Source organism: Eretmochelys imbricata, chromosome 1 (genome assembly GCF_965152235.1).
Source record: "Eretmochelys imbricata isolate rEreImb1 chromosome 1, rEreImb1.hap1, whole genome shotgun sequence".
NCBI lineage: Eukaryota > Metazoa > Chordata > Testudines > Cheloniidae > Eretmochelys > Eretmochelys imbricata.
Genome location: NC_135572.1, coordinates 261,147,955 through 261,354,161, shown reverse-complemented (window position 1 = coordinate 261,354,161; position 206,207 = coordinate 261,147,955). Strand labels below are relative to the sequence as shown.

General features: G+C 42.2%; 3 protein-coding genes across 13 annotated transcripts; 1 reads left to right on the top strand and 2 right to left on the bottom strand.

Annotated features, from left to right (window-relative positions):
- Positions 1 to 23,811: 23,811 nt before the first annotated feature.
- Positions 23,812 to 145,229, bottom strand: POLR3B (RNA polymerase III subunit B). 5 transcript variants are annotated; one of them, XR_013347361.1, is made up of 29 exons: positions 145,102 to 145,229; positions 141,738 to 141,770; positions 133,533 to 133,589; positions 133,070 to 133,134; positions 132,389 to 132,464; positions 130,197 to 130,297; positions 126,525 to 126,616; positions 124,181 to 124,298; positions 122,398 to 122,506; positions 115,141 to 115,263; positions 113,421 to 113,537; positions 109,727 to 109,861; positions 99,112 to 99,273; positions 92,295 to 92,495; positions 89,527 to 89,689; positions 86,887 to 87,040; positions 83,064 to 83,138; positions 82,165 to 82,263; positions 73,123 to 73,250; positions 65,985 to 66,194; positions 64,087 to 64,245; positions 62,385 to 62,502; positions 59,145 to 59,287; positions 42,658 to 42,761; positions 40,714 to 40,880; positions 39,541 to 39,654; positions 38,958 to 39,121; positions 38,744 to 38,813; positions 32,833 to 32,888 (listed from the first exon to the last, which is right to left on the bottom strand). XR_013347361.1 is itself a non-coding variant. In XM_077828899.1 (28 exons), exons 1-28 carry the CDS (start codon positions 145,171 to 145,173, stop codon positions 24,253 to 24,255), a joined length of 3,399 nt encoding a protein of 1,132 aa, XP_077685025.1. In that variant the 5' UTR covers positions 145,174 to 145,229; the 3' UTR covers positions 23,812 to 24,252. The 5 variants fall into 5 exon arrangements, 4 of the variants coding, with proteins under 4 accessions (XP_077685025.1, XP_077685032.1, XP_077685044.1 ...); XM_077828899.1 differs by lacking the exons at positions 38,744 to 38,813; positions 38,958 to 39,121 and adding an exon at positions 23,812 to 24,382 and having other exon boundaries at positions 32,715 to 32,888; XM_077828906.1 differs by lacking the exon at positions 38,958 to 39,121 and having other exon boundaries at positions 32,749 to 32,888.
- An 11,553-nt stretch (positions 145,230 to 156,782) lies between these two features.
- On the bottom strand, positions 156,783 to 183,460 carry TCP11L2 (t-complex 11 like 2). Of its 7 annotated transcripts, XR_013347356.1 has the most exons (12): positions 181,474 to 181,742; positions 174,563 to 174,732; positions 173,135 to 173,270; positions 172,030 to 172,153; positions 171,262 to 171,482; positions 170,107 to 170,243; positions 168,961 to 169,151; positions 166,065 to 166,246; positions 164,063 to 164,235; positions 163,280 to 163,374; positions 156,905 to 157,517; positions 156,783 to 156,810 (listed from the first exon to the last, which is right to left on the bottom strand). XR_013347356.1 is itself a non-coding variant. In XM_077828859.1 (10 exons), the coding sequence occupies exons 2-10, from the start codon at positions 174,696 to 174,698 to the stop codon at positions 163,130 to 163,132; spliced, it is 1,545 nt and encodes a 514-aa protein (XP_077684985.1). In that variant the 5' UTR covers positions 174,699 to 174,732; positions 183,401 to 183,460; the 3' UTR covers positions 160,321 to 163,129. The 7 variants fall into 7 exon arrangements, 6 of the variants coding, with proteins under 6 accessions (XP_077684985.1, XP_077685002.1, XP_077685010.1 ...); XM_077828859.1 differs by lacking the exons at positions 156,783 to 156,810; positions 156,905 to 157,517; positions 181,474 to 181,742 and adding an exon at positions 183,401 to 183,460 and having other exon boundaries at positions 160,321 to 163,374; XM_077828876.1 differs by lacking the exons at positions 156,783 to 156,810; positions 156,905 to 157,517; positions 181,474 to 181,742 and adding an exon at positions 182,371 to 182,381 and having other exon boundaries at positions 160,321 to 163,374.
- A 7,344-nt stretch (positions 183,461 to 190,804) lies between these two features.
- On the top strand, positions 190,805 to 203,338 carry CKAP4 (cytoskeleton associated protein 4). The gene is made up of 2 exons (XM_077828832.1): positions 190,805 to 191,346; positions 199,737 to 203,338. The coding sequence occupies exons 1-2, from the start codon at positions 191,011 to 191,013 to the stop codon at positions 201,069 to 201,071; spliced, it is 1,671 nt and encodes a 556-aa protein (XP_077684958.1). The 5' UTR covers positions 190,805 to 191,010; the 3' UTR covers positions 201,072 to 203,338.
- The last annotated feature ends 2,869 nt before the right edge of the window (positions 203,339 to 206,207 follow it).

Here is a 206,207-nt window from a genome sequence, read left to right as displayed (position 1 = left end):
AATAATTCCATAGCAATTGAAGAAAATGTAGACGATCTTTTCCCCTGACTAGAACTCTGAAAGTCAATGTCTAACAGTCCAAAAATCTCTGAAAAGCAGGGTTTAATATAAATTCATGGATACAACGTGAAGTCTTAATCCTAGCGCCTTCCTTGTTCTCACTAAGAGTTCTGCCAGCATAATACCCAAAATAATGCCAGCAGCACCACAATAGGAAACATGAAAAACCATTTCTACCTCTTTCACTGGTGCATTTCTATGAAATCAGATAATGTGGTTAACAGGATATAGACCCTATAGGACTCAACGCACTATTCTTTGTATATCCACACCATATCAACTTCAAGGTGCAAAAGGAATACAGGATCAGCCCCATGAACATAATGCACTATGTATATGGAAGTACAGAATATAACAAGCACATTTCTACCACAGCATAAGCAATCAGTAAAGAAATATAACATGCTTCAGCCATAATAAACAATTTGTCTCCTAGATAACAATGCAAATTGTTTTGGAAACTTCTTATGAAAAGATAGGTAGTTTTCCAGCAACAAAATAAACCGCTATTTTGAATTTCAAAAATCTGGAGATCTACGGTTAAATACTGTATTATTATTCAAATGTTTTAAAGTTTTATAATCAATCTCTTTGCCAACTAGGACACTAATATTTGTTAAGATTTAAAGTGGTTACATCTTTATACCAATTTTCATGATCAAAATCAATGTATGAAAGCCTTTATAGCTATTATAAGTGAATGTTTACATTCTAGATTTTTTTGAAAAAATGCAAATGAATAAAACAGAATGTTTAAAATGAACTGATATGTTTTAGTAACAAAGATATGTAGCTATAATGTCATCTTCATTCACAGGGAATCATAATAATCCTCATGCAGTGATGATCATATATCCCAAAATTTGACTAATGCTAAAATGCTTTCATCATTTCACGTGATTTAAGCATTTCAGGGTTCACACCAAAAGTGCTTTAAGGACTCTCTGAAATAAATGTAAGCCTTTTGATTGAGTTTAATGGGCTTTGGATCAGGCCCGAAGTATCAGCTTTAGGTCCCACCACCCCCAAAAGGACCTGATCCCTCTCCCACTGAAGTAAGTGGAAGTTTTGCCATTGATTTCATTTGGAGCAACACGGGGCCCAAAAAACTGTAACAACAAGTGTCTCCATACTTTAAACATACATCCAGCAGAAACATTCTACTGCAAAACGATCTCCTTTCCATTATCCCCCCCAGCCCTGACATCCTGTGTTACAGATCATTCTCAGAGGGTTTTATAATGCTTGGCAAGATGGCAACACTAGCATGGTCTCCAGTTCCTGTCCTAGGAAAGACATGCTGTTCTTTTGGAACCCAAAAGGATGGGAAGTGATGGAGGTTTCGACCTCTGGGACATGGCTGAAGGTATGTGGAGGTAAAGCTACCCACCTAGGAAAGAGGAGAGCACACACACAACTGCCTTAAAAATAAATAAACTAAACACATCATGACCGTCACCAAAACAAAGCTACTGTTTTGATGAAAGTATTAAACTCTGACACGTCATCTAGGGGGAGGGAGGGGAATCATACATTGCAGACCCCTGCTTCTTGTGGAATCTCTGGGTGTGAGGCCTGTTTGGTGTCTGTGTGACTCAGTAATATCGCACAGTGTATCACGCAATATTAAGATGACATGAGAGATTTCCTTTACTTATGGGAAAACTAGCTCTTTGCCCAGTCCTGAAAATATAAAAGCAATACTGTTAGCATGCTTATTCAACAGGTAGTAGACAGAGTCATTTCAAATCTCAGCTGAACACATCACTTTTCTCCTTTGCCTCTACACCTCTGCTTTTCTCTCTCTCTCTGTCACTGATCATTTGCTAGGTAGCTCTGTGAAGCATCTAGAAGATTATGTCAACCAAAGGTGCAATGCAAAATCCAGCTGCGTTGTGTGAGCTGATGCAAGGAAGTGGGTAGTACTAATCATTTGGCTAGAAGGAAGATTGCTCTCCGAGGTGGCCAGAGAACTGATGGTTCTAGATGCCCATCCCTCCCAAGTTTGTTTGGACAGGATTGTTAATGAGTGATTAAGAATGATTTGTTGGAGCTGTTCAGCAGGGTTTCGCCCCTTCTCTTCTGCATGGTTTTATTTCACAGCAAGCTGCAGGGGCTCCTACATTGTATGAGGGGGACATGCATGCTCCATTGGATCCTTGCTCCCTCCACTCCCTCACTCCCCCTTTGTTGTGAACTCGCTGCTGCTTTCTTGGTGCCTCCTGCTCCCAAATGCCTTTTAAAGAACCAAAACCAGAAAACTTATAATATTTTGCTACCCCCTTCCCACTCCCGGAGCTGCCTCCCCCGTCAGCTCCCTGCAGTCACCATGGTGATGTCGGGGGCGGGGGGAGGGCTGTGGCTATGGAAACATATTATTAGTACTTCCACTGCCTTGCAAACTTTTCTCTCGGTGTGTGCGGGAAGGCGCAGAGCTGTCCTGTGAGTTCCAGCGGCTGGGCACCGCTCAGGGCGCGCAAGGCACCATCAGCGCGCACAAGGCACCGCTCTGCCCGCGCAAGGCTCACTGAAGCCAACTCGCATTCTAGGCGCGGTAGCTCTGAGCCCTCTCCCTGCAGCAGGGCCCTTACTGGCCAGGACTCCCATGGATTGCAGTGGGACTGGCCCACCCTGGGCAGAATTGCACCATCTCAAAGGCCCTAGAGGTGGATGGGAAGGAATAGGCTATTCAAAGCAGCAGGAGCAGATGGTGATGATTTCAGGGCCAAATTCTGTTCTCACTCACACCTTGCTTACTTCAGTGGGGTTGCGTCGAAGGGGGGTAGACTTTGGCCCTTAAATTGTGAGAAGGCAAGTCTGGAGATAACTTCCCTACCACAGAAGTGACTGCCCAGTTCTATAAGGAGGCTTCTAGCTGCCTAGGTGCTTTCCTGCAGAAGAGCTCTGAGTATCTGGAAAGCTTGTCTCTCTCACCACTAGAAGTTGGACTAATAAAAGATAGTACCCCACCCACCTTGTCTCTCTGGGTGCTTGCTGTGCAGCCATCACCATGGTGTCTGAGCCTGTCCCTGATTGGACAATTGTGTCCAGAGGAGTCAATGCTGGGAGAGGTATAGAAATGACAGCCCTTCCCTCCAGCCCTTACCCTTGCAATGCAGGGTGGGTGATGGGGGGCGGAATGAAAGACGGCAGGATCCGACCCTTGGCTTGGTTCATAATGTGTATGTGGCAGGTGTAGCCCTCTTCCGTGCAATGCAGCCTGGCCAGGCTGCGGCTGGCTCTCCACGGAGTCACTTCCTCCCTGGCCAGCAGCCCTGGGGAACGGCTCCCCCTCCAGCCCCCAGAGAAAGATCCCAGCTGGATGGCAAAGGAGACTGCATGGAGCGCAGGAAGGAAGGGGACCCAGGAGGAAGAGAAGGGGGGAACTGGCAGGGATTTGGGGAAAATCCACCATAGGGCGTGTGGGTGTTGGTCTCCCCCTTTGACTGGGGAGGTAAAGGGCATGTGGAGGTGAGGCCGAGGTAGGATTAGGCGGGGGCTTGGTTGCCGGGGTGGGATGGGGCTGGCCATGAGTCTCTCTCCTTCTCCTCCGGGCAAACAGGTACTAGTACTAGGCTGGTTGTTTGGGGTCCGTTTTAATGAGTCAGGATGAGCCCTTGGGGGAAAAGCTCTCTCTGATTATAGCCATAAAACCCAACCCCCCTGTGAAGATCCCCCCTACTCCTTGCTCTTCCTTTGTAAGTCTAAAACAAAGGGCAGGGTGAGCCGCCAGCTAGCGGTGCGTCTGCAGGGCCTGGATTTTTACACGTTAACTTCCAGCGCCTTGCAGAAGAAAACAAAATCACTCACTCCGCCAAACTTCTGGGTCTTTGCCCAACGCTAGACCTTAAGTGCCTTTAAACAGCATCGCCAGCAAGAGTAGGGGTCCCCTTACAAGAATATCAACAGCCTATCTTCATCGTCGATTAAGGGAAGGGAAGGGCAGACACACTAATAACCGTCTGTCCCAAGCGAAGAAATCTGGGGGCTTTTCCCTTCCTGAACACGGGTTGGGTTCCCTCCACACAGCAATCCCCTGTACAGCCTTGTTTGGACAATCGGGAAACGCTTCAGCTATCAGGAGCCAGGACCACCAGTCCCGGCGCTGCTTCCTCTTGTCTATTTCAATTAGTTTCCAGACCGGAGCGCCTGGATCCCTGCTGCTAGTAAGAAGTGATTCTCTTCTTCTTCATCATCTCTCTTCCCTCCTGTCCACACCTCAGCTAAAGGGTATTTCTTTAGAAGGACAAAAAAAAAAAAAAAAGGAAACGGAATCTCTCCCTCGGTGTGTGGATGCATCCTTCACTTTCACTCCAGCAAAATTTTGCCTTTGATTCTGAGCACTTGTTGCATATTAAGGGGCGGGGAAGCTTTGCCCGTTGCTATTTAAAACAAAAATCCTCCTAAAAAGTCACAAGACGATGCGGAAGATCTCATTAAAAGGAGAAGGGATTTTGTAATACTTCCAGATTTGTAGCAATCGATTTCTTCTTTGAATTGGTTTTAAAATAACTAATTTCCACGCACGCTGTATCTTAGTTGACGATTCGCTAGGCTAGATTTAAGCCGATGATATTTTATTTTATAAAGCAAAGATTATTAAGTGATTTCAGTGCCTTGCCATTAAAAGTTACGGGCTGGTTGGGTTGTTTCCCCCGTTACTTTAAAAAAAAAAACCCAAGAAAATAAAACTGATAAAGAGAAATTAAAACATGGCTGGTTTTTTTTTTGTTTTTTTTTTTCAATGAAGCTATATTGCTCCTCCAATGCCCTAGGATCTTTACATAACAACTGAAACTCAGAAGAAAAGCTAATTGGATTAAGTCCTCTGAAAGGGAGGCTAAGGTGTCTGAATGAGACAACTGCAAAGCTCCACTTTTCTTGCCATCTGTTTAGCAAGGCTAAAATGTTTTCTGATTAATATTATCTTCATCAATCATGCTGCCATTTATCATAACCCTGCTGCATTTAGAGAACGGCAGCTCACAGAGACGGCCGCAGGGCACAGGTCTGAGCGTTGGGATTGAAAGTATCGGGGATTCCAATCGCCTGTGCCACCGGTAAGTAACAAGCAGTGCCCATAAATAAGTCTGGATTGCGTCCCTGCTAAGAGGGGCAACTTTATCCTACTGTTTAACGACTCTTCACTGAAAACTAGGCGCAGTGTGGGCTGCCTTAGAGCGAGTGTTGCAAATCAGCGAGTACAACGCTTCATTCATTTCAAAACATTTTCATCCTGAGAAAACAAACTCCGGGGTTTTTTGTTTTTTGTTTTTTTTTTTTGTTTTTTTTTTGTTAAAGGGTCACATCTTTGTAAATTCGCCCCAGCCAGACTATTCCCTCCCCCGCGCCCCCCGAAAGGTTTTGAGTTCCAGCTGTTGGGTTTAGTTCTCAATGCATGCACATAATAATTAGAGCTTCAACAGAAAAAACCCCGGGCAATGATCTCACACTCTGCATTTACAAAATAAATTCTATTAAAGATTTAAATATCTGGCGTCTGCTTATGCGGGAAAGCAGTTCACATTTAGGTGGGGAAGCGTCTTGCTCTTGAAACTTGCATACGATCCGTTAGGAGACTTTAGGCTTTCTTTACATCTATGGCCCCTTTCAAAACACAGCATCGACTCCTACCCGAACCGGTGATAATTGGTAGAGAGCAGACAGGCTTTCAGGGGTTCTGAAATGTTACAATATTTTCACACACACCTCCCCCTCACAACTTACTTCTGGAGAGTCCTCCAAATGCTAGCGGTAATAAGTCTCCCCTAGTTTCCTTCCCTCAGAACTGCCTAAAGATACTGAGCTGGAGGAGAGAGATTCTTTGCATCTGAGTGAAAGACATACACAGGAGAATTCCCAGTGGAAAATATAGCACGGTCAGGGAGAAGGAGCCAAATCAAAGAGAAGTTTTAGTTCTGGATCCTGTAGGTCTTCATCGGATAAAACTCTCACGGAGTCGCTGGGAGTTTTGAGCCCATAAGGTCTCTAGAATCTGGCCCATAATTACTCTTTGGTCAACATTGCAAGGCAGGATCCTGTACCCACTGAAGTCAACGGCAAAACTCGGACTGACTTCGTTGGGGGAAGGATCGGGTCCCCAGTATGTGTTCAGTACGGCAATTTATAATTAATTATAAATTACTAAAACTCGATAAAAGAAAAGGAGTACTGGTGGCACCCTAGAGACTAACGGATGCATAAAGTGAGCTGTAGCTCAGGAAAGCTCATGCTCAAATAAATTGGTCAGTCTCTAAGGTGCCACAAGTCCTCCTTTTCTTTTTGCGGATACAGACTAACACAGCTGTTACTCTGAAACCTAAAACTCGATAGAAACCTGCATAAGGCGAATATAAGCCGCAAATCAGGGCAAATGGCCACTTACGATTTCTCAGGTGAAAAATGGAAATGATTCCACGCTGGGCTTATTTCGAAAGAGGACTTTGCCCTGAGAGAGAGCGAGCGAGCGACCTGTTTGGAAAGTTTTTTTCCTAGAAAAGCGCAAAGGTTACTGATGGATTCAGGGATCTGCTTCTGAGTGGGACTTGCTTTCCTATGTCATAGGTTGCATCAGGACAGGCTGGTGTGGCCCGAGTGTAAAATCCGGCTGGACATAGAAAAAAATCTAGAAATGTCATTTCTGTGGGTGCAAGATTATTAAATCGATTTCATGATGGGGAAAAAAGGGGGACGCCAGGTGAACCGGCGCAAAAAGGGGGATGGATTCGTTTGGGAAGGTAGCTGACTGACAGCTGGCATGGGGAAGAAATGGAAGGCCTTAAGTTAAGGGAGCGAATAAAGCATGTGGTTCAGGGGATACTCTCAGAACCTGTCCACAACATTACCAGCCACCGAAACTGCAATCCACCGCCACCCGATTTCCAAAGCACGAGCCTTGCCAACGCTGCGGTGCCAGGGGCTGGCAGGAAGCTGCAGCCTGAGCTGGACAAATACACTTCAGTGTACTCCTCTGACTGAGCTCCGCATCCATCCCCTCTAGTCTAAGGGAGCCTGGGGCTTTCTTTGCTTGCCGCGGTTAGGAAGAGGTTAGTCACGGTCTCCCTTTCATTCCAACCAAGGTCTTTACACCTAACCCTGGCTTGAATTTTTTAAAAAACCAGAAAAACTTCCTACTCAGCCAGTCCACCCCAGCGAGGGACTCGCTTTCCAAACCGGCTTGAATTCTAGCTATTCCCACAAGACGCCATTTGGATGAGGTCATTAAAAAAAAACAACAACCCCTTCCTTATTAATACCGTAATGTATTGCCCTGGAAAGGCTCCGCTCAAATCTAGTCAACTGCCTAAAACTGAAAGCAGAGAGGGAATTAGTTTGCCGATATCCCGAGGAAAAATCCAGCCTGCACCTCAGCTGCAAGGGCAAACTTAGGGCTCCAGCCAGCCCTGTCTATTTTTAACACAACTTTTTGGGGCTCTCTTTCTGGTGAACTGAAAACACACACACACACCCACACACACACACCAATGCACGTTTGATTAGAAGCCGGGTAACTTATCACCCTATTAGAGTCTAGTATATTTCCTCCACTGTCAAGTTGAATAGTCTCCACTTGGCTGCAATGGGAGGCTGTTGTCTCGAGTCTTGGACTAACCTGTGGAATCCATGTCGGGTTCCTCCAGTAACCCACAATGCATGCTCTTCCCATGGGCAGTACAGAAGCCCCAAAGTCCCGGGGTCTGGAGATCCCCTAGCTCAGAGATGCACACCGAGAACAGAGAGAGGGGAGGGGGGGAGGTTAGAGAGAGAGAGAGAGAGAGAGAGGGACACTCAGTAATCCAGCAGGGCAAAGCCAGACCCGTCAAAATGTTTGCGGATGTTTCATGGGAAAAAGCATCATTTTATAGGAGCCCTGATGGGAGAAATGTCATTGATAGGCCAGCCAGCCTGATGAATGGCTGCTAGTCAGATGGGGATGTGGCAAGGCTCAATGTGAAGCCCATTGTGATGCTGTTTTGAATAAGAAAAGCTTTCCTCCAAAAAGGGGGGCCTTAGATCTACGCAATCCCAACACTTCGACTTCCCTCCTCGGTTAGAGCATTAGAAACGTTCTTCTGATTTAAAGTTCCAGGGGCCTTTCCACTCCTCCCCCCCCCCCAGTCTTTGGTTCATTACAGCCTGAGCTCAAATTTGGCTCAGCTCTTCAAACAAGCAGGAGATCTGGGTGCGGGGTCTGCGGTGTGTGTAAAGACCCCATCGATCGACCCCTCCCCGAGCTTTAAGTTGGGCTCATTCCCAGACACACATGGAGTTGGAGGCTGTGTGCTGCCTTCCCCCCAGGTCTTGCAAGCTCAGTTTGGCTGGGGAGGGGTGACGGAGAAAGTTGCCCATGAACAGAGCTGACGGTCCAGTTCTGTGTCCCTGGCGCACCCCCCCCCCCCAAGGCATTTTTTGCTTGGCTCGCCAGGGACTGCACATAAACTGCATGTGTTGTACAGGGCGGTGGCACGTTGTACAAGTTGTATGCACTTGACGTGCAAGTCTGGAAGAGAAGGGAAGCTCCAGGCGGCGCTTCCAAGAAAGAAGGGACGGTTGTGTGTGCTCTCCGGGGTACATGAAAAGAACAAAATGTTACCTGCGGTTTTTAGGACAACGTTGTAGGGTTCCCTTTAGGGGTGCAAGGGAGCTGGACTGCAAAGAAAGTTGCTTATTCTGAAGGCGGTTCTAGGTGCTGGAAGTGGAAGTAAAAGTGCAAAGCTCGGGCTCTGATAAAGTGGCTGGTTTAGGGAAGGAAAAGCTGTGATTAGAATATGAATAGAGCTCCAGGAGAGGAAGAGAAAGGGGGATTACAGCTGAATTACTTTGACCATGGACAGAGCCAACGTTTTCTACTCTCTCCCCCACACCCAGACTTCCCCCCTCCTTCCCTTCCCCTGGAAAAAAAAAAAAACCGAAAAAAAAAACCCAACCACCCAGCGAAACAAGCAGCGCTTCTGCTAAACAGGAAGCCGAACATCTCCTAGTACCTTCAAATCCATATTAAGAGATGAAAGGAGACAAAGCGTTGCTGCCAGTCGGCTGCCGCGGGGCCCTGCTCGGATTCTGAGCACTCATGCAAAAAGTCTCTGTGCAGAGCAGGGAGATGCTGACACACTTGTTAGCTTTGCCTAAAAGACAATAAACACAAAGATTGTCCTTTGGGGCAAAGGAGTGAGGAGCAAAACCTGGAAAACTCAAGGGGGGTTTTGTGTGGGAAGCAAACTGCGGCTCAATAAGAGGTTGCAAAAGAGTGAGACTGTGACAAAATAGCGTCTGAAGCAACGGGATCGAAAAAGCCTTCAGGGAAAGGTAAAGAAATTGGCCTGTTAAATTTCACAAACGCTTCCTGCTGCAAAAACATTCCCCCAGAAGACCTAGGAGCAGGGGCAGAGCAGCTGTTCCGGCGGGGAGGTTGGCTATTGCGGGCTGGAATCACCTACACCTTAAACAAACTGACCCCTTTGATCCTTTGGCCACTATTGAATGCCTGGGATGAGATGATAATGAGGTGATGGGACACAGTATCAACAAGGAGCATATTGTATGGGGCTGTTTGTTTGTTTGTTTGTTTTTGGGGGGGGGGGGGAAATCGGGAGAGTCCTAAAGAGAAATCCCAGTGTCGTTGGCTCAGCAATTCCTGTAACTTTGGTACAGTGTAAAACCAGAGTGTGGCCCCCGTATTGATGTGAAGAAGAACGATACACTGCGCTGTGCCCAGCTTGTTTATGTCTGTTGAAAGGTGGGAACGAGGGTCGAATTGCAATAGCAACGAGAAAGCAAACCTTTCCTCTGCTGGGCACGGGCGGGGGATTGTCTCTCTAGGTTGCTCCACAGAGGCAAATCCCCCCTATTTCTTCCTGAAAGAAGAAGTGAACTCCCACGTGTTTGGGGAAGTCGAATCTGGCAATTTAGAGACAGCAGCTTGTTGTTGCCCTCCTTTGAAAGAATGTCATTTTCCTCCCCTTCTGGTTGAATTATGATTTAGACACTGACCATTTCTTTTGATCAAGGCTAATGAAGGGTGGGGGGTGGCGGCAGGGCCAGAGAGACCCAAAGGTTTGCAGCAGCTGTATTTGGAAGAATGCCTTTTGTCCTCGCCGGAGTGTGCTAGGAAACACGTGATGGGTTAAAGTGGGATCATGCTGCAATAAGCAGCTGGGGGCATTCGGCCTGTCTCCTGCGGGTGTCTGTCTGGGAATGAGGGCTCGGAGCTCCAAGGCCATCAGCACAGAAACTGTCTTACAGGCAGTGAAAAGGGATGGGGGTGAGAAAATTGGGGCCAAGATTTCTCCTTTTTAAGATGGTCAAAATTTCACATCCATGGTCCGGCTCTGCTGCAGCCTGTGTGTGATGGTGGGGCACATGGGGGGCAGCTGCCAGCATCTGGACATCAGGGAGCTGCAGCTTGGGCAGGGGACGGGCTTGCTCTCCTCCCCCTTTCCTGCAGGACTCGCTGCTCCTTAGGCCTCACAGGTGAATGCAGCAGAGAGCGAGCCCCCAGCCACAGTCTCTCATAGGCCCCCAGGAGACTCCTCTCCAGTGCAAAGAACACTGTGAAACTGGCTCTTCTGTACTGCCAGACCTGCCCTCTGGGCAGCCAGAGCCTCCTTAGTGGCAAAGGAATTCTGCCCTGCCTCTGGCTCCTAGGGCCAACACAACTGGGAGGGAGGGAGCAGAGGGTGGGGTCTATTCCTTCTTGCGCAGCCACAGCATCATTAACTCAGGCCTGCTCTACACCACAGGGGTAGGCCAACGTACGGTGCCTTGTGTCAAGGTAGCTGTAGAAGCGTCTTTACTTACATTTGGCTCCAACCAGCACAAGTGCTTCTCTACACCAATTTAGTAATACCCCCTTCCTGTGCACAGGCATGCTCGATGGAGCTAGGTTGACGTAGCGTCAGTGTAGACACTGTGTTACTCCCCTCGACTGTTGCTGGCTTTCAGGAGCCATCGCACAATACTCCACCCTGATAGTACAATCGACACAAGCGCTCCTGGGAAGACGTGCACTGCCAACACATGGAGCCTCATGTGCACAAACGATGTAAAAACCACAGTGGCTGTTGGCCAACGAAAGTTAGGTCAACATAATGTTGTAGTGTAGACATGGCCTCTGTTCCAATCACAGGGCCAATCACTTACACTGCCACAAACATGGGTGTACCAGAGCAGGGGTTAGCCCAGGGCTTGTACTTGGGGGTTTCCTGCTCAGCTGCAAGGTGGAATCAGGGCTCCATAGTTGGCTGCTCCCTTTCTCTCAACTTCAGAGTTTATTTTTCCTCATGTTATGACTAGAACACTGTAAAATAGAAATAGTGTATTAGATTTAATAAAACAAAACAAGGTTCCCCGGTCCCTCAATTCCTGGCCCTGCTGAAGCCCTGCAAGCTCCAGTGTGAGCAATCTTTGGAGCCTGCCCGTGTTTGCTGCTGTGAAAACTTTGTGCATGGTTTGGGGATAGGGTGACCAGAGAGGAAGTGTGAAAAATCAGGATGGGGGTAGGGGGTAATATGCGCCTATATAAGACACAGCCCCAAATATCAGGACTATTCCTATAAAATCGGGACATCTGGTCACCCTAAGTGGGGATGTGCACACGGGTGTATGAATAAATATTTGGAGCAGTGGTAACTGGAAGCCTGTGGTACTTCTGCAGGGTGGGGGTGGGCGGTTAGTCAGCTTTAACTTAAAAATAGGAAGAGCTAAATGTAATGGAGCTTCCAGATCTGGGTGTCATGGAGGAGCTCCCAGAAACTGCTCCCTCAGAAATTACTCAGAGGCACAGGCCGCAGGAAGGCCAGATGTGTTGTCAAAGCATCAGGCAGTGGGGCTGAGTGAGGGCCAGTGACCCTGTCTGGCCAGAGGTAGGCCTCCTAGTGTTGTAGCCTGGCACCCTGAGGGGAGAGACGCCTCCTGCTCATATCAAATTACAGGACAGGCAGAGGAGCCAATATACTATGTGGGCCTGATTTTCAGAAGTGCTGAACATCCAGAATGCCCGCTGAAGTCAGTGGGACCTACCTGGGCATAGCACCTCTGCACATCAGGCCCATGCGTTCTAACGCTTCACAGAACCATCCCTGTGATGTCCCAGCATTAAATCATTTGTTAGAGAGCAATACAGCAACTACTATGACCACGTTCCCTCTGTGCTGGTGAGATGGATGCAGTTCACAAGTGATTATGTGCAGGATGGGGTGGCTAAGAGACAACCCCCACAGAGCTGAATGCAGCCCAGGGCGGCCCTCTTCTTTAATTTAAACCAGAGGTTTGCCTCTGCAGAGATGACAAATCCCAGCAAGTGATGCTCCATGTGAACACTGTATACTTCCTCCTGCGGGCAGAACTTCCAGCTCAAAGACAAAGGTGGCTGCTAAAAGGGAGCTGAACAGGTATTTGTTTTGGTTCAGTTCAGCTTTGCCTTCAGTTGCATTCAGTGTCTTTGGGTTCAGTTCCAGATCAAGCCACCCATAAACCCCCCAAACACAGTTCGGTTACCAGTGTGAACTGGTTCAAATCAAATTTCAGTCTTCGTGGAAGTAAATTTGAAAGAGAGAGTTGAAAAAAAAATGAAACTTTTTTGATTTTTGACCATTTTTTAATTTTACATAAGTTTTCCTAATGTTTTAGTGTTATCAAACACAATTTTTTTATGAACAATTTGTTTGAGTGAACTAAAAAAGCATCTAATATTTGGTCTGTCATATTGGACCTCTGTGACAAAAGGATACATTTGAAGCCTGAAAGTGTTCTTTCAAAAACTCACTTGTGTTCCTGCAACTGCCCATACAATTTTTGCCCGTTGATACAGCTCGAGCATGACATTTTTATGATGGATCCCCATCAGTTAATATGTTTTCTGTCTTACTGAGACCTGGCTCATCTTCAAATTAATCAAGAATTGGCCCAATCTTTTTTGGGCTTTCCTTCATCCCGATCTCACTATCTTTTCAGAGGTTTAATGAGTTTTATAAGACGTTCCGATTCATCATCTGATCTTTCAGTTTCAGACATTCATTCTGTGACATCATTATTTTAGACTGCTGCCTGAAGCATTTCCATTTGCATCCACGTTCGGGTTAAATGAGATTTTGCCTGGACTTCTGACATAAGGGGTTGATATCTAGGATCAAGGCATATACGCGAGAGAAAGATATTTTCAGAACAGACTTTTTTTCTCATTTATTCATTTAAGTCAGAAAAGCTTCTGTAAAAGGAGAAGAGAGTTTTGGTGTTTCCAGCTAGCATTTTAAGCAAACACCATAAAAAAGTCACCTGGGGTCAGTTTTTCATACTGAAGAATCTTTGTCGTCACTTTAGTAGGCTTCAGTGCAATTGCGATTCTTTCAATGGAGGTGGGTAGCAGGCAGTGCCCCAGAGGGTGGGGTGCAGGGTAGGCCCTGGGGCTTGCTTCGGTGGGGAAGTGAGCTTGGGACATGGACCCTGCCTCAAGTGGGGCAATTGGAGGGAGGAGGTGCTCCAGGATTGCATATGGGTGGGAGGCATCCTGTCTAAGGGGGAGGAGGGCTGGGGAGCAGGGGGGAAATTCATCTATCTCCTATGTCCCCTTTGCACAGGTTACAGGGCTGTAAACTCCCTTTAGAGAATGATCCTGATGTAGGAGACCTCTCTGGAAGGTGTAAAGCCAGCTCTGTCCCATCCTCCCCAGTGGAGGGGCTCCCTGCAGTGGAGCCAGAGTGTGCCTACATTCCAGCTATTCTGCGTTAGTACACTGGCTCCTAGAGGGCATTGCATTAGGGATACAGGTCAGCGCCAGCCTCAGGGCTACTCTAACCTGTGAGGAAGGCCAAGCAAGCCCTCACCAGCCACAAGCTAGGGGAAGCATTCTCTTTGGGGAGGGGGGGGGCAGGGTGTCTCTGCACCAGTACAACAGCAATTTGGGCCTGGTTGATTTAGTTTCCCAGATGTAAAATCGGGATCATTCTTACACAACTGACTTACCAGGTGTGGTATGAGAGTGACTTGTGAAGCACTTTGAAGGTGCAAAGCACTGCTTATTAGTTTCTCATTTCTTCCCATCACTAACAAATGAAAAAAACTGTTACTAACCTTCCATAAGTCTTGTTCTTCAAGATGTGTTGCTCACATCCATTCCATGCCAGGTGTGTGCATGGCACGTGCACAGTTGCTGGAGATTTTTACCTCAGTGGTATCCATTGGGCCAGCTCGAGCACCCTCTGGCCATATGCGCCAGTGTAAAGGGCCCTGCCGACCCAGCACCCTCTCAGTTCCTTCTTGCCAGTAACTCTGACAGAGGGGTAGGAGAACGAGTCATGGAATGGACCAGAGCAACACATCTTGAAGAACTGCTACAGAAGGTTAGTAACCAAGTTTTCTTCCTTGAGTGCTTGCTCATGTCTATTCCACGCTAGGTGACTCACAAACAGGACCTTTGGAGGTGGGCGCAGAGTTCATGGACATGCTGACTGTAATACTGCTCTTCTGAAACCAGCGTCATCTCAAGCCTGTGGGGTGATGGCATAGCGGGATGTGAAGGTATGCACCGATGACCAGGTTGTGGCCTTGCAGATGTCCTGGATTGATACCTGCACAAGGAACGCTGCTGATGAACCCTGGGCTCTTGTGAAATGAGCAGTCACAGTGGCAGGACGTGGAACCTTCGCCTGCTTGTAACAAGTTCGAATACAGGCCGTTATCCAGGATGAGATTCTTTGGGATGACAAAAGGTAGCCCTCTCATCCTTTCCGCTACTGCTACAAAGAGCTGCGTGGACTTCTTGAAGGACTTCATTCCCTCAATATAAAAGGGAGGGCCCATCTAACATCCAACGTATGAAACAGATGTTCCTCAGTGGACTCGTGAGGTTTTGGGAAGAAGACAGGTAGAAAAATGTCCTGGTTGTTGTGGAATTGCGACACCGCCTTTGGCAGGAAGCCCGGGTCAGGGCGCAGCTAGACCTTGTCCTTGAAGAACACCTTATAAGGGGGTTCCAACATCATGGCTTTGACCTCAGAGCCTCTTCTGGCCAAGGCAATTGCCACCAGGAAGGTGACCTTCCAAGAGAGAAGCAGCAGGCAGCATGATGCTAATGTCTCAAGGGGGGGGAGGGGCATGAGCCTCACCAGGACCAGGTTTAAGTCCCATGGGGGGATTGGATCATGAACCTGAGGATAGAGTCTTTCCAGCCTCTTCAGAAACCTTACTGTCATCTCACAGGAGAACACTGATCTGTCATTCAGTGGAGGGTGGAAGGCGGAGATGGCTGCCAAGTGAACCTTAATACATGAGAGAGCCAGACCCTGATGCTTTAGATAGAGCAGATAGTCCAAGATAGACTGAAGAGAAGATCAGGATGGAGAGAGATTTTGTTTAGAGGCCCAACAAGTCAAGTGTTTCCACTTGGCCAGGTAGGTAGCCCTGGTAGAAGGCTTTCTACTATCTAGCAAGACCCATCAAACCTGATCCAAGCAGGCCTGCTCTTCAGGGTTCAGCCACTCAGCAACCATGCAGTCAGGTGCAGGGAGGCGAGGTTAGGGTGAACCAACTGGCTGTGGTCTTGTGAAATCAAGTCTGGGAGGAGTGGGAATGTGAGTCAAAGAGGTCTAGAAGCTTGCTGAACCAATGCTGGCATGGCCTTGCCAGTGCTATTGGGATAAACTTCACTTTGTCCCATTTGATTTTTAGAAGGACCTTGTGAACCAAGGGGGTCGGTGGGAAGGCATACAGCAGGCTGTCTGCCCGTGAGAGCAGGAAGGCATCAGAGAGGGAGCCTATGTTGTGACTGTGCAGTGAACAGAACTGATGGCATTTCCTGGTCTGTCTGGTGGTGAACAGGTCCACCTGTGGAGGCCCCCACCTCTGGGAGATGACATGGATGACCTGTGGGTGAAGAGACCACTCGTGGAGAGAGGAAAAAGATCTGCTGAGATGATCTACCAATGCGTATTGGGCTCTGGGGAGATTTGACGCCTCAAGGTAAATGGTGTGTTTCACACAGAAATCCCACAGCTGAAGGACCTCCTGGCCCAGGGCTGAAGATCGAGCCCCCCTGCTTGTTGATGTAAAACACTGATGCAAAATTTTGGTACAGTGTTGTCCATCAGGACCTGCACCACTTTGTCTGAGATCTGGGGAAGGAACAACTGGCAAGCCAAGTGTACTGCCCTGAGTTCCCTGACATTTATATGCAGGGAGAGTTCTTCCTGGGACCAAAGGCCCTGGGTCCTGAGACTACTGAGGTGGGCTCCCCACCCCAGGTCTGACATGTCTGAGACTAGGGTTGTCAATAGCTGAAGGGTACCCCTTCCATTATGGATCCTGGGTCTCTCCAACAGGCCAGCAAAGTGAGAACTAGAGGTGGAATCATGAATATTGAGTCCAGGTGGTGTTTGCTTGGGGAGTAGACTGATGTCAGCCATATCTGGAGGGGTCTGAGGCATAGCCTTGTGTAGTGCATCATGTAGGTACATGCTGCCATGTATCCCAGTAGTCTGAGGTAGACCCGAGCAGACCCATAAATTGGGTGAATCGTGACCTTGGAAATCAGGTCCAATATAGCTTGGAATCAAGCTTCTGGCAGGGAGGCTTTGGCTGGGTCAAGTCGAGCACTGCCCTGATAAACTTTATTCTCTTAATGGGGACCAGGGTTGACTTCTGCTTGTTTATTAACAGACCCAGTGCCTGGAAGGTGGCCTGGATTGTACTGATGATGCACTGCACCTGAGCCTGCAACTGCCCTTTGATCTGCCAGTCGTAGAGGTATGGGTAGACTTCTACACCTCAACACCTGAGGAAGGCTGCTACCATGGCCATACACTTTGTGAAGACCTGTGGGGATGCCAATAGGCTGAAAGAAAGAGCAGTGAATTGTTAGTGGCATTGACCTACTACAAACTTGAGAAATCTTCTGCGTCTGTGGAAGACAGATGTAGAAATGAGCATCCTTTAAGTCGAGGGCAGCGTATCAGTCTCCTGGATCTAGGGAGGGAATGATGGAGTCCAGGGAGACCATACAGAATGTCAATTTCTTGAGATATTTGTTGAGGTGACACAGGTCCATGATGGGCCATTAGACCCCCCTCCCACTCCGCTTGGCCTTCTGGATTATGAAATATCAGGAGTAAAACCCTTTCCTTCTCAAGTCTTGAGGAATCTCGTCTACAGTCCCCACACATAGTAGGGCTTGCACCTCCTGGACGAGAAGCTGCTCGTGAGAAGAGTCCCTGAAAAGGGATGGGGACGAGGGTGGGACGGAGGGGTGGATGAAAATCGGAGGCTGTAACTGTTACCGTACTCAGTACCGAACAATTTGATGTTATATATGATCATATTCAGCTGAAGGGCGACGGGTGGTCCAATAACAAAAGGGAAGATGGATATGGAGTCAAGACTGGTATATTGCCCTCAGGCATACCTCCAAAAGGTCTGCCTCGCCCAGCTGGGTTATCTGTGAGAACCCAACTGGAAGGCTGAGGGAGGAGGAAGGGGTTGGCGTAGCTTATAACCCTTCCCTTTTCTTTTGTAGGGCTCCTGCCCTGGGAGGCTGCTGGGACCTAAAGTACTTCCTGGAAGCTGGGGGCACATAAAGGCCCAGGGAACAAAGCTTGGCCCTTGAATCCTTGAGGCTGTGAAGCTTCGAGTCGGTCTGTTCCGACAGGGAGGTGCCCTCAAAGGGGAGGTCCTGGGTGGACTGCTGCACTTCATGAGGGAGGCCAGAGGATTGGAGCCATGAACAGCGCCTCATGGTGACTGCCAATGCCATAGTCCTGGCTGCTGAGTCGGCTGCATCCAGAGCCACCTGGAGAGAGGTCCTGGCCACAGTTTTGCCCTCCTCTAGGATAGCTGTGAACTTCTGCCTTGACTCCTGCAGAAAGGAGTCCTTAAATTTGGACAATGAGTCCCACAGATTAAAATTGTAGCTCCCCAGCAGTGCCTGCTGGTTGGAGATACGTAACTAGAGACTATCTGTCAAATAAACCTTACGTTCAAAAATGGGTCCAGTCTCTTGGCCTCTTTATATTTGGGGTTAGCACTCGACTGCCTCTGTCTGTCCTGCTCATTTGCCGCCGACACTACCAGGGACCCCAGGGTGTGGGTGCGAATAAAGGTACTCAAACCCATTGGCTGGGACATGGTATTTCTTCTCTACCCTTTTTGAGGTGTTGGGGGCGGGGCAGAGAAGGAGTCTGCCACAGTGTTCTGACAGGGCCCATCACCACTTCGTTAACAGGCAAGGCCACTCTGGAGGGAGCAGCTGCAGCTAGCATGTAGATTAGGCTGTCTTCTGACCCCTTAAGCTCTTCAACCTCCAGACTCAAGTTCACAGCAACCCTTTTCAGGAGCTCCTGGGGAGCGGGTTACTAGGGCCTGCGACTGCCTCGTCTGGGGATGAGGAGGAGGCCTGTGCCAGAGGCAGGGCTCCCTCCTCCTCATCTCCTTCCACCACGTCCATTGGGGCCACTTCCTGAACATCGGCACCGGGGTTGGTATCTGAGTCAGGTCTGTTGCCAGATAGGAAGAGACGGGAGCTCACCTTTCTGACACCACCAAGTATGAGAGGTGGGAAGAAGTGACCAGTACCGGGGGAAAACCCCAAGGATTCCAGTACTGCCACTGCATTGGCCAGTGACCAGAGGGCTGGCACCGAAGTCTGGTGTGTAGGCTGGGTACTGATAAGTTTTGGGTGGAGCGAAGGATTCCCCGCCAGAGTCTGAGGTGGATTCTTCCTCTGGAGACCATAGTGGTGCAGTACCAGCTTCTGCCTCTGGGCAGTGCCGGGGAACTGCTGCCTCGGGATCATGGAGGGCTTGCCCCGGATGGTGCCACGGTGTTCGGTGCCATGGTGGAGCTCGCTGCACCTTGCTCCTTTCTGTCCTCAGTCACCTTGGCTGACGAGGGGCCTTGAGGATATGGAGAATATAGGATATTGGAGGATATTGCGGAATTGGGAGGGGCAGCGGGGCCTTTGCGGCTTGGAAAGCCTCCGGGATTGAAGGGGCCAGCAGACGCCTGACCCCATGGCTGCTCCCGAGAGACGGTGGCAGGTCCTGTACTGGACTCAGCATCTAGGTAGAGTCAATGGCGTCATCAGAGGCTCTGGGGAGGATGAGTGGCCTGATGCAGGTCTCACTATGCTAGTCGCTCCCCTCTTGTTCCTCCTCTGCATGGGAGAACGCCCTCTCTCAGTATGTTGTTTCTTATGCCTCTTCCTCAGCACCAGGGATGGGGAGCAGTGCTGGGAAGAGCACGGTGCCAGGGGAGCACTCTGCATGGTTGTCAACGTTGATTCTCAGCGTTGATTCGGAGGGGCTCAGCTCCGAGGCCAATCTGAGGGCCACCTCCATAAGAAAGGCCTTCAGCTGAATGTCACTATCCTTTCTCGTGTGGGATTTGATGTCTCTGCAGATCTGGCACTTCTCTTTAATGTGAGACTCCTCCAGCCACTTTAGGCAGCTAGCATGCAGGTCACTCACTGACATCAGCTTGCCGCATGAGGCACACAGCTTGAAGCCCAGGGACCAGGGCATACCCAGCCCTTGGGCGAAAAGTCTCTCGACGACAGGGACAATTACTAACAGTACTATATACACTAACTAACTCTATACACTGACCGCAATAACTATATAAAATATGAACAGAGAAAGTCCAAAACCACTGGGAAAGCAGCCTTGGTACAGCAAAAAGGGTCATTCCAGCAACCATCATGTGCGGTAAGAAGAAACTGAGAGGGCACAGGGCCAGCGGCACCCTTTATGCTGGTGCATTTGCCAAAGAAGAAAGTAAAACACGAGCCTTTTCCTTAGTCCTTAAAATAAGCATTACACTTTTAAACAGCTTTTTTTCTGTGAAAAGTGTCAAATTTTATCATTTCATTTTAAAATTAAGAAATGCAAGTAATTATTGAGGGCAGTTTTCAATTTCTCATCAGGCCAAGTGTGTGTGTGTGTGGGGGGGGGGGGGTTCTCCTGGGCTTTTAAGCAGAAAAGAGTAACACCTATTCTGTGAGCACTGCTGCTATCGATTTGTATATCCCAACTATATGTTTAAAGGGGACTCTGGCATTGCCAAGGGTCTGTGGTGAATTCTCCATCATTGGACATTATAAAGTCAAAATTAAAGGTTTTTCTAATATATATTCTCTAGTTCAAAGAGGAATTAATTCAGAAGTTTTATGCCGGAGGTCAGACTAGATGATCACAATGGTTCCTTCTGGCCTTATAATCTCTGAAGACAAATACATTGAAAACAAACCACTTTTATCTAATATTATTACATTTAGATTATTTTAAAAGATGTTGAAAAAAATCTTTTCACTATGTATTTGCACAACATCCTGAATGAATGATGAAACAAGACTAGCCAGTTTCACTTTTGTTCATAGTTAATTTCACTTTCTGGTTACAAGGCACAAGTACAATGCTGGAGCGTTTGGGAAGGTTTACATGAAAACGTCACTGAAATTTTTTATAAAGGTGCTTTTAATGATCTGAATGGCTCAAAAATGAGGCTGTTTTTTTAAAGCCTGAACAAGTGATTAGCTAAACCCAGCTTCAATTACAGCTACAAGTTCCGGATTTTATGAATAAACTGCACCTAAACATCTTTCAGCACCCTTTTTAATTTTATTTCTCATAATTACACAGCATGATTAGACATTTATGGTATTTTAAGGGACAGTTTCAAATTCATCCCTGTAGACCCAAACTTCATTTTGCAGTGGAATAATAGACTTAGTTTCCAGCCCAGACTTCTGTAATCAAGTTTAACAATTCTACATTTTTAATACCGTCAAATCCCTTGTATCCTCAAAATAAATGGGATGATTTAAAATGATTTATAGGGTAGGTATCCCAGCTAGCAGCAAAATACATGTTTGCTTGTGCTAGAAAGTGGACTGTGTTCAGCATTTCAGCTGGGAGTCATATTAGTGACCTTCATGTTAAATAGTACTTCTGGTAAAAAGCTTCTCCTGGACACCAAGTAGGAAGAAATAAAGAAGCTGGAATAGAATGAAAACTTTATGGCGCAGTTTCCTAACCACAGTACCCTGTATGAAAGCCCTGAGAGCAAGTATTTGTTTGGAACATTACATCTCCTTCAGTGATTAGACAAAAAGTCATTACATGGCTGTTTTGAGGAAGCCCAGTCATGGCATGGGAGTCATCAGCTGACATTAGAACGGTGTGTGACGGCATTTCACTTTACAAAGGGAAGATCAGCTTGCAGAATGCGGCCAGATACAGCATTTCAAATGCCTTTCTGAAGACTGTGTGCGAGTTCCACAGAGCTGCAGGGAGGAGATTCTCAGTTAAAAGTAGGGTAGCAACTTGAGGGGCTTATTTCAAAGCAGAGTTCTTCTAAGGGCCATGGACAGGGATCCTCTGCCCCTGCACCTCTAGCCTGAGAAGCATGTCCTAGGAGTTTGTCTATAAATGGTTCTTGAGTTATTTCCTATATTTGCTCTGCAGTGCTGATATCATACATAACACCATCTATCATTCCAAAGTGTCTTCCTAGATCAGTAAATGTAGGTGATCATTCTTAAAACACACGGTGTAAACATAGGTAGTAAAATATTGGATTTAACTGAATTCTACAATCTTATTACTCTCTCACTGTATGAGAGGCAGCTCTGGATGAAAGAAACCTGGATTTGACTTTACCTGGATCAGACGGTGGTAGGTGTTTATTGCTGGGGCACGGTTTTAGTTGAATTGGTGGAGGAAGCATCTATTCTATCTATTGAGATACACCTGCCTATTGCCACAATAGATACACCTGCCTATTGCCACAGACTCTTTATAGTCTCTGCATTCTACTGGTTTCAGAGTAACAGCCGTGTTAGTCTGTATTCGCAAAAAGAAAAGGAGGACTTGTGCCACCTTAGAGACTAACCAATTTATTTGAGCATAAGCTTTCGTGCAATGCTAGCAATTCTCTGATAGCTACTGGGGTCTGTGCTGCCTTTTCTCCCTCATCTTTGGCTACCCATCTTTCCTACCTAGCACAGGCCTCACAATCATTATCCCATGACTTTGCCGTCTCTAAGCTCAACTGCTGTACCATACTCTTAGGACTACCCTTCAATGTCACCAGAAGCCTGCTTTCTGAATGGGGTAAGCTATTATGAACACATTCCTTTGCTCCTGCTGATCTCTGCTCTGGCTACCTGTTGATTTGCAGATACAATTTTAGATGTTGCGTACAACTTTCAGAGCCCTGAATGGCCTGTAATTCACCCCAGACCATCACAGCAATTAAGACAGGACTAGGCAGCATGAACACCTCAGTCAGACTATATTTTCCAGGACCCAGGCCAGAGCTCTCTGAGGGGAAGGCCCTAGCATTTGAAGCTCACTCCCTCTGGTGGTCCACCAGAGCCGCAATTTGACAGTCTCTGGGAACAAGGTAGGTGCACTTATTTGGCCAGGGCTTTTCATTCATTTCCCGCCCCCTTCTCACAGCCTGGCAGCAGAAAGGTAATTTGGGTAGAGCAGTGGCTCATAAGTTACCCTTTTTGGGGGGCATGTTCAATTCTGTACATTCCTTAACTTTTTGTTAATAGCATCTTGTTGTTCAGGTCACAGGTGACTAAAAAACCCCCAACCTTTCCAGGTCCAAATGTTCTTCTCTGAATTATCCAGACTGTTATTACTCTGACTGCAAAGAAAAGAAGAGATCCACCCCCTCATTTGTGAGTCTGATTGCTCAGACTTGGTTCATTAATCCGGACACAAAGCTACTGCTCTAAATGTTTGGGATGCAGCTAAAAATAGCGAGCCAGTTCAGTAGCACCTCATCAGAAAATGTTCAGGACTTATCACTTGTCCCATTCCCCCCCAGAGGCAGAGCCATTTATGCAAGAAAATAAGGAAGACAAGTTTACTGAAATTTCTTGGCTATTTAGGAGGCTGATGAGTCTCTCAAGATCTCCACTATGCAGCTAATGTTACTTTCTTGCTTGTGATCCAGACTGCTCAGCTATTTCTCTCTGATGCACCTTGAAACCCTGATCCAACAATGGCATGCTTAATTTTGACTTCAGTGGGACTATTCGTGTGCTTAAAATTAAGATGTACTTATGTCTTTTGCTGAACCAGGGCCCAAGTGTCTTCAGAGTGTTAATTCCACCCACAGCTTTAGCTCTAGGCCCTGTATCCCATTAACAGAAACATAGCTCTTTTTCCTTCTCTAAATCTTCTTAGGTCACTCATGTCTATCTCTCTGCCAGCGGATGATTGTCCTTTACAGCATATTTTCCAAAGCTTGGTCACGTTTAATTTTAAAATCCCAATTTTTCTTTTAAACAAATCCTGGGAGACTCTCCATTATTAGCTATAGCACTTATATCCTGTTTTTTCAGGCCTTCAACCCTTGGAAGGCAAGCTATTATGTACTAAAATATTACACTCAATAAGAATCAAAATATTAATCTGTCTCTATAAACCAAATTCTGCCCTCGGATGCATGCATGCAATCCACTCTCAAACTTCACTGGAAGTTGTGTATGCCTAGCTGAAGGCAGCATTTGACCTTATATTTGTATTACACCCCACACACATGCATCTTTTCTTTACTTGCTTTCGGAAAATATTGTTCAAAAAGGTTGTATGGAAGTTTTTCAGAAAATGTGTTTAGTCTCGCCAAACTGTTTAAAGATTGTAAATAAATGCTTCAGCGCAATAAATTTAGCAATTTTGACCCTTCAAAGTACTTACCATACCATCTTTTACAACATTAACACTGGGTCATGAAAGCAAAACACAGGCAATATACTTGAAAATGTTTTTATTAGTCTTTCATACACTGTCAGTCTGGAAAAATTAAACTAATACTTAAGCAATATGGATAAACTGCTGTAGTTAATAACCCCTAGGCCCTGATCCAGAGAAGCACTTGCATCCTGAATGCATGATTATCACATACTTAAAAGTTACATGCGTACAGTGCTTTGCTGGATCAGGGCCTTATTTCATAATTGCTATATATCTCATTCATCCAGGCTGCCTGAGTCCCCACCATTTGCTCTTGATGTTCTCTACAGCATAGTCTCCCAGTCAACTTAAAATGGCAAGGGGGGAAATAATAAGGAATTCATCAGCACTCCTCCCTCCCTCCCCCACTCAGTTTTAACAGTCACTCCTTTTCCCAGAAATTCCTTCCAGTTCTGCATACTTTTTTTAAAATTTCTTCTTAAATCTTTGTTTTGCAGGCTCATTCATTGTACTTAGCCAATTTTAGCCTGGGTATAATGTTCATAGACTGAAGTTCTTGGAATAATAGTTTACAGGCATATGGAATGCGCAGGGATGAGACATGGCAAGACGACTTGCAGTAATGGCACCTAGGGAAACAACAAAAACAAATTCATTGCAGGTTTATACATGAAGCTCTGCTACAATTATCAAATGGTTCTTGTATCCCACTGCATGTAAAGAATACATTTTCTATGGCCTCCATCTCAGAATGTGCTGAGCACTCTGGCCCTGTTGCAGTATTTAAGGATGTGCATATCTATAAGTCCCTGAATAATCTCATTGAAGCCAACAGGATTACTCATGTGTTTAAAATTAAGCCTGTGCTTTACTGGATTGGGACTGGAGTGCTCAGCATCTTGCAGGACTGAGTGCTATATCCCTCTCACATGCAGGGAATAGGGCCACTCAAGAGACAGCATTACATAGACAGTGGTCAAGCGGATTCAAAATCTAAACATTTGGCTAGTTGTTCAGTTTCCATTCTACTCACTTTCAAAACGGATAGAGCACGGAGAAGGGGCCTTCAACCTTTGTTTTCTCACCTGAGATTTCTCCCATTACCAAAAAGTGTCCCAAATCCATTTATGCTCATTCTTACTAGGCTGAATATTTCTCTCTCCTCCAGCCTCCACAAACAAATAAGCAACCAAAGCAGCGCAGGTTGCAATTAAAATGGGAAATTAGTGAAGCAGCCTTTAAATGTTCCCGCTACTGGTCACTCAGGGTAATAGAATCTTATGATAATTTAGGGAGTTGGTTTTTTTGTTTGCTGTATAATTCTTTTCAGTACATTTGTGCAACTGGGCACTTCAAATAAATTAGAATGAAAATGCCCTGTGTTCAATAGCCTAATATCAGACTACCAAGCATTCTACAGATTATCTTTATTTTACACGGAGATAAGAACCAGCAACATAAAATTTAGTATTTACTCCCTCTCCCTCTAACCTTACACATCATATGGAGAATTGGAAACTCTTCCGCAAATATCACATTGCTACTTTCCCATTTCTCATTCTTTGATTCATTTATTATCCATAATATTTTATAAAGTTTAGAAAACAAGCCACTGAGGAAATTCAATCATTCAGGAGTCTGGAATGGGCTATCAATCTTTTCAATCTCTAGATCGAGGTTCAAATCCTGTCTCAGATCATTAGGTCCTAAACTTCCTATTTGATGGCTGTTTGCTTGAAGGCTCATTCCGGAAGTCAGTGGGAGTTTTGCCAATGTCCACAATGGTGAGAATCAATGTTTACTCAGTCACTTGATTCTGCTGTCCATGGGCCTGATCCAAAACCCACTGATGTCAATAGCATCAGGCCCAGTGAAGTCAACTGATGCTTCATAAACAAACTCAATAGGAGATGGATATAGTCAAGAGGCAGATCGCGGGCCAAATCTGGACTGCCAGACACTTTTAAATGGACCCCAAAAACTCTATATTTACTACTTATCACAATTATTGTTATTGTTTTTATTATTATTTTCTCTGGAGTCTGGACCTTGACTATACCTTAACCAAGAAATCTGGACCTTGACAAAAAATAATTGGCTACCCGTAGACTTGATTTAAATTAAATTTAGTGATTTTGTATTAAACTACCAGGGTTCCACTCTTGTTGCTATTCAGCATACATTGATTATATATGAAAAAGCATATGAGTTGACCATAACACTAAACAACACAATGATAAATGGATGATAAAATGAACTAATTTGCTACAAGGCCCTCGATTCTGAGAGCCAACACCAAAGTCTGCTGTAGTTATTCCATCAGATCATGCCACTTCTTTCCTGTCCTGAACTATCTATAATAAATAAGGCTACGTTTATGTCATGGAAGTCACAGAAGGTGCGACTTCCAGAGACCTGCTGTGACATTTTCTGCTTCAGCCCCAGGGACTGCAGGACTCTGGAGCTGACAGCCAGTGGGGCCTTGGCAGGATTCCGGGGACAGCAGTGACAAGCAAGAGGGGGCCCTCCTCAGGGTTCCAGCGACAGGCGACAGCCACGCAATGTGGGGGGAAGGGGAACACCTCGGGCAAGCGGTTGGGGTGTCCCGTTTTCTCTTTGGGAAATATGGTCACCCTGCAGCTCCCACACTGTGTGCGGAGGGGGGACCCCACAGCTCCCAGCCACCATGGGTGGAGGGTGGACTCCCCTGCAGCTTCCGGCTGTCCTGGACAGAGGGGGAACCCCACAGCTCCCAGCCACCACGGTGCTGGGGGAAACCATGGAGCCGTAGCAGCGAAAGTCACAGACAGGTCACGGCTTCCATGAATTTTTGTTTATCACCCGTGACCTGTCCATGACTTTTAGTAAAAATAACCATGGCAAAATCTTAGCCTTAATAATAAATAATGCTGTTCAGGAGCTACTGGTTTTTCAAGAAATTCAGGGCTGCTCTGCCTCTACACGATCCATATTTTGGAGTCCTTCATTACCAACTGATCTCTCTGCTAGCTGTACAGCAGCATTGACTACAGTACTCCAGTTCAGAGTGAAGAATGGATTCCACTCCACATGATTTGTGAGTTGAACAAAAAGCAGGATTGGTACTTTCTTGACCTGACTGAAGGCAATAATAAGTTAGTTAAAGAGAACCAACTGTTTCCAGAGAATACCTGTTCCACGTGGGCATTATTGTTGCCCGAACCAATAGGCACCGTTATACAATTGGATTGTTGATGCTGTTTTAAAGAAAACAGAGCTCAATTTTTTTTTGCAATAAATCTTTTCCTCATTGTCTGTTTATATTTGTGTGAGAGAAAGTTATGAGAAAAGTGACCATCTTCTGCGGTGGACATAGCAACAATTACAGAAAATGAAGGCAGTCACATGTGCAGCCCCGGAGCTCTCTATAGGGCATGACGTTTCTGCTTCTGGTCATACCCTTGTCCAGTCTGGGATCAGTGTGAGAGGCGGTACAGTGATTTAACAGGATCTTTCTTAGAACTACATGGAAAATGCACCTCATAGCTCAGTGGTGGGCGGGGCAAGTTGAGACTGGCAGACAGACATGATATTGTGGGGAGGAGTGTGGGGTATGTTCTGGCTGGTCACATGTCCTTATCTACCCCAGCATTGGTACAGTACAATCCCATACTGTCAGAGGTCTGCCTACAAAATCTAGATGGAGGGCGTGCATGTTTAGAGATGTGCAGTGCATAACTCAAGATATGTGCACTTAGAGGGCCAAATTCAGCCCTTGTGTAAACGGACAGCTATTCAGTGCAGTGTAAATTACACTCACACAAAGGCTGAATTTAAACCAGATTTAAATTTAAACATTTTCTGTGTCCATAAATTTTCAAATACCCAAAATATTGCACCTGCACAATCTCCCAAAATATTTATGGTCTCCTATGTGTCATGAACATCTTCAGCATAAGAATCAAACCCCGTTTGCTGTATTCATCAGAGCACGGTCATTGAACTCATTGGGACTATGCACAAGAGTAAGGTGAGGAGGACCAGTATTAAATTGGTACCCCACAGTGAATTTTTTTAAAACCTTCACTGGGACACTCTCAGCTGCAGGGGTCCCTCCTCACCCACAGAGGAACCAATCCTGCCACTGAGGGCAGTATGTTGTTACTTCCCTCAGGAAAGTATAACCCAGATGTACCACCCTATATTGGATATACATGTTAGGGGGACATCTTATATGTAACCATTTTTTCCTGGCGACTAGTGCCCTTCCAGTCATCTACAGAACAATGCATTGCTACAAGCTTTCCCAGAGCAGTGTCTCACTGATGCTTGAGTCTCTGACACAGGCCAGTTGAGAGGTTCTGAGTTGCTCTAATTACCTAGTTTTTACTGTGTTGCTCATTAGAGGTCACTGACTGCAGCTACGAATGGATACAGCTTATTTAGTAGCTGAAACCACCCATTATTGATTATGCTTCCCCACCAGGGAGCTTTTTACAGAATTAGATTGCTTTGAATGTCTGTTCCTCTCTCTGGGAGAAACTCCACCTACAGTTTACAAACTTTAAACTTTGCAACAAAGTTGAACAAAAAGGGTTTGATTAACAAACCCCTAATTTAAAGGGTTAAACACTCATTTTTTCACCCTCACTGGTCGAAGGATCCATGAGTTATTTTATGGAGCCTTTCTGATTCCCCTCAGCTCTTCCAACACCTTCAAGGACCCATGTTGCAGACATCATCTTTGTTAAGACTGGCCACATCTGCATTGAAGCTGTACAAAGCAGGGCCTTACACAGGTGGAAGGAGTTGCTGTTGAGAAACATAAGGCATTCTCCTTCCACTCAGAAGCAGATTACACTCTCGTCCCATCCTTGCCGGTGGAGCAAGAGCCTGGCTTTGGAAAAAGAGCACTTATCACATGTTCATTAGTCTGGCACAAATATATATTTTTGGTATCATGACAGAAGTTCAAAGAGTACGCTTTGCACTCACATGCAGAGTAATGCCTGTCTACACAGTTGCTTAACAGGAGAGATTTGAGTCACAAACAACGATTTAGTCTTCTCTCACAGGACTCGACATCAAACTAGAATTTAAACAAAGTACTAAACAATCCAAATACTGTCTTCTCCTAAGGCCTGACATCTTCAGTAGCCATTGGCTGAGTCATATGACAAAAGCACAACCAGGAATCCAAACAGTTTAAATAACATTAACGGTAAGAAAAGCAACAGGTGGTGTCCTGCTGCTGGGTAGTTCTGCTGTTATTTATAACACTTATATGTTACACGTTTTTTCCCCCCCCACATGAATGGGTGCACACTCACGCACACTCGCTCTCTTTAAAAAAAAAAAAAAAATCACTGATCATTAAGGGATGTTCAGAGCAGGCTTTATGCTCCTTTCAGGGAACATGGGTGTTTAACAACCTCAATCCTCTGACTATCCACCTAGACTTCAGTTATATGAGCACAAGAGTTGAGGAAAATTAAGAGGTACCCTCTTTTTGGACATAACACATGTACATCAAAAGAAAGATATTCTGACACTGAGACCAAAAACAGCATCCCATCTCTTTCACATACAAAAGAGCAAGACTTACTTTCAGTCTACTTTCTTGCCCATAACATACGATGAAAAATAGGCAGACAAACTTCCATAGCTTCTAATAACAAAGATGTATTCCTGGCAACCTACTGTATAGCCTTATACCCAGTACACCAAAATCGTAGTAGAAAATTAAGGCAACTGGGATCCAAATCCACACCATTAAAAGGTGTTGCGTTCCAAACAGTTTTGGCCTCTAATTCCATGTTTTCAGTACTTGAGGAAAATGCAATTAGTCTGCACAGGATAAAGCTTGCACTAGGCTAAAATCCAGGACAACAGTGACAATATAATCTTACCTGCAGAGAAATTTTTTTTTTTCCTAAGAAGGTGGCATTTGGTTAGAGGGAGACTGACAGAGGGTCACATTCCAATAAGGAAGCTCCATCCTTACTGGGCTAGTCGCGCTCTGCCTTTCCCCAGCAATCAGTGCATCTTTCTAACATCACCAACAGGTGTACCTTGTCTTGTATTCCCACAGTGAAAGGAAGTACCTATCAGGTTGCTCTGTATAGGAGCCAGCGTGGGAAGGCAAAGCATAAATGGTGGCGATGTGGGAAATTCAGTAATCTGGGGGCAATTCCACAGCCAGAGAAGTACAACAAACAGAAGATGCAGATCATCACTCATCTCCCTATCCCTCTCTTTTGCGCTGCAAGACTCACATGAAATTATGAAGGTTTGAGACTGTGGCAAACCTGACCTCAACTATTCAGTAATTTATGGCTGGGATTCAGGGGTTGGGGAGTTCAAGGACATTGATACCGCTGATTCTCCCGTTTCGAAAAGGTAAATCACTCGTTTATAATATAGATGATATGTGCAATCAGGTCTTTGTCTCTATTCCTGTATCCAGTGGAAGAGCTTTTTCTGTTTCTCTAAAGTTTAGACTTGGAGGGTGATTTTCTAGTAGGGGCTGGAAGTTCTCCAAAGAAAGTAATTTTCCTGTGCCAAGCATAGGGGAGAGTCCAATTCCCCTGTAAATGATTTCTGTCCTGCAAAGAGGTAATCCATCAGCTTTACAGGCACCACAAAGACTCAAGGAAAAACCTGAGCCAGCAGGACTCATTAGATAGTCTGAGAACATTTGCTTTTTTAAAAAACAAAAAACAAACAAAACCATACATACAGATCTCTCTATTGTATTGAGATAAATCTCTGTAGTATTAGAACAGTAGCGGACATGGGGCCTGATTTTTCCAATGCAGGATGCAAGTAACTCCCACTGTTTTAAATAAAAGAGTCGCTTTTATCCTAGGGCAGGAGAATAGAGCCCCTTGAATTTTACTACTAATGCATTCCTGTGTGCTCTTCATTGTTATTTCCTGTCCACCACTGCCCCTGGAATGGCCACAGGGGCAAACATTAAAACACCTGTACCCCTGGAGTTTACTCTGGTTCCAGAAGAAAATTTGGCCCAGAAACACCAGGAGAGTGGTAAACTTTGTTCTCTAGCAAGGACAAGCACATGGCAATGGGAGATTAAAGCAATACTAACATCTCCAAAAGATCTATGCTGTACTGAATTGCAACAGCATAGATCAGAGATTCAGAGTTGAGCTCAGGCTCTTCCTGGTCCTCCAACCCAAAAGAAAACATTCTCCACTTAGAACAAAACAAATATGCACCCATCTGCCCCCGGTTGGTGTGTTAGGTGGAGAAATGGCTTTAGAGGAGAGAATCCTGCTGACTTTGCTCCTGTAAAAGGAAATCGGAAAGTCTATTGCTCATGAGAACAAACAGAAAGTATTAAGGGCTAAAGGGAACTGGAGCTGGTCAGAGAACATAAGTAGAATTACAGTACACACAAAAAACCCCCCACAGTCTCAGCAACTAAGAACACCATCTACTAACGGTGCCCTTTGTGTGTAGTGTAACTTGCAGAAAAAAATCGTACGGTATTAAAGATTTTTTTTCTATTCTGTAGTAAAATTAAGTATGAAAGGACACTACACGCTTCTGAAAATCTTACTGAAAAAGAATAGCAGTCCTTCAAAAATATTTATGACTGCATTAGAAATACGTGGTCCTATGTGTCTTTTTTGTAAAAATCTCATCACTCTCCCTTAATAAAGATAAAAGTTAATTGAAGCATGAAACGTGCTAGACTGATCACTTGGAGGACTGATGGCGGCCATTAATTTTCAAAGCTAGCTACAGAACAGGTGCAGTGAGCGGCAGTGCAAGCTTCCCGACAGGACTTAGAGCTTGTCCATTCAGTGAAGCAAAGTGCACCAGAGGGGTGTGATCTGTAGAGCGCTGACATGTTGTGGGTTTAACTGCCCCACGTAGACCCAGCTGGTGTGCTCTAAAAAGGTACCTAGTTCACACTCATGTAGCTCCATTTCAAGCAGGATGACATTAATCTGAATTGGGTACCATTTAAAGAACTCCAGCTAGGTCTGCACAGGTCGGCCAGAGCACAACATGTTAGAGCGCTACAGATCACACCCTCCAGTTCACTTTGCCATGCAGGGCAGACAAGCTCTCAGAGACCATTAATTAAGCCCTGGTCTACACTCAAAATTGCACCATTTTAACTAAAGGTGTGATTTTAAACCAATTTAGTTAAATCCATGCAACTGTGTGTGTGGACACTTAAATTAGTTTTAAGTGTCTTCAATCAATTTATCTTAAGCTGGTTTGTACACGATCTAAGCTAATGTGATTTAAGACACAAACCCATCGAAGAGCCTGTCCCCAGTAGGAGAGTTGCAACAACTGAATTAAGTTAGTTGAGTTAAATTGGCACACAAACTCTACGTAGACAAGCCCCTAGAGAATGAGTGAGAGGGCAGTACAGATTCCATGTTAATTCCAACCTTGTCCTGTCCCTCAGACTGCCAAAAGGTACCAACTGTAACTGAGTTTTGGGACATGGATATTTATTCCCACTTTGGGAGATGGACCACAAAGGCCAGGTTTTGTTTTGACTTAAACCCTCTGAAACCTCAACTTCAGTTAGGACAGAATTTGGCCCAGAGACTACTTTGTGTGACAGCTGCACTACCAAGTCAGAAGGAACCAGTGCCTTAATAGTGAAAAGCTCTATATCCTGTTACCAATCCCATGACCATTCAGAGTGCATCCCCTTTACACTTACCTGGTCATTGATGTAGATTAATTAAAATGTATGGAAATGTTAACGAAGATTTGCAAAGCACTTTCAAGAGAGAAAGCACTACACAAGTGTGAAGTATTATTCTGTAGATGTATTTACTGTGTTAATCAGTTTGCTTCACATAACTTAAAGATTCAATAGCTTTCTTTAAAGTGGACAATCAGAACATAAGACTGCACGTGTAAAATAAAAGGAAAAGAGATCAGGATGTAAACCCACTAACAAGAAAACATTAAAATGAGTCAATTTACCAGCCAGAATATCCCAGCAAGCCACACTGTCCACAGACATCCACTTCAAAGGCATCACTTGAAATCATCAGTCTCTCCAGCAAAAGCATGCTGGCTCCATAACCTATTAAACAATCTCGTTCCATTTCTCCAAGACGTAAACCACCATCACGCGATCGACCTTCAGTGGGTTGCCTTTGAAATAAACAATTTAAAGAATATAATAAATATTTCTGGAACATATGTCCTCAAATTTTAGGAATGTATTCCCTAAGGAATAGTACCAATAGGCTTACATTAAAGGTCTACAACCACAGGGCAAATCCTGCAAGCAAGTAGTCCTTACTCATGCGCGAGTAATATGTAGTAGTTACATGAGTAAGGATTGCAAAATCTAGACCGTAATTCTTTATTTCACAGATTTAGTTGAATAAATGCAAAACACATGAATTTTCATTAGCCAAGAATCCAGTTATAACTACATACATGAATACAAAATTAGTAAACATTATATTTACAGAGCATTCAAAGTACTGAAGTTTTATTATCCAGCTAAATAAAACAGGAGCCAAAACAGATATTGTGTTTTCAATTGGTCATATATTCTAGCTAATGGGATCTAGGAAAAAAAAAACTTCACACCTCTGATAAAATTTTAAACGAGTCATTTGATACATGTAGAAATGAAAAAAAACCCTACTGGAAAAATGAGATGTTTGTTTTAATTTGACTTTTTTTTTTAAAAGTAAATGTCCTTTTACAAGTTTTTTTTTTTTTTTTTAAATTTACTTTCACTTTAAAACATACATTAAAAGGGAGCACCTATGCTTCAGGTGCCCCTTGACATATTTTAAAAACTGTGTTATACAAACAGCTGTTCCAGGAATCCCTTTTTGCCCAATCTTTAAAATAAGTCATAATACAACAGTTAGAAATATTATGATCTCCCACCAGTGTCCTCTTGGTCTCTCTCAGCTAGGTAAAATACAGGAGGCTTTGCAACAGGCCCAACAGTGTTTGCAAACAAACATCAAGGACAATTTGGATCCAGGACAGCAAGTTCCAAAGCTGAAGGGCCCTGGAAGAACATCCAGCCTGCTGCTTCCTCTCTTTTTGTGTGTTCGTAAAAGATTATTAAACTGGAAATAATTTTAAAAAAGCCTTTTCTTAACGTTTATGCAGTTTGTCTAAGCAGAAATGCAAAACATACATAGATTTGTCAGGTCAGTGTTGCCAACTCATGATTTCATCACAAACCTCATGGTATTTGGCATTTTACTTAGACCCAGCTCCTGAAGACAAGTGATTATTGGAAAATCTCAGCCTTTGTTTGCAAAAATAGGAAGTTTCTGCCCCTTGTGGTTGTGGAGAAATGCTTGAAATGTGATTCAAGTGCACTCTAAAAGGCTCTGAAACCAGAATGCAAATCAAAATGCAAAACTGGCTTTAAAAAAAAAAAGTTGTTTTTTTACATGAATCTCATGATTCTGGAACGTTTTAGGTTGGCAATACTGCAGACTTTGATTCTCACATACTAGCACACTGCACAGCAATACTTGGGTTGCAAACAGCAGTTGAATGACAAAAAAGCAACTTTTAAAAAAACGTAATGGAGACATTTAAAAATATCACAATGTATTAAACGAAATAATGTACATGCATTGCCTAAATTATTACAGTATACCTTTAAGTAATTAAAATATTGTCTGTTTTGTCCTGGATAATTTGATAATCAGAAAGTGGTTGCCAGAATATGCCACATGAAATATTTAAAAGAAGATAAAAGGATTTTAAAGGTTTAGGGATGGATACAAAATGACCACTGAAGTCAATGGAAGTTTCTACTTCAATGAGCTATGGATCAAGCCCTTAAACACCAAGGGATAAGAAGAATTGTTTATGGTGGTCCTAAAGTACAGGTTTACCTGGGTGGTGGAGCTGGATATCTGGATCCTTTGCATCACTGGAGTGGCATAAAGCAGCCAGTGTGTACTAGCGAATCAGGCCTGCAACTTTTGTAATATACGTATTTTGTGTATAATAATTCAAATTATTTTATTTCCAGAGTAAAGTTGTAATTTTACAGTGAAAAATGGTTTCAAAAATAAATGGCCTCAATATATAATTAACCTGCTTAATAACTACAAAAAGTTATCTTAGTTACTAGATTCAATGGATCTTGTCAAGGTTTAAATTGTATTTACTTTTCGAAGAAGTCTTTCCTTTTTTGTGTCACCACCTTGGGAACATAAAGCTAATCTGTTTGCAATTCAAATTTGTCCTTCCATTCATGTAACTGGTTTCATTTTCTTCCTTGTTGTGACAATAGGAGGAATCTGTTTACAGTTTAACATCCTAGTTCTCACACACACACACACACACACACACACACACACACACACACACACACACACACGGATGGTGGCATGTTCATTGCTCAGACACTGCTTTAATGACTGATCCTGGAGCTTATCCAGCAAGGCTGTGAGGGCCAGATTTTGAAAGGTATCTGAATAAAGATGCACCTCAAGATGCACATAAGCACCTAAGCGCTTTTGAAAATCTCACTAGGCACTTATCTGCATCTTTTATGTGCCTACCTACCTTTGAAAATCTGCCTCGGAGAACCTACGACTCCCCTTCCAGTCAATGAAATAATGAGATTCTGGAAAAGCTATGTGCACTCTTTCCTTTCTAGTCCTTAAAAAGCTGTGGTCTTTAAAGATACAGAGCAAAGCACCGAAGTCCCCCATTTTCAAAACTTGCACAGATGCCTACGTTTCACTGAAAGTCAATGGGACTTCGGTGCTTTAGAAACTTTTACCCAGAGAGTGGGGTTTTCAAAACCTCCTAAGTAAGCTAGCAGCACAAGGCGTACATGACGTCAATGGGACTTGTTCTCCTCACTCACTGAGGTGCTTTGAAATTTCCCCTCCCCTTTAAGCGTTATTTAATATTATAAAATATAATATTTATAAAGGGTTTGCGTGTTCTCTCTCTTTCACCCATCCAGCCACCCCGGCTGTTGTCCCTCCTTTCTGCATTCTAAACAGAGGTTCAAGAGACCCAAACATGGAAGCTTTAAAAACAGAAAACATTTCAAATGTCAAAAAACAAAAAAGAGAAACACAAATAAAACCAGAAAGCACCAGGAGCACTGAAAGTAAAAGAACCACATCCTTAAACGAAAAAAGAAAAGGAGGACTTGTGGCTACAGCCGTAGCTCATGAAAGCTTATGCTCAAATAAATGTGTTGGTCTCTAAGGTGCCACAAGTCCTCCTTTTCTTTTTGCGGATACAGACTAACACGGCTGCTACTCTGAAACCTATCCTTAAATGAAAAACTGGGGCCAGTTGATCCTGATATTGTTTATTTAACTATTACCGTTAGAACCAGAATAATCAAGCAGTTAACTCCAATGTTTATTTACTTAAAAAACTCAACCCAAATCAGCAATTTAATGGCACTATTCTGCATTATCCAGAAGACTGAGTTCAATTTCTTGCCCTGTTTCTTGCTTCCTAGGCCAGCAGAGGAAAAGGTACTTAACCCCTGGGGATGAAAGTATGTCTCACTCTGCTCAACAGTGATCCCCCTCATTCCTGTTAAACAACAGTGCTAGCTGGCTGAATCACTGGACCTCAAGGGTGGGGATGTTATCCAAAGGACCTTCATATCTCTGACAGGAAGAGAGGGGACACTGCTCCAAGGCCTTGGGGATTGGAGGGCAACATTGACCAGTATTACCAAATTATTTTCTTACAATGCACTATGAAACCGGCGTGTCTGATTATTTCAAAATGCAAGCAGGCAAGCCAGGACTGAGTTATTCATTCTGATAATTGTGTGTGTGCGCACGCACAAGAGGAGAAAATAACCCACAGAGGAGCCAACACCGATTTCCTACATAGAACAGTAAATGTAGTTACGTATATACAGAGCTGACTGGGCAATAGAATTCTAGCTTCCTCTTTGATGCTGCCTGTGAGCTTTATTTGGGGCCTTTGGCACCCGTTTATGTCTCAGGGGTGGAGACCCAGGAACCCCAAACATTTGCCACAGAGCAGAGAGGACAGGATGAGGTTAAAATTAGGTACACTGCCTAACCCTCAAAGCCTTTATATTCATACACCAGCTGCTGTCAGGTCTCTCTCTTTGCAGTGACATTTTGCTGCCACAGACACAGCTTTCTGAAACGGACCAATTTAGTCTAACAGCGGAGAAAGGGTCTGATTCCGAGTCAACTTCGCTCCTCTGGCACAATGGAACTTTCTATGATCAGGGTGAAGCTGACCTGTGCAGGAGACAGGGCTTTCTCAGGGGCCACTCAGACCATCAAAAGAACTCCCTCAAGAACTAAGGACCTCCCCACCTGCTGTTCTATCGGCAAGGTGCACTTCTGTAACCTTGCCTTCTCTATCAGAAACACATAGCTCTTTTGGTCTCTCTCGCTCTCTCTTTTTTTTTTAACCAAACAAACACTAAAACAAGACACTCCCCTGCACACACACCTCTCCCTGGGGAAAGGGCAAGAGGACAAATATCTGACAGATGTTAGTCACGTTGCTTAATGCTATACTGGAAGTCCCTCAGATACTACAATGATGGTGTAAAAACCTATACAGAACAGAATAGCAGATTAAATTCAGATGCAAGATGATACACATTAGAAGAAATAAATATTAGACTACCCATATATATATTGACAGGTTCTACCTTAACTAAATGCTCATGGAAAAAAATTCTAGATATCAAGGAGATAAATTAACACATCTGCTCAACGCATAGCGATAGTAAAAAAGCAAAAACTGATGTTTAAGGCAATGAGGCTGGACAGATGTCTGTGGGCATCACTTAATCTGCTGAATCTTTAGTACTAGTGATGCTCAAGAAGGAAAGAAGCCAGCTTTGAATCTCAGATCCCAGGTGGAGTTTTCCACAGTTGTAAAGAGATAGTTTTACAAAGCAAAACTAAGCACATTTGATATGGAAATGATTGAGACAATAACCAGTGAACCCCACAATGAAATGTCATCTTTATAGGAGTACTATTCAAAAGAGTCACATTTTAAGATACAGTTAGTCCACTTTGTCCTCTGTAAAATGCAATGGATGAAGAAACGAACACGAAAGTCTGGAACTTATTCTCTTAGTGGAGGTGATGGTAATAAGAAAGGATGAATTAGTGGAGAAAAACAGTTTCTAAGACTGGTGGTCATGAGGCAGCTTAAATAGAACAATCCACTAGCTTCCTCAAAGGCAAGGGGAAAGCCAGATAAAAGCAGACAGGGACTATTATGCAGGTATGTGAGGGTAGGTTATAAAAGGGGACAGTGATCAATTGCTGTCATTCGTTAACAAGAACGGATCATAGGTAATGGTGCTAAGATTTAGATGGGGCATATAAGTACCAAGATAACACTAGTTAGGTAAATAGGGTTCCAGAAGAGATTTTGGAATCATCTTCACTAGTGATATTCAAGACTAGATTGGACAACCAACTGTCTCACGGGATTTAGGGATCATGCAAGCAATCCTGCTATGATGCAGAGGAATGGACAAAGTAATCCACCAGAGGTCACTTCCAAGCAAAGTGATTCAGTGATATAAGGTTTGATAAGCCAAAAGGATCCATCAACTTGAAGGCAGCATGAGCAGCCATATCGACTATAGCTGAAGGGGATGAGTCTTTGTTTGGCCTCAAGGGCAAGAAGCCAGATAAATCCAATGAAAGCAGAAGATTTCAGAGTCCTTGAGTGTGTAGATGGAGGTATTAAATCTCTGGAAGCATATCACATTACATACATGCTTTTTCAAGCACACCCTCTGACTCCTAAACTTGAAACTAAAGACACCAATGTTGATCCTTTTTGCTCCTGATGTAGCGGGGTAGTGTAGGCTTGGCCATGTTTATTCAAGGGGAAAGCCAGATGAAAGCAAACATGACTGCAGACAAGAGAATTCATATTTAGTGCAATGATAACCGCATCACGGGAACTGAGGAAGCTTTATCAGATCTTTAATGAAACAGCTGAAAATGGAGACTTACCATAGGTTTCTTTGTAAGTTCTGACACTGATGAATTGCAGGGTGTGCTGAAATTGCCAACAAGCACCATGCTGAATAAGAACAGAAAGGTCACTGATTGGTAAATGCCATCTTGGAGTGTATCTCTTTCTTGACCATACCACAGGGATTGAGGTTGGGTGGGAGGGGGAAGGAGACAGCATTGCAGATGCTGTATTTTGGGGATGTGTGCATACCATTTCAATGGGTGTTTACATTCAATTGTAGCCAATCCATTCATTTCATATTAAAGGGCAAAAGTTAGTGTCACAATATTAATTGTACTATGTAAAAATCCCAGTGACTGCTGCAAGATCAAAGGAAGTTTTTTCTTCCATTCACACACTGTGTTGTGAGAACACTGCAGTTAAATCAAAAACAGAAGAAGAAAAAAGCTCTTTAAATGCCAGTGAGGACAAACAAAAAGGGACAGCAATGCTTTTAAACAACCCCATAGGTCTACGTATCTGTTATGTTAAAAACATCACCCAGTGATTCACAATGTCTACATTTCCCCAGATGCAACAGAATCAGTTAAGAACAGAGTAGAAGCCTCAACTTGAATTGTATGAAGCACTCTTTGGATCTGCAAACTAACTTCCTCCTATCACGGTTTCACAAGAGTTTTGTTATTTTCCCCAATTAATATTAAACAAGGAACATCAAATATGTTAAACACTAAGAGACAAAACACCTTAATCTTTTATCTGCTTAGGTTTAGTGAACCAAGCACATTTCTGATTACACAGCAAGTACTCTGCACACATTCTTCAACAATACCTGGTAAGGACAGCTCTAGGGCCTCGAGCTCTGGCATGCATCTTATCCAACACCATATGCTTTAGTTTCTGGTAATACACAGGACCAAAATAGATATATGCTTCCAAGGGTTCTCTAAAGGAATAAAAACAAACACAATCTTCTTGGTCAGCTCATTTTTACCCTAAGATATGAAACAGTCTACTAGACAGGAAAAGCGACAAAGCCATTTGAAATAACCCAGGAGCCATGAATTATTTAAAAAAAATGCATTTGGACTTTTAGGACAATCTGCAATGGAGTCATGAATAAAGTTCTAGAGAATAGTTTGGGAGTGCTTCCTCATAACAGTACGGTGTATTACTGTACATTCATGTGGAGAACAAGGCTCTGAATCTGCAACTGATAGCAGAGGGGCAGACTGCTGTGCCTGTGCAGAGCCCATCTGACTTCAGTGAGGCTGTGTGGGTGCATTTCACCCAGGTGCTATCAGTTGCAAGCTAAGACTCACTGTCTGAGAGAAGTTGAACTGTGATTTAAGATATTATTTACATCGCTTAATTTGTATCATTCATATAGCTTATGTTATCAACAGAAAGAAATGCATGCAGAATGTATACCTAATTTAGGGATCAAGGAGTAAACAGGGCACTTATATCTAGGTATCTCTTGCATGCATTTATATTCTAATTGCCTTGCCAACTACCTTATTCCATATGTTGATTATCCTTTCCATTGAATACATTTGATTTGTTTCTGGAGGAGTGGAGGGAGGTGGGGGAGACTTGGAGGAACAGTGAAAAAGCAAGAAAGTGGGATTAAGACACCTTTTTAAAAGGGCAAGCATGTTGGACCATATGGGTTTTTCCTGTTCCTAAACTATCTCATGTACTTTGAGCTCCTTGTCTCGGAAGACAGTCTTATCAACACAGCAGGAAGTTACAGAACAGACAACTATGTAAGATTGAATCACTGTATAATCAGCAAAAAAAGCACACAGATACAGCCCAAGGAACAGACACCTGCCTCCAATTCCATATTTTACAGTACTATTATAGTAAACGTGACATTGCAAATAAATACTCTAACAGCACATAAAATTGCTGTCCATTTTTTAAAAAAGAAAATTACTTAAAAATTGCTCTTTCCTCACTCCTACTCTGAAATGCCTAAAATTTTGCAGCAGATTCTTACCCAGTGATGCCAGATGTTACGTAGTCCTTCCCTAAGTAGTTATACCCATGGCGAATGAGATCTTCACACACATCCTTAACTTTACTACCTCCAAAAGCTGTTCCATAGTGAAATCTGCCATCTAGGACACCAGCTTTCCCTGCCAAGAGCTCAATTAATTTTCCCACCTGTGCAATGGAAAACATGAGAAGTTATAAAAGGAAGAGTACTTCCTTGATATACATGTTACACCTCTGAAACACCTCCTCAAGTTTTAAAATTTGGCATCTTAATGCAGGACTGACAATTCACTGGCATACGGAGGGCAAGACTTGCAAATTCCCTGTCACCTGGCTCATCCTCCTCATCACATTTGGAAGGTGAACAGGACCGCTGATCTAGTCCCCACTACCAGAGAACCAAGGACGTTAAAGTGTCGGAGATCAGTAGCAGGAGTAGAGGAGAGAAAGACAGCGGTGAGAAAAAAAAGAAAACATAGAAGGTAAAAACCAACAAGGGAGAAAGGCTGAATAAAGGGCCAGATGATAGCCTGACTAGCATGGCAGTGCAAGGGCATAACATGGTGCAAAGCGCTCCCATATGTCTATGTACCAGCTACTTTCATCATGGACAGTACCACATATGGGGAAGTAGGCTCTGGAGAGCTTATACTTCCCCCACCCAGCTGGATGGAGTCTTGGCTCTGCCCCCAGTATGTTCAGTGACACAGCTATGCTGGCATGTTAGGGAAAATATGCTGTGCCTGGCATAGACTCAAAGGTTACATCCTGCCTGGAGCAGTAGGGAGACCGGACGTGAGATTGTGATTGGGAGCTCTCATGAGTCACAATCTCCCCCTCAGCTGTTCCTTATGCTGGGCAGATTGGAATGTCACAGTCTCACTGAAAAGGATGAATGTCCTGAAGAAAAAGTATGTATTAGAGAAACAAACACTGAAAGTCAATGAAAAATATTTTGAAGATTAACAAGAGATGAAAAGGCACATGAGCTAGAAGAGATGCATCATGGTACTGAAGGGAAAGTGAACTGAATAGGAAGAGCGAAAGAATAAAACAAGGGAGCAGTAAGATTATATTTTATAGGAAGCTGGCTTCCAATTCAGGATCTATTATTTCATGGTGGTTGAAGCAGTTTCTTGCCGAAAACAAATTTGGAATCTGAAGTTTTCCTTGGTTTCTTTTTCAAAAGTTGACCAATGCACCAATTTTTCTCCCATGCATTAACAGACACAAAATCTGAGCTTTAAAAATGGGTATCTTATTTTCATTCCTTTTTGTTAAATAGTTCAATGAAAACCATTTATTTTACAGTTAGTCAAATACTTTATTAGGCCTCAATCCTATAAACACTTTAGCACCCAGTTAAACTTTACTGTGTGAACAGTCCCCAGTACATAAGTGTTTAGACTGGATTACAATGATTTGAATAAATCCAAGTTTACCAACCCATTAGTGACAGAGTCAGAACTATTAATGTTAACCTTGTGTTTCTCTCTCTCTCGATCTCTTTTGAAGCACACTGATGAAGGCCAGAAGAATAGATAGGTAAACTTCCCTTGGAATGAAGAAAGATGATGCATAGCTTGGACAGCACACGTTAAAACGGTGTTAACGGAAGGATAGTATCCTCTCTCTCTCAAATGACTGAATCACTTGTATGGTGTTTTGCTTTCCTACAAATCTTAGGCACAGCACCTCATGTGTGGGATGTCCAGAAACTATATCACCGTTTATATATCATATTTAGATATCTTATGACATATACAAAGCAGCCCACTGAAGAATCCCTGGACAGACACCATGGGACATAATGAAGACTGGAAGAACATCTTAAATGCAATGCTGCATCTTGTTGTCCAACTTTCACACCTTGTTCACTGTGGTTAATCTACTTCACTCTCCTTTTTTGGGACAGTGTCTTTTTAATCAAAACATAATTACTAACCGTCATACGCGATGGGAAGCCATGAGGATTCATAATGATATCTGGACAGATTCCTGTATCACAAAATGGCATGTCCTCCTGAGGTACTATCAGCCCACACACCCCTAGAGAAGAGAAAATATTTCAATTCACAAAAAGTGAGACAACATCAGGACTGATATTACCAAGCTTTCTTACTATTCAGCCCCTCCGCTCTCTTTTTCTCACACGTCAGTTTTTAGCAAGAATAAATTCCATAACAACGACAGTCCACACCATCCAAAACAGTGAACTTAACATACCCATACATAATAACTTCAGTGGTAATAATTTGCTCATTCACTCAAATAAGGCACTCAGATAAGAAAATATTGGTTACATTTTTCAAAAGTGACTAAAGATTTTGGGCACTTAACTTGTGACACCTTAAAAAGGACCTAATTTTCAGAGTGGCTGCTGCATGCTTTCTGAAAATCAGACTGCTTTAAGATGTCTTGCTGGGCTCCAAAAATCACTAGTCTTTTTTTTCTAAATCTTGGCCAACATGCATGAATAAACCTTTTGACTGAAGTCATGCCTTTGAGAAAACTGACCCAAAATAATGTGTTTTCTGTTGGTACTTATTTATTGAGCAAAAGACTGTGTACTTGGAACCTTCTGAAACCAAGGAAAACATGATCAAGTTCCAGACACCTAACAGTTTGTTAGACAGATATGGACCCTTCTGTGCATTAAAAAAAAAAAGTTTCCAAAAATGTCAGTCATAATAGTTTAAAGATCATAGGTGGGGGTAAGCAGGTACAAATTCTAAAAGCTAGTCAGAAGTGTGAACCCCATTCAAATTGGTTTAAAATACTTTATAAACCTTTCCTCCCCAACCCTGAACGTTGTTCCCATACCTAATTTGACAGATTAAAAGATCACCACTTTACACGGCATACAGACTGATGTTGCATCTCAAATCAGGTACTAAAATGCAAGCACTAAAAACCCTATTCCTTTGAAACAAGTCTAGTGTTTCAGTCAATCTTTTCCAGAAGCCCTCAGAGTGGAAAGAATCTGCAATCTATTTGAGATCAGCCTGGTGCAACTGCCAGAGCACACTTTGGTCGGAAAAGTCCTAGGCTGGAGGGGGCTGAGCAAAGACTGAGGGTGCTGGTTACATCCCTAAAAAGGCATCCCCCAACCAGCCAGTTCACAGAGGGATATTGGCGTCTGCTCAGGAGGGAGCTCCTCATCCACTGTCCAAACAAGACAGGGATAGGTGCATGGGACAGTAGTTAATAGAATGAGAATGGTAAGTAGGGGGGAGGGGGAAAAGCGGAAGACAACTGGAGCTTTTGTATTTTTATGTTTAGTTTGTAATCTAGTACAGACTAATTTTCACTATCTCTTTGCAACAAATCGTTAACAATCCTTTCCCCAGAAAGATGTGATCATTTGGTGAAAGCAGATTAGAATATAAGAGTTTTTATTAAATCTTCTGCATACTGCACATTCCCCCCCCCCCAAATATTTATGGATATATAAAATTGTGAGTTTTGCCAATTCCCTTTCACTTCTAATGTTTTCATAGATTGCATGCGGACTAAGGGCACCTGTAAGCCAAAAATTCAATTTTAGCTAACTTAAAATTACTTGAGGCTCTGAAAACCCTTTAATATGCCAAGACGGTTCCCATAGCAGACAGCCTCTGTGTTGTTTGTTTTGTGTGAAAGTAAATGATAAAAGATCCATGAAATCGACACAGAAAGGCAGAACAGCAGAAAGAACTGAGGGCTCTCCATCATAGCGGCTTCTACCCTCTGCTGACTTGTATAACAATGGAATCTACACATCCAACTGCAGATCTAACACAGCTGTGCATTTCATTAGATGAAGAGCACTAGTGACACAAGTAAATAATTAACTTATTCTGGTCCGCTGACTGTGCTTATGAGACCAGTCATAGCTGACAGATTTTAATACAAGTTAACACAAAGAGAGCATAATGAGCTTAGAAGTTAAAACAAAATATTTAGACAGAATCTGATGATCTGAAACTGAGTAGGCCATTTTTAAAGTCCCTATTTCAAAAAGAAGTTCTAAATCTTAATTCTAAATCCAGATTTTAATTTTTTTTTTAAAAAGTTACAACATTATAGATCGTGTACATCTATATTTGCCGAACACGACTGAAGATATTTTCCTACCCCAAATTTTAAGACCATCTCACACAAGATTTTTTCATCTCTGGGAAATAATCCCTAGAAACTTTATCGATTTTTAAAAAATCTTGATGGTCTGTATATTGCATTAATTTAACAATGTTAATGATGTATTTAATTTCAAAAACAATATTCTCAGGACCTTGGAAAAGCACAGAACACAAAATTCATCATACAGAAAATATGTTGACATTAAACACACTATTTACAGGTTCATATTTTAAGCCCCAGATTCCATGCCCCAACTCAAACAGAATTCTTGACCCATTGTTTACAGCACAACATCTACTGGTGAAAAGCAAACACACATTGCAGGGTTAAAATCCCGGGGGGGGGGAGGGGGGGGGGAAGAGGGGGACGGGACAGACAACAACCACACACCCAAACAGGCAAATTAGCTTTACCCAGTGTAGCCTTTCAGCAATGAAAAATAAAATGAAATCATCCTTCACAATAGCAACATCACTTTGAAATTGGATAATAGAGCATTGCCCCCAAAATGTAGAATATAAAACAACCTCAGGATTTGAAGAGCTTTCCCTGTCCAAGTATGAACTGAAATTCACTTTACCTACTGATTTTTTACCATGCCCATCTACAGAAGAAGAACACCACACTCAAAACTAGGGTATAAACTTCCTCTGTGGCATTAAAAAATGAAATAAAATAGTTTTTCCTGAATTCCCTATTCAACATACTTAGGGAGCTAATAGTTTTGCTCATCACCTCAAAACGTTTTTCTCCATCACATATATATTTTAATGTATACCTCAGAGTCTCATGTAATGTTACCTTCCCCCCCTTTAAATGCCCCATCTCTTGTGAGAGATGTAGTCAGACTGATTACTTAAAAATGCCATACTGTTATGGGCCACATTCTGCCCTCACCGACACATGTTTCAGTTCTCATATTGGGGACAGAGCTGAACATCTATAAATAGTTCAGGAAATAATTCTACATGTGTTCTTCTACATGGGGTGAAAGTTGTTTTTTGATTTAAAAAATGCGTGGACTTACGTTAGGCTCATATTTGTAAGCAGGCAGATTGCCAGATGCTTTCTAGGTCTCTGCCTATTCATTCAACTTAAAAAAACAAAAACAAAAACAAAACCCCCTTTTAATTCTGGAACAACTTTTGCAAGGAATTTATTGTCAAGCTGACACATTCTATAATTAATTTCTTTTAAAAAAGATTACTGAAACTGTCTTTTTTCCAAATATTTCAATATAGATTTTATAAATTGAACCAATAGCATTTAAAAAAAATCCAATTAATGAGAAGTACTCTAGTGCTTTGCAAAACAGCAGCCAAATCAATCAAATCTTTTCAAGCAACTTTTCTTCCGAACAGAAGATAACGAGGAGCTGTTCTTCAACTGGTGCCATACTGTGTTCAGATATGGGACAATTTCCTGACTACACATTGGCACCACCCTGCAAAGGGATCCATGTGGGCATAAATGTCAATCTGTATGGAATCCCACTCTGTTCATGGAGTAGGGTCTGACAATGGGGATCTCTTTGCAAGATCAGGGTCTTGAAGACACCTTGATCTCTTCACTTTTTTTATTGAGAGATTTTACTTTTCCCCCTGCAGAGACTCAAAACTCTAGAGTTTGTGTCCCTTACATGTTGCTGTCCTTGCTTGCTAGCAGGTGTGAATTTACCACTCTAAAACGCACTGTTTAACAATCAAAAATATCCAGCAGCAGGCGTTAAGTCTCGTTCACAAGCCACCATACGGATACTTTCCATAACTAAAACACACACTCACAAATGAAAAAAGTCAAAACAACCTACTATGTAAAAGCCTAATTACAATCAACAGGTGGCACATTGGAGAGCAAAGGGGACTAACTTAAGTGAACAGAAGTGGCAGCAGCATTACTACTAATTTCTGCTGGAGAGGTGAGAAGAAGCCCACTACTGGATGAACTTGTTTAGCTCCTTTACTCTTATGTGGTTAGAAAAATAACCTTAATTCCTTAATAGGTGCACTCCGGAGTTTTCAGTACTAGATGTGTCCAGTGACAGAGTACATACTGGAATTGAAGGGATTGGCTAAACTTCCAATAAGAAGGCTATTTTCAAATACAATTGCCGTTTTATAGTTACGAAGTATTTTGGGGGAGAACAGATTTATAGACAAATCTGCAAACCAATATATGGTACCAGGTATGTTTGCTTCAAATTTCTCTAATTAGCCATCATGTTTATTACACAACTATATATATACACACACACAACTTCGGGGGGGGGGGGAAGAGCGCTAAATCATATTAGCTTTCTTCAACAGCTGAATCGTTTACAGATCGATCATATCACTTGCTACATCCCATTTGACATAGGATAGAAAGAAGAACAGAATTAAAATTAACAGATAAATAATGCATAAGTAAACTTGATTAGCTCGCTTATTAAAAACATCACTCTAAATGAGAGGAGGCGCTAGAAGACAATACAGTTTGTACACGGCTTTCCCATGAGCTGCTGAATGGCTTGATGCGATAAATTTGCATAGTCTGAAGCACACAAAGAGCTGATTAATTGAAACCCTTACAATGCTTCTGGAAGCAGCTATTGTAAAACAATAACCATAGGAACTTTACAAAATACACATGGCTGAATGAGTCAAGAGCTTAATAAAATGTGTGTTCAGGATACACTATAGCGGAATAAGAGATTTTTATTTTGTGCCATAAAATGCGAATCCAGCCTAATTTCAAAGGTTCAGTTGGGGATTTACTGAAAAAGGTCAGAAGGTTACCTGTTTGCTATTTGAGATAAAAAATGCTGTAATTTAGTTCTTAAAACAGCAAGTTACGCTTAAACAATCAGGAGCTCTAACGGAAGTTCTATGGGATTTCATTTTCTTACACTTAACTTTTGAATATAAAAATATGGCAAAAAAAAAATCCTCCCATTCCTAATTCCAAGCAAGTGATATCCATCTCAAATCTCTGGAGATGCATCTAACATTACATATCAGTAGCTATCAAGCCTGTTTTTAAAATAAAATTCTGTTTAATACCACTCCAAACACTGAATATGTATTAGAACAATAGATATGTTTATTAGATATAATGCCTAATGTTATGAAACGATGAACTATCAAATTAAGAGTTACATATGGGAAAATGCTACAAATTGCCACTTAAAGCTATAATATTTTATTTCACATGCTCCTCTTACACATACAGAACAAGTATTCTTTAACAGAACAGATAAGCAGCATATTTCTTTATTTTGTCCACATCAAAATATTTTGATAATTATCAGTTTACATGTGGACAAATATTGTGTCCATAGGTACTGCTCAAATCAAGTCAGAATTCAATAAAGTAAACCCAAAACAAGACCACACTAACAGATATGTGGTATTGCAATAAAGTTTATATAGTTCACAATGCAGTGAATAGATTCTATTTTGACACTAAAGAACATTGTTCATTTAGGAAAACAAAGATGGTCTTTCATGAATTTAAACTCGTTTCCTTGTCTTTAGAGTAGTTTAAGTGTAGATACTTCAGAAAGGTTTAATCCTTTATCTTAGATCTTCAGCTCTTAAAAAGCTTCTGTTTGCCAGTTCAAAATCTCTTGCTTAAATACAGTTTTTCCACTCCTCAGGAAAACTGTTCAGTATTGCTGCTTAGTTCTGTGATCTAGAGGACCTTTGTTGAAGGTGTTAATCCTTTTTCACATGAGAGACTGAGAAATGTTCTTTCAGAGAAGTGATATATTGCTTTTTTTCACATCAAAGGAGTCTAACTTTTTTCCTTATTGTGACTTGTAGAGAAGCAAGGGTAAATCTGGAAATATAATAATTTAGTTTTGTATGGAACGCAGATGAAGCTTGTTTAGTCGAGCGCTCTCTCAGCCTTCTTTGCATCTAGAGATGATTGCACTTGAAGATTTTAAGATAAAAAGAGCAAGGTAGGAAGTTCTCTTACCCTTCTTGGAAATACACGAACAATCCTTCAGTTAAACCAAATGTCTCCTATAAATTTGACAGTAAACTCTCTCTGATGGCTATATATATACACAATTTGTTTACTAGCATTTGAAGTGTGCCAAGTACTTGGTAGGCAACCAAGGTATGTCTCAAACAACATACAGATGAAGGCTGGAAAGTGGGATACAGCTGGTGCTACGTTAGTTTCCCATTTTGTTTTCATTTCTCTTTCCTCCTCGCTTTTATTTTGTTGATGTGTCTTGAAGAGAGGGCTCGGATTTACAGGCAGTTTAGGAGAAGCGTGCTTAAAGGAAGGACTTGAAGGATGAAAGGACATGAGCAGACTGAGCAGACAGCGGTATCCCAGGCCAAGTGGGCATTGAAATGCGTGTGGGAGGACATGAAAGGCAGCAAAACAAAACTTGGTAGCATATATCTATGCTACCCAGAAAGCCTTCCATTAAGCTTGCCTAGTAGCCTCTTCTTGGAGCATACCTTTCGGAAGATGATTTGAGAGATTTTACTCCACTTTTTCCTAGCTACAGTCCAATTTTCTTAAGCCTTTATTTTCTTGCATTTAAACTACAGATCTCATTCCACAAGAATATAGAAAATATGTGAAGTCACTTGAAAATGTGGCACTCCTGATCTCATTCTACTTATTTAGACGTTTAAAAGCTATCATTACACATGAGTTGCGTCCACTTATCTCCACCTACACTTCTTCAAAAGGTGAGAAGACTTCAGAGGAGAAATTGACAATGCAGAGCTTTAAACAACATCCTTCTCACTGAATCAAGAAAAACTGTTAATGTAAACAAAACAAAAAGTTAATTCACTTGCTGCATGTGATTTGGAAGATGGTCTGATTTTTGGAGGATCTTGGCAAAGCCTGCCTGTTGTCTTGTAGCAAGCTGAGTGTATGCTAATTTGTGAGGTAGGTAACTAGCTGTATTCAAAAAGGAAGTGGAGAGAACTGCAGTTAATAGTTATAAGCTAGTGACAAATTCACAGATGTCCAACTAGAGGTCTCTTATCTAAAAGCTTTACTATGGAAAATTTACTGGATTTTTGGTAACCTTAATTTCCATTGTAATGATTTTCTTCCACTCTGACTGCCCCACCCCTATTTTTGATGTCAGAGAATCATGATGCCAGCACTCTCCTCAGCATGCCCTTCTCCAATTACTGCTCAATCATTGTTTATGGCTTAACATTAATGTTGATGGCCAGTTATACCTTTGCCTGCTTCAGCACACCAGCTTGCTGTGATGTCTTCCAATTTTTTCTTAGCTTTTATGTACCTAAAAATACATGTTCTCTCTCCTCCTCATACTCAAGTCTTCTCTTTTCCATCCTTTTCCATTCTCTCTCCTTATTAATGATAATTTCTTATAGGTAGATGGAGTAAAGTTCAATGAATAACAGTAACTATATGTACCCTAAAAGTTATCTTGATTCCTTCAAAACTGTGTTGAGACAACACCATGATAAAACACTGGTAAGAGATTTAGGGGGCATAAAGAATGAGCACATTCTATAGAGACTCTGAATATTTGGAACAGACCAACAGAAATTGTTTCTAACAATTGTAATGTGTGTTGAAAGCTTCCAATACGATTTAAACAATCTGGGTGAAGGGGCAATTAGCATAAGTAAGTTTTAAACTTACCTTCTGTTGTTTTATTACAAGCCCTGAAGTGCAGACATTCTGCGAATCACTGATTCTAATTGTGTGTGATGCCACAGCTACCAGTGGACAATTCTGGATGCTGCCTATAAAATGCAGGATAGCTTCTCCACTACTATGAGGTTTCCAAAAGGTTTTTAATTATTTTTTAACAGGAGAGATAAACGAATTACAAGTATTAAACACTTTAGAAAATTTCATAATACTTGAGAACACACAGTCAAACTCCTTTACTTAAGCATCATTCCCTAGTGATTTTCAAGAATGAGTGCAAAGTCACTAACAGCATATGAGCATGAGAGTCAATAAGAGGTCTGCACTTGGGACCTTAAAAAAAAGTGCTACAAACTAATGCATAACTTACTAAGCATTTAGCTTCCCTGCAAAGCAACTTGCTCTCTGAAGTCAGAGAATATAAGGCTTTTGGAGGCTACAGCATGTAGAGGTAGAAGTGGTACAGGTTCTCTCTGCTTCTGTAGAATACCTTTATTTTTGATCTCTGGAGAGCAATGAAATCAGGTCCATTTAAATCAGATTAAAATAATGTTTTATTTCAGAATATGCACATCAATGGCTCATGTCAAAGTGTTACGATTTGCCAGAAGATAAATATTTTTACCTGTTGTAATCTTTTATGTAAGGTGCCCCAGGAGCATCTATGAAGGTTAGGCACCTAATGACGTTACTATTAGAATGTGCAGACTATATTTTTTATACGAACTAGGACATTTATCACACCAAATATTAATATTGTTATTTAATATTTATGTAGCTACAGCTCTCAGAGGTCTTGGATTGTGCTAAGTGCTGTACAAACAAAACACAACACTCAAAAAACGCACACACGAAGACATGGACTCTGCCCTAGAAAAGCTACCTTTTCTTTTTTTTTTTTTTAATTAAAGTCTTGCACAACATCCTTAAATTTTGTGATACATCTGAACATAAATTTGAAAGACTACACAGGAAGCTTCTTTGAAGGAGGCTCTATAGAAGGCATCTCAACTACTGAACCGCAGCTGTTTTTACGCTAAATGGTGACACACTGAGTGCCCTGAAGTTTACCTTTGAAGCTAATGACCTCCCCTTCCATCATTAAAGCTGTATTAATATGGCAACGGTCAAAAATAAAGTTGGAGACTAACCTGGAGTTTGCCCAAAGGAAAACCAAGGTTTATACTTGGCAGTACAATACAAATCTTCCTTGCTGGCTCTTCCGACTTTACTTTTCTAATGCTTGGAATGACTGTTTTTTTCCAATAGTGCGAATGGAGTCATCATGGAAAGCTAACAAGGGAATCCAGAAGATTAAGATGCTTTCCACTTTGGGATTAAAAGCTATCTTGAAAATTAAGTCTACCAGGGCAAACTTCTCACTGCTAAGTAAAAGGTCATTAGAGCCATGCTAATAGGAATCCTTCTAGTCGGTTTAATTTAGGACATCTGCCTATACTACAAACTTTTGCCATCAAAAGTTACATCAGCATAAAGCTGCTGCAGTTAGGATATTGTTTGTACATGTGCACACTTGGCTCCTTGCGTGGGCACTGCCCGCATTTACCAGAAGTGCTTGTTTCAATGCAGAGTGCTATGCACCATAGGTAGGTATCCTAGTGTGCAACCCGCTACAATCCAGTGCGCTGTCTTTTGGGAAGTTTCAGGAATGCATGGTGGGGCAGAAATGAATTGCACAGGGGTGACTGGCAGCAAGGGGTCAACTTCCCAGCATGCAACTTTCTCCGCCCTAGAGCGTCACCCCTATCCCAAAATTTTCAAGCTTATTTTGAAAATCCCACATGGGACCTGGCACTGTCCACCATTGCTGACAGAAGCACGGTGCTTGCACAGCCCTACTCTACTGTCATAAGCGTTGCAAGCACAGCATTCATGATCCTCCTGTATTTGCTGAGCCACAAGAAGAGCTGCAGAGAACATGACGATTTCCTGGAGGTCAGACTGCTTGGGACATAGCGAGAAGCAACTCGAGATTGTTGGTGTCCTTCATGGAGCAGCTGCAAGTGGAGGAGTGCCTCTTCTGGGCCTGAGAAACCATCACTGACTGTGAGATTGCACCCTAATGTCACCTTGGGCTGATGACCAGTGGTTACAGAACTTTTGGATGCGCAAGGCCACGTTCATGGATCTGCGTGCCGAGCCCACCCCAGCCCGCTAGTGCAGGGACACTAGGATGAGACCTACACTCACACTGGGGAAGCACGTGGTGACTGCACTGTGGAAACTGGCAACACCGGATTGCTACCTGTCAAGTGGAAAATAATTTTGGAGTTGGAAAATCCACCGTGGGGGTTGATGGCATGCAACTGTGTAGGGCTATTAATCATCTTCTGTGTGATGGTGTCCACTCGCCACAGCGGTTCCTCCTGCTGGCCGTCATGGGGTTTAGCTCTGCCAGCCAGGCACCCTTTCTTGGTGGTGCCTTTCCCATTATCTTCTCCTCCCGCACACCCACCTAAGTCCAAGTACTGCGGAGTCCTCTTTGTAACTTGGCCATGTCACCATCTGCGTTTCCCCCTTCTGGGGGTAGGTATCACTGTCCACCAGTGGCGAACTGCGGGGACCCGGGCCCGCCCACTATTCTGGGTTCCAACCCAGGGTCCCTGTAGATAGCAGCCTCCTGCTGCGTCTCTAACTTCATTCAATGCTGCTTCAATTCCCTGGGTCACTTCCGTACAGCCCCAGCATCTCCTTTGCCCTTTCCTCAGGTCATTCACCCAGCAAGTCCCAGCAGCCAGCCAGGAGCTCTCTCTTGCTTCCCCGGTCCCTACCAGCAACTGCTCTGTCTAAGGTGCAACCCTTGCTGCAGCTTGCTAGGAACACAGTCCTCACTCCTTGAGCTCCCTACAGCAACTGACCCTGGTCTTCCCTGCAGCTCCTTTTGCACTAGTCCACTGGGCCCTGATTGGCTGCTTCATGCAGCCGTGCTCCAATTGGCTGCTTCTTATGCAGCCTCTCTAAGCTGCTGGGAAGACTCACCTCCTCTGCTCCTTTCAGGGATCGGGTATGGCAGGCCCATCAGACCTCCGTTAACCCCTTCAACTCCAGTGTGGGGTGAACACCTCATCACATACAGGACTGAGGCTCTCGGCAATGTGCAGGACATAATGGATGGAGTTGCAACAATGGGGTTCCCAAACTGCAGTGGGAACACACATCCCTATTTTGGCACCAGACCACCTTGTCACAGAGTACATCAACAGAAAGGGGTCCTTTTCTAGGGTTATGCAAGCATTGGCGGATCACTAGGGACATTTCATCAACCTCAACGTTGGTTTGTCAGGGAAGGTGCCTGATGCTTGTATCTTTAAGAACACATGACTGTTCAGAAAGCTGCAAGCTGGGACCTTCTTTCCTGACCAGTGGATTACTACTGGCGATGTTGAAATGCCAGAAGTGATTCTGGGGGGATCCAGTCTATCCCTTACTCCCATGGCTCATGAAGTACACTGGCCCCATTGATGGCACCAAAGAAAGATTCAACTACGGATCAGCAGGTGCACAATGACAGTTGAATGTGTTTTGGTAGATTGAAGGGATGCTGGTGTTTACTCAAAATTGGATCTCACTGAGAAAAACATCTCAATGGTTATAGCTGCCTGTTGTGTCCTGGATAGGATCTGTGAAGCAAATGGGGGAAAGTTGCTGCTGGGGTGAAGGTGGATCAGCTGTCTGCTGAGTTTGAAGACCCAGTTACAAAACCATGAGAAGAACTCAGTGTGGAGCTATCCGGCTCAGGGAGGTTTTGAAAGAGCACTTTAACAGCGAGCCACAGTAATGTGTTGTGGTGTATTGTGCTCTAACTGGCCCTGCTTTTTGGCAGCTTGTTGGGACTGTGTAGTGTTTGGTGCACATCATTTTCCACCTGCTGAACCACTAGCTGAATCTTTCTTTGGTGCTTGGTGAATGAAACACTGACAATGCACCTATTAATTTTGTGGTGGTTGCTGTACATACGAGTTGTATCAAAGTGTATAATATCAAGTAAGTGGGTGCTTTCAACACCACCAGCCATTTTACAGCATATGTTGGGAACTAATAAAAGTGAATTATTTTCCAAACAATAGAGTTTTATTGAGTGACAAAAACTCTTCAAAAAAAAGTTCTATGCAACTTAAAAGCAAACACATTAAAACCTTAACAAATTTATGGAGCAGAGCTTAAAAAAAGGGAAGGAACATTCATATTTGTAACTCTAAACAAAATGTTATGTTTGTTCTTTCAAAAGTTTACAGCTGAACACTGACTTTATACATCTTTGAAACTATACTGTGCAGAAGAAAAATGCTGCTTTTAACCATCTACTACTGCCTGATTCTGTACTTCCAGTTCCAAACGAGGCGTGTGGTTGACTGGTCAGTTCATAACTCTGGTGTTCATAACACTGAGATTCTACTGTACTTCCTGTCTACTCCAAGCCCAAGTGTGTCTGGAGTGCGTAGCCGGCACGGTCAGTTGGACAGTTGCACACAACAACGGAGAGCTGCTAGATGTGCTCACCAAGCTGGACAACCAGGAAAAGGCATTTCAAAAATGTGCAGGACTTTAAAGGAGGGTTGGGGGGCATGCCTTCTGTAAGACCCCTGAGCAGTGGAGTACACAATTGTGACCAGAGTGTCAGGCATTGTAGGATAGCTGCCAAAAGACTGTTCAGGTCAACATAGGTATTACAGTGTCTACACAGGCACTTTGTCGACCTCAATATATCGCTTATGTTAGTGTAAAAGATAGCTTACGTCACTGGGAGACAAATTTAAGTGTAGACACATGCACAATTAGGTTGATGAAAGGGGACTTCTGCTGACCTAACTGTAGCGTAAACCAGGCCTTAGAGATAGAAATAAATAAAACAGGATTTCTTCAGAATGCAACAGGTTTCATGCAAGTCAGTAACCAATGGTCTTTCAAAGCTTCTTACATCTTTACATGCAGCCAACATTGCTAACCCACACAGAAACGTCACTGAGTTTCAGTTAAGTTTGTTAAGTTTCTCCACTTCATAAAAACAAGTGGAAAACAAATTTGCAGTTTAAGATTTACTTGTACAGGAATTAGGGAATCCTCAGCTTATGAGCATTACTGATCATTTATTGACGAGGGATAAACAATTTTTAATTGTAAAATCATAGGACCAGGATTAAAACTGAGAAAAGTTAGTTGGTGTTGAAGGAATTCTGCACTGGTTTATTTATGTACTGATGTAACCCCTACCACCATAGAGTCTAGAAACTCCCATTTACTGCTACAGTATCTCTATTTTTAAATCCCTCTCTTGCTTCCTTCCCAGCCTATCAGAGAAAAAGATGAATTAATTTTGTGTCTGTGCAGGTCGGTGGGTAGGTATCTGAGGATACGGTGTAGACATATTATTGAGGGAAAGACAACTCAAAAGGACTGGAGTTCTGCCTTTACTCCTGTACTTAGTGAGTCCCATGGTCATTCATCTCTTGTGAGAGGGAGTGCCAAAGCTTACATCCAGCTTCTGTGAAAACTCCATCTCCTGTGCTTTATAAGCCTGAGTGTGAGGGTTCTGATGGAATGCACCTGTCGAGAGGGGTCAGAGACACGGAGGAAGAGGTGATCTCTCAGGTAGCTATGCCTAATCCCACAAAGAGCTTTGAATAGGAAGAGAGCTTGTATTGGACTGTATTCAATGGAGAGCTAGTGCAGAGAGTGGAAGGACTAGGGTGATGTGATCATGGCAGCCTGCACCGCTAAGCAGACAGGCTGCTGCAGTTCCAGTAGTCAAACCTGGAGGTCATAAAAGTGCGTGGATGACTGTGGCCAGATCCATGTCTGGTAGGATGGGGAGAAGTGTTCCATTCGGCCATAGATAGAAATGTGCATTTTTTTGCTGCCATGACTGGTTAGGTAATCCAGTATCACTGACTGTAGGGGCTCTGAGGAAAGAAGTCATCAGTAGTGTGAAATTTATACAGGAGACAAGTTCTTTGAAGTGTTTTCCTTTCTACTAACATCACCTCACTCTTGTCTGGGTTTAGCTTTAGCCAGCTACTCTTCATCCACTTGTATCACTTTCTCAGTGTCTACCTGAATCAACAAGTGGATGTTGTGCTCATATTGCTGGCATTCAGCCCATCTCACTAGCTCTCCCAAGGCCTTTATACAGATGTAGAATAATGGGAGAGAGCGAGAGGACTCATACTGATGGGACTGCATACATGAGGGCATTAGAGCTAAGGAGAAACTCTTGTCCCTAACAGCCCTTTGGGTTCAGTCTGAGGACAAAGGTATGAGCCATTATAGTGAGTTTTGATTCACCTGAAGCCTCTTGAAGGTGGCAGAGGGTGATTTGATAATAATCAATAATATCAAATGCTGCAGAGGGGTCGGGCAGGAGGAGTATTAACATACTTCCCTTGTCTAAGGACAGCAGGAAGTCATCCATTGGAGCAAAAAGTGCTCTCTCTCTACCATATCGTGGCCTGAAGCCTGACTAAGAGGAGTCCAGAGTACAGGCAAAGATAGGCCTCAGATTGTGAGACATTGATCCTTAGTTCATGCAATAATTAGAACTGGTCACGTAACATTCACTAAAACTTGGACAAATGTATTTGAATGTGTCAGATTCAACAGTTTCCTCCATTATTCACCCAGCTGTAGCGATCACTATATTCCTCCCCACTCCATTTTGCTCTAGATGTGATTTTAGCAGACATGGACTCAAGTGCTGCTGGAGTGGAGAGATTACATCATTTGAATGCTGGGGTTTCAATTTCTCAGATGTCAGGCAGTACTGAATTTTAGTTCTGGTGGTTCTTGAAATAGTAGCAGCTAAATTCACATAAAAAGTGAAAGGGGGTGTACATGATCGGTGATCAGAGTGTGATTTTAAGGTAAAATATCTTTAAAATTTGAAGCAAACTGGTCTGGTCAATTTGCTTCAAACTTTATAAAACACACACAGCCCCTCCTCTGGCATGAAATTGAGTAGGAATGTTCTCAGCCAAAATAAGATTAAAAAAATTAAACAAAGTTACAGGATGTCAGGACTCACAATACAGTAGTATTTGCAACCCTAACTACAGTAATACCCATGGCTATTTGAATAATCAATACAATTCTATTTTTGCAGCAGAATAGATTATATCTCAGTGTAAACATTTATTCCAAGCACACATTATCTCATTGGGGGGTCAAATGGGTTGAAATAGATTTTAAAAGTAGTTTACAGTTGATCATTCCCTCTTCCTTGAAACTCTGCTCCCTGAGCTTCAGAAACTGTACTCTCCTGAGGCCTGATTCAGCGCCAATAAGGGAACTTTTGCCATTGCTTTCAATGCACACAGGATCAAGCCCCTGGTTCTCATCCTATCCCTGACTACTCCTTTAAATGTCCAGTCCTGCATGTGGCTGAGCATCCCCCTTGAAGGTGTTGACTATCCTTAACAAACATTAATTTTAAAAGGAGTTGAGGACACCCAGTGCTCTCCAGAGGTGCTCAGTCCCTTTCAGGATTAGGTCCTTAGTACGTCCTGTGGGGGTACTTCTCCTCCCCCTTTCTGGTCTCTGTTGGTGCACCTCAGAACTCTATTCTTGGTCAACTTCTCCCTCTACATCCTGGCTTGGAGTGACCTCATCTGGTCACCTACATCCATGCTGATGATTCTCAGGCCTGGTCTACACTGGGGGGGGAGGGAATCGATCTAAGATACGCAACTTCAGCTACGAAAATAGTGTAGCTGAAGTCAACGTATCTTAGATCGACTTAGAATCACTTACTTCGCATCCTCGTGGCACGGGATCGACAGCCGCCGCTCCCCCGTCGACTTTGCTTCCGCCTCTCGCCATGGAGGAATTCTGGAGTCGATGGCAGTATACTAGACGCGATAAATTGATCCCCGATAGATTGATCACTACCCGCCGGATCGGCAGGTAATGTAGATGTGGCCTTAGATATACCTCTCCATCTCTGACCCCATCTGTCCTTTCAGAATTTAATTTTTGATTTCCTCTCCAATATCTTTCTGGATAACCCATGACAAACTTAAAACATGACTAAAAGCACAGGTCCTTAAAAGAGAACTCCCCATCCTCTTTTTCTTGGTCACGAATGGTGACTCCAATGTCCTTCAGGCTCATAACGTTGGTATGCTTACTTCCATCTACTTCCTTCCTCCCTCCTTTCCTCCCACACAGTTACTAAATTAGGCAAATTCAACAGACTATGTGATAATATATGTTTTTCTAGTAGTAACACCTGTACAACAGGCCTCACAAACTGACCTCATGAGAGCAGGAAACAGGAAACGTGCTGTAGGCTGAAAGCAAGCTCTTTTTTGATTAAGGGCAGGCCTACACTTAAAATACTGCAGCAATTGCACTGCTGTAGCGCTGCAGTGAAGACGCTACTGTGCTGATGGGAAATCTTCTCCCCAAGTTAATTCACCTCCACGAGAGGTGGTCGTTATGTTGATGGGAGACAGTGCTGTCTGCACCGAGGATTAGGTCGATATAACTGAGTAAGTATGTAAGTTTGTAGCATAGACCTGACCTAAGTCAGTCTCAGTCCATAAAAATTCAACCCACAATTTATTGCATACTCATATCATTTGAGGAGAAATATAAAAGCGTCCATTACATCTAATTACCAATATACATTTTAATAAAGAAGACACTTACCTTTTTGTCCATGACGACTGCTAAATTTATCTCCAATTTCTGGACGTCTAGTTTGTCTCAACAACATTTTGATCAAAAAAGCATCCTCTGCGTTTGAAGAGATCATTACTTTTTCAATATATGAATCAGTTGCACCTTTGTATCTAATAGAGAGACAAAAACGCTATTTAAATTTATATACACATAGAACCAAGTGGAAGTTATGAAGAGAAATTTATAGATCAGCAGGTTTCTGACTGTAAATGTAAATTTTGTGGGTGGTATGTATATGGAAGGCCACTGAAGCAAAATTGTAATACAGAGTTCAAGAGATGGATGTATTCCTGGAGAACAGAGGGATTAAAAAGGCATAGCAAAAGAGCAAGGTGGTGGGATTAAGGTCAATACAAAACAGCAAGCATAGTCTGATGGCCTCTTCCTGATAAAGTCTCTTTATATATGGCTGGACTTTCCATAAGAATCAACAACTGCCCAACCAAATTACAGGTTTATATTTATAATAAAGAAGTCAGGGAATAAACAGAGCAGAGAACAAAAATGTCACCAATATCTCTCACTCAAATGTCAACTATTTCAAATTGTGTTTGTTAAATAAATAATGAAAAACAATAGAATATTTCCATTATTCCCACACTATGTATAAGGACAGCTGTAGCAAATAATAGGTGCCAGACGCAGTGGATACCAGTACGTGGTCAGAAATACTTCATGATATATACTCCTGAGAGCATTCTGCGCCAAAAAAATTAAAAATTCTGTGTCAAAAAATTTAAAATTCTGTGCACAATATTTTAAAGTACTGCGAAATTCTGCAAGTTTTATTTATCATTAAATAAATGCAGAGGCTCCAGCATGGCAGTGGGGAGCACAGGCCACTGGCTGCATGAAGGTGGGAGATCACCCTGCAATCCCACTGCCCCCGGGACATGGACTCAGCGGTGAGGCTGCACCTGACCCTGACACAGCACAAGGCCTGGGCCTGCCCCAGAAACATGCTAGGGCCCTGACCCTCTGCACCAGGCGTGGGGCAGGCATGCTCAACCAGGCAGGAGCCAAGTGTGGAGGGGTTCAGTGTTGGGAGGATTCAGGCGTGGGCTGAGAGGGTTCTGTATAGGACAATCCGGGTGCAGGCAGCTCAGTGGGGGGTCTCAGTGTGGGGAGATCTGGATGCACGGAGGCTCTTGTGGGGGGAAGTTCCAGGTGTAGGGGCAATGGGATTCTGCAGGGGCTTCCAGGTGAAGGTGGTTGGGGCTCAGTGGAAGGGTCTGGATGTGGGGGTCTCAGCAGGGGAGTCTGGGTGCTGGGGGAGTGGGACTTGGTGGGGTGGGGGTCTGGGTGCCTGCGTACAGCTAGTTAGGGGACAGTGGCATGGGGGTCCGGATGTGGGGGCTCAGGGTAGTGCAGGGAGGTGGGTCTCGTCAGGGTGGGGGTTTGAGTGCAGGAAGCTCAGTGGGGGGTGGTCTGGGTGCAGGGGTGGGGGTCCAGAGGCAGGGGTTGAGGTTCAGTGGGGTGGGGTTTGGGTATGGAGGGCTGGGGGGGTACTGGGTGTACAGGTTGAGGTTTGGAGGGGGTGTCTGGGTATGGGAGGTCCGGATACACGAGAGTTGGGTGGATGGGGGAGCAGCTCCCCATACAGTGACCCCTCCCCCAACAACCGAGGAGCGATGAGGGCAGGAAGCAGGGGAGGATGCTCAGCTTCCTGCAGCTGGGGGAGGTTTCTGGGGGTGGGTTTGACACAGCCCCTGCTACTCCTTGCAGAGGAAGAGGAAGTCCCATCCTCTCCTTCCTCCAGCCCAGCCGGGACTAGCAGCTGATTCCAGCTCAGGGTAGGAGCCCTGGCTGGTGTTTCCCCAGCTCCACAGTGATTTACCTCTCCACTGGCTGCTGTGGGTGCCTGAAACGATGTACCTGGGCTGCTAGGGAATGGTGCATGACTGCTCTTGCAGCTTCCCTTTGCTTCCCTGTCAGAAAGTTATTTTTCTGCAGGGAAGCAAAGAAATCTGCAGAGGACATGAATTCTGCGCATGCGCAGTATTCCCCCAGGAGTAGATATATTGTAAAATATGAGAGGTAGGGCATTATCATTGAAATGAATCAAGGAACAAACTGGTTTTGAGTTTGACTTTTTTTTTTTTTAAATAAAGAAACAAGAGTGAGGGTCCTTTGCATATAGTAACAGGGAAGCTGCTCCAGATATAAGGGGTAGTGGGGAAGAAAGAATCAAGGATATAGGGAGAATGGCAGGGAGTGTAGAAGAAGATGAATCAAAGATTTTACCAGGACATGAACTATCGATTGCTTTGATGGTGCAACTTAAAGTTTATGTGTAAGGAGAATGCAGAAAGCTATGAGAAAAGTAGTTTGACATGGTAGAGCAGAGAGAAAAGGAAAATTACTTTGGTGAAATACCAAATACCATCTGAATCATATAAGCTAACCTAAAAGGTCAACAGGACGTCTCAGCCATCTTGGGTATGAGGCTCTTCTCTTATGGTATACAGACATTCCAGCTGTGCCTATTTGCCTGTAGACTACAGGTTTTCAGACCCTTCTATGGGGAAACTGGCTGTCCTTCCCCAGTCACTCACCTCCTGGGGGAGGACGACTAATTAAAGCTGCTACACAGGCTGCCTGACAGCTCACTATCAGTCTGTATAGCAGGCAGAGCACCGTCCCACACCGCCAACCTGGGTAAACAGAGGACTGAACACTAGTGAAGCACTCACTCCTTTGCTCTCAGAAGTGGCTGGAGAGCAGCTGCTTCCTGCTCACTCTGCAGCTACCCATGTGTGCCCTGCCCCTGCATGCACCTCTAACCTCCCACGCCAGTATCCTCATATTCCTCTGCCACCCCCATATCCACAACCTGTGACTCTGCCCACCCCCAAACACTGAACCCTTGGGGGCCCAACTCCTCCTCTTACGGTGTCATCTGGGAGAGGCCCTGATGACCTACCCACCTTCTGTCTGCAGGGAGTTTCTAGCTGCCACCCTAATTCCAATCTTCAGGGGGACAAAAATCAATAGGGGTTAAGTGTTTAGGTGCTTTTGAAAAATCCCACTGGGTGCCTATGTGCACTTTTAGGCACCTAAAAATCTATGAAAAGTCTGGCCCATGGTACTGAATCTAACTTCTAAGGAAAATGTATGCCTTTTACTTTTCCAGTACTGAGCATCTGCTACCTGTCCTTCCTTTCCTCACTTGTGGATTTTAAACTACGAGATTATAGTGTGACATACGTTACTGGTACATCTTTATACTGTGGCTGTTGAGGAACATTACTTCCTTCCAGAGGAGTCTGGGTCACAGTTGGCATGGACTTGTTCACAAGCACTTGTTTGTTTTCTACCTTTTCACCTAACAGAAAATAAATAAATATATAAATAAATACAAAAAACAAAAACAAAAAATCCACAAGCATCATGCAAGTATTTTTGGCCTTTACATACAGTCAGAAATAGATTTTATAACAATTAAAATGACAAGGACACTGGGAAAGGATAAATTGACCAAGGTGCATGGGAAATGAGGTCTGTTATATTTGTAATGCATTGGCTTAAGAGACATATCATAAAAGAGGAATCAAACTAGGATCTACCAAAACAAACAAACTAATAAAAAAAAACAAACCCTCAAGTTGATTTTAAGGTTGATATCCACTTAACTTGTCAGGGTACTAGAGACACAAGAAAATATCTCAGATGATCTAGGGGGAATTCTGCCATTAAAATACTGCAACTCCTCTACACCTGTATTTCTTTTTTATATTAGCAGGAGTAAAACTGATATGTTTTGGTAGCTGACCGCCATACTTTGGACACTTGCATAATTCTCTAAAGAAAATTACATAAGATACCACGGTTACCTTCTCCCCTCCCCCTCTGCCTTTACCTTGTTCCTCCTGTTCCTCCCACTCTTTCACTCACTTCATTTAAAAAGAACAACCAAGTTTGCAGCATGCCCATTGGCAGGCATCAATGTTTTAGCCCTCATATGCACTGAAGCTCAATTTATGTTTGTTGACTGTTCAGGCTAAATTAGTTTAAACTGGGTTTGGCTAGCCATTATAGACAAGGCTTTACATTTGGAGCCAGCTACAATCCTCTCTATCCCAATACTTTTAAGTTACTGGGGAAAGCAGGAACATTTTGAGAGCTTAAAAATATTCCAATGCCCTTAAAGAGCATAACTGGTACTTTATCAGAAAAAATTTTCTTCAGGGCTTCAGCGTTGAAATTAAATATAGAGGCTTTTACAATTGTTCTACCACCGGATCCCGACAGACTAACTTTTAGACCACTTCCTAAGTAAAATATTGGCAGGACCATTCTTATATAGGTATACGTATCTCCATATTAATTATAATGGTATATTTAAACTTTTCCCACTATGTCCTGCCAAAACATACTTTTAGGGAGTTAAAAGGTGTCTCTTTTCTCTTCCCAAGTATCCTTATTAATTGCTTGCAAATGTTGGTAGCTGTAGAGATGATACGCACAAAAATTATAAGGGGATGCATTTTAAATATGTAGATCTGATGACAGAAGAGAGACTTGAATAGGAAAAGTTCAATAATATTACAGATTTGAAGACTAGGAAAGTTAAGAGGAAGAAAACAAGTAGTGAGAGATGATTGTTTTAACAATATAGTTTCATCATTTGCTGAAGTGTTAAAATATAGACAGACATTTTTATTTAAATTTAGAGCTTCATTTTCATCCTACATATTAAAAAAAAAAAAAATACAGTCACAGGTACCACATTATTTTCTTAACTGTAACTGTTTCTGTTTTCCAATGTCCACTAAAAAGATGCAGTGCTCTAAAAAATATAAAACAATAAAAGGTGCAAACATTTTAAACCAACTCATGAGAACTGAATGCTAATTTCTCCTACCAAAGACAATTCAAATATCATTATTGATAGAAATGTTTTACATACCTGGAGAGCAAATACCATCAGCATCTAAAATTTCATGACGCCAAATTGGTTTACGTGTAGCTGCATCCAACATTGGACCCATCACTTTGTCGAATGTCTGATTTGTGTAGCGCTTCAGTGTACACTTGGCATTCTTATACACAAGACACCTTCCAAATCCTAAAATAGAACACAGAACCTCTTTCAAATTAATAATGTACAGAAGTTATTTTATAATCAAGCAGTTATCAAGAGAAAATTAAAAATGGTTAATTTAGCTAAAATACAGGAAAACAAATGCATAATAGCTAAAACCCAAAAAAGAATTATTTTTAGAGCACTTTCAGTATCTACAGCATTGTACAAAAATCTTTGGCCTCAAGAAGCTGAAAATTTAAAATCAGATCACACGCTATATTTTCAGATATATCAAAGGCATTTGACGATGATGGCCCAATTTTAAAGCTGTGCAGATTTAAAAGGAGAAGTTAGAAGAAGTTTGGCACATCTTTTCCTTTTCATGGTTCTCTGATAGCTAAAGATTTTACTGAAAAATTTCAGTGGTAACTGTTTGCTCAACAGGAAAGTGCCTATTTAGTGTTGTTTCATGTATTCCCCATGTTCCTTTTTGTTTGTTTGTTTTTACTTAAAAAAGAAGTTTGAATTATACATGTCTCCACAAAAATGTTTTTTAGATGAAGAACTGTGTGCTCTTTAGAAAACTTTTCCCAGGAGCAATAGCTGGCTTACAAATCTTGCCTGTCATTCTCATATTCAGAAATAGAGTCAGCTAGGAGCAATACCTTCCAGTAAACTTATATTTTATCTGAAGGATAGCTGTAGCCATTTACAGTACGTCTAGATCATTAGATTATGTCAAGTAACTCCTGACAAGCATCACATGGTCTTTAGATTTCCCTGTAAATGTTACCAGTCTACCAGAAAGGAAAACATTCAGTTTTAAATCATGCCTGTTGTTGTTTCAGAAAGAAAGGCATAAATTAAGTGCGGCAGACATTAATGCCAAAGATACATGTCTAAGAATACTATTATTGCTGCCTGGCAACAAGCAGGAGGCGTGTTAAGGAAGGGGTAAAAGGGAGACAGAATGAACTAATGGAAGAGTCTGGTTTTGGCCACCCGATACTGAAACTAACTCAATCAAAGTGAGAATTATTCTTGATTCTAAACAGTGCTGAAGAATATGTGCAGAACGAATGAAGTTTAAAAGCAGGCAGCAGTACAAATTTTACTTACGCACTAATTGAAAGGTAGCTATGTTTTTCCACTTAAAATAGACAATTATGTAGATTTTAAAGAGGAAGTAGATATTTGTTTTTCCTCTATTTTGTTTGCTGGCATTATTTTCCTCTAGCTTTAAGTTCATAATGACACAAACTACATACGCTCTCTTTCTTCTGCTGAATACATTCAAAAGTCTAATTTCATCTATCGCTTTCAATACAGGGGAAAATAATGAGACTTTTTTTCTCTCTCTGTTGGGCTCAAACAAAGGCCCAGGTCACCATCTAAAAAGCAAGTCCCACACCAACAGATTATCTAACACATTAAACTTTATGCAAGACAAATATTTTTGAAAAAGGATAGCTTATCCTTTGTTATTCAAGGTCAAAAGTCAGTCATTTGTTTTCATCATATCTATACTCATAGTTAACACGCAACTTGTGTAATTTCACCACAGACACACCACGTTCAAGCACATATATATGTACGCACAGACACATAGAAAAAAATATATAGAAAAAAAGAAATTTTACGAAGTTGATTTCCTAATTTTAAAAGTTTTAATCTTCATAATTTAGGCAATATTAATTCTATAAGCATGCAATGCAATAAAACCATAGGTTACTGTGCTTGCTTTACACAAGTGACAAAGAATAGGCCCAGTTGCTTCTTACCTCTGTCCAAGGAGGCCTTGTTTAACACAAGAGCATCTTCAATATCATAACCACTGTAGCTCATCACAGCAACTGTGGCATTCTGTCCAGCTGGCAGTTTCTCAAACTCTATCAGTTCAATGGTTTTTGTTTTAACCATTGGCTTTTGTGGATATGCTAACAGATACATAAGAGTATCAATTCTGTTTCGTTGATTGTATCCAATGGTACCTGTATTTAAAAACAAAAGCAATACCATGAAAACTTCTATTTTACTACTTGAAATATTTTAGACGTAAATTACCAACATGTAAAATAACCAATGCGACATTTCACAAATGTAGATAACATATCTGGTAATGTTAGGTCTTCAGAAGAAACAGGAAAAAAAACAAAAACCTTACAATTCATATTAGAGATTGTGCTGAAATAACTTCAAATTTTTTTCAAAAAAGATTTAAAATGGCTTTAAGATTCTAACGTAAAGATCCTCAAGAAAATCCTGATCAATTAAAAACAAAAACAAAGCCCCAAAACCAAACCCCAAGGTAAGTGCCTGTGTCACTCTGAACTAGAGCAGGTTGGTAAACTTCTAGCCCCGAATAAGTCAACAAAAGCCAAGTTCATTTTCACTGTTTTCTGTTGATACTTAATAATTGCAGTTGTTGAAAGAGGCTGTGGGCTTGACTTAAAGCCCATCAAAATAAATGGAAAGACTCCCATTGACTTTGAAGGGGCTTTGGATCAGTCTCTGTGTCCTCCACATCATATTTACTTCCTTTTCTGGGTAATAATTAGTTCAACAGTCTGTGTTAGAATGTCGGAAAGCATGAATAAGGCATGCAGTTATCAGCAGCCAAGACAGATTTACTTTCTGAAGTTATCAGAGGAGTCACTGCTGGTAGGACTACAGTAGAAGTTCACCCTCCATCTATTTGTCTTTTTACATGAAATTACTTTTAAATTTACGGTTCAGAATTCAACACTTTGTATAGACCTCCCAGCTTGATACTGAGATTCTGGCCATTTCCCACCAAACTGCCAAAGTGTCTTCTGAAATCTGTGAAGAAAAAATAATTAATACCCAGCAGGGGAACATAAACTGTTGTGTAGCAGAACAATAGTGAAAGCACTCATATGTTACTACTGTTTGCTGTGTGAGGCCCTGTGCTATGTCTCTAGGTCATTAATAAATTATGATCTTAAAGAACTAAATACAAAGTATGTTTAAAAACATTTAGCAGTTATGCCCCATTTTCAAAATGTTTGCATTGCCTGCAGTTATTCCAAGAGGACTGGTTGCTACAGTTAAAAGAAATGCAACACGAAGATTTTGGGCTGCTAAACACCACACCAAAACACAATTCTGCTATTAAGGTTATGACAAAAACATGCTTTATATACAAATACTTGCACTTTCCAGGTATTTGTATTTGAGAAAATACTAAAAAAAAGCACCCATAAAACAAGCATCTAAAACAGCAACTGTCATAGTCAACTCCTGAGATTTGCCCTCCCCTCGATGCTATATTGGCGGTCACAAAACACTTCCAACATAGTTCCCTTCCCAAGGCGGAGGGAGGGAGACAGAAATACTATAGCAGAAGATGGCAGCCTTCTCTGCTGGGTCCCACAAACTCTCCTCATTTCTTGCACTTTCCTGGAGTCTGCAAAGTGGCTATGAAGCTCTAGGGTGTCAGTACTGAAGAGCGTCCCAGAGTGCATGTGGGGCTTTGGCACAGGTGATAAATGGCTTCACTGGCATCTTACTGGTGACCAATTTACTTTCTTCTTCAGGAGAAGAGTGATTCACCATCTGTTGGGGGAAGTTTGGCAGAGGCTGTTCCTCCCTCCCTCAGTTTGCAATGGGAGGGGAGGGGAAGAACTGGATACTTCAGCCTCACTTGCATCTTGGGTACAGAATCAGGCCTGTCAGTTACCACCATGGAACAGTCCACCTACTGAAGTGCCTACCCACGGAGACAACTTTTCAGTCAACTGGGACAACTTCATCCTACTTTCCTACGCTTTGAAAAACTGAAGTTTCTTCTACTGCAGAGCGTGGGGATCATTTCCCCCAGTGAAAAACTCAAAACCCCCATATTAATTTCTACCACTATCTGAATAATCCCTTTTTTCTAGGGTGGGCTGAATCTGTGGAGCTTACTACTCAAACAAACTAAGTTTTCAGGTGATCCTAAATGCAGTTCCCAATTCTTCAGTGGAAGTTGCTCCTGAATGAGAAATACACTTTTATCATGGCTGTGAAACACATACAGATTGTTCCTCAAGTCTACTTCTGAAGGGTTTTATGCTCTCTTGTTATGTTATGGGCTATATCTGCTATGTTCCAGTGGCCACCCAGGGAAAGCAAGAAAGAGGCCAAGGTTTATGGTGTTCAACCACAGCCCAACCACATAATTAACCTTATTAATGCTCAGAGAGAAAATGCCTTGTTTTCTAAAGTTGCGAGTGACACCTTTACAAAACTTCGGAAATTCTAGTGGAAATTTACTGGGCATGAATATTATGGCTTTCTTTCTGAATGGATATCCCTTATCTTTAAAGTTGGTATTTCATCACACCACAAGGTAATTCTAACTAGATTATTTTTTTGTTTACATCACATTTGAATGGGCATGAATGACCAATGAAATGGCAGAATTTTTGAGCACCAATACATACTGTTAGCTTTCCCAGCCATGGATGCAATAGTACACACAATAAAAACAAAGAAACAGGAAAAAAGCACTAGGGGTGAGATGCGCAAGTAGGAATGTAATTGATTAGAGGAAGACTCACTCAAGCATAAAAGTGAAATGTAAGTATGCAATATATCAGCAGTAACCACCCTTAAAGGGTGCATCCTATACAAAAGGTAGCTGTCATTGAACTAGTGCAAATATTATTATATATATTACTGTAGCTGCAATAGCACAGGGAGTGACAGCATAGCTTACCTGTGTTGCATACAAACCTACCCGAACCCTATGGATATGTACTCACTGCTACTGTCTGTGCTACCGTGGCTACAGTACCATTTAGTCTTGTGCTCTCTCTCACTGACCTAGTGCAATCATGTGTATGCAAGCTAGGAATCACACCCCTGGCTCACAGTCACAGTCACAGAATGCCTTCTCTCCCCTGGCTGCCAAACCACTCGCATCCTCTGTTTATTTAAACCCCATCCCAAACTCACAGAGATAGGAGCTCTTTTTCCTCCCTGAGGTCTGCTGTGTTGCCACAAGGCCTTCATGCAGGTGTTGGAAAGAAGGGAGCCACTAACATTTATGTCTACTTTCTAAAGGAACAGAGGTTTTGTTTACTTCCCTCAAAAAGCCAAGCAAAGTAAAGCACAATGAACTTCAACAACTGTACAAAAAATAAAACTATGTTTAAATATGAACCAAAGGGAGCATTTGTGTGGGTACCAAAAAAGGGATTGCTGGTACTTCTGTATTTCCGTTCACTTGACAGCAAACATTCCACTCCTTCCTTTCTGCAGGGGCATGGAGCTGATAGAACACCTTTATGTAAAGGCTGCACTGAATCCTCGGGGGGGGGGGGGGGCAGATGACTGAGGTCATTGGGAATTTTACATGATAGGTGCTCCCTGGCTGGGATATTTACTATTTGAACCACAATCTGTTAGAGATTATGGGTATATTGGAACAGAGCATGAAAGCCTAGCTCAATTAGGCACTTCTGTGCCTCCATCCACAGAGCGAAGAGCTGGTAGAAGAGAACACACGGTATGCAGCACAAATGCTGTCCCTGGATGACTGGTGGCAGAACCCAAGAATAGGTTGTACAGACCAGTAATAGCCCACACTGGTTTTGCTTTTGTTTATATTTATATTCTTCCCACTTTGTCCCCTGCCAATAAACTGTCTGTACAAAATTTTGAGACACTTTACTTCTCAATACATTGAGAAATACATCACAGATGTTACCTAAAAACAAAACAACAACAACAACAAAAACAGCTCTATTCCCAGAGTTGCAATCTCCTTCCTCAGCCCATTTGTGAGAACTCGTACTAAATTTGCCCTGTAATATACCAGTCATCAGGGACCTCTACAGTTCTCCAGGAGCAACTGACAATATATAGATAGCAACGTTTCTTAGTACTAGAAGACTTATCTCCAGACATCTAATTTGAAGTAATCTTTATCCACGTTTTTTTATTATAGCATTCATAGGGCAGACGGCAATAACCAGGGCTGTAAAATTGTTTCCATTACAACCCTCTATATTCTGACAAAACATTACATAACTTCAATGTGAGTAATAGCCGAATTATTAATATGCAGATTTTGCTTTCTATATCCAGAGACAGAGAGAGACACTAATTTTATATATTATATAAAAACGCAGTTGAATTAGTAGTAGAAAAAAGTAAGCATTACATTTCCTGACTAAGTTCTGTGTTTGTACAGCACCTAGCACAACAGGGTCCTAGTTCATGACTGGGACTCCTAGGTGCTACTGCACAATAAATAAATAATAATAGGTCTTATTCATCTCTATTTTCAGAGTCTCTGATCCTTTATAGCATTATCCTATCCACATATGGAACATTAATAATGCAGGGTATTGAATTATAATCTTACATAGCACACCATTATCTTAAATTTGAAATTATTTCTGTACTGCAATGTGCACATGCAATCAGAAGACCTTGCAACCACAACTGTACTTGCAAGCTAAGTACAGGTAACACCCCCATCCCTGCATTATGCTACATGCATCATACTCTACATTCTCTGGACAAAGTATGTCCCCACCACTTGATTGACGTCCGTCTTACCTACTATTGAGTGCACCAGCACATTAACAAGAACACTCATTCCGGCCATAAAATATATTTTTCTGTACAGTACATTTAATAAGCATTATCCTGTAGAAATGTTGTCTTTGAGATTTTAATAATCTATACATTGCCGGTTATATGGCATTATTAATTTCATTCGTAAATTGAGGGGATCCTGTCAATTTATCCCTGCTTCACATCCCTTCTCACCCATGACATTACTATGTTTCTGATTGAGGAGACTGAGGACTTCCTTCAAAGCCTGTCAGTACAGCTTCCTCAAATCAGCAGAGGGGTCCGTGTTGAGCAATCTAAGTCCCACCCTCCCTCTAGGAAGGTAACATGGTCTCTCAATACTCCCAGTACTTGACACCACAGGGAGTGAGTGGACATGGGCATGGGTCCTTCCATATGGCTATGCAAAGCCAGTAGGGGAGAGAGAAAACTTTTTAAAGCACAAAACAAGCAACAGAAGTTTGAAGTAGTAGTCAGCATTTGTGTAAATACAAAAATATATGCAAACAAATGAAATAAATTACATGAATATCCTGTAGGTTTAATTTTATACAGCTAATCTACAAGCATATGTAACAATCTTTTCTACAGCTAGATATCACCTCCACTTTAAAAAAAAACAAGTGTACACAAGCTTTTCATAAAGACTCAGGGTGTTTGCTGATATTTCAGTGTACAAAGTAACATACAGCCAGGTCATGTGCCAACTTTTAAAATGTACTTTTATCTCACTGCTTATTCTTTGGAGTCAGGTGTTTTGTAATAACAAACCGAAACAAAGGCTTTTTTTTATTGCTAAAGATATTCAATGGCTTTTGTGTTCCTAGCGTCAGCAGTAACGTCAGAGGATTGTATCCAAGGAGCTAAATGTGCAAGACCTAGGGTCAAAGCAGCTGAATACACCAACCTCAGAAAACACAGACAATGAATTGCAAATGACACTCAAAACAAAACGAGAAAAAAAACCTTCACACAGAAAACTACAAAAGAACTCCACAGATACTGAATTGGCTTTCTGTACACACTGATCCTGCTTAACTGTGTGTGGTAACTAACCAAACGTTCTGAGACTAATAGTCATAAAATAGAGACTGTTGGGGGGGAGGGGGAACGGACTTGTAAAGGAAAAAAATTACCTCTACCTTTTCTTTTTTAAGGTGGTAACACATCTCTTTCTAATTTAATTTACTAGTATTTTGACATATTAAAGTTGACCATTAGGTACAAGGCAGCTATTCTTCCATTAATTCTGCTAGAAGATTTTCACAAAAGGTGTACGGTTTCAATTTCGGAGTCACATTACAAAACAAATGATTTTGTAAACCTAATATAAGAGAATTTTTTCATGACACATGGGGTTCTTTTACTGTAATCTCAACTTGTCACAAACACAAGACATAAAACTGACACGTATAGCTGAAGTCTGAACAGGGCAGACTGAACTGATGTGCTTCTGTTTTCATTGGGACTTGCTGTGGCTTGACAAAACAGTACATTAGTTAGGCACACAAGTTAACAAGAAAATGTTAATATGGTTTGGCTGCTTATCAAATGGCAAAACTAGAACTGTGATCTTAACTACCTAACATGACAAATTCATAAGATGACAGTTAAAGGAAACCATACCAACTATTAAATTAAAATTAGTTAAAAACTCATGCTTAGAAAATTAACTTCTTTTCTTGTTTCATTGAGATGACACCATAACTGCCCACTAGTGCTTCCTCTCCCAAAATAAAGCCAAAATATAAAATACTGTGAAGTGAAAGGTCACTGAGGAAGTACTGTCTTTTCTGGTAAGGGAGAGAAATTCTTAGTGCCATGGTATTGAGTGTTAATGAATATATATTAAAAAACGGCAGTACTCTAACTATTCAGAGAAAATCACTTCTCCATGCTTTCACTCTCTTTGTGCAAACACTTTTTTTCTCTTTTTTGTTTGGAAACCCACAGCACACTGAAGTATAAAAAGAAAGAAAAAACACTCACTGCCAATCTTCCAGCTATACTGAAAACTTGAAAGTAATGACTGTTACAAAAATAGGAATAATAGTGCTATGGTTTCTTCAAATTTTCTTTTAAAGTATGAAAACCCCAGAACATTGGACTCCATTTTGCTAAGCTATTTCTTAAATAAAAAAACAAACAAAAAACCAAATGAAAATTGGAACAAAGTCAATTTCTCCTGGCATCTACGCCATTGCTCATAAGAAATGTTAATTTCCTCTGAAACATTTTTAAATGATCTAGTAGACAAGAATATTTGTAGTATTTTACGCTGTCTGATGTTTAACATGACAACATTCCAATCTTGAAGCAGAAAAACCTTACCCATTGCTTGCTTCCCCATAGCACACTGGTAAGTGTTTCTTGGGGACTGGTTATGGTGAGGATATGGAATAAGCCCAGCACAGACACCAAGAAGCGTGAAAGGTTCAATCTCCAAGTGTGTTGTAGCTCTTAAAAAGAAAAAACACATTCTGGTTATAATATACCTATAGACAGCAGAATGGCACAATTTCATTGAATTCATTTTAGTAAAGTCTGATAAATTATTTCAATTTAATTTGTTGCCATTCAGAAAAATTTAAGTGAGTAAAACTAAAAGCCTCAACGACAAATTCCAATATATTTTTATTCAAAGTTTTAATTTGGGACTTCATTGGGTCCAAACACAGAGAGGTAGAAAGGACAGGAAAGGTACAAATTTACATGGACAAAGAGAAGAAAAAAACCGTAAGAGTAAACACTGACCATAGTATCCAACAAGATATAAATAGATGTTATTTTATATACCTGTGGTGCTTAATATAAGCTACAAAATAAAAAGGGAGGTCACATACGAACGTCTGGAAAGAGAGCGTTTAAAAAATTCCAGAGAAATATATTTCTCACTTCTGATTACATGTCTCAACGAGCATGTCCCAACATGACAGCAATCTATTTCTGTTTTAGTTTACATGAAACCCATCCTTCCTGTATAGCAGGGGTTCTCAAACTGGGGGTCAGGACCCCTAAGGGGGTCGTGAGGTTATTACATGGGGGGTCGTGAGCGATCAGCCTCCACACCAAACTCTGCTTTTCCTCCAGCATTTAAAATGGTGTTAAATATCTAAAAATGTGTTTTTAAATGATAAGGGGGGGGGGGGTCGCACTCAGAGGCGTGCTATGTGAAAGGGATCACCAGTACAACAGCTTGAGAACCACTGCTGAATAGGCTCCTCTTTACCTAAAAGGTTCCCCAGTTCCTAATAAACCTAAATTCCTCCTCCCAACACCATCATCTCATCCACACATTGAGACCTTGCAGTTGTTTATCTGTCTAATTGGCCCTGCATGTGGAACTGGAAGCATTTCAGAGAATGGAGGTCCTGGACTTTAATCTCTACCTAGCAGGCTATATTTGGCCTCCAGGACCTCTTTCTTACCTTTCCCCATGTCATTGGTACCTACATGTACCACAACCAGCTCCTCCCCAGCACTGCACATAAATCTATCCAGGTGTCTCGAGAGGTCCACAACCTTCACTCCCGGCAGGCAATTCATCATGTGATTCTCCTGGTCATCTACATTTTTAATAATCAAATCCCAGTTACTGTTACTGGTCTCTTCCTAGTAGCTGGGGTCCCTTCCCCTAGTGGGGATCCTCAGTGCAAGAGGATACCATGACATCATCTGGGAGGAGGGTCACAGCTATGTCTAAACAAGACTATATGCCACAGTTGATAAAACACTGTACAACATTTTATAAAACTATATACGTTGTGCACCAAAACACCTTAGAAAGCTGAATAGTGGGGGAAGAAATTAAGTAATATAGGCAAGGGATAAAAGGTACACTTTCAAAAGATTTTATAAGAGTTGGTGCATCAGAGAAAATTTGTTCTACATGGAAGGAGCTGCAGAGGAGAAAGCTCATGCACAATAGATAAATAGGCCATTTTATGTGGAGGGACAGAAGTGTCCAGCCCTAGACGAAGATTAGATACAAAGTCTGTAAGGCTGGAGCAAGTCTATGGTTTTTAAATCAAAGTGGGCAATTACGAAGCAGGGAATTCTGAAATAGGGCCAAACACTTTAAAAATAAATGTGTCCAAAGCACACATCTGTGGCAGTGCTCCAGAGTCATTAAATAAATAGTGTGTGGATTTCAGGTATACGCCATATGGTGGCTTCCCAATAAGAGCTGGGCACCCAATTTGAAAATCCCCCAATGCTCAGCCCTCTTTTCTTACCATGTGGGACATCTCATATGTTGGCTAAAATTGGTAACCTGAATTATGTGTTTTAAAATAGAAATTATGGCAATATCTTTTTAGTTGCAATATATTGCAAGGGATGGCAAAGCAGCACAACTGTGAGGTGGATGAAGAATCCCCAATATATACTAGCAGGGAATGCCTGAAGAGGAGGACTACCTGGAACATTACATCATAGCATTGTATGCTTTGCTGGGAAAATTAAAACCCTGATAAGTAGTTTAAGAAAACAAGCTCTTAGCCTCAGTCGTAGAATCATAGAAATAGAGGACTGGAAGGGACCTCAATAGGTCATCTGGGCCGGTCTCCTGCACTCCAGGCAGGACTAAGTAATAACTAGATCATTTCTGACAGGTTTTTGTCTAACCTGTTCTTAAAAACCTGCAAGGGTGGTGTCAGGGTTCCCTCCCCACTCTGAACTCTAGGGTACAGATGTGGGGACCTGCATGAAAGACCCCCTAAGCTTATTTCTACCAGCTTAGGTTAAAACTTCCCCAAGGCACAAAATTCTTTGCCCTTGGACGGTACGCTGCCACCACCAAGTGATTTAACAAAGAATCAGGGAAAGGACCATTTGGCGTTCCTATTCCCCCAAAATATCCCCCTAAGCCCTTACACCCCCTTTCCTGGGGAGGCGTGAGCATAATATCCTAACCAACTGGTTACAAAGTGATCACAGACACGAACCCCTGGGTCTTAGGACAATAGAGAAATCAGTCAGGTTCTTAAAAGAAGGATTTTATTATTTTTTTTAAAAGATAAAAATCATCTCTGTAAAATCAGGATGGAAATTAACTTTACAGGGTAACAAAAGATTCAAAAACACAGCAGAACTTCCTCTAGGCTTAGTTTCAAAGTTACAAATAACAGGAATAAACCTCCCTCCAGCAAAGGAAAAATTCACAAGCAAAACAAAAGATAATCTAACACGCCTTGCCTGGCTTTTACTTACAATTTTTGTAATATGATAGACTTTTAGGATGGTTTATAGGAGAAGGAGTTTTCTGACTTCATGCTTCTCTGCTTCCCAAGACAACACACAAAAACAAAGCCTCCCCCACCCCAGATTTGAAAGTATCTTCTTTCCCCATTGGTCCTTTTGGTCAGGTGCCAACCAGGTTATTTGAGCTTCTTAACCCCTTACAGGTAAGGAGGAATTCTAGGCTACCCTTAGCTATATGGTTATGACAGGTGGAGAGTCGACAACCTCTCTAGGCATTTTGTTCCAGTGCTTAACTACCCTGACAGAAGATTTTCCTAATGTCCAACCAAAACCTCCCTTGCTGCAATTTAAGCCCATTGCTTCCTTGTCCTACCCTCAAGAGGTTAACCAGAGGTTACCCTTCTCCTTGTAACCATCTTTTATGTACCTGAAAACTGTTATAATTTCTCCCTCAGTCTTCTTTCCTCCAGACTAAACAAACCCAATTTTTTCAAACTTTCCTCATAGGTCATGTTTTCTAGACATTTGCACACTCTCACCAGTTTGTACTAACAGTAATAGTTCTGCTTATACTAATTTGAGTATCTTGAAAATTACTCACTGGCATATCAACATATGCTACTGCTCTGCATCTGACGAAACAAACTATGTTCAGTGGAAAAAAGAAAAGGAGTACTTGTGGCACCTTAGAGACTAACCAATTTATTTGAGCATAAGCTTTCGTGAGCTACAGCTCACTTCATCGGATGCATCGATGCTCAAATAAATTGGTTAGTCTCTAAGGTGCCACAAGTCCTCCTTTTCTTTTTGTGAATACAGACTAATACGGCTGCTACTCTGAAACCTATGTTCAATGGAGATGTGTCTTAGGAAATACGAGTATTAATGCATCACCTGCAGATGAGCAAATCCAGAAGGGCAGATGCCTGGTCATCAGAGCTATTAATAAATTTGAAGTACGGACACATGCAGCGTCACAGCAAGCATAGAACTGAAACACTAAATGCCATGTAGGACAGTGAGATTCAGTCAGACTTGATGTGGTAGATTGCTACTTCTTGACTGCACACACAAAATCAGTTATTGCTATGATGAGCAAAGCTTTGAAAGATTACAAAGGGCTCAAAACACATGTAAACAGAGGCAGGACTAAGCAGAAGGTAGGCAGGTTAGAGTGGTTACCTCAACACACTTCTCACTCCTTTAATTCTTTCAATTTTTCTTGTTACAATTCAGCAGAGCACCGTGTTACCAAGTGTGTGCAAGACACTTGGTTAAGAACATGATGTTGGTGATGAAACTCAGGTCCTTGTGTGTGTGCTCACATACAACGAGAGGGCCAAATCATCAGCTGGATGTAAATCAGCACAGCACTGACTCCACTGGAGCTACACTGATTATACCTGCTAAGGATCTGGTCCACAGTGTTTGTAACAGGAAGCCAACATTTTCAAACAAATCTAACTTCTACAAGTCAAAACGTCATGGCCAGAACTGGACCCGACACATGTAGGTTTTACAAAGAGATTATGAAGCGAAGAGACACCTTGACAGACACTTGAAGCTCAAAAGAAATAAATCCCCAATTGGAACGCAAAAGGTAAATAGCACAGATCACTATAGCTAAAAAGAGGTGACTGTGACATCAGACAGGAGGAATGGCGATGGGATACGTCAGGGCTCTTGATCAGGTACTTTGATTATTCATCACACATTAAATTGTATTGGTTGTACCAATATAAAGGACATTCTTAGCTATGCAAAGAGATTTAGGGATAATTGCAAATAAATTGCATACTAGTTCCCAGTGTGATGCTAAGATTGACAGATTTACTTCATCATTTATATTCAGAAACAACTATTGTATGGCCAGGGTATTATAGCAAAATTACCAGATATATTTAGATCAAGTTTAGATGTGTTCATGGATAATGTAATAACCTTCCACACTTATAACAGGTAATTTGAACTAGATGACCAACTAGGGTCTCTTCCCATTATTATGCAAGAGTTATCTGTGATTCCATATAGATTGCCAGGGATGTTCCAGGCTGCAGTCTATTCAGGTGCCTTGCAGTTACTCTTGTCAGCTGCAGTATGATTTGAAGGCAATTAACTTTGCCATAAGTGGCAATTTGTTCCTTTTGTCCTGATCTTTGCTGATGCACTCAGGAAACCAGCCAAGAGCCCCCCAGATCAGCTTGTTAAAGTGAAAGGGCACAAGCAATATCAATGCAATTAATTGATGGAATGACTGTTTCATTTGGCAAAGGTGGACAACAACAGGGGTTTGGTCCAGCTCCACTGAAATCAATGTGAGTCTTTCCACTAACTTTAGTGGAGGTTGAATTGGGTCATAGGACTTTTGAGGTATGTCTACACTGCAATGAAAGCCCAGGCTCAAGGCTAACCCCCCTTGTGACTACACTGCAGTTGCACTAACCCAGGGCTCAGACCGAGGGTCTCAGGGTCTGCAGGGCCAGAGGGTCCGAGCTCAAGTCAAGCCAGGACCTAGGGTCTGAGCCCTATTGCTATGCAGTGTAGACGCACCCTTGCTTGACTCAGGTCCTGGGAGTCATCTGGAAGAATCCTACAATTCCTTGTGACAGCTTCCTTAGTTCTCTCTAACCCAACAATCTGCAATGCACTCTATTGAAAACAGAAGCCCCACCACCAGCAAACGGCAGATGCTCAGGTCAGCATTAGCCCATTCTGTTCTGATCACTGCTCTGTAGGCACACTATCACAGAACCTCTTGGGTTTGCAACAAAGAGCAAACCACTCAAGCCTTTTGCAAAGCGAGCTGCTTCCTGGCAACGGGCAGGGCAAGCAGTAAAGTTTTCCCACAGTGCACCATGTTCCTAGGAGTAGAGTGGCCACATTCTGGGGGGATGTGTGTGTGATGATGTATAACTGAAGATGACCATTTATACCATTGTTGCTACCATGGTTATACAATTGCAAGAAATCTTATACAAAGTATGTCATGTAAGGTACAGCTGTTCTGTTGATAATCTGCTAAGTATGATAATCTTGTTTATATGCAGGTACCATCTTTGTATCTGACTTTATGAATATTTGCTATATATTTGTATCTCAAACATGTGTTTTGTTCTTGGTTGACACCCACAAGGTAGTTTTACATCCAGTCTAGCCAGCCCAGTGTTGATGAACCATTCAATTGTGGATGGACCATTCAGGTGGTGACAGGCCATTAAAGGAGATCAGCTCTTCAATGAGTCTTCCTGCAAATGCCTAAAACAGCAAGGAGCCAATGGTCACCCCTGTGATTTATCAAAACATGTAGGACATGTGATGTGGATATGTGATCTAGGACTCTAGGGAACTGGGGATGTTTAGTCTTCAGAAGAGAAGAATGAAGGGGGATTTGATAGCTGCTTTCAACTACCTGAAAGGGAGTTCCAAAGAGGATGGCTCTAGACTGTTCTCAGTGGTAGCAGATGACAGAACAAGGAGTAATGGTCTCAAGTTGCAGTGGGGAAGATTTAGGTTGGATATTAGGAAAAACTTTTTCACTATGAGGGTGGTGAAACGCTGGAATGCGTTACCTAGGGAGGTGGTGGAATCTCCTTCCCTAGAAGTTTTTAAGGTCAAGCTTGACAAAGACCTGGCTGGGATGATTTAGTCGGGGATCGGTCCTGCTTTGAGCAGGGGGTTGGACTAGATGACCTCCTGAGGTCCCTTCCAACCCTGATATTCTATGATTCTATGACTCCATCTTTGTCAGTAATTTTCCATACACAGGGGCTGTGGGCTTTGTTTGGAACAGTACATGTCCATGCACATGGCAGAGGATATAAAAGACACCTGAGACATCTCCATTTTGGCTTTTTCCTGCTCCAAATCTCTGGACTGTGGTTTTACAAATAGAAGGAGTATTTTGAACTAAGAACTGAGGATCTCCTAATCTTTTGGAAGTTACCAGAGCAACTTTTGAAAACTAGCAGTTTATTTCACCACTGCTACAAACCTGATATAAGGACTTTGCAATCACTTGTATGTATATATGATCTATTAACCATTTATAAACTATTCTTTTCTTTTATTAATAAATCTTTAGTTAGTTTACTATGGATTGGCTGACAGCGTGATATTTGGGTAAGATCTGAGATACATATTGACCTGATGGTAGGTGTCTGACTGATCCTTTGGGATGAGTAGAACCTCACATGTGGTGAATTGGATTTTCAATAACCTCTTTCTATATTAGACCTGATTGTTGGGATGGAAGCCAAGGGCTGGAATGCCTAGAGGGGACGGTGTTTGGTTAACCAGTGTGGTGCTGCAGAAGCTCTTTTGTTACTGGCATGGTGAATCTAATTGAAGAATAAACCACCAGTTATTGGGTACTGTCTGCCCTGTTTCTTGCAGTCTGTCGTGAGTGTGGCATTCTCAATGTGATCCATTACAGGCCCCCCGGTCACACTAGGGAGTCTGCGACATGGTTACTTTGACTCAGGTCTGTGCAGTGCAGTGTGAATGCCAGAGCCCAGGGTTCGAGCATGTGTCAGAAAATTCTTAACCTCAGGTTAAAATACAACATAGATGCTCAAGCCCAAGGTTCCCTAACAGGGGTCTGCTGACTAGAGTCCCACTAACCCTGGGCTTACATTGCAGTGTAGACATACCTTTGAAGAACTGTAAAAATCATGCAGCGTATATGACAAAGAGATGTGTCAGAGAAGTCACTTGGGATACATTAGACATGGCTTTTGAGTCAATAGGATATTCTCAGCTCAATAAAAGCCTCCGAAAGTGTGAATTAGTAGTCTGGAAAGAAGCTTTGTTTTAATTTTAGTGGTCTTTGATCACAAATAGGTAGTGACAGTCTAGAAACTTTGAAGTACAGAAACAAGATATCTGGCTTTAGATGTGGATAGATTTAAAAAAAAAATAAAAACCTCTTAAAAGCTCTCTAAAGACATTCTAGAGTAGACTAGCATAACAGGATACATAATGGTGTGGTATAAAAGTTTTATAAGGAGCTGTTTGGCTGACCTGCATAACTCTCTCATGGTTTGGCCAATTATGAGTACAAGAGATCATGAAAAACTCACACTGATAAAAATCACATATTCCATGTTTTTGTGGGATAGAGTTTATAACCTCAATTCCTCACAAAAAAAAATCAAACACTAAATTCACTTATTTGTGACTATCCCATAGATGATTTAAGATTGGTGTAATCACAGATTGCTTCCTAAACTTCTATCATCTCCTTCTTGTACATTGTTATAAACATAAGCAAGAGCTTGGTGTGGAAACAGAAATGTTACAACACAGTTAGGGCCCTACCAAATTCATGGTCCATTATGGTCAATTTCATGGTCATAGAATTTAAAAAATAGTAAATTTCATTATTTCAGCTGTATAAATCTGAAATTTCACAGGGTTGTAATTGTAGAGGTCCTGGCCCAAAAAGGAGTTAGGTTATTGTGCGGGGGGTTGCAGTACTGCTATCCTTATATCTGCGCTGCTGCCTTCAGAGCTGGGGAGCCGCAGAGCAGCAGCTGCTGGCTGGGAGCCCAGCTCTGAAGGCAGAGCCACCGCCAGCAGCAGCATAGAAGTAAGGATGGCATGGTGTGGTACTGGCAACCTTACTTATGCACTGCTGCCTGCAGACCTGGGCCCTCAGTCAGTAGCTGCCACCTCTCCAGCCTCTCAGCTCTGAAGGCAGCAGCGCAGAAGGAAGGGTGACATGGTATGGCATTGCCACGCTTACTTCTGTGCTGCTGCTGGTGGGGTGCTGCTTTTAGAGCTGGCCCTGCCAACAGTCGCTGCTCTCCGGTCACCGAGCTCTGAAAGCAGCGCAAAAGTAAGGGTGGCAATATCACAACCCTCCTAAAATAAGCTTGTGACCCCCCTGCAATTCCCTTTTGGGCAGGACCCCCAATTTGAGAAACGCTGGTCTCCCCCGTGAAATCAGCATAGTATAGGGTAAAAGCACACAAAAGACCAGATTTCATGGGGGGAGACCAGATTTCACGGGAGGAGACCAGATTTCACAGTCTGTGACGCGTTCTTCATGGCCGTGAATTTGGTAGGGCCCTAAACGTAGTTAATGAACCTACATTTCAGAGAACAGAAAGGAAGAAGGCTGTAATATGCATATTTTTACTGTGCCAGTATTTAGTCTGAATGTACACTTACTTAGTAATTGTATGTTCATACAGTGCAATGTTGCAGTCATTTTCCTCGTTCACGTCCAAATATTCAACTAGGCCTTCATGCAAAAAATCTTCAAAATTCCTGTAATTGCCAAAAAAGGTACACACTGAGAAACATTTTATTCATATGCAAAAATAAAGTTAAAGTTATTAAAAGGAACTGACTTTTGTAAGGAAAGCAAACTAAACAAGTGGTCCTCATCTGCACGAAGTTACACAGATCTGAGAGAATTCTCTCTAAATATTTGAAGCAGAAAAAACAATCTTACTTACCTGTTTGCTTCAGGGGGGATTTTTTTTTAATATTTTCATCATATCATAAAGGTAAGTATATTTTGTGGATGGATGAACAAATTTCCATGATGATTTTGCAAGACTGATTAGAAACTGAACTGGAACGCTTATATATGTAAATATTATACATTCTCTCTCTCTCTCTCTCTCCTTCAAGAGTTACTAGTGATTCTTAATGCCTCAACTTCTGAGAGCTCAAGCCGTCACTCCTGATTAAAGGTGCCTGATTTTCAGAGGGCGGGTGCACAGCCTTTATCAAGAGACTCTCTAAGGCATCTCAAATCAGGCATCAGAAGTCAGTAGCTGCTTTTAAAAATTTAGGTTTTTCATTTATTTTATATAACCACATATCACAATCTCAAATCAATAGCAGAATGAGAGTCATGACTTTTTTGTATTTGATTTAAAAAACAGAAAATATCTGCTATTCTGATTCTTCATTTACATGTGAGAGCAGACTTCTCCCGTAAACATTTAACCGGCACTGCAATACCATAACAGAACTCTTAATTCAGTCAGGGCGTATTGTTATTACATTTACAGCTGGAGAGGAGTGGGGGACAGACATAGTCCTGTCGAGTAATTTACCTGTATCCCTGAGCAAGTTCTTCCATATGCTTGTCCGTAACTGCAGGTTTTTGCTTCTTTACAATTATGTAGGGTCTAAATTGGAAAAAGGAATGTTGCAGTAGATATACACGGAGTTAACATAAATATAAATTAAAGTAAGGTAACATCAATGCATAGGGTAGCTGGTTTGTAAATCCACTTTTGGAAACCAAGTGCAGCTGTAGAAGTACACATCTTCTTAAACAAGGTACTCATTTAAAATAAGTAGAAGCATAACTAGATTTATCTGCTATTTAGTTGATGTATTTATGCAGATATAATTAGCCAAGCCATTAACTTGGATTGTTTCAAATCTGAGTTTTATTTTACCAGTTCAAGAAATGTATGTATCATATACAATTTCACCCCAAAGTATAAACAAGTTATTTTTAAAAGATACATATGACATATTAAAATAAAGTTCAGAACTACATTTTAAGTGGATAAATGTAACCTACAAAATTATTAAGTTGGTTGCTTTGAAATATTTAAATTTTCTCAACAGTACGAGGCTACAAACTCCTTGAGACGGGGTGTTTACATGTCAGTATTTTGTTCAGTGCTGAGCACAGTCAAAGCTCAACAAATATATATTTAAGTTCGAATAGGACACATTTTGCTACTAATTGTTACCTAAAAGGATATAAAATATAAATAGAATTCACTACGTGCTGCAGTAGATTAATCTATCACTTTTAGCAGCACATGAACCTCTGGAAGCTTCACCACCACGAGGAAACACTGACACAAAGAATGGCATGCAAGATCAAAACGTCAAGGGCTGTTGCTATTTGGACAAGTTGCTCTTACAGAGTGCAGCAAATAAGTACAAGATACTTGTGTAGTCTGCTCTGAAGTCCAAATAACTGTTTGAGGGCTAATGAGCACTTTTAAATGGTTAAGAGGAGGAACTGAACAATTGCAAAGGAAAAAAACCTCACAGGAAAGTGAACTGGGTAAGTTTTCTTGGAAATCCACATTATTTCACTTGATGTTGCCTTTTTTAGTTGGAACACAGTTCAGATGTTTTGCCGGACCGCCAGATCTGAAGTTTGATTTGTACTAACAGTGTTTGAATTGGAGAGTTAATTTCTCTGCCTTTGGAGTTCATTCCTGTCTGTGGATTCTACTCAGCTACCCCTGCCAGGTCTGACTTATTGCTGGCTCACAAATATGCTGATGATAGAATGATTTTTAAGCCTTTGGAAAGCCTCAAATTGCATCAAACACCAGGTTTGGCTTTTAAAAGAAAGTTAACACTACTAGACAAGGTGATTGCCAATTTTAGCCATGAGTACTACTGCTGATTGACTTACCTATGAACTGTGCACACAGTTAGCCTAAGCTAAACCATGCTTGTATTATTACCCCATCCTCTCTCCGCCCTCCCTTCTTATTTGTTCACCCCTCTGTTGTGCTTTGTCTTTTAGACCCTAAACTCTTTGGGGCTGGGAATATCTTTTATTATGTATGGAAGTACCTAGCACAAAGGGGCTCTGACGTGACTGGGGTCTCTAGGCATCAACATTACATGAATAATATAGTAATTTTAGTTCAAATACATAGCTATTTACAGTCTCAAAACATAGTGACATTTTTGTAAGACGTTCTTGTCTGTGTCTTTCTGCCCCAGCTTCCTTTGGCAACCCACCTCATTTCCTTCCCTAGCATATTGTTGCATTGAATTCAAGTGCTCTCTTTTCAAATGTAAATTGTAAGCTTCTTGGGGCAGAAACGTTATTATTTTATGTTTGTCAAATGGGAACTACAGAAATAAGTCAAAATTGTGTGACATGTTTTCTTCTAATGAAAGCAAACAGCTACATCCCTTTGACACCTTTAGCTAGCTCAAAGGAGATCGATTTATTTCAAAAGAACTAGTTACAATTAGAGTAAAGCCCTGATCCTGCAATGTGATGCTGAAGACAACAGGGTGCCTTGTGGGTACTTATGCACATCTTGCTGCAGGACTGTAACCTATGTGTTTCTTATAAAAACACAAAATAAAAGAAAAAAAGAAAAGTAACAGTATTTCAAATATACTCATACCAAAGTTGCTAATGTTGTATTTCCTTGGGTGGTAGGAGGGACATTTTTACTTTGTTTTCACTTCTGTTCAGAGTCATCTATTCGAGCAGCAGCTTATTTTTTAAACTTCGTTTACTCAATTGCACATTTATCCTACAGTAAGGCGGAGATTTTGAGGACCTCTTGGCTCCATTGAAAGTCCACTGAAATGGAATGGGGATTGTTGCCTAAGGGGTTTTAGGCACCCTTTGAAAACCTGAGCCTAAAAGACGCACAATGTGTAATGGATAATTAAGTTCTTTAGAAGGATTTTTGGTGAGAAGTTGTGATAGTCAGGGTCCAAACACCCCAAGAGGAGAACAGAAGGTTTAAACCCCAAAAATCCCAGGGAGGAGGGGAGGGGGTAGGTATCAGCTCCTCTTATTGAGACAGCCCTCCAAATCAGCCAAAGGCAAGCAGTCTTTGTTAAAGAACAGGACACAGACCATTCCCTAGAGAGCATCAGGGAAGCAATTCATAGCAACGCCCCTACAGACAACTATATTGCTACTATTACTCATGTAATGGGGGAGGATTTTTATGGATGCAGGTACAATATACAGGGAAGCCCCAACAGGACAGAATAAGGGTTTGTGACAATCAGGGTCCAGATACCCCAAGGGGAGAACAAAAGGTTTAAACCCCCAAAATGAGCTGGTGAACCAAATGATTGCATACTGTATAATTGTAGTATAAAAGTATATGAGTAAGGTCTTATGAAAGCTTGTAATGTTCTGAACTTGACAGTCATTGACAGATATGCATACAGAATGTGGTTATGAATTGATGTATTTATGAATATAGAAAACTGTGCTCATAATCTGTACTAAAACTGTCCTGCTGTAGTTGGAAGAAGCAGTGAATCAGGGAGGGGCTCTCCCCAAGCCAGGTGTTTACATGAAACTGGCTTCAAGTAACCATCCATTGTGCAATACAGTAAGAGACAATGATGGACCACCACAGTTAACGATAGCCAGGATGTCTCCATGTCGTCTCAAGACAAGAAAATTTTCCCACACTGAATAATCATGAGTCATCATGGGGGTGGGGGTGGGGAGGGTGTCTTTTTTAAACAAGCTGGGGACTGAAGTTTTTAATTCAGAATTTGGGGGGCAGTCTTGAGGCGGGAAGCTGTCCATGAAAACTGGATCCTTCCTATAGCTAGGGGGTATGCTGAGAAACAGTTAAGGCATTAGGCAATTTATATTAGAAAAGAGATTTTTGTCTAATATGGAAGCATAAAGCCTGACGTTGCATCTTTATGTTTATTTTCTGTGTTACTTGTACATGTTTGCTCTCCCTTATTAGTTGATCTTTGAATCTGGTTTTTCTATTAAATATTTTGTTGATTTTTACCCCAAGCAGGTCTCTGGTGTCCAAACGGTGTGGAATGTGTATGCCAAAGTAAGCTGGTATCCGGGGGGAGGGGCTCGTTTCACACCTTTGGGATTAACAAATTCGAGAGTAACAATTCAAGTGTCTGGTAATTAAGAACTATGGGAGGACGAATTTGGGGAGTCTTGGGACTGGAAGGACTGTTGGTGTCATCCTGCAAGGAGTAACTAGGCTGCTAAGGATCTAGGGGGTGAGACCTTATGCTGTGGGTAGGCTACTGGTTCAGAGACCTGAGCCATTGCTGCACAACACAGAGGCCCCCAAGATTACAGGGGCAGGGCAGGCAGTGACAGAATCCCTTATCAGTCTGGCTGGTCCCCCAATCATCACAGAAGTTTACCTGCACAATCTTCCTCCATCAGAGGAAATGTAGACACATCTGTCAGCAAGATTCGTGGAGATTGAAACAAATTCATTGATATAACCTGCTCGCCGCATTAGCCGAAACGTGTGAACTAGTTTTGGATGGTCACGAATGACACCAAGGATGTTACCTGTTCAAGAAAACAATCATTTTATGATCTATGTTTTGCATGCTTCAAAATTCTCTTCAGTTCAGAGTCGAGCTCCTTCCCTTGTTAAAGGTGACAGGAAATACCTGTAAGGTGAGTCTACGCTGCAGCTGGGAATGAGCCTCCCAGGCCGGATAGAGAGAGACTCGAGTTAGCCTTGCTTGAGCTAGCGCACTAAAGATAGCAATATGGGCATTGCAGCAAGGGCAGTAGCTCTGGCTAGCTATTTAAACTTGGCTCTAAGAGGGAGGGGGGTTTGGACTCAGGCAGCTAGCCTGAACCACCACCCGGGCTGCAATGTCCACCCTGCTATCTTTAGTGTGCTACCTTGAGCAGAGCTAGTGAGAGTCTATCTAACTGGGCTTGGAGGCTCACTCCCCACTGCTCAGTAGACATGATGAAAAGCTTAAATTTTTCATCAAGAAGCCAAAACATTTTCAAAGTCAAAACCCCGAAAATATTTTGGTTTTGTCTGAAAGTTTTAGGTTTTTCCTCCAACCCCACGACCCGCCAATAAAAAAAGAAAACAGCAATTTTTTTCAAGGAACACAGACACCTTCCACAAAAATTTTTGTTTGTTCAAAAATCCACTTTTCCATTGAAAAAGTTTCATTCGAAAATTGTCCACCAACCCTACTAATTTCTAATTTCTATCAATTTCTCCACAGCATCTTGAACAAAAATGATGTGCTCATTACAGTTTCATTTTAATTAATTGCTATTCAATATGCCTACAAAATTCACCATTGCATGTACAGGTAGGTAAAGCTTCTGAAGACTGGAACTCAAGAACTCTTTGGCAAGTGTATGGGGGAGGAACTAACCCAGAAATAGTTATGATGACTTATAAGAAAGTAACACCCCTTCACCCCCCTGATATTTACATTAAGGTAACTGCACACAATAGCACTAGAATGTCCTTTTTAAGACCCAATTCAGCAAATCATTCATATTTAGCAAAGCATTTTAGCATGCAAGTTAACTGCTTTGCTGAATAAGGATGGACTTAAGCATTTTATGTCATCTCTGCAGACAACAGAGTAAAAATTTACTTTTAAAGACCTAGCAGAACTGAGATCATCATAGAACATAAAAAGAAATGGTGCAGGTACTTGGAATTCAGAGTAGTTTATTTATTTTTTTAAATGAACAAACAATAGCTAGAGATTAGTAATGGGATAGGGACCCCTTTTTCTTTGTAGGTCACTGGTTCAAATCGAACACGTGTCAGTGGTCTGCAAGACAAATTTTTAAGGACTGAAAAGATCAAAATTGTAGATTTAATAGTGAAAGTCTTTTGCTTTCACTTAATGTTGTATTTTCTATTTTTAGGAACGTTACTCATCTCTGCAAAAGACATTGCAAACATATTCCACAGAACCAGTGAACTAGGAAAAGTAAAGGTTGAGTCAACATTTCTATTATAAAACCCCATTTATAATCTGGGTGAAGTGTAACACATGCATGGTTCATTAGCCTTTAAAAAACAAACAAACAAAAAAACCCTACTACTACAGAAAAGCAAAGGAAGTCATTTTACTTCTTAAGGAATCTTTTCTGGAGAGAGGGACAGGGTACGAAAAACAAAAAAACCTTTTGTTTATCTCCATCTTCTAAACCCTGAATCCAAAATGTAAATGAGGCCTTTTTGCTACCAAAAGAGACCAAATACTGGCTGTCTAAAAAGTGGTTACTGATGACAAAGAGCAATTTTATCTCATAACTTTTAATCTGTTAGTATCACAAACAGTGAGACTGATATGATATTAAATGAGGATTTAGACAACAGACTTCAAGTCAATAATGTTTATGTGCATAATATACACATTTTTTTGAAACACATGTCTATCCAATAAGGAAAAAAGAAAGAAACTGGCCTGTTCTCCGAGGTGAATTTTTGTAACTATCCATGGTGGTGAGGGTGGTTGACTAGATGACCTCTTTAGGTCCCCCTTCCAGCCCTACATTTCTATGATTCTAGGATGGGAGTTCTCCCCAACAAAGATAAAAATATTTTTCAAGAGGATAGTAATGTTAATTCTATAAAAAAAATAAGAATTAAGAATTCAAACCCTGCATAGCATTACATTCCAGATAATATCACAATCTGTATGGAATTGAAAGTGTGTCCGTGTGCATGTTTCATACAGTACTGTTAGGTACCATCTAAGAGCCCATACTTAAGGATGCCCTAACACAGCCTCCAATTTTGTACCAGAAATTCTGCAGCCACAATTAACTGTGGTCATAATTTTTGGGGCATAAACAACAACTATAGATGAGTAAATGTCATCATTTGGACTGTCAACTCTTTCTGTAGGAGCAGTCAAGATGTCCAAACATCTGCACCTGAAATAAAAAAGTGCATCTGCACTTGATTATGATGAAAAAAGATGCTGGACAGTTTTTAAAATTTGGCCCCCTCTATCTGTGTCAAGATGGAGCAAGACTGATGGAAAGTTACATACCATTAAGGAAGACAAGGAACACATTTGGATATGAAAGTTCTTCTCCACATAGTAAGTTTACATCTTCTACTCCAAGGTTACTGGCTAATTTAATAATTGGGCCATCTTCCATATCAGTAGTAATGTGAGTCATCAGAGCTAGGTTTTTAACCAAACCACAAGCCTAAAAAACCAAATATGAACAAGTTATTCCAAAGTACATATTCTGATGTTACAAACTGCACTGTTTTTAATAAAAAGAAAAGGAGGACTTGTGGCACCTTAGAGACTAACAAATTTATTTGAGCATAAGCTTTCATGAGCTACAGCTCACTTCACTGGATGCATTCAGCCACTGAACGCATCCGATGAAGTGAGCTGTAGCTCACGAAAGCTTATGCTCAAATAAATTTGTTAGTCTCTAAGGTGCCACAAGTCCTTCTTTTTTTTTTTTGCGAATACAGACTATCACGGCTGCTACTCTGAAACCTGTTTTAATATAATTCTGTAAGTATGTACAACGTGTATTACAGCATAAGTGATAGAAATGAGGTTGGATACAAAATAAGTCCCTCTAGGAAAAAATATCTTTCTTCTCAGATTCTTTTATAAGCCAGGAAGTACCTTCTAATCATCACACTGAAATTCCATGTTTTAGAATTCAAAATTGAAGATTTTAAATTTAAAAAGTGTGACTGCAAAGCTGCAGCTATTTTTCAAACTATTATTACAGTGTAGTAGTGTTAAATTATGTAGAATACAAGATATGTGCAACTATTTTAATTCCTATTGAGATCAAATTTTATTTTTTAAAAAGGTTCTAAACTGGTAAGGTATAAAATAGATCTCATTTATCTCTCCATGTAAAAGTTACTCTGAAATAGAATAATGCATCATTTAAAGAAATACAATAGAAAAATGACTCCGCATCATTAAAGAATTTGAAAATATGTAATATGTGCCTTTAGTAGGCTAGTCTCCAAGCTGAAAATCCATCCATTCTTTTATCTATATGTATGTAAGGCTATTTTTATGACTTAAGATTAGAGTTTCACTGGTAAAATTAGAATTAACCAATGTGACAATAACTTGTTAGGATGCCAAACGTATGTTTATATTATTCATTCTAATCAATACAAAAAAAAGTACGGCACTAAAATGGCAGCTTTTAAAGGAATCTTAACAAAAGCGGTTTTGTCCATATGAAGTAATCAGCCATCCCATATGCCGTAAAGTAAGCTTTAAGAAAATAAACATATTAAATTATGTAACACTTGGACATTTCAGCAAATCACTTCACCCATTTAATGCAAATGGTTCATCTTGCTTATCTCCTAGTGCTGGAAAGTCCAGGGCTCCCATCAAGCATTGTATCAGAACAAATTCACTCCCAGTGTCAATTGTTCGGTGAGACAGTTTTATGATTTTGTTGCATTAAGAATTTGAAGAAAATTTTCTTCATTAACTACAGCAGTTTCTGTAATATTCACAAATTATTTACAATAACCTCTTCTCAGAAAGTCTAAGGCTCAGGCTGACATGGCAATCTCACAGTAGTAAGACACATTCATTTACAGTATAAAGGAATAAGAGTTTAAGACTCTTTGGACCCTTCAGCCCTGGCTGGTAGAGGGAGCAAGATGAGCTTCCAGAGAGAAGGCGGTGCCTGATATCATTCTGTTGCAAATCCAGATGAAGAGCTCCATACAGAGTCCCATCCAGCTCACCTCAGCCAAAACGACGTCTGTCATAACAAGGAATGGGGAGTGCAATTAGAGAGGACTGGGCTGGGAATCAGACGGCAAATCCCCATGTACCTTAGCTCTTCACTTGAACTGGAGGGATAGACAATAGTGTCTCTGAACATGCCCCCTTCCACCATTTTTTTTTTTTAAATTATGACAGTGGTACTTAGAGGCAGCAGCCAAGATCCAGAGCTCCATTGTGCAATGTGCTATACACACATAGAAAGAAACAGTCCCTGTTCCACAGAGCTTAACATCTAAAGAGGTAAAACAAATAATTATTCCCATTTTACAGACTGGGAACCAACGCACAGAAACAGTCAATGACTTGCTCCAGGTCTCACAGAAAGTCCGCGGCATAGTTGAGGATTGGTGCTTACTTGCAGCTCCAACTTGTGAATTTTAAAAGGGAAAAAGTTACCAATCTCCCAGGGGTAGCCTGCCAAATCTAGGCTGTTAGGTAAGCAGGAAGCTGAGGCTTTGCAAGCTGGGAACTCAGTGTTCCCTTGCCCCCTGCAGCAGGAGCTGGGAGAGGGGCTCAGCTAAGCATGGAAAGCACTGGGAAAGGGGAAACTCAGCTATCTGTCCCCCACTCCAGAAGCAAAAGCACCAGCCCCTCCTCCACTGTGGGAAAGAAAGGGGATAGACCTTGGGGAACAGAGAGGGTGAGAGTATTGGGAAGAAGGAAAGAATGGAGATGACTTTGTGGATGGGGAAGAAGTAGAGCAGTATAGCAAGAATCTGAACGTCAAGCATCAGCCAAAGACTGCAAAAGATCCTAGAATAGGGCAAAGTAGATAAAACAATCAATTAAGTGCTGATCTCACAGGAGGGTTAAGAGAACTTGTGGTGCTATTGGGAGCTTCACGTGAGTTGTGGAGTCAGCCCTTCAGGGTAATGAAGGACAATTTCTCTTCCCTATAACATTGTCAGCAAAGCTGATCCTCTGATAAAGGACTGTCTGGTTCAAAAGAAACTATGCCTGCCACCCTGGGTTTTGGGGGTGAGTGGAAAAGTGAGGGAAATAAAACGCAAGTTCCTTACCTCTCCTTCAGGAGTGTCTGATGGGCAAAGCATACCCCACTGAGATGGCTGAAGAGATCGGGGGCCACTCACTTTTCTTGTCTTTTCAAACTGAGAAGAGATTCTTGTCATCATTCCCAGAGCTGATATATAAGACAAGCGGGACAATACCTGTGTCACACCTTGGCGGTCCATTTTGAACCTTTTCAGTGACCAATTTCCCTACAGAGCAAAGAAAACATGTACGCTGTCAAAATGCTACCATCATTTACCCCTTATCCTGACCACTCATATTTCTTTTAGGGTAGTGATACTCAGACCTCAGTGGTTCAGGAGCAAAATTAGCGATCAACATTATTCAAAAGAGCCACAGGAGTGGGAATTCATTGTTTTATTTACTATTTTTATGTATATATATTATTCTCACAGCAAAATAACTGACCCAGTATTATTATTTTATCAACTATAATTGGTTAATAACAGAGTAAAAGCACCCTGATTGGTTAATAATTAAAATCACACAGTGTTTTACCATCATGTGCTGCAAAGAGCCACTTGCAGCTCTTGAGCCTCCCTCTCAGTATCACTGTTTTAGAGTATTTCTGACAAACCAGTTGAGAATCTCTGCATTGAAGATGCTGTGCATTTTATAAACAACCTTCTACTTCCTTATTTGCATCGAAAAATATTCCCCAGGTTGGGTTCTAAATTGCATAGTATATCCCCACAGCTCCCATTGGCCGGGAACAGCGAACTGTGGCCACTGGGAGCTGCGGACGTACAATGTAAACAAACCGTCTCGCGGCCCGCCAGCGGATTACCCTGATGGGTTGTGTGTGGTCTGCAGGGCACAGGTTGTTCACCAATGTCCTAGAGACTGTTCCAAAACTGGGGGCGTAGCACTGATCCTGTGGAACTGTGACATTGTACCAAACAGAATTTGTTCTGTGTTTACCAGGAACATTCCAGGAGAATGAACATTCAGTGTGATTGAGTGCTTGGATTGAAGAGGAAAGTCAAATGGGCGTAGACACCATCAAAGCTGTTCTTTTGTTCGACTGAATATTAAACCCTTGTTCCATGTCATATGATAAACTCATTCAGAACACTAAGATACTGGGGGCGGGGGGAGCGGGGGGCAGGAAAGAAATCCTCCACCTTGGCAAATATGCACATGTTGCTGTCAAGTCGGAAGCTGACAACAACATCAGGACATTTTTTTTTTTTTAAAAAAGAAGCGTACTTTTTTCCTTTATAGGAGTCTTTTAAACACTTAAAAAAAGAAGGAAAAAAAAACAAAAAAAAACCCCAACCCAACACCACGGAAGCGTCTCAGTTTTTAATTTTGAAAATATGGTGACCTTTGCTAGAACCATGTAGAAAAAACACTGTACCACTAATTCAACTATGTGCAAGTTACTTTTGTCTGAAGAGACCAATGATCTAAATTTACAGCCTGAGCTAGCTCTGCCAAAAATTACCCCAGAATTAGGATAGGTCAGGACTACAAAACATGCAATCTCTCTCAGGTAAAACAGACCAATTTCTTAATCTCTGGCAAGAGTATCACTCATAATACCTCAGAGAGGGATGTCGCTGGAAGCAAACATCAAATAGAGTTTGAGCTAGCCGATACACTTCCCTCTGGTTGTGACTACCACACTTAGATTGAACAGCTTGGGTCAGGTTGGCATCAGTGGCAACTGCTGTCCTGCATTGGGCTAACTGCTCTTTCCTGAATCACCACATACTTGTTGCATTTCCACTTCTTTTCAGTCTGTTAGGGTATGTCTACACAACAGCTGGGAGGTGAGAGTCTCAGCTTGGGTAGAGCTAGCACACTAAAAATAGTGTGTCCACAACAGCATGGACAGTGGCTTGGACTCACTGCCAGAGTACTATCCTGCCCAACCCCTGCCACACTGCTATTTATAGGCACTAGCTCGAGCTGAGTTAGCGTATGTATGTCTACCTGAGCTGGGAATTACATCTCCCAGTTGATGTGTAGTCATACCCTCAAGTAGGGAGAAATTCTTGTTCATGTTTGAGTGGGAAGGGACCCAGTGATCCAGCATGAATTTTTGCAATGGTGTCAAACAGGACTTGGAAAGATCTATGGGGACAAGACACCCACACTTCATAGTCTGAGCAGATTATGTACAGTTGATTCCTTTGTCATCTGTTTTTGACTCACTAGATCTCTTGGCCTCCAAGAATTCTTCCTAGGGAAGAAATGTGTTGTCTTTGTTGATGTATAACAGTACTTGCTGGTGAATTTTAACTGTGACCACATTTTCCTTGCAGCTGACTAAGAATCGGTGAATTAACAGAAGTTTTATCTTGGTCTCCATAATCAGCTCCAAGTCCTTCCTGCATTTGGCTTGATGAGAATGTTATCCCAGATAGGTCAAAATAGATACCAACGGCATAGAGGTCTACGCTTTCTTAAACCCTCTGCAGGCAGAAAAGAGTCCAATCAGACATGTCTTGTGTTGATATGTTCTGTCATAATAGAAGCAGAGGAATCTCAACTGTGATTTTCATATAGGCTTTGTCAAGTCTATCAACATCATGATATCCTCGGGATTACTGCAGCTATGGAATGGAATGTCTTTATGGAACTTCAAATACTTAATATTTTGCTAAGGAACTTCAAGCCCAATATTGCTCTGATTTCTTGGGGACAACAAAGATAGATTACCAAGAGCCTGCTTTGTTCCCCTGTTGGACAGACTCCAACATCTCTACTGACATTAGATATTCTGTGGCACAGAACAGATTGCAGCATTTCTGCAAGTTTATGGATTTGGGAGACTATATGAAACTGTTGTTAAATTCAACATAAGTTCCGGGACAATCTCTGAGGGGAGTTTCCAGAATCCACTTGTTGGATATAGCATGTTCCATTCCATTTTGAAAAGAAAGATTCCACCACTAATTCGGTAGGTCTCTTTACCCTGGATGTCATCATGCAGTCTGCTATAGGACTAGCTGGTTGGAAATATGGCATACATATCCTTCTCTGCTGTATCTTCCTCAGGATTGCCCTCTGTTGAAACATGTGTCCTTTCTGGGGAACTCTTTCAGTAGATGCTAGCAAAAGAAATTCTTTACTTAGTTTAGGACCTAGTTCCCTGAAATCATTTCAGTGTGTGGTTTGTTGGGCTTCTTAAAGTTAGAGTTGTTACTATGTTATTCATTTTCTCACTGTCCAGCAGATTGAGCCAAACCTTGTGGCTACTTTGCCTACATATCTCCGAAGTGCAAAGCTATTGTCCTGGCTGTGATGAAGGACATGGTCAGGACACTTGGTGATCAGACAGTAGATTATTTTGTCTTTTGGGACCTTAGTTCAGTTCCTTAATTTAGGCAATGGCTGCCCTGGAGAAGCATGTGGAAACTGATGAAGCTTGAAGTGGGGCACAATCTTAAATCCATAAGGTCTTGTGGAGGAAATCCTCCTTCATCAGGAGTGAAGTTTTGGATGTGGGCCACCACTCCTACGTCTACTTTGAGTAGAAAAAAGGAGCAACATTTTCCTTCCGACGTGCACGGAACTTGCCGTATTGCTACTAGGCAATCCTTTTCTAGATGCTCCTAGTCTCTGAATGAGGTTTTCCAGAGAGACATGAATGGCATGGCATGGTACTTTGGGCAATACAGAAGCCACATTGTGGCTACAGGATTCAACTCCTCAATCTCAGTTTACCCTGTGTGTCACAGACTTGAACATCTCAGGCAGGAAGAAATACTCCTGTGTATCTTTAGCAGACTCTTATTCAGAAAACACCCTCTCCTCACCAAATGAGCTGTTTGAGGAGCAAAACCTTACTGAGGAAAGGGTGACTGCATATGTTCCACCTTTTGGCTTCCTTAAGCCTTTGGCCATTTAGAATGCATGCATTTCTTCCTCACTCTTTCTATGACAGAGAGGAAGAAGAGTCCCATTGACTCAACCTCAGATTCTGGTCACTCTGACTAATCCAGTCACTACTTGTTCTTCTCCAGGATCTCATCTTGATAGCCCGCTCTGTGTATTCTTGCTCTTCATCCTCACCTGAGCTGGAGAAGAATAATTCTCTCGGCAGACACTTAGATGAAGGAGAAGCAGCCTAGTTTGAGGAGTCGCATGGATCTTTAGAAACTATGCAAACCTAACACTGTCCAGAAAAATGAGTGGCAGGTGACAGTGTGTAAATGTAGATGAAACAGTACAGCAATAACATTCTTGTAACAAATAGGAAAAGTATGGTCTTTCAGAGTAAAGAGACTCCTGGTTAAGACATTTTTTAATTGTCCCAACAGCTTGCAAACACAGACATAGAAATATGTTAAGCCTGTAAAATTACTGCATGTTCCACTTACTCCCCCACTCCCTCTTTTACTTTTGGGAAACAAAATATAAAGTCTGTAGTAAGCATCATTGAACACCATGTAGATGGCCTGAGCAGGAATGCTATGACTTCTTCTACATGCTGTGGGTGTAATTACGAATCTGCTGAGCTATTCCATGTTCTCAGGGACTATCCTTAAAAACTTTCTGGTGAGATTTGTTCTACTATAACACCAGTCTTGGAAACAGAACTTGTTTAGTTTCCTGAAGAGTATACATTGAGCATTATTCCTGGGAAATTATTTTCAATGGTTCAGAGCAGATGGCTTTTAATTGCTTGTGTGGTAGTGGAAAAAAAAAGTCTTAAGACAGTGGAAGGAGGAAGAATTTATAGTATATACTGAATAGTTGGCAGATTTATCTCTGTCATCCAAATGCAAAAACTGGCATCTGCTAGAAGAAGCCACTAGGATTTAGAAGACAGATCTGTGAGTCTTTTTTAGTTATTTGCATTATAAGATTTAACTATATTTGGTACACTCAAAATTAAATACAAGATGAGCTTTATAATTGGAAACTGCTAGTTACAGACTAAGATGTTTTTGCATGTGATTTGTAGTGCCAATTTTGTTTTTAAAACTGAAGAAAAACTCAACCTGATTCTAAGCAGAAAAAAAAGATCAAGACTTCCAAAGATTGTGCAATAGGTATTGAAATTTATTTTTTAATTGTTAACTGTGGACTACTTTGAGTTAATCTATTTTAAAAAACAGAATTAGTTAGTTCAAGAATTTCAAATGCTTTACTAGATTTAGCTAAACCTCAGTGTTCAGAGTAACAGCCGTGTTAGTCTGTATTCGCAAAAAGAAATGGAGTACTTGTGGCACCTTAGAGACTAACCAATTTATTTGAGCATGAGCTTTCGTGAGCTACAGCTCACTTCATCAGATGCATACTGTGGAAACTGCAGCAGACTTTATATATACACAGAGAATATGAAACAATACCTCCTCCCACCCCACTGTCCTGCTGGTAATAGCTTATCTAAAGTAATCGTCAGGTTAGGCCATTTCCAGCACAAATCCAGGTTTTCTCACCCTCCACCCCCCCACACAAATTCACTCTCCCGCTGGTGATAGCCCATCCAAAGTGACAACTCTTTACACAATGTGCATGATAATGAAGTTAGGCCATTTCCTGCACAAATCCAGGTTCTCTCACTCCCTCACCCCCCTCCAAAAACCCACCCCCATACACACACAGACTCTCTCTCCTGCTGGTAATAGCTCGTCCAAACTGACCACTCTCCAAGTTTAAATCCAAGTTAAACCAGAACATCTGGGGGGGGGGGGTAGGAAAAAACAAGAGGAAATAGGCTACCTTGCATAATGACTTAGCCACTCCCAGTCTCTATTTAAGCCTAAATTAATAGTATCCAATTTGCAAATGAATTCCAATTCAGCAGTTTCAACCTCAGTGTGCCTCATAGCAACCTCATTTTACAGTTGAGTAAACTGAGGTTCAGATCTGGAGTTGCATCATTATGCTTTGGCAAAAATAAAAAGTACCCACTTGGATTTTGTTGAGATGGAAAACAGCACGAAACTAGAGATCAAAACACCCTAAGAAGTTTATAAAATTGATCTTGTTACCAGCTTTCATCAGTTCTCCTATGCAACTCTAAACTGTTCAGAACTTCTGAGTTGTACATCTGAACAAGGTTCACCTCTGACCCCAGGTCCTTTTAGCCAACAGGAAACAGATACATGGGCTCCAGAGTAACCCACATGTACACACTGAAAATTAATTCTTTAGTTGTTGGACAAATAGTATTTTAAAAGCACCTAGCAGTTTGCCCAGTGTTACATGATAAGTCGATGTCAGACAGAAAGAGAACACAGAAGTCCTAGTCCCCGGTACAACCAGTAGACTGCATCATTACTCTTAATTGCAAACACCTGTGAACAAAAAGAAGCATGGTCCCTTTAAAAGATCCAGATCTATAGCTGATCCTCTGTTTTACTCAATTTACAAACTAGAGCTGGTTGAAAAGTTGAGTTTTTGAAACTGACTGACATTTTTTTGCAAAAAAATGTCAAAGTTTTTTCTGCGTTTTTCAACCAGCTCCATCACAAATATTGCAGTTTGACATCAGATAAATCTAGGTGCCAAGTACTCACCATGAATCACTGATGTAAACAAAATGTTTTTTTGACAATTTAAAATGTCTTAGTTCTCACTGTTATTTCAGTAGGACTTCAAAGTAGTATACATTGATATAAATGTATTATGTTGATCATTATCTCCCTCTTAGTGAGTTCTTCGAGCTTTATTCATGAGAGTTTTATCACTTGAATCTATAAAGAATATTAATAGCTTTGTTTTCATGATCAAAGATACTGGCACCACCAGGACAAAAATAACTCACCCCATTCATCTCAGCCACCACCCCCCTTTCAGGCTGATGAGAAACCCCACCAAGCAGCAATAAAACATAGCACTTACAGTAGAGATGGCATTTACCATGCCATTGGTGATCTGATCTTGACGCATATGCTTCACTACATCAAACTGGGCTGCTCTCTGCTTTGGAATGACCTGATCAGCAATCTTCTTCATTTCAGAGTTAAATTTTTTGAACAAATCTTCAAAAAGAAGGGAAAGAAGCTGCAAACACAAAACAACTGGATTTAGAGTGAATAGTGGGTGACTTTTCTTCTTTTGACAGACCGAAAGTGATGCATTTTAGGTCACCAATGCTTACTAATGTAATCTTACTAAAAGAAATAAAAACTGTATATTCAGTACCTAACTTTTTGGTGAGAAGGCAAACAGAAGACCAGATTAGAAAGAATTTCAAATCTACAAATGGCCCAGAACACCTACTCTTTTTTTTTTATTTATCTGAGGCTTTCTCCTTCACCATACTTCTCTTTTCAAAATTCTGAGGCTGCACTAGCCATTTATTGATTAAAATCCTTTTTCAACCTGGTGACATTGTATCTCATTTGATCAACCACCACTAAGGTGTGATTCTCCTGATCACCTGACAACTACTTTTCAAGATTTAAAACTATGGCTATACAGAAATTTGACTGCCTTAACATTCAGCCCCAGACTCCGCTGCACAAGCAGGCATCCTCAGAGAGGGTGGGGAAGAAAAAAAAAAAGACCCTCTTAGGGATTCTACTTGTACAAACAGCAGGGCCTTTTTCCTCCCCTCTCCCTCCCTCCGAAGGATGCCTCGGGAGCAGGGAAGAACGATGCTGTTGCGTGGAGCACTTTTAGAAAGAACCCTAACAATATAGATTTTGGGGGTGGTGCATGGCTGGCATGGTCAGACTGAGGCAGGGAGGGGCAGCAGACAGTTACCACAACTATTGCAGAAAAGAGTTGGGACAAGCTCTTTCCTTTCAGTGACTCCAGGCCAGCTGCCAGGAACTGCCTGCTTCCCCTCTGGCTGCAGCTGAAACTCCTTTCCCCCATTTCTGACAGGGTAGATCTGAGATGATCAAGATTGGTACTCTGATGTACATCTAACCTCCTGTTATTCTGTAAGCTACCTAGCCTTGCAGCCATGGTCAACTGATCCGCAATTTATGCAAGTCTCCGTCTAATTTCATATTTATTGTCTATATTCAAGTAGCTCCTGCAATGTGCCAAACCCTGTCCACCCACAGAAAGATATAATCACTAAAATGAAGAGCCTACAGGTGGGTACACGAGTTACCTACAAAGGGGATTGGGATAAAACGCCATGGTATAAAAGTAACTATTCAACACTGCTGCTATTTATTGGTTCCAAAACCCCTCCTCTTCTTCATATATGCTCTCCACGTATTTTAACATTATACAGTGATTTCTTCTGCCTTTTGTCTGTTATGGAGATGCTCTAAAGGGTTTTTTTTTTTTTTGCTCTGCTATTTGATTGTTTTCACAGCTTTCCCAACCTCCTCCAGTAAACACTAGTGCTTTCCCAAAATACTTAAATTTGCATTAAATGATGCACTGTCAATGTTTACAATGATTAGTTTTTCAAACAAGCAGTATAAATTCTAAAACTTGACAATCCTATTCTGAGATTCTGTTTTACAGCAACTCGAATGTCAGAAAGACTAAAAATGCACTAGCTACTGAATGCCAAAAATGGTAGTTCCCAGCATACAAAGCATTGTAGTGTTGAATAAACTGGGTAATCAGCAAGCACAGCTAAGACATTCTGGAGTCTACTGCATAATTTAATTTCTGTGTGTGAAGAATGAAACTGAATTATAACTGTCACCTCTGAACTGCACATAATGTCACTGTCTCCTCCCTTGCAAGCACAGAGCCAGTCACTCACTTCTCTCCCAACAAGAAGGGCCACCCATTCTCATCTGCCATCTTTCCACCAACATGCTCCAGCTAGGCTGCCCAAAGCAAATGATCTCTGCACAGTCAAAAGCCTCTGGAAATCATAACATCTGAAATCAACATGGTCAGACCTCCATTTTGCTGACATCTTAGATGAATCACACAAAAAAATAGAAGCATGAAAACTTCAGAAAGTCATTTGAATTCACAACTATAAGGTGGTCTAACTTACAGGTTATCATTTCAACGAGGAGTCCAAAGACTAGTAGCTTTCACAACAGCCTGAGTGATTTGAATACGGCTGTGCTTCAGGAGTACCAGGACATTTAATAAAATCTCTCTCTCTTTGGAATCAATGTGAATTTTATTTATTTTTTTGTTTCCAATTAAAAGTGATTTTCTTGAAACAGCTGAGTTCTCCCAAAGCACAACTCAAGCAGCTGAGGACAAGCTTGTTACAAGTTTTAGGATCCTGTGAGATCCTAATGCTTAACCCTATGCCTTCTCCCGTTGAAATACAGGGCAAGACTCCCACCAGGCTTTAAAGACAGCAGGATTGGGCACCCTAAACTAAACTCTTCAGGGCAGGGAGAACATTTTCTTATATCTATAAAGCACTATGTAAGCCAATAATACTAAATAAATAATTCTATGTTAAATGCAAAATCACTTAGAATTAAACTTAGCACCTAAGGTCAAAAATTTAAATAACATGAAGTAGTAAATAAAGTTAAGGTTCCTACATCACCGTACAACTACATCTCTTGGCAGTCACTCTTTCCCCTTTACTACTGAGTTTCAATATACACATGTGAAGTATTTACTTAAACCTTCCTTTTGAATATCCAATTTCTCTATTTGATTGGGTGTTTCAGGGAAGAGGTCTTCCTCCCATCTTGGTCACCATGTACAAAAGGTCTCAGAGGGTATGTCTACACCAGCAGTTCTCTAACTGTGGGTCGGGACCCTGTTTTAATGGGGTCGCCAAAGGCTGGTATTAGCCTTGCTGGGGCCCAGGGCCAAAGCCCGAGCCCTACCATCCAGGGCTGAAGCCCAAGGGCTTCAGCACTGAGTGTGTGTGTGTGGGGGGGGGGGGGGGGCCCTCAGGTTACAGGACTGAAGCCCTTGGTTCCCCCACTCCCAAGAATGGTTGGGGCTCTGGCCCCCCTGCCTGGGGCGGCACGGCTCAGACAGGCTCAGGATTCAGTCCTCCCTCTTGGGGCCATGTAGCAATATTGGTTGTCAGAAGGGGGTTGCGATGTAATGAAGTTTGAGAACCCCTGGTCTACACTGCAATCAAAGACCTGAGGCATGGCCAAAGCTGGCTTGGGTCAGCTGACTCAGGCTTGCGGGGCTCAGGCAGCTGGGCTATACAACTAGTGCAGATTAGCAGGCTCAGGCTAGAGCCCGTGCTCTGAGATCCCACACTATGAGGAGTCTTGAGCCTAGGTTCCAGCACGAGCATCTACACTGTAGTTTTACAGCCCTGTAGCCAGAGCTCTGTGAGTCCAAGTCAGCTGACCTGGGCTTTGAGACTCGGTGCCATGGGTTTTTTTACTGCAGTGCAGACTTACGCCTAGGGAGATAAATTCTGAACACCATAGGCTAAAGAAACATCTCTATGTCTTGCCCTGTAGACCCGGCAAGTGTGTTCTCTGCAGTGGAGGAATGCTTATGATATTACCTTCTGAGATCATCCAAACTACTTCATCTGCAGTCCTGAGAAAAACAGGGGTCTTGCTGGGATTTGTATCTCTTTTCTGTGTACTTGCTTACAGAGGGTCAGACATAGTCTGGATAAGAATTTTCAGCCACACCCTTTCCATGGAAAGGCGTGTTAACTTTTCCCAGTAATGCAATTTGTATAGGCACTACTCTTGTTTATGACATGATACCCTCTTACCAACAACATGCCTTTGTTACCATATGGCCCTATCAGGCCCTCCTAGCAGCACCCTGAGACGGGCCATCATCACTTGCAGCTTGTTCAAGCAACCCTGAGTACTACTTATTTATTTATACATTTAGAGAGGCTGGCAATGTGTACTCCCCGAGGGAAGCTCTGAACCTACCAGCAGTAGAGTCAGTTCTTCGCCATTGCCTTCCCCAGCCAGAAAGGGATACGGACAGGGCTGCTGACTGTTATTTGTCAAAACTGTTTTGATGCAAAATTGGGTCTTTCACTAAATGAAATTTTGTATGAGATGTGTCTTTCGGCTGGGAAAACATTCGGTTTTTCAATGAAAAGTCAAAATTTCCCACAGAAAACAAAAAGTGTTTTCTGATGAGCTTTAGAGAGGGATACAAAAAGGACCCCAACACCCCCAATATCTCAGCAAACATTTCTGGCCTAAACTCAAATCAGAGAAGACTGTTTTTGTTCACTCCACATCTTATCCTGCATCAAGAGAAGCAAACAACTCAGCTCAGATCCATCTGATGCATAAAAGTAATAAAAATTTCCTCACAATGGAAGGGGCATTATTCCACATGAGCAAACGTAGCTTGGATTAACTAAACTGGTGACGACTGCAAGCAAATTTGCTGACTGAGATTTTGTGGATGCTAGGGCCGAGACCAAAATTTGTGTATCCTGCACAGCCACCATATCACAGGTTTTAAAAAAAAAACAGAGTCATCGTGAGATTCTTGCCAAGAGTGCTTTAGCCACCTTCCCTCACACTTCATTCATTATGGGTCATCCGTAAATCAACATGACTTGTATGAAGACAAAGCCAGTAGACAGGGCATGGCCAACATGGAGCAGCTGTGCAGCATTCATAAAATTATGACATATGACCTAGCTATTGAGACAGAGTGGCACTACATTGGTTTAGCGTGGGGGTTCTCAAACTTCATTGCACCGCGACCCCTTCTGACAGCAAAAATTACTACACGACCCCAGGAGGGAGACAAATGCCCAAGCACGCCCGAGCCCCACCCCTGGGGTGGGCAGGCCAAAGCCCAAGCCCCACTGACCTGGGCGGGGTGGACCAAAGCTGAAGCCCAAGGGCTTCAGTTCCAGGCATGTGGCCTGTAACATGAGTCTTGATGCCCCGGGCTGAACCTGTCAGGCTTCAGCTTTAGCCCTGGGTGGTGGGGCTTGGGTTTCAACTTCAGCCCCCGCAAGTCTAAGCCAGCCCTGGTGACCCCATTAAAAGGGGGTCCTGACCCACCGTTTGAGAACCACTGGTTTAGTGGAATGTTTATTATATACCTATATTGCTTTAACTGCATGAGGGCTGACACCAGGAAGAAGACAGTAGCTCCCAGATTAAAACATCCCAGCACACACTTGAAAGACAACAGGAAAGCTCTTAGTTAAAGGATCCTACATCCTATATCCAATGAAGTTGCAAGACTTGTTCTGCCAGCGCTGGGAGTTAACAGATCAAAGGGCTATAAACAGGTAAAAATGACTTGGTCCCTGTAGGGACAAGGTGGGTGGCAATTAAAAACCTGAGCAGGATTTAGAGAGACACTTCCTGAAGCAAAGATGCTGAACTGGGTTATGAGTTTAGGGAACAGACTGCCATCCAGACCCTAAAGGTCTTGGGATGTCTGTAACAAGTTTAGACCTACCAGTTTCCCCTTGTGGAAGGGGAAGAGACTTCTGGTAGGCTAGAGATGCATATAGCATGTTTATCGTTTTAAGATCTTTTTTCTCTGAAACGCTTTGGTTCTAAACAGACAATACCTTGTTTTAAGATTGCTGTCTGGTCACTGGACACCACTGGTCATAGCTCCCGGAAAGAAGAAAATTGCAGGTACTGAATCTAAATTGGACTTGCTGAGGTAATCACGGTTAGCACCAGGGGACTATAGCCCAACACCATCTGACAGTGTGAGAATCCTGTGATTCTACCTCGAGAAAGCAGACAGCTCAAGGCCTGAGATCAGGGGTGGGGGAGGTGGGCAGGGGCAGAAGGGATGCATTCAAAGAGACCAGGACAGGCCAGAGGTGCAATTAGCTTGGTAATTTACAGAAGGCAGCTAGATGTTATCCTATCAACAGCAGAGGATATATATATATATATATATATATATATAAAAAAAAAAGTAAAACCATACTAAACTCTTGACAAAGTGGTCTGCTGGATAAATATTATCTCTTAAACCCCTCTGGAGGCTTCTAAACAACCGTAACTCTGCGGGGAAATCATGCAATAACCTAGATAAGGACATTTTAGTGTTTGTGGTTCCAGAACAGTTTAATTTTTAAAGTCATTAGGTTTTTTTCCTTCCTCTTCCCCTCTCCACTTCCACACAGTATCACTACAGAGGCTGTATGAAGCCTCTGCATTATTCTGTTATGAGAACTGGGACCAAAAAAACCCATTTTGACACTGGGTGCAAAATTTCTTAAAGGGCTCACTTTTTATTTATTTTAACTAATTAACAGATTTACTTACAATTTCCCACAAAATTCATTCTATATCCAAAAGAATAAGTGCTATCATTTTGGGAAGGATACACTATATATTTTTTTAAATACATAAGAAAAAGTTTGAATCTCTGCTTTAAGGGCTTGTCCACACACTGTGGGGGCTACAGCAGCTTGGCAATGGCACCATAGCTACGCTCTTGTAACCCCATGGCATGCCACAGATAAACTCCTTCTGTTACTATCGTGAGTTTCTGTCACTGTAGTAACTCTGCCTCCCTGAGCTGCGGTAGCTAGGTGAATGGAAATATTCTTCCATTGACGAAGCTGCATCTACACCAGGGGTTTAGGTTTGCATAGTTACAGCTCTCCGGGGTCGGAGTTTTTCATACCCTTGAGCGCCATAGGCACATTGACCTAAACCCCGGTGTAGACCAGGCTTTAGTGCAAAACTCACACCTTGACTATGGAGCCACAGCTGGTGCTTCCATAACAACACAGTTCCTTTTTGGCTCAAAATCATTCTACTTAATTTTAAAAGTCATACAGACCATACACTCTTAGGGAGGAAAACTTAACTGGAGTCTTCAAAGTTATACCCCTTTACTGAGAATGAAGCGTGAGTGAGAGGGAAACAGTTTTGCAGTTTGTCCCCCTGACAATTCTAATGATCAAGGGGCTTGAGCCAGCGTCCACTGAAGTCAAGAGTATTTCCATTGATGTAAATTCGCTTTTGATCATACCTTAAAATGAATGTCCAGTAAAAACAGAATGTTTTAATTAGCCAACTAGAAAAATATTTTCTGCACTGAACCTGCTGATTTAAAAATAAACACTACAATTCCACTAAAATCTTCCAGTGCCAGGAACTGTAGTGAATATGAACACAAACCAAATCTCTTTTTCTTTGAGGTAAAAAGTTATATCCTAAGTACACCGACTTTACATTTTCCAGCCTGAAAGTCTTACACACTTTGCTAATTTTTGTACTTTCACAGCCTCTCTGTAAGAGCAGTGAATATCTGCAAAACAAAGTCTCACAATAACCACATTATTTAGGTCAAGAGTAAGTGATTAAAAGAAAAGGGATGGAATGCCAGTGATAATATTCAATACATTTCAGAGCTAGTCCAAGGCCTTTCAGCCAGCTTAAGACAGGAGCACTAAAGAGAAAATTATATTTAAGAAAAAAATACTGACAGCTCATCAATTGATTGAAAATCCTAAGAAAAAAAATTAATAAAGAAGTTAAGCTGCTGAAATACAGTTTCACCAATTAGCTTAATGTCAGAGAATTCTAATTAGGCGCCTTGAGATTGTTATTTAGTGTTTAAGCCTTTAGAATGCCAAATTCTCCTTTTCACACAAACTGGTTGCAAAATTAAAGACATTAGGCAGCCTTAATTATATTATCAGAACAGCTGGGATTAGGCAATCTCTGAAGTCAAGGCGGTATTCTTTTGTCACAGGGTAGAAATCCCTTGCCTTCCAGGGTGCCGGATTTTGGTGCTGTTCCATATCTCACCCATACAAAGCTAGCTGCATTAGAAACAAAAAAAATTGAGGACAAAGAACAGAGTAATGCTCAGCAAATAATGAACACATTAAGGAAAGAGAAAAGGTAGGTGAAAAGATTAAGCCTGAAATCAGTAGGTTTTGCTAACACCTCTGCTGGCACCTGGCCTACCAAGCCTCTAGTGGCAGAAAGACTAAGAGAAAGCTCTGTAAACCAGCTTGGCTAGTGGATACAACTCTGTTATCTAAAGCTAAAGCACATTTCATACTCCCTTGTCCCATGGGGTGTGAAATTAGTAGCTATTGTTTTCACACATTTTTATAAACACAATGCCTTTTATGTCTTTACATTGTTTAGACCGCTATGTTTTCCTCTTCACACGGGAATGCTCTTTTTTAATTCAAATCTTTAAGCAACAGGATTTTTATTCCAGAAACACAAATTTAGCATTTTAAAAATCTCAGCCCGTTTAGTTACACAAACTTCTGCTAATTGTAAACATTTAAAAACATACTTAAAGAAAAAGTGAAATCTCATCCTATGCTTTATTTTAATTGTTTTAGTCCCCAAGTACAGGTAAATCAAGTTTATGCTGTTAACATGTGTTGGGGTGGGGGAAAGAGGAAAGGGGAGTCAAATGCTCAGCTTCCAAGGATCATTTAGGAAATCCCAAGGGAACTAGAACCATTAAATCAAATGGTACAAATATACGCAATCACTGCACAGCTATCCATGATGAAATAAACTACTATACATTGCCTTTGTTGTGATGATCTTCTACAATTAAAAAAAAACACTTCCCATTTAATTTAACCAACCTTTAGAGAGACAAGGTGGGAGAGGTAATATCTTTTATTGGACCAACTTCTGTTGGTCCAGTGAAAGATACTACTTCACCCACCTTGTTTCTCTAATATCCTGGGACCAGCATGGCTACACCACCACTTTAACCAACTATGGCAGTTTTAACATTTGCAACCAGAATGGTTTTGTTCCAGATTGCAGAAAGGTTGCATTTATGTTTTCTGTGATTTGATTACACCAAGGCAAACAATCAACCTTCAATTTATTTAAGTAGGATGGCTATAGTGGCAAATTAATGATTACTTTTACTGGTTACAATACTACAGAACTATAACAATAATGTTACAAGTTCAGGCTGCAGTGGTGCTTTAATTATAATCTTAAAACATTTGGTCAATTATAATATTCCAGGGGGAAAAATTAGCTTTAGGCTGACGTTGTTCCATGCTTGTGTAAAATCAGCAAGAATTCTGTTAGGGAGGAAAGTTAGGCAAAGTTTTGTTAGATGTTTGAAAAAGGGGCATTTTTTACACTAGTTAAAACTTTTTGTTGTTTTATTTGAGCTCTGATAACTTAAGAAAAGTTGTGTGAAAACTGTCTCAGATTCATAGATACTAAGGTCAGAAGGGACCATTATGATCATCTAGTCTGACCTCCTGCACAACGCAGGCCACAGAATCTCACCCACCCACTCCTGCGAAAAGCCTCTCACCTATGTCTGAGCTCTTGAAGTCCTCAAATCGTGGTTTAAAGACTTCAAGGAGCAGAGATTACATTCATATGTATTTTGGAGATGAAGTTTTTCTATTTTAAAGCATCTTAACTTCAGTGCATTCTCCCAGGATGTCACTGTGGAAAGATACCATGAGATAACTTCTTGAACTGCCATAATAGCTGAGATTGCTTCAGAAATGTTGTTTCTCTTTTTCTGGCAGATCTTAACTCTGCATTTCCTGGTTATCTCACATTTGTTGTTTGTGTTTTTACTCTAAAGCACTTGTAAGGGGGTGAGGGTGGGTGGGGATAATGGTAACTTTGAATTTTTGAGGTCTGAGTGTCATGTTCTGGGTAGGCATAAAGAGCAGAGGGCACTGCTGTGTGCCTAAAACCACAAATCCATAAGTGGATGCCGTGTGTGTGTGTGACACAATTTTTCCAGTTTGCCTCATTATGTACATCAGTCTAAATTCTTCATGTATGGTCTAAGATGATACAGAGGTAGTACAACATAAAAACACGTGCAATCCTTAAATGCTATTATATACCTGAATACACAGTTTTAATTTGTACTGAGTCAAGCAATGAAGTCCAACCTCAATCTAAATTACTTCCTCATCATAACTAAATAATAAAATGTAAAATAATGTAAGTTATACTAGGGCCTTGGTAACTAAAGTGATCAGTGCCCTAAACTGACAGACATATAGACAACACACCCCTTTTATCAGGAGCATGCAAGGACATGCAGCACAGTTTGCAGCCCAGAGGGAGGGGAGCTAAGGTTGCTTTAAGCCATCTTTGCACCTTCCCAATCTGAGCTGCTCCTGGGGATGGAGAAACCCCCGGCATAACTCAGACAACCCAAGGGGCCTGTCTAAGTTATGGCAGCCTGCTGGGGCAGTTCTAAGAGCTGCAGTACTGCCCCAAATCTCTGCAGGCCTGCAGCACATCCCTGATGTGCTCTCCTGCCTCCGGTCCCAACCCCTACACCACAGCTTGCCAGGGGATCCTCAGAAGACAGCCCTTACAGGGGTCTTCTGCAGTATGTGTACCAAGAGAGTTCTCCTACAACCAGACCTGGGGCTATTAGGGCCCCCTTACACTGCTCCAATCCTATTCCCAGGTGTAAAGGGGCAGAGTGAGGGTGAGAATCTTACTTCAAATGTTTTATATTGTTGAAGACCCAATTTAGGGAAAGCATATCTATACTTAAGCGCATGTTTAAACTTTAGAAAAGCCAAGGAGGAGGAAATCAAACTCAACAGGTTCCCCCACATCTACATCTTTTTTTTAAGTAAAAAGAAAACACAAACAAATCACACAGCCCCAGAGTGGGAACCCACCTGTCCAGCCAATTCCAATCGCTTGTTTCCATAATAGTCTCTGTCATCTACTTTGTTTTCTCCTTGGGCCAGAATTACCCTGCGGACCATCACTGCTGTGTAGATGCACTTGGCACGGAAATGAAACTCTTTTACCTGTAATCGAAAAGGTTTGAGAAAAATGTTGGTATCACAGGATCAAACGTGCAGTTTTGACTCAAAGATCCCCACTTAAATCAGTGGGGAGTTGAGCCTGAGTGAGGACTGTAGAATGGGGCTTGTTTTACATTATGAAAGCCACCAAGAGAAATCTTAAATGTGTTAGGAACATTGAAAGAGAACTTAAAATGAAGTAGATTGGAATAAGTATGTATGTCAAATATGTTATGGCAATCCTTTGAATTGATATCGGACATTGTCTAGCTATGAAGAAAAAAGTTTGCAGGAAATGGAATAATTCAATACTGTGGCATTTTGTAAACATAAGCAACTATTACTAATGAAACTTATTTCAACTACACTGGAAATTAAGACACGTTGCGCACACACACACACACACACACACACTCACATACACACTCTCACACAGAGTGTGGCTCTTAAAACAAATTTCTGTCCCATATCCCACCAGTAAACTCAATCCTGGGTTAGGAATCATTATTTTCCACTCTGTTTCAGATCTGTTTCCCAAACAGAGATTTTCAATTGCACCAAGGAATAGCCTTCAAGACTTCACATTTCCATTTAGATTCAGCTTGAAAGTTATAGTGTGGGAGGTAATACCAAATCTGCATTTACACCCTTAGAATAGACAGCGAGACTTTATCTTCCAAAAATCACATATTCCCTACCCCCACAATTTGGATAAACTCTCCTTTGAGGTTCCTGCATAACAACTTTCCTGCGTGGAAGGCTGGATGGAGCTCCATTCACAATTTGAGAATGTTGCTCCTTGATCCCCCACTTGTAAGGTTTGAGGTTTTCTAAACTATCTCTCTCAATCCAACAGCCACAGAATCTAGCTATTATACTAGCCGACATCAATAGATTCCCAGAAGAAACGTACGTTTGAATGTTCCTGTGCCATTTTTTTAAAAGAAGACTAGCAACAAAATAGTGTGTTTAGCAGCCCCCATTCCTCATAACTGTTCTAATATAGGAAGGGCTTTCACGTTCCTTGGCCACTTGTTTTTCTCTACAGAGGAGACCTTTCTCGCAAACACCACTTCACTTGAAAAGAAATTGTTACGTTTGAATATGCACATTCAAATAGACAAATTCTAATTCAGCAACTACTGATTCACAATACAGTTCACCTCATCACACTATTTTAATAAAGTTTCGGCTCTGGCACAGAGCGTGCTTGGAAAAAAAATCCCTGCAAAATCAAGACATGTTTGCTGGAAGACTGTTTATCTCCTCCACTATACTTACTCAACCTTTGCTGAAGTGAGAGGAAAGAGAAAGCTACAGAGACACAGTTTTATCTTTTACATAATGGAAAAGGATATGATTTCTTCAAACACCTATTTCGCTAGTGAGTTTCCTCCCCTTTAGAAATATATTGTGAATTTATTTATCTTAAAAAAGTGAATTTTTGTACTCAAATAATACCAGGCTGATAACACTTTCCCCACAGAGGAGCTACAGTGCACATAGATAACTCAAACCTCTCCTCTTGTACTTTAATACTTGCTAGGAATTCTACCTCTAGGGACAAGAGGTCCGTGTGTTCTACATTCTTGACTTTGCTCCCGATTGCAATGAGTGCTAATTATGATGATGGACTATAAGGTTGGCTGCTATGAGGAGAGTATACATCCACTTTTCTGTTGAGAAGCCTAGAATGTGGGAACATGGTGACTAAGGTCTCAAAATGCAGACTTCTTTCCTTCTGTTTATCTCAGTAATTATACCACACTCATGAAAGTGGCACTTGAACTGGCATCTAGGGCTGCAGCTTAAGGAAGCAGGACCTCCAGATGGAAAACCCAGTGCTAGGGAGTCCACAGAAAAAGTAATTAAAACAACACACAAACCAACCAGTTCAACGTTAGGTTTTTCTAGCAGTTCTTTTCAGACAAACCTCTAAAGATTTATTCTGGGTTTTTTAGTGTAACCCACATACCTCCTGGGTGTGGTGTTCTGTCTCATCTAGTGGCACTGAGACCACTTAGAGAGACAGGCATATGTCTTTTAGCTCATGCACTAAGCTCCAAAGGTCCCAGGTTCGATCCCGCCCGCTGACGACTGGGGTCTGTTGGCGTTACAAGTGGGGGCTCTGGGATTTCAACTGGGAAGTTCCTGAAACTCGGGACGGGCTTCCTCAGCTAGGGGAAGTATGTAACCCACACACCTCCTGGGTATAGTGTTCTGTCTCATCTAGTGGCACTGAGACCACTTAGAGAGACAGGCATATGTCTTTTAGCTCATGCACTAAGCTCCAAAGGTCCCAGGTTCGATCCCGCCCGCTGACGACTGGGGTCTGTTGGCGTTACAAGTGGGGGCTCTGGGATTTCAACTGGGAAGTTCCTGAAACTCGGGACGGGCTTCCTCAGCTAGGGGAAGTATGTAACCCACACACCTCCTGGGTATAGTGTTCTGTTCCATCTAGTGGCGGGCGGGCGAGAGATATTAATGAGTTTTCTCTACCGCCTTAGCTAAGAGCCACAGAGTCTGTCGGTATTACATTAGCTTGAATTTTTCCACTTTTGTTTTTGCAATACCTTCATTATGTCTTATATGAAACAGGAAAGTCAAATACTAACATTTTCTAGTCTATACTATTGAAAGTGGATCTCCAGAGACATTGCAGAGGGCATTATCACAAATACATGTAAGTACTCCTCCTCTGAATCCCTTCTCAATACCCACTTCGGCCATGACACCTACAAGGGCAACTAGGAAAAGTAGATATTTATATAATTACAAAAACTAATTTAAAAACATTACATTGTGTATAAAAATTGGAATTTGATAGTCTCGCTCCCCCTACTCTTCGTATGTTGCTCATGTTCTTCCATTGCAAACTCTTTGAGACAAGGATTGTGTCAATTTCTACTTGCCCAGCTGCTATCAGAGTTCTAATCCTAACTGGGGCCTTGGGGTCTTCTCTAACATAATTACACATATTTTTACAAAACTTGAAAATTGCATTCTTGGTGAGCATTCCTCCCAATGTTCAGACAATTTCCCTTCTTCACTGTTCATCATTCCACCTGTGTATTAGTTTGCACACTGTATTGGAAAGCAAACAGTAAAAAAAAAATAAAAAAAAATAAAAAAATCATTGTTTAAATAGATTGAGATCCTTCTGTTATACAAGCAGGATCTGTTGCAGATCAGGTTAGAGTTGTATATAGCAGTCTCTCTCCTAGAGCGTCTGCAAGCTTCAGAGGGCAAGTCATTAAATGAGTATGTCGTAAACAGAAGAGCGCTACTTAGTGGGCTCTGAAAGTCTCTTTGGTCTCCCGGGCACTTCACTGTTCTTTTTAAGGTTTTACTGGTCTACTACTATGAGATTCATTCAGAACTCAGTCAAGTTCTAAAACAATTTCAGCAGGCTCTCTTTCGAATGGGAAAGTGCAACATGTTACTTAAAAATCTCAGCCATTGCATTAGAAGTCTTACTCTCTAACAGGATTCATACTAGTGGAAAACTTGTGTTTCACCCCCCAAAATAACATTTTTTCAAGTTAAGGGAAACACTACATACAGGAACATGTGTCAGGATGGTTGATGCTAGCAGCTCTCGTGCTTCCTCCATCTTCGTTTTCTTTGGGCCTCCCCACATCCTCTGCCTTCGTACCTTGTTTCCTATGTACTTTAATGCCTGTCAAGCGAGTACCACAGATGTGTTTAGTACTAAGAATGTCATCTATACATGTACACACATTTTTCACAATCATTGCAGTTTAGTTAGTTGTCAGTGGCATAGCTACAAAGTCAAGTCACAGAAGTGAAAAACACCACATATTTTTAAATAATACCTTTCATTCATGAGCATCACAGAAAGCTTCGTAGGTGATCAACTTAATATACATAACTGACAAATAACATACTGTACATTTCAATATTATACATAGGTAACATCTGTGGATGAATAGGGAATGGTGAAAGGGTATAAGTGCCACAATATAGGGAAAATAAACCATCATGGGGACGTGAGAAGCATGGCTCCACGTGCCAAAGACATGAATTCCTCCCAATTCACTTTTCATCTCCAACTCCTTCTTGTCTAGTCTGACAGTTTCATCCAGGTTAACATAGTAATTGCATGTATCCAGAGAAAATTACAAGTAAGATTTATTTCCTTTCCTGTAGTAACCACATCTATTTATGTATACATGGCTCTTATTACCATAGTAGAAAAGCACCTGGTAATCCATTCATGGATTTTATCCTCACACTGCCCCTGTAAGAAGGGAGCTATCACCCCCATTTTTACAGAACTTGGGCACAGGGCAGATTGAGTGATTTACTCAAGATCACACAAGGAGTCACGGCAAAGCCAGGAATTGAACCCAGGTCTCAAACCCTGACCAGTGCACTATCCATTAGACCATCCTTCCTATGCTGTCCTTCACCTTCTTCCCCAGATTTCATCGCCTCTCTACTCAATTTATCTTTATTCTATTTGGTACTTCCTGCATGGAATGTTTTCTTAATAGGGTTTTGTTTTGCTCATGTCTCTATGTTCCCCCTGCAGTCTCCCCTTGTACCGTTTTATTATTTCACGCTCTTACTTAAAAGGGCTTCTATGCTGATCCTAACTGTGACAAATCCAAAAGGATGAAAAATAGAAAACAAGAGATCCAGTTTAATAAACTCAAGATTAATTATGAAAAGGTTAGATCATTTTTATAATGAAATACCAGAGATAAACAAAGTTTTTGCAGCTTGGTTTTAACAGATCAATAAGTACATGAAAAAACAGATACAGCAGTATGGCCTCTATTCCAGCTAATTAAGGCGTTCAGACTGAAGAGAATTATGACCCATCCTTCACTGGTGGCTATTATTACCAGCTTTTATGCAAAAGATTAGAATTTCGGTAGAGTTCATGCACAATGAAAGCACTCGCACACATGTGGAAGGTTCCTGTCTGTGGCGTGACCAACTCTAAAAAAATTTGAGGCCCTCAACAAAAATCCAGCTCACTCAGATTATAGACTTCACTACCCACCACATACACTAAACATGGGCTACTTCATGTCTGAGTACAAATAGATGCGTCTTGGCTTCATTTTTTCTCCTCTCCTCAGACAATTAGAGCAGAAATTTTCTTGCGACATGTATGGCCCCAAGCCAAAAGTAAACAAAAATAACAAAAAACCGTGAAACTGTTGTGTCAACAACCCACGTACCAATGGCAAAATAAATAAACAGTCATCATCTTTAGATTTTATAGCCTATGGCCATATGAAAAGACACACCTGCATCTGTGTAAAAATCTGAGCTTTCTGGCATTCTTCCAAACTGGGAGCAAATGCAGCCATCACGTGCTCTTCTGTACCAATCATCTGCACAATCTCTTGGTCACTCTCAACACCCATGGCCTAGGAAAGGAAGAAAAGACAGAAATAGTGCTGGCTTTATGTTAACTCACTGACATTTGCTTATGCTAATTTGGTATTGTTTGTCAGTATTACTTCGGAGCAAAAGCTACTTCTTCTCTCAGAAACCGTGCCATCTGGCATTGGCAGCCCATACTCAAGCTATGGAAGAACCTGAAATGGTAATCTTGATAAGCAGCAGGAAAGCAAATGCTCTAGAGTGCCTTTCGCTTGTGTGTGAGCTGTTCCTTATTTGCAGAAGTATACATTTAATATAATTTCTTAATAAAAATAAAAACTAACTAACAGGAGCCTTCCAAACGATCAGAGAAAGCCTATTCAAGAGCTACAATAAGGGAGGGTGAAATTATCTAAGAGATCACACATAAGTCCCCTACTCCAAACAGTTCTGCAAACTTAATGTTACAGCATATTCTATTTGAGTAACTTTTGCAATGTACCATCTTTGCACCTATTTGCATTTAGAAGATGACTTCACTACAGAATCCCACTTGAAAGCCATTCTATCTATTCTTTCACTGATCCTTAGACACCTTGTTATACTTTATACTGTGGAAAAAGCTTAATAAACTAAGAAAGCGCTTAACAGGTTTAGAAAAATCTCTCTATAAATAAGTGTTTCAAGGTGGCAGCCAGCAGTGCAGGCCTTTGTGGATTCCAGATGGTGCTAAAGCTTTTCCCTTCACACATTTGTCTGGAATTCTGCCATATCAAGAAACTGGGAATAATCTCACTAAACCTCTTTTGGCGGAGTAATAACATGCTTCTCAGAAGTCGGGAGTAAAGTTACATTTTGCATTCATATTCTTCCTTAAGCTGTGCACAACAAAGATCATTGTAAATAATGGCCTACGAGGTATACCCTATGCACCAATTCTCAATAAAAATTGAGAATATACCAAAGAGTCATATTTTCTTTAAAATACATGAGTACCTTCCTTCAAATAGTCTTTGCTGGGTGTTATTTTGCTTTTAACATCCAACTAATGCCTTGCCTTCTGCAATACATTTGTCGGCCCCTTTATCAGGTGTTTGATACTGTTTTTAAAGGTACGAATGGTAGAAATCCTTAAAGTAAAAAAAAAAAAATTAATAAAAATAACCCACCCATGTGTCTTGATGAGGTCTCAAAGCAACACATTTGTAATGGTGTAAGAATGCTCCAGTTTCAGTGTATATTGTAGATTTGGTGTAGAGCACACATCACACTTCTGCAGTACCACCAGGATACTATTATAACAATCTACAAGTAAATCTATCCAGGCCTCTATAGATTCCCAATTAAGATCTTCATCCAAGTCTTTAATCATTAAATATAAAGAGTAGGTAAAATAATCATACTTTTGCACATCATGGATAAAGGCTTCTACATAAAAGATGGCAGAACAGGTTCTTGATGAATATTTATGCATCTTGCAATTTAAATTGTTGCTGGTTGCTTAATTGAGAAAGATTTAAAATGTGATTAAAATTGTTCAAACACTTGTAAAGCAAGGTAGACAGAATGTCTTAATGAAAAAAGTGAACTGTGAATTTCCTGCTAACTGGGCTAACAAAATTGAGGTGGACTGCTGTTGGAATAGTTTCATTAAATCAGTATCAAAATGTCATGACTTGTTAGTTCATACTATACATGGTGTTGCACAGTATAACGAGTTTAGCTATGCATATAAGCCAATATGAACGCAATACTAATAGGACATGCAAACGAAACATTTGTTTGTATTTTTATTTGGTGTGTTGAGCAGCTTGATCATTCAGGTCTACCTTAATACTCTTTTTTTAGTACTTTGGGCCCTAATGCTGCATCTGCCCATGCACAATGCACTGCAGAATCAGGGCGGTTAGCTTGTAACACAGCTGGGATCCAGAAGCCCCAAGACATCTCATTACTATTATTCATATTATAGTAACACTCAGAATGTACAGACCTATTGGAATGGTGTCCATGGTCTAAAAAGAAAGGCTAGGGGAAAGAAATATAAAAGCAAAGTGGTCAGGGAATAGATTTGCATAGGTCGTCTTAGTTCTTTTTGGATGAAGTGCCACAGGGGCTTATATTATGGGACAGAGGTGGGGGAAAGGGAAATCTCAGGAAGGGATATTTTAATATGGGCAGAGAAGTAAGGAGGAGGAAGGAAAGGAAGGCAGGTTGTTGAGGAGAGTGCCAGGCTGAGAGTGTGAGGTTGGGACCAATAGGACTTGGAGTTTAGTAGAAAGCTGGATTGAAGCAAACAAACACACAGAGTGTGAAGAATGTCTAGAGTTCATACTGTAGAATGCAGTCAGCCAACCCCACTGGTGTCCAGGGACTGTGGAAGTTGCTGCTGCCTAAAGAAGCATGTGTGTAAGAGTGCACCTCTGCTTCTGGAGGCTGGCCCCAGCCCTGGGAAGCCCAGCTCTTCCTCCCCCCCGCCCACATCTTAATGATGATGTCTAGCGGTTGCCATGGCAGTTCCCTAGAATGCAGTTCTGTAATCTTTTAGGTTAAATTAGAGAATGGAGACTGGTAGGTGACTGGATTAAAAGATGTCAGAGAAAGTTAGAGGTTGACCCCATCACAGGTAGAATAAGTTTGTGGCTTTCACAGATCAGAGATGAGTGCTATGAAATTAGAGATGTGGGAATCCATAAATTCAGCAGACCCACAGTGAGGGAGATATTAATCTGCTTCTTTAAGATTTCATATCACAATCTTCAAGTTATTGCAAAGTTAAAACCACTTCTTAATGAGACAACGGGAACCGTGTTCAATTCTTTCTTTGCAGATCCCAGAGTGTGCTATTCATAGGCTTCAATAGATGCAGAAATTAGAAAGGTTTCAGCGTAAAGATGTTTTACAAAACTATCTGGGTCCTAAAATCTGACTTTAAAGTTCCTTTACACCAATAGTTTTGGGACAGTGTATGATCTTCCATTATTTTAACTCCCAAGTCATTCACCCAGATCTATATCTGCCCATAGAGAATAATAGTCTCTAGGGGAAAAAACAAAAATACATACAAGATCATCTGGCCACTGATGTGTAACCAGGACACAAGTGAAATTTATTAAGCTAAAACAAGTGTTTTTTTGTTTGAAATCTCAACTAAGGAAATTTCTTAGAAGGCTGTTTTTAGTTATTACACACATCGTATACATATTGCTTTCAGATCTTTTACGTGGAGCCATTAGTGATACCTCTAGTTAAGGTTGCCCAACACTTTCCATTATAAAGCACTCTTCAGTTACTTATAACTGACAAATATTTACTGTTTTTTTCCCATGCCAGGTGTTGGCTTCAGGCTGCAAATAGATGTATTATCTTCATGAATGTTTCAGCAAACATGCCGCAGCCAAGAATGAAATTAGTCAAAAGTACCTATTTTTCCCCTCTGTTTAAAAAAAAAAGAAAAGAGAGGTTTTCCAATCGTTCATTGTAAGTGATCTATTGCCTCCATCTCATGGAGCAAAGACTTGACATTTGGTGATGGTGAAAGATGGGGAAAGGAGGATGAGAATTGCTGTCACTGTCAAAAAACAACCAGCTAAGCTTTGGTCAAATTATAAACCCTAGGAAAATTAACATTCCCACATGCTCAGTACAGCCTGCTGCTAAAATGTTCAAATTGCACCAACTCCTACGAAACTCCCCGAATGGGTCCGTATGGTATGCAGGCAATGCAGCCCAAAAAACCTTTTGGCCTGAAAGTCTGGAAGATACCATGAGTTCTAGCCTCAGCTGACATGTGTCATGTTAGTTCCAGGTCTCTTATTTTAAATAAAAGATTTGTTTGCATAATAATACTTATCAAACTGCTGTGAGGCATTAGCATACTGGTCTTCCAGTTGGGGAAACTGAGGCAAAATAGTTCAATGACTTGCCCGAAGCATGCAATGGGTCAGTGGCAGAGCATAAAATCCAGGACTCCTGACTACAAGTACAACATTCTAACCTCTCAACACAACTCTCTGTTTTGAGGAATGATAGTGTAAGTAAACGCACATTACATAGCATCCTCAACAACAAAATACACCCATGCATACTCCACCACTTTCATGGCACACTTAGCTCCTTGCTGAAAAGGATCTGCTAAGTAATAGCAAGACGGTTGGGCATATTTACATAATGTTAAATCAAATAATCCAACTATGGAAACAAAAAAGTTAAGAGAGACATGTTTCCATATGCTATATACCAGGGATCTCAAACTCAAATCACCACAAAGGCTACATGAGGACTAGTACATTGGCCAGAGGGCCGCATCACTGACACCTTTTCATACAAAGATACAAAAGTCCCTCCCTGCCTCCAGCCCCGCCCCCACTCCACCCCTTCCATGAGGCCCCGCTCCCATTCCAACCCCTTCCCTGCCCTAACTCCACCCCTTCCCTGCCCCTATTCCAACCCCTTCCCCAAATCCCTGCCCCAGCCCCACCTCTTCTCCGCCTCCTCCCCTGAGCATGCCCCGTCCCCGCTCCTCCCCCTCCCTCCTGGAAAGTCCTAAGCACCGCCAAACAGCAGGAAGTGCTAGGAGGTAGGCGGTGGAGCGGGGATGCGGCGCACTCAGGGGGGCCGAGGCGGAGGGACGGGGGGGGGAGGGGAGCTATGGCGGGCCACAGGAAATAACTAGTGTTTGAGACCCCTGCTATATACTTCTCTCGTCCCTCAAGAGTTTTTCTAAGATTATAACCATAGATAAAGTGGCATCTTGAAAATGAGGAAATCTTTGCAGGCTGAAAACTATTGATGTTACTCTCCTCCAAAAGAACTAAATATTTTATATATTTGGTAGATGAACTTAACTGATTAGAAAGTTTTGATACAATCAGAGGTTGCTAGCTCAAGTGACTAAGTCAACAGACATCCTGGTTAGCCAGGAACAGTAAGTATTACAAAGGAAAATAGTTTGCTCTGAAACACAAAAACTAAGTATTTTATTTTCTTACCTCCTATCCATATACTTAAAAGATATATAAACCAGAATATAGCTTATATAGTGCCATTCATACCCCGGATCTCCCAAATCATTTTACAAAGTAACAAATAAAATACTGGTAGGAAAACAGCACAGCCATTATGTACTCAGCAATAGCTCTCTCATATCGTGGGACAAAATTAATTGTTTTCAACAAGAGAAGGGAAAAGAGCTGATGCCCTGGCCAAGATCCCTTAATAAAGAGTCCCATGGGATCCTTAATTTCCACTTGTATCATCACCAGCTGTGGTGAGAAGGACCTTAATTTAATATTTCATAGAAAGGATATTACAAAAGTATGGAAAGCTCTATCACTGAGTAAGAGAATGAAGTTGCTACATTCAGGATTTATTAAGTATACACGGATAATTGTTTACTTAGGCATATCAATAGAAATCTCTAAACTAGTTTACAAAATACACTGCTAACTGCACTGCAGAGAACAGCTGTGATCACCTGTCCTACTGCAACCCGTTGGTGTACAAAATGTTCATGTAAGATTTACAAGAAGAGTAGGCCGGGAGGGAAATCAGTGATACATTATGAGGAACGTTGCCAGGATATGATTGAGGTGTCATTACCACATTGTAAAAAAAAAGGTTTTCTATGACTAACAGCAGAGTGTAGTTGAATACCTCTGTGTATCTGGATATTGGGACATACCACTGGGTGACAAGAAACTGACAGTTCAACTTTGTAAATAAAGACAGACTTTAACTTCTGACTGCTCAAGGAGTAAGATCAAGACCTGCATAGGCACATAAATATTAATCTGATTTTCTAGAATAAAAGGAATTGTAAGCCCATTGCTTCTGACACTTTTACAATGCATTTCTACTCATCAATCATTTCTTAATCCCCTTTAACACTGGTTGCTAAAACAGACAATATTGCTCAAGTTTTTTAAGAGATCTGCATAATCAAAGATAAGAGATACTTCGGACTTGTTTCTCAAGACTTAATCTAAATATTAATCATCTGTTTTCCATTTGCAGAAACAAATCCAATCAAACCGCTTCCCCACATATTAGCAAAATTCTAAAGTTGCCTACTAAAACGGTCATATAGCAGCCACCTCAGAGGACTGTTCTTATGTTATGAGCAGGTGCTGCCCTCTTCTGGCAATTTATTTTTGATTTGTGTTAGTGATTTTTGTCATCGTTGTATCATTTACATTTTCACATTTCATAGGAGTGTCATATGTAAGACACGGGAGGTAACTGTCCTGCTCTACTCAGCAATGGTGAGGCCTCAGCTAGAGTACTGTGTCCAGTATGGGGCACCATAATTTAGGAAAGTTTTACACAAATTGGAGGGAGTCCAGTACAGAGCAACAATAACAGTAAGAAATTTTAAAAACCTGACCTATAAGGAAAGGTTAAAAAAACAAGCATATTTAGTCTTGAGAAAATAAGACTGAGGGGAGGACCTTATAAGTCCTCAAATATATTAAAGACTGCTATTAAAGAGGATAGTGGTTAATTGTTCTCTATGTCCACTGAAGGTGGGACATGAAGCAAGTGACTTAACCTGCAGCACAGAAGTTTTAGAAAGTTTTTCCCGATACCTAATCTAACTATAAAGATAGTTGAGTACTGGGATAGGTTTCCAAGGGAGGTTGTGGAAGCCCCATCATTAGAGGTTTTTAAGAACAAGTTAGACAAACACTTCTCAGTGGTGGCCTAGGTATACTTGGTCCTGCCTCAGAGCAGGGGCATGGACCAGTTAACTCCTCAAGGTCCCTTCCAGCCCTACATTTCTAGGATTCTATGAAACATACATGGTGACTTTCACCATTACTGAGTCACTCTTTAGTTGTTCACCAGTTCTGATTCAGCAAATAAAAATGCCTTAAAGGTCTTTCAAAATACTTTGAGCAATCTATGTTTTGTAGTTCTATTTTGTATCTTGTACATACACTAACCTCAAAAGAAATATAGCAAGGACAACTTTTGGCCTTTGCAGGAAGAATTAAAGGTTTGAACATTTCCGCCCATATCTCTATATTTTACTCTACTCCCTCTAATAATATGCTGTAAACCCAGTTATTGTCAAACTGTTCGTGTCCAGAATTCCTTTACAGAACATATAACATCATAAGTGCTACTACAGAGCTTTGCTCTTGAACTAAAATTTTGTAGACTGACAGTTATATTACCTTAAATATAATAGCAATGGGAATATCTTCTGACAGAGTGTTATGCCTCAGGTAAAATCTTCCTTGTTTCACAATCATATTTGTTCTGCTTTTCTTCTCATGAGTGGAACTAAAAAGTTAAAAAAAAAAAAAAAAAGAGTATTTTTTACTTAACTATTTTTAAGTGCTTTATAAAGAAGATTTCACTCACTCACACCAATAAATTCCAATGCCTTTTATTGATTTTAAACAACAGCTACAGATGCATAGACCAGAAATAAGAGAAGGTTACTCGTGATGGGGAACATCTGTACTTAAATTTAGTAGGATGAGGATTAATTGAAAATTGCAAAACATAAATAAGTAATACATAAACAGACACATGGATCCAATTAGCTCTTTCTATGTACAAGGACTGTTAGAGTTTCAGCAGTGAGATATAACCACACATCCTCTTGTTGTCTTTTTGGTCTCGCTTTGGTTGCTTGTGTAATATAGTACTCCAGTAGGAAGAGATAAGTGTTGGGGCATCTATTAATAAAGCGCATATGGTGGCTCATAACACAGCAAAAGGTGCTTTAGGATGCACTGATTTTTGGTTAAAAATTAACACAAAAAGCTGAAACAGAAAATAAAGCTGGTTGGCTAAGAATAAGAGGCCCAACCCATAAGAATATATCTGCAGTCTTCAACAATTTGTGGAGTACAAAAAAACACCCTATAGATTTTTGATCCATACTAAGCTGATTTAGCCAAAGATTAAGTGGCCCCCCACCCCAACATCACTCCCAACAGATTAACTTTTTCCTTGACTGGAGCTTGCGTAAATAAGTCTTCTAATTAGCATGGCACCCATTTTCCCTACCCCACTGCAGAGATGCAACCGTTAGGTAGCTCTAGATCAAGGGTCTTGTAAAGGACCGGCCATTTCATCACTAGTTAGTTGGTTCAAATCCACTTCAGATTTGTGTGACTGAATACTGCCATACTCTGATGGCCGCTGAGTGGTCAAAGTAAATTGACCAGTACCGAAAGAGCAGGGAGCCACAACATAAAACATTACACCTCAACTGGTTGCTGGCAGCATCAGATGGGAGGTCTGAGTGGGTGTGGGAACCTAACTGCCCTCCTAGTCTTAGCGGTGGTAAGAGGTCAGGAAGCACATTGGTGAGGCGGTGAGGAAAGGCCTGAAAATGTCACTATGCATGCTGTACCTGGCATATGACTGAACATACGATTCAGGCTCCATGATGAGTCAGACTCTGACAACTCTCATGAGCACTAAACTAAAGAAGTTAAACTTCTAGAGCTTGAATAAGCCTCCTACACAGCCACATGTCGGTGAGAGGTCAGCGTGCTTATGCATCAAGGTTGGGTGGCAGGTTTCCAGTGTTTACTAGAAACCAAAAAGAGAGAAATCTTCTACTGACGTCACTTGGCGTTTGCCACTGATAACTGGAGCAAGATTGGGTCAAATACTATAAACTATAGGTAGCACTTGTTTTCTGTATTTTTACAGAAAATAAACAAAAAAAAAGTGTCACAGCAAAATTTGCTCTATAACAAAAACTGGAACTCACTTCACTAACTTAGGGCCAAATCTGAAGTCTCCCATTGACTTTGATGGGAACTTTGGGCAAGTGGACTTCAGGATGGGGCTTTAAGTTATTGGAACTACGTTAGAAAGAGGGTGGTGCTAAAAGTGCTTTCAATATTTTTTGCACTAAACTGAAGTAAATGAAAGTTAACTTCCAAGTGATGACATAAACAAGACTCTTAAGAGATTGCAGTGCATTTGCCATACCTGGTAACAGAAGCTCCAACTGTCCCTTTTCTATCAGCTTCCACAATGATCCTGTTTTTGGATAGCTGCTCTTGAATAAGAATGACTTTCTCTACACCTTTGACAATGAAGTAGCCACCTACCAAATGGAGAAGAAAAATGGGTCTGCACTTCATCTTCCTCAGCTATTATTCACCTCTTACGATATAGTTTCAAAAATGTTATAATGTATAAACATAAAAGTAAATTAAAAAATTAAACTACAAGAAATGCATAAAGAGAATTACATAATAGGAAAAGAGGGGGAATAAACACCATCTCACAAAATGTTATATATAATTCTAATCCAAGGGGAACCTCTTATAACTATGGAGAGAGAAAAGACTATTATATCTTGCTGGAATCTTGTTATGCTGATCTACTTGGGATCTTAAGATCTTGCTGGAAAGTGCTTATCTGCAACAATGATAGGTGCTAAAGAGAACCCTAAGGCAGACAGAAAATATTTATCAAAAGGATGTTGTTGAACTGTTGGTACTTCAAGTTAAACCACAAATAAAATTGTTTGCCAGAACAGCACCTGATTAAGACATCATGATTAAAAGGACTAACCACGTGAGGTGCTCAGCAAATTACCAACACAGGACCTCAAATTAATAAGCTTGGTTTCCATAATTACTTTCTCCAGTGAAACATTAATTTAATATTAACCTTTTTTCACTCATTTCAATTCTATTGTAGTAACTGAAGCAATGAAGAATCTATACTTCGTGTTATTGTATTCTAATCAGAAATCTGACTTGGAACAATCCTCAACTTGTATAGCATTTTACGCCAAGGTGTTTTGTGATCATAACAAATGAACACAGAGATAAAATGGAACAGGGAAATCATAAAGGCACTTCCTGAAAGTACTTTGATAAATGACAGGAAAGGTGGGAGGCGGGGAGAAAAGAGAGAAAAGTCAACACACTGATGAAAAACTACAACCAAAGCAAGTAAACTTTTTTAAAAAAATCTGTCTTTAATAAAAAATAATAAAAGTAGTATGGACAATTAAGAAATTATGAAGATCTTGACATCTGTTGCTAACAAGCAGAGATAGGTAGAGATAACATCTGTATTTCCCCAGCTTTCTGGATTATATACATATCTATCTTTTGGTAGTTTCCCTATGAACCATTAACAATTTTTTTTTTTTAATCATGGTAAAGCCAGGTTACTGACATTAGTAACTTTAATTTAAAATCCCTACTTCTATAAGGGAAACATAGGAGATGCTGTACTGGATCAGAGCACTGGGCTTCTCCTTTAAGCAAAAAGAAAAGGAGTACTTGTGGCACCTTAGAGACTAACCAATTTATTTGAGCATAAGCTTTTGTGAGAGTTTATGCTCAAATAAATTGGTTAGTCTCTAAGGTGCCACAAGTACTCCTTTTCTTTTTGCGAATACAGACTAACACGGCTGTTACTCTGAAACCTGTCCTTTAAGCAAAGTATATCTGGCCAATAATGCAACATTATATCGGTGAAGGAAAATTTCAATCCTACTCTAAGAAATCATCAATTTATGTCGAAGTGTTAGACTTGTCTCTAGCTTATGCACTCTAGCTACAAATGTTAGTCATGCATATAAACATTCAAGAAACTTTTGAACAATTTGGTACAGTATTTTCCCTGAGCTGTGAATTCCACAGGTTAATTATACAATGTAAACAAGTATTTCCTCTCCTTTGAGAATTGCTTCTGTATATCCCACTCATGGAATATATGTATGCCCACACCAGGAAAGAACAGATCCGCAGAAGCAATATACTAGAAGAATCATAGATACTGGTAAGTAACCTTTCCCTTTTTTTAAGGTGCAAAATTTTAAAAAGCCACCCACTTTCAGTTTTACCTTTTTCCGCCTTGGTCTTGCTCTACAGAACAAGGGGAATAGAAGTACTTACTCTTTAACCATACTGTACATTTTTAAAATGTCCTTTTATCCTCTTAGCATTCCCAGTATTAATAAATTGAATATTTATTCTCCCCTCACAAATCAGCATTCTTACCTCAACCCTTTCAAAATGTTGGACTTCTGAGGCCAGGGGACCTGTCTGAGCATACTGTTTTCCATATTGTCAGAACTGTTTCTCATCCTTTATAAAATACACATGAAAACTTATTTGCTTCTTTAACTACTAGTGTATATTCAGTAGCTACCCATTATGATAATTAGACAGAGCCTGACTGATCTTCTTAGGAAAATAACTAGTACGTACAAGCAGATGAGATTATTTTTCTATCTCTAAAACTATCTTTTAGAGAGGAAAAAACCACTAAAGCCACAGAAGGAAAATTAATTAGATGAAGACAGTACCTGGATCTAAAGGGCATTCATTAAGTTTGGCAAACTCTGCTGGAGTTTTCCCAGTAAGAACACAATTGGAGCTGCGCAGCATTATAGGCATTCTGTAAGAAAACCACAGTTATCCTTGTACCGTAAATTAAGAAGAATGACAACATGAGAAGTCACAGACCTTACAACAGTCAGTGATGACAAACCTGGAGAAAATGTGTTGAACATTTACAACCCAGGGGACTTGCAAAAGTAGAGATCAGAAGTAAAGTACAAAAGCAAGGAAGCTGAGTTAAAGTTCCTCTCCTTTAACTCCCTCCCATTGTGTGTATCATCATCAAATATTCTGACAAAATGTGTAAAAAACCTAAGTGCTGTAATATGTGACCCAAACAAAAAGAGTGCGAGATCCCAGGAAAAGTTCATTCAACTGTTTCACTTTTGCCAATGTATGTATGTCTGAGTTTTTGCTGTTGGTTAATAAGCAATTCTGGAGTTCTCATAGTAAAATCATCCACTTTTCTTACTGTAAAATGCTTTTTTAGTCAGATTCACAGGATATTTTTTCAAACCTTACATTTTTCATTGAAAAAGTCTATGAGAAGTGAGGGCACTTTATTTCAAAGGAAAAGAAACTGCGTTCTGGACGTGATAAAAAGTAATTTATTCACACACTGTATTTGCTTAAAAAAAACAGCCATGTGCCATGGTTCTTCCTACAGATGAGTGTAACTAATTCATCATTACAGTGAAATTTACTCCTTTGTAGAGGCCTGCGTAAGGCCCAAGCTCCACATAAGTCCTCCAAATAGCGCTTATATGAGACTTCAGCAATGCTTAAGTTTTGCCCTGGCCCCCTTCGCTGGGATGAATTTCATCCTAATGTGTTTAAGAGCTCTGTGAGGCAGCTATGCAACTAAATATCCACTTCATCAAATGGGACTCCTGAAAACTTTAAATTCAGTCATCTCTCGCTAACTAAACTTTATTCCTTTCCTTTGGAGCTTTTCAATTTCATGGACTTCTTGGCCATTTTCATATACTTAAATCTAAAAATAAAAAGCGACTGACCTAGTTGTGTGTAAATTTCTGTATTTAATAAAGAAGAAGAATTGCTATCTTCTCACAGCAATGCATCTATGCAGATATCTTAATTGCTCCAGTAATGTCTTCTTGGGACAGTGTGTTCACTCGCTCACTAGAAATAAGTAGCTTTATATGCCAGTCATTATCCTAGATCACAAATGTGATTGGCCTAATTCCTTGGCTACTAATTTCAGGAATCATAACCAGTTGTTAGAGAGAACCAAAATGGGGTATGCAGATATCATGATGAAAACCCAATGGGAACAGGCTTCAACCCTCAATTTTTTGATGATGGAAAACATGTTACTTTGCAGCTTCCATGTCACAGTATAAGACGACAAATTTACTCATTTAAGGAAAAGGAGTCAGATTGATTTTTTTTTCTCCCAAGCAAACAGCTTCAAATGTTTTGTTTTATTTTTTAAAAGAAAAGAAACAAAAAATGGGGAGAGGAATAATGAGCCAATGCACATTGAAAGTGCATACAGAAATACAAAAGGCAGGCAAACTAATTTGGAATGAAATAAAATGTTATAGGGGTTTTTTTTTCTGTCCAAAGATTTCTCTCATACAACACAATAGAAGCCACTTTCCCCACCAAAACTTATAGCTACTCTATGTTCCCACTACAACAGCACAAGGAAAAAAAAAAAAAAAAAAAACATATGCAAACTTTCTGTTTCCAGCTGAACTGCAAATCAAACAAGAGAGTATGACATGTGCTCCCTTGGGGCAAGCAAATTAACTTAAAGGTTTATGAAAAGATTAACACATTGTTCCAAAAAGAGGTGGAAATATATTCCCAGTCAGATATTACCTGTTTTAACATATTTAAAAATTTAAAAACACACTTTTTGGAATCTATACATTTAAAAACTTGTTTAGCTATCTAGAGTAGTATCAGAGGACTGATGTGTTTAATGAAGTTCCCTCTCCTTTGTATATCATTGGCTGTTCTTTTATATAAAATGTTCATTGTTAACCAGTAGTTTTGGATATTGTTTTAAATGTAATATTTCTACTAAGTAAACCAAGCTGAAAGTTTGTTGTTATGACTCACCTTTCATCCAGACATGGAACTTGTTAGTCTATTGCATTTGGAATTAAAATCATAAATGCATAGGATCACTGGAGCCATTTTCAAATCACAAAATAGATTGGTACATCAGTGCTGTGCCAGAAGAATATTTTCTTTTTTCTTGCAGTAATGTTCCCACTTAACAGGAGAGGAGAAGGTATAGAAAACTGCTGGTTTTAGTGTACAGATATAGTGCACTAGGTCTGTGGAATACTTTGGTCTTTTTTGGCTTATTATACCACGATTGCTTTACAAATCCTCATTCCTTTCATTGTTTAAAAGTGTAGAAAAATCAAGAAAAAATGTTAAGTGAATTATGACAATCTAAGTGCTCACCCAGCTGCATTTCCCTCCTGTAGCCACAACAGATCACTATATCTGATGCAATGGTGTAGAAGTATCTTGATAAGTGATCGCTACATACAAGTTTTTGTGAAAATGTACTTTCACTTGATCACTTTTTTTTTTTTTTTAATTACATCTAAGTCACTACATGGAATGATTATGAAGGCCTATTTGTACCCAGAAATTCTTTCAAACAATCTTTCAATCAAGTAAAGGCTCAGAAATAAGAAAAAACTTATTTGCATTTACTGTAAGTTTGGCTCTATACCTATACTTCTGTGATCCATGTTCTCTTGACAAATTCAATAGAAATTATTTTGCTTCGGGAATCAAGGTCAGGGACTAGAGAATGTTCGGAGCTTAATCTCTTCCTCCTGCTGCTTGCAGCCAGTATTCAGGCTGTGTTATTTTTCAGGTGATATATGAAATATTCTTTGTAGGCCACTGCCATTTTTAACCACTTGTCTATAGAAGAGCCATTTTATCTAGTTTAAGGAGTTTTGGAATCCTGTCCTAGTGAAAACTATGGGGACTGGGTCCTCTGGCCCCTCTAGAATTCTCAGGGCTTCTTTTTTTTCCCCTTTCAAGCATTCCATCCTCTTTTTTGAGGAATTAAGTGTTCTTAGCCATACTGGCAACCACATCCTTGGTCTACTCAATTGGTATTCTTGCCTCTACACAGCCACATCTACTCAAAATATCACTTTGGTAGAATTTTAAAGGAGAATTTTATCAAGATTGGAATCCGGTGATGCTTGCATTTATTGCTTTTTGCCATCCATTTTCAGTAGCAGACCTCCCAAAATTCTCCAATTCAGGTAAAGAAGGCTGAGGTGTGAAGCTAATGTGCCCAATTTTTGCTTTAAAATAGCCCTGCTTGAGGCTGTAGTATTTGTCTCTTTATCTCTCTCTAGCTAGGCATAAATCAAGTTTTGGGGAAGAGATTCAAATTACAACTTCCAAAAGCTCTGGAAAAAACAAAAGAAATTTGCAAAGAGACCAACAGAAACATATCCTCTCAGCTGCTATTCACCAAGCTCCACTTGCAAGCTTATTTTTAATTTTAATTTTAAGGTGGAAAAAGAGCTTTCCCTAGTTTTTTTATATAGTGATTAAGTTTCACACCAATGAGATTGATGGCACACACAAAAACTGATACTGCTATCTTGATATTTGTATCTTACCTGCCAATGGGTAATGCATTGCGAATAATCCTCTGGCTACCTCTAGTGTACTCAATGTCCACTGTAATTGGGGCAGAGTAGGTCATATCTCTCAAGCGACACTTAAAAGGAAAGAGATAAATAGACATTTTTCACCCTTACTTCAGAGTGGAGATTCTCAAGATCTACTCAGAAGATCCCACTTTTGCCTGGCCTCCCACCTACAACCACGAAGGATGAAAGCAAAAGAGAGCTAGACTGAGTCTCTTCAGTGTCTGTGAAACAAAATCCAAGGAATTCCAAAGTCTCTTGTTTTAAAAAAAAAAAAAAAAAGTTTCAAGACTTCAATAGCAGCTATGGTAACTGCTTCTTCATATGGAAACATTGTGGCCACATGAAGCCATTTAACTTTTAAAGCGATGGCACCTTCCTCAAATGCAGGTACCCCTAATCTGCAAAAATTGAGATCTGGATTTCAAGACCATCCCCACTCCCACCGGTGCTCAGATCTGGTGTTTTGGTTCAGGCATGTCTCTATGTACTGTACCTTAACATCAAACAGCATGCGGCAATTGAAAGCCTCGTAAGGCAGCCAATGTGTAAGATTAAAAAAGGACATTTAGCTAGTTTTTAAATATAATAATGGACAATTACATGGTGCTTCTCTTACGAAAGAGGAGTTATAAAAGGTTGAAATCTTAAAATGTCACTTTCTCTCAATTCCCTAAATCCCCACATGCAAGTTCCTCAGATATCATCGATAGGAGCAGCACTCACAGAGCTAGGGCATAAAATAGTCCAAGGCTCTGTCATTCTTGATCTCACCAGTCTTCTCTCCCCAATCCAGAAATCCAATGTCAAACTAGTTTTGCATAAACATACACGTCTGCAATGTTGATACAAGGTTCATTTGCATTACCAGAAGACTTCAAAGCTACATACTATATCTTATTCATGGCCTCAGCCTTTGAGTATGTTACCTTCATTTAGGCACATTCTCAGGATTCTGATGTACTCATTGAAGGTTTTGTACAGCTATGAATACAGAATTAACAGTATATGGAGTAAAATGCAGGTTTATGATGGAAGACAGTTTGCCCTGTGGGTGAGGACATGTCTATACACAAGATGGGCCCGAAGGATTACTGCATATTGCGTGTCTTTTTTCCCTGCTAAAGGCAAACAGTTTCTCCAGTAACAAAAATTAATTTACACCAGCAGTTCTCAAACTTGTTGGTCACGTGGTGCCAGCTCTCCTCCTATTTTCCCGCTGCTAAATGGCAGTAAAAACACAACATTAAATAATTCTCTAGTATTACTTTTGTGTGGGAGCAATTGGGATAATTGTCACAGGAACGGTATGTGGTCATGAACTGAAAGGGAGGTGGTGATCCATGAGACAATTCCTTAAAAAAAGTAGCCCAGATCATGAAAGAGCTTGAGAACACTCACCTATATTTTATCCCTTTTAGAAAATAAAATGAACACAAACTCCATGAAGAGCAGAGAAGTGGAACAGGAGCCAGACAGGTGCCTAAAATCTAAAGTCCATATGTAGGCTCTTACTTAAGTAAATGATCTGATTTTCAAGTGTGCGGAGGACCTACCAGCTCTCAAAGACAGGTGCTCAAAGACTACAAAGGTGCAAAAAAGACTACATTTAAAGAACATTAAGGATGTTGTGGTTAAGGCACTGGATGGGAACCCAGAAGCACCAGGTTCTGGGTTCTAGTCCTGGCTTTGTCTCAGACATCCAACATGATACAGGGAAAAACTATCATAATGCACGATGGACTGAATTAATATTACGCAGACAACTTTAATTCTGGCACTTCCTAACTTATGAGTGGTTGATTTTGCAAACAATGTTTTTTAAAAGCTGTTTTTTCCATGAAATATGAATATATATATTCTCTCATACAATATTCACTTTGTTTTATCAGGAGAACCTGCTGCTTTAAACGGGAAGAAGAGTTTTTAAAAAGTGAACAATTAGTTATTCAGGTATTTAGTCATTTCACAACCACTGGAGTGATTTTCTTACAATTAGAATGTTAACTAATGATGCCTTCTTTTCCCAACTAGGAATACACCTGGCCATTATAAGAATCTTTCCTGACAGCAAAGAGATACTGGGCAGGAAAAGCTACACACAATATCAACCCACCCACCAGTAAACATGAAATGAAATCCACAGTTGAATTCACGATTACCTCATGAGGAGACACAGGTCTTGTTACATTAAAGCTTTCTTCAACATCTGGAATCCCCACATAGATATTGAGGTATCTGTAACACAAACATTGCTATTATCAACCACGAAGATATTTGTGTGGTAGAACTGAAGGAAGCAGAGTCCATTTTTCAACACAATTCATTTTGACAATCTCCCATTCTAATAATAAACAAATAGCAACTGTCTTCCCAGAAGAAAGAAAAGGCGTGCTTGTGGCACCTTAGAGACTAACACATTTATTTGAGCATAAGCTTTCGTGAGCTACAGCTCACTTCATCGGATGCATTCCCAGAGTATCCCATAGCGCTTGATCTATGCTCTATCTGGAATTTTGAAATAAGTCTTGGAATTCACGTACAAATATAAAAGCAAAGTTACCTTTGCAAATGAAGAGCTATATTGGCGCCTCAGCTATGAGAATTCACCAAACTACTGAAAAACCATCACTACAATGTATTTTTACTGCATGGCTATCAATTCTGTTTAATGTGGTCACTCAAAGCTCTAAGAGATCTCTTATTTGGAGTGTGGTTTACCTCATCCTTCTCAAGTATATCACAATGTAACTACATGTACATTTTTATAGTCAATTACAAATTGTTATGCAAGATAATACTTATACTGCTACCACCAATACAGAAATCAACCTTATGCTTACTTCAAATACCACATTGGGTCAGCATCACTTGTGACTTTTTCATTGGCTTTCATGATTTTCTTTATCTGCAAAAAAGAAAAAATAATTGAGTCACAAGACTTTTGTAAATTTAGGCCTATTCCAGGGGTAGGCAACCTATGGCACGCGTGCCAAAGGCGGCATGCGAGCTGATTTTCAGTGGCACTCACACTGCCCGGGACCTGGCCACTGGTCCGGGGGGGCTCTGCATTTAATTTAATTTTAAATGAAGCTTCTTAAACATTTTAAAATCCTTATTTACTTTACATACAACAATAGTTTAGTTATATATGATAGACTTATAGAAAGAGACCTTCTAAAAATATTAAAATGTATTACTGGCACGTGAAACCTTAAATTAGAGTGAATAAACGAAGACTCGGCCCACCACTTCTGAAAGGTTGCCGACCCCTGGCCTTATTCCCTTTCCACCAAGGAAGCATACCTCTACATTGATGAAATAGTTGAATGAGTCTATGTGCTGCTTCACAAGTCCCTTCACCTAAAACAAAACAATGCATATACAGCAGAATTAGCCTTGGAAAAATTAGTCACGAAAGCAATGTAGAAATTAATATGTAGGAATTAGTTCTACTTATAATAGTTTCTGGATCAACTTTAAAGTTTTTTAGCTGACGAGTTTCTGGAAACCCACAGGGTGACCAGTCTAATTCTACACTACGTCTCCAGGTTTATACCAGCATAACTCCACTGATTTCAACAAAGCCTCATCTGAAATTTACTAGTTTTATAGCACAAACTGTGCATATAACTCAATCTCATAAGTTTGCATGAATAATTGGGAAAGCCATTGTGAATTAACATTTTTTTTGCCAGTTTACCATTATGGCAGATGCCTGGGATATTAATAATTTGTCAGATCTAAAGACAGAAAAACTGTGTGGGATAAAGGAAAAGGTCAAGGAGCAGACTCAGGTTACAGCTATAAGGTGGGTAAAAAAGAGGGAGAGGTCCAGCAAGATGTGAGAGACTGAATGAGAAAAGCCTCAGACAACCTGCCCCAGAGACACTAGAATTGGGGGAGGAATGTAGATTCTGTCATGGATAGTTTTTAGTAAAAATCAGGGACAGGTTGTGGGCAATAAACAAAAATTCACAGAAGCCGGCAATCTGTCTCTGACTTTTACTAAAAATCCCCTGGGGGTGAGAACAAAACTAATAGAGTGCTGCCGCTTGCAGCTGCTTCAGCCCCACCCCTGGTGGTGGCTGCTACTCTGACAGCTGCTGCTCCGGCCCACCCCAGGGCTGGCTGTCGCTGGTGGCTTCTGCTCCAGCAGCACCCAGGCTGACTGCCCGCAGCTGCTCCAATCCCACTGCTGCTCCTGCGGGAAGGGGTGACTGCTGCTGCTCCAGCCCCAGGGGTGCTCACTCAACCTCAGCTGCTGCTTCAGGCCTGCCCCAGAAGAACTCATGGAAATCCTGGAAAGTCACAGAATCCGTGACCTCTGTGATAGAACCGTATCCTTAGTAATAAGCAAGTACCAGGAGACACAGTATGCCACAGACATGAAACTAGTAGCTTCTAGGCCTCTCCTGCAGGAGATACTTTAACAGCTCCAGATAGAGCCTCCCATTTGCTTGCAAAGCAGGAAACATCATCCTACCAGCACTTACACCACCCATTGCTTCTTGATGGTTCAGAAGCAGGACCCACCAGATATCAACAAGTAGAAATCAATGCTGCAGATGTTCAGGATTAAGTTTAACCAATGCAAGCATTAGAAAGGTTGTACTGTATTAGAAAAAAATGGAAGGTAAATATAATACACTGCATTTTTTTTTCATAGCATCTCTAAGGGACACTGGGTCTCAGTACTCCATGGAAATAATCAGCCACAAGCTGCAAAGAAAAGGAAGCTTTTATAGGGGAAGGTTGGTCCAGTGGTTAGAACCATACATACATAATGTAAGCAACTAGCAACATACATATAATTTTCACTTTATGAAGATGTGTGAAGGTTCCATTTAAAATTAATTGAAAGCAATAGCTAACTCAAGAATTACCCAGCTGGCTCCACACCGATTAAAAGTCTAGAAAACATGACCTATAAAAAAAGATTGAAAAAATTGCATTTGTTTAGTTAGGGGAAGAGAAGATTGACGGGGGACATGATAGCAGCCTTCAAAAGTATGTAAAAAGAGGTTTTTTATAAAGAGAAGGGTGATCAATTGTTCTTCTCATCCATCCATTGAGGACAGGGCAAGAAGTAATGGGCTTAAAATTGCAGCAAGGGAGATTTACCTTGGACATTAGGAAAAACAACCTAACTGTAAGGGTAGTTAAGCACTGGAATAAATTAACAAGGGAGGTTGTGAAATCTCTGTCCTTGTAGGATTTTAAGAACAGTTTAAACAAAACAACTGTCAGGGATGGTCTCGATCAGGGGTGGGCAAACTTTTTGGCCTGAGGGCCATATCGGGGTTGCAAAACGGTATGGAGGGCCAGGTAGGGAAGGCAGTGCCTCCCCAAACAGCCTTGCCCCTGCCCCCATCCACCCCTTGACTGCCCCCCTCAGAACCCCTGACTCATCCAACCCCCCCCTGCTCCTTGTCCCCTGACTGCCCTCTCCCGGGACCCCTGCCCCTAACCGCCCCCCCGGGACCCCACCCCCTATGTAACCCCCCTACTCCCAGTCCCCCCCGCTCCTTGTCACCTGATCACCCCGACCCCTATCTACAGCCCTGCCCCCTGACAGGCCCCCCAAGACCCCTGACCCATTCAACCCTCCCCCCCCACACTCACACTCCTTGTCTCCTGACCTCCCCCTCCCAGGACCCCCGTCCCTAACCACCCCCCCAGGACTCCACCACCTATCCAACCCCCCCACTCTCTGTCTCCTGAGCGCCCCCGCCCCGAACCTCCACCCCTCCAACCGCCCCGTCCCCTGACTGCCCTCCGGGACCTTATCCAACCCCCCACACACCCCGCCCCCTTACCATGCTGCTTAGAGCAGCAGGACAGGCTTATTGGAAAGCCTGGGAGGTGGGCAGGCGCAAGCCGCGCTGCCCATATGGCAGCGTGGCTGTGGGAGAGGGGGGGCAGCGGGGGAGGGGCCGGGGTACGCCTCCCTGGCCAAGAGTTCAGGGGCCAGGCAGGACGGTCCCGCGGGCCGTAGTTTGCCCACCTCTGGTCTAGATAATACTTAGTCCTGCTTCAGAAACAAGGAAATTAACCAAGAGACCTACTGAGGTCCCTTTCAGTCCTACATTTCTACGACTCTATGAAGTCCCCATGGATTTAAGGAAAGCAATACAACAAAAAATGACTTCCAGACAAAATTATTTTGATATACAAAATTTTACAAAAACTCAGCATACGAATAATGAATGAACATGTAATACGAAAAGCCAAAAAGGTGTTTGAAGAACAGCTAGCCAAAAACTCAAAAAGTAATAACAAAATGTTTTTTAAGTACATCAGAAGCGGGGAGCCTGCTAAACAACCAGTGGGGCCCTGGACGATTGAGATAAAAAGGAGCATTTAAAGTCGATAAAGTCATTGCGGAGTAACTAAATGAATTCTTTGCTTCAGTCTTCATGGCTGAGGATGTTAGGAAGATTCCCAAACCTGAGCCATCTTTGTAGGTGACAAATCTGAGGAACTGTCACAGATTGAAGTGTCGTTAGAGGTGGTTTTGGAATTAATAGATAAACTTAACAGTAACAAGTCACTGGGACCAGATGGCATTCACCCAAGAGTTCTGAAAGAACTCAAATGTGAAATTGCGGAACTATTAACTATGGTTTGTAACCTGTCCTTTAAATCAGCTTCTGTACCCAATGACTGGAAGATAGCTAATGTAACGCTAATATTTAAAAAAGGCTCTTTCTAGAGGTGATCCCGGCAATTACAGACTGGTAAGTCTAACATCAGTACCGGGCAAATTAGTTGAAACAACAGTAAAGAATAAAATTGTCAGACACATAGAAGAACATAAATTGTTGGGCAAAAGTCAACATGGTTTCTGTAAAAGGAGATCATGTCTTACTAATCTATTAGAGTTCTTTGAGGGGGTCAACAAACATGTGTAGAAGGGGGATCCAGTGGACATAGTGTACTTAGATTTCCAGAAAGGCTTTGACAAGGTCCCTCACCAAAAGCTCTTACGTAAATTAAGTTGTCATGGGATCAGAGGGAAGATCCTTTCATGGACTGAGAACTGGTTAAAAGACAGGGAACAAAGGGTAGGAATAAATGGTAAATTGTCAGAATGGAGAAGGGTAACTAGTAGTGTTCCCCAAAGGTCAGTCCTCGGACCAATCCCATTCAACATTCATAAATGATCTGGAAAAAGGGGTAAACAGTGAGGTGGCAAAGTTTGCAGACGATACTAAACTGCTCAAGATAGTTAAGACCAAAGCAGACTGTGAAGAACTTCAAAAAGATGGACTACAAGCCGTCAGGAACAGTATCCCCAACAATGTCACAGCAAACCTGGTGGCTGAACTTTGTGCCTTTGTCCTCACCCATAACTATTTCACATTTGGGGACAATGTATACCTTCAAATCAGCGGCACTGCTATGGGTACCCGCATGGCCCCACAGTATGCTAACATTTTTATGGCTGACTTAGAACAACACTTCCTCAGCTCTCCTCCCATAATGCCCCTACTCTACTTGTGCTATATTGATGACATCTTCATCATCTGGACCCATGGAAAAGAAGCCCTTGAGGAATTCCACCATGATTTCAACAATTTCCATCCCACCATCAACCTCAGCCTGGACCAGTCCACACAAGAGATCCACTTCCTGGACACTACAGTGCTAATAAACGATGGTCACATAAACACCACCCTGTACCGGAAACCTACTGACCGCTATTCCTACCTACATGCCTCCAGCTTTCACCCTGACCACACCACACGATCCATCGTCTACAGCCAAGCTCTGCGATACAACCGCATTTGCTCCAACCCCTCAGACAGAGACAAACACCTACAAGATCTCTATCAAGCATTCCTACAACTACAATACCCACCTGCTGAAATGAAGAAACAGACTGACAGAACCAGAAGAGTACCCAGAAGTCACCTACTACAGGACAGGCCCAACAAAGAAAATAACAGAACGCCACTAGCCATCACCTTCAGCCCCCAACTAAAACCTCTCCAACGCATCGTCAAGGATCTACAACCTATCCTGAAGGACGACCCATCACTCTCACAGATCTTGGGAGACAGGCCAGTCCTTGCTTACAGACAGCCCCCCAACCTGAAGCATATACTCACCAGCAACCACACAACAGAAGCACTAACCCAGGAATCTATCCTTGCAACAAAGCCTGTTGCCAACTGTGTCCACATATCTATTCAGGGGACACCATTATAGGGCCTAATCGTATCAGCCACACTATCAGAGGCTCGTTCACCTGCACATCTACCAATGTGATATATGCCATCATGTGCCAGCAATGCCCCTCTGCCATGTACATTGATCAAACTGGACAGTCTCTACGTAAAAGAATAAATGGACACAAATCAGACGTCAAGAATTATAACATTCAAAAACCAGTCAGAGAACACTTCAATCTCTTTGGTCACTCGATTACAGACCTGAAAGTTGCAATTCTTCAACAAAAAAAAGTGAAAAAACAGACTCCAACGAGAGACTGCTGAATTGGAATTAATTTGCAAACTGGATACAATTAACTTAGCCTTGAATAGAGACTGGGAATGGATGGGTCATTACACAAAGTAAAACTATTTCCCCATGTTTATTCCCCCACTCCACCCCCCACTGTTCCTCAGATGTTCTTGTCAACTGGAACTGGCCCACCTTGATTATCACTACAAAAGGTTTCTTCCCCCCGCTCTCCTGCTGGTAATAGCTCACCTTAAGTGATCACTCTCGTTACAGTGTGTATGGTAACACCCACTGTTTCATGTTCTCTATGTATATAAATCTCCCCACTGTATTTTCCACTGAATGCATCCGATGAAGTGAGCTGTAGCTCACGAAAGCTTATGCTCAAGTAAATTGGTTAGTCTCTAAGGTGCCAGAAGTACACCTTTTCTTTTTGTGAATACAGACTAACACGGCTGCTACTCTGAAACCTGTCACAAAACTAAGTGATTGGACAACAAAATGGCAAATGAAATTTAATGTGGATAAATGTAAAGTAATGCACATTGGAAAAAATAACCCCAACTATACATACAATATGACGGGGACTAATTTAGCTACAACTAATCAGGAAAGAGATCTTGGAGTCATCGTGGATAGTTCTCTGAAGACGTCCACGCAGTGGCAGTCAAAAAAGAAAACAGGGTGTTAGGAATCATTAAAAAAGGGATAGAGAATAAGATGGAGAATATCTTATTGCCCTTATATAAATCTTTGGTATACCCACATCTTGAATACTACATACAGATGTGGTCTCCTCATCTCAAAAAAGATATACTGGCATTAGAAAAGGTTCAGAGAAGGGCAACTAAAATGATTAGGGGTTTGGACCGGGTCCCATATGAGGCGAGATTAAAGAGGCTAGGACTTTTCAGCTTGGAAAAGAGGAGGTGAAGGGGGGATATGATAGAGGTATATAAAATCATGAGTGGTGTGGAGAAAGTGAATAAGGAAAAGTTATTTACTTGTTCCCAGAATATAAGAACTAGGGGCCACCAAATGAAATTAACGGGCAGCAGATTTAAAACAAATAAAAGGAAGTTCTTCACACAGTGCACAGTCAACCTGTGGAACGCCTTGCCTGAGGAGGTTGTGAAGGCTAGGACTATAACAGGGTTTAAAAGAGAACTAGATAAATTCATGGAGGTTAAGTCCATTAATGGCTATTAGCCCGGATGGGTAAGGAATGGTGTCCCTAGCCTCTGTTTGTCAGAGGATGGAGATGGATGGCAGGAGAGAGATCACTTGATCATTACCTGTTGTTAGGTTCACTCCCTCTGGGGCACCTGGCATTGACCACTGTCGGTAGACAGGATACTGGGCTGGATGGACCTTTGGTCTGACCCAGTATGGCCATTCTTATGTTCTTACATAAAAAATATGTGGTTCTATCACTATTTGTCTAACTTTTAAACTTCTTTCAGAAGAAATGAACAGAGATTTATCAAAAATTTGACTCCAACTCAAAAATCACAATACGCAGCATTTGTATTGTATGGTGTTGGCACAAATACAATGCTATGTGACAAAAGGACACAGTGAAGGATGTAAACTTTTGATGTAAAGCATACAGCAAATTGCATCTCCTCCACCTATGCCTGCAGAACCAGGGCACTGGGACACATGGTCCCAACAGCCCTCCCCCAGTAAGAACATTCTTACAGCCTCAGGGGTTCTAATGATGTCACTACTTCAAGCCTCTGCAAGTAGTTTGTGGAGGTGGCTGGGAGAGATGTAAGGAAGGAGTCGTAAATGAGATGGGTATTAGGCAGGCCCCAGGTACCACCACAGCCCTGGGCCAGAATGACAGTAAAGCACATAAATGACTGCTGGACTTTGTTCTCCTGCACCGGATATGTGCAGGGACACATCCTGCCCCCATATAACAGCAGAGGTAGTGAGAGACTCCTGGTGGTTCCCACCTACTTATTATTACTCACTGTTTGTGAGTTACCTTTCATGAGGACCCAAATCTGCAAACACTTATATGAGAAGTCCCGGAGTTCAGCAGAGCTACTCACATGCACGAGTGAAGTAATGCATGCATGCATCTTTGCCGGCTCAGGATTTTAGATTGCAAGCTCTATGGGACAGAGACCATATCTGCCTAGTAAGTGTTTTACAGGCCCTAGACCAATGAGCTAGATTGGTTCCTTGGGTAACAGTGAAATAAAAAAAACAAAATCACTGCCTGTATTTCATAAACCACTGTTTCAAACTGGCTAAAAAAATTGGCCACCTCTAAAGAGAGACGCCCGAAATTATTCCCTTTGAGATTAATCAAACTTTCATTTACGTAATAGGCTTGCCTCTCATATTATGGGGGCAGGAACTGGATGACTGTAGAGAGAATGCAAACTCTAGATGGAAAGGGGACAGGTGGTCTGGGAAATAACAGAGGAAAAGACATAGAAGGAGGTTAAAAAAAGAGGAAAGACAGAGAGAAGAAAAAATAATGGACTTGATAAAGAGAGAAAATGTTGTAGGGAATAATAAAATAAAAAAGCATAGAAAAAGCCCGAAACAAAATAGAGAACTTTTGAGGTTAATCAGAGAAACGGAAGCTTTCTGATGCTCTGGAGGGTGGACTGAGGAGCATACAGGATTGGAGGAAAGTCTGGCTGTACAAGGCATTAATGGATTCTGAGAGGTTCGGCAGCCATGAATTAGTGTTGGGAGAGGAGAAAGACTATTGGGGAGTACCTACTTTTACAAGAAAGGAAACTAAATGTGAGAACTATGGGGTTTTGGTTGTGCTGAAGGACAAGGGCTGAAAATAAAAAGTTTAGAGAATCTGCAAACCATGCTGACATATGATTTTAAAATGAATGTATTAGGTTTTAAGATTAAAACACAGTTCTGACCATCTTTTATCTTGTCAAAACACTGCCTGTAGCAAGTCAGTCTTGCACTAGTTAAATTGTTTTCAGTTTCAGAGCTTGAACATTCATGTACAAGTGAAATGTATAAAGCAACACTAACCTTTAGAAAAGCAACACTAACCTTTAGAAAAGCTGGAAGAAGTCTCCATTTTTCCTAAAAACAAAAAACAAAACACACAATTTGAAATAGCTGCAGGAGTGTATCTAACAAAAATCTAAAAAGCTTAATCACTACTATTCTACCTAGGGTGGCCAGGTGTCCGGTTTTCGACCAGAAAGTCTGGTTGAAAAGGGGACTTGAGGGCGTCCAGTCATATCTACTGACCGGACACCCAAAGTCCGGTTACTGCGGACAGGGGAGGCGGGAAGGCGCCAAGTCATCACCCGCACCAGCCCCTATTCAGCCGAGGCCGCCTTCTACCTGGGTCTGGCAGTTGCAGCTCCCAGCCCCGGCTCTGCAGGTGAGTCCCTCCTAACCCATGCGAGGGCTGGGGGGGGTGGGGTGGGGTGGGGAATGCAGCAAGAGATGGATGGAGGGGGAAAGAGGAGCAAATGGGGGGTGGAGCCTCAGGAGAAAGGGGCGGGGAGGGCCTCAGAGGAGGTTCTGCACTCCTGCTGGAGTCTCCAGTTTTTATACATTACAAAGTTGGCAATCCTACTTCTACCATTAAGACTATTTAAAGTCAAGTCAATGTAGAAAAGAGGGACTGTAACTAGTCAATCAAAATTACTAATATGAACAAGCAAATGACAATTCAAATCATACAATAATCCAGGTGTGCAATACAAACTATATTCAAGGCACAGACAGTCAAGGGATACAGTTTCAATTTAAAAACAAGCTAACAAAATACAAGTTTCTGAGAAAACACTACTTAAATACTATGTCCTGATTTATTTAAAAAAAGAAAAAGAGCCACTCCTTCGGAAAGTTTAAGTGTTTTATTTTATTTTCTGCAAGAGAGAAAACTACGGTCCTAATCCTACACATGTTAATGCCCACAGCCAAACACAAAGTACTGTCAAAACTGAAAAAAATAAAGACTTATTCCTGTAACTTCTTTCAGCTGTACAGTAATCTCAGGTATTACTGTAGTTAAAAAGTAGATTCAAAACATTCAGACAAACATGACTTGCAGGTTAACAGTATGTCTAACTTTATAGGTATCTAAAGATTCAAAGACATCTAAGATTCTGAACATTAAATAATATATTCAACTGGTCTGTGCAATTCTAAAATGAACTAAAAGTAAGTCAAAAAATTGTTATTGACATATCCTATATTGGAGTCCCAGATATTGTTTGTATCACTTGCTTTCAAAGACATGAAATTCAGTTGATTTTTATTCAGTCTTAGTCTAACTTTGTTTTTCATATTTCAACAGGAGAAAGGTAAAAAACATAAAATAAAGGGAACAGCCTAATGTTTACATTTCAAACCTAGGGAGGAAGAACTGAATGCAAATCAAGGTAAAATTTTTCCACCACTGTTTAAAAATAAATCTTGCTGTATCACAACAAACTATTTTGGTATGTAGTAGTATGCATAAACATGAGCATGGAGGAAAGTGGGTTCAATAAAGGGTTATAACTTTGCATGGTTTGCCCTGTAGGATAAACTCATGCGCATCACAAGTAAAACTGGGCCAAAATTAGTTTCAGGGCAGCTGCACAGATACAGGACCAACAGTGCAATTGGCAGCCTCAACCCTCTTGTGCCTACTATATGTGGGCTTGATTCCATGAAGCATCAGACACCCACAATTCATTGAACTCGGTGGAAACTAAGGTGGCTCAACACCTTGCAGGTAGAGTGACCACCCTTCCCTAATTGGATGGCACAGTCCCAAAATGTACATTTCAAGTCCTGGTCCCAGGCTGAATGACTCTGGGACAGCTTTTGTCCCAGATTCCCTGCGGTGCCAATCTGCACCTGCCCGAGGCTTAGGACAGCATCAGCCTCTTCGCAGTCACGGAGGCTGAGGTGGGCTGTAGTCCCTTCTCGCCACGAGGCCCTGCCCCCTGCTCCTCCTCTTCCCCCCTGAGGTCAGAAGCCGGAGCCGGGAAATAGTAAGAGCTGCCCATGGAGCCCAGGCCGCTGTGGGGAGCCCTGGAGTCCCAGACCCTCCACCTGCCCTGGGCGGCACATCCTAAGGGGCGGCTCACACGTGCCTCACTACTCTTGGGCACCCAAACCCCCCACCCAGGGCAGGTGAAGGGTCCGGGGCTCCCTGGGTGGCTCTTAGCACAGTCTGCTCCACCTGCCAACCTGGCCAAGGGACAGGGCCTCAGGGGGAAAGGAGGAGCAGGGGCAGGGCCACAGAAGGGGTGGGGTTCTTGCATGTGTCCTCTTTTTGCATTTTGAAAAGGTGGCCACCCCACTTGGAGGATGAGGTCCTAAGGGAGCACATAATGAGTTCACTTTGCAATGGAATACAGTAGTGGGCTCTTTGCACTGTATGAGTAGCAGCTACTGATGCAGACACTATCAACACAGTGATACGTTTAAGAGGTGGTAACACAGCGATGAGTCACTGGTTTCAAGGCTACATTTCTGACATCCCCCTTCTATCAACTAAACCCCTACCAAAAAAAGGGGGCGGGGGGATTAAAATATAAAAATATCAAAAACAAAGCCCCTAACCCATGCAGTGCTTTTACCCCAAAAAAGGAGAAGTGCCAGACACGCCACAAAGTCCGGGAGGAACATTGCTATTGCTATCGCTATCCATTTTACATGGAAGTGGTTCAAGTACTATGGTGATGGGCAGCAGCGTAAGGTAGATACAGGGCTAGATAGGCAAATTTCCCTGGGGGTAGGTAAGAGCCAGGCTCTTTGTGTGTCACCCTCTACAGGCGTTATCGAGACTGAAATCACACCGCATGAGAAACGCTGCTAACTGCCCTGTGTAGACAAGGCTGGCGCGTCTCCTGCCGTGTTAGGCAGCCTCATCGCGGGCGGCTCACACGTGCCTGCCCTTGCCCACACTGAGCGGGGTGCTCGCTGGCCTTGTGACATCCCGGGGCGGCCACGGTCCCCCGGGGAAAGGCTGGGCGCCCTCCACCAGCCGCTGGGCTCAATGGCACAGGAGGCTGCACAGCACCAGGCCGTGCCCCTTGCGAGCATCTCACTGGCTGCCCGGTCACTGGCACCAGCCCCGGGGGCTGCCAGGCGGAGCAGCCGCCTGGAGCTTGCGGGGAGGGACAGGCCAACGTCGAAAGGGTGGCTTGATCCTGCGCATGCGCCACAGGTGACTCGGGACCCAGGTGCCTGGAGCCAGGAAAGATCCAGGAAAATCGAACCTCGGGGCCTAGGCGCATGCGCAGTAGCGGATGCTGCGGGAAGAGGGATGGCTGAAGCGGGAGCCTCTGCGCAGGCGCAACAGGGGCCTCGGGGGGACAGCTCGCGGGGGCGCCGCCGCTCGTCGCCAAAGCGGAGCGTGCCCCTCCTCCTCCGGCGCCTTTATCCGCGTCCCTTCGCTCACCTCCACCGTGTTCACGGGAGCCGCCGCCTGCTCCGGGGTCAGAGCCCCCAGCTCGGCCGCTAACGCGTCCATGGCGAGCGCGGCAGAGACACGAGCCGGGAGAGACTCGGCGGCCGGCGGACGCTCCGCGCGAGGGACCCGCCGTGTGGCGGTGAAATCTGCCCCCGCGACACCGGAGGCGCGGCGGGAACGTTCCGCTTCTTTTAAAGAGCCGGCGGGGGTCTCGCCCGCCCGGAGCGAGCTGCTGGTCCTGGCCCAGAGGCTCGGAAGGTGGGGGAGGGGACACGTCCCCCTGAAACGCTCCGCACAAACCTCGTTCCCCAGAGACCGACTCTGAGCCCGCCCCCCCCCCGCCGCGGGGGAGCTCCCCCGCCCCTAAACATAAGGGAGGGGTCTGGTGAGAGGCTTGGAGAACTGCCCTAAACCTGACGTGACATGACGGGGGGCAGCCGGTTCCCCTCTGAGAACAGCTGCCCCCCTCCACGCACCCCAGCCAGCCTGGGATGGGATTTCAGTGCCATGGAAAGTTACACTGTCTTCTACTGTGCAGCCACCAGGGGGCGCTGTGTATAAAGGCTCTTCAGCCGTGCTGGGCAGAGCATGAGAGGCTCTTCTTATGAACACACCTGGTACAAAGAAAGCTCTGATGTGACGGTATTGCATGGGACAAGTCCCTTTTGTTATTATTTGAAGGGCACCATGGGAGAGTCGCTGTCACGTCATCTTCTGTAAAGTGGGGAAGTACAAGTGAGCCAAAGCTGGAATCAACACTAACATTTTTTTTTCCTCTTATCAGCTGGTTAGGATTCCCTGGGGTTGAGAACTAAAACAGACTCACAGATAATAGGCAAACCATCTGCAGATCAGCAACAAACTCTTCGATTTTGACTTTCGGCAAAGGGCAGTTTGAAAGTGCTGCTGCAGTCTCATTACCTTCTAGTTGGTCACAGAATGTCAATAGGTAACAGTCATTATGATATTTTTTCCAGTCTTAATGTTGTTTGCCTTATATGCACCATGCTCAAGAACAATGATATTTTATTTCTTTGACAGTTTTTCCCTGTCAGCACCTCACAGATATTAAATTTATATTCAAAATACTCTGGTGAGGCAGCAAATTACTATAATCTCCATTTTGCAAATGAGGAACAAGTAAAGAAATGTGATTTGCTCAAGGTCATATCTCCTGAATCCTACTCTGATGCCTTAACCACAAAACCATCCACAGCACCGCAGAAACCTTTCCTTAAGTGGCACTTATTGTCAGGAATTTAAACTCCATGGGACTCCTTAGCTTTGGAGTTACCAGGCCTTCTATTGATTCAATATCTGAAATTGGGCAGGGGGGGAGGAATCTGAGCAGCCATACATGTGGAGTCTTGAGATTGTCAGCTGGGAACCACAGGAGACTTCACAAAAAATTGCTTTCCTATCTTTCTGTGGGAGGGGGACTTTCCAGTTGACTAAAATGACAGCTCACTGGAAGCATCAATATACACAGTAAAAGTCCCTGTGTTGATTTTGTTAAAAGTTGTGTATAATGATTTTTAGGCACCATTTAAAAGTAAAGGTCACACTAGAGACTTCTTTTAAACAAATCGCTTTACTTTTTGTAATAAGAAGAAAGTCATACTTGAATAATAGTTTACACTTCTGTAGCACCCAAGGATATCTTTTTACTGTGCAAACAAGTAAGGAATATAGGAATTGCCATACCATTCCATGATTCTGGTATCATGTCTGGTGCCCATAAATGGCCAGTACCAGGTGGTCAGAAGAGAGCACACAGAATACCACAATGGAAAATTATGTAATAACCTGCCAAGGGGGGAAGAGTTTCTTCTTAACCTTAGTGGTTGGCTTATGCTCTAAAGGATGAGGGTGGAGGTCCTAAAACTTTTATCCTACCTTATATAAACTATGAATGTTATCATCCACATAAAAGTGCAATCATCCTTTGAATCATAAGTACTTGTCCTCAGTGATATTTTGTTGGTAACGAGTTCCACGCATAAATTATACATGGTGAAAAAATCAGTACATCTCTTTAAAGATGGATTCCACTGTCAGGTAAGCATGTATTTTATTCCTTTTACAGATGGGTAAATTGAAGAAGAAAATGGCTAAGTAATTTTTACCATATCAGTCAGTGAATCAGAGGCAGAGTCAAGAATAGACCAAAGGAGTCCTCACTCCAGCTTTAACCCCTAAAACACATCCCAGTTTTTAACCTCCTTGAATAGAGTTTAAACTTAAATAAGAGTATCATTACTGCTGTCATAATTATAAAGGGAAGGGTAAACACCTTTAAATCCCTCCTGGCCAGAGGAAAAACCCTTTCACCTGTAAAGGGTTAAGAAGCTAAGACAACCTCGCTGGCACCTGACCAAAAGGACCAATGAGGAGACAAGATACTTTCAAAGCTGGAGGAGGGCGGGGGAAACAAAGGGTTATCTCTGTGTGTGTTGTTTTTGCTGGGACCAGAACAGGAATGCAGGTCAGAACTCCTATAAAGGGTTAATAAGCAATCTAGTTAGATATGCGTTAGATTCTGTTTTGTTTAAATGGCTGATAAAATAAGTTGTGCTGAATGGAATGGATATTCCTGTTTTTGTGTCTTTTTGTAACTTAAGGTTTTGCCTAGAGGGATTCTCTATGTTCTGAATCTGATTACCCTGTGAGGTATTTACCATCCTGATTTTACAGAGGTGATTCTTTTACTTTTTCTTCAATTAAAATTCTTCTTTTAAGAACCTGATTCCTTTTCATTGTTCTTAAGATCCAAGTGTTTGGGTCTGTGTTCACCTATGCAAATTGGTGAGGATTTTTATCAAGCCTTCCCCAGGAAAGGGGGTGTAGGGCTTGGGGGGATTTGAGGGGGAAAGATGTTTCCAAGTGGGCTCTTTCCCGGTTATATTTGTTAGACGCTTGGTGGTGGCAGCAATAAGGTCCAGGGACAAAAGGTAAAATAGTTTGTATCTTGGGGAAGTTTTAACCTAAGCTGCTAAGAATAAGCTTAGGGGGTTTTTCATGCAGGTCCTCACATCTGTACCCTAGAGTTCAGAGTGGGGAAGGAACCTTGACATGGTGGCAGAGCGGTGGGATTAACTTGAAATCATTTTGAGATCAATTTGAGATTTTTTGAACCAGAAACACGGATGTTAAAAAAGGACATTTTTTTTCCCTTTGGGCTGCTGGAAAGCAGCTTTTAAGCTGAAAGCAGTTTGAGGTTTTTTTTTGTTTCTGCTTGGGGGCCAGAGCACAGACAAAAGGGAATTGTCTTTTGTGAGCTGGAGTTTTCTCTACCTAAAGGCAGGGTAGTTAACCTCCTGCAGGGAAATTCACAAGTCTTCACAGACCTGAAGAGGTGGGTTGTTGTTGCTGTTTTTTTTTTTTTTTTACCTAAGAGCAACTAAAGGGGTTTTCTGCCTATTTGCCTGGAGACAAAGGTGTTAGGTTTTTTTTTTGTTTTTTTTTTTTGTTTGTTTTTTTAAAGGATTTTTCTGTAGGCTGACAGTCACTATCAGAGAACATAGGTATCTGGTTACAGCACAACCTATATATTTATTTATTTATTTATTTAGACAAGCCAAATTTTGTTTTTGTTTGATTTCGAACTCTCAGGTGTAAAGTTAGTTAAAAACAGAGAGGCAAACATGACAGAGCCCAAGGCAGAAACAGCCAAAGAGGGTGCCCACAGGAGAGAACTGGAGGCAGCAAGAGAGGCACAAAAAAACCAAGAAGCTGCTCACAGGAGAGCTATAGAGGCAGAAAAACACCAAGAGGCTGCTCACAGGAGAGCTATGGAGGCAAGGGAAAAAGAAATGGAGGAGAGGGAAAAAGAGAGGAAGCATGAACTGGAGTTGGAGAAGGTAAGGGCTGAGCGGAATCTACTGGAAAATCCTAATCATCCTTCCCCAACAATCCACAAATGGGAGCGACTATATCCACAGTATGATGAATCCAGTGATATTGCTGAATATTTTCTCACCTTTGAGAGACTCTGTACTCTCCATAAAATTTCTGAAGCTCACAAGATAACCACATTGGTCGCAAAATTAACTGGAAGAGCTCTGGACATATTCAATAAGATGCCTTTTGATGAGGCTTCTGACTATAATAAGTTCAAGGATTTGGTTTTAAAGCAATTTCAAATTACATCTGAAACGTACAGAGTAAAATTTTGAACCCTTAAGAGAGGGTGTGGACTAAGTAATGTGGCTTGTCTAAATCAGATGAAGGATCTGTTAGATAAATGGGTCCAAGGAAGGGGAGTCACTAGCTTTGACTGACTGTGTGATTTGATAGCTCAGGAGCAATTCCTGAATATGTCCAAGGAGGAAATAAAACAGTGTTTATGGGATAAGGAAATGGACTTGGCAGAAAGTCTTGCTTCTTATGCTGATCGATACAAGCAGTCCCAGACCCCCAGAGAGGCGGGGCAAGCCAGAACAAAATGGGTGGAGGGAGGAGAGAACAACAACCCTGGTCGCAGTTGGAGCGGATACCAGAAGGGACACCCTCAGATCACACCCTACTACCGGGGGCAGCCCAAGGCCCCAACTACACACCAAGGAATAGTCCAGATACCTTATTGTCCTGCCACACCGTTCTCCAGAAACCCACCTCACCCCAGTGACCCGTCAGCTGGACGATGTTTTAAGTGTAACTAGCCAGGGTATGTGAAGGCCAACTGCCCCACGAACCCCAACAGATTACAGTTCATTGCACTGGAATCACACCAGAGGTCCTCAGGCCCAGATACCTCCCAGATACCCTCAGAGCGGAGGAAAACTGTTAGTGTGGACGGGAAGAAGATCACCGCGTGGAGGGACACTGGAGCACAAGTGTCGGCTATCCATGCTTCCTTAGTGGACCCCAATTTAATAGACCCAGAGATCCAAGTGACAATTCAACCCTTCAAGTCCAACTCTTTCAATTTGCCTACAGCCAAGTTGCCTGTCCAGTACAAGGGCTGTTCAGGAACGTGGACTTTTGCAGTATATGATGATTATCCCATCCCCATGCTGTTGGGGGAAGACTTGGCCAATCATGTGAACCTAGCCAAGAGGGTGGGAATGGTCACCCGCAGCCAGGCTAAGCAAGCCGTCACGCCTAGCTGTGTTCCGGAAACTTCTACCAGGACCTGGTCAGAGGTGATGGACCCAGACCCCATGCCAACATCTGCAACAGCAGTAATGGATCCAGTCCCAGAGACCCAGACAGAGCCAGTCCCGGAACCGGAACCGGAAGCAGCTGATAACCCTACACCGGAGGCTCAGCCGGAGCCTGAAACCCAACATAGTGCACCAGCGGAGAGCAGTTCACAGTGAACGGAAACAGCCCCATCGGCTTCCAGAGGGACCAAGCCTAGGTGCACAATCCAATGAGGAACTGATGTCTTCAGCATCAAGGGAGCAGTTCCAGAACGAACAGGAAGCAGATGAAAGCCTCCAGAGAGCTTGGACGGCAGCACGGAGCAACCCACCATCTCTCAGCTCTTCTAATCGATCCAGGTTTGTTGGAGAAAGAGGACTTTTATAGAAGGAAACTCTTTCTGGTGGACACCAGGAAGACTGGCATCCTCAGAGACAGTTGGTAATTCCAACTAAGTACCGGGTCAAGCTCTTGAGCTTAGCCCATGATCATCCTAGTGGCCATGCTGGGGTGAACAGGACCAAAGACTGTTTGGGGAGGTCCTTCCACTGGGAGGGAATGGGCAAGGATGTTTCTACCTATGTCCGGTCTTGTGAGGTATGCCGAAGAGTGGGAAAACCCCAAGACCAGATCAGAGCCCCTCTCCAGCCACTCCCCAACATTGAAGTTCCATTTCAGCGAGTAGCTGTGTATATTCTGGGTCCTTTTCCGAAAAAGACACCCAGAAGAAAGCAGTACATACTGACTTTCATGAATTTTGCCACCCGATGGCCGGAAGCAGTAGCTCTAAGCAACACTAGAGCTAGAAGTGTGTGCCAGGCACTAGCAAACATTTTTGCCAGGGTAGGTTGGCCCTCAGATATCCTCACAGATGCAGGAACTAATTTCCTGGCAGGAACTATGGAAAGCCTTTGGGAAGCTCATGGGGTGAATCACTTGGTTGCCACCCCTTACCATCATCAAACAAATGGCCTGGTGGAGAAATTTAATGGGACTTTGGGGGCTATGATACGTAAATTCGTAAATGAGCACTCCAATGATTGGGACCTAGTGTTGCAGCAGTTGCTCTTTGCCTACAGGGCTGTACCATATTCCAGTTTAGGGTTTTCACCATTTGAACTTGTATATGGCCGCGAGGTTAAGGGGCCATTGCAGTTGGTGAAGCAGCAATGGGAGGGGTTTACACCTTCTCCAGGAACTAACATTCTGGACTTCGTAACGAACCTACAAAACACCCTCCAAACCTCTTTATCCCTTGCTAAAGAAAACCTAAAGGATGCTCAAAAAGAGCAAAAAGCCTGGTATGATAAACATGCCAGAGAGTGTTCCTTCAAAGTAGGGGACCAGGTCATGGTCTTAAAGGCGCTCCAGGCCCATAAAATGGAAGCATCGTGGGAAGCGCCATCCACGATCCAGGAGTGTCTGGAAGCTGTTAATTATCTCATGGCCTTCCCCACCTCCAACCAAAAGCCTAAGGTGTACCATATTAATTATCTAAAGCCCTTTTATTCCAGAGAATTAAAGGTTTGTCAGTTTACAGCCCAGGGAGGAGATGACGCTGAGTGGCCTGAAGGTGTCTATTACTAAGGGAAAAGTGCTGGTGGCGTGGAAGAGGTGAACCTCTCCATGACCCTTGGGTGTATGCAGCGACAGCAGATCAAGGAGCTGTGCACTAGCTACGCGCCGACGTTCTCAGCCACCCCAGAACTGACTGAACGGGCATACCACTCCATTGACACAGGTAATGCTCACCCAATTAAAGTCCAACCTTACTGAGCGTCTCCTCAAGCTAAAACTGCTATAGAACGGGAGATCCAGGATATGCTACAGATGGGTGTAATATGCCCCTCTGGCAGTGCATGGACATCTCCAGTGGTTCTAGTTCCCAAACCAGCTGGGGGGAGACGTTTTTCCGTGGACTACCGTAAGCTAAATGCTGTAACTCGCCCAGACAACCATCCAATGCCATGCACAGATGAACTATTAGAGAAACTGGGACGGGCCCGGTTCATCTCTACCTTGGACTTAACCAAGGGGTACTGGCAGGTACCGCTAGATGAATCCACCAAGGAAAGGTCAGCCTTCACCACACGTCAGGCGGTATGAATTTAATGTACTCCCTTTCGGGCTGCGGAATGCACCCGCCACCTTCCAAAGACTTGTAGATGGTCTCCTAGCGGGATTGGGAGAATATGCAGTCGCCTACCTTGACGATGTGGCTATATTTTCGGATTCCTGGGCAGAACACCTGGAACATCTACAAAAAGGCTTCGAGCGCATAAGGGAGGCAGGACTAACTGTTAAGGCTAAGAAGTGTCAAATAGGCCTAAACAGAGTGACTTACCTTAGACACCAGGTGGGTCAAGGAACTATCAACCCCCCACAGGCCAAAGTGGATGCTATCCAAAAGTGGCCTGTCCCAAAGTCAAAGAAATAGGTCCAATCCTTCTTAGGCTTGGCCGGATATTACAGGCGATTTGTACCGCAATACAGCCAAATCGCCGCCCCACTGACAGACCTAACCAAAAAGAAACAGCCAAATGCCATTCAGTGGACCAAAGAGTGGCAGAAGGTCTTTAACCAGCTTAAAGCGACACTCATGTCTGACCCTGTGCTAAGGGCCCCAGACTTTGACAAACCGTTCCTAGTAACCACAGATGAGTCCGATCGTGGTGTGGGAGCAGTTTTAATGCAGGAAGGACCGGATCAAGAATTTCACCCTGTAGTGTTTCTCAGCAAGAAGCTGTCTGAGAGGGAAAGCAACTGGTCAGTCAGTGGAAAAAAATGTTACGCCATTATCTACGCTCTGGAAAAGCTACGTCCATACGTTTGGGGACGGCGTTTCCACCTGCAAACCAACCATGCTGCGCTACCGTGGCTTCATATCGCCACGGGAAATAACAAAAAACTTATTCGGTGGAGTTTAGCTCTCCAAGATTTTGATTTCAACATCCAACACATCTCAGGAGCATCTAACAAAGTGGCTGATGCACTCTCCTGTGAAAGTTTCCCAGAATCAACTGGTTAAAATCGTCCTTGAGATGTGAAAAATATTGTTAGTCTTTACATACTTGGTAGTATATTTAGAGGTGTATGTGTCTTATTAATTCTGTTTTCTCCTAGAGCTCCAGGAAGAAATCACAGCCAGCCTTTCACCCTATCTGTGATTTGCGGGGGGGGCGGGTGGTGTCATAATTATAAAGGGAAGGGTAAACACCTTTAAATCCCTCCTGGCCAGAGGAAAAACCCTTTCACCTGTAAAGAGTTAAGAAGCTAAGACAACCTCGCTGGCACCTGACCAAAAGGACCAATGAGGAGACAAGATACTTTCAAAGCTGGAGGAGGGCGGGGGAAACAAAGGGTTATCTCTGTGTGTGTTGTTTTTGCCGGGACTAGAGCAGGAATGCAGATCAGAACTCCTGTAAAGGGTTAATAAGCAATCTAGTTAGATATGCGTTAGATTCTGTTTTGTTTAAATGGCTGATAAAATAAGTTGTGCTGAATGGAATGGATATTCCTGTTTTTGTGTCTTTTTGTAACTTAAGGTTTTGCCTAGGGGGATTCTCTCTGTTTTGAATCCGATTACCATCCTGATTTTACAGAGGTGATTCTTTTACTTTTTCTTTAATTAAAATTCTTCTTTTAAGAACCGGATTGCTTTTTCATTGTTCTTAAGATCCAAGTGTTTGGGTCTGTGTTCACCTATGCAAATTGGTGAGGATTTTTATCAAGCCTTCCCCAGGAAAGGGGGTGTAGGGCTTGGGGGGATTTGGGGGGGGAAAGACGTTTCCAAGTGGGCTCTTTCCCGGTTATATTTGTTAGACACTTGGTGGTGGCAGCAAGAAGGTCCAGGGACAAAAGGTAAAATAGTTTGTACCTTGGGGAAGTTTTAACCTAAGCTGCTAAGAATAAGTTTAGGGGGTTTTTCATGCAGGTCCCCACATCTGTACCCTAGAGTTCAGAGTGGGGAAGGAACCTTGACAACTGCATACTAGTTTTTTCTCATATAGGTGATGACCAAGTAGGATAGTTAAAGATGCAAGGCCAAGCAGGTTCTGGAGTTTGCAGTGAATGGTTTTGTTACTATTATAATTCTAAAGGCTGTGTAAGTCAATGGTGTTAACGCTCACTTATGCCAACAGTGAGTTTGGGCCAGGGTTATTTCTCTTTAAAACCTGATATGTTGCTAATTGGTTTTACAAGTGGTGGATGCTGCTTTATAATAAACATTTCTAAAAGTACTGTAAGTCAGGGACATCAAAGCCCTACACCCAACCTACAATATGAATAAAAACATTTAAAAGGGAAATAAGAGCCCATCACCAATAGTGTGGATTGATTTAATTCAGAAGCAGGAAACCTTGATTTAAATAATAAGTTTAAATCTTAATTTATATTTATACTTTTTAGTTATTTTCCCTCAAGTAAAGCTGGTTCACACTGTCTGGTAATCCTTGAAAATCAACAGTTTTTAACTAAATTTACCCTTTACACAAAATTTAAGCATTCTTTTGCTAACCAGGCCAATACACTATAGCTATACACATTTATTTAAACAATATACATTTATTCAGATACTTAATTTTTACATTAGAAAATAATGAATGATGCATTTCTTATTTACTAGGTGGTTAATTTTTTACTTGTGATTTGTGTCAAGATCTATTTGGATGAAAATTGGAATTCAATTAGAAGTGAGTAAAACAGCTTTTAAAAATGTATTAGTTAAATAAAACTACCTTCAGTGTTCTGGAAACAAAAGCCAAATGTTTTGATAAGCTTGTTTTGCATTTAAAACTGATTTTTTAAACAAAGGAAATATTGTTTGTTGTTAGTGAATTGAAGTGATTGTTTTGGTACCATATCCTTGAAGATTTTAGAACGGATCTTATCCTCTCACACCTAGTTTTTATTTACAGATTGGGAGAGGAAAACAAGTTTTCCTGCTTTATCAACTCCCAATCAGTTTCTCAACTTTGAATGAACTAGTGATTGAACTGAACTAGCTGACCACTCTGAAATGAAGAAAATATTCTCTCTGCACTTGCAGAAGAGGCTACTGCTGTTAAAAGCTGGTTTAACACTTCAACAAACTCTGGTTGCTGGTGCTTAGTCATCAGTTCAGTGGTTTGACTTTCTTTAAAACTTGGACCACAAACAAGTACCGTTTAATATTTTTGAAAATTTATCTTAAATTATTTTAATAGATTATATCAAGTTTAGGTCTCAAGATAGGTTGTCATAATTCCAAATTTAATTTTAAATTGGTTTATCTTTAAAGACAAAAATGTAATTTAAATTATAAATCTCATTATTTAAATTACTTTTTTTTTTTAATCCATGCTGATCACCAAACCAAACAGTGTTCTTCCCTGCCCTCACCTTCCCCTGAAAAGGTGGGGGCAGGAGAAACCCAAGACTGCCTGGAAAGTAAAACCAGATGCAGGCAGGGTGACACAGCTGGACTTCAGCATCTGCTTAAATGAACCATTTATTGATTTGCTGTTCAGATTCTTTCCACTGAGTGTCTCTTTGATGGCTTTTTAAAAATTATTTTTAGCACTCTGGCAGTTGGGAGCAAAAGGGCAAGGATTGCTGGGTTTTGGTGGCTTCAGGATGAAGATCAAAAATGATAGCTGTTGTCCGTAACATTCTCTCTATGTACATAAAAGTGAAATAAAAGGACCACTAATGTATACTCAAGTTTGTCAAAATAGAGATAACTAATGCATCTAACAAATGCAGGTTGCATGTTTTGATGCTACTCTAACATAGGGTTCTAAAATAAGATATGCAGTCCCCAGGAAACCCTATGCTGTGCATTATTGAAGAAATACATTGAGGATAATATTAATGCCTGAAGATAAGCTGCAAGAAACAGGCCTGTAAATTAAAAGCAGCCTTTAGCTGTGACTTTACTCCACCACCAATGATGTTAATTCCTGCTTCAAACAAACTGAAGATTTTTTGGTTTTGTTAGTTTGGAAGTTCTGTGCCCCTGTGTCTGAGAATGACCAACACCAGATGCTTCAGGTGAAGATGCTGCCCCTCTTCCCCGCACTCCCGGCCCCGAAAAAATATTGTTCACACAGCAGTTATAGAGTATCCTAACCACAAAGTAAAATTGTCCTCAATATATCTCAGTGAGAGCTCGTTTATATCCTGAAGCATGAGGGATTTATTACAGCTGTGTGGAGAAAGGTAATTCTCGTTCATGGAGGATTTTATTTCAGAATTTGGTTTTATTCAGATTAGGATCCCAACAGTCCTCCACCAAAGGGTAGACTGCCCTGAAACCATGGACTCCGAAAGCCCTCTCTGAGGCAAACCACCTGCAGCTCTGCTGAGGAGCTAGATGGGCAGGCTGCATGAAAGCATCTAATACAGGGGTGGCCAACCTGAGCCTGAGAAGGAGGCAGAATTTACCAATGTACGTTGCCAAAGAGCCACAGTAATAGGTCAGCAGCCCCCCATCAGTCATCCCCCCTGCTCCCAGCACCTCCCACCCACCGGCAGCCCCACCAATCAGCGCCTCCCCCTCCCTCCCCGCACCTCCTGATCAGCCCCACCAATCAGCGCCTCCCCCTCCCTCCCCGCACCTCCTGATCAGCCCCACCAATCAGCGCCTCCCCCTCCCTCCCCGCACCTCCTGATCAGCTGTTTCGTGGTGTGCAGGAGGCTCTGGAGGGAGGGGCGGAGGGCACAGCAGGCTCAGGAGGGGGCAGGAAGGGGTGGAGTGGGGGCAGGGCCTGTGGCAGAGCCAGGGGTTGAGCAGTGAGCACCCCCCAGCACACTGGAAAGTTGGTGTCTGTAGCTCCAGCCCCAGAGTCGGTGCCTACACAAGGAGCCGCATATTAACTTCTGAAGAGCCGCATGTGGCTCCGGAGCCACAAGTTGGCCACCCCGATCTAATAGAAACAAAGCCTTCTACATTTTGAAACTTACCTGGGTTCCGTTGGAATTTTCAGGGATATTTCAGGTTTTGAAAAATCAGCAAATTCTGGCAAAATATCTTCTCAGAACTTTTTTGAACAGCTCTAGGTTTTAATCCCATCTAACTGTTTGGGTTTTTTGGTTGGTTGGTTGGTTTTAAAATTCTCTCTACATTTACTCTGGCTTGTTATCCATAGACGTTTGTGATCCCTTTTTTGAATCCAACTAGAATTTTAGCTCTCAAGACTAGCTTGTGGTAACAAGTTCCCCAGCTGGGTTCACTGAGAGTCCCCTTACTCATATAGCAGGAGGATGAACTGGCGTACCTGTTGGATCATATTAAAGAAGTTCTGTATTAAAATCACAAATGAGTTTGATTCCCCATAGTTTAAATTCCAGGGTATTACTAATTAAGAGGTCTCTTGGGTTTTGGTACTGTTTCTCTCCCTCTATGTGTGAAACTTGCAAGCTGCTAATTGCATTAGTACATTCTAAGACAGAGTCTGTTCTCAAAGCAATTCACACAGAGAGACTCAAAGCAATACTCTGTAACAACAGAAACAGGACCCAGAGACTCCCCGCCCTTTTGTTGTATTAACTATTGTGATTAAAATAGAGATAGAGGATGTATGTGGATGGATGCTTGGTGTGGATAATAACTGAATGATCAGGGAGGTGCCTGCCTAAGAATCCAGTGTCCATCGGCTGAAGAAGGCATCAAGTGGAAATAACCAGAGGACCCCCGGAGGGCAGACTGGAATCCACCCAACAGCCTCAAGAATGGGAGAACCAAAGAACAAGATAACACCTAGCAGCATGGAGCCGTCAGGAATGTGCCATCTGCTGATTGATTCAGCAACAGCATGATGAAGCAATTCCCATAGACTGGCATAGGAAGAAACTCCTATAAAAATGGACTCCAGAAAGTGAGAACCTTGGGGTCTGATTCTGCAAACCAACTTCCAGGAGCATCAGATGAGCATCTGACAAGGCCTTGCTCCCTCCTCATGTCCAGGCCACCTGGCCAGTGGCTTGGCATGAGCAACTCTAAGGCTGGTAACTATAACAACCTTGCAGAACCTGTGTGTGTGTGTGTGTATGAATGAATGTGTGAATAAATATGAGATTGAATGGAATGTTATAGCTATAACTAACTGCTTACTATGATTCTTTCTGTATTCACAATAAATGTGGTATTTTGCCTTTTTCCCTTTAATAAGGTCCTGCTGGTTTTTATTTTATTGGTATAACACACCCAATTTACCTGCTCTACACCATTTGTTATTGTACATACATACACACATCCACCATCTCTCACAAGAAGACAGCTGCAATCTTTTCAATCTCTTTTCTTGCAGAGTTTGGTGCTAGGAGTTACAAACTCATTCTGAGATTAGAAATCAAGCAGTGTTCCTTCCCACTCATGCACCATCACCAGTAAGATTATACTGGCTAACTTCTACCATCCAACCTGGGCAATTAGTTGAGGTTGCATACATATGAAAAAAACTGTCCTGCAATTGGAATGTGTATAACAATATTTTGGACAATTTGTGAAGGAGAAATAGAATTCAGTTTAATTGCTATAGCATTACAAAGCCAATATAGGAAGCAGCTGTAAAAAAAATGTATGTCACTAATAGACAAAGGGATGCACGTGAGAATAAAATCCATTAAGTGTAAGGCAGTCAGGCCCAGATCCTCAAAAGGTATTTGGGCTCCTAACTTCTGTTGATTTCAATGGAAGTTAAGAGCCTAAATGCTTTTGAGGATCTGGGCCCCAGATATTACAGTAATGGATGGCTATGACTAACTCTATACATGTGACAGAAAATACCCATGTTCGCATCCTACACATTATTGTACAAAATGTATTACAAGGCAGGTCTTGTATTATTTGAAAATTCATTATTTGCAAGTCAGTATAATCCTGATAAAGTATGCATGGCAACATTGTATGTAATGTTATAAGATTTGCCTGTAATGTTATTAAGACATGTTCCATACCCCTGCCCAAACTGAGATTGGTAGACTGGTCTGTCCTAAACAAAGGAATGTGGGCTTTGCCTAATTTGTATTTAAGCAGTAAACACAGTCATCCAGCAGGAAGGGAAGCAAAGAAAGCTCAAACAGGTGAGAAAAACCCAGCAGGGAACATCCTTCCACATAGCCTCTGTCTCCTATTGACTAGTTGGAAATGTTTTTCAAGAGAGGGACAAACTAGAAAAAGGAGGGACAAATGCCCCAAGGCCCCACTCTCTCCACCTGCCCATTGCATTTAGTGCATCTGAAGCAAAAAAGGAAGCATTTGTTAGACTCTAGGGTGTGGGTGGTCCTGACCTACAGGGGTTGATCAATATGATGGCTGAAAGCATGTGGTGAATCTGTTGTAGTTTATTAAGTTAGGTATTACTAAACATCTTATGTTTGTTTATTTTTCTTATAACCATTTCTGACTTTTATGCCTCATTACTCTTACTTGCTTGAAATCTCTTTGTAGTTAATACATTTTTTTGCAATTTTATCTAATCCAGGGTGTTTAAATTGAAGTGTCTGAATAACTATAAGATAAGAAAATGGCATATTATTCCCTTTAAAGAACAACAGATTTAAGATACTACATAATATCTAGGAGAGGGCTGGGCAGTACAGGACACATTTCTGGGGAGAAACCTGGGACTGGGGGTGTGTTGCGGTCACCCTGCCATATAAACTAAGGCTGGTGAGAGTCAGTGTGTAACTCAAGTGTCGCTGGCAGCCTGCAGTTACACAGACACATAGGGTGTGGCTTGTATGTTGGAAGGGTGTCTGAACGACCCTGATAGGAGCTACTTCAGCAAGGCATTGTAAGTCACCCAGGCTTGCAGGGCAGGAGTGATAAAGCTCCTCATTAGTCTGGAATGCATCTGGTATGTCACAATACATAATTAGAAAACAGATTTGAGTCAGAACGTGCTATTTTAAGCCACTTCTACAACTACATTTAAAACTGCTCTTCGATTTTATTTAAATAGGATACATTCCTGAAGGACTCCTTGAAAAAAGAGAAAAGTTACAGAAGTCATTTTGCAATAATGTATCAAAATAGCTGACTGCATTATATTTAAATTGAGAACCAGCTTGCATGAATGACTTATCTCCAAAGTTTTACTACAAACAGACTTTTAATGCATACAAAACCAAAACAACACAAATGTACACCACAAAAATTCATTTGTACTTTTTCTAATAAAGCTACTGCTACATAATTGTCTATTTTCAAGAAGCAAAATTTAGACGGGAGGTAAACATTTGATCCATGAGCATGCAACAGATGAAGTTAGAGGAAACATCTACATCCAAAGCACTATTAAAATATATCCTAATTGTAATGTTTAAGTGATCTCCAACCTATACCATGCTATAAAATGCCCTTCAAAAAAAAAAAAAAAAAGTCACATCAATGCAAACGAACTATTGTGTTCTCATTTTCTAGTGGGAAGTTACAGTGACAATTTCCCAGATGTTTTAGACCAGAGGTTTATAAACTATGCGCCAACTGATCTCACCAGAGTAAATTTTTCTGTTTTACACTAGAAAGTTTAGAAAGGTAAATTGCTATGATAAGAAAGTTACAATACAATTTTTTGTACATTTTCAACATAAAATCTTTTCTTTAGGCCCAAAGCACAAATTTAGAAAAGTTGGATTTCCCAAGGTTACGGAATTACTAACAGAACTTCCCTTTTCAGCTTTTGGGATATTTTCTTCTCTTGATACATGTACTGAAGTCCCATATTCATGAAGACAAGAATGTACCACTTCCCTGGCACACTTGTTACACTGTAACAGCTCCTTTCAATTTTGAGTTTCTCAGACTAAAAACTGTACTCATCTATTTGGTGCAATATTTTTAACATGGCATAAAGAGGAAATGGGGTCAGAAGTCATTGAGAAGTGTTGCAATTTGAGACTTTTTAGCCTCCCTCCACCCCCACATGTACATTGATAGAATGTCAGTAGTAGCTTTTGACATGAATCCAGAAGAGTGTGCACTTAATACATGAGTCTGCTGTTGCTTAGTCCCACATGGAAACCATCCAAAAAGAAAGTTAAAAATAAGTCCTGCTTTGTTTTTCCTGGGACACCAGCCTCAGTTTGAGAAACTCTTGTTTAAAAAGTATGTTTTCCCTGCTAAACAAAACAAAAACACAACCTAATTCTGTAAAAAGGAGGTTGGACTATAAACCCAAAGTGCTTCTAAAGCCCAGCTATTTTAAATTTTCATGGGAGATACACTAGTTGTGCTATATATTGTGTGTGGCACATTAATCCCATATGGGCAAAGTTTATTTTTTAAATAAAAATATACTGTATATAAAACACTAGGAAGATATCTGGAAACTTGTACCAGCCAAAGTTTACATTTTTTGACATTTAAAAATAGGATTAATTCACTATTTAACAGTCACAAATAATATAATTATATATTTTAAGTATATTTGATTAACTCTGATCAAGATGGGAACATTTTACACTGAATATTTCAGCACTCATATCTAGTAATGTGAGATATGCAAAATAATTTGTCTATATTGTGTAGATTTTTTGAAGTTTATTCCCATATCAAAGGTCCAATCCAACAATCTCTGCAAGACTCCAGTGACCCAATGGGCCTGCTCCAAAGCCCATTCATGACAGTGGGAGTCTTTCTATGGTCTCCAGCGGCTTTGCATCATGCCAGCTTCTAGGCTACAGCATTTGCCTAACGAGTATGGAATTAATAGCTTTTGTCTTAAATTTCCAAAAGTGATTAGTGACAGATTTTGGCTCCTGAACTTGAGACCCAAAAAATTGAAATATCCAGTCAGTGAACAAAATCACTACTCACATTCAAAATTTAGGCCCCAATCCAGTAAGATATTTAAATACATGCTTAATTTTAAGCACAAATTGTTCCCTTGAAGTCAATAAGGCTACTCTTGTGCTTAAATGCTTTCAAGATCAAAGGCTTAAAGTCCCAATTCAGAGGTGCCTAAGCATCTCTGAAGATCAAAGGCGCAACCGCTACATGTATAAAAAGCAGATTAGGCCTCCAAATGTTTAAATTAAAGGACAATATGACCTCTATTAGAGAACTTCTAGAACCATTTGTTTGTGTAAGGAAATTGAAGTCAGCACCCAAGTTAGTTTTCCATGAATAAAAGAATTGTTAGACTTATCTTTTATTGCTGGATTACATTTGACAAAATTCTGAAATGTTTCTATTTTGCAAGACGTATTCACTCTGTAACTGGTACACTTAACACCATTTATAGTAATGTTGGCATGCGCTAGTGAAAGATAGGTAAAATCCTGATATAGTTATTGGGATCAGAATTTGGCCTAATTTCATTCTTTACTTTGTTACAAGTTCAATTACACTATATTTTCCTCTCTAAGTCTTTCAAGAAGTGATCCATATTCAGTTATGTAGTGTCACCAATAGAGCACTGTAAATTAAGTACATATGAACTAAAATTTCATCTTATGTCACTGCACCAGTATACATAATGTATTTAGTAATTTTTTTTAAGAAGAGTGCAAAGAGTTCCATTGATTAAATTGTAATGGTGGTAAAACCAAGAGGTACTTTTCCAAATCTACACTAAGTCAAAAATGCTTGCTTAGGAAGAAGACATTTACAGTGATCAGGTACAATGAGTGTTAAAATCCATTAAACAGATTTAGTTCATGAAAAAATATATATTAATTAGTTTCCTTCCAATGAATTTTGGAAGCTTTAGCTGTACACACTTTATAGGGTCTATTTGCCTTTGGATACACCTCTGTTTGTCCCTGTCTCAGTAACAGTCATTGGAGTAAATTATGCACATTGAGGGAACAGAGTTCACAATATCTTTGTAATAAACACTGTGAAGGAAAAGGGCTGGATGCACAACCAGATCATTCTTTTTCCTCAATTAGTAGAATCACCAGTTTCTGTTTTCCCCATTGGTGCCTCACTAAAAAGCAGTTTTCGAAGAATATTTGCATAGAATGGTCCATACACTTGTTTATTAAAATTCACAATGCTTGCATACTGAGATCCAATAGACTCTATCTCTACCTGAATCACAGCAAGGCCTCCTGGAATCATAGGCATACATTTCTGAATGCCTGGAAGAGTAAGAAGGCTTTTCATATACAGCTGGATTCGTTTATCTGAAACAGAAAAGATAACTGAGTTCATGATAGAACAGACCATATAAATGTAAATCCAAAGCGTCAAGCCACAGTTGCCTTAGAAATACTTCACACACTGGCACATGGAAGAATCAAAATAAGCAGAGACACATCTTGAATGCTACCTTTCCCTACCTTCCTCCTTCAGTTTTAATTTAGAACAAAGTCAAATGTTTCCCATTGTAGAGGGACAGCCTTCAGACTGAACAATAGGATTTATGTTGTGAAATAGATGCACGGCTATAATTAAGACTGAGTTAAACCTGGAGTTGTGGGAGATAGATCCTCCACTGGTGCACACAATCCACAGTTAGGTATAAATTAAATTCCCCTCTGAAATCCTGGTACTTTTAGGTTCACAGAGAACATCCCAGAATCACTGAGAGCATTCTGCTCATATTTGCGGACTCTTTCTAACTTTGTTGTCCCGCCCCGAACTAATCTTTCAGAAGACTGTCTTAATATAAACAATAGAAGCAGCACAGGTTTGCACACTTTATGACCCAATATTTACTGTAAGAAAGTTACTTTCATTTTAACTTTTTCACAATAATTAGGCAATCTTTAACTCTAGCGATTTAATTTTTACAGTATGGATGGGCCATTAGCCTTCATTTATTTAAAAAAATTATGCATACAACCAGAGAACCACATAAATTATACTAACCAATCAGGGAGCTGATGGGATTTTCTTCTTCAACAATGCTACAGATCTGACCTACTAGGCTGTTTTGAATTTCCATATTAAGAGTGGGAAATCCTCTCTCAGACAGGGACCTGTTCACCTCACTGCAAATCTGAACACCTATAGTATTCAGAGCCTCCTTCAAATCAAATTTTCTGAAAAGAAAAAAAAGTTTGAGCATTTAACTCTAACAGTTCTTGTAACATCAGTCACATAGCTATTTTGACACACACACCCTCCCTTTTCTTTTTAAATGAGTCATCTCCAATAAAATAAGAGAGCCAGGTGGATTTTTGCAAACTTTGTCCGCTTTCCAGATGTAAGACACAAATATTCCACCCCAGGGTAAGAGTAGATCCCATTGGCAGGGATGTGAGGGAGGAGGAAGAGAAGACTGCTCATATGATTAAATTCTATTGGCTTCAATGAGACTAATACATGCGCTTAAAGTTAAACATGCACTTAAATACTGTGGTGCCAGTCCAGGAAAATACTTAAGTATACTTAGCTGAACCTGTCCACAGTACAAATTGCCCAAGTAATGACTGACAGAGTTGTTACAACCAAACAGCTGTTTGGTGGCATATGTGAACCACATTTCTATTCTTAACATCAGTCCATATAGGGCAGTGTCCACAACACACACACACACACACAAAATCACCACAATTTGTAGCACTAGTGGCAGTTGCAGCAGAGGAGCCAGGGACTGAATGAATAATGTGAAAGGCTGAAGCAATTGGCAGAGCAACATGATGAAGCTTGCACTGCCAGTCTGTGCCGACCTGAATGGTGCATAAGTGCAGCAATTTCAACACTATACACTGAATTTGGTGTCAGATTTTCAGTACAAAAGTTTAAATTGTAAAAAAGAATTAAACTATATGGATGCACTAGGCCAGCGGTTCTCAAACTGTGGGTCGGGACCCCAAAGTGGGACACGACCAGTGTTCCCTCTAATTTTTTAGGTCCATGTGCAGAATTAATTTTGTTATGTGCACCACTATGGAGGTGATGTGTGGTGGGGGTGGGGCTGAGGGGTTTGGAGTGTGGGAGGGGGCTGTGGGCCAGGGCCGGCTCTAGGTTTTTTGCCACCCCAAGTTCCACAAGCGCAAAAAAACCCCAGAAAACCGGTGGCCGGAATGCCGCCCCTGGAATTGTGCCACCCCAAGCACATGCTTGCTTTGCTTGTGCCTAGAGCCAGTCCTGCTCAGGGCTGGGACAGAGAGTTGGTGTGTGGGGGATGAGGGCTCTGCGATGGCCAGGTGAGAGGCACTTCTCCCTGGCTGCGGCAGCTCCTGCGAGGCTGGGCTGGGGGAGGGGCTCCTCTCTCCAGCCACAGCACTTCTGATGGGCCTGGGCCTGGCACAGGGAGGGGCTCCTCTCCCCAGCAGCTCCAGTGGGCCTGGGCCGGGCCGGACCGGGGGAAAGGCACCTTGCTGCACAGCTTACAGGGAACTTAGGTAATGACCCCATTTTAATGGGGTCGCCAGGGCTGGCTTAAACTTGCTGGGGCTTGGGGCTGAAACCGAAGCCCAAGGGATTCAGCCCTGTGCAACAGGGCTCAGGTTACAGCACCCCTGGAGGGGACTGAAGCCGTTGGGCTTGGCTTTGACCCCTACCCGTCCAGGTCAGTGGGGCTTGGACTTCGGTTCTTTTATCCAGAGCAGTAGGAATCAGCTGGACTCAGGCTTTGGTCCCCTCTCCTGGGGACATGTAGTAATTTTTGTTGTCAGAAGGGGGTCGCAGGAGTTATCAAACTTCATTGCACTGCATCAGGCAACTGTTTTCACTAGTACACATGTAGGTCTAAGAGTGATACATAATAAATGGATTATTACTATCATGTCATGTCAGTAACAAGGTGCATAGGCTATACATGTTAACTATTTCTGTAAAAATAAATAAATAAATCAGTAAAGTTTGTTACGAGCCAACTGGCTTTTTTCTTTAAAATGGGAGGGGGGAGTGAGAAAGAACTTACTCCTTGTTCATCCCTTCCAGCAGAACAGCTGAAATCCTTTTTAATTTGTCAGCAAAATCAGGTAAGCCCACAATAGCTGGGCCTACCATATTGCTAGTTATAAGAGATACACAGGCTATAATCTGTAACTCATTCAGCTTCTCTTTCAACTTCTGAAGACGAACTTCATCTGTTATTAACGTCTAGAATTAGAACAACATTGATTACTGTAAGTGATATCAAGTTGAGACTTAAGCTAATGTCCTAACAAGTAATTTGAGGGGGGCAGAGGAGAAGCTACTTTCATGCAACATTGCAGCAGAAAATTTCAGTGCTCAAGAGTCAAGAAATTCACAGTAATTATAGCCAACCCCTTGCATATGTAGTATTATACAGTTCCTTTAAAAAAAATTTTTTTTAAATAACCAAGAAATAGAAAAATGTATGGATGAGTCCTACCCCAACTCTTGCCCTTTTACAAAAAGTAAGGAGGGCCATAGTGGCATAAGGAGCCCTAGAAGTCCTGAACACAGTTGAGGGAGAATTCCTTCAGTGTGCAAACTGCAGAAGACTGACCTAAGGTTGCCTTCAGAAGCCTCCCTTGTGAGCCCAAGTGTGTGGTGGGGGGGGGAAGGAGAGGAGGGGCTGCAGCTTGCTGCCCACAGGACAGTCCTAGGAGGTGGCCACTTAAGCCCCTGAAGCAGCCCAGGATCAGGATGATGCTAATCATTTTCAGACTAAACAAATTCACCCACACTAAGCAAAAGAGCATATCCAATGTATACAGAACTGAGTTTCAAAAAAGATGACTTAATAGTTTCAGGTGCGTTGTGTCGTTAAAAATTCAAAATATTTTGACCAGCTCCAAGTAGTAACAGTAACTAGTCATAACACATCCGTTGTATATGAACAATTTAATGTTCGTAACAGGACACTTTGGTGGATTTTAAGGTGTATCTACTCTTTCAGCAGTTTGCAATGGAAAAATAACTCCTAGAGTACCACAATGAGACTGTTCATCTAGCTTCTTATATGGAGCCCTATCACTGTGACATCAAAGTGATTCTCCAAAAATTAAGGCCCCGATCCTGAAAAATATCTAAGCACAGAGTTATCCTTAGGCATGCTTGTAGTCCCATTTACTTCATGGGGACTACTCAGACTATTTAAATACTTTGCTGGACTGGGGCCTACACGTTCTGATATATTTCTCTTCCCTCCAGTCAAGAGAGACTGGATTTCTCCCACACTCCTACCCCTTTCCTTAAAGATAGTTATAGTGCATTGTTATGGGATGGCTAAATCAAAGTAGTGAGTTGGCCATTTTCTCCGAAAGTTCTGAGGTTCTTAGCAGCATTCTGATCTCTTGCGGAGAATTCCAGGTTAACGGGCCACTTATATCCGAACAGTTATCTGTTGCATAGAGATTTCACTATTGAGGAGGACAGTGCCATTGTTGCAGTGGAATGGAGCGGTCACAAGAGATGGTGCTCAAACAGGCCGAGGTGGTCATTCAGGGAACTTGGGCCAATGCCATACAGGGGTCTAAAGCCTTGACTGTAACCCAGTATGGAACAGGGAGCCAGTCACAGAGAACACTGGGTTCATGTGCTCTTTGCATCCAATTATTCATCGGTGCAAGGCTACAGTGTTCCACACTACAGTTTTGTTTTCAAAAACCTAGTCTACAGTTTTCGTTCATAGGAAGAGAATTAAGATCATCAAGCCTAGAGCGCACATATGCATGCAACTCGATAGAGAAGTACAAATCTGACAGGAACATGAGCAGTCTTCTTGCCAACCTTAGATGGAAGAGTTTTACACAGCTCGAAAGCTTGTCTGTCTCACCAACAAAAATTGGTTCAATAAAAGATATTTCCTCATCCACCTTGTCTTTCAGATAGAAGAGGGCATGTTTTACTGCTCTGGGCATAAAGGCATTCAGAGGTTGTAAACAGTTCAGGTGAATATGAATGCTGCAAAATCTTCACATTCTAACACTACATGTCCTTCAAAGTGAGGTTACTGAGTTGGTAAATGCTCCTTTCTCCCCACCAGCATCACTTCAGTCTTTCTGGGTTTAACTGCTGCCAACTGGTCTTCATTCATTGTTATTCTCAGCCAAGTACTTAGACAGCTAGCAGATAGATTCAACACACCACTAATCGTACAGGTAACTGAGCTAGGCATCATTTGCCTATTGCTACCATTTAAGTCACGCTGCTTTACCATTTTCCTCTCGTGGGTTCATACAGTTCAACAGGATTGATCCCTGGAGGAGTCTCCAGATGGCAAAGCAGGTGCCAATCATGATTCTATATATGGCCCAAGGGGAATGACCAACTCTTATTAGCAGGAACCTGCTAATACTTGCTATTTCTGGCAGGACAGCAGGATTCCATGGTCAAATGTCTTAAATGCTACAGGGAAGTCCAGTAATATCAGAACGGATGCACTGCCTTTGTCCATGGCAAGAAGATCATTCATAATGTGAACTGATAAACTGCTGTCCTATTAATTCACTCTTGGAGAAAATTCTCTAGCCATTAACATTAGTTTGCTCTTCTCACAGTTAAGGTAACTAGTAAGGCTGTTGCTTACTTTGTTGGAGGAGAGAGCATGCACACAAGCGCATACACACACATATAGTATCGTCAGCACTAAGACATTGTAATGCAGGGAACAACAAGCAACTGATACTTACCAGGAACGTGCTCCTTGATTATGGAGCATGCTACTATGAAACTACGAAATTTGTGGAATTATTTGGCAAGAGAAGTCCTCCAGGAGAGTTCCACGACATCTAGCATCATGAACAGCATAACTGCTGTACCAGCACTTTCATGCAATTAGAATTAAGAGGACATTTTGAGGCACTGGGATAATTTAAGAAGAGTCATGAGAATTCACTTCTTACCTCTGGAATTGCTTTTTTCTGATAATCCCACTGTAACAGTTTCAAGTAGCCATTGTTTAGCACCAGAGTAGGACTGAGATTTGGTTTAGAGCTACCATCAGCACCAGGGGATGAAGAGGTTTCACAAGAAACAGACAACAATTCATCTTTTACTGACTCCTTTATCCACTCTGTTGTTAGATCCAGAGCACCTAAACAAGAACAAAATTTTGCACAGGTTTATTGTATAACTTTCCATGCAAGTGTACAGCATATTGACAAATAATGAAGGTGAACAAGACAACTCCATTTCCGATCTCTAAATATACTGCAGTGAACTGTTAAGTCTGCTCAAGTCAGTTTTCCCCCCAAGCTTTTTTCACCTAGCCAACACAGGTGACCAGCTGAAGCTTCTAGACAGGTTATAAAAACCCCATAGCAGACTCGTGGCACTGGAGCCGTAAGCAAGATTTAAATACAGATATCTGAACCTTCAGAAGTCTAGTGCATTAGCCATCAATGTCACCAGTTTCCCTTCCTCTTCCAAAATTTCTTAACAATGGTTTAGATATATTGTCTTTACAGTGCAACAAGACTCACTTTTGCCTTTACAACATTTAAACTAAACTAAACATTTATTTTCACTAGAGAATAGGTTTTGTTGTTCTATGCTTCATTATGGACTTAATCCTGCCTCTGCCTACTACCAATTACATAGCATGTAATGGCACGTATTCTGGAAAAGCCAGCTACGCATGTGCACATGAGCAGAAGCAGATTTTCAGATACACAAGAGAGTGGTTCCATATATTGCAAGATAAAACTGAGCCCTGTGTATGCAGAACTGTTTTAATCAGATCTCAGATGCTTTGATTGCAGGAACAAGTTCTTCACAAACTGTATCATTTTGACAGGTTTCAGAGTAGCAGCCGTGTTAGTCTGTATTCGCAAAAAGAAAAGAAGTACTTGTGGTGTTGTCTAATGAATTTGCAACAGCAGTACCAATGAAGTCAGCATTTCACAATTATTAGTTATCATATAAAGGTATGATATGGTCACATTTGCCCCCAGGTGCCTTGCTCAACAGATATCTATAGTAACAGAGAGAAAGGTTGGTTTTAATGGTTTCCACTGTATCTGATTAACTGAAAACATTGTAATACGTACTTGGTGTTTCTTCAAGAATTTCTTGGAATTTTGTTCTTTCATAGTCCACCAAGTTACGCTGAAGCTGTGGTCTAATATTTTGAATGGTATAATTAACCATATCCATTTTCATAAGGTCCAGAACATGGAATATTTGTCTGAAAGCAAAGACAAAATTACAGTGCAACATCACAGAAGAAATTAGGTTGAAGTTTCAAGATGAGCTCATATGCTCTTGAACAGCCTGATGTACACCTACATACTTGACTTGTTTTGTAGTCCTTCCACCTTAGAGAACAGGCTCCAAGTACTGAAGAGAAAGTACTAGCACATGGTAGTTTATATACCAAAGCATTTTGGAGAATTAAATAATGTATTGAGATATTTGGTGTAAGTTACAAAAAGTAGGGCAAAGATGTTGCATGATCAAGACACTGGTACCATAGGCCAACAACAGAAAGGTTTTGAAGCAATATGGAGTCAAAGCAAACTGAAATTTAAAAAATTTTAGCAACTCTGATTATGCCAAAATAAAAACAAAACACCTCATTCCCTCCTACTCAACCACTTTACTCCCTGTAGGTATACCTAAGTGATAGCAAAAACATAATACAGCAAGAAACTATTTTTAATATTACAGAGCTAATACATCTGAGGCTCATGCAGATTTGTGAATCAAACCTTAAGAGTGAAGTCTTTAATAAAGGGAATGGTACAGATAGAAAGAACTGAGCTTCACTTTCATGTTCCAGATGGAGTGTACATTTTTCCCCCCCCTGCCAGTTCTAAAAAAGAACACTCACCTTTTAACTTGTAAGAATAAGTAAGTTTGATATGGAAGCATGCACAAAACACATGGAACTGCATGACGTTTTTGTTTTCAAAAATGGTGACACTTTTCAGGGTATGGCAACACTAACATACACCATTGAAAAAATATGCTTGTGAAAAACCCAAAACAATTAGAACTCTTAAATGAAGTACCGTGTTACTAAACTCTAAACCAACACCTCTTTCAAATGAAAGCATTTCGGCAGTTTCTTAGCTTAGCCCGCTATTCCAGTTTAATGTTAGTTTTGAGTTCCTTTCTTCTCCACCCAAACACCTTGTCTGTCAAATTGATATTTTCTAAATAAACAAACAAAAGTATGATATGAAAAGTAGCCAAACACCAACCTGAACAATTCTACAATATTGACAGTTGCTTTTAACTGTTTTATATCATCATCTCTTATTGGAGCACATAATTTCCCCATAGTGTTGATGACATAGTTAGCTAGCCCAAGAATGTCAACAGCATCATGCTCAGCCTGCTGTCTTATAAGATCTGCATCCAGGACTTCACAGATTTGGTTTCGAATCCTGTTCGCTCCAGGAGTTAAAAAGGAAAGAAGAGTCTGAAGTGAAAAACAAAACCAAAAAGCCATAAGACATGTCAATAAGTGCAGCAACACGAGACCAGCAAGCCCTTAATAACTGTGATGAAATGAAAGCAGCTTTTTGAAGACGTCAAGGGTACACTGTAGAGCCTGACTGCAAATCCCGAATCTGGAAAGGCTATTTTATTTAGCAGGATGGGAGAAAGCAGCCAAAGGGAACAGAAAACAGATACAGAAGCTGGTGAAGACAAGTTTACTGGCTTACTGGTTGAGACCTTTGCAACTTTTCAGAAACACCCTTAGGTCTTTACTAAAAAGTTAATGAATTGGTACCAGGATTTCCAGTAATAAGGGAAGATCTTGATCCTATTTGGAAAGTTGATGTCTGACTTTGTATTCTAGGCATACTATAGTACTGTATCACATCCCCATCCTGCAACTAACACGTAGAAGTAACCCACTGACTACGGTGGGGGTCCACCCACATGGAATCATTTGCAGGATGGGGCCTAAGATGTCAACACAATGCTGGGGGTGTGAAGCGGGGAAATAAAAACTAACTTGCCTCCTTAATTTCTTCAAAGAGCTTGATAGCATGATGATATTCTGGAGGATCTTCATTCAGTTCTGACTCCAAATGATCCCAGAATGCCTTATGTACAATTTGTTTCACTCTACCCTCCAAACTGCTGGAAAATCAATTTGCACAAAAAGATTTAAAGAAGTAAACAGAGTTTAAAAACAAAAACAACCAGCACACACAATCTTAAACCAGTCCAATGATTCGGTAGAGAACCATCATCACATCTGCTAATTCGAAGATCTATATCTGCAACCAGATCACCCTTGGACCCCGGGTTATCACCCCCCAAAACTAAGCAGGATTAAGAATTAAAATGAGAGGTTTCCCAAGAAAATCCTGATATTGCAGAAAGTGGTGTTGGAAATTCAGTATTTGGGTATAAAAGGTATCCCAACTCTATATTAAACAAATTCCACTACCTTGTTGCTATTGAGTAATATGTTTCGGGGGAAGCATTTTTTTTGGCATATTATATACAAATAAAAGAACAACCCTAACTTATCATCAATAATAATCCCATTGTATTTTTTGTAAAAATTGGCTCGATAGCATGGCCAGATTCCATTTTAAATGATAATCTCTCAACATTCCCACTGTAGTCTAAACTGGGTATGTAAGTTATTCCTTTCTTCCTCCAACTTCCCAGAAGTGTTTTAGTCTGCAGAGCAGCATGAGTACTGTGTTCATTACTGAGATGAGTATATAGATTATACACAGCATTTGAGCTATTAAGTAAGCTGTATAGATAAAAGCCATACACATGGCAGTACTACAACTTTAGCCCCCAACCCCTTCACAGAGATCTTAGATTGGCAAGAAACATTAAAGGTGGACTCCAAAAGTAGAGTGCATACCACATTGCTTACATATCTCCCCTTGCAGATAAGGCAGAGCATCATATGCTCCAGGAGAAGAAAACGTGTTAAACCTACCAAATTGTACCACTTATGCCACAATGTTGCAGCCTTGACAGTTCCCCATTAAGTGTGGAACACCTTTGCAGGCTGTGTACCTTCAGACCCGTTTCCCTTGCGTGCACACACACACCCCATATCAGTTTCTGCAAAATTTATAAAGGGTAACTTACCTGTTCTGTGGGAGGTCTACATGTTCCATGTGAAAGTTTTCATTTACAGCAATTTCATGAGCTAGAGTCAAATTTGACAAGTTTCTTGCAGCAGCCATCAATTCATCAAATGTAACAGTTTTTGGAGGGCTTGTTGCTGTAATGAAGGAAAGGAAATGAGAGCCACAAGTCAGTTGTAGGTAAGTTCAATTTTAAAAGATGGATTGGACTGCAAAAACCAAACATGGAAATAGTTAGGCATGATATTTTATTTCCTGTTAACTGGACACTAATTTATGAGAAGCTAGCTAGACTGAGAGTTCTTTGCATCTCCTTAAAATGATCTGGTAAATGAACGACCCTCCCAGCTCATCTTTGGAAGGTAGAAGACTCTCATGGCATGTTTTGAAGAGCAGTAGTTTAGTCTGATATCTTGGCCAATGTACCCCTCTCACACTAAACACAGGACCCATTAAATAACCCAGAGTTTTGGACAGGCAGGTTTTACATAAGAGTCAAAATAAGCAAGCACGCATACAGGCTGCATGTTATTACTGAGCAAATGGATGCATTTCTCTCCACAATCATTGTAACCACAGTCTAAACTCATTACTTTGAGATATGCAGCTTCTGTTCCATAGCATATGCTACAGTGTCTTTGCCCCACTAATCAAGTCTCTGATTGAAGAGTTTATGTTGCGAAGGACATAACGCACTCTTACTTGAAAGAAGGAGTGATTGCTCACAAAGTTTCTAAAATAAACTTCTGTAGTTTATTTTTCACATTTGGAAACTGTACTTTTGAGAAGAGTGATACAGGACAGGGAACATACCAAATACAAACTTTCAGTTCCATTAACAAGTTTACTTTTAAACAGACAAATGTATACATACGAAAAAGATTTGTTAGCATCAGTGAAGTGCTCTACAATTAAGTGCTTTTTATGTACAGTAGTATTTATTCTCAAAAGTCATTCAAAGTAACTTGCTTCACCTATTTTATGTTTTGACTTCTTACTGTTCAATGAAAAAAAGTCACAACACTATTGATTTGATTTCATAATTCTGAAGTTTAAAGACAAAATGGAGGCATCCTGTCCTTTGTTCATGAAGCAACATTTGGTGGATGGACAGAATGGTACTATTTTGTAACCTATAAGCCAAAGCCAGAATAACCCAAGACAAGAATGTCCTGCCAGGCAAACTTTGGTTACTCTTTCAGAAGGAAGTAGTAACAACTGTTGCATGTATACGAAGGATCTGCTTGTGCTTCATGGTGGCAGACTGTACCCCTTGGAGATGTGGTGATCTAAACAAGAAGCTGTGCCTTTCTCCTAACACTCTCTGAAGTACCAACTATAAATCCCAACTCCCACTACATGCGTGGGACACCCAAGAAAATACACAAATATAGCCTAGATCTCTATTTTACAGGTTAAATCTGCTTACAAGCGGGGGAGCTGGGTTTGCTTGAAGAGTCACTAGTAAAACTCTGCCTTGAATATTCAGAGTCACTGGAAGAAGCTGTGCTTTCAGATAGCCTTGAAGAATCAAAATCACTGTTCTGGTCATCATTGAGGGGCATTTTGAGTCACTTCACTTGGTACAGTACACAGAACCTAGAAAGAAATAATTTTACAAGATCAACATTTTCTAGCACTTCATATTTTCCAAAGATTTCTTTACAAAAAGCAGCAATATTTCAATAGTTACTGTTATGAGCACTGAATATTACATTGCAAAATAGGGATAAATGCTTGCCTACTTTATAAGGGTGTTATGAAGTTTAGTGGATTTGTGAAGTTAACTGCTTAATTTGTAACACTTATAGGATTGTACAAATCCTAAGAATTAAACTTTCGATTCTGCAAGAAGTTAAATGAAAATTAAAGATTAACGTCAGTAGCATCAACCTCTAATCTACTCTTTACGCAGAAGGTATTATGCTGTCAGGAGCATCAGAAGCAGAGCTCTCAAACTCTTTAAAAGGTACTCCTTAAAGCACTCCCCCTACTGATGAATTTAGGTGTAGAGCAGCACTCTAAAGGCACCTTAGTTTCTGCACTTGGTCATAGCAACCCCTTTCTCCCACAAAGTTACTGCAGTTACAGGGGCAGGAGCTGGAGCTATGTTTAAAGGGAGGGAGGGAATTAATACATCTTGTCAAAGACATTCAATTTCTTCATGGATCTTGAAATGTGAAAGGATTCACCTAAAAAGAGCAAGCCACAGAATCAGACTAATAATTGTGTTGAACTGGAAATGAGATGAGGAAAAAAACAAAAACAAACAAAATAAAAAATAAAGTTACTATTAATAAAAAATTAATGTTACATTTGTTGTGGAAAACGAGTCACACCATCTGTTCGGTTCAAACAGTTTGAGGTTTTTTTATTTGAATACAAGCGTGCAGGGAGAAGGACACAGAGATGGCCACAAGCAGGTGCTTCTCTGGTCTTTCTCTGTTCTGCCCCTATAATACCAGTCTTATATAGTTTTTTACATTTAAGTTAAATGATACATTTTCTTAATTTTTTTATTACTTAAGCATTGTTAATAAAGCCTTATAAGGAGCCAAAGTAAACAGTTTTATAATTAGCACTGTGCTGACGCACTTTGTTATTATTAAGATCTGCAGTTTGCTTGTGGCATCGTTTTGTCTCAGGGCTTTTGCAGGTTTGGGGGGCGGGAGTTGCATATAATGGACAGCTAGGGACTTGAGCTAGGCTAGAGGTTGGCCTACTTTGTTATCTGGGTCAAAATACCACGGCCCAGCATATGCAAATGCTCTTAGCTTAAGCGAAGTCTTACAGGATGCAGGCCTGTAGGCCTCTTGCGTTATCGCTCTTGCCTATGCTGCATATAGGGCATAGGTCTTGTCACAGGGTGGGATGGGGTCAGGTTCAACACCAAGGTTAACAGCAATTTTCCCCACAATTCCCCCATTTTGTGCTTTTAGCACAACTATTAGTTTTAAACCTTTATTTTTATTAAAACCTTGTATTTTTTTATTTTAAATTAAATGTCTTCGCCTTTGGGGTTTCAGTTGAATGCAACGACAATGCATGGTTAGGATGAATATGGAAGGTGCTAGTTTTATTACATTTTTTACAATAACGATAACATAATTTTAAACTAAACAACAACACTGAAAGCATTTTTGTATAAATGTTAGTTCTCAATTTAATAGCAAGAGCTGTGTTATAAACCTGTACCATCTTATCACTTGCCAGAAGCTGGGACTGGCCAACAGGGGATGGATCACTCGGTAATTGCCTTGTTTGGTTTCTTCCCTCTGATGCATCTGGCACCAGCCACTGTCAGAAGACAGGATACTGGACTAGATGAACCATTCTTTTATCCCTGTGTAGACATATCCACAGAAACATAAGACCCGCAGCATGGCTGCAGCTGGCCCAGGTTAGCTGACTTGGGTTCCTGGGTCTAAAAATTGCTGTGTAGACATTTGGGCTCAGGCTGGGACCCAAGCTCTGGGAACTTCCACCCTCACAGGGTCCCAGAGTTTGGGCTCCAGCCTGAGCCTGAATGTCTACACAGCGATTTTTCAGCCCCAGAGCCTGAGCCCGAGTTAGCTGACCTGAGCAAGGCACAGGTTTTTTAATCCTTGTGTAGACATATCCTACGTGCCCCTTGAAGAGGTAAACCAGAAGGCTCACTCCTTCACATGGAGTTCTGGAAAAGGTGGTATTTAAGTTATTGGGCTAGTAGGGGAGGAAGTCTGAGGAGCCAGCACTAGTTTCAGGGACTCTGGGCCACATGCTCTGAGCTCTCAGAAGTGGGTGCCAGATAGCCCTGCCCCCCAAACTGGCGGCAGCAACTGGATTCTGTTCAGACTGGAGGCTTAAAACACACAAGATCTAGCAGCTCAGTTCCCTCACAGCAGTCTGGTGACTGGCCATGAGGAGGTGCTTGACTAGACCTCTGACACATGGCATTATATTGCATGCTTTAAAAAAAATTCTTCCTCACAATGTAGAATATTCACTACAGGCGTTAACTCTCACATGTGAGTGTATTAAGCTGTTATGAATAGGTGCCTGGCAAACCTGCAGATTGAGGATGCCTGTCCCCAGAAAAAGAGACTGAACAGATTGTGAGGAAAGCTTGCAATGCCACTACATGCTTCAACAGTGAGCGGGAAGGTCCACATTCATGGAACAAGCAGTGAATCCACTTTCTATGCCCATTCAAAAGACTTTGACTCTGCTGATATTAACAGCCAAGGGTCTTGATAGTGATGCACACACCTGTGTACCACCAAGTGACTCAAGACTAACACCTGTTCCTGTAGCAGAGGCATGTGTATGCATGAAACAGAGGAAACCTATTCATTTTGTTAATGTAGTTGTTCACAAGCTTTTAATTATAAACCCGAGCACCCCAACACAAGATGACACAGGGAAAGAGTATCATGACCTTTGCTAGCAAAGACTTATTTCTTAGAGAAGTTCTCTGGGGTATTGGGGGAAGGGCTAAAGAAATGCATTCTGCACAGATCTTAATACTGTGGATCTGGACATTACTCGCATGTTGTTACTGTAACAGATGCACCAAACAATAAGCACACACCCACACCCCATATTTTCTGTGCATAACAAGCAGAAACTGGAAATATTAATTCAGAACGTTAAAAAAAAAATTAGCTCATCCAACAGGTGTTTGTCAGAGGTAAGTACAAACTGCTCAGGTGAGGGATTCACATTTTCTAAATGTACATAATATATATATACACCCTGCATCCATAAACATTAGTGGGCATTCTTGATGCAGATGTAGGTTGCTATATAGTGCGATCATTTCTCTGCAATGTAATCTCCTTTCTTCCAAGTTGTGCACTCAGTTTTTCCTCCCTGATTTTTTATATAAAATGTTTATTATCCCTGATAAATCCAGGAAATCTCTTGTACTCCCTCCTATTTTGGAGATTGGAAAAAGAAAGCCATCTGTCTAAAGTTTCTCTTCTTGATTTAGAGTGTGTTTTGTATCCCCCCATTTGTGGCCACCAATTGGGTAGCTGGCAAGAATCAAACTTAGCTTTTTACATTCAGTGTAGTGAGGTAGTCTGCCCACATGAGAGAGTATTGAAGATCACTGGACAGAACTATCTTGTTTTTTATTTGTTCTTCCCAGTGACTTATGTGTTGGTCCAATATCTTGAGTATATATGTGATATGGGGTGGTACGGATCATGTTACTTGTCAGGGTGTTATAGTTGTTCAGCAACAATATTTGGGAGTGGATCTGGTTTTCACTTGGATTTATGGTGTTTTTTTTTTTTTTTTTTTAATACCTTCCAGAAGCTTGAGATGGAAAGAAAATTGGCTCTGTTGGTTGAGATGGCACTAGAAGGAGGAAAGCAATAGCTCTGCTCTGCAGTCATTGTTCGGGGTGCACTGTGTGGAGGAGGGGGAAAATGTACATATATTAGTTTGCAGATGTTTTACAGAGTTTGTCCCAAAAAGTGTAATTAACTGCTAAAATTGGGCTCCAGATTGCATTTCTACTTAATAGACTGGGTTGAATTATCGTATTACGTTTCCACAGTAGTTATACTGGAGGGTTAATCTAGTAGTCTGTGTGAACTGGAATAGCTTTTTTTGCAATGCTTTTATAGCCAGTCTAAGCTCCCTGAAATTTATTTTGGATGGCCAAGTACAAATATAATTTAGCACTTGTTCAGTTTCCTTATCTCTTTTACAGCATTTTAGTTTGTTTTCAGACTTTTAAATGTATTGGTTTTCCAGTTTCACTTACTGGGTCCTATGAGCTGCCATCTCATCTAGATGATAGTACAACTACATAGATGGGATTCCCACTATACAACTGAGAGAAAAACTGAGGGCAGATCTACACTACTGCTTCAATTGATCTAACTTATGTCACTCGGGGTGTGAAAAAATGACACTCACCCACCCGAGCAACAGAAGTTAGTGTGTCTCCTTAGATCGCTCTCCCATCGACCTACCTTCTGCCTCTCATGAAGGTGGAGTAATTATGTTGACGGGAGAGCACTCTCCTGTTGGCACAGAGTGTCTTCACCAGACTCACCGCAGCTGCATTGGTGCAGCTGTGCCAATGTAGTGCTTCTAGTGTAGACCTTCCCTAAGTTTGAGGATTGTTCCAAGGCTGATAAGTCACTAGCATGTAAGAAGGTTCAACCTGAAGTTACATCCTATTTTACTCCCCTTTTTACATGAAGGCCTTTGGTGGCATGCTTATTTGGGTGGATTGCACATGAATTTTACTTAGGTTACATGGTTTTCTGCCAATTCTATTGTGCAGCAATTTAAGGCTCATTCCTGGATGCTAGACTGAATCAAGAACTATTTTTAAATCTACAAAGCACACAAATCTTCTCCCCTGGCTTTTTACAGGTTTTTTATGAGGACACAGGATACCCAAAACACTGTTAAAAGTTCGGGGACAGAGAGCATGGTCAACAACTTCATTCCTTTGGCACAGTGGAACTTGCTGCAAAAAAAGTAAAGCTGGTCTGTGTGGAAGACAACCTTCTCTGGGGGTGGTCTGAGAACATGGAACGAACTCCACCAGTAAGTAAGCACTATCACAAACAGCACCACTATCTACTACAAGTGCAAGGCACATTTCTTTGATCTTGCCTTCTCTAATACAAACATACATGCATACAGATATATTTAACAAGACAATCCATTTGTTTCTCCCTCTGGGGAAGAAATGAGAGAACAAACAACAAATGACAGATGTGTAGCCATATTGCTTAACATACTATTGGAAGGTTCTCAGAGACTATGGTGATAAACACAGTACAAAAACCTATATTGAACAGGTAAGGTAAAGATGGGGTCAGTTTCTCAGGAAGAATCCAGTTTGACTTTCACAGATTAAAAGAATACAAAATTTGACTAACAATGTAAAGGAACATACTACAGAATATTTTGCTGCTGACATAGATACCTCTATAGTTGCTTGGGTTAAGGGAATCTTGCTTTTATATATTGAGATAATTAGTCCATACTACTTGGGTGACCCGATGTCCCAATTTTGGGTTTTTTTTTTTTTTTTTTAAATATAGGCTCCTATTCCCCCCCCCCAACCCCGTCCTGATTTTTCACACTTGCTGTCTGGTCTCCCTACACATGACATATATCAGGGAAATATCTAGATTGCAGGATTAGGTAAAACAATTTTAGAATGGCTGCCTGGGTATATTAGGTTTCTTCTTTGACATTATCTGGGCCATGTGATTTCCCCCTAGTTTAAGTTTCCTGAAGGTTTTCCTTTAGTTCATGTAATATACAAGGTATCTTGAGGGAGGACTGTCAGTTTACTTTAATAGAGCCTTTAAGCGCATTTTTTAAAAATAATGCTGTTTTGTTCAAGTAAGATTTCCACGCTGGCTCCCTTTGTGTAGGCCTTGGAAGTGTTCTGCCCAACATTTACTAGTCTGGATTGATTAGTCTTGTTTCTTTTCACTTGGTTTAAGTTCTTTTTACCTTTGCCAGAACAAGCCAGCGCCTACTGCATCTTCAGTTTGTGCTACTTCCCCCCCCCACCCCGCATAAGGTGCTGACACTTCTGCTGTAGCATTGATATGTACTTGTACAGTATGTCGGGGCTAGTGGAAGCTCTGTTTTAACAGTTAGAGAATTCCCTCACTTTCCTTCTTAGTCTACGGTAGTTTGTAACAAGTTATTAGTCTTGTTTGGTTTGAACCACCAGTCCTTTTTTGATTGTTAGGAAGCGTTTTGTTGAGAGATCTACACAAGTTTGTGTGTGTGATATCTTATCTTTTTTCTACAGCAAGGGAAACGTTTAGAAACATCAATTAGTTTTCTTGATTGGGGTCTTCAGGGATTCCTCAGTTTTCTTTCAAACCTTTATTCCCACATATATTTCTTCAGATCTGGTGTGTTTATTGTTAGTTGATTAACTTTACATAGATGACCAGTTAGCTATGGACTGCTAAGTACGATGATGATTAACGTACAAGCACATTTATGTCACTAAAGTTTACACCTACTACAGTACCCTGTTGTCCTTTGCTAGTATACAGAAAAAACTCTGTCTAGAGCCCACTCTTGCTTTTCTATCGAGAATATATAGACAAATTTTTTTGCTGTTTTTTTTTTTAAACTCAAGACACATTCTTAGTTCTCACAGAACCATCAACACAAGCAGTGAGAACGATGTCAGTTTCAGCAAAGCTAGGGCAGTGATTTTCAACCTTTTCTCATGTGCAGATCAACAAAAATTTTCAAACGGAGATGCAGATGCCTTTGGAAATCTTAGGCATAGTCTGCAGACACCCTCCCCAAGGGTTCACAGACCACAGGTTGAAAACCACTGCGCTAGGGTACCTTGTTTTCAAAGGTGGGTGTGCTCCTTGCTCTCTGAAGGGGTGGATGGTGCTTCTCTGCCAGCCTAGGTGAGCACTAACGTCTCCAGAGGTAACAAATCTTCCTGCTGCTTAACAGCTGCTAGTTTCCGAAATCAGGTGGGTCAGGCGCGGGGCAAAGTGGGCTGTCACGCCAAGGAGCCGCCCTCAGAGGGCGGCGGGGGGATGTTCCGTCCCGCGGGCACGCTGCCCTTTCCGCAGCGGGGCGGTTGCCAGCCCTTGGGGCCGATCGCAGAGTCCCACGGGCGCCGTGCAGGAGCAGCTTGGCCCCGCTCCCCCGCCTCACGCACCAGCACCCGGCCGGCGGCTCTACTCCCCCTCCACCGCCAGCCACCGCCGCCGCACCCCGGGGCCCACCTGCCCCCTGCAGCCCCCCTCGCCCCGGCGGCTCCGCCCCGCCTGGCCAGGGCTCCTCCCCCAGCCGCGCTTTGGGCAGCGCCTCGAGGCAGGAGCTTTGGCACCAGCCCAGCAAAACAAACAGCGCTTCCAAGGGAACCGGGGCCGGCCGCCCCCCCAACCCCGCTCGGCCGCCCCCAGGCTCTGCCCGCGCCCCAACGCGGCGGGGAGACAGTCCCCAAGGGGCAAGCGGGGTTTGTTTACAAACGGGGGGGGGGAAATCAGCGACCCCCCCAGCACCGCCGCCGGAGGGGCTCAGCTGCCTCCTTGGTGCAGTGGGGGAACGTCTGCCCAGAACGTGACACCCCCAAAACCCAGCCTCCCCCCGCCCGCCCATTTGGGGGAGGGGGGGCACAGCCAGTCCCACCCCCCGCAGGGACCCGGCCGCTCCCGCGGACCCGCGTTCATCCAGCCCTGGACGGGCAGCTCCCTGGGCAGTCCCGGGGGGGGGGAGGGGGCTCACCCTGCGACCCCCGGCTGCCTCTCGCGCTGCCGCTCAGCTGTCCGCGCGGTCGGGGCTTTAAACCCCCGCGGGGCACTTAGCCAAGACTATTAGTAGCTCCTTGGGCGCTTCCATCCCGCCGAGAGGCGGGGGGGGGGTTAACCCTTTGTGGGTCGCTCAGCTCGGCCACGCAGATGGAGGCTGGGGGGGGGCAATAATCAGAGAGAGGCAGGATCCCCCTCCCGCTCCGCCAGTCCGCGGTTCCGGGTTTAGTTCTGTTCGGGGGGGTAGGAGCCCCCCTTTCCCGACAGAATGGAACCGTCCAGGCGGGAGGGGGAAGGGCTGGATGGTGTTTACGGAAGGGCCATGTCCTCAGTGCGCCCTCCCCGGATCGTGCCTCCCTTCGCGGGCGGCCCCGGCTCAAGAGGCGCGCAAGGGGGCGGGGAAGAAAGGGATCACCCTGCTGCTCCCCTCGATACCCTCCCCCATCCTCACCCCCCCGCGGCAGGGAATCCCCCCATCTGCCACCCCACCACTGCCCCGCTCCCCCCACCTCCGATGCACTCCCCTCTCCTCCCACCCCCCGTATTCCCCATCCGTCTCCCCTCTCCATGCGCTGCCTCCCACCCTCGATATCCTCCCTCATTCCCCCCAGTCTCCCCATCCCTTCCACTGCTCCGCTTCCCCCACCTCTGATACCCTCCCCCATCCGCTCGCCCCCACGAATCTCCTTCCATCCCCTGCCCCGACCCCTTATACCCCCTATCCAGGGGTGCTGGAATTCGGGGTCCTGTGGGTGCAGCAGCACCCCATGGCTTGAAGTGGTTTCCAGCATATGTAGAGTTTACAGTTTTGCTGAATAGTTTTGAGTACCCACACAACAACAATTGTTCTAAATGCCTCTACCCCCATCCTTCCCCCAGGCACTGAATCCTCCCCCACACCCCAGTCCATCCTCCCCAACATCCACTGCCCCGTTTCCCGCAGGGGGAAAGGCGGGTTCGCAAAACCTTTCCCGCTGCACCAAGAAGAATAGGAACATAGTCCTTACGTTTACTTGCAAACTGTGTTGGGTGCTGCTGTGGGCGCAGCTCCTCCGCAGGTCAACCACCAGGGACCTTGTCAGCCTGATCTCCGGGAGCGAAGCTCCATGAGATACATAGAGGCACAGCTTCACTTTGTACCCTGCCAAGGAAAGTCATGGCTGTAAAAGACGTCTGTCTCTAACACGCCAAACTGTTGTTAGGAAGGATGTTCGGATTTAAAGAGACGCTTTTTAAAAACTTGTCCTTGTATTTTACATTGCGTAACAAGCCGGAGAACACGTGCACACCAAGGTTTTGTTTGCACATCTGCCATTTTCTTGTTTTGTAGCCCTAGCACACTCACAGCCTCTCTGCCTCAGTTTACTCATGCGTCTAGCTCACTGCTATGGCGTTGTAGGGCTTACTCAGTCCTTTAAGCCCTGCCAATGGAATGTGCTAAGGAAATGCAGACTGTCATTATTGTAGCTATTCTTACAGCTGTACTGACTTCATCAGTGAAGCCCAAGCACTGTAAGATTTGATTATTTACTAATAACAGTGTATAATATAGTCGTCTTGCTTCGTGCTAAAAATTCCTGAGCCATGTGCAATGTGATCTCCTACCAGGAAGCAAAATGCTAGCAGTCATCTTACTGCACTAAGTAGCTCTTGGTAATAAATCATATCTTGCTTGTCCTTGTTATACATAGCTCTTCCTCCCTCCTTGTGAAATAATGCCATTAGCATACGCACACCTGACACGTAGTATATGTGATGAAGGTTGTATTATCTTCTATTAAATTGTAAACTCTTTGAGGGCAGGACTGTCTTTTTGTTCTGTGTTTGTAGGGCTCTCAGAACACTGGAGTCCTGGTGCATGTTGGGGCTCCCAAGCACTACCATAATGCAAATAATAAATAAAAATAAGAATGGTGATGCTTGCAGTACCTCCTCATTAACACAAGCTCTGCTAAAGAAAACTGATGAATAAGAGCTGAAAGTGTGGGAAGGAGGTCATGCATGCTGTGATTCCTAGCCCCCTGGTTGAATAAGTGATTATTTTTCCAAGAGATGCATCCCACCAGTCAATCTTGCCTTTGGTGTCCATCACTTGGAGACATTAGAAGGGATTACATTCAATGGTCTAATCCGATTACTTCCACAAGGAAGAATACATTTCTAATGCATGCTTATTTACCGTGCCCTAGTTTTGCATCTCTTTGGGATACAAGAACCTCAGGGAAGGTCTCTTTTCATGAAAAAAGCCAGGGAGAAGTCCATTTGTAATGCCAAGCCATTTGAGAACTCATAGTTTCACCTCCCAGGGATATCATTCACTCCTTTTAAATTAGCTTTAGTTAAAATTATTTGTTTACCCATTTTTGTAGAGTATTAAAAACAAACAAACACTAAACAACGTATCTTACAAGAAAATTAAAACGTCCAATGCCTATAGAGACTTGACAGGCTCAGCTGAAATTTATTATTTGTACTGTGATAGCGCAACAGGTACCAGTCAACAATGAGGGCCCTACTAGGCTAGACACTATATAACGAAAGATAGTGCTTTCCCTAAAGACCGGTTTCAGAGTAACAGCCGTGTTAGTCTGTATTCGCAAAAAGAAAAGGAGTCCTTGTGGCACCTTAGAGACTAACCAATTTATTTGAGCATGAGCTTTCGTGACTCACGAAAGCTCATGCTCAAATAAATTGGTTAGTCTCTAAGGTGCCACAAGGACTCCTTTTCTTTTTCCCTAAAGACCGTATAGTTTAAATCTGGAGCATGGACTCTGCTGCAGAAAAGACAGAGGAATTAGGACCGGACATAACTCAAATATTACATATATTGAATTTTGGTTTAGATTTCAGAGTTTGACAGCTGAATAATCTTTATTCTTGCTAAATTGGTTCAGCTGCAAGGAAGAACAGAGACTGTTAGAAGTCAGACATAAGGGTGGAATCAACAAAGGTACTTAGGCACCTAATCCTCTGACCTAGGCACCTAAATCCCAGTTTTAGGCTCCACAGTGATCTATTCTGGTGGGGGGGGCTCCCTCAATTTCCCCTCTTAAGGCTATGCCACTGTGGATAAATAATGAAAGAGTGATTGGAGCAGGGGGACTAGATCCTGGTCTCCCATGTGGATGCCCTAACCACTGGACTACCGAGTCACTCTCTCTCTGATCCAACGACTGTCCGCTGTGGATAAATACTTAAATAGTCATTGGGTCAGACAGACAGAGAGCCAGACAGAAAAATCATCTCCTCCTCCCCCACCCCCCGCCCCACCATGTCTCCTCTGAATAATGTCAACTCCTTCTAGGACCATTTGAGGATTCAGAAATAGATTGGTTACCTTTTAAATGTCTTACATACACCAAAGCATCCAGCATTAGAGAGAGAAATTTTAAAAACAACTTTAAAATTAATCCCAAATGAGGACATCTTCCATCCAATTTTTGGACAGCTCTGCAGCGTAAAGGTCTCTATCTGTATATATTTCATAAAAAATCCCTACTTTACAAGAACAATAAGGTTGCAAAGTCAAACACTCAATAGTTAGGAAGTACCAGAATTCAGGTTGCCAGTGCAACCTTAATTATGCCTCCCTTTGTGTATTCATTATGATACATAATCACATATTATTTCGCCCAACTTCATTCTTGGAAATGACATTTAACAAAAAATTCAGCCTGAAGCAGCCACCCAGCAGAGAAAGTTTCAGCCCAAATGGTTAAAGATTGGCAAAGTTATAAGCAACTGAAAACTGCAGTGTTGTCTTGCCAGTCTTGCCCACGGAAAAGCTCTCTCTGATTGGCGGCTCTTGCCCAGGAGGTGAGGAAATGGGGAAGGCAGACAAACAGGGCTCCTGCAGGAGACAAGTTGCTATCTCTCCCGTCAGGAGCCCAGAGGTGTTTTGGGGTAGGGGAGGGGGAGAGGAAGGAGCAGATAGTCCCCAACAGCTCAGGGAGATCTGGTTCCTCTTCCCCGCTTGTGAAGAAAAGTGATCAGTCTGCTCTGTGCTCCTCCCCCTTCCCTCTCCATCTTGCAACACGAAGCCTGGGAAGGGGAGAGGAGGTGAAGAACCCCTGGAGCTGCCTCCCATCTCCCCAGCCTGGGAAGGGGGAGAAAGGGATGTGCTGAATCTGCCCTCGCAGACCTGGAGTCTGGGGGAAGAACCCTTAGAACTGCAAGAGGAGCAAAGGGCAGATTGGACCTGGACTGGGGGTTGGGGAGTGTGGCAAGCAGCATTCATTCATTTATATTTTTTGTGGTTTAGGAGAAGCTGGCAGCTCTGCATCATCTGGCAGCCAACCAAGAGCACTTGCGGGGGGGGGGGGGCACAATCATCTTATTGTTAGGAGAGTTGGCAACACTGCAGCTGTCCCAAATGCTTTTGGGCTGGGCAGGAAGAGTTCAGAAAATCAAAAGCCACATGCGAAAAAAAAAAACCAATGTAATTTATCATTATTTTCATTTTCTTGACTTTGGGGCAGGTCTGACTTTTGGGGCTGGCAAGGCTGGTAGGGTTGCCAGTTTTGGTAGGACATATTCCTAGAGGTTACATCACATGACATAATCTTTCATGAAAGATGAATCTTTAATTCCTGGAGACTCCAGAACAATCCTGGAGGCTTGGCCACCCTGGAGGTGGGTGGATTTTTCACATCCCATGAGCGAGGTAGTTATACTGAAGTAAATGCGTAGTGTAGACCTGGCCTGAACAAGCGGCTTGTAATGTGAAGCGTTGGGCAGCCTTAAGGGCATGTCTACTTTGGCAGAGTTACAGCGCTGGGAGTTACAGCGCTGCTCAGAGAGCGCTGAAGGGAAAACACTGTTGTGTGTTCACACTGACAGCTGCCTGCGCAATACCATGTTCACACTTGCGGCACTTGCAGCGGTATTTGGAGCAGTGCACTCTGGGGAGCTATCCCACAGACCATCTCTTCCTCTTCTGCTGCTAAAGGTTGTAGGAAGACGGAGGGGGGTTGCGGGGCACCCTGGGTCCTGTCCCAATGCCCAGTGATACATTGCTTTGCATCCCAGCAATCCCTGTGCTTCTGTCCGCATTTGGCGCCATCTTTCAATGGTTTGTGTACTGCGCACCCTGCCTCTTCAGGCTGCAGGATTGGATCTTGAACTGTTGACTAGTATGCTGCTCGCTCTGACCAACACATCACGAGTGGCAGTGGAGTTATTCCTTAAACTACAAAGGCAAAAAGAGTGTGATATTGATCTCGCCATGCATACTAGCTATGACATGAGATTGCTTGTGGCATTCATGGAGGTGCTGACCACAGTGGAACGCTGCTTTGGGGCTTGGGAAACAAGCACAGAGTGGTGGGATCACATCATGAAGCACGTATGGGATGACGAGCAGTGGCTGCAGAACTTTCAGATGAGGAAAGCCACATTCATGGGACTGTGTGATGAGCTCGCCCCAGCCCTGCAGCACAAGGACACAAGAATGAGAGCTGCCCTGCCGTTGGAGAAGTGCGTGATGATTGCACTGTGAAAGCTGGCTATTCCAGAATGCTACTGATTGGTTGCTAACCAGTTCGAAGTGGGAAAGTTGACCGCTGGACTCGTGTTGATGGAAGTGTGCAGGGCCATTAATCGCATCCTGCTCCAAAAGACTGTGACTCTGGGCAATGTGCACAACATTGTGGATGGCTTTGAACAAATGGGCTTCCCTAACTGCGGAGGGATGATAGATGGCACGCATATTCCAATTCTGGCACCTAGCCACTGAGTACATTAATTGCAAGGGGTATTTCTCAATAGTTCTCCAGGCGCTTGTGGATCACCGTGGGCGTTTCACGGTCATTAACGCAGGCTGGTCCGGAAAGGTGCATGACGCACACATCTTTCAGAACACTGGCCTGTTCAGGAAGCTGCAAGCAGGGACTTTCTTCCCAGACCAGAAGATCACCATAGGGGAAGTCGAACTGCCCAGTGTGATCCTGGGAGACCCTGCCTACCCCTTTATACTGTGGCTTATGAAGCCATACACAGGGCATCTTGACAGCAGCAAGGAGCAGTTCAAGAACAGGCTGAGCAAGTGCAGAATGACTGTTGAGTGTGCTTTTGGACATTTAAAGGCCCACTGGCGCTGCCTCTGTGGGAAGCTGGACCTGGCCGATGACAATATTCCTATGCTTATAGCCGTGTGCTGTACGCTCCACAGTATTTGTGAAGGGAAGGGTGAAAGCTTCTCTCAGGGCTGAACCGCAGAGGCTCAATGCCTGGAGGCTGAGTGTGAACAGCCAGAGACCAGGGCTATTAGAGGGGGGGCAGCACGGGACCATAAGGATCAGGGATGCCTTGAAGCAGCAATTTGAAGCTGAAAGCCACTAATATTTGTTGCTATGCTTGGAGTGCTTGCAATGCTAGGAGATGATTGTGATTGGTGCAGACGATGCAATATGAAATGTTAACATAATTGGCTGTTGCTTTGCAGGGCTCTGTTTGCTTTCAATTAAGAGAATAGAGATTCTTTCAAATCAACACAATTCTTTTATTAAAAAATAACAACCGGAGGAGAGAGTCAAACAAAAAACCATCAACAGTGAGGGGTATGGGGGAAGGGAAGGTCCCAGGAGGAGGTGGAGTCCCGGGGCGGCTAAAGATTCATGTATGTCCAGAGATCATATCCAACTGTCTCCTTTGGAGTACAATGCAGCAGGTACTGTACTTCAGCAGGGCCAACCTGCAGAGGCATGGGTGTTGATTGTAGTGGGAGTCCTCCCCGCATCGAGCACGCCGCATCCCTGCTCCTCTGCCTACCTCCCAGCGCTTCCCCCTGGCTGCCATCAAACAGCTGTTTGGCGGTGTGCTGGGAGGGAAGGGGAAGAGCGGGAACATGGCGCGCTCAGGGGAGGAGGTGGGGAAGTAGCAGGGCCGGGGCGGGGATTTGGGGAAGGAGTCAGAATAGGGGCAGGGAAGGGGTGGAGTTGGGGTGGGGACTTTGGGGAAGGGGTTGGAATGGGGGTGGGGAAGAGGTGGGGCCGGGGGCAGAGTGTGTGTGTGTGGGGGGGGAGGGGTTGAGCACCTAGGGGAAAGCGGGGAAGTCTGCACCTATGCCTTCTGCACCCAACAACTCTCTTCAGCGATTCCCAAAATCAAATCCACTTACCAGAGGCCTCCTCTCCTGTTTGTGCTTCACCAACATCCAACAGCTGTGACTGGCTAGCCTCCTCTGGGGTAGAAAAGAGCCCCTAGCTGCATGCATCTCTGAGCTCCGAGCTGTCCTTTGCCTCTGGGTCCCCCTCCACATTCTCGGCCAAGATTTCCTCGTCCTGGCTCGGTCCACTCTTGAGTGGCACGCGAGCCATTGAAGTATTCACAGTGGCCTTCGCAGTGGAGGTGGGGTCGCCGCCAAGTATTGCATCCAGCTCTTTGTAGACCCGGCAGCTCGGGGGTGCAGCACCAGAGCGGCAGTTTGCCTCTCGTGCCTTGTGCTAGGCGTTCCGCAGCTCCTTCACTTTGACCCTGCACTACTGTGTGTTCCGGTCATGGCCCCTTTCTGTCATGCATCGTGAAATCTGCCATAGGTATCATAATTCCTACAGCTGGAGCGCAGCTGGGACTGGACAGTCTCCTCTCCTCAAATGCTGATGAGGTCCAGCAGCTCGCATTGCTCCAAGTGGGAGATCGCCTGGTGCATGGAGCAGGCATGGCCACCTGAAAAGATGCGCTGGACCACTGAACGCATCACCAAGCAAACAGGAAGGGAACTTTCAAATTTGCAAATGAATGTACAGGGTGGGGATGACGGTTGGTCACCTGAGGACAGGGCAGCAGAGTTCAAACCAATGACCAGAGAGGTGAGAACAGGCATCGTGGGATACCTCCAGTAAGCCAGCCGCAGCGCTGTAATCGACCAGGGTGTCTACACTGGCACGGTGGCGTTGTACCCCCCGGCGCAGAAAGCCCTACGCCTCTTGTCTGGGTGGTTTTTTTAAAGCGCTGCAACTGTGCAGTTTCTGTGCACTAAGTGGCTAGGCAGTGTGTACACCTCCGGAGTTACAATGCAGAAAGCCGGTTTACTGCACAGAACCTTGTCAGTGTGGACAGGGCCTTAACTGTAGATGTGGCTCCCTTGCCTGTAGTTTGGTTAGTAGACTTCAAACAGAAAATGCCCCAGAGGCAAGGGCTGCTAGTCTCTCCTCTCCGCAGCACGGCATGTAGTTTGACCGGATGTCCCAAGTTCATAAGTACAGTCCCGGTATTTGGGAGGTTTTCTTATATAGGCGCCGATTACCCCCCACACTCCGTCCCAATTTTTCATCTTTGCTGTCTGGTCACCCTAACTGCATGGCTCCCCCGTAAGGGCTCGCTGGGGAATGGAGCTGGGTTGGTTCCTCCCGGTGTGCGTGGCAGCTCCCCCTTCTCGCCGGGCTGGGGAGGCGGCGCTGGGTGTGCAGCGGGGCGGGGAAGCCCCGGCTCCTGTGGCTGGAGCCACCCCACCCTCCTACCCCATAGCCTCTGCCCGGACTGAATGGGGAGCGAGAGCGGCTCGGTCCCGCAGCGCTGAGCCCTTCCCGCGGAGCCCGCGCTGATTAACCCGCCTAAAGCGCCGCCGGCCTCTTTCGCCGGGCAGCAGCTGCGCCGCCCGCCCTCCCCCCCAGCCGGCATGTCCGCCGCCAGACAGCGCAGCAGCAAGGGCAGCGGCTCGGAGAAGGGAACCCAGTCCCACTCCGGCGGCGCCGATGACGTGGCAAAGAAGCAGCAGCAGCAGGCGGCGGCTCCCGCCAAGGGGAGCAAAGCGGCGGGAGGCCGCCCGTCCGCCTGCAGCCTGGGCAGGGCTTTGAACCTCCTCTTCTCCCTGGCTCTGGTGGCAGCCGCCGCGTTCTCGGGCTGGGGCGTGCAGCACCTCCGCGGGCAGCTCGGCCAGCTCAGCCTGCGCCACGAGGGCTCGGCGCGGCAGCGGGAGGAGCTGGCCCGCGCCCTGGAGGGGGTCGCGCAGAAGGTAAGGGCAAGGAGGTGGGTGGTTTCTCTCTGTCCACCCGCCAACCCCTCAACTGGCTGGCGGGGGGGGGGGGGCGCTCGCAAAGTTTGCCAGGGCTCCCCAAACTCTGGCGACTCCATTGCTGTGAAGGCAGAGGGAGGCCGAGCCTGGAGGCGAGGCGGTGCCGGCGCTCGGCAGGAGCAGACAAAGGGCTAGTCCCCAGGAGAAGGGCTGCGTCCGGTGAAGACGCTCTGTGCCCTTGGGGAGCGCTCTCCTGGCGAAGGGCTTCTCTACCCTGGCTCGCTACAGCGCTGCAACGCTCTTGTTCACGGGTGTGAAAACCCCCCCCCCCCTGAGCACAGCAAGTTTAAGCGCCCCTAAAGCGCCAGTGTGGACGGTGCACCAGCGCTGGGAGCGTTGCCCCTCATGGGGGTTGGGGTTTTTTTTTTAGAGCGCTGGGAGAGCTCTCTCCCAGCGCTGAGCACCGCCACCACACAAGCCACATTAAAGCGCTGCTGTGGCAGTTTTTTAGCATTGCCAGTGTAGACTAGCCCTAATAAATCCCCTCCCCCCCGCCCCCCAGGCAGTAGCTGTGTCGGGAGCAGAGCAGCTCTCCTGCCAACCTAGCGTTGTCTACACTGGCACTCAGGTTAGTGTAACCTATGTTGCTCAGGAGGGTGGCTTATTCACACCCCTGAGTTATATCGAAGTAATCTTGGCTATTCCTACACCATAGATAGCAGCAGAGCATGTTTTGCTTTCACCCTTCACTGTTTTTGACTATGCATCACCCTTATTTTCCTGCAGTTTTCAGTGGCAGTCGAATTTGCTGCACACTATGAAAAGCAAAAATCCCACCTGTTTTAAAAAGCAATAGCGGTAGCACCAGAACTGCTGATTGGCTGCACCCTCACTGCTTACAGTGTCTGCCAAATTCCTACATTATCTCCAGCCAAGAGGATGAGACCAGCAACTTCTGTTGCAACTGATTTCCACAGGAGTGTAATGAAGTAGTCAGTGAAGTGTGTGGCCCAATTGATCAGAGAGGTATCCTTTTCCTTGAAACTGGAGGATGCTATTTTTCCTCAAATGGAATCCACTTCTAGGCTAGGGCTTCAGGCATGGCAGTGCAATGCACTTCCCACACCTTTCAGGATGGCTTAAAATATTTCACTTTTTAAAAAAATGTTAGAAATACTGTCAACTTAAAATAAAAATCACACTTCTGTTAGGAAGTGTTACATACAGTAACACCTGAGATTATTATAACTGAAATGGATCAGAGAAAAAATGTCTGTTTTTTCAGTTTGTGGGTTTTGTACATCTGAGAGCACCCTGTGTATAGTCATTCAGTTTCACTGTTTTCCCTGTGTGATCAGTAGGGCATCGAACTGTAAGCTGATCCATGGGGATCAGGTGTTTCCATGTAGGTGAAGAATCTGCCCACAGTGGGTCAGTGTGCAGGATAGGGGGTTTAGTTGGTCAGTTTCTTGTTTGTTTGTGTGGGTCTTCTACACAGCAACAGGGGAAAGAAAAACACCTACAATGCATATGTGATTGTAGAACTCAGTTTTTCATGCTGGCTGGATTTCAAGTTCACATGGTACTGACCAACGTGACAGGCACAACATTTTAATTTGCCTAATATTTGTTTAAAGATATATGGGGGAAGGGAGATACTGGGATCAAAAGCTTGGCATGTATGACATAGGAATATAATACATAGCCTCAGTATAAGAACTTAGGTAGTTATATAATTATTTATTGTATTTTCTATGGCACTCATCACTTCAGTATCTGAGCAACTCACAGACTCTAGTGAATCAGATTTGCAGCATCCTTGTGAAGAAGGAAAGTATTGTTTTCTCCATTTCACAGATTGGATGCTGTGGCTCAGCCAGATTATGTGATTTGGCCAAGATCTCACAGACAGCCTATGGCAGAGCCAAGAACAGAAGCCAGATCTCTTGAGTCCCAGTCCAGTGCCATCACCACAACCCTATTTGTCCTCTAATAGCTGACAAGGGATTTAAACTAAGAGGAATCCTGATCTGTGAAATTCGTAGGCACACAATTCAGATCCATTTCTGTCCTCTACTTACTCAACAGGCAGGAGCTGGCTGCTGTGAGTGTGTTCTGTGTGAGCACAAAAGAGAGCGAGCCAAGACAGTGCAACACTGAAGTTTTAGTTTTCCTTCCACACATACCATCCCTCTCTCATCAAGCACTCACTGAAAGTAGAGTTCTTTATGTCTACACTAGACATAAATAAAGTGCAGTGGTGTCACTGTAGCTTAAACTCTATAGGGATGGAAAGGGTTCTTCTGTCAACCTAGTGGTGTGTACAGCGGGCCTTAGGTTGGGTTAACTACACTGCATAAGGTGTGAAATTTTTCACAGCCTGAGCAATGTAGTAAAGCTGTCTGCAGGGCATGTCTTTACTAGCCACGTTAAAGCGCTGCCACGGCAGCGCTTTAATGTGGCTGTGTAGTCACGGCACCAGCGCTGGGAGAGAGCTCTCCCAGCGCTATTAAAAAACAACAACAAAAAACACCACCTCCACGAGGGGAGTAGCTACCAGTGCTGGGAGTGCGGCTCCCAGTGCCAGTGCACTATCTACATTGGCACTTTACAGTGCTGAAACTTGCAGCGCTCAGGGGTGTGTTTTTTCACACCCCTGAGCAAGACAGTTGCAGCGCTGTAAAGTGGCAGTGTAGACACGGCCTAACTTTATAGTGTAGATCACGCCTAAGTTCCTAGACGTAATCATACTATCATTTCTCTCTTGAGTAGCCTGTTACAGCCATCATTTCCCAGGGCTAATATTTTGTTCTGTAGCACCAAGACATTTTTAAGGAGAGCTTTTTCTGAAAGAGAGCAATTCAAATTCAGGTGCTGTAACACCAGGCAGTGTCTCTTTTATTCTTCCCTTGCTTATCAAAGGGAAGGCTGAGGTTATTGGAAATATCAGCATCACTCTACTAGTTTCAATATTTGGATTGGGATTTTCAAAATCTATGTGATTTGGGTTTCTAGTTCCCTTAGGTCCCTTTGAAAATCCCAGCCTTAATTTGTCTTGAGGCCTACCAAGCATAGGGATATGTAAAATGTGCTCCCTTCATCTCTGGATTGCTGTGGCCAAAATCACAAGTTAATACCAGGCTCTGAGAGAGAGGCGCACAAACGATGTTTTAAATAATTAGCTATCCAAGGTGTGCCTACACCTTGTATACTGTGTCCAGTTGTGGTTTCCCCATCTCAAAAAGGATATAGTGGAACTAGAAAAGATTCAAAGGAGGGTAACAAAGATGATCGAGGGTTTGGAACATACAAGGAGAGAAGATTAGGGCTGCTCAGTTTAGAAAAGAGGTGACTAAGGGGTGATCTGATAAAACTCTAAAAAATCATGAATGCTGTGGAAAAAGTGAATAAAGAAGTGTTATTTACCCTTTCCCACACTACAAAAACTAGGGGTCACCTGATGAAATTAATTGGAGCAGGTTTAATACAAGAGGAAGTACTTTTTTCACACAGCTAACCTGTGGGACTCATTGCCTTGGGATGCTCTGATGGTGAAAAGTATAACTGGCTTAAAAAAAGAACTGGGTACATTCATAGAGGATAGGTCCATCAATGGCTATTAGCCAAGATGGTCAGGGACGCAACCATGCTCAGAGTGACCCTAAACCTGACTACCAGAAGTCAGGAGTGGAAGACAGGGATGGATCACTCCAAAATTGCCCTGTTCTGTACGCTCTCTCTGAAGCTCTGGTACAGGCCACTGTTGGAGACAGGATACTGGGCAAGATGGACCATGGTCTGACCCAGTTTGGCAGCTCTTATATCTATGTTCTAGTTCCAAAGGGAGATAAAACTCCACCTACCTGTGTCTCAAGGATGGCTAACATTAGGCATGCATTTCTAATGTAAGGATGAAAGGCAGAGGGAGGAGATCAATTCATGGCCTAATATCACTGTAGGATACTGTGCTATACCTATATAGCACTGCCAGTTTAGGCTGCTTTGAGGGAACTCCATCCTCCACCCTCTTTGGTCTTTTGCCATACAGAGCCATTGTCAGAAGTAAGAGTTATATAAGCTCATCTGCTATTCACATCAGCTGTAGGAAGGGAAAGGAAATTATGTGGAAAGTTGTAGTTAGTCTTTGTAGTATAGCACAATTGACAGAGGAGCAAAGATTATTTTAGCACAATTTACAGAGGAACTAAGATTATTTGACATGTTAACATGACTTTTTAAAGGAGAAAACTGGTTGTCAGTAGAAGAATATTTTTCTGTCTTGTATATGATATTAAGCCTTTCAAAGACTGATTGAAATCCATGCCTTTGGGGGCACAGCTAGACACACACCTCTTGATTCACTTTTTCCACAGCATTCATGATAGACATATATGGACATTATAGACATTTATGATATCCCCCCTTAGTCATCTCTCTTCTAAACTGTACGGCCCTAATCTTTTTAGTCTCTTCTCAAATGGAAGCCATTCCAAACCCTTGTTTTATAATGAATGTGAACTGTTATTTTGAAGTTAGGGTTTTCTTTCAAAGGGCTCATGTAGGGGTCAGCGAGCCATTTAGAGTAAATAGGCTGAGTACAAGATTATTAAGATTAATTAAATTAGAAATTGGTCTATCTTGACTATATTGGGCTTGATTCTATTTTACATTAGAGCTCTGATCCTCAACCACGTGGCCCTGTAGTAAGTTAAAGGTGCAGGGGAACAGCTTCAACCTACATCACTTGGCATATGGTCCATCAGGGTCATTACAAGAGGAGAATCAGGCATAGTAGAGCTCCATTCTACCATGCCCCAACAAACACCCTTCTCCCTATGTCAGGAAAGAGGGTGGGGATCTGTCTCATAGACTCACAGACTTTAAGGCCAGAAGGGTCCATAATGATCATCTAGTCTGACCTCCTGCACACTGCAGGTCACAGAACCTCACCCACCCACTCCTGTAATAGACTCATAACGTCTGACTGAGTTACCAAAGTCCTCAAATCATGTTTTAAAGACTTTCAGTTACAGAGAATCCTCCACTGGCCACATCTGGCACTTTAGGCCTGACCTGGCACATTGTGACATTAGAGAGCCAGATTCTCTGGTCCGATAACAGTAACATTTGGAGACAGGTTAGTTAATAGGATGAACTTAGCACATTAGTTTAATTTTACAGCTGTGTCTGCAGGAGGAGATAGGTGAGCAATAGTTTCCCTGCACTATGTAAGGCTTATAAACACCTGATGTGTGACATGACAACTTTAAAGAGATACAGAAAAAAGTTCTGTAGTGAAAAACTCTGTATATGGTAAAATCAGACTGAAAGACCACTGGGCGGTAACTACTGATAGAACCACATTATCAATTTAATAACCATTGCCACATAGCAATTTGAGTAACATTATTATTCACATTTTCCCATTTAATTTCTTTCTAGTCTCATGTAAGACCTTCAGGGTACAAACTGCTTAAAATGTAATCATCTTTCCTTTAAGTTTTAAAGGTGGCCTGCAAAGGAAAGGATTCTTTCCCCCTCTTCCCCCCCCCCCACGCCCTTTTTGGTTCTTTCTGATATATGAAGGCGGCCTGGGACTTTTTTTTGAGGCGAGAAGGGTAAGGAGCAGATATGCCAAACCCCCCAAAAAGCTGCAGAAATTGGGCTTGTTTTTGGCTTAATTGGCTTGTGAGTTGCTTGTTGGCCAGCTTTTAGCTTGTTGCTTCTTTTTTTGATTGGCTCCCGGCAAGCAGGGGCAAGTGGGGGAGAGAGTCAGAGGTACACAGGAGGCCCACCACGGTCCCAGACTGCAGGCCAGGGGGATCTAGTCACATAGAGTATTGGGGTTCTTAGGGATTGGCTTGTTTTGGCTTAGTTTTGAAATGGGATTAGCTTGATTTTTGGCTTATTGTGAAAGTCGGGGTGCTTATTTACCGCATGAAAGTTGGCAACTGTGGTAAGGAGTTAGGGCACGGACAAGGTAGGATTCAAGAGTGGGTTTTTTCCTGCTTATTTTTCTATTAGAAATATCAGGTCTTATCTACTCTGTTTTTCCTGAACAACTGGAGAAGCAGTGAGATTATAACATAATCAAATTAGATTGAAACTTGAGCAATTGAGAGGGAATTTGATTTTTGAACAAACTATTTAAAACTTTGCTTTTTGTTAACACCCATTTACCTCAGACACCTGACAAATGTTTGGGAGAAAGACTGTCTTTGTTAAAGATTCAAATACTCTTATCCCTTCAACAGAAGGCTGAGAAAACTCCCTTTGGTGCTCCAGCAAAACAAGAAATAGCTATGATACTATACCTGGTGTTTCTTAGGGCTTGTCTACACTACTGCTTAAGAAAAAACCACCCCCGAGTGACGTAAGTTACATCGACTTAGCGCGATGTACACAATGCTTTATATCAGTGGGAGATGCTCTCCCACCGACATAGCTTCCGCCTCTCGCTGAGGTGGAGTAATTACATCTGCGGGAGAGCACTCTCCTGTCAACGTAGCGTGTCTTCATCAGACGTGCTACATTGGCGCAGCACAGTAGTGAAGACAAGCCCTAAGGAATAAATTTAGTAGACTTTGAAAAAAATTGGAGGATGGGGAGAAATCTTTTACCCCTTCTCTATACATCCTGAAGAAAAAAAGGATAGTAAAACCGTGCTTCCTTTGCAGGTCACCTGTAAAGTTTGGGGATTACTTGGACCTATCAACAGTATATCACTTAATGTTTGCATTTAAAACAAAATTAAAAGACTTTTGGCCAAATCCTGCAGTCCTTACTCAGCTCAGACTCCCACTGAAACCAAGGGAGGTTCAACCTGAGCATCCAAACCTGCAGACATGTATCTGAATAACTTACTTATTCATTAGTAACTAAATTAATGAGCTAACTCATGTGGGAAATGTTTGTAGGCTTGGGAGCTGAATGAAGACCTCATGACTTGGCCTTTTATAATTAAGAATAAGATATTTTCTTTTCAGTGCATTCATTTAATAATGTTATTTACAAAATGAAACCAGGTCTGAAGCTGCTTATCTAATCAATAAACCTGACAGACCGCATGGCAGTACTGATTAATGCACACTCCACATGTGTAGCAGGGAATGAGCCAAGACAGCATCTCCAGGATTCCTGTAGCATGCATTATTCACCACTGCCACACAGCCAAAACCTGTAAGAGTTCTTTTGTGCAGGATCCCCACTGAAGTCGGTGTGAGTTTTTAAAATCACTTGGGGTTTTTTAAATTGTGTGAATTTAGTGCTTATGGAACGTGCCACTTTCATAGACCCAAAGCCTGAAATTCTGTTTATCCACAGAACGGGACCAGCCAGGCAATGGTCGTGCAAGCTTTCCCATTCATATGCCTAGATCCTTATTCTAGGTGGGAGAGGTAGTTCAGTCTTCATGCCCAGTGATGCCTTGGCCTCTGAGCTGAGACTGTCAATAAATGTGCCAGTCAGTGCCAACTGTGGAGGTAATTTCTGTGATTTGGACAGGGAGCTGGACTGAAACCATCAGCTCATACCAAATAGGCAAAGCCCTTCATGTTCTCAGAAGAATTTCTGAGTTTTGAAAAAGCCACTATTTGGGTTTTACAGACTTCACTTCAATTTTGGCTTTTTCAGGACCTGGGAATTTTTCAGAGAAGCTCCCCTGCTGACCCTGGCCCATCAGCACAGCCCCAGGGCACAGAGCCCCATCTGCACCCCTTCCTGAGAGAGCCTGTGCAGGACAAGTTCTCCTCCTGACCCCAACCCTTTTTCAGTACCAGTCTGTCCACTTTCCCTGCACAGACTCTGTCTGCACTGATGGGCCGGGGTCAGGAGGGGAGCAGAAGGCTGCACCCCATGAGCGCTGGTCCCTCTATTGGACACTGGCTCTTCAGTGCGGCCCCTGGGCATAGGGCTCCATCTGCATCCCCTGCTGGGCATATCTGTGCTGGCATAGCCCCCTAGCATAGATGCAGCCTATACCAACGGAAGGAGTTATTCTGCCAGTGTAGGAACACCACCACCCTGAACAACGGTAGCCACTTGGCTGGAAGTATTCTTCTGTTAAGATACCTGCATCTATACTGGGGGTTTTGTCAGCCGTAACTATGTCGGTCAGGGGTGTGTTTTTTCACACCTCTCTCCAACTCCTCTATGCCGGTATAACTTTCCAGTGTAGCCCAAGCTTTTGTTTCTTTGTGCCTCAGTTTCCTATTTGATAATAGTACTTCCCAGCATCACCAGAATGCTTGAGGGAGGGAACAGTAAAGATTCTGAGGTGCTCAGATACTACAATAGTGGGGGTTATACGTAAATTAGGTAGATAGCGACATCCTCATCAACTAACATAAGGTGAAAATTTAAGTTGAAAATATGTGGATTTCTGTTTTTAGGTGCATTCTCTTCAAGCCACATTTGGAGGTTTTGAATCCATGATGAAAAGTGCTCAGCATAAACAAGAAGTTACTGAGAAGAGTGTTAAACAAGGGGAGAGTGAAATAAATCGAATCAGTGAGGTTCTTCAAAAACTACAAAATGAAATCCTGAAAGACCTGTCTGATGGCATCCATGTGGTAAAGGATGCAAGAGAACGAGACTTCATGTCACTTGAAAACACTGTGGAAGAAAGATTAACAGAGTTGACCAGGTCTATCAACGATAACATTGCCATATTCACTGAAGTCCAGAAAAGGAGCCAAAATGAAATCAATGATATGAAAGCAAAGGTGGCTTCACTGGGAGAAACAGATGTGTATAAACATGAATTAAAGGCTCTGAAAGATGCTGTTGATGAGATGCAAACATCCATGAAAACCAAAGAGAAGGCCATAGAGTCTCTGAAAAGTACAATAGAGTCCATGGAATCGGATGTTTATACTGAAATCAAAGCATTAGTCAATCTCAAACAGGAACTTGAGACGTTCAAAGAGACTGCAGACACAGAACACCTTTCATTGAAAGCTTTTCAAGAGAAAGTTCTTAAAGCTGAAGAATCCATTATGCAGCTCCCTGATGAGATTAAAAGACTGGATGAAGATTTACAGCAAATTAAAGCCAACCTTAACAAACAGGAAGAAAATGTACTCTCCAAAAATGTGTTAGAAACCCTTGAAAAGAACAGGGAAGGCTTTGAATTCAGATTCAGAGGTGTAGAAGACAATTTTCAGTCTCTAAGTTCTACTGATGCTCAACAGACTGAAAAGATGGAATCACTTCTTTCTAAGCACGAAGCGTATGAAAGAAAGCTAGCAACTCTAGAGGAAGCCATTGCAACTCTGCGTAGTACCTCAGATGGTGATGTACGTTCAATAACAGACACTGTGCAAAGTCTTAGTGAATCTCAGCTCTCATTATACAATGATGTTGATGAACTGAGAAGAAGTGTGAGTGACCTACCAGACTCTGCTGATGCACTTCATAACATCCAGAAACAAGTTAGTGCTTTGCTGGATCAAGAAAAGCCTCAGATGGGCCAAGCACAATCTCAAGACTATCTTGAAAAACTGTCTTCTGTAGAAGGCTCTGTAGACACATTAAGATCTTCTATCAATCAAGTTGAATCTGACTTGAAAATGATAAGAACTGCAGTAGATAGTTTAGTTGCTTACTCAGTGAAAATAGAAACAAATGAGAACAATGTGGAGTCTGTGAGGAGTTTGGTAGATGACCTAAGGAATGATCTGGATAGATTGTTTATGAAAGTAGAAAAGATACATGAAAAAGTTTAAGTGAACAGTGCTAACTGTGCAGTTATCGAATTTAAAAGAATAGCTTTTGTATACCCAGTGTTTTGACACCTCCAAAGAAAACAAGGACACACAATTAGAGACAGTTCTGCTTAGTTCCTGGATCTCTCTTCTGTTTAGTTTCATTTTTAAAAGTTTTGTGAGTTCGGATGGATAGGTGGGTGAGTAGGGTAAATTACTAAGGCCTAGTCTACACTAGAAAGTTGTACTGCTTTAAGTATACTGGTATAGTTACAGCAGCACAATCTCCCTACTGTAGACATTGGCCTGGTCTACACTTAAAATTAGATAGACCTACCTTGATTGCTCAGGGCTGTGAAAAATGTGCCCTGTGCAACATAATTAGGTTGACCTAACTCCCCGGGTAGATGCAGCTAGGTCAAAGGAAAAATTCTTCTGGTGACCTCACTACCGCCTCTTGTAGTTAATCCGTCTCTCCATCGACTGAAAAACTCCTTCTGTCGATGTAGAAAACATCTACACTATGATGCTAAGGTGGCACAGCTACAACGCATAGCTGTGCCACTGTAGTGGCTGTAGTGTAGACAGACCCATAGATATATTGATATAAAGGTGCTTTATACTGGGTTAGCTATTCCTCTAGTGGAAGGGGAGTAGCTATATTGGCATAAGGTACCTTATACTGCTGTAACTGCATCCACACTAGGGCTTTTAGTGGTATTACGGTTTTAAAACCAAACAAACACACCCTTAATCAAAATATTCATGCTGGTAAAACTAATACGTGTAGACTAGGCCTGAGGCAACTCATCTGTTTCTTCAGCTTATTCCACCGTGTAGGGAAAGAAGCAAGTTCTGACTGCCATGCATACATAACCGCACACAGGAAAACTCATGGAGTGGGGAGAAGTATAGGGCACCTACAGACTCTAGTTCTCCAAAAAACGTGAGACGAGAGCTGCTGAGGGGTGTTCCATGGCACTGCTAAAGAGTAGACATATTTGTGCCCATATGCCCCTTTCCCCAGCACCTCCAAACCCCCATGTACAGATTAGCATAGCTGGGAAGAGGAATGTGAATTGAAGGATGTGATTCATTGCCAGAGGGCTCAATAACGTTTTGCCGTGTTATTTTGGGATTATTTACATTGTCAGAATCTCTCCCTTGAAGTCCTAATTCCTTTTTGTGGTATCACGGTTAGTTGCTGTGGAGATGATCAGGGCTTTGAGTGAGGAAGACTGAGGAGAGGAACTAAAAACACCACTGCCTATGCCGGCACAGCACCCTAGTGTAGATGCAACGTACAAGGACACAGGAGTTGTTCTGCCAGTGTAAGAACACCACCTCCTCCAGTGACTTTAGCTATGCCAATAGAACCCCTCTCCTATAAGCACACAAACTTGGGTTTTTTGTCAGCATACCTAGGTTGCTGCATGGGGGAGGGGCGACACACCCCTGACTGACTTATGTTTTAGCTGTAGACCAGGCCTAAGCCTGCTAATAATACCACAGGAGGAGGAAGAGAAGATTCAGAATGATACCAACAGAATTGTTTCTAAATAAAATGCCTTTCAAGATTGCCTCTGAGGTGATAGTGACTTTAATTAGTATTACTGTATTCTGTACAACTGGAGTCGGTGGGAGTGTGTCATTGACTTCAGTGGAGTACGAGCAAGCCTCAGGTTGGCTGAGAATCAGAATGACTGTCAAATATTAAAGAATTTCAAGCACTCTAAGAACCTCTCCAACATGGAACTTTCTGGGGGGTTGTACCCTAGAAAAGGATTTCTGATTTCCTTTCTTTCTGAGGTTTACTTTTCAAAGGTTGTTTTTCAAAGGTACTTATGCCTTGGTGCAGACTGCTCTGTAAATGGGGATATCTGCTAGCCCACGTTACAGAGAGTGTAATGCATGCCCTATTTTAACCAACTCTTTGGCTGCATTAGAAAATGATTCATAGAACTAGCACCTCCAACAAATGGTAATTTCTGGGAACAGCAGAGGTAAAGAGGGAGTTCCCTTCGATATTTAAGAATAAAATACCCAGCTATTTGTAATGCTGTTCCCACTGTACATAGTGAGAAGTTGCTAATAAGTCAAGTAAGTCTTAATAAGTGAGGCGGATGCACTGCATTGAGATAATTTTGTTGTTACTTTTTGAACTGCACTGTTCTTTGTTGACTTTTCTTTTCAAGTTTCTAACAGTTGTTTAGGTTACTGTGAAGTGAACTGTATGGCTTATTTACAGTATTTTTAATACATAATAAACACTTGGAATTGTGTTTTGATTTTTTTTTTCACGTTGCTTATTGTGAAAGGTACTTAATTTAGCATTTTGCAGAATATTGCCACTGAGGTTCAGGAGCTAGCTGGGAGTGGAGTGGAAAAGCCTCTAACTTGTTCATCAGAGCCTCAGCTTTAATTTCAAAACCAAAAAGTAACAATAGCAGCTGTTATGATTGTGACGAAAACCTTGACAATGTGGCCTGAGCATAAGTGATGCAACAATGTTCATCTGAGTTTGCAAAGAGCCTGAAACAATAGCTCTGGGTTGTGAACTGTCCCATTTATTTTATTGAATGCTAATTCAGACCCCAACAATGATATTTTAAAATGCCAGTTAACTGTTTCACTGCTCAAAGCATGTAAAACAGAAATATTTGTCAGTTCAGGACAACTGTACTGTATTCCCCCTCCGTGGTCTAGCCAGGATAGCCAGTTCAGGCTCCTCAGCCATCACCTCTCTGGCGTGGATACCCACATCTCTTTTCCTTCTGACCAGGGTATTTCCAGGCTGACCAGTTCCCTGCTACCACTGTGTTTTTTCCCATTAAAGAGTACCCTAAGCAGGCCAGCTTCGCTTCTCCCTTCAGATGATATGCAATATAATTGCCACAATTTTAAGTTACCACACAGTTCTTTCTAAGCAAGCAGATTTTATTTTTAAGGTAAAAGCATCACAGAGAGAACCTATTAAAAACAATAAAGAACCTACACGCATGCTGATAAACTTACCAGAGATCACCCCAACCCTGATGTGGGCTCTGAAAGGTGAGCAGCCCTTTTCCTATGGTTTCAAATTCATAACACGCTTTGCTTAGAACAGATACTCCTATGAATCTGTGAGTGAGTCCTTTATCCAGTTTGAGGTCTTTGAAGAGACTGGAAATAGGTAATCAGCCAGACAAGGTGTCCCCTCTCCAGGGAAAAGCTTCAAATAGATGAGATCTTTGCCTAACCAGAGGGGTTATATTAGCATACTCCCCAGCAGAGTTTTCCTGAGAAATCCACTTAATTTTACAAGTTCACATTGTTTCAAAAAAATCATTTGAAGTTCCTAATATTTCCCAAGGTTTACATTAGTCACATCTAGAGGAGTTATATGCACTTGCACAATAACACATAAACAATTGCCTTTTAAATACGATGGACCCCAAAAGTATAAAACAAACCTTCAGATTTATCCAGGAGATTGTCCTATTTGTCACAGTGGGTATGTCTACACTGCAATTAGATATCCGTGGCTGGCCAGTGCCGTCTGACGCACCCTGAGCCCCGTGACCCCCAGGGGCTGGTTAATTGTGGCTGAAGCCAAAGCTCTGGGACCTTCCTACCTCGCAAGGTCCTAGAGCATGGACTCCAGCTCAAGACCAAATGTTTACCATACAATTAAACAGCCCCTTAGCTGGAGCCCCACAAGCCTATGTCAGCTGGCATAGGCTAGCTGTGGGGTTTTAATTACAGTGTAGACATACCCAGTATCATATTATGTAGATCTACACAGTTTAAAGGCAGCAGAAGCTTGCTTTGAATGGGGGTAGTGGGGGTGGTTGCTCTGCTCAGGGGTGGGGAGCCAGCTCCAGGCTGAGAAAGGGGGTCCTGGCAGTTGGCATCTGTTGACAGGGGTACTTGCTCCTGGGCCTGACCCAATCAAATTCCTACCCACTTCCTAGCCTGAGCCCAGAGCCTGCAGTGGCCATTCCATTTCATCCCATCCAGTCCCACTCTCACCTCTGTGCCCCGCCCCACAACACATGTCCAGTTTACAAGGAACACTGGTTCCCAGAATATAGCAGAACAATCCATGGGCGGGCAGAAATGTAGTCACCCCCAGTTTTTCCATTGTGGAGGTGCTAGCCCCTACTGCTCCCCTGATTCTGCTGTCCCAAACACAATCTGCCTGGAGTGACTGCTCATGTAGGCTAGACCTTTAACACTAGTTGTAAGGGGTGCTATTGGTTTCATTTACATGAAACTCAGCTTTGAAAAAAGGAGTACTTGTGGCACCTTAGAGACTAACAAATTTATTTGAGCATAAGCTTTCGTGAGCTACAGCTCACTTCATCGGATCCGATGAAGTGAGCTGTAGCTCACGAAAGCTTATGCTCAAATAAATTTGTTAGTCTCTAAGGTGCCACAAGTACTCCTTTTCTTTTTGCGAATACAGACTAACAAGGCTGCTACTCTGAAACCTGTTAGCTTTGAAAAGTTTGGGAAATGCTGATTTAATTTCGATTTTTTCCTCATGAAGAAATTAAGCATAAGATGGGCCCAAAGCAAACTTGTAGCACAAGTTCCCTCTGAATTTGAGTGAGTCGAGCCCAAGCTAGAATTTCATAGCTGACCCCAGTCTCAGAATGAGCAGAACAAAACCAAACCCCTGCAGATTTGAACACCCACTATCTTCAGGGGTTCAAAATCCAGGCCAGAATTCTGCAGTTTAGGCCCACCAAAGGGAAGAGCAAAAGAAGAAATGATTTGGTGTTGAGAGCATTCTAGTGGTGCTTTCCAGAAGTCATTATTGACAATCTCAGTTCGGCCCAGCTCCAGAAAGGTATCTAGGCCTAAGTACCTTTGTGGATCTGTGTCTTCATCTTATTTACAGCAAGACTTTTTGGGTTTGGTAGAAGATCTCACCAGCAGAATTGTTGCTGTTAAGAGGATGACAATTCCACTGCTCTCAGACTTGCTGAGTTCTGTCCCAGACTGATACCAATAATACCATGTTGGCAAAGGATTAGTGATCATCTTAAGGTCTGATATCTCAAGAGTCATCAGATGTAGAAATACCTGATTTCTACCAGAAAGACAATAGGATTTACAGGATATACTTTATTTATTTTCAAAGTATATACAGGGTGCTACAGGTTTCAGATC

Bases quoted from the DNA above. Each gene is read 5' to 3' on its own strand.
- POLR3B (XM_077828899.1), bottom strand. From the start codon at position 145,173: ATGGACGCGTTAGCGGCCGAGCTGGGGGCTCTGACCCCGGAGCAGGCG. The intron at 132,465-133,069 runs GTAAGCATAAGG...TTTGTGTTACAG, and splicing joins GACCCAATGTGGTATTTGAA to ATACCTCAATATCTATGTGG. The intron at 64,246-65,984 runs GTAAGAAGCAAC...GTTCTATTTTAG, and splicing joins CAAGGCCTCCTTGGACAGAG to GATTTGGAAGGTGTCTTGTG.
- TCP11L2 (XM_077828859.1), bottom strand. From the start codon at position 174,698: ATGCCCCTCAATGATGACCAGAACAGTGATTTTGATTCTTCAAGGCTA. The intron at 172,154-173,134 runs GTAAGTTACCCT...TTGATTTTCCAG, and splicing joins GTAGACCTCCCACAGAACAG to CAGTTTGGAGGGTAGAGTGA. The intron at 164,236-166,064 runs GTAAGTTCTTTC...TTTTCTTTTCAG, and splicing joins CTGGAAGGGATGAACAAGGA to AAAATTTGATTTGAAGGAGG.
- CKAP4 (XM_077828832.1), top strand. From the start codon at position 191,011: ATGTCCGCCGCCAGACAGCGCAGCAGCAAGGGCAGCGGCTCGGAGAAG. The intron at 191,347-199,736 runs GTAAGGGCAAGG...TTCTGTTTTTAG, and splicing joins TGGAGGGGGTCGCGCAGAAG to GTGCATTCTCTTCAAGCCAC.